At 42.8% G+C, this 202500-nt stretch overlaps 17 protein-coding genes and 1 long non-coding RNA gene across 24 annotated transcripts in view; 11 read left to right on the top strand and 7 right to left on the bottom strand.

The window, feature by feature from the left end:
• The window catches only part of LOC143332907 (dachshund homolog 2-like), a 23193-nt gene extending 6497 nt beyond the window's left edge, over positions 1 to 16696 (top strand). The window contains exons 2-12 of the mRNA XM_076750755.1: positions 2288 to 2397; positions 10836 to 10961; positions 11049 to 11186; positions 11309 to 11463; positions 12067 to 12211; positions 12445 to 12498; positions 13096 to 13253; positions 13442 to 13589; positions 13958 to 14083; positions 14561 to 14614; positions 15757 to 16696. Of these exons, the coding sequence (XP_076606870.1) occupies positions 2288 to 2397; positions 10836 to 10961; positions 11049 to 11186; positions 11309 to 11463; positions 12067 to 12211; positions 12445 to 12498; positions 13096 to 13253; positions 13442 to 13589; positions 13958 to 14083; positions 14561 to 14614; positions 15757 to 15794 (1252 nt within the window). The 3' untranslated portion in view covers positions 15795 to 16696. The remainder of the gene's footprint in view (positions 1 to 2287; positions 2398 to 10835; positions 10962 to 11048; positions 11187 to 11308; positions 11464 to 12066; positions 12212 to 12444; positions 12499 to 13095; positions 13254 to 13441; positions 13590 to 13957; positions 14084 to 14560; positions 14615 to 15756) is intronic.
• Positions 16697 to 19228: 2532 nt separating this feature from the next.
• Positions 19229 to 27882, bottom strand: ik (IK cytokine). Its single transcript, XM_076750648.1, has 20 exons — positions 27719 to 27882; positions 26702 to 26768; positions 26529 to 26621; positions 26380 to 26439; positions 24527 to 24694; positions 24296 to 24410; positions 23784 to 23854; positions 23273 to 23319; positions 23024 to 23187; positions 22760 to 22868; positions 22620 to 22659; positions 22357 to 22540; positions 22223 to 22241; positions 22048 to 22132; positions 21836 to 21922; positions 21376 to 21433; positions 20615 to 20703; positions 20009 to 20117; positions 19728 to 19762; positions 19229 to 19546 (listed from the first exon to the last, which is right to left on the bottom strand). The coding sequence occupies exons 1-20, from the start codon at positions 27726 to 27728 to the stop codon at positions 19519 to 19521; spliced, it is 1638 nt and encodes a 545-aa protein (XP_076606763.1). The 5' UTR covers positions 27729 to 27882; the 3' UTR covers positions 19229 to 19518.
• A 1374-nt stretch (positions 27883 to 29256) lies between these two features.
• On the bottom strand, positions 29257 to 31007 carry ndufa2 (NADH:ubiquinone oxidoreductase subunit A2). Its single transcript, XM_076750649.1, has 3 exons — positions 30889 to 31007; positions 29973 to 30079; positions 29257 to 29440 (listed from the first exon to the last, which is right to left on the bottom strand). Exons 1-3 carry the CDS (start codon positions 30990 to 30992, stop codon positions 29349 to 29351), a joined length of 303 nt encoding a protein of 100 aa, XP_076606764.1. The 5' UTR covers positions 30993 to 31007; the 3' UTR covers positions 29257 to 29348.
• Positions 31008 to 31673: 666 nt separating this feature from the next.
• LOC143333250 (A disintegrin and metalloproteinase with thrombospondin motifs 2-like) lies at positions 31674 to 54643 on the bottom strand. 2 transcript variants are annotated; one of them, XM_076751262.1, is made up of 26 exons: positions 54485 to 54643; positions 52865 to 53016; positions 52529 to 52783; positions 50063 to 50267; positions 47765 to 47871; positions 47583 to 47666; positions 46200 to 46283; positions 45192 to 45345; positions 44708 to 44813; positions 44177 to 44320; positions 43852 to 43984; positions 42879 to 42992; positions 42136 to 42281; positions 41970 to 42059; positions 41213 to 41295; positions 40109 to 40242; positions 38791 to 38914; positions 38403 to 38483; positions 38051 to 38214; positions 37789 to 37948; positions 37553 to 37685; positions 37062 to 37275; positions 35549 to 35678; positions 35367 to 35441; positions 34421 to 34607; positions 31674 to 33810 (listed from the first exon to the last, which is right to left on the bottom strand). In XM_076751262.1, exons 1-26 carry the CDS (start codon positions 54570 to 54572, stop codon positions 33000 to 33002), a joined length of 4158 nt encoding a protein of 1385 aa, XP_076607377.1. In that variant the 5' UTR covers positions 54573 to 54643; the 3' UTR covers positions 31674 to 32999. The 2 variants fall into 2 exon arrangements, with proteins under 2 accessions (XP_076607377.1, XP_076607376.1); XM_076751261.1 differs by having other exon boundaries at positions 52529 to 53016.
• A 3767-nt stretch (positions 54644 to 58410) lies between these two features.
• On the top strand, positions 58411 to 61871 carry LOC143333251 (uncharacterized). Its single transcript, XR_013078259.1, has 5 exons — positions 58411 to 58512; positions 60025 to 60307; positions 60768 to 60886; positions 60988 to 61092; positions 61178 to 61871. It is a non-coding gene; the product is annotated as an uncharacterized LOC143333251 (long non-coding RNA).
• Positions 61872 to 61971: 100 nt separating this feature from the next.
• On the bottom strand, positions 61972 to 80409 carry LOC143332331 (arf-GAP with Rho-GAP domain, ANK repeat and PH domain-containing protein 1). Its single transcript, XM_076749680.1, has 26 exons — positions 80161 to 80409; positions 78729 to 78814; positions 77125 to 77183; positions 74922 to 75392; positions 73704 to 73802; positions 73413 to 73605; positions 73196 to 73300; positions 72251 to 72355; positions 72077 to 72137; positions 71859 to 71979; positions 70885 to 71149; positions 70486 to 70685; positions 69578 to 69663; positions 69310 to 69492; positions 68649 to 68717; positions 68168 to 68267; positions 67904 to 67960; positions 67650 to 67776; positions 66730 to 66829; positions 65951 to 66152; positions 65497 to 65542; positions 64837 to 65012; positions 64485 to 64694; positions 64190 to 64295; positions 63464 to 63605; positions 61972 to 63121 (listed from the first exon to the last, which is right to left on the bottom strand). The coding sequence occupies exons 2-26, from the start codon at positions 78812 to 78814 to the stop codon at positions 63071 to 63073; spliced, it is 3420 nt and encodes a 1139-aa protein (XP_076605795.1). The 5' UTR covers positions 80161 to 80409; the 3' UTR covers positions 61972 to 63070.
• A 4051-nt stretch (positions 80410 to 84460) lies between these two features.
• On the top strand, positions 84461 to 99928 carry LOC143332891 (platelet-derived growth factor receptor beta-like). 2 transcript variants are annotated; one of them, XM_076750727.1, is made up of 28 exons: positions 84461 to 84981; positions 85976 to 86080; positions 89218 to 89295; positions 89383 to 89477; positions 89903 to 90098; positions 90192 to 90452; positions 90972 to 91102; positions 91186 to 91267; positions 91486 to 91560; positions 91841 to 92024; positions 92192 to 92307; positions 92393 to 92504; positions 92581 to 92683; positions 92799 to 92907; positions 93093 to 93187; positions 93892 to 94024; positions 94456 to 94560; positions 94745 to 94849; positions 95618 to 95720; positions 95854 to 95975; positions 96268 to 96380; positions 96752 to 96874; positions 96981 to 97092; positions 97185 to 97284; positions 97857 to 97962; positions 98253 to 98370; positions 98516 to 98654; positions 99282 to 99928. In XM_076750727.1, exons 3-28 carry the CDS (start codon positions 89238 to 89240, stop codon positions 99409 to 99411), a joined length of 3126 nt encoding a protein of 1041 aa, XP_076606842.1. In that variant the 5' UTR covers positions 84461 to 84981; positions 85976 to 86080; positions 89218 to 89237; the 3' UTR covers positions 99412 to 99928. The 2 variants fall into 2 exon arrangements, with proteins under 2 accessions (XP_076606842.1, XP_076606843.1); XM_076750728.1 differs by lacking the exon at positions 94745 to 94849 and having other exon boundaries at positions 84846 to 84981.
• A 2431-nt stretch (positions 99929 to 102359) lies between these two features.
• On the top strand, positions 102360 to 121455 carry csf1rb (colony stimulating factor 1 receptor, b). The gene is made up of 22 exons (XM_076750737.1): positions 102360 to 102458; positions 111280 to 111555; positions 112064 to 112357; positions 112555 to 112691; positions 112769 to 112931; positions 113051 to 113444; positions 114003 to 114118; positions 114229 to 114337; positions 114524 to 114708; positions 114803 to 114912; positions 115763 to 115889; positions 116688 to 116792; positions 116903 to 117013; positions 117591 to 117750; positions 118499 to 118572; positions 118720 to 118808; positions 119057 to 119179; positions 119407 to 119518; positions 119951 to 120050; positions 120123 to 120249; positions 120361 to 120454; positions 120851 to 121455. The coding sequence occupies exons 1-22, from the start codon at positions 102398 to 102400 to the stop codon at positions 120913 to 120915; spliced, it is 3132 nt and encodes a 1043-aa protein (XP_076606852.1). The 5' UTR covers positions 102360 to 102397; the 3' UTR covers positions 120916 to 121455.
• Positions 121456 to 123250: 1795 nt separating this feature from the next.
• Positions 123251 to 134718, top strand: tmprss15 (transmembrane serine protease 15). Its single transcript, XM_076751009.1, has 30 exons — positions 123251 to 123312; positions 123609 to 123728; positions 123815 to 123939; positions 124451 to 124518; positions 124674 to 124816; positions 124992 to 125042; positions 125141 to 125191; positions 125290 to 125340; positions 125780 to 125908; positions 126082 to 126199; positions 126336 to 126445; positions 126593 to 126733; positions 126849 to 127001; positions 127257 to 127362; positions 127995 to 128151; positions 128241 to 128382; positions 129016 to 129105; positions 129453 to 129578; positions 129694 to 129837; positions 129982 to 130092; positions 130200 to 130323; positions 130456 to 130551; positions 130806 to 130855; positions 130956 to 131027; positions 131129 to 131273; positions 132470 to 132648; positions 133390 to 133485; positions 133957 to 134096; positions 134402 to 134456; positions 134591 to 134718. The coding sequence occupies exons 2-30, from the start codon at positions 123617 to 123619 to the stop codon at positions 134716 to 134718; spliced, it is 3213 nt and encodes a 1070-aa protein (XP_076607124.1). The 5' UTR covers positions 123251 to 123312; positions 123609 to 123616.
• A 519-nt stretch (positions 134719 to 135237) lies between these two features.
• ttc1 (tetratricopeptide repeat domain 1) lies at positions 135238 to 139436 on the top strand. The gene is made up of 8 exons (XM_076750869.1): positions 135238 to 135301; positions 136180 to 136761; positions 137362 to 137422; positions 137516 to 137628; positions 138110 to 138146; positions 138233 to 138381; positions 138852 to 138906; positions 139208 to 139436. The coding sequence occupies exons 2-8, from the start codon at positions 136189 to 136191 to the stop codon at positions 139342 to 139344; spliced, it is 1125 nt and encodes a 374-aa protein (XP_076606984.1). The 5' UTR covers positions 135238 to 135301; positions 136180 to 136188; the 3' UTR covers positions 139345 to 139436.
• Positions 139437 to 140156: 720 nt separating this feature from the next.
• Positions 140157 to 141615, bottom strand: pfdn1 (prefoldin subunit 1). Of its 2 annotated transcripts, none has more exons than XM_076750873.1 (4): positions 141529 to 141615; positions 140697 to 140863; positions 140432 to 140516; positions 140157 to 140320 (listed from the first exon to the last, which is right to left on the bottom strand). In XM_076750873.1, the coding sequence occupies exons 1-4, from the start codon at positions 141565 to 141567 to the stop codon at positions 140240 to 140242; spliced, it is 372 nt and encodes a 123-aa protein (XP_076606988.1). In that variant the 5' UTR covers positions 141568 to 141615; the 3' UTR covers positions 140157 to 140239. The 2 variants fall into 2 exon arrangements, with proteins under 2 accessions (XP_076606988.1, XP_076606987.1); XM_076750872.1 differs by having other exon boundaries at positions 140157 to 140323.
• Positions 141151 to 145892, top strand: LOC143332977 (deoxycytidine kinase 2-like). Its single transcript, XM_076750871.1, has 8 exons — positions 141151 to 142896; positions 143590 to 143708; positions 143953 to 144036; positions 144142 to 144251; positions 144605 to 144752; positions 144857 to 144972; positions 145236 to 145335; positions 145436 to 145892. The coding sequence occupies exons 1-8, from the start codon at positions 142803 to 142805 to the stop codon at positions 145460 to 145462; spliced, it is 798 nt and encodes a 265-aa protein (XP_076606986.1). The 5' UTR covers positions 141151 to 142802; the 3' UTR covers positions 145463 to 145892.
• Positions 145893 to 149510: 3618 nt separating this feature from the next.
• oatx (organic anion transporter X) lies at positions 149511 to 158049 on the top strand. Its single transcript, XM_076750588.1, has 16 exons — positions 149511 to 149604; positions 149984 to 150254; positions 150396 to 150560; positions 151224 to 151297; positions 151380 to 151509; positions 151637 to 151740; positions 151964 to 152118; positions 152294 to 152462; positions 152581 to 152704; positions 152792 to 152907; positions 153140 to 153194; positions 153453 to 153612; positions 153983 to 154091; positions 154373 to 154451; positions 157134 to 157261; positions 157566 to 158049. The coding sequence occupies exons 2-16, from the start codon at positions 150228 to 150230 to the stop codon at positions 157711 to 157713; spliced, it is 1743 nt and encodes a 580-aa protein (XP_076606703.1). The 5' UTR covers positions 149511 to 149604; positions 149984 to 150227; the 3' UTR covers positions 157714 to 158049.
• Positions 158050 to 159655: 1606 nt separating this feature from the next.
• pwwp2a (PWWP domain containing 2A) lies at positions 159656 to 167339 on the top strand. Its single transcript, XM_076750101.1, has 2 exons — positions 159656 to 160653; positions 163831 to 167339. Exons 1-2 carry the CDS (start codon positions 159683 to 159685, stop codon positions 165734 to 165736), a joined length of 2877 nt encoding a protein of 958 aa, XP_076606216.1. The 5' UTR covers positions 159656 to 159682; the 3' UTR covers positions 165737 to 167339.
• Positions 167340 to 172713: 5374 nt separating this feature from the next.
• On the top strand, positions 172714 to 179479 carry slc23a1 (solute carrier family 23 member 1). Its single transcript, XM_076750104.1, has 13 exons — positions 172714 to 172973; positions 173969 to 174126; positions 174627 to 174715; positions 174822 to 174889; positions 175279 to 175460; positions 175633 to 175753; positions 175922 to 176078; positions 176507 to 176654; positions 176724 to 176829; positions 176955 to 177084; positions 177171 to 177314; positions 177403 to 177498; positions 177872 to 179479. Exons 1-13 carry the CDS (start codon positions 172749 to 172751, stop codon positions 178111 to 178113), a joined length of 1866 nt encoding a protein of 621 aa, XP_076606219.1. The 5' UTR covers positions 172714 to 172748; the 3' UTR covers positions 178114 to 179479.
• A 597-nt stretch (positions 179480 to 180076) lies between these two features.
• On the bottom strand, positions 180077 to 186136 carry LOC143332532 (uncharacterized). 2 transcript variants are annotated; one of them, XM_076750103.1, is made up of 5 exons: positions 186005 to 186136; positions 184037 to 184396; positions 182947 to 183057; positions 182674 to 182869; positions 180077 to 182362 (listed from the first exon to the last, which is right to left on the bottom strand). In XM_076750103.1, exons 2-5 carry the CDS (start codon positions 184382 to 184384, stop codon positions 180774 to 180776), a joined length of 2244 nt encoding a protein of 747 aa, XP_076606218.1. In that variant the 5' UTR covers positions 184385 to 184396; positions 186005 to 186136; the 3' UTR covers positions 180077 to 180773. The 2 variants fall into 2 exon arrangements, with proteins under 2 accessions (XP_076606218.1, XP_076606217.1); XM_076750102.1 differs by lacking the exon at positions 186005 to 186136 and having other exon boundaries at positions 184037 to 184869.
• Positions 186137 to 187941: 1805 nt separating this feature from the next.
• On the top strand, positions 187942 to 195167 carry mat2b (methionine adenosyltransferase 2 non-catalytic beta subunit methionine). 2 transcript variants are annotated; one of them, XM_076750022.1, is made up of 7 exons: positions 187942 to 188096; positions 190063 to 190257; positions 191382 to 191496; positions 192104 to 192256; positions 192351 to 192544; positions 192700 to 192813; positions 194154 to 195167. In XM_076750022.1, the coding sequence occupies exons 1-7, from the start codon at positions 188067 to 188069 to the stop codon at positions 194325 to 194327; spliced, it is 975 nt and encodes a 324-aa protein (XP_076606137.1). In that variant the 5' UTR covers positions 187942 to 188066; the 3' UTR covers positions 194328 to 195167. The 2 variants fall into 2 exon arrangements, with proteins under 2 accessions (XP_076606137.1, XP_076606136.1); XM_076750021.1 differs by lacking the exon at positions 187942 to 188096 and adding an exon at positions 189317 to 189507.
• A 685-nt stretch (positions 195168 to 195852) lies between these two features.
• The window catches only part of LOC143332499 (protein NLRC3-like), a 7801-nt gene continuing 1153 nt past the window's right edge, over positions 195853 to 202500 (bottom strand). The window contains exons 3-10 of one of the 2 annotated variants that reach the window (XM_076750020.1): positions 201926 to 202039; positions 201679 to 201774; positions 201345 to 201440; positions 200087 to 200162; positions 199702 to 199930; positions 197715 to 199515; positions 197402 to 197630; positions 196898 to 197007 (exon numbers count right to left, since the gene is read on the bottom strand). In XM_076750020.1, the coding sequence (XP_076606135.1) occupies positions 197447 to 197630; positions 197715 to 199515; positions 199702 to 199930; positions 200087 to 200162; positions 201345 to 201440; positions 201679 to 201774; positions 201926 to 202039 (2596 nt within the window). In that variant the 3' untranslated portion in view covers positions 196898 to 197007; positions 197402 to 197446. Of the gene's footprint in view, positions 197631 to 197714; positions 199516 to 199701; positions 199931 to 200086; positions 200163 to 201344; positions 201441 to 201678; positions 201775 to 201925; positions 202040 to 202500 lie in introns of both variants that reach the window. The other variant, XM_076750018.1, reaches the window with a different exon arrangement.

Raw genomic sequence — 202500 nt, forward strand, 5'->3', positions numbered from 1 at the left:
ACACACTTTGAAGCTGTGCAGTAAATCAGACATTGTCAAGGGCAACCATATTGTGTTCATAATTTATTGGTGTGTGTGTGTGATTGGCCTCGTATTAGAGAGGTCACACACACAGCCTGACAGTACAGTCGCGATCAGGTCATGATTAGTGGTTGACTCCTCTGTGTGTGTGTGTGTGTGTGTGTGTGTGTGACCTCTCTAATACCTGTAATAACAGGTGCAGCTTCTCTAGCTTCTATCTGCTGCCGGTGTGACAACACAGTTCACAGCAGGTGAGTTTCCACCCACCTGTTTTCATCGGTACACTGACGGTGTGCGTTAATCATGTGACCGTCACTCGTCTCTAGAAACATCAGGTGTGTGTGAGGAGGATGAGGAGGCCGTAACCTAAACAAAAAAACGTTCAACATTTGTTGTGGGTTCATTTTGTTGTGATTGACAGTAATAAATAATGAAAATGATGATATAATCACCAGGCCAGGTGACACCACCTGATCAATATCATGGTTAATGATCATGTTCAGTAAATAAAAGACATGTCCACTGTCCACCGTCAGTCTATTATTTTCTTTACCTCCATCAAACTACATACACACACATTCAGTGTGTATGTGTGTTTATTGAACTGGTTTCACTGGTCAAACTGGGAGCAGTGTTTCTGAACTCTGACCGTTCATGAGAGTGTGTGTGTGTGTGTGTGTGTGCGTGTGCTACATAAAGGACATTTTTGTCCCAATTTAATTAAGTGTGCCCCCCCCCCCACACACACACGCACACGTTACTGAGGAATTTAATTTACTCTGTGTGTGTGTGTGTGTGTGTGTGTGTGTGTGTTTCTCAGACCTGTCAATCAAACACTGACCTGTGTATACCCCCAAGACTCTGTGTGTGTGTGTGTGTGTGTGTATTGTTGTTTATGTGCCTCAGTGCTGTCCAGATAAAGTTTATTGTCGTTGTTGTTATTATTAATATTATTGTTATTATTTTTGTAGTTGTTATCATCATTTCTGACCTAGGCTACTTTCGGGGACACATTTCAGACTGAAGACCAGTAAATCAGGGACAGACACTACGTCTCCTGTAGGGGAAAAAGCAGATTTTTGGCTCAGGGGTCAAAGTTTTGGGGAGGTTAAAGGTTAAATTCCAGTTTGGGTACATGATTGTTGAGTCCAGCAGAGGCAGAGGTAAACACCTGTTGTTGTTTTGAAAATGGGTTTCCAACCCGTGAGGACCCGCCATCACTGCGGGGACCGTGGATCTGAACCAGACTGCTGGTTCAGGTCTCGGGGTCCAGGTCGGACCTTTAGTCATGCCAGTTCAGGTTTGGGTGAGGGTCTAGAGATTCTGCGTGTGTGTTTATGGCAGGTGTGGTAATCACGGCAACCATCGTCATGACAACACGACATCATCATCCTCGATCTGCAGAATCAAAACTAACAAACGAAGAAAACGAAGACGATCACATATGTATTGTTTATAAAGGTTACGATGGAATAAATCTTTAATATTTGACGTTATCTCGTCATCATCATCATCATCGTCATCATCATCATCATTTTTTCTTGACTGATTGATCGTTTTGTCATAAAATGTAAATGTTTGTTGCAATTTCTCATAAAGAAAAGCTTCACGTTTAAAACTGATCGATCGATTGATGTACTTTGAGACGTTATCAATACATTATTGTCATTGTTGAATAGATTTATTTTTATTAGTATTTATTGTCTGAATATTTACTTACACATGAAACAAAGTAATCCAGAGACCAAACGCTGGTTTTACTGGTTGAACTGATGTTACCAGTTCAGCTCTTCCTGTTTCCTTTGATTATATTTCACATGTTGAATAAATTATTTTGAAAAATGTTTTGTTTCATTTGATTTCTTTCCTCTTTTTTTCTGCTTTAACTTTAATTCCTGTCCTGATTTCCAGCTGTCGTCTCTTGTCTTTAAAGACGTTTCAGTAGCTTCTCTCTCAAACTCGTCCTCTCGGAGTCTCTGATGAACGTTGCGTCTCTTAAAGTCGTCCCCAGGGACGATCGACATTGAATATGAAAGGCCTTTAGCGGAGAGTGAGCGAGCGAGGAGATGAAACAGATTAATTCATGAAGTTAAAACATGAGATTAACCTGGAATATTAATGCTGATCGGAGACGAGGAGGAAGGCCAGTATTGATGAATTATTGATGGCTCTCAGTTTATGGTGGAATCCATTTTAACTCCATCAGGTGGTCAGCGGCTGTCAACCCCCCACCCGCCGTGTTTCTAATGTTCTGTCCCTCCTCCAGCTCTCGACCAGGTCGTCCTCCGAAGCGGACCCTCGCCGTGGCCGCGATGACCGACGGCTCCAGACTCCTCCAACATGGCCTGATAAGCCCCGCCCTGCTGTCTCAAACAGGTGAGTCAAACAGGAATTTTAGGACTGTTGTGCCCCAAAGTGAAATAAAACCACAGAAGAAGATAATTTTCAGAGAGAAGGAATCTGTGTTTAGATTTTAGTACTTGTAGTACTATGAGGGTGATAGTATTTATGGTGGCTCTACTACCTCAGGCAATGGTATGCATGCTAATATGCCATGTAATTATTATAGTATCATCGCAGTCATCATTAATGTTGTCAGTAGCACCTGGGCTAACCTCAGAGGGAAAGTCATGTGAGGGTCATGTGACGCCTTCATGACTTAACATTAAACAAACAAACACGGTCAGAAGTCTGTCGTGATTGGCCTGCTGTGAACTTCTCACATACTAGCTTTTAGCAGGTTTTAACAGGCAGTCGAGAGCCATTAACCAATTACAGCGGTCCGTTGAGAGTCATTAGCCAATCACAGTCAGCTTTGCCCATTTCTGCCCCGCGACTGCTGAGTCACTGGCTGCTATGGAGAGCTGCACCGCTCTGTATCCACAGGCAGACCACAGCTTAGAGGCTAAAACTTACCATGAAAAATACTCAAAAAGTACAAGTTGTAGTTAAAGCTGCAGTAGGTGACTTGTATAAAAGTAATTTTTTTTGTCATATTTGCTAAAACTGTCCCTATGCCCAGACAGCAGTATATGAAACATGTAATCTGTGAAAAAAAACAGCCCCATTGGTCCCACCTACTTACCTACCACCTAGAATTGTGTTGGTTCAAATTTTCAGGCTAAGTCTGCTCTCTTCTTGATCTTACCTACTGCAGTTTTAAAGATTACTTCACCGAACGTCCTGAGTCTGTACTGAAGACACTGACGTCATGTTTGTGTCTATAGCATTTACAGGAGAGCCATCGAAGGTTAAACTCTGCCATCACCTCAGTCAGACGTGTCGACTCAGGTGATTGGTTCAAAAACAGGAAGTCACAAACAGTTTCTTCTTTTTGACTCTGGACCAGCAGGCGGACCCTCCAAAGTCTGAGAAGCTCTTCAGACCAAATAAAATCAGTCCACATACGTGTTGTCTGTCAGGGCGCTGATCGGTGAAGTTCAGTCATTTTTCGAAATTAAAGTTCGACAAAGTGTTTTTAAGAATGAGGTTTCTGCATGATTTCCTCTTATCGCCAAAGGGATGGAGACCAAACGTCACAGCGACCCCGATGATATGAGTATACGACAGGATACTGCAGAATTACTGCAGTGTATTGTGCCTTCATGTTTCTACAGAGGGGACGAGTTTTACCCTGAATTCAACCTGTCAGGCAGCTCGGACTCCTGTTTATTCACTGAACCAATAAGATCAATATGATTTAATTCTACAGAGCTGCAGGTTTCTGTCTGCCATCACACACTGTGTGTGTGTGTGTGTGTGTGTGTGTGTGTGTGTGTGTGTGTGTGTGATTAGAGCTATAATTAGCACGCTTAATTAGTAGATGTCAAAATGACTGACAGATTGGAGTCTGACCTGAAGCACTCGTGTGTGTGTGTGTGTATGTGTGTGTGTGTGTGTGTGTGTGTGTGTGTGTGTGTGTGTGTGTGTGTGTGTTCCTCTGGGCGACAAGTGTCAAGAATTTCATGTCGTCTTCAAAACGCTGGAAAGAAAAGCTGCTTAAGAAGATCACAGAAATGTGTGAGCGTTTGTAAGTCGATCCTGATTCTTCCTGATGAAACGTCACAGTGATGTCACAGCCAGAGATCTGGCTCTAATTGGTTACTTGTCTTCAGACTCTCTTCGTGTCTTTCTAGTTAAAACGGAAACAGATGTGTCAGAGATACGTGAATCAGAACAGTATGTGACCCATCTTTAGTGACGTGGATTTGAGTTTGTGATGAAGTCCTCTCTCTCTTTTAGCTCTGGTTCTGGTCTCCTCCAGGTCCTGAGGGAACTATCTGCTCTTTAGCTGCTAAACGCTAAATGTTCACGAGCTGGTCTCTGACTGAGTCTGCCTGCTGTTTACTGCTCAGCAGGAATTGAACTGAGGCTTTTTACCGCTTTTATTCTGAAAACGACGCAATGTTAGTGAACCTGATCAGAGAAGTTTGTGTCTGACAGATAAACGATGAGCTGAACGTCACAATGAAGCTGCATCGAGTTGAGGGAAACTACAGTCGGGTGGTTCTCTGTGGTTTTGTCACTATAAGTGACACCTTGCATAACGAGCAGTCATGTAGTTGATTTAAAAATATTCATTTTATGGTTAACATGAAATCAATCGTAGCTTTGGTGAGTTGGATCTTGTTGCAGACATAGTAAAGTTCTCATCCCAAACAGAAAGTTTTTGGATTTTCAAACTGACAGCTACGTTATACCAGGAGCTACATGCACATGTAGACCAGAGAGGAAAGTTCATCTGTGTGGTCCCAAACAGGGAACGTTTGCTTCATGAAGTAATGAAGATGTAGTTCCTGGTACAGTATCACTTCATCCCTTTTCTACCACTCTGGGTATGGGCCCACATTCCAACACTTCCAGGTCTGAAGGGAGTTACAAACCTACTAATGTGTTCTGGCCCTATACCTTACATCCACAAGGAAGCATCCACGAGGATCTGATCAGATGCTGAACCACTTCAGCTGGCTTCTTTCAACATGGACGAGCAGTGGTTTGAGCTCACTCGCTGTCTCTAACGCTGAGTCCAGACACCCTGCCAATGAAACTTGTTTCAGCTGCTTGGAGACGCCATCTCATTTTTTGGTCACTGCACAGGGACCAGGACCACAGCTGAGGACTGGAATAAAGGATGTAGGTGATCCTGGAGGTTATACCTTCAGATTCTGTCCATATAAAATCACCAGCAGAATCAACCCTGACGGAGACCATCACCCTCTCAAGGCTGCTGTCTTTGGAGGTGTTGAACATGCCTCACTCTGGGGAACTTACAAAGAGAAGTCTCAGCCAGATGTTTCCAATTCACCATCACCGCACATTTGGGTTTACCAGATCTGTCCGGTAGCCTCTCCCTCCACCCGATCCAACTCAGCACCAGATGATCAGTTGACAGCTCTGTTCCTGTCTTCATCCAAGTGCCCAAGACATGCCGAGTCAGTCTTTGGGCTCAGGTGCTCTGGTACCAGATCACTAAGAAACTACTTCATGCTGACACCATGGCCAGCACAGGTGTCCAGTAAAAAAACACTACTCAAGCAGGCTCCTCTTCAAAAACTATGGAGTCCTAAGAGGCCGCCCTCTCCAGGACCCCACACTGAGAGTCCAAGATACTCTAAACTCCTGTTCAGGGCATAAGAGACAAGACTCAGAGGCCAAGAGGCAACCTTCTTGTTCTCCTGGGAAAACTCCCACGCAGACATGCTCAGCTGATGGTGGAGTCCAAGGCTTTGTTTCCAGACCTGGTGCTGCTTCTAGAAACTAACCTCAATATCTAGAGGTGGTATCACTCCTTTTCTTTCAGTTCCTTCCACCCCAGAGAGGATTGCTTCCTGTCAGGTCTCTGTACCAAGCCTCCTGCCTTTCTAAACAACCTGTTCTCACTCTAAACTCATCACATATGGACGCTGGATCAGGACCCCTTTTCATAATTTTTCAAGTTACAGGGTGGTGTGATAGACTTATGTCGACGGACAGCAAAATGATGAAGCATAAAGAGCAGGATTGGTTGGACCAGTGAAAAACCTAACTAAAGTGACTGTTTCACAACATTAACCATGTTTATTATTGTTCTCAACAAGCTTTATTTTGAAAGTGTAACAGGACGTTGTATATTTATTATCGATAACTTGACTGCAGAGCCTTTGGGTCCTGATCGAGCGTCTGTATGTGAGTTTGGTGTGCGAAAATGTGTTTTTTTGAAGAAGGACGACAGGTGAGGACAGAAGTCTTTTCATGTTTCTGTGCAGCAGAGACGCTCCAGTGGTCACAGAAAGGAGGAACCACATACCGAACCTTTCACCTCCGTCACCTCCCTGACAGATCTGACAGCTTAATGAAAACCCCCCACACACTAAAGTACACACACACACACACACACACACACACACACACACACACACACACACTCTTTTTTATTAAAAATACTCAAACTGCCACATTTTTTGACCGAGGTCAGAGACTGAGAGATCAAAGGAACAAGAAAATGATTAACTTTGTGTGCACACACACACACAAACACGTACATGTACACGTACACGTACACACACACACACACACACACACACACAGTTAATTAAAATGTTATAAGGTTGAGTATAAAGTGAAGTCTTGTTCAGTCACAACCAGACAAAGAAAACAAACTGGTCAAACTGGATTCATGCTTTTACACACACACATTCACACATACATACACACATATATATTCACACATACATTCACACATACATTCACACATACATACACACATATATATTCACACATGCATTCACACATACATTCATGCTGAGTCTCTCAGCCTGAGGACAGAAGCAGCTGTGTGGTCTGGTGGTCCATCTGCTCTGTAGTCTGGTGTCCAGCTCTGTCAGACAGCAGCGGGTGAACAGATTGTGGTTGGTTTGTCCGTTAGTGTCCTCTGGACTCTGTGCAGACACCTCACTGATATCACTGATGATCAGTCGATGGTACCAGGGTGGAGATGTGAGATGACCATTGCAGCTTCTCTGTGATTCCCGGGAACCTGAAACTGTCCACCTGCTGCTCCTGAGCTGCTCTGATGTAGACAGAGCTGTATCTTCACCTCTTGTTTCCAGGGATGTTTTTGATGGGGAACCAGGTTTTCAAAGCACTTCATCAGAGTGGGTACCTTGACAAACCAAACACTTGCATCATCCCCACAAAGCTAGTCAAAAAAAAACTTCAAGCCCTTGGACTTAACTCCACCTCCAGCTGAATCAGACTTTCTCACTGGCAGTCTGTCTGTTAGATTGGGAAATCACACTTCCATCACAGGCATCTTGAACACTGGTAGCCCATCACAAACTCTGTCATCAAGTCCTCAGATAACACCATCATGGCGGGCTCAGGTCTGTTAATAATGCCGATTAACAACAACGGAGAGACAGTGAGGACATTAAACTGCACCTCCACTGGGCACTTTCGGTATAGCAGAGGCAGTAAATGTAGATGGGATTGTTACCGGAAGATGACGCCTGCGTCAACAACATAAGTGAAACATTGTCCGACAACTTTAACTGCGTTTGAGCATCATTGAGGTGAACACAGAGTCCAATTCCCCTCGTCTTACCTTACTCTTGTGTCCTTCCTGTGTGGAACAAGGTCTGCCCGTTTATTCTTCTGTGACTGTACATTAACCAGGAGAAGACCTGGTGGTGGACATCAGGAGGTCCAAGCCGGGTTAGCTCACTTCTTATCCCGGTTCTCTTCTCTCTCTGTCTGGGCAATCACCCCGCTTTCAGTGGCGTTTGCAAACTGCTTCATCTGGCCAATGAGGTCTACAGACGTGGGGACAGAATCCAGTTCAACCAGGCCAGAAACACACTAACACAGGAGATCAGAGTAGCAGAAGGGGGTTTTAAGACGCCGGGACACAGCTGCATGTCACCAGCTACAGGAAACCACCCCCCCCATACAGTGGACCATCAACTGGCGGACAACCTGAATGTGTTTTACTGCAGGTTTCATAAGCCCACAGTCACACCCTCACCCACTCTGACAGCAAACAACCATCTTAGCATCTTAGACTGCGTCGTTATAAAGGAACAGGAAGTTCAACCTGCCTCAGGAGCTGCTGATCCACTTCTACTCTGCGGTGATCCAGTCTGTTCATCCATCACTGCTTTGGATTGACCACAGGCCATCGATCTGAAGAACAGTTACATCACACATCAAACAAACATCCTCTGACTGACTACAGATCATATTTTTATAAATTAAAGGCAACATTTTTAACATGTACACATCATCTGTCACATTCAATAGAAACAGCACGCTGTACATACTGCATATAAATGTGTTTATACTGCATATATACGTATATACTGTATATAGACATGTATACATATAGATATTACATATAAACGTGTATAATCTGTATATAGATATTATCATCCACTCATGTACGTCTATTCAATATTTATTTCCTTTGCATAATTTGTATCACTTACAGAAACAGAAATACTTATCTGCTTTTATTTATGTTGTTGTTCATCTGTGCTTTTTGTGTTTACGGTATTTATTTATATAATAAACACCTTTTTCTTCGTACATTTGTGTACATAACAGTCTGTATTGTTTACCTGTATTTGTTAAGCTTTGTTGTCCTTGTTCTTCGTGGTCACGTTCCTTCATGTTGCTGTAGAACAATAAAGAAAGTCAAACTGTAATTGTTCACATTCTTGGCCAATAAAGTTGATTTTGAATATTCTAACATTTCCTCAACCGGAGAAACGATCTCTCAGTTCGAGTGAGTTCGATATAAATGATATGAAGAACATATATAAATAAATATTCTGCAGCAGACAGTGACGGATGGTTTTATCATCACAACTTGCAGCGTCTCGTTCAGGTTAAAGCTTCTTCACCATCAGGAAAAATCATGTATGAAATGGAAAGCACCACTATAACAAAACATCCCATCAGTGTGTTTCTGTGATGAATGTTTCTGTAATTTCTGAGGGAAATAAAACGGTTTTATTCTCTGATCAAATTGTTTCTTCCTTCACTTTGTTTTCTGCCTCGTTCAGTGACAGTCGAGACAATTTAGACAGAAAACAAGCTGAATTTATCAAAGTGACGTGTCCTCATTTACTGTGTGTGTCTTTATTATGAAGTCGCTCTGGTGCAGCTGAGTGTTTCCTGTTTTCACCACCTGAAAACTTTCTGTCTCCGACTGCTGAGAGAAACTATTCTGATTGCCTAAAGTACAGATTTATTTAGATTTGATCAGATTAAGAACCAAAGACTGGTGTGATTCTGTCTTTGTCTGGACTTTGACTTCCTCCTTTAAAACACAGAACTGATAATTAAACGGACAGTTTTCTGTATTTTCCTTCTCATCGTCAAATTTCGTGTTCAGACTCAAGCTAACCGTGAAGGAATCTGCGGCCTGATCGATCCATCAAAAACACAGCCATGAGCCGCCGTGTTCCTTCATTACTGTTTTCTTTTCACTGAACCTTTTCAGACATGAAACTATATGTTTGTACAGTGCTGAGGCAAAATCCACCAATGCGCCTGGAGCTGAGAGCCTCAGACAGGAAGTACACTGTGTACTTATACACTGTATAGTAACCAAGTTTTTAATAAAACACCTCATTTATTTCTTTAATTTCTTTCCTCTGAACCTGTATTTGAGAATCAGTCAGTATATTCATATAATGACATTACACTGTCAGTACTATATCCTGTTTCCAAATGACGCATTCCACATAGAACATGCTGAGAACATTTGAGTTGGGGTTGTTGGAAGGTGGATTTGTTCTCTTCCTCTCCTTCCAGTCTTTATGCTGAGCTCATTCGTCCTGCATTTCTCAGCGCTGGACACACAGAATGAGACATCCAGCTGATCTGAAGCCAGTTTCAAAGTCTCTGGACATTAAATGTTCCAGTTTGAGAAGCTGAAATATTAAAAGAACAAAAACAGAATCTCCTGCAGGGAAACACCGAGAACAAAAAGAGAAAAACTTTCTTTGTCTGTCTGTGTTTTTCTTCATCAGGAGGTTTTCCAACAAGCCGGAGGGTCCGGGGTGGCGGTGGGGGGGTCGCTGTCCGCTCGTTAGCAGGAGTCCCTCGTTAATACTAATTGAATTAATTAGAGGAGGCGATTAATTGGGCCAAGTGGCTGCAGGGAGAGAGAGGTGGTCGAGAGACAGTGACAGTCACTGGAGACTTTCAGGCTGCCAGTGTGATTAATTATTGATCAATCACAAAACATTTACCTTCATCTGTAACATGTGAGGCCTGAAACATGGGACATTTACACACATGAACATTCACACACATGACAATTTACACACATGAACATTCACACACATGAAAATTTACACACATGAACATTCACACACCAACATTTACACACATGAACATTCACACACCAACATTTACACACATAAACATTCACACACCAACATTTACACACATGAACATTTGCTGTGCAGACGTTGAACCCTTTAGATTTTAAGTCTGTGATCTTCCCTCGATCCTCCCTGCACCCCCTCCAGGACAAACACTCCTGACTAAACGACTGTTCAGTGTTTGAGAACTGGTAAATCTTCAGGACGTAGTTTGTTGCTGGACCAATAAAATCATAATTTCAATAACAAAAGTTCATTAATTCTAATGACCAGCAGTAAAGCCCATTGATTCCTTGGGGGGGGGGGCTGACACTCATACTGCTTCACCTCATTATTAAATTAATGAACAGAGTCTGGTGCCGCTCATGTCAGGTGATCAGTCAGCGTCTCACCTGGACCAGCGTCAGGTGTCTCGTTCGACTCGGCTGATGTGTCTCCCTGCAGGTCTGACAGCGGCGGCGATGGCTGAGGCTCTGAAGCTGCAAAAGATGAGGATGATGATGGGTTTCCATGGCAACAGCGATCAGCAGCGACCTCACAACGGCGTCGAGTCAGAGAACGAAGACACAGGTACGTTGCGACACCATCATCAGTCTCACCTGAGCCTGAGGAGCATCATGAACTTAACTGGTGTCCCCTCGCCCCCTCCCCCCACAGGAGGCAGTGAAGGTTCCTGGGAAAAGGAGCAGCGCCTCCTCTCTCCTCCTCCTCCCTCCTCAGCTGTAGCGCCTCCTCCTGGTTCAGCATCTCTCAACCTCAACGCTCTGCAGCAACACAGCACGCTGTTGGCCAACCGTGAGACTTAGCTCCTCTGATCGATGATCTGACTGACTAACTTGTTCTTGGTTGTTAGCTTAGCATTTTAGCACCTCAGCATTTTATAGTAAACTTCTGTCTCTGTGACTCCGCCTCCTCAGCTCTGACAGACCTTCCTTTTATGGTCATGCCACACCCCCTTCTCCCTGTGGGCCTTCCCCCTGCCAGTGTTGCCATGGCGATGAACCAGATGAGTCAGCTGAGCAGTTTGGCAAACATTGCGGCAGTGTCACAGGTTCACAGAGAGGAGAGCAAGGTGACTGCAAGCTAGCACTCCTAGTGCTAATGCTAACAGTACTAATCATAACAGCACTAATGTTAACAGTGCTAAATCTAACATTAAGGATGCGAACAGAGCTAATGCTAGAGGGGCTACTGTTAACAATGCTAATGATGACAGTATTAATATTAATGGTGGTGTGGCTAACACTACCAATGATATTGTTAGGACCAATGATATTGTTAGGATTAGCATTTTTAATATTAGCCCTGTTTGCATATCAGTGCATTAGCAGCTTTAACGATGTTGCTGTCAGTATTATTGCTGTCAGCATTAGCACAATTAGCAGCTTCATTTGCTTCATTAGCATTAGCACTTGTGCTCATGACAAATAAATACTAAAGTTGCCAATGATAGTAGCTCTAATGGTAATGGTGCTAATCGACCATTGTGTATTCTAACAGTGTGGCTCAAAAAAAAAAAAACTGCTTATAGTGATAATATCACTAATGCTAACAAGGCTAGTGCCTTTTGCAGTGAAGTCCTGCTTGTAAAAGTGCTACTGTTTAAAAAAAAGAAAAAGAAAACTAACTACTGCTAACCATGCTAATGCTAACACTCAGATTCCTCTTTGTTCAGGAGTCTCCTCCTGGAAGCCCCTCCCCCTGCCCCTCCGCCAGTGACGAAGAGCTCCACCTCCAAGAACCAACCAGCCAATCACCTTCCAGAGCATCTTCATCATCCTCATCATCACCTCCTCCTCCAGCACACACACCAGAGCTCGGTCAGTGTGTGCACACACACACACACACACACACACACACACACACACACACACACACACACACACACACATATTGTGTCTTTAGGGCTCTACAGACTGTGTCTGTATTCCCAGAAGACAGAAATACTTACAGTACTGTACTTCATTTATGACTTATAGTACTATAGCTAGTACTCCTCCTGGTAGTCCTGGAGTCTGAGGTGAAATAACTTGTCATATGATGAACTCCACAGACGGTGAGGCTGCAGAGCGAGAAAACGACGTGAAACAGGTGCTGAAAGGAAAAGGTAAGAGAGCGAGGGGCTGAGGAGCAGATGGTTTCTGGTGCCTGCCGGCGTTTTGACTCGTTTGTCTGATTTATTGATGAACACACACATTCTGTATTTAGGCCCCCTCTGTCGTCACTCCTCGCTCCTCATGTGATCCAGTGATCTTATTCCTGTTTGGAGGATGGAGGAGTGATGCACAAGATCAACCTTCGCTTAAGTCCTTTATCAGACCGCCCCCCCCCCCCCCCCAATCAGCAGCTTGGTTGGTTTTGTGAGTCTGGGGGTGAGCAGCCATTGGCCGCCTCACTTCACGGCCCTGACGGGACATCAAATCAGTGCAATGGAACACGACATGAGACGACCACATGGTCGTGGTCATGGTCATGGTCATGCTCTTGGTCACACCTGATAATAAGTGATCTGGGTCGAGGTCTTTTAACCCCCACCCCCTCCCCCCTGCAGAGGAGTTTCTCATGTATCTTGGGGGGGGGGGGGGGGGTCGAATACATGGAATCAGTGTGGGTCATTGGTGTCAGTCAGTCTTGTCAACTGTGAGGACCAGCTGGAGGTCAGATTCAGATCAGATTTGTGTCTGTCCTCTGTTTGGACTTGCAGGTGACGGCCTGTTTCCCCTCCCTCTCCTTAAACCGACCTATGAGAAGCTGCCGCTCACCTCTCAGCCGCTGTCAGTCAACCACGCAAACGCCGCCTTTTCTCCGTTCCTGTTGGCTGAGGGTCTGTCGTCCATGGAGACACTACTGACGAACATACAGGTAGAAACCATCATGTGGACACGTCACAGACGATGATGCAGGTTTAATGTAGAGATAACGTAGAGAAGTAATGTTGATAAAATAACTTACAGTCCACAATGAGACGAAAGCAGGTGTGACTCCAGTCCATCAGTCCGTTCTATCAGGATCAGTCTCACTGTGAAACCTCCGTGTCTGTTGGTTCTCAGGGTCTGCTGAAGGTCGCGGTCCAGAGCGCTCGATCCCAGGACAGACAAAACCAGACGGAGAGGAAAGAGTTAAAGCTGGAGCTGGACAAAGAGAGGGACGCACGACAGACGCTACAGAGACAGCTGAGCTCCGAACTACAGACCAGAGGTGAGACAGTTCCCACTGTGAGACTACAGACAGAGAGGAGACAGGTCCCACTGTGAGACTACAGACAGAGAGGAGACAGGTCCCACTGTAAGACTACAGACAGAGAGGAGACAGGTCCCACTGTAAGACTACAGACAGAGAGGAGACAGGTCCCACTGTGAGACTGCAGACAGAGAGGAGACAGGTCCCACTGTAAGACTACAGACAGAGAGGAGACAGGTCCCACTGTAAGACTACAGACAGAGAGGAGACAGGTCCCACTGTGAGACTACAGACGTCTTTGGTGAAGACATTTCAGTATTTCTGTCTCTGTAAAAGTGTGTTTCGTCGTCACGGTAATGCGTACGGTGTCCTCTGTCCTCCATCAGTGTCCATCCAGAGGAGGCTGAAGAAGGAGAAGAAGGCAAAGAGGAAGCTGCAGGAGGCGCTGGACTTTGAGTTGAGGAGGCGAGAGCAGGTGGAGAGAGCCCTCAAACACTCCAGCTCCCTCACAGGTGACACTCCTCTTTCTCCTCCTCCTGCTCCTCTTTCTCCTCCTGATGACAGGATGAATAATACAGAAGTATTATCAACAGCATGTACTTCAAGTATAAAGAAAGTACTTGTTATGTAAAAGAACTGTTTGAGTGTTACACAGAATACAGTAGAACAGTAATACTATGTAATACTTCAATGGTTCACGTGTAATAAAACACATTTTAATTCATCCTTGGTTTTTAGAGTCACTGAAGGTAAATATCGTGTAAATACAGTTGAAGTACAATGAAACAATAATAAGCAAAGTAACATCGAAGGATTCAAGTACAAGTACATCTAGACTGTAATAATGCACTACTTGAGTAAAAGTACTTTCTAGCAACAAAGTACAAAATGCCTGTCTGTACAACAGACCTACAGACGAACGTACATCAGCAAAGCTAACGAGGCGTTTGTTTGTTTGTTTGTTTGTTTGTTTGTTTGTTTGTTTTCAGATGCAGTGACTCCTGAGAGCGAACTGGAGAACAAACAGCAGGAGAACTCTGCAGGTAACCAGAACATCAAGGAACCAACACTCCAGAACAACTGACCATACACAACGCGGACACTGAAGTACTTTGTGTACTGACTCTTACGTTTCAATGCAGATTCTGAAGTACTTTAAACAGGAAATAATCTCAGATTAATCTGCAAAGAAACAAAGTGTCTGAAAGATTTAACTAACCTCCTCGTCCTCCTCCTCATCCTTGTCTTCATCGTCCTCTTCATCTTCCTCTTCATCCTCATCTTCATCTTCATCCTCGTCCTCCTCTTCATCCTCCTCTTTGTCTTTCTCTTCATCCACGTCTTCATCCTTTCTGTGTGTGTTCACTGTGAAATTGAAGGAAAGGAAAAACAATCACAAACTACACAGCAGAACTACACACACACACACACACACACACACACACACACACACACTCCTGACATGATAATAAGATCCATTTATCACAGCAGTGATGTGCTGCTGTTTGGGTGTTTGTTTGTGTGTTTATGTGTTTGTTTGTGTTTGTTTGTTTGTTTGTTTGTTTGTGGGTGTGTTCAGGCTTCTCCACAGCGTACAGACTGACCCATCAATGGACGGTCAGAACCTGGTCTTGGGGGTCCAGCTCTTATTTATTGCAGGTTTTAAAGAGTCTGTTGGAGCAGGACCAGATGCTGCATTGTGGTCTTTGAGGATCCTGTTGGTCTGGGTATAGAGGTCCTCCGTGTCCTCAGTCCCGGTGGTGTGCTGAGCAGCTCAACATGGTGGTGCGGCCACCATGTTGAGCCTCCTCAGCCTGTGGAGGAAGAGGAGTCTTTGTGAAGGTGTCTGCGTGGAGAGTCTGGCTCAGGTCCTGAAACCTGACGGTCGAGGCCCGAATCCTGCGGACCATGAGACGGCGTCTGTGGAGTCTCCTCTTCTACTTCTTCTTCTTGTCTCTGCATCTCCTTGTTTCAAGAAAATCACCTCCTGGACAATGAAGCTCGCCTGCTGTTACCTGCAGTAACCACAGGCGGCACCACGTTACCCAGAGCTCAGATCTTTAGAACCAGAAACTGTGAAGTGGTTTGAAGGTTTTCATCTGTTTGTGTGTAAACGTGTTGAATTTAAAGAAAAAACTGAAGGAAGAAGAATGAAATTAATGAAACATACTGTTTGTTTCTGCAGAGAGCCGAGCGTCCACCAAACCTCCACTCGTCTTCTGAGACCAGGAGGGGTGAAGTGATGGAGGGATGAACTGATGGAGGGGTGAAGTGATGGAGGGATGAACTGATGGAAGGGTGAACTGATGGAGGGATGAACTGATGGAGGGATGAACTGATGAGGAGGAGGAGGAGATGAAGCTTCCTGGAACAGGACGAAAGGAAAAACAGATGATGATGAATAAAACAAGAACAAAAGAGGAAGTGACGACTCAAACTCCCATCAGCCACCTCTCTCTCTGCTTCCTGTTTTTAACAAGGGTTTCTTACTATTATTTTCGTGATTATTAAAGAGACCAGCGATGCCCTGAGGGGCCGAGATGTCACATGACCACTGAGAGGACTCGTTTGTAGGATTATTAAAAAACACTTCAGGGGAGGATCCTCGTCCCCGTCCCCGCCCCTGCTGGATCTGAACCAGGGGTCCAGGACTGAACTGGTTCTGAACATGGACTGAAAAACGGTGTCAACAGTTCCCACCTGTAGGGGGCGAAGTCAAACCTGAACATGTATTTAATGTTTCTTTTCTGCTAGAAAACTTTATTCTGTATTTGGTAGAACAAATAGAAGTCGTAGTACTGGTGCTACCTGCTGTAGTACTCCATGTAGTAGTAGATGTACTGTTACTGCTCATTTGATGAGACTCTCGCCGTAACGTTAGCGAGACAGTCAGACGTCGTAAGACCTCGACATCATGCAGGACAACCTCAGCGACACGCTTAACGAGCTCAGTCCTAACGAGCTACCATCACTACCAATCAGAAACGATGTCCTGACGTACTTGAGTACAGTGTGACATCACAGGGTGGGTGTGGCCAGAGGGTCAGCAACATTCTGAACGAGATGCTTCCAGCTGATTGGTCGATCATGTTTGTCCTGTTGTTATTAAAGTGGAGTTCTTCATCAGCGGCTTGTTTTCTGTCTGTCTGTTTCACTGAAACGTCCAGCAGGTAGTGACACAGCAGCCAACAGAACATGATGATGTCACCGTCCACCTTCACAGGTAGCAGTAATCCTCAGGTAAGTCCACACCTGGAGCTGCTCAGACAACGCTTTGTCAAAGTCAAAACAAACTTCAGAACTTTGTGTTTTGTCTTTGTTGATTTTCAGAAAAAAAATCAGGCGTTGAAGTAAAAGTATAAAAGAGCTGATTCCAGACCAGCCGTCCGTTTGTGATCTGCAGTCTGTTATGAGATGTTAACATCCAGTTTTCATGTGCACACATTCTGAGAGACCGTTCACATGAAACACAGAAGAAATACAGAAAGAACGGAATCGAACTTCACAGTGTATGTGTGTGTGTGTGTGTGTGTGTGTGTGTGTGTGTGTGTGCGCGTCTGTGTGTGATGGATGGAGGTGTGAATTGTGTCATGACATTAACCCGCTGTGTTTTAGCCCAGTTTTCACTCCATCTCTCACACTCACACACACACACACACACACACGCACACCTTGTTCCCACAGTGACCCAGTTCAGGAAATGAGAACATCAGGTCACCTTTTGGCTTCATCGCCTCGCTGACACACATACACGCACATTGGTCCGTGTGTATGTGTGGTGCGATCTGATTGGACGTCACAGTATGTCACCATGATAAATGACACCAACGGAGCAGGGCGGCAGTGAAGTCGACCAATCAGAGCGAGAGAGATACTTCAGCTCGTCAGAGAAGAAATGAGAGGATTCTTCTTCTGATTTCACAGTGAGTGATCACATGACAGGAAGTCACATGACAGGAAGTCATGTGATCACTAACGAGCTCACTAACGAACCAGTTGATGCAGACGCCATGTGTGTTTGAAACGCAGCGATCTACTGTTAGCAATGTAGCTAAAATAGCTGTGTTTGGTACAGCGCCACCAAGAGGACGTCATGAAAACAACTTTATCCGTGACTTCGTAGCTTCATCATAAGTTTCTGTGTCGTCAGACGCTAACCTGCGCTAGCCTCGTTTGTTCTCCCTGAAGATGCTGAAGGACCAAACAGAAAGTGACTGTTTTCTCTGAATGATCCAAATACATTCAGAATCAGGAAACGAAATCGTAAAACTCATTAAGTCACAGTTCATATCTGCTGTGGTTTGTGTGTTTTTATCTCCCAGCTACATAAAGTTTTTAAAATTTGACGATAAAACCGACATTAAAAATGAGTTTCATGTGAGATGAAACTCAAAATTAAAAAAGTCTGCGGAATATTTAATATTCAGGACAAAATTAAGAAAGAATAAATAAATAATAACAAGATAAATACAAAACAAACTTTGTCTTTGATGTTTATCCGGCTGAAAAATCAACTTCCTGTTGGAGCTGCTGATGGGTGGAGCTCCGAGGCCTCGTTAGCCGCTCGTTAACATCTCGTTAGCATCTTCAGAAACATCCAGATACATATTCATCAGTCCAGCTGTCCATCAAAACACACACACACACACACACACACACACACACACAGGCTAATTAACGAACACTCATTAGTGTTGTTGATGCTAATTTGGAGGCTTATTAAGTCCAGCTGTCCGTCAAAGTGTTGAACATGTTTCTATCAACAACAACAACAAACACAAACAGTTTGATCTCTTAACGAGCTTAACGACTCCTGAACAACAGCAGCCCCTTAACGAGATCAACAAACACTAATTAGTACAAACACACCATTATCTCTCTCACACACACACACACACACACACACACACACCGTCAGACTGATGTTTCTTGTGTTGATTCATCAAATTTAGAACGGAAAGGGAAACTCTTCCGTGGTTTTGATGTCAAACGAGGTGTGAGAGGTCTTTACCTCACTGACCATTGGAGGTTTTGCTTGGGTCTGGTTGTCCCCCTTGATGGAGCTTGTTGGATCAGGTCTCGGCCGGTGGAGGACCCTCCATCAATGGCGCCTGAGCCGGACGACGTAGAAAACTAGAAATCAGAAACTGATGAAGCTTCAAAACTTCAAACATTTGAACCTTGTGACTGGTTTTGTCTTTTTCCAGCAAAGGCAGATCTTTGACACGAGTGAAACAGCCTGTGATTGGTTCGTTTTTTTACGATTCAATTGAAGACGACGTCCAAATGAAATCAATGCAACTGTGTTCGTTTACCGTCCTCAAAGTGGGGAGGCAGGAAAGACTCTGAAGATGCAGGAAAGACTCCGAAGACGCATCGTATTGGTTCCTGTGGCGTAAAACCACGAGACGCAAACACCACTAACAAACATCTCAACAAGTTGGAGTCCGTGACGGATTCGTCAGACTCACAGAGGACATTGTGAAGATAGTCAACGATCCCTTCAGACACTGAAAACATTGAACTCTGCAGCAGAATCACCTTCATCACTTAGAAAACTCTGACTGGCTTTAGGCTCAACACATCTCAACTAATCAGTTAACTGCGCGTAAACACAAACCTCAAATACCAACAAGAACATTAAAGAACTCAAAAAAAAATTTGTCATTTTGATGTTTATTTGTGATTCATGTCACATTTCTAAGAAACCAAAATCACGACCTAACCAATAACATCAGACGTTACAAACTAATCAATAACATCACTGATTTATTGTTGAACTTTAAATTGTTGATCTTTAGTGACCTTTGACCTCCATCTGTTTACTCTTCAATGTTTCTGATACTAATACTAATAATAACACACTAATATTAAACTAATAATTACTTCACAGATCAATACGTAAATGTTCTGCGTTGATGAAAATTGATGGGCAGCAGAGACGTCTTCAGTATTTCGGTCTCTTCACGTCCACCCTGAAACACAAACACATGTTTACCGACCGCTTCCTGTTTACCCGTTTCAGTTGTTACGCCAACAAAGCTGACTGGCTGATATCCATCATGTTTCAGATCAATAACCAATCAAAAACACTGCCTGCTCTCTTCTGATTGGCCGAGCAGATGATTGAGTTAAATAAAAACAGGAAGAACTCACCCGTCAGCCTCCATCTTCTTCCTCTTCTCGATGATCTGAAAGAGAGACAGAAACCTCAACACCGACTTTACAGGCTGTTTACTGTCTGTTTACTGTTTGTTTACCGTCTGTTTACTGTTTGTTTACCATCTGTTTACTGTTTGTTTACCATCTCTTTATTGTTTGTTCACTGTCTGTTTACAGTCTGTTTACTGTTTGTTTACAATCTGTTTACTGTTTGTTCACAGGCTGTTTACAGTCTGTTTACAGTCAAAGGTTTAAAGATGGTGGCCGAGTCTCACCGCGCTGATCTTTTTCCACTGCCGGTCAAGTTCTGCCTTCTCATTGGTCTCTTTGAAGCGTCGGGTCTTTCTGCCTTCAGACATCTTGATGCCGTACTGGAAGGCGGCCCTGCAGGGACAAACTTCATCGTCAACACACTCTGGTGACATCACAAACCTCGACCAGCGTCTCCTCGAGGACTGAGCAGAATCAATGTTTGAAACATCAAAGCGACGCTCATCAGCTTCACGTGACTGAAGCAAACGATGATGCATTTCCTGCTTCTGATCAATAATGAAAGTTAACAATGGAAAAAACTGATCATGAAGGAAAAACCTGCCTGTCGATGAAGTAAGTTGTTTGTAGTGTTTTTGTTATCCACACCGACGATGAACTCATCAAATATCAAAGAGTTTCATCAGTTCACTCACAGGACGTGTCGTGATCAGTCTGATCAGCTTCAGCTTCCGATTAATGACTGATATCCAATAAAACCATATCGAATAAGAGATGAACCCTCTCACTGTATGCAGCAGCAACAACCAAAGAAGAAGAAATGAACTGACAGGCTGCCTCCATGACACCCAGCGCCTGTCAGTCAGAGCTGAGGGAGAACAAACACCTACTTTGGCAGCGCCTCCTTGTTGTTCATGTAGTCTGAATATTCCTCCTGAGTGTCGAAGTCCCACCGACCCAACGGACCCTTCTTATTCCCCTGAAACACAACAAACACAACATTCACTTCCTGTGACATGACTCCTTCATATTAAAAAGGACCAGTCAGGATCCACAGGGACCCTTTAAAGGACCTGTATGAGATAAATAAAGATTCTTTTTTTTTAACTGAATCGTGTGAAGCTGCTCCAGCAGAGTCACAGAATAAATTATATTCAGATATAATATTAATACTTTCCATAATAGATGTTTACTATGTAAATAAACTGACAAACAAACAAAACTGTGTTTTGCCAGCACACAGCAGTACACAGCCAGTACACAGGCAGTACGCAGCAGTACTGCAGCAGGTCTGACTCTCCAAATGTGACCACTTTTCTATCAGTACATAAAGAACACATATTAATAATAATTATGCAATAACACGACACCCCTCCTCCCCACCACTAAGCACAAATCATAATGTTTTCATGGAGACAGTGAGTGACAGCTTGATCTGTTTTCTTTTTGTCTTCATGTGTTAACATGCAGTCAAACTGTCTCCATTAACAGTCTGATGAATTAGCTGCTAGCTGCTCCTGCTAGCAGTGTACTCTGGATGTACAGACAGCTCTCACTGGATCACTGTGATGCTGAAGAAAACTGAAAAACACAATGATTCTCAGGCAACAGAGGAGCCTCACAGAGAGCAGTGATGCATGCTGGGAGTTACCTGGTCCATCTTACTGTAGTCCACCTCCTCATCACTGTCTACAGCCAGGTCGTCCATCCTGCACACACACACACACACACACACACAGAGTTTAAGTACTAATACATGTTTCACTGAGAGTTTTGATGTGTGCGTGTGTGTGTGTGCACAGGGGCAGGGCTTGTGGATGGGCAAGCCAGGAAGTTGCTTGGAGCCTCCAGCCACTAGGGGGGATCATTGATAGGCCTGGGCTTTCAGGTACCTCTGTTGGTCCCTGGACCTCACTTTGAGAATCACTAATCCATTTTTTCAGTATTCATCTCAAATGTCCCAGAATTTGTGCATTTATGTGTGCAAAAACCAAATTTTTGTGGCGTGCACAGGTGGGGTGGGGGCCCTAGGGATTTCTTGCTTGGAGCCCCAAGAGATCCTAGCAATGCCATTGTGTGTGCGTGTACGTGTGCGTGTGCGTGTGTCTTACGTGGCAGGGTAACACTCTGCGTATGAGTTCGATCCTCCAAAGAAATCTCCCAGCTGTTCTTTACTGCCATCTCTCCTCTGAGAACCAGTTCAACGGGCTAAGGAACAATACTGCAGTAATACTATCCACACTACTGCGCTCCTGTGTACAGATACTACCCACAGTACTGCTCTCCTGTGTACAGATACTACACTTGTGTAACAGAAGGATATGGTTCCTGGCCCTGCCATTGGCTGCCTGCTGCTCCTGCAAACTTCTCATTGATCATCTTGATCTGCTCTCTGACTGATCCAGGACCTGATGGACAGACAGACGAACAGACAGTGAGCAGCTGAGAGCTTCTTCTGTGGTGACATCTTTATTCGGATCACACCTGCAGTGATTTACCTGTGTCCACCTCCATGACCTGCAGACAGACACAGACACAGAGACAGAGTCAGTTTCAGACAATGATACTTAAATACACTACTACGTCTGCGTCACATACTACGTCTGTCCGTCCGTCCGTCCGTCTCACTGACCTGGTGCTCGTCTCCTCGTGGTTTCTCAAAGTAGCTGTGTCTCCTGCTCTTGCTGTCGTCCTCTCTGTCTCTCTCTCTCTCTCTCTCTCTCTCTCTGTCCCTCTCTCGGTGTCTGTCTTTGTCTTTGGGAGGTTTAGAGGACGAGGTGGTGGACAGGATGTAGTCCCCGACATCATCGAAGATGCTGAAAGACAGACGCAGACACAGATGAAGCCTCTGCCTTTTCCGTCTCTGCTAGCTGAAACTCAGTGTGGTGAACTGACCTCAGATCAGCCTCAGGAGCCCTCTTCTCATCCAGTTTACCTGAAACACAAACACACTGACTGATGCTTCATCACATCAAACATGAATCCCTCTGACAGACAACCCAGCAACAGATAAGATAAGATGTAAGCAGAACTACCTTTGTCCTTCTTCTTGATCTTCTTGTGACGTGTCCCCTGTCTCAGGTATGAAAGGATCTGAGTCAACTTTGAGATCACGATGTCGTTAGTGGTCAGAGTTGTCTGAGCCTAAGACAGATAGATAGATAGATAGATAGACAGACAGACAGACACGACGTATAAGTAAAGATTTTGTTTGTCTTCAGAACATGATGTTCACATGAAGCCTGAGACAGTCTGTGATGTCTGCTGTGCTGCAGATGTTTGCAGCCATGCTTCAGTACCTCCATGCTGGGACAGTCGGCTTTGCTGCGGATCAGAGTTGTCGGGATGTCGGTGTCAGTGAACTCATCGTCCAGGTCGACCACATACGCCATCCTTCCTGGCAGGAAGAGCTCGTTCCTCTCCACCTGACCAGTTCTGAACACCACGCGGTAGATATTCCTACCTGTGCGTGGGTGGGTGGGGGTTTAATCATCATCTGACCAAACTAAATGTGTCAGCTGCGCGTATGAAAATGTGACCAGACTCACCGAGACGAGTCTTAAACTCAATCTTCTCCTCCGGCTCCATGTCCTTCCTGAAACACAGAGGTCAAAGGTCAGACAGCTCTGGACCAAGAGACCAAAGAAGCAGGGAGCATCTCAGTGACCACAGGCAGGTCGACTTCACCAGCTGCTCATAGCAGGATGATGAGCAGCCAATGGGAATGAAAGGTTTGGTCCTGATCCTGGACGTGTTCACCTGATTATTATTAAACGACTCTGCTCTGAAACTGAACCTGGATCAGTGGTTCAGGACAGTTTCTGCTCAGCTGAGGTCGTGACAGCTGCTTTCATTTGACTTTATCAGGGAAGGAAAGAAGAAAAACTTTAAGCTAAAAACTAATTTTATATGAATACAAAAAGCAGTAATGTAATTCTTCTCTCTCTTTCTAAAACTGCGATGATGTCACGACCTTCAGATTAACGTATATTTATACTGTGAGTTTTCAATATCGTCACATCTGCTCTGACAGGTCGAGGTTCACATATGCTCTCATACTTTGCCTCTTTCTGGACTTTCTCCATCATGTCTTCTTCTTCTTTCTCCTTACTGGTGATTTCAGCTCTCACCTGCAACACACACATACACACACACACACACACACACACACACACACACACACACACGAGAAGACAAAGCAGGAGAAGAATAAGAACAATACTTTTCACTCTGTTGCTCTGCTCGTCTTCTGTGGCCTCAGACATGCAGTCTGAGCTTCAACGTCTTCCTCAAGGCACCTTGGCAATGACCTGGAGGTGAGCAGGTGCAGCTACCTGTCCACACTCTGTGTTGTGGTCTGTGCTGGACTTCAAGGTTGAGAAGAACTCCAGACATTAACAGACTCACCGACATCATAAGCCTTCAGCTCATTTCACAGCAGCTGTTTGTTTGAATCTGCTTTCACTTGAACTTCTACGTAACAGAAGTCAGTTTAGGCTACATGGTTAGCATTCAGGCTAACCATATGAAAGGACGTGTGAACACCCCACAGTCAGAATCTTGTGTCCCACCTTCTGCAGCAGAGCGAAGTCCAGACCTTTCACCAAGTGAGTGTGCTCCATGTCACCTCCCAAAAACTTAGACTCCTGGATGAGCTGACGACGTTTCTCTGCTGCAGACTTATCCCTGAAAAATGCAACAAATATTCACATTCAGCTACTACGAATATGCACAACAACTACACACAGCAAATCACAAATCCAAGCTGTGCTGTTAGCAGTGTTAGCATTAGCATCACTCACGCCTCAGCTGTGGGTCCTACAGCTCTGTAGTTGGCGGTGGTGCTAATCAGTTCTGTCTCTTCGTAATCTTTGTTGACTCCATCTCGCCGCTCTCTTGCTCGGTCTCTGTATTTCTCAGCCAGCTCTCGCTCTCGCTCCATCTCCTGCTGACGTAGCTTAGCATAGTAGCTGCAACAAAAGAAATCAATAATTAATTACCAACGTGTTCAGATCAGTTGGAGATCAGGATGCTCTGATCAATAGAACAAAGTTGAGGTTCCAGGTGGTTGCTGGTAACTGAGTGCAGGTGGAACCGTGTTAGCCTGCTAGCTGCTACAGAAGCTAACAGCGAACATGTCTTTTTTAAATGAGGGCTGGGTGGTTTTCATGAGCCACGTTACTGTGATGAAAGTTTTAAATTAAACATGATGAGTTTTACTGTGGATGCGATTGCTGTGACGCCAACTTTGGTAACACAAACATGTGAAGTCACGTTATGACGTGAATTTCTCTTCTGCTGCTGCAAGAACCAACAAAAGTCTTCATCTGCTGTCACCATCCGAGGAAGAGGAGACTCAGAGGAACAACCTGATGGAAATGTCCCCACAGTAACTGGGAAACTCTTAGGCTAACGGTGATAATGTTATGTATGCTAATCACTTTACTTCAGACCCTCTGAGGGTCAGCACAGCTTTCACTTCAAACTGAAGCTCAACGATGGACTGATGACAACTTCGAACTCAGAACCTGTAAGTTTTGACATTTTAATGTTGCTTTACTGTTTGTTTGGCTGGTTAGTCTGTAGGCATTGGCGTTAGCATGTTTCGAGGCTAATGTGGCTAGCAGCATTAATTGTAGAGGCAAATGCCAGAGCAGTGCCAGAGTGTTTAACATATCAGTGACTGCAACCAAGTGAATAAATCCATACACCTTCATCTCAATCGATTTCCTGTTCTGAAACCAAAATCAAAAACCAAATGAAAAACATCTTCTCTTAATTATCAGTGTTCGTGACAGCATTTTAAAACAGGAAACATGTTCCCTTTGTTTTGTTCTCAGAACAGAATTTCCTTATTTTAAGTTTTCATACAGTGAAAAATCCAGTTTCCTGAAGTTAAAAATCTTCAGTTTTCATGAGCTGCTCAGGTCTGATGCAGCAGTCGGGGGTGACCCACACACTGTACACAGACCACCCTCAGCCTGTTTCTCAGCTCACTGTCAGCAGCTGTGAGACATGCTGAAGGTTGATATTAACCCTTAAACAGACAATTCCTTATCGAGACAAATGACACTTCATAAATTCTACTTGGTGTCAGAAAAGGCTTTGATATCCATTTTTAAAGCCTCATTTTTCATTTTGAGATTCTTGTCTCAGAGTAAGAAGCCTCCCTGTCCAGGTGTGCAGGAGAACCTACAGCGGCCTTCAGGTAACGTAAAGATGAAAAAAGTCTCTCTGTCAGTTACTGTTTGATTTGTCTGTTCTGGGCTACTGTAGAAAGATGGCGGACTCTGCTCCCTCTGTAGATACAAAGACTCATTCTGAGCTGACAAACACACGACGGTTCTCTGTAAAGTTATGTCTTATCTCTGAGTTTCAGGTGATTCCACACAAAAGGAAATACGACTGTGAAACAGCCAGCCTGCTCTGTCCACAGCAGCTCCAACGTTCACTGGAAACATCTCGTCTGTCTCATCTGCTCAAACTAAAGATCAAAGCTGGATGAGTTTTGGGGTTCGTGTGTCCAACTACTTCTCTTGCTCTCTGCTGGTTGCCTGGCAACACCTCTAAATTCGATCAGCCCTAAAATGCCACGTGGACCATCTCTGATCAGTGAGATCAGAAAGAAGAAAAATGATCCCGTCGGGACCCCCACCTCTTCTTCTTCCTCCTCCTCGCCGCAGGATCCTCATCCTCATTGTAATCCCTTGGCATTCTAGGAAAACAAAACAATTCAGTCACTTCCTTCTTCATCATTATCATCATCGTCAGACAGCTGGTGTGTTTCTGTCATGTGTTGCTCACTCATGGTGTCTGGACTTGGAGGGCGGGGCTGAGGAGGGCGTCGCCCGCGGTGTCATCAGCAACTTCCTGAAGTCATCATTGGTCAGTTTGGACCTGAAGAGACACACATGGTTAAGACATGCACGCACAGAAACACACACACACACACACAAACACAATATATTGATACTTACTGAGCAGCAGCTCTGTGGTCGTCCAGGTCATGACCTTCTGGAGCCAGAGGGTTGGAGTAACTCTCAGCTGCACACAAAACACATTAGTGAGGGACAGCAGGGGGCGCTGCAGCACCCTGAGTGACAGCAGGGGGCGCTGCAGTAAACAAACAGTGTTGCAGTTGTTGTTATTTTTGGTGTTTTCATGGTTCTTTTCTGGTTTCTTTCCTTCTAAGGCAGAACTGGAAAAAGGCTTCACAGTGGCACTGCAGATGTAGCCTTCTGTCTACATTCTCGTGCACTTGTGAACACTTGAATTGTTTTGTTACGTCATATTGAAGAACTGTGATCAATCACAATACTGCTGCTATTGTTAATGAGTTCTTTTATAATGATTACTATACATACTATTTGAGCACACTTTAATTCCCTTGTTACGATTCTGAGGCTGGAAAACATCAGACCTGTTGCACTGCATCAGTGTCATGTTCAGACACGCAGTTTATGAAACTGGACGTGAAGACAACAACGTGTCTACAACATCAATGTTTTATGTGTTGATGAGCTCTGGCCTTATAATGTGGCAGATTTACAATGTGACAACGTTAAAGTTACTGAGCCTTTTACAGTTCTGGTGGTTGTTCTTCTTTATATTTGTCTATTTTGAACATTGCAAGATTTTCAAAATTGTGTTTTGTAATTAATTTGTGTGTCTGAAATTGTGACGCGGGTTTAAATTGGATAAAATGTGAATGGAGTTTGGTGTGATGTTATCGAGAGCTAAGATAGAGAATCTGAGCCTCATGAGGAGAGTGACTCGACGTTTTAACTGTTAGATAAAACACCTGTCACACTCTTTACTAATGTTTGGATCATGTGTAGTTAAAGTTTTATGTGGATTGACCTTTTAAATCGGAATTAAAGATACCTGTATCTCTTTAGCTAATCAGTCGACTAGCCTAGTGCTAACGCAGGTCAACAGTCTATTAGCATGCTAACAAATCATTAGCTAACAAACTTCAAGAGCTCCAAACTTACTTTCAGGCATCTCAGCAGAGTGTTGGTCCTCTTCTTCACTCTGAGGACGAGTGTTTGTTCCCGTCAAGAAGTTAGAACAAAGCCTCAGTGTTTATTTTGTATCTGCGCCGCTAGTCAATTAGCTTCCTCAGCGGAACTTCACGCTCTGTTGATGTTGCGTCACTTCCTCTTCTGTTCACAGTAGGTAACAACAGTTTGAGGTCGCAGCACCTCCTGCAGGCCACAGTGAGAGTCGACGTGACCCAGCTTCAGATCATTACACTTCAGAAAATAAATGGAGTCACAGCAAAAGTCCAACTGAATAATACCAAACAGTTTCAACAGAACAATTAAATTCTTCGCCCCCTCTGTCAAGATTAAACCCACTTATCAACATATGAGCCTTTCCTCCTTTGACACATATACTGTTTCTATCTGCTGTAAATTGCACGTCGTAAATTGCACTAAATCTTTTTTTTTCTTTTTCTTTTTTTCTCACTGTCGTGGTTCAAAAACGATCAAATGACATTAATAATGTTTTCAACTGTTTTCTGTACTTGCTGTTCATTGAAAAAATATAATACATGTGTTTTTCAATGAGTAGTTGTTCTTTAAAATACTGAAAACATGATGCAGTGGAGGTGGTGGGAGGAAGCAGGATGGTGGCTGTGATGGAGAACATGTTCAACCACATGCAGGACACTAACAGCACCGAGCATCTCCTCCAGCTGCAGGCTGCTTCACCCACCGTGTGGAGGAGATATAGCAGCTCCTTCCTTCCTGCTGATCCCAGCAGACCATACACACACAAACTGACTGAACTAATGTTCAGTATCAGCGGACACAAAACTGCAGTATCAGTATTTCCTGTGTGCAATAACTCGACCACTGTCTGTTTACTTATTACATTGTTTACTTATTTATCTTCTTGTTTTTTTCCCCAAACGAAGCTTCTTACAATCACACTCTCCCCTTCGCTGCTGTAACGTTTCCTGATGAGTAAAGGATTCTTTTATATCAGAGCATCGATGCTGTCTGCTGTCCTGCAGTTCAGTGCTGCCCCCTTCTGGTCAGCAGAGTCACTGCAGAAGGTTCTGCAGGACCAGCTGGTGTTTCTGCAGCATTTGGATATATTATGGGATTGATTCAACAGATTCATGAAGTTTTATTAACCAAACATTTGAAACTCAGATGATCTTGTTCTGTAAACTGCACATAAAGTCAAAAACTGCTTCATTTTCTAAATAAACCAGTCGATCGATGAAAACGTCCTCTGAACTGACTTACATGTTTATTATTCTGAGAATACTCAGATTATCAGAGGAGGCGAGCAAACGTGATCTTCTCACAGTAAATGTTTCTCATTGTGGAAAATCTATTTAAGGTGTACTTCTTATGAACTAAGAACTCAGAGCAGACAATGATGGTCCGTTAAGAGTAAACTTCATTTCTATTTAACTGCAGCTGTTTCAGAATCATGGAAATCGTGTGAAACTCCCTAAGAACTGAAAAAACGAAATAAATTAAAAGGCTGATCATCAGGAAACAGAGTGACAATAATAATTTTCAGGTTTATTCATATCAACACATTTACATAGGAACACAGGTGAGTTGATCCTAGACTGAACCACTTCCAGCCGACTGGGGGGGTCTAAGGTTTGGACTGAACCAGAGTCTGTAGAGCTTTGGCCACCTGGTCAGCTGACATGTTGTCCACCGAGACGCTGCTCTCTTTACCAAAATCTGAACACAAAACACAAAGATTATTATTATTATTATTATTATCACCATAATCTGAAGGGTAAACAGTCAGCATTCACCCATTCTCTCTCCCTCACTCACACACACACACACACACACATACACACACACACACACACTCATCATCAGCAATAACCATTCACACAGGGATCAAACTATCGACCTGGATGTCGCTGAAACTGAAGGAAACTGAAGTGTCCTCGCGACACTGAAGACCGCAGGTTTAAAGCTATAAACACATTAAACTCACTCCAAATGCTCACAGTTTTCAGAAGATGTTCTATGAAAGCAGCAGTACAAATGAAAGCAATGAAAGGAGTTGAAGTGTAGAAACTAAAATATTCTGAGGGGTCATTTCAAGTGTAAACCAGCTGAAAATAAATCATGATGGGTTTTCAAATTTTCATTTAATATTGAACCTTGCAGGGAGTTTAAGTGTTAGTTAGCTTGTTTGTTCATTAGCCCGTTCATTGACTTGTTACACCTGTAAATGATTGCCGGTGTGCAGACTCACCGTATCTGGCCCAGACTCGGGCCTGAACTCCAGAACATTCTCTGATCAGGATCGGGAAGTCCGGGTTGGACTTCTTCAGACTCACATAGTGCTGCTCCACAAAGTCCCTGTAAAACGCACACAGACATGGTCAGTGTTGACACCATCTGCTTCCTGTTGACCTCTGAGGTCTGTCTTACACCTGTAATGACGTCACCACAAATAGAATTCAGTGTTTTGGTAAAATATTCTTTTTCAATTGGCTGATCCCCATCACCTGACGACCTTCCTGACACAACCTTCTATTTCAAAATCTTACATCCGGAATAACAACTTCATTATGTTCACATTTACGTATGCTTTAAAAGAACGTTTCAGCTCCTCAAACATTGAAAAATAATGAATGCAATGATAATAATAATGGCCATATTATATTTGTATCCTGTGCTGCTTGTCTACATGGATTTTATTTTACACATTTAATTACTTTTCATTTGATTTTGTGTCAGTATCTTACAGCTCACTGCTGTTCGAATAATTACGGATGTGAAATGTTGTTTAAGTTAAAAATCACTGTTTAAATAAATATGTTATTTCATATTTTACCCGCTGTGGATCAGTGCGTCAAATATAACGACATTTCCATTAAGAGTACATTAATAAAACGGTTCGTTCATTAAAAATGGCAGTTTTATTAATAATGAAGTCGAATCGACTCAGTCTGTTCTGTGTTGATGATTCCATGCTAACTGCTAACTGCTAACTGCTAGCAGCTCTCCGGTCATTCTGACGTTAGCACCAGCTAGCTGTTAGCAACGTTCAGGTCATTCTCTGCGATGCTAAGCTAACAGGCAGCAGAATTCAGATCATTTTTAATGATATTTCGGTACGTAAAGTGGCGACTCTTCCCGCCTCATGAAGCCGTCTCGGAGCTCACCTGGCCCCCTTGCTGGCCGTGGAGGTCTGGCAGAGGTGGATGCGGATTTCTCGGAGGTTTTTAGCCAAACTGGAGCCGAGACTCCTAACTGCAGCGGCTGCCATATTAGCTTCCTGGTGTCCGTGAAGGACGGATGCAGGGTATTTCTTCCCGGAGTTTACGCTGCCAGGCAGAGCGTGCACTATTCCCTGCGTATGTCCTCACAGGCATCGACTTTCTCGTGCAGGCTGCATGCTGAAGGCTGAAACTTCCCTTCTACGTTTTATTCTGTGGTGGAGAGTACATTTACTCGGGTACAAGACTGAGGTACTTGTACTTTCTATTGTCTGTACTTTACATTTCATTTCATGACACATGATGATTTTTTATGGATTAAAAACTGAAAACTGTAGTAGAAAATGTCGACAGCTACAATGTTAAAATCCTGTTAACCTGTTAATACATCAATAATAATACAACATATCTAATAAAACTCTAAATGTAACTTATCTAATGTCCGTACATCAAATATGAACCTGTGACAGCAGCTTCTCTGCAGAACGAGTACAATTACTTAAATTCTTTAAGAGCATTTTGCACTTTTACGGAAGTAAAACTCACAGACTACAATCATACATCAACAGAAAATGAATGAATCAGCAACATTTATGTCACATTGAACCAAATCTTTATATTTTGAAAAATAAAAAAGGAACATCTGAAGATTTCCAGTTGAACCAACATTTTTCACTATTTTATGACATTTTAGAAACTAAATTCATTCATTAAGAAAAGAAGTCCCTGACTAATCAAGTGAAAGTGAAAACACTCTTTTTCCCAGCCCCAAATATTCAGAATGGGATTACTGTGGAGGATGAAGAGGTTGAATTTATTGTTCATAAAGAACTGAAGTAGACAATTTAAAAAAAATCTGAGTAATAGACAGTTTGTTGATACATTTCTTTACACCAAAAGTTCAGACAAAATTAACAAAACTCACAAGATAGAATTAATGATAATCACCCATATTGTTCATTTTTATTATTCATTCATCATAAATAGATGAAAAAGCCATCAGGACTCTGATTTTCTTCACTGAACAACAAATATTCTTTATCCTTCCCGGTTTTAAATAAAAACCAAAGCTGGGAATGAATCAGATGAAATGTTTGTGCTTGTTGTTGTTCTGCAGTTCAAAAGATTAAAGACAATATTTGACATGATTTACAGTTGAACAGCTGAAAGTTTGATTCTTCTCATCTGGATGTGACGAAGGAACCAACACAAACAGGTTTAAAGCTGTTTCCACTGATCCAGCTGATCTGAGCTCAGTTTGACGTCAAACATCACACACAAACAGGATTTAACAAAAAACACAAGAAAAAAATGAAATGCAACAGAGATCAATCTGATCCAGAACAGACTGGGCACATACACAGCTGTGATAGACAGCATGTGATCCGGTCCTGTTTCTTAAGAGCCAACGTTTGGGTCGAATGGAAAAGCTGACGTTTTGGAGGGTTGATATGACAACAATTCCCTGTTAAAACGTCAAATAATATCTTCATCAGTGCGCTTCAGAAGCGCTGCAAGTGTATTTTTTAGCTTTGGACAGTCAGGTTAGCTGTTTACGGTCTTTATGCTAAGCTAAGCTAACCAGCTTTAGCTTCATGTTTCACATGCGGACACGAGAGCGGAGTCAGTTTGAACATCTGTTCTTCAGCTAGAGAGAGAAGAAAGGGATTTCAGTAAATGTTGAACTGTTCCTTTAAGAGGTGTTCACGACTCGTGATGACATCAGCAGCTGAATGACACTTTGCTTTATTAAGAAACAGGGTTATTTGGTACAAACATCATGAATGAAAACCAGAAACACTCTGATTGAAGTGTCTCCACATTCTGGTCTTACACAGTTTCAGGATCAGGTCCAGAATTCAGGATGCTTCATACGAAATTCAACAACAGCTGACGTCCTAAAGACCCAAATCATCATCAGTTGTTTGCTTTGTCGGTCGGCTCTGCGACCTGTTTCTGTGTCTTGGTAAGAATTTGGTAGCATTAGCTGAAAGTGAGCAAGCTGCACATGCACGTCATGTATGAACAATAAAACTAAAACCACGGCAGGAATGTTCTCATAATCCGCCATGTTTCCTGTCAGTCCTGCCCTCTCTGCTCCTGTTGGATCTCCTCAGAAGGTCCTGACGCCGTTTCTCATTCAGAAGCTGCTGGATGCGTTTGTTTTGTGTTCGCTCGCGAAACGGCGGCATCCGTGGCACAAAGTAGTTCTGCTGTCCCCTGGTGATGTCACCGTCCAATCCCACAATCCGGTACGGCACCTCGTCCACCGTGTTGTTCTCCTTCTTAGAAAGTGGGAAGAAGGAGGACGATGACATTGGCTTTGGATCGATATCAGTCTGAAGGCTCCTCCCCCCTGACATTCTGTTTGGTGATGACGTGGCAGTGATGATGTCATCAGCATCAGCTGGCGGTGTGGTGGGGAACTCTGGGACAGCAGACGTCCTGATGGGCGCCAATGTTGCACTTTGATCCTCAGCAGTTAATATGGGGAGTGTAGCAGGGGTCATCGTGGTAGTGGTAGTTTTCCTCTTGAACAAATGTGGTGGAGCAGTTTTTCTTGGACGTCTTGTAGTAGCAGTAGTAGTAGCAGTAGTAGCGGTACTAGCAGTACTAACAGTAGTAGCAGGTGGAATGATATCAGCAGCGTCAAGCAACGGATCCTCGTAGGACGAATACTCGTCGTAATCGTCGTACTCCACGTACACAAAGTCGGTGGTGCTCCTGCTGGTGGGGGGTGGAGTTACAGTGAAGCTCAAAGATGGTGTGCTGATGATATCAGTGATGATGTCACTGATGACGAAGCTGCTGTTGGACCAGGAGGAGGTGGATGCTGAAGTCATCGTCTCCGTGGTTAAACTCCACACACTAGGAGACAAAAACAAGGACGATCCGTGAAATGAGGCCAGGACTGTTTAAAGGATCGGAAATGTTTCAGTTAAACATTAAATACTGATGAGTCAATGAACGTTCACAGTCAAAGCTGAAGCTTGGACAGAACTGTTTACTGTATGCTGGACATGCAAAACGTCTGAAGCAGGTTTATGAGGACTGTGGTTAGAAGAGTGACCTGAGAGACAACTGTCCTGCTCACTATATCCAGCCAATATGCAATACAAGGACAAAACAATAGAGTCTTGACAGCCAGACTCAATTTTTAAGGATTTCAGTGAAAATTTTACATTCAGTTATCCCAGGAAGAAGGGGCAGCGTCTTTCTTGTCTAATTCGGACCAACATCTGTAGAATATTTTGAACATTATATAAAATGTTCTCATGTTTTGATTCCCACCAGTGGGAAGAAGCCAAAGAAACCTGGAAGCTGCACTTCCTCTAACGTCCAACAGATGCTGCTGTGATCAAAGTTAAGCTCTCAGCAGATTCATTGAGCTTCATACACACAGAAACACACACACACACACACACACACACACACACACACACACACACACACACACACACACACTCTTTGGTCTCACCTGCTGTTGGAGGTCGGTGGGTTTGTGCTGTTGAAGTTGGGACGCAAGCTGCTGGAGTTGTCAGAGCTGCTGAAGTTTCTCTCGCTGCAGGACTTGCAGCACATCTGTCGGTATCCGGCGATGGAGCAGTACCGACTCAACACCTCCATCCGGCAAAACACTGAGCGGTCACCACGGCAACGCTGCCCTGGAGACAGAGCGGGAGTGACGGCTCAGTTAATGAAGTCTGACACCAGAACAGAACAGGTGATCAGTGGGTCCAACATAATGCTTTCAGGTTTATTTACTGGGTTGTGCAAAAAGTTCCCGGCTGTTGATCTGCATCGCCTTCACCTGGATACACAATCTGAAAATGACCTCAGAGCTCAGCCTCCACGTTTACACCTGGTTTTAATGCGTGTTCTCATCCTCTTTTTCATTTCCTTTTGCAGTGCATAGCTTTCACTTTGACAGGCAGTTTTAGATGACAGAAAGAGGCAGAGGAGGCAGGTGAACTTCCACCTTGTGGGGCAGATGATTTATCTCAAGAACCTTGGCCAACTATTCAGACGTCATCCACACCTGCATTAACATGTGTTTTCCTGATCCAGATTATGGGGTCTGAGTCACTGCAAATAAAACAAAATGAGCCCAAAACAAACTGCAAGAAATTATCTAAACCTTCTGCAGACAACATAAAAATGTCAAATGAATCTTTTGTCCTCTTTTCTACTCTCCTGTCCTGCCATTATGCAGAATCAATAAAAATCCCAGTCCAATAAATCTTTAAACCATCAGCCATCATCTCAGACAACAGAAACCTGAGTAACATTACATTTTACTGAGAAGGTGGAGAGAGAGGAGGAGGAAGAGGACGACCAAGCAAATTAGGTAAATGAGAAGAAAGAGCAGAAAAAGGAAGAAAAGAACCCTGTGGAGGAATAAGGAGGAAGAGTCTGTGTTTTACTGGAGGAGATCTTCGGAGCTGGGAAGCTGGTGTTGGACCTGGACAGCCATTTAATTATGGCGTTCTTCTGGTCACCTGCAGGTGGAGACAAACACAGCCAGTTACACACAGACTGCAACTCCCAGCATCCCTCCTTCTCTTTCAGGGCACAGAAGTATAATATGTGATTGGTCAATATCTACCGCCGCAGAGCAGGCCCTGGCAGGTGCGGGTTGTGATTGGTCGAGGCTCGCTGCAGTTTTGGGCTGAACCTTCGATACTCGAACATGCAACCTGACGTTCCTGAGTCCCGTTTCCACACGATACTGAACACTACAAAGATAAAAGCATTGATCAAACACTGATGTGCAGATTGTAAATTGATCTGGTATTGATCTAAGGTCATATTCAACAAACATCCTAGGGCTAAAAGTTGTTCCTAACTGGCCAAGTTAGGTAACAGTCCAGAAAGGAAGTCTGGAAAGATGAAGTTCAGGGTAGTCCAGAGAGAAGGAACGTAGAGCTAACCGGAAAGATAAAAGTAGAGATATTCTAGAAAGAAGGGAAAGATAGTCCAGAGAGGCAGAAGTTAGCTCTAGAGGTAACAGAGTTAGAGGGATTCCAGGAACAATGATGTTCTAGGTCAGCCAGAAAGAAGGAAGTTACAGCTAAAATAGGCGCTTCAGCAATGAAGCAAGAGGAGCAAATGCATCCTCATCATTCAGTTAGGGGGAGCAAAGTTATGGTTTTCCACTCTTTGTCTCAGCCGCCTAAAGCTTACCACATTATTTTCAGCAACTGAGAAAGACAAGTGTATTCCAAGATAACAAGTAGTTCAGAGTAAGTCAGAGATTTTTGGATCACCCTTTGAGTTCCTTCAGTCTAACCCATTGCTGATCGTTTGCTGTGACTGACAGCATTCTTTGGCTGTCAGTCAGTCTGTCAGTCCACACAGGAGACTGGCTGTACAGAAAGGTGAGAAATCAGTGAGCTTAACTGTCATCAGAGACTGCAAATAGAACACAGGAAAAGACGGCCTGCTGACTCCAGCCAAACTATAAATTAGCTAAAAATAGGATTGTACTGTCTCCAAAATGCCAAACCTACTGAACATCACATAACTTTACCAGTCTGGCCTCCTGACTTTAGCTTGCTGATTTCACAGTATTTGGCTGTGGAGATGGGACGATCACAAAGACACCTTTAAATCTGATATAGCTAATGACATTTTGCATTAGCCTTGGTTGATTTTGTTATGTTGGAAGTAGTCGAAGCTAAATACACATGAACTCAGTTTACCCACTGTTTTCAAATGCAACAAAGGGCTTATTCAAAATTTACTCTAAGTGGTTTCATAGTAAGGCCTACCTTGACCAAGACTGTCTTGAGGAGCAAAAGTCACTCTGTGAGTTGAATATTAAAATAGTCATTGATTTGAGATGACGTAGGTTAAACTGATCTGCTTTTAATGTTTGATTATTCATTACGGTATAACATTAAAACTACACCAGATAGGGTTGCTATTGAGAATAGCTACCACGAGAGCACGTGTGTTAAATATTCAGGTGGGGCTGGAATTACATAGTTACTGTAAGGCCATTTTATTCATCCAAATTGTAGAATCCCCCTCCTATTATGTATTTTTCCAAAAGTGCTCTCCCATCTAAACACATAAACAACTGCCCGGGACTTGTCCCCTGGTTTTACTGTTCATACCGGGGTCCAGGGCCCAGCTCGCCAGGAAGCAGGACAGGGGAAGCGGTTGCAGGGTTGTTTAACATCTGGGCGGTCCTCGCCACATAGTTTGCTGTGCACTGAGCGCTGCTGCTGCTGCCCCACGCTGGACATCTGCTGGCAGCTCACCCAGCGACGCTGCCACCCCGTCTGACCACAGGAGGCGCTGCAGTCCTCCCACTCCCCGGTCACCCAGCTGAGTTGACAGAACAGTAGGATTTCATACAACAAACCGTGCTTTCTTGTTGGATGAGTGATACTCCAACATTGTTCTTTCACTATTAAATTCTAATCATGTCGCCAATGATGCATCTATAAACATCTTGCCATTTTGTCATATTAACCAGTCCTATAGAAGGAGGATAGAAATGGCTCAGATTTGGTCATGTGGCACCAGAACAGAGTGGCCTGTACCCAAAATCAGCCCAAACTTGGTGAGCTACGTATCAGCATGGTGACCTATAACATGTTACCGTGGCGAGCTGCAGGCATTGGTGTTGCAGTTACGGCTGATGGCCCTCGGTTTGTTGATGTTGGAGCAGAACATCCTGTGTAGCATTTTCCCATCAGCCTTCCTCCTGCAGCCAAACCTGGTGTATTGTTTCCCTGGCAAACCAGACAACACTGTTAACTACCATGCAGCTGATACTTTGGTAACCACATTATCCAGCTAGCTACCAAGGTGATAACCAGCAACAGAGTTCTTTACCTCCTCCGCAGGGTTTAGAGCAGTGTGACCACTTCTTCAGAGCCCACTCATAGAAGATAGTATCCTCCTGCACCAGGTTGGACTCCAGCGAGGACCGGACACCATCCTGGATGATGTACTTATATGAAATGGTCACCTTTGAGTCTCCATGAGAACGGACCTGACAGACAGAAATAAAGGCAGGCGGTGGTTTTTCCGATTTTGTCTCTAGTCAGACACACTGTGAGAACGTGGGATTGCTTTCCTGTGTTGACAGACTGACCATAAGCAGAACTCCATATTTCAGTGGCCCTGTGGTCTGGATGGACTCCTGCTCCTCAGTATGTCTGTACTCCCACGCAACACCCGTCTCGATCACCACTCGGGATTCTGGTAGCTCATCTTCATCGTTGAGGAAGAGGTGACCTGTCTCCTGGTTGTTCAACGCTGGAGCAGAAAACAATGAAAAGAAGCTTTTCCACAAAATGGCGAGCCACGTCTGTTCCTTATGTTGGACAAAATAAACTCATCCTCTAACTGAGCTGAGAGCTTTCAAGTGTGCCACTGATGTGCGTTAATGTGCCACACAGCGATATAAAGACCCTTCGTTCTTTCAGAGTTTCCTTCTGTCTTACCTAGGATGTGAGGAGTCCCTTTGAACTCCTGGATCAGCAGGTGTCGGGCTCCTTTAGGGATCTCCAGGATCTTTAGGTAACCTAGGCCATGGGAACAGTAATCATGAATCGATTAGTAATGAACACTTCCACAGAAATATGATCAAAGCCAACAACAGTAGCAATCATCAGTAACTACCATCCCATCACTGCATTGTGCGTGGCAGGACCAGCTTTGTGCCTGTGCAAAAATAAGTTCAGTAGTTCCTGTTTACTTTCACAGAATATATCTGCTCTCTGTTCAGAGGTTCCAAAATGAACAAGGTTAAAGTATTTGACTGGAACTTGTTTCAACAGGACACAAAACTTCAGGTAAAGTTTCTCCTTTGATCAGATGTCTTTCAGAGACCTTGTTTCTTTGTGCTTCGGGTGAAGTTTCCTTTGATGATCCTACAGCTGGAGTTATCTCCTCCACACACACCACATCGATCCTCCTGCTGGTCTGAAGCAATCTGTCCATCACAACCTACATGCTGCATTGGGAGAGAGGAAACAAGGACAAAGGAGAGGAAACAAGGTCAGAGGGGAGGAAACAAGGACAATGGAGAAGTAATAAGGACAAAAGAGAGGAGCAGATCTTGGAAGATCAGTGGCTGTCTTTGGGAGAGCACTGATCTTCCTGTTTCACCCAGTGAAAACTGAAAACCTGAAAATATGCCTTGTGAGTCCATCCCAGACTGAGCATTATGGTTAATGAAGGTTCCTGTACAGATGTCAAAGTGTCAAAGAGCAACTTAACACCCAGTTTTTTCTCTAGTCAGTTTGTGAAGGGTACATTACACTTTAGCTTTAACACACCCGTGACAAATTAAATCATGCATTCAAAGCCTTTTAGATGTTTTTTTTTGGGGCCGCTGTGGCTCAGGAGATAGAGCAGTCGTACACCACTCAGGAGGTTGGTGGTTCGATCCCTGGCCTCGGCAGTCCACATGCCGAAGTATCCTTGGCAAGATACTGAACTCCATAAAAACTGCCCCCGATGCTGCGCCATTAAAGTGTGAATTTATATGTACGTCGCTTCAGATCAAAGCATCTACAAATGGCTGATTGTAATTGTTTTAGTGGCTAGATGTGACATCTGACAGTCACCCAGAATTCATCAAATCAAAACTCGATGAACTTCACATCTATTGCAGCTGCCAACAGCTCACTTTGACATCAAGTTCCTGTTTGTGTGAACATACTCAGACACAGTTTGGATTCTGATCTCAGAATCAGATCTGGATCACAGTTCTGTTATTCATTCTGCCATATAACAACAGTACTGGGAGATATTATTGTATATAATGTGCTTTACCATACCACACCATGTCATATATGCCATACTACACTCCTAAATGCTATGCTAAATTTGGCATAGTATGTTATATCCTTTGTTATATCATGGATGCATAAAACATGACAATATAAAATCAATTGAAATCAATAGAATAGAATCAGTGGAATAGAATAAAATCAATAAAAATGAATAGATATGAAAGTAAACTTGCAGTCTCTTCAAACAGAGAGCGATGTGTCAGGAGTGACAGACATGTGATAATGAAAAACATATTTTAACATTAATCCCAAATTTGATTTCACGTTTGATATAGTTGTAGTTTTTGTACCAATTAAATGACATCAAAGCAACAACACAGACTAAAGAAGATGAGAAACTATATAAAGACCTCACACTCTCCTCGGACGCAGACGCTGTGGGCGTCGCTGTAGGAACACGGTGTCCCATCATGCACCATTCTGTTCATGGAAACCACGGCGGCCGTTTCCTTCGACTGACAGTAAAGTCGACAGCGCTCATCAGCTGCAGCACACGCAGAAGTATAAAGATGCACAGCATTTTTAAAGAAAGAAACACTATTATACAGAATATCACATCATGACACAGTCAGAGCCACTTAAGGTGGAATATTTAAGGTGGAACTTGAAGAGTTTAAAGACAGAATTCAAATTATTTTCTGTCTTTAAAGAGTTAAAGGGAGGAGAGGCCACAAGTTTCCTTCCACTAACAGATTCCTGACTGATGACTTTAACATGTGAACACACACACACACACACACACACACACACACACACACACACACACACACACTACAAGCACATACGCTAAAATGAGCAGAGAGGAAACTTATTCTAATCTTTAATTTCGGAAAAAAATGTGTGTATGTGCTTATGTGTGTGTCTGTGTGTGTGTCTCTCTCTGTGCTCATAGTTTGTGTGTTGGTTATGTCTCTATTATGATGTGTGTATTTAAGGTCAGCATATATTATGTGTCTCCTGTTTTCCCCTTTGTCTCCCGTTTTCCCCTCTGTCTCCTGTCTTCCCCAGTGTCTCCTGCTTTCCTCTCTGTCTCCTGTCTTGTCTGTCTCTAGTGGGTGTGGCTTCCCTCCTGGTTCCAGACTCTGTCCTCCTACAGACCTTTTGTCCATCAGTCCATCAGCCTTCAGCTCTTCATGTATCTTGTGCCAGATGTTTGTGCCTTTTTGATGACAGAGTTCTTCTTTGTTTGGATTGTACGAACCGTCTTTTACTGCTCAGGATTGTCAAACTCAAGCCTGCCCCTGTTCCCCCCCCCCCAGGTGCTCCTGCTGTCATCAGCCAAGTACTTCATCTGTCTGCTGGTGGTGTTCTAGACATGGGTCCACTTTCTGAACCGAAATGTGACGTACGTGTATGTAATGTGTGTATTTACGGTCTGTGTGTATCATGGGTGTATGTAATGTGTGTCTTTATGGCCTGTGTTTATCATGGGTGTATATGATGTGTGTATTTACGGTCAGGGTGTTGGTATGGCAACCAGTGATGTTTCTTTCCTTCATGTTCATAAAATGGATTCCAGACTTTACACTGATCCTCCCTGAAAGAGAAAAACAATAATCAGCCTGCAGGAACACACAAACACACAAACTGACTGCTGAGGTTAACAACACAACACAACACAACACAACACAACACAACACAACACAACACAACACAACACAACACATTCTGGTGAGTAAAATCAAGCTGAGTCATGTTGAGTCCAATTTGAAGTTGAGGACTCAAGGAGGTCAAACAGAATGGATTGAACTAGAACTGTTCATTACAGCCATCGAATCGAGGACTCGCATCAAGCTGAGTTAAATATAACAAAGTGAAGTTGAGTTGAGTCGAGTAAATGGACTGCAGAAGTGTAGAGATGTGTTAAAAACAATTAAGTGGAGTGGAGTACAGTAGACTCAAGTCCGGTCAAGCTGAATGTAGTAAAGTTGAGAAAAATGCAAGTTCACTACAGTCGAGTAGAATCTAGTCAAGTCTAGTCGAGTTCAGTCCAGTTGACTGAAGTGGAGGAGTAAGGCGGTTTGGAGTCGATGCAGAGTGGAGTTGAGTAGAACAGAGTTATGTGGAGCTGAATCAAGTCCAGTCCAACGGAGTGGTGTGACGTCAAATCAAGTCCAGTGAAGTCCAGTTAAGTCTAGTTGAAGGACTTGCATTAAGTGGGATAAAGTAAAATAAAACAAAATAGAACAGAATGCAATATACAAACCATACCTGAAGTCAGTCAGCGGTGGACACTCTTCTTGGCTGCACAGTTGGAACTCATAACTGTTTCCAAAGCAGGTGCGCCCCCCGTTAGCTGGACTGAGAAAAACAACTGGTTAGTCTCTCTGATAGGTGTCTCCTGTGTAACATCACAGATGACTGACAGCTCACTCACGCTGGGTTGTCACAGCGCCTGGCCCGAAACCTGACCCCGCCCCCACAGGTCCTGGAGCAGCTGCCATATGGACTCCATGTTCCCCAGCTGCCATCTTGTCTCAGCATGTCAGGGGTCAACTTCATACAGAATCCCTTAAAACAGTGCTGCAACAAGAGACGGTTACCATGAAGCTGCAAGGAAGTTCAGCACACAGCTGGATTCAGGTTGTGGTTAACCTAGCTTAGCATTAAGACTGGAGGAAGGGAGAAACAACTTGCCTGGCTCTGCCAACTGGATTTGAAGTATGGAGCCATGCTAGCAGGTATCATGATTGATTAGGCATCTTCATTGTGTTAGTTTTAGCATGTTAGCATGCTAACATAACATAGCTACTTAGCAGTAAACACAGCGTCCAGCTGAGGTTGATTGGAATGCCATTAGTTTTGAAGGTTTTTAGTCATAAACCAAAGCATTAGACACATTAACATGTTGACCTGATGATGGTGCTATGTGAAAAGTCAGGAGATCATCCATGTTATTAAAGTTCATCCTGAGAGGAACATGAACGTCTGAACCACATTTCATTGCATTTCATCTATCCAAGAATTTTTGAGATATTTCAGTCGGGACCAGAGTAGTGGATCAACATGTATCCAGATGCTTTCATGAAAACAAATTAATTTATTGACCAATATCTCTGAAGCTCACTGATTAACATGATTAACAGGATTAAACCCACAATGACCTGAATGTGTCCTCACCTTCCCCGGTCCACACTTTGTCCCATCAAGCGGCGGACCTTTCTTGGTTTTACAGTAGAACGGGTTGTTGTAGTCACTGCACCACAGCTGTTTACAGGGCTCATGGGTCGTGTACTGGAGTCAAACACACATACAAAGATGTTTAGGTTAAAATGCAAAACATCAATACAAAGTATTGACAGACAGCAAGAAAAAGTAATGTTAACTCAAACAGCAGTAACATAAAGTGGAAATGTTTTAAATGCTCATAAAACATCAGATTCTGACTTCTTAAATCTGAGCCGAAATGAAAACAGTCAGGACCAAACTGAAAGAAACTGTGAAAAATAAATCAATTCAACACAAACATGGTAACCACAAACCTGTGAGAGAAAAATCAAACAACGCAGTTACATCATCATGTTGAAATGTTGGAAACTCCCAGAACAAAGACGTCATGAGATTAAAAACTGCTGATACATTTGATCTAACGTGTAAGTCATCCTCCCGGGGAGGGTTTGTATGTGATCTCATCAAACGGTTCACAGTTAACATCCTGAACAGATGTGGTGTTGGCCTCCAACCTAAAAACATCAGCAGGGCAATTCTGCACACATCAGTCTCACCAATAGACATCAGAAAACTTGAACATTTAACGCCTGTTTCAATTTAAAGTGCTCAGTTTGGACTGATATTTAAATTGTTTCTTAAATCAGATTTTTGTCATTTTTCCTAACTACAGATATTGTGTTTGTTTTTAATCCTGCAGTCCTGTTTAAAAGTTTCCTCAAATATGTATTAGAAACTGTCAAAATGACCAGAAATCTTAAAGAAATGGGAGGGACTGTGGACAGGGCTGTCCATTTCTTCCAGCAGTTTTTGCTCCTGAAGCGATGCTGCATGTGCTACTAAAAACTGTAAAGGCTTGAAATTGCAAGAGGCAGACAGACAGGTCAGCTGACAGACTGGAAGACGCACAGACAGAAAGACATACAGCAGTACAGAGACTGTATCCTGGTCCGAAGTCGAAGCGACACTGTTGGTCCATCGAGTACTGAAACCCTGGCAACTGAGGCAGAGCTGGCCAATCATGGTTGAATGGGTCATCACGGAGACAGTCATAAGTACTGAAGACAGAATCAGATGGACAGACAGACAGACAGACAGAACAGAGGTTTTTTGTTGACATATGGTGCGTTCAGGTGATGCCTGATGTGGAATTAGGGGAAAAAAATATTCACTCTACAGCCAGTCAGAGTTCAGTGTTTCAGTTGTTTACAGTCAGTATACTGGTAGTAGTAGATACTAGTAGTACTGACTGTAGGTACTTGTGCAGCTCCCTCCAGCTGCATCGAGACCAGTGGTATCGATGGAAGGTGGCTTGAACCCGTGGAGACATGATGCTGCCCAACGGCACGTCATCAGCACAGTCATTTGCCTCACCGTCATGCTCCATCCCTAAACTGAGACAGACAGATAGATGATCAGGCAGACAGACAGACAGACAGACAGACAGTCTGACAGACAGATGATCAGGCACTTAAGTCTTGAATCTTGTCTATATGTTGTGGTAACTATAAAGGTGAATGTTATCGTCTCTACATGGACACCCGGGAGTTGTTTCTGTCTGTATGTGGACACCTGGAAGTCCATTATTGTGTCTGTGTGAACACTTGGGAGTCATTATCGTCTCCATGTGGACACCTGGGGCTCTGTTGTCATGACTGCAATCTGTTATCACCTTTATGCCTGGGAGTCATTTTGATGTTGTCTTTAAATACACGGTCTGATTATTTGTACTGCCAACAAATTTGCATTTATTTGTAAGTGTATGTGCTTGTGTGTCTCACACGTGTCCTGTTTCATGGGCAGCTACGAAGGCAGAGGAAAAACCGTCCTCAAAGACGAGAACACAACTCCGATGCAAGTGACACATTCCTGTAACTGGAGCATAACCTGCAGAGAAATATCAAAAGGTCTGACGTCAGCTTTAAGAGGTCAGGGTCTGGTCAGGCAGGTGGTGTAAGTAGTAGTACTTGTAGTTTTAGTGGAAGAATTAGTAGTTGCAGGAGTTGGTCAGGTAGATTGCGTTAGTAGTAATACTTAATGTATGTATTCATAGAAGTATTAGAGGTAGTACCCTGCATGCCAGAGGTGCTGAACTCCTGCCTGGTCAGGTAGATGGTGTTAGTAGTAGTGCTTGTAGTACATATTAGTGAAGGTATTAGCGGTAGTACCCTGCATGCTGGAAGTGCCAAACTCCTGCCTGGTCAGGTAGATGGTGTTAGTAGTAGTGCTTGTAGTACATATTAGTGAAGGTTTTAGCAGTAGTACCCTGCATGCCGGAGGGGCCGAACTCCTGCCTGGTCAGGTAGATGGTGTGGTCATGCTGCTCGGCGTGACTCTGCTCCCTCTGCTGGAGATACGACCATCCACATACGTTCTCCAAACTCTTCTGGGGATTCCCCACAGAGATCATCTCCAGGGACTGATGGAGGGACACTATTTTTTAATTGTTTTTGTAAACCTTTACAAATCTAAAATTGGTACAGATTCCCTGAAGAGGAAATATTCGTTTTAATAAAATGCTGAAAAGTGGGCGGTTGTAGCTGAGGAGGTAGAGCGGTTGTCCACCGATCAGGAGGTCAGTGGTTCGATCCCTGGCCTCGGCAGTCCACATGCCGAAATATTCTTGGGCAAGATACTAAGCCCAAAAACTGCCCCTGATGCTGTGCCATCGGTGTTTGAATTCATATGTACATCGCTTTGGATCAAAGCGTCTGTAAAACAACTAACCATAATTGTAATTGTAAGTAAGTAGTTATTGGCCCAGGGTGATTGGATAATAGCACTGACCAAAGCAGGGGAACCAGAGCGTTTGAAAGCAAAGTGGAAAACAGAAATGGTCTAAGTGTGTAAAAGTTCTTTTTATAAACTGAAACAACACCACCTCCCTGACCCTCTTCATCTATTTAAACTTTATTGCTTGCATGAAATCACGATTGAAAATACAATCTTGTTTTCCTGTCGGAGTTCAGTCCAAAGGAACACACAGCTGAACTGAACTGTTCACTTAATTCTTTAAACTAAAAAACAACACCTGAGATCCAACAAGACACTGTCTTGGGCCCCATAGTAGGAGGGCCCACAAAGTAGTAGATGAGACAAAATAAAGTTTACACACCATTAATGGACAATTCTGTCCTGAAGACAAAACTGCCAAAGAAAGCCTATCCTTCCTGAACAAGGCAGTACAACAACTGGACAACATTAGTTAATTCACAGAAAAGTGCCCTGACCAGAATCCTTCTGTAGCTTTGAAACAGAGTCACAGTGTGGTACCTGTGATGGAGACAGTATGATGATGTTGACCAGGACAACATTGATGTTGGCACCCAGAGAATGATCCTGATAGATCTCATTAACCTGGAACAGAAACACACACACATACAGAGGTACTGTAGTATTGGCCAGAAATTATTGGTCTATCTGACCATCTTTGCTATATTTTGGGAAATGCAAAAATACAGACTTGAAATTCTACCTGTCTTTTCAGAAATCTGGATTAAACTTCTATAACTGTCTAGACTCACTGCCTGATTGTAATGGAGGGGTTTCTTGTTGTGTCACCCCCAAGGAAAGAGAGGATCAAGTCTACTGTGATTCCTGCTGAGCCCACTGAGAAAATCAAGTTGGAAGATCAGGTTGACTAGAGCTTGTACCAACATTGTGTGACTCTTGGCACATCTGTGGTTCTTTGTGATTGAAAGTCAAGGTGCTCAAGGTATTGGTAATCTTTGTAATCACATTGTCCTTTGTACTTTTTGAACATCGGGTTGAAGAGGGACATAGAGCTGGAAAGTGATCACTGTTTGGTGATGAGTTGAATTGGGTTGCCCAGACAGACAGAGTAAACCCGAACATGTACTTAACTGACTTAGTCCTCTTGGTCCCCTGTGAGATTTAGGAGCTCTTGCCATCATTGTTATCACTGGCCACATGTTGAGCTTCCCCCAGAGTTACCTTTGTTTTGTTAGTTTGTCTGTCACAGTTCTAGGTTCCAGGTCATTTTTGATCCATCTCAGCTCAACATTTGAGATGTGATCTCTCTCCATTTCAGATTTTATTTCACAAATGATGTTTTTGCTTTTGTCTTTTCTGTTTATTCCAAGATTGTGATCTTGTTATGTCAGAATATCCGAACACCCTTCTCTGGCATCTGTTGTTGAATATGTAAATCCTTATCACAGTTGCTTTGCTTTCTTGCCAGCATTCAGATGTGTACATTAGGACAGATGTGGTGTTGCTGTAATGTAGACGGGAGCACCAGAAAACTTTCCTTATTTACTGGTAAGGTATGTGGTAAGGCTTAACTGGGAACATGTAGCTGAGGCTTCTGTCTGTGAAGTCTTCAACTTCCAACAATGGAATAACTTTTCCTGTGTGATTACGACGGGAAAGTTGGCTATGTTGTAAAACAGTTCATTTTTTGGCCTGTTTTGATGGTGTTGATCGTTGATATATGATCGGGAGTCTGCACAGGCTGTTTTATTTTGCGAACTGATCGGATTCTCTCCCCTGTTCCTGTGCCTGACTCCCTGTCTGGCTCAACCTGCTCTGTGCAGCTTGATGTGGTGCGATGTGGACTCGCCATTTCTCATTAGTGAGGCAACATCAACTACATTTACTCCTGAATTACAAATCTGTGCTCATGTTTCGACTTACTATGTTCATGAGTGTCAGAAGATATTTCTGGATGTGGTCTCGGCCATGGAAAAGAAGAACAGAGTAATCCACAGCTAACAAAACCTGGAGGAGGGAAAGAGAGCTTTAAGGGAGGTTAAATAGTTAAGTAAGCTCTACACAGACAACAGTTCATAAACCTCCATCTTAAACAGTTCAGTAACCTCTATGTTAAAAAGTTCAGCCTCTTCAATGTAGCGCCGCCGTCGAGCTGAACTGGATCTTGACTGCAACATGTTCTGGTTCAAGTTCAGAGAACCTAACAGCGGACCTGAGGACAAACAAAAGGAAAATCTCAGTAATCGTGGTCTATACTGAAGTTAATTTTCATCAATTACAAAAATTTGAAGACGTTGCTGCATTAGTTGTATTGTCTTTTAACCTCAACTGAACGTACTGACTTCCAGGTGATTCTAATGACTCTTAGGTAACTCTAACAACTCTCAGACCAACTTAACGACTCTCAGGTAACTCAAAGCACTCCCAGATGACTTCAAAAACTCCCAGGTGACTCTGACAACTCTCAGGTGACTCTAATGACTGCCAGGTGAGTCTAAGAACTCTCAGATCAACTTAACTCTCAGTAACTCAAAAGACTCCCAGTTGACTCTAACGACTCTTCATTGTAGCCGCTATCACTGTTGTGATAGGAGTATTAACACTCCCGACCTCCAGAGGGCAACAATGACGACTGTTCCTTCCTGTAAACGATGCTTGTATTGTCTTGGTTTGACAGAAGGATTTGTTAGAAGAATTATTATTATTATATTTGATGAATCAGAGTTTCTTCAGTTTATATGAGAAACATTACAATCACTGCGATGAAAAGCAAGCTCACATTGTCTGAACTGTCTTGTGCCACCATCAGTTCGGGTGACCTTAGATCATAAACAAGAAAATCAGCTGAATCGGATGCATTTTTTTGCTTTCTTCTGCAGTTGTCCACTATTTTCACACAAGACAAAGGAAATTAATAGTGGTTTCAGTCATTGCCAAAAGTAGTGGAATTACAGTAACGTGTCCCTGTTACTTAAATGGGTTATTCTCAACACTGATTGTGACCGAAGGAACAAAGACGGTCAGTATTTAACATTGTCGCATTTACCAATAACTGAATAAAGAGGAGGGAGGAAGAGTTGCATGGCTCTGATGGCTGATCCAACAGGTGTTCTTTGGTGGTGGCGGTAAAAGAAACAGGACCGTTTGTACCCACATGGTACTGACAACCAAAAACCAACGCACTCCCTCTGTGAAATAGTATTTCTATTTCTGTTTCTATTTATATAGTATTATTTACTTTTTAAGCATATAGACAAACAAGGCGACCAGTGCATATGTACTGTAGGTCTTCTACAGCTGAACAGCGTTACTGGTAAAAAGTGGTCAAAGGGAACAAATGGACATTAAACAATGGACAGACATCCATTTTTCTCTAACTTACTCATTGTTTTGTGTCGGAAACATAAATCCTGGTTATTTTAAAATGTTTATGAAAACATCTGTTGTGAAGGAAATGACATCAGCGATCAGAAACAGACTCTCTGAGGTCACACTGTGCTGCTGGAGGCTCAGGGTGAGTTTAGCTGAGGTGAGAAAAAACTCGCTCCTCATTGGCTGATGCTGGTATGAAGACAAACAGATTTAAAGAGTCAATGACTGCAAGGATGAACCATTCAGGAGCTGAACTATCTGTCAACTCTGAGTCCAAAACCTCCAAAACCTCCAAAACTCTGAACCTCGCACTGCCACGTCGTAGCTGGCTGAGTATGTGTGTGTGTGTGTGTGTGTGTGTGTGTGTGTGTGTGTGTGTGTGTGTGTGTGTGTGTGTGTGTGTGTTGTGAAGCTCCCGTCATCTCTGCCAAGTCTCCTGGAACAACTTCTCTGTTTTCAGTTTGATTCTTTCCTTCTGCAGAAACAACACAGCAGATATTTTGGAGGAGCTACGCCGTAAAAAACAGGTTCTGTGTTTGTTTATCACAATTCGTCCTCTTTGCTTGAGGTGCAAAACCACACTTCATTCATGTAACTGCACATAAATTCACATTCCACAAACGACATACCTCGTGAGTCAAGGTTCCTGTCAAAAAACTTTCAGAAAGAGAAGGATTTCCTGAACAATGTGTGAGTGAGTATTGCTGTAAGTATTGATTGACAGGCCTGATTCTGTGACAGTGTTTGGAAATGATGGACATTGATCAGGTTTCCATCCAAAGTTAACTCCACAACATTACTTTTTGTCTTTGTCTTACTGTGTGTCCACCACAGCACTGATGGACACCCCTGTACATGTTGTACTGCATGTGGAGAAAAGTGAAGCCCTCAGTCTGTTTGTGTTGGTCCCGTTTCACTGAAGTACAGTTACAGTCTGAACATGGTGACTGTGGACAAATGACAAACCTCTCTCTGCTGTTGTATTTGAATGCCTCACGGTGCATTTATGAACCCTGCATGTGTTTTCTCACCTCGGAGGAAGTCGTTAGCGGTTTGATTGACAGTTTCAGATTGATTGGCAGCAAGTTGTTTCTTGATGATGGATGAGGAGCGATAAACAATGTGTTGTCTTCCTCTTTCCTCATCCTCCTCTTCTTTGTCTTCATCTCCTCCTGTCCTCCGTTGATCAAACGGCTCGATGAAAAACTCGTCCTGACCAACCCGGATCAAGCCAGCCTGGAGACACAGACAGCTGTTATCTACTGTCCAATCTACTGTGCAATCTGCTGTCCAATCTACTGCGTAATCTCCTGTCTAATATGCTGTTTAATCTACTGTGTAATCCGATGTCTAATCTTCTGTGTAATCTACTGTCTAATCTGCTGTCTAACCTACTGTGTAATTTACTGTCCAATCTACTGTGCAATCTACTGTCTAATCTACTGTGTAATCTACTGTCTAATCTGCTGTTTAATCTACTGTATAATCTACTGTCCAATATACTGTGCAATCTACTGTCTAATCTACTGTGCAATCTACTGTCTAATCTACTGTGTAATCTACTGTGTAATCTGCTGTTTAATCTACTGTGTAATCTACTGTCCAATCTACTGTGCAATCTACTGTCTAATCTACTGTGTAATCCACTGTGTAATCTACTATTTAACCTACTGTCTAATCTACTGTCCAATCTACTGTCTAATCTACTGTGTAATCTACTATTTAACCTACTGTCCACTCTACTGTCTAACCTACTGTGTAATCTACTGTCTAATGTACTGTCTATTCTACTATTTAATCTACTGCGTGATTTACTGTGTAATCTACTGTGTAATCTACTATTTAATCTACCATTTAATCTACTGAACTCTGATGATCAATACTCTCTTCCTTCTGACTGATTCTTCAATCAGTTCTGTGGATTCAGGTGTTCCTGTTATTGTGTCCACCTGTCGATTTGATCAGTCGTTTCTTTAAAAATCAGCAACTGCAGCAGGAAAATATTCTTCTTTCCCTCTTTCCTTTCCTTTCCTTTCCTTTCCTTTCCTTTCCTTCTCATCTCTTCCTTCCCTCTCGTCTCCCCTCTTTCCATTTCTTTTCCCCTCACCTCTTTTCTTTCCTTCTCATTTTTTTCTTTTCTTCCTTCCCTCTCGTCTCTTTTCTTTCCTTCTCGTCTTTCTGTCTTTAAATGCCTCTCATCTTTCCCTCACATCTGGCTTCAATCAGGCGGCTGAGCTCACGCTGTAAGAAGTGAAGGTAAAGTGTGCTGCAGTCAGGCAGAGTTGGCTGAGTTAAAGCGGCTTCGTGTCTTCATGTCTTACAGAGTATTTTTGTCTCTGCGCCTCAAATCGTTTCTTGTCTCACATGAATCGACGTGTTTCTCTTCTGCCTTCTGCTGACTTTAAACGAGCCTTTCTCATTAAAATCTCTCTTCATTTGTTTTGTTTTTAGGATCTGATGTAGTTTTTATTGTTGTGATTTTTACTGTTTTTCTTCTGAAAAATGTTGGCATGATGTGACACGTTTCTTCGTTTAATGGCATTCAAAGATGTTTCCTGTGTGGCTTTGAGCTCAGTCAGATGTTCTCATCGTGCTGCAGAGTGTTAAACTCTCTGTGGTTTCAGCTGCTCTCAGGTCAGCTCATACGGAAAGTCAGAATGCTCAAAAAACACCCGCAGCTGTCCAAACACGTGCCTCCATCAGCAGCTTCCTCAAAGAGGAGAATGATGATGATGATGGTGTGATGTTGTCGATTGGCACCTTTAATAATCTCGTCCAGCGCGTTTATGGTGGGACTCTGTGGTCGCTAACGGCTGACACTGGTTCACATGTGATAATGAATGTTCTGTCACTGATGGAACACAGTCAGTGAATGTTAGAGGAGCAGCAGGTGAAAACTTGCTTTTCTAAAGTAAAACATGCCAATATTTCTGTCTTTGCGCGTTTTACATGTCTGACCTTCATCACTGTGTCTCTGACGAACTCTGATTGGCTGTTGAATTCAAACCCATCGAGATAACGAAGGTGAACAAACATCACACATCCAGATGTGTGAAAGTCGAACATTTTCTTCAGTATCGGCAATAATCCATCTAATTATTGCTGATCGATCAATTGATCGATGGTCTGTGTGAACAGGAAGCCAAAGCAGCAAAATGTAAAGAGGAAGTTTCAGAGATGAACTTTCTAAAGATCTGACAGCTGATCGCCATGATCAGCTGATCAGATCTTGATATTCATTTGATGTGAACGCTCTGAGGTTAAAACCTTCGCTCAGGCCGTCGTGACGCTGATTTTAATCAGACTCACTTTGAACTTCAAACTTTTTCGGATGCATTTAGTGGACTTTATGAGGAGCTGTGAGACAAGAAGCAGTGAAGATGATTTCTGAACTACCACAATATAAAATAATACAAGTGATGAAGAGGAGCTGATGAAGAGCTGTACAGGGAAACAGGGACTTCAGGGGACATGAACCTGGTTCAGGTGACACCTACCAGCCCGTCACAGCTGCTGATGGCGACAGACGTGTCCTCCATGTTGGACACCTCTCCTGTGTAAAAGCAGCCGGTGTCTACTATTGGCTGAGAGTGTTTGCGTCCTGACTCCTCCCACCACTCCATGGTGGCGGCTGGGGCGACGAGACGAGAGTTCGGACGCAGCCGCAGGTGGAGCTCCTGACCGAACACCGTCACGTTATAGAAAAGCTCCGCCTCCTCGTCCGCGTAGCCCCTCCAGCTGGGAGCTCCTGCCTGATTGGACAGTGGTGCATCTATGGGCGGGGTCTGGTGTGCTGTGGCTGTGTCTGTTTGAGTCTGTCTATTGTTTCTGACCTTGTCCGTGGGCGTGTCCTCTACCGAGTGGGCGTGTCTTTTGCTTCGGTGCAGGTGGTGGACAGAGACTGACGCTGAAAGGAAACGCCCCTCTGAGGTGGTCCTGATTGGACGAATGACACCAAACTCCGAAAGGACCTGATGGAGAGAATCTGAGAGAGAATAAAGAAATGACTTCAGCGTGTCTTTGTATTGACAGATGTCTCATAAGTGTTCTTCGTGCTGATAGAAACGATGGACAGACAGGACACGCGTCTATAAATCATGTGTCTCAGAGATGAAACATCACTGAGGTCCTGCTGATCGTCCTCAGCTGAGGACACAGAGGACACAGTGCAGACGCTCACACACGTCAGAGAGACCGTGAGGAACACGTTCTTACTCCTGGACCAGGATCTCACATGATCTGGTTTCACTTTTAGTCTGTGCAAGAAGAGAGAACACAAAAACCACAGCGCGCGCGTGTGAGCGTGTGTGTGTGTGTGCGTGCTGGCTATGTAGTGAGGTCCAATCTGAGAGCTTTTAACCAGCAGATTGAGGACATTGTTAGAAAGTGAGGACGTCCTACCAACTTCAAAGGTCTGCTTGAAGGTTCTGGGTAAGATGAGTGTGTGTGTGCGTGTGTGTGTGTGTGTGTGTGTGTGTGTGTGTGTGACCTCTGACCTCGATGACCTCGGACAGAAGAAGAGCAGCCTTCTTCCATATTAAATCATCTCAGATGCTGTTCACACACACACACACACACACACAGACACACACACATACACAGACAGACACACAGACACACACACAGTCAGGATATGATGAAATATGATCTGAATCCTTCACATTCCCCAAACGCCAGAAACACATAAACACTAAGATTTATGGGAAAAACGTGGCGGGGAAAGTTCTGTGACTCAGACAGAACGGAGGAACGTTCCCTAATTCAGAACAGTTTCTACAGCTGGAACCATCAGAACAGAACACTGGGAGCACTGGGAGCACTGGGAGCACTGGTACTCTGTCAGCTGCTCAGCGATTGGTCAGTACGTTCCTGTCTGTTTCACCCTCACTGCAGAGGTCAGAGGTCACAGCCTGGAGGACTTAACAACGACGACAGAAGAAGAAGAAGAAGAAGAAGAAGAAGAGGAAGAAGAAGAAGAAGAATGGTTGTGTCCAATAAGATTTAGAGTAGTAGAAGTATTAACAGTAGTACAGTTAGTACAGAACATGCAGTAAAACAGCAGTTGAAACAGTATTCAGTAGACATTTAGCAGAAGTACTACTTCAATAATAGTTGCAGGAACAATGGTAGCAACAATAGTACTGACAATAGCAACAGTAGTACCAGGAGCACTAGTAAGATTAGCAGCATTGCTTGTAATATTTACAACTGCAGTAGCAATAGTACAAGTATTGGAATCTGTACAATAATGGTTGTTCTAACAGTAGCAGCAGTGTCTCATCTGTGTTGTCAGTGATGTAACAGTAACAGTTGCAGTCGTACAAAGTATAGACGTTGTAGCAGTTATAGTACTATGAGTAGCAGCATCAGTAGTATATGATAGTGGTAGTAGTACTAGTAGGTGTACTTGCAGTAGTAGTAGCAGCAGTAAAGTTGCAGCAGCACTGTCTTACCTGTATTGTCAGTGATGTAAATTGAGTGTAAACAGTCGATTGGCAACAGAAACACAATAATCAATAATCCATAACGAAGCTCATCCATCCTGACCGAGAGAGACAGGCAGAGAGTAAGACTGATAAACAGACAGAGAGACAGACAGAGAGACAGAGGGACAGAGAGACAGAGAGACAGGCGAACACAGCTGCTGAGTGCAGACTGAGCACTCTAACAGACACTCCTCCACTCGGTCTCATTATCTCCTCCCTCTGTCTGTCTGCCTGCCTGCCTGCCTGTCTGTCTCTCCTCCCCCTCACCACGCTGTCTCTCTCTCAGCAGCAGTGCAGTAATACTGCAGTAGATCTTCACTCTGCAGTACTACAGCTGTATTTTCTGTATTTGTTTCAGAGCACACTCATGTGATTTGAGTTTTATTCACACAGGAAATGTCAAGACATTCAATCACACACACACACACACACACACACACACACACACACAGCCCCCCCCCCCCCCCCCCCACACACCTACACACACACACAAACACACACACACACACACACACACACACACACACACACACACACAATGGTCAGTTGCAGTACCTGCTGTCCTCCTGTAGGTGGAGTGGTGATATTAAAGCTCGTCCTTCCTCCCTGTGTTTCTCATCCTCGCCTGGCTGTACCACACATGTCCTCCAGGTGAGTTTACCTGCTGTGTTCACCACCTGACAACCACTACACTCACAGTACCAGTATCAGTGGTGGCAGTACTAGTAACAATAGCAGTAGTCCGAACAGTAGTAACAGCAGCAGGAGTGACGGTATCAGAAGTAAAAGTACTAGCAGCAGTAGTATACGTATAGTAGCTATTGTGGAAGTGAATGAACAGGCTCGTACAATCTAATCCAGCTCCTCACAGCTGATCCTCCATCATCCAGCTCCTCACAGCTGATCCTCCATCATCCAGCTCCTCACAGCTGATCCTCCATCATCCAGCTCATCACAGCTGATCAACCCATTTGCAGAGTTATTTCACAGTTGGTTGAACGGACTGACCAAGTGTGATCCTTGTTGCTGTGGTGACATGTGCCAGCTCATCATCACCATCCATGTTGTGAGTCGACCATGTTGCTCTGTTGCATGATGGGTAACACTGACAGCAGGACGCTGTCCTGTGACAGCCGTTATTTCTTCACATTTGGTGTTTTTAGGATCTGATTTTTGAGGCTTTGAGACTTGAAATAAACGAGTAGATCACAAAGCTGAAACAGATTTCTGCCTGAGCTCATGAAACTCTGATGTTTTGGAGATTTTTCACAGGACAATAAGGAGACTGTGTGTCCTCTCGCTCTTCCTGCTGCACTCAGAGTTTCTTTTGTTTGCAGACCTCAAGTCAGAGACACAGTAAACAGTCAGCAGATGTAAACATGTGTTTAAGCGTCTAATTATACAACCGAGATATTGTTTGGAGCTGCTGCAGAGCACTGTTGTGGTTTGTGTGCCTCAAACTGTGTCAGGTCACAAACATCTTTCAAAAACTTCATGTTTTCTTTACTTGGACCTCAGTTCTAATGTCATTTTACAGCTAGCATTAGCAGGACTCTGTTTGATGTTAATTACTTGTTGAATCATGTTAGATTTTATTTTGACATTCACTGTAATTTTTTCATTGATCGAATCATCAGAGGACCTGTACTCCTCCAGGACCTATCCTCCAGGACCTGGACTCTTTAAGGACCTGGACTCCTCCAGGACCTGGACTCTTTAAGGACCTGTACTCCTCCAGGACTTCTACTCCAGGACCTGTACTCCTAAAGGTCCTGTATCCCTCCAGGACCTGCACACCAGGACTGTTGTTCTCATTGACGAGGCCCGGGACCTGGGCTGTCAGATTGTTGATATTGTTTTCACAGCCTTTTTCATGTTGTTGTCCATTTTCTATTTAAGCTTCTTGACTTGCAGTCCTTGCCTTCACCTTTATTTCTGTGTTTCTTGTTCTGTGTGTATTGTTGTACACTGACATACCAAGACAAAGTCCTTTTATTTGAAAACCTACTCAGCAGCAAACTTGTTTCTGTCAGCGCAGCTTCTTTTTGTGCTCTATGCAGCCGCACCACCTGCTGGACAAAAAAACTCATCTACAGTCTGAATGGATCAACAAATAGATCACAGATGCTTCTTTCCAGAGAAGGTGGATCATGTCTGTGTCCAACAGCAGCTGAGTTCAGGTTACACGATGACATTTTCAAACCCCTTAAATTTTATTGAATCCGTGAAAGCATGAGACACATTGAATATATTTGTAGAAAATGTGACAGTGACTGTACATGCTGTCTGTAAAGTAAGACACATTTAAAAGTTTCCTCCCAAACATTTTTTAAAACGAGAAACAGTTTCAGGTCTAAAAAAGACAAACCTGTGAATGTTTTATGTTTTGGCAGCAGGGTTTCATTTTCATGTCATTTAATGACACTTCATTTGGTTCAGCGTGTATTTAAAAGACTTTGCTGTTTTTGGTGGTGAGCCTGCACAGAGTTTATGGACAGTCAAAAGAAAGGCTGAAAGAAGTCCTGCAGACTGGCAGCCATTAGTCGCTGATATTTTTTTTTGGGTGGGGCCACTGTAACTCCTCTGGTTTCCGGTTTAATAGAACTTGTCTGTGTGAAAGTGTTGACTGTCAGTAAAAACCAAAGTGTGTCTGTTTCTGTCTGATCAAACTGAAAAACAGTGTGGTCTGAGGGCAAGTCACAAGATTCACATCTCATTTCCTGCTTCACTCTGTGCTGAAGACGCCATCATCACTCAGACAGGTAGGATCAAACTCTCTGAAGCTCTGCACACCACAGATACATACATCGTTAATCAAACATGTTTATCAAACATCGTTAATCAAACATTGTTAATCAAACATTGTTTATCAAACATTGTTTATCAAACATCATTTATCAATCATTGTTAATTAAACAGCCCTGCAATCGGCTGGCGACCGGTTCAGGGTGTACCCTGCCTCTCACCCATTGCTAGCTGGGATAGGCTCCAGCCCCCCGCAACCCCGAAAGGGATTCGCGGGTACAGAAGATGAATGAATGAATGAATGAATGTTAATTAAACATCGTTAATCAAACATTGTTTATCAAACATCGTTAATCAAACATCATTTATCAAACATTGTTAATTAAACATTGTTTATCAAACATCATTTATCAAACATCGTTTATCAAACATCATTAATTAAACATCGTTTATTAAACATCATTTATCAAACACTATTTATCAAACATTGTTTATCAAACATCGTTTATCAAACATTGTTTTTCAAACGTTAATCAAATGTTGTTTATCAAACATCATTTATGAAACATTGTTTATCAAACATCATTTATCAAACATTGTTTATCAAACATCATTTATTAAACATTGTTTATCAAACATCATTTATCAAACACTGTTTATCAAACATTGTTTATCAAACATCGTTTATCAAAGCTTTCAGATAAATGTATTGAAGAAATTAAAGTATAGTATAGTATAGTATAGTATAGTATAGTATAGTATAGTATAATACTTGAGCAAGTATAGTAGTTACTTTCCACCACTGGGAGTTAATTCACGTTAAGTTTTATTTCAACAGAAAATCTGTGAGATCCAGATTTTTTTAACACGAGAGACGTGAGAACAAACGATAATAATGTCAGACGCCGACGCTTCGTTTGAAAGCACCAAGGCCGTTTTTCAACCTGCAGACTGAGGGACAACGTGTCCAATGATGAGGTCCAAAGAGACAGACCAGTCCACATATAGAGGACGAAAGGCTGTTTGGATGGACACACCGACAGACAGAGAGACACACACAGACACACGCACACACACGCGCACACACACACACACACACACACACACACACTGAAAGTTTGGTTTTCCTTCTCACAGTGATTGACAGTTGAGGGAGGCGGAGCCAGCAAGTCCTTTTCAGATGGCGACCATGTTGGTTCTGGTGTCATTGTTGATCCTGATGATGATGATGATGATGATGAGGAGTGATGGTGAGTTGGTTTGAGCTGAGCTTATTTTTTTATTTATTTTTTTTTTTTGGAAACTTTTAGTTTGTGTCTGTCAATCATTTGTCAGGTGGAAGCAACGCGAGACCAGGCGGTGAATCCAGTTTTGTTTTGGCTGGAAAAGGAGTTGAACCACAAAAGACGAGGAACAGCTCAAATCCTGCAGATGAATAAACAAAACTAGGAGACAAATGCAAACTGAAACTAACCACAAGAAACAAAATTGAAATAAAACCTCTACTATCTGTCCAAAAACAAACAAACAAACAAACAAACAAACAAACAAACAAACTTGCATTTTGTTTGATCATGATTTAACAGTAAATTAAGATTAGAGCAGGTTTTAAAGCAGCTGAACAGCAGGCGGTGCTGTGAATGTCTTTTTCACCTTATTTATTATTGCGAATTAAAGTGGTCCTAGAATGGAGCCCTGTTGCACTCCTTTGTCAACTTGTCAACAATAATTTTAAAGTGAAGCAAACTTTCCGGCGGCCCCCACTGGACTGTCCCTCCACCCTGACCACCGCCCACATCCCCCTCACATTTAGACACAGTGAATTCTAGAATCACCGCGAGGCGACCGCCTGCTTTAAACTATCAGAACACCAACAGACTGAGTTAACTGGTTTCTGTTCCTCAGAATCAGACACCTGGCTCAGGTGAAACGCTGTGAAACTCCACCAGATACATTTATTGACTTGAAGAACACAAACTCATCACTAACACATTATGCCTCAGCTACGATGCTGAGAGGCTGCTGGCAGTGGAGGCTGATCGTTTCTGTGATGGTAGAGAAAATATAAATACTTGCTGGTGGAGTGTGTTTCTGCTTAGGTTTGGTAGATTTATCAGTTTTCACTGAAATCTGTGTGACATATTTTACAAACAGCAGGACTTTGACCAATGTTACTCTTCATTAAGACTCAGCCTGTCCTTCTTCCTCTTTAGCTCTGGCCTTTCACAAGCAGCTATCAATAGCCTGCAACACTGATGCAAACATGTCAACCGGAAACCAGAAACCAGATCATTCTGACCCCGAAATCTCTCCATTGGCTGTCCATAAACACTAGAGCTGATGTTTACAGCTGTTACTTCTCACATCTCAAGCTGTCATGTCTACATGCAGAACGATGCAGAGCTTTCCTCATTTTTATCCATTTTTAACATCATCTTATTTCACTTGCAGCGGTTCTCGTCAAGTTGATTAATCTGCTTATAAATTTAAATGCTTTATTCATTTCTAAGGTTTTTGTTATTTTACTGCTTGATGATATTGTAAATTAATTATTTAAACTAAATGAGAGTTAAAATAAAGGTTGAATGAACTCCAGCATGCAGCTTTCCTTCTTTTGCTTCTCTTTCTAATTATTTATTCTTTTTGTAAATTGTGATGAAACATTTGTGCGATAATTCAGTCGAAGTGCATTTTGACTTGTTCCCATGCAGTCATGTGTTCAATGAGCTGATCTGTTGATGTCTGCCCTTTGACCTCTGCAGAGATCATCACCACACGCAGCGGTGAGGCCGTCTTGCTTCCCGCAGACCTTCAGGAGGGGTGGTTGAGCCACGCACACGATGTCAAGTGGACTCACCCCAGCCTGAAGGTGTCACGGAAGAACAGGACCCCGTGTGAACAACGATGCTGCGAGCTGCTGGAAAACGGTTCGCTGAGATTCAACCGAGTGGCGACTGCAGACTCAGGAAACTACAGCTTGGAGGTGTTTGATGAAAAAGGGAAACTACTGAAAAATTCAACCTTCCTGCTCAGAGTGGAAGGTGAGTCCAGGACCGTAGGGAGAGATGCAGCATCAAGGAAATCAACATACCACACCCCCTTCTCCTTTTCCCTTTCAGAGCATTTCCATTGCATTCAGTTCTACTGGTGAACTGTGACCATCAGACTTTGCTGGGCATCAGACAAACTGTGGGCAATTTACATGAATACACAACAAGAAGGAATGTTTTTTACAATGAGATTTGTTTTAATCTGAGTATCTTCTGTCTGTCCGCCTGTCTGTCCGTCCGTCCGTCCGTCCGTCCATCCGTCCGTCCGTCTGTCCGTCCGTCTGTCCGTCTGTCCGTCCATCTGTCTGTCTGTCTGTCTGTCCATCTTTCCGTCCGTCCGTCCGTCCATCTGTCTGTCTGTCTGCCTGTCTGTCTGTCTGTCCATCCGTCTGTCCGTCTGTCCGTCCATCTGTCTGTCTGTCTGTCTGTCTGTCAGCAGACAGCAGCAGCAGCAGCAGCAGCAGCAGCAGCACTGTGCTGGTGTCTGTGTTGATGTGCGTCTTCCTCCTAATGCTGTTCTTCATCTTCTTCATCCTCATGAGGAGGAGGAACCAGAGGGCGAGGACAACCACAGGTAGAACAGCCAATCAGAGACAGCCTGGCCTCTGACATAAACACTTCAGTCTCAGCAAATGTTGAAGAAGCGAGAAGATGATGATCTGCTCTCTCCTTCAGGTCCGCTGCAGGAAAATGTTTATGTTGTGATGCATGGTAACCATAGCAACAAGAGGAAAGACAAGGAGGAGGAGAAAGAGGAGACAGAGGAGGAGTGTCATTATGGTAACACACACACACAACACACACACACAACACTAGTATAGACTAACATATGCTAAGAGATGCTAATTTGTTCAACTCTATACAGTTTCCTGTAATTCTGGCATTTCCATGAAAGCACCAATCACACAGCAGATGTCTGTGGCAGCAGAAGACATCTACATGTGACAGCCTATCAGAGCTCACCTTGTTTTTGGCATGCTGTGCCTTACCTGGACATCTCAACTCACCTTCATTTTGCCATCCACTGCTTCTTACCTGTTGTGCATTTGTCTATAAATGAACTTGTACGTCGACTTTGTGGGTTGATTTCTTTATTTTATTTTTCAGCGTTTCTTTGCACTTTGACCACTTGAATTTCTCTATTTGGTTTAATAAAGTCTTCGTTTATGAAGCACAGTGGTCAGCACTGAGCTCACTGACAAACACGTTTCATTTCCTGTTACCTGACCACTTCCTAATAAAACCGACCTCAACGTGTTTCTGCAGTTAAATGCTTTTAACGTTTAATGAAATGTTCAGTTTGCATTAGCAGTAACTTTATACAGTATTTCATCCAGGAACGTCCCAACTGACACCCACTTCATCATAATCCAGTTAAAACTATAAATACTGCAGTACTTTCATCAGTGGGCCATTGGCTCAACCACCATCATGTTACTCATTCAGTGACAGACGGCGACTCAACAACTTTAACTTGTGACTCAGCAACTTTAACTTCTGCACTATTTCACATCTTAAATCCTCATTTTTACTTTCATTTACTTGTATTGTATCCTGTATGAGCCTGACTGGAGGAAGCTGCGACTGCTTCACTCCAATTATATATACACACAAATAAAAAACTTGAAAGAAGTAAAATATGTGAGTCCTTGTTCCGGCACAGGTGATGCATTCATTTATTGTCTTTGTGTGGAAATGGTACACAGAGAATAATGTTTTCATACACAGTGAATAATGTTTTCATACACAGTCAATAATGTTTTCATACTCAGTGAATAATCAGTGAATAATGTTTCCATACTCAATGAATAATGTTGTCATACTCAGTGAATAATGTTTTCAATGCCTACGGTCTCAATGACACCCACAGCGCTCTGATTGGTCGGTTGTTCCTCCATCTTGGAAACAACTGACATTTGAACACAGATGTGTAGGATGAGAATCAGAGGTCTGCTGCCAGATTCCTCCCTGTAGGCCTGATGAGCTAATGTTTGTTAGCATGCTAATTGTATACAGTGTCCCTTGGCTGTTACTTTAGCATGTTAACAAATGTAGGGGGGGTGTTTGATTTCACTGTTCATGTTTGACGATGGATTTTGTTTGCATTCATGTGAGCAGATGGTTTCGTTCTTTATGCTGTTTTCATACTGTTTCTCTGACACAATGTCACATGATGCTGTCAACAATATTCTATTAGCTAAATTAGAAACATGACATGCATAAATTAGTCTAGAAAGAAAATCACATCGAGATGATAAAGCAAATATTTTAGATGATTATAACGCTGCTCATAACATTGAAAAGAAAAAAGAAAAAACACCATTTTATCCTGAACTCTGCCCGGCGACATTGTTCAAATGTTGACAATATTTCAGTTATTAAACGTTATTGTTGGCTTCGTTTCTGTGTCAGGATTTATTTTCACATTTTCATGAAGAATATAAAACCTTTTTCTCAAACAATGCCTCCATCCTGAAGTGATGTTTCTCAGATTTTCCATGACAGTAAACACATCACACTGATGTAGGGGGCGCTGTCTCAGGAAGTGTTTTCTCGTGAGGATGAACAGTTGACGGACATGGACGTCAGGACTTTGGTCACGAGTCAAATGATCCCCAAAATATCACATCAAATCAAAAAAAATCAAAGAAAATTAGTTGTGTTCGTTAGTCGACTCCACATAAAGTTCACCTGAGTTCACCTGCGGGAAAATAAACAGAAACAAATAAACAGTAGAAAATCAGAGCTGTTGTCTTCGTCAGAAGACGGTGATCTGCTCTTCCTCTTCTCTCTCCTCTTTCTCAGGCGTCTGCAGAGAAACAGATCAGATCAGACTTTATATTCATCCATTCAGTTCTTTCTGCAGCTCCATCAGAGAGCTGAGCTCACACACACACACACACACACACACACACACACACACACGCAGACACACACATGCTTCATCGATCATGTGATCACTGTGTGTAGTTTTTATAGCTTTGAGGTTTGTCAATCCAGACTGAGTCAAATCATTGACAATCAAATGAAGAAAACTTCACCTGTGAAGGAGAGAGGCCTGATCTCTGAATATGAAACACAACAGCAGGATTACAGGTGAGTTACAGGTACATAACATGTACAGAACATGCATGTTGTGTGACATATTTACCAGAAACAACAGTGTGTGATGGATGATGAACTCTCTGGTGAGTTTGAGCAGATCCTGGTTCAGGATCTGAAACAGAGTCGGGACCAGAACCACAGCCAGATTGTGAGCCGACATCTTATTCATCTGAGAGAACAACTGGACCCTGAGGAGGAAACAGAGCTGGAGTCATGATCAGGTTCACTGTGAGACCTCAGCTCAAACCAAACCCAGCTAAAATCAAACTCAGCTTAAACTAAACTCAGCTTAAACTAAACTCAGCTAAAACTAAACCCAGCTAAAACCAAACTCAGCTAAAACTAAACCCAGTTCAAACCAAACTCAGCTCAAACTAAACTCAGCTGAGTAGGAAACACTAACGACTGAATCTTTAACGTCTTATTACGTCACATTAATGATGTTTCATGTAAATTAAATGTCTTTGATGCTCTAAGTGATATTTACTCACAGTCTGGCACATAGCTCAGGTGTAGATTATTGATTTTCCTATGTGATATTCTTTAATTAGTTTAATAAAAAAACATCAGTGTCATGTGATAAATGTGTGTCTTGTAGTTCAACTCAACTAAACATCCAAAAACTCCAGAAATGTGACGCAGTGAGAGAAATCTGCCTCATATCAGCTCATCAGTCCATCTGCTGGACAAAGAGTGGTACTGTGTGTGTGTGTGTGTGTGTGTGTGTGTGTGTGTGTGTGTGTGTGTGTGTGTGTGAGCGTGTGTGTGTTACATGTAGAAGTGTGCAAACAGCGCGTTCAGTGTTGCCCAGTTGTCGTCTGGAAGTTGTCGTAGCAGCTGACGGTAGGCTGAAAACCTGGAACGTTCGTCTGAAATCACTGAGAGAAAATGTAGTTTTAGAGTGAGTACTACTGCAATATTACTACTGCTGCTCCTCCAGATACTTCCACTGCTGCTTCTAAATGATCTACTATGACAGTGAGTACACAGATAGTACTGCAGTAGTACTACGATGCTGTGCAGTTCATGTTCTTTTTTCATCAGAAGTCTGAATGTGGCTGACGAACCTGCAGCCTGCAGCCACTGCTGTCGTCCTCTCTCGGGGATTAAACTTTCAAGCTGGCGGACATATTGTTTGAGGGCGGAGCCAACATCCAACACACCCTGCTCGTCATTTTCCAGAAGGGCGGAGCCAGGTGATTTCGTCAGGGCCTCTACCAATCGGTTGACTTTTACAACAACACCACAGCGCCGGTACACGCCCTCCACCTTCAGACCTGAGAGAGACAGACAGACAGACAGTAAGTCAGACAGACAGGCAAACAGACAGACAGACATTCAGACAGACAGTCTCTCCCATGATGCTTTACTGTCCTGTCAGTTCTGTCTCTGAGGTGGAGGTGAAGGACTTAAACTGACCGTAGGCTGTGATGTGGGAGATGCAGCGTTCGATGGCCGGTGGAACCGAACCCCTCGACCACATGTCCTTGCCCGGGTACAGAGACTGAGCTGCTCTCTGATTGGTCACAGCTCTCTGCAAGTAGTTGAACCAGGACTGACAACTGCGCTGCTCCTCGAAACGGAACGAGGCTCTCCTGAGGAGAGAAACAGGATGTGGTGAGCTCTGTGAGGATCTGGTCTCATCCGAGGGTCCTGTTTGTCCCCTGGTGTGTCTGTCTGTGTGTTTCAGCTGGGCCTGCACTCAGCCGGGGCCCATCAGCCTGATTAGGGCTGAGAATTTGAGGAAGGCTCAGGCTGACCAATGAGCTCCAGTGTAATCCTCTCTGCCTGCTGGCCACGTCCACTGTGTTCTGCCTCAGCCCGCCTTGTGCTTTTCTTTGTTTGTTATCTCACTCCTTATGAGTGTACCTTTCCTTCACCATTACTGTTAATTAATTATTTTCTTAAAGGCACAGTCTCTCAAGCTCAGCCAATCAGAAGTCAGGAAATGTCAAAGTAAAAGTATAGTAAACTGATTCATTTGTAATTGTAATAAATAGATCGATTGCTGAAGAGGGAAATAAATGTGTGTGTGTATGTGTGTGTGCATGTGTGTGTGTGTGTGTGTGTGTGGCACACCTGTCCGCAGTCGCCATGGTGATGATGTTTTCCGATGGATTCATGTCTGAAGGACAAAGTCAAACCACGTTTGATGTTCACACATTTCATTTCCTTTGTTTTGTCTCATTACAACATGTTTTCCACAGTAACAGAAACATCTTCCGCGTCTGTAAACGCAGTGAACAGAACAAACATGGCTGCTTCATGTCTTTAAATGACGCTGTCCTCTGTCTCTGTGACTGGACACCCGGCATGCATCGTGAACTGTGAGCCCAGTCACTCTTAAGTGAAATAAACAAATCTTGTTTCTTTCTGTCTGAACTGACCTGGAGGCTGTTTTCTCCTCTCACTGACTCAGATTCATTATTACTGCAGTAAACAGGCTCAGATCATCGTGACAGCACAGGATCAAAGAATGAACGAAGCCTCTTTAAAAGCCACTTCTGACTGTCCGTCCACTTCTGGAGCTTACCGTGGTGACTGAGCGCGCTCAGTTCCATCCTCAGAGTCTGCTGTGTCTTTTTGTCGATGGGATGTACACTGACGCCGTCCTCCCACAGCAACAACCAGGCGTCGAAATTACATGAGGCCCCGTCCACTTCAATGACAAACACTTTACTGACAGCAGAAGCCTCGCCCACCTCTGCGTAGGACACCCCACCTGGGAGAATCACCTGGAAGCATGAGCGCAAGTTACACTGGAAAGTACAACGGAAGGTACACCAAAAACTACGACTCGGTTATAGTCATAACCAGAACCCGGTTATATTGATAACTAGAGCTCAGGTTATAGTCGGAACCAGAACTGAGATTACACTCATAACTGGAACTCATGACAAGAGTGCTCACAGTGCTGAAATGGACCTTCCCTAAAATAACCTGAGCACAGAGTCTGACCACAGACCCTGGACCATCACTGCTGTGGCTGCATCCAGACCTCTAACATCTGGACTTTGGTGAGGGGCCTTCAAACTTATCTCTTGTGATGTGATGGAAAAAAAAAAACCCTCTCTGCTGCAAAAAGTCCACCTTTGTGGACCTGATGTTTCCTGGAACGAAGACATTTGGATTCATTCTAACCTTGACCCTCACCACGTCATCCAGCCCATCTCTCTTCTCAGCTGAGCCTAAATCCGATTCTAACCTGAACCCTAAAACATCTGAGGGTCTCTCTCTCTCTCTCTCTCTCTCTCTCTCTCACACACACACACACACACACACACACACACACACACACACACGCAGGTTTACCTTCAGTATATGATCCAGGTGATTTCGCAGCTCCTCCTGGTTCTCAGCATCACAGATCAGATGATCGTTCAACGTCACCATCTCAAATTGATGAGCTGGTCTAAGAACGCACAAACACATGGAAAACAGGAAGTGGAAAATGAAGGACTGATAGTAGTACCAGTAGTATCAGAAAGGAATCTAATGAACACAGATGAAGTCATACGTCTCACACTGAGTTTGAGTGTTTCTCCTCTAGCCCTTTGAAGGAGTTTGTGCCAATCTGCAGCGATGAGGCGTTTCCATGAGAGGGCGCTGTTGTTTTGATCATCAGTTCAAACAGCTGTGACGTTTACTGACCTCTCAGACCTGCAGCCGCTCTGAGCTGCTGCTGATGTCGCATACCGTTTAATATTATCTTCACGAAACACTTCAAACCTGAAGGTCAGGCCAAAAATCAAACTACCTCAAAGTACACGTTCTATTTCTAGTTCACTTCAGTGTCTGTTTGTTTCACTGAATCAGCCTGAACGTCATAAACTGCCTCCGTCGAACCTTTTAATCATCACGTTAGAAACGCCATCTTATCCTGTTACGGACAAGAAAAGCATTAAATGAGCAGGAGTGAGAGAATCAGCAGTATGAGTATCAGCAGTATTAGTATCAACAGTATGAGTATCAGCAGTATGAGTAGTATTAGTATCAGCAGTATGAGAATCAGCAGTATTAGTATCAGCAGTATGAGTATCAGCAGTATGAGTAGTATTAGTATCAGCAGTATGAGAATCAGCAGTATTAGTATCAGCAGTATGAGTATCAGCAGTATGAGTAGTATTAGTATCAGCAGTATGACTATCAGCAGTATCAGCAGTGTTAGTAGTATTAGTATCAGCAGTATGAGTAGTATTAGTATCAGCAGTACAAGTACCAGCAGTATTTACCCGTCTTTGAGGAAGACGGACAGAACCTCTCGCAGGTCGAGGACGTCACACGCTGCCGAGTCGTTTTCTAATGAGAAGAGGAAACGATCTTCTTCCAGTTTACCATGAAGCTCCTCCTCTTCCTCACCTGCACACGCACACAAACATTAAACAGAAATGAATGAATGAATGAATTAAACAGGAAACTGTTGATAATTGTTCAAATTTCTGGTATTTCTCAGTATTTGTTGGCTCATCCAGGTGATTCATCCTACCTGTGGAGGCATGGTCAGATCTTCTATTGTCTAACTGTGGCAGGTAAGGCGGGACCTCTGAATAAAAACAAAAAACAGACTTCAGTAAAGAATCACATCCAGGTGATGCAAGTTAATGTCAGTGACCACACCCACCAGTGATGTCACAGTGTACTGGAGTACACATGGACGTCACTGCAGAGAGGTTAAAAAGTCCAGGTTTGTGTTACCTGTGTGTGTGTGTGTGCATGTTACTTATGTATGTGTGTGTTATCTGTGCATTACCTGTGTACTCGTTGGCTCGGAGTAGCTCAGTCTGCAGAGCCTGACCCGCCCTCTCAGCCAGCAAGATGGGGGAGGGGCTTTGAGGGTCTGACTGACACACCTGCACACAGGTAACATCACTCAAATACAGGATTTAATGAATTCAATGAGAAACACACACACACACACACACACACACACACACACACACACACACAAGATAATACCTTGGATCCTGATTGGCTGCTGAGCAGCAGACTACAGGTGGATGTGGGTGGAGGTGTTGTGTGGAAAGCAGTACGTCCTGTGAGTGAAGCAGCAGACTGAAGTCGGCCGCTTGTCACGTGTTGTTTGATGTGTACGTATGTGTGATACATGTGAAGAATTAACGTGTTTTTTTTAACAGACTGTTCACAGTGTGTGTGTGTGTGTGTGTGTGTGTGTGTGTGTGTGTGTGTGTGTAATGATTAATGATCTAAATGACGCCGTAAAACCATCAGACCTTTGCTCCCGAGCAGATCAGAGACATCGTTTCTTCGACGTCGACTCCACAAACCACCTGACGCAGCCTCTGAAACACACACATCACACACTCTCACACACCTGTACAGGTGATTATCTGACAAAGAAATATGAGCTTGTGTTCACTTGGTTATGTTTCCGTGTTAAATGTCGTGGTCACTGAGGATAGACCTTCACTATAAAACTTACAAACTTTATGTATTTATGTATCAAATATATTCGTACATGTCTTTACATTATTAAAGCTGTGTACAATATGAAGTATAAATACATCATTTATTCTTCAGGGAGGACGGACAGTCCTGGGTTCTCATTTGGTTTTACAGAACATCTGAACAGAAAATGATGTTGTCACTGAAGATATGGAGGTAAACACACAGTCTTTCATGTTCTTCATTTAAACATCAATTATGAAGTCATTTGAAAACAATTTGAAATAAACCTTTGATCTGTGTTCTGGATGAATGAATGTCTAATTGATGTTAGTATTAATGTGTTCATATCTCACACATCAGCATTTAGCTTATGTGTGAAACCTGATATGTCTTCTACATTCCGCGCAACACGTGATAAATATGTACATACATGTGATGAACACATCGTATACACAAGCTTTATATGTTACTGAAGGCGAGTCAGACCTCATCCATCAGAGTGCGTGACGGGGCCAGAGCGTGGACTCGTCTGTAGCGCCCCCTGCTGTATTTATCCTGGATGAACGTGGACCTGTCCTCATCAGAAGACTCCGGACGCAGCTGCTCCCCTGCCGGCACCGCTGGAGCCCACACCTGATTGGCCAGCCGGTTACCGTAGCTCACAAACAGCTGGGAGCGGACAGGGTTAAAGGTCATGGATGAGTGGTTCAGTCCATCCTCTCTCACATGTATCAGTGGTTCAGTTCCTCCTCACCTGAATCAGCGGTTCAGTCCAGACCTTGCTGTCCATCTTCAGACTGCGTACCTTCGACAGGTTGCTACCCAGAGCTCGATGCTGACCTGAAAGCAGACACTGTTAGCGTTCTTCCTTTTAACCAACAGACCTGCTCATTAGCATTCCACACGTCCACATCGTTTATATTTGAGAGAACAATCACGTTTGGTTGTCCTGCCTTCACAGGAGTATCTGGTACCTGTCTGTAGGTGGTTTAGATGACTTCTGCATCTAAGAAATCCCATTTGTCTTCTGGAGTTCCTCAAGGACTAATTCAAGGCCGCTTATTTTTCAGTTTTACGTCTTATTTGCGTGTCTCAATTTAAGATCCGCCTCCTTTAACCCAGGCCTTTTGTGATGCATTCGAGTACCCATCGACATTTAAAGCCCAGATTTCCATTTTAACAGCAGACGTGATGATGATGGATGCCAGGCAGACAGACAGACAGACAGACGGGCAGGCAGACAGACTGACAGGCAGACAGACAGAAAGACAAAAAGACAGGCAGATGGACAGACAGACAGACAGACAGACAGACAAGCAGACAGACAGACAGACAGACAGACAGACAGGCAGACAGAAAGACAGAAAGACAGGCAGATGGACAGACAGACAGACAGACAGACAGGCAGACACACAGATAGACAGGCAGAAAGACAGACAGGCAGACAGGCAGCAGGGATGAACAACTTACAAAATGTAATATATTAGTAGTTATTTTCATTTGGAATAAGTTACTTTACAGTGTTACTGTCTATGTGGAGTACTGTTCTGTACCTTACATTACTGATTCCATTTCACACTATAATATCAGTGGAGACCAAATGAGTAACAGGTAAAGGTGTTGCACAGGTGAGGTGGACACAGGATTGGCCTCCTCTGTTACCTGCACAGGCCTGACAGATGACCAGCAGCAGGTTGACCGATGCCCACTCGGGGTTTGCCGAGCCACAGTCGCCACACACTTTATTGTCAGGGTTCTCCCATAGACGCAGTGCCACCTGGCTGCAAGACAGAGCGCTGCGAATGGATGAGGACAGGCTGTCCAACCAAACAGACAGATCCTTTGACGAATCAACAGACAGGCTGAAGGCAAGGGGTGGGGCCACAAAGAGACAGGGGATGGAGCCAAAATGATGAAAAGAGGAAAGGAGACAAATGAAAGAACGTGAGGACAACATCACTTCAGTAAAGAATGGAAACAGACAGACAGACAGACAGACAGACAGACAGACAGGTGTGAAGACAGACAGACAGACAGACAGACAGACAGACAGGTGTGTACTTGAAGGTCCTGTATGGGGTGATGAGCGTAAACGAGTGTTTTCCTGTCGATTTGACCGTGGCCACATTCAGGGGGACAGAGAAGGAGGCGATGCCCAGCTGGAAGCCCTCCTTGTTGGGATAGATCCACAGGTCGTGACCCCAGACAGCGGCATAGGCCCGGCTCCGTGGCTCCTTGATGGTGATTTGTCCGTGAAGTTCTGGGGGGGTGGGGCTAGGCTGGCCTCGAGATGCCAGCAGGGACGTGACCCAACCATCATGAACCTCTTAGAGATGAATCAGATCAGATAGCGTAGTATTAGACACAGTTTCATCCTTCATCATGTGTCGACTGAACTCCTTGCGCTCTGACAAGAAACAACACCACATCCTACTGATGCTAGCATCCCTGCACAGGATGCCTGTTGCTTATCGAACCAATCGGAAAATCTCTCCAGTAGCAGAGCACAATTGGCCTGACATGGCTGAATACCTGAAAGTAAATTCATGTGCCATGGAGTTTGCTAGTCTCCATTAGCGTGGAGTGGAGTCCAGTAATGTGTGTTCAGGCAGAGCATGAAGCCACAAATAGATGTAAATTTGCTCAGGACGGTGTGCAGTGATGCGTTTGCTTAAGTTGAAAATGCTTCTGCTTGAGTCAAAAATGTGTGTTGCATGAATCTGCCTCATAAAGAGGAAACAGGAGAGAGACTGGAGGGGCATTACATGGAGAACTGAGTTCAGAGATCAGTCAGAGGCTGAATACAAATACACAAAAACAGCTTTTGTATGTGTTAGCTATGTCAGGACTAATGCCTGTAGGTACATTGGCTGTTTGAAAAACATCCAGTTTCACTTTCAGTCTAAGCATGCCTTTAGAGTCCAGTAGAGACCAGTCGAAAACAACACAGTGCTGTAGTGTGCTGGCACTGGCCCAGAGCTAGTCTGAGAGACAGTAAAGTACAGTAGAGTCCAGGAGAGTACAGCAGTTCTTACCATCATTATGGGCCATGAAGTCATAATGTTTTTTCCTGAAGTAAACAGAGAATCTTCTTTTGTCCTGTTTCTTCACGTTGGTGATACTGGAGACATGAAACAGCACCTCACTGAACTGGTCCTGATCAGCAAACAAACACACCCATCACTGTACTGACAGACAGAGAGACAGACAGACAGGTACATGTATACAGACAGGTAGAGAGACACTGACTTACGCTGCGTTTTTTCCACAGAGACATCAGCTGTCCATCCAACGTCGCCCATAAAACGTTGTGTCTGCCACAGAAAGAAAACATGTCTGTTTATCTGTGCCGCTATCATCCATCCATCCATGATGATGATGATGATGATGATGATGATGATGATGATGATGATGATGGCAATGTTACCTGAAGCCCTTCCAGACGTCCAGCCAGCTGGAACGGACCACGGCACTCTGTGGAGCTGAATTCCCACTGCCCCCCTTCTTCCTGGACACTCGAATGGTCGCCGCTCTGCAGGACAAACACACCATAACAGACTGAAGGAGTACAGAGTATCCGAAGAGTCAACTGAACTTGTTCGCTTTGTACTGGACTCAGGACCCAGACAACATGGCAACATCTGTGAGCTGGACTATGAGCGATCGACTAATCACGTTGTTCTTGATGGGATGATGACCATGGACGCTGGTTCAAAGCTCTCACTGGCTAGCAGCTTTTCACATCTCCAGACATTAGAACAAATTTGAGTTTGACAAATCTACAACTAATCCAAAATCTAAATGGTGAACTTTTTATCTATAAAGATCCCCAAAGTAAATTTGGTGACTTTGACAAGCGTAGGCTGGAAACCCCCCAGTACCCCCAGTCCATCACAAATGTTTTAATGAGAACTAGATACTGTGTTCAAAAATGGTGCTGAAAAGCCTCTCTGGACTTCATCATACCTTTTGTATTATGGGCCCATAGAGCATGCTCTGTAGAGACTTCCTGTAGCAAGCCAACTGACTTCCTGTTGGCTCCTCTCACACATGATTGGGATATTATTATTAGCTCCTGTAGATAGTGTGTGTGTAAAAATGTTTTTTGGGCCAGTGTGGATCACATGATGCTGCTGGAAGTGCATTCACTGCGCTGAAATGACCTCACAGCTCACCACTGTTTGTGGGACGGTGCAGTCCACACACAAGTAAAATCCCAAAGCATGTTGGGTAAAACGTATAGAGGAAGAACTTCGGACCGTTTAGTGTGTTCTTTTTAGATCTGGGCTTTGAATGTGACTGATGACCTTTCACAAGAACAGACAAGACTACAGACTGACAAAGATATGTGTGTTTGTGTGTCCATGTGTACCTTGGAGTCTTCTGTTTCAAAGGCTTTCCTGATTGGCCAGAGGGAGGAGGGGGGGGTGGGGCTGGCCGTGTGGGGATCAGACGACCTGAAGGATTTGATGGAACGCTGAAAAACATAAAATCAGAGTTGTGTTAGCAGCAGTGGAGGATGCAGTGTTAGCATCACTATTTTTAGTAGTGCTAGTAGTTATTAGTACTGTATAGTACTGTATACATACTTGGTATTTGAAGACAGGTTAGAAACAAGATCTCCTTCCATTGGTCCATCACCACCAGAGGGGACGGAGCTAGCTTCTGTATCTTCCTCCTCATTGGATGAGTCAGTGTCAGCTTCCTCTTGACTCGCCCAACAAGCCAACAGGGTGCCGTACGGGGTCTCTCCTTTGATGGTGTGAGGAGACGGGCTTAAAACTAGGACCAGACAAAACACAGAGGAATCAGACTGGCAGGGGTGTCAAACCCGGGATGAGACCGACTGAAGAGACAGCAGGTTTAAACTCCTTCAGTACCTTCCTCTGTTGGCTCAGCAGAATCCTCCAGTGGAGGTAATGTGACTCCTGCATTCTGGTCTAATGTTGACATCACCAGCTGTGACAATGCCCCAACATCTGGACACATAAACACAGAAAACATTTTTTCAGCCAATCAGGAAGCAGAGTCTCTGTTTATTGGATCTGTTGGACCATGAGTGTCTGAATCTTCTGAAACAGTTGAAAGCAGACCAGAGAGCCGTTTCAGTGTCCATTTCAAATGCTCCTCCCAGTGAGTTGAATCGATCAGCCTGCGCATGATTCTCTAAGCAGGTCTGCTGAGATGTTTGGTGTTTGTTTGTTAGATCTTCAGAGGGAAACATTTGCAGAGCAAAACATTTGGGCCCCCATTAGACCCTCTCTACCTGCTGCCAGTTGAGCACTGACTGTGTACTACAAGCCTGTATTAAATCCAGAACTCACAGCAGACTCCACACTTCAGTCTCATCATTTGCTCAGGCACCAATAAGTCCTCCTGCTGGGTTTCTACATGTTTCAGGTTTACTGTGTGCCAGGAAGAAAGAGGAAACATGTAGGACCTAGTACTTACTGCTGAGTACTTACTGCTGAGTACTTCACAGATGTGTTTAAAAGACTTAAAGGAGGAATGAATATATTTTTCCACTCAATGTGCTGTATGTGGACTGAGATCCTGCAGACTGAGAGAAGTCTGAGCTCTGCATTTTAATTTGACATTAATACTAATATAACAGTATTGATTTGATCTGAGTTGCAGTTTAACTTCATAGTTCATCAGTACTGATAGACAGCTGGAAGTTTGGATGAAACTGTGTTTCTGTATGACAGATGCTTCTGATGACACTGGTTTTATAGACGACAGTGGGTGTTGAGTTGTGTATCCTCACATGAAGTCTGTGTATCTTTCAGAATTGAAATATTATTCATTCGACTGCTGTTTCCGTTAAAGCTTTTTTGATTTTGTGTGTTTGAGACAGTGAACGTCGACTGCTGCCCCTTTAACAATTGAAAGCTCAAAAGCTGCACTGGTTTAAACTTGTTTACTTTAAATGAGCCTGTCTTACTGAAATAAACCTAGTTTAACTGCTAATCTGCTGCATGGAACACCCTTAAACCTGACAAACATAGATACATAGAGATAAACAAAGCCAGACAAAATCAGTTGCTGGCCTCTGTTCAGATTGATCAGCTGATTGAATGATTGATTGATTGTTGTACCTGTGTGAGTGTCTCCGATCCTCTGCAGTGAGGAGGGCTGGGCTGATGGGGTGGCTGGGGTTGTCATGGACCTTGCAGCAGGGTTAGCCACACCGTTAACAATGCCTGCTAAACTGGGTATGTTAGCTAACGAGCTAACAATGCTGTCTAAGCTAGCAGCTCCTGTGTTAGCAGCAGATACAGGTGTGGTGGCAGAGGCAGAGGTGGTAGCAGTAGCTGGGTTAGCCACAGTGCTAGCAGCTCCTGCCAAGCTAGGTATGTGAGCAGCGATGCTGTTAGTCATGCTGTCTATTGAGGGGGGGGCTGAGGGAGTCGGTGGGGTAGGTGCAGTCGGGGTCAAGCCACCGATGGAGGCAGCGACTCCAGCCAGTGATGGGATGTTGGTGGTGATGATGTCAGTAACACTGGCCAGAGTCGGGATCATGACACCATTGTCTGACCCATGGAGAGGAAGCAGAGGAGCATCTTCACCTGAGGAGGAGGACACAGTGACATCATGTTACCTGTCAATCAAACAAACATCTCTGCAACCAGCTGCAGTTCCTCTGTTGTCAAACTGTGAAAAACAGTCAGGACAGTTTTTACTCAATAAAAGTTTAACTTTAATCCCTGAGACTTTCAAATTAAAGTTATATTGAGTTGGTGTAATGTTTCCTTATATGTTTCTTATCATCATAACTATTATCTCATGTTCAGACTCAAACCAACAACATGTTAGTCTGTCTCTCAAGATGTCCTAACTTCCTGTCTGTGGCCCTCAGCTCCAAGTTCAATTGTTTCCTTCTGAAGATGTAAATGTTTAAAAACACCTCACAAGGAACAGTTTCATCCTAAAACAGCTGCTCACTGGCTTTTATCATGATGGATGGATGGTGTATGTGGGATTGATTCAAAATAAACTGCAGTGTGTGTCTTCAAATTAGTTTTTTCCATTATGACTCCTAAACATCTTATTTTCATTCAAACATGTCCAACTGGGATGGATCTGCACTCATTCCTACTGTTGACAAGAACAGAGATGATCCTTGGACTTGCCCAATTTATCCACTCTAGAAATAGACCATGGTCCCTTGTGAGGAAGACCAAAAGTACTGAAGGTTGGCAGCGCTTCATCCATTCGCAAATCTAAATCAAATTACTACCTTACTTTCACAAATGACAGTTTTATTAAGTGCTCTCAATTGTGGAATACCATAACAGCATGAAAGAACAAAAATGCATCTGATTCTCTTCAGGAACAGAAAATTAGAAATGTTTCCATCACAGACAAACATAATGTGCTAAATGCCTTTAAGGGTCATTTTGAGAGGGCAGGTCTTACCCCTTGCTTGTTTTAGGAGAGTAGAGGGACTGACATTACATACAAAAAGCCTTGATAAGACGATTTTTGCAGTCTAGACTTCTGTGGAAACCTACGACCATGGAGACACTACAGATATCTTTTATGCGGAATCACGTAACCGTAATTATCAACACAGTAGCTTTGACACAGATGGGATCCTGACTGCGAAGGACTTTCTCCCTTGACACTGAGTGTGTCAAAGCAGGTGTGCGTCATCTTTGTGATGTGATGTTTAAAGTCTTTACATTCACCTTAGATTATATCATTATCAACCAGAAGACAAACTGGTTTGAGATAATAACCAGTCCGCTGGAACAAACCGGTTCGACGGTTCAGACTGAAAACATGCTGCAAAACGTCAGCAGAGTCCGACTCAAAATCAGCTTTTTCAGTCAGTCACACCTCAGTCAGGCTGCTGTGATTATAGCTGTATAAGAAAAGGTCGATATGAGTCATTTAAAATGTGACGACTGTGAATGCTGCAGTGGAATACATGAGAATAATCTATAGTGAAACCAAACTTCAGCAATGTTGGAAACTATGATCAAAATGATTAAATATGTAGGAGAGAGAATGTCTGAATCACTGTGCCATTATTGGATTTGTTGTACTTTTAATTCAGTTACTTTCTGTCGTGATAGTCGAACCTGTTTGAAGTGTTTCTGTCTGTGATATATGTCTGTTATGACGGCTGATGAAATCAGCTGCTGATGACATCAGCAGTGACAGGTGGAAAGTTCCTGCTGATGTCACTGTGACACCTTCATGTTTCTCGTCCAATCAGAACTCCTCATCAAAGTCAGCTAACATGTCAACAAAATTCTGTCAGAGGTTAGATAATGTGTGTGTGCGTGTGTGTACCTGTGCTCAGGCGATCTCCATCAGATAAAACTGAATTCAGATTTTCACCAATCACATTTCTGAAAAACAAACATTCATACTTTCAGTTTGCTTTTGCTTTTGAATATGTAAATGAAGTCTAAACACGGATATGCAAATTTAAAGGTTTGTCACATAGATTAAAAGGATTGCTTTTGCAGATTTAAAGGTTTGTTTTCATATATAAAAGTTTATTCTGCAGATTTAAGGGTTTGTTTTAAGATATAAAGCTTTATTCTGCATATTTAAAGGTTTGTTTTTCATATATAAGGTTTATTCTGCAGATTTAAAGGTTTGTTCTGGTAATTTAAAGGTTTGTTGTGTACCTTTTGTCAAGATGGCACCACAAAAGTGGCAGCCTGTTGAAGCAGCTCTCTCTCCCTATTTCTCTTTGTTTCTTGAACTAACTGTATTTTTTTTAACACTTTAAAGTCTTTTCTAACTCATCGATGTACCAGGGACACTAAACTCGTTGTCTTTGCCTTGCAGTGCTGACTCAATGCCAGACAGAATGCCAGGAGTGTAGCATTATGTCATTCTCTGAGACATGGCTAACCACGCTAACTCCAGATGCGAACACTTTGTTGGATGGTTTTCAGATGATATGTGTGGGCAGGACAAAGAAGAGAGGTAATAGGACGACTGCAGTGTATATTAATGATAGATTGTGTCACTCTGGACAGACCATAATTAAAGAACAACTCTGCGGTGAGGACTTTGAGCTGTTGGCTATTAGTGTGAAGCCATACTATCTACTGCGGGAATTCTCCCATGTGATTGTGATAGCGGTGTATATTCCCCCCTCTGCAAACACCGACACTGCCTGTGATGTCATCCACTCAGGTACAGACAGTCTGCAGACACAAACACCTCTATGCCCTCCTTCCTATTTCTGCTGACTTTAATCATCTCTGTCCTCCACTCGCACATCCACATCCTCTTAATATGTTTCATGCTGCAAAAGAGACAATAAAATACTAAATTTATTTATAACCAAGGAGGCACATAACTCATCACCTCCTCCTGCCCTGTGAGGATCTGCTACATGAGGAAGATAGAGGATCAGCTGGAGCAGAACAACATCAGTGGAGTCTGGAGGTTCTCCCGTGCTGCCACCCCCATCATGTGCAGGTCCTGAATACTGCCCCACCCTCACCTATACCCCCCCTTCCCACAACATCCAGGTCACAGCCACCCTGTACATCCACTGCATTTCCTGTTTCCTGTTCCTGTTCCTGTCCCCCCCCCCCCCCCCCCCCCAATCACCACCTCCAGCTCAAGGCTCCCCAAGTCCTGTGCAGACTAGTTGTGCGAGATAATTGAAGACATTTTCAACCTGAGCCTGAAACTGGGGAGAGTGCCACAGTGCTGGAAAACATTCGGTGTGGTACCAAAGCCAAAGACTCCACACACCAAGGACCTCAACACCTTCACCTTGCTTTTCCATATGCTTCGTACTATTAAACAATCACCTTTGCTGCTGCAACACTGCAAATTTCCCTGCTGTGGGATTCAAAGAGAATCTTTTTTAAAGGTGTTTTCGGTATAAATAAAGGTTTCTTCAGTAGATTTAAAGGTGACATCACCTGTCCAAAGAGGAAGCGGAGCTCAGACTGTCTCTCATGTAACGAGACCGAGGCTTCGGGACAGGAGGTGGCAGAGGAGTAGTCATCTGGAGGATAAAACAGATTACTAAGCATTGTCTCGTAGCAACAGATGGCACATGTACTGAAAGCTGTAATTGATTATCACTTTCCTCTACTAACCCAGCATCACTGTGTCTGTTTAATTCACCAATAACTGATGTTAGCTGCAGCAACTAATCAGCTCTTCTGACCAATTAAATCACCTGACAGGAGAAGCAGAAGTCAGACATGTCTGACCCTGGTGATCAGCTTCAGTCTGATGGTTGAAAACTGTTCATGACTGAATGTAGTGTTTTCTGTATATTGAACACCCTGTGATGAGCTGGCGACCTGTACAGGGTGTAACCCTGGTTCAACCCTCAAAGCATAATTATATTTCTACTTACTGCCTCAGTGTTGTTAGTGTTTGTGTTCACCTGCTGAGATGGAATTGAGCTAAATCCGGTTCAGTATATCGGTTCTCTTTGTTCATGTTTTTTGGAAAAAACATGAAAAACTAAAGTAACACACTGAACTAAACTGTACACCAAAGCCAGATCTTTCCCAAACAAGTCTCTGGATTCTGACTCACTGATTAACATCATAGTCTCAGAATCCAGCTCATTAAAAAATTCTCCTGTGCTCATCTTGTTTCAGGTCTGCTCATCCAGTTTGTCCTCCAGTGGTGTCTCATCAAATCCAAACCAAATCTGATAATGCTTACCTCTTTTAAAATAATTGTCCAAGTTTCAGTCACATTTTAGTCATTTGACAATGTTACTTCAAAGCCTTCATTTATTTGTCTAATTTGGGTGATTTCAATATCATCATTGCTGATAGCTGATCTAGTGCTCAAAGGCAAAATGCTAAATATTTGGTCAAAATATGAAGACTTTCAATCTTAAAAATCTCTTTATCTGGTACACTGACAAAGACATCAATGTATGAGTCATGAATGAACACGCGACAGTGTCCCGATACGACATCAACAGTTGCTGCAGTTTATCTGCAGGTTTGAAGTGTTTTAGTAGTTCAATGAATTCTCACTTTCATGAAAGAAAATGGTAATATTCTTAAATACAGTACGTTGATTACTTAACACCAATGTTAAAAATGCAAAATTCAACACAAAGATTGAATCCAATAAACTGAACAACTTAAAAAAAAACATTTAAGAGTGTTAAACAAGAACTTCATGATTCTTAACCTTCAAAACATCACACAGAGGAAACTCACAGTTTCTCATTTAAACCCACAGAAGAAGAAAATGAAAATTTCTCATTTAAACCCACAGAAGAAGAAAATGAAAGTTTCTCATTTAAACCCACAGAAGAAGAAACTGATTTCACATCAGCCAAATGTTTCAGAAAATCAAACGTGGTCGTTGTCTTACCGTGTTGTGAACTCCTCAGTACTGAAACAAAACACCTTGTAACCTGTCTGGTTACCTGTTGATCTGTTCACCTGTCTGACTGTTAAGGTGTCGATCTGTTCACCTGTCTGACTGGTTACCTGTCGATCTGTTCTGCTGTTCCTGGGTCAGTGAATTTCTTGTGCCTGATTAAGTAAAGTTCAGTTCTGTGTTTCTGCTTCTCATGTTGACGTCCTGCTTCAGATCCACCAGCACTCATAAAAACTGAAGGGTCACATCTACTCTCTCCAGGTAGGTATGTGTTTCCCTCAGCATGTGTGTCATTCTATCTTTATGAGGACCTGTTGGAGTGTTTGGGTGGATTTATAGCTCTGTATTAAAGAGTTAAGCTGCACAGGTTTCCGGTATGTGGTGTTCACCTGAACCATGCAGTTGTCAGGAAACTGATCAGGTGTTTTAACTGTAAAATTTTTCCAGTGAGCTCAGTCAGTATCACCGGTTCAACCTGCTGCAGGAATGTAGGTGTGTGTGTGCGTGTGTGTGTGTGTGTGTGTGTGTGTGTGTGTGAACTTTGACCTGTTTGAGTCGTCGTCAGTTTTATTTTTTTTAAAAACAGAACCGTTCATCAGCGGACTTTTACTGAATGACTTGAATGTTTGGAAAAGTGTTTGTATTTTCTCAGGCCGACAGTTTAGACTTTGTAATGTCTAAACTGTCAAAATACACTTAAAATTGAATTATAAATACATAAATAAAATTTAAAGAATTTCAGGGGGAATTGTGGGAAAAGTTCAGAATTTAAGAAATCAAAGTATCGATGCATCTCATTCAGTCAAACATGGCGACATCTGCTGGTCAGTTGCTGTTGTTACATTTATATAATGATTCAATCTGAGACCTGATGATCAAAGGATACAGAAAGTTTCAGAGTTTTATTGCTATTTTGTTCAACGAAGCCTGTTTTGTAATCTTGTCATCAGTCAGTGAGTCGCGCAGCGTCAGGAACATCAGAAACTATCTGCAGATAAATGGAGCATGTAAATCTGAGGAGGCCGAACAGGTGAGACCAGGTAACGTACTTTCTCTTTCTTGCACCTGATGACTGAAAGGGCTGTTGCCAGAATTTTAGAAATACTGAGATCATGAGTCCACGCCACTGAAAACTGGTGTAACAAATATGGTCAGTTTTGAAATGACTCTTTTTTCTTAATGTACTGAAATTTTCACTGTTAGCAAACTGAGATGAGGAACAACTGTAGTATCTTTGAGGTTTTGTCCAAACACTCATTACTAAGGTCATCTCTTAACTCATTAAGGTCGTCAAAACTTCAAGCCATAATCTAAAAATGACACATGGCATGACAATAAAGCAATTAGTGCACAAAATACATGAGAAGAAAGGGAGAAGCTTTAGCTTAATAAATATATATGAGTGTTACAATCAGCAACCCTGAACTCAACCACAACATAAAAGGTAACATGAAAGGTAAAAAAAAAAAAAAGATCAGTTAGGACTCAACATGAAAAAGCAAAAGGAATTTGGAAATGTAGGAAAATCTTTAGCAGCACAGAAAAGACTGACTTCTCTTTCAAACATGTGAACATATTAATCTTAGACTAAGGTTTTAAATCCTGACGTAACCCTTCATCAGCACAAACCTTGTGGACCAGTTCTGGAACAGGTGACAACAGACAGTGTGACTGCAGCTGTATCCAACAGATGGAGATCTGAACAGGAGTTCAGCGGCAGAAGAGCTGGCACCAGGGCGGCAGGCCCGGAGGCCGGTGGCTAGGAGACTGTCAGGTCAGCTGGGGACACGGGAGGCTGCTGAAACACAGCCACAGGAACTGAGAGACACTGTGGTACAGGAGGCAGTGACTGCTGCAGCTCAGGCTCAGCAGGGTGCTGCAGCACAGGACCAGGAGGCAACTTCAGCTCAGGAAAAAGGGACTGTTGCAGCTCAGGAACAGGTTAGTGCTATAGCTCAGCGGCTGCAGCTGTAGCACAGGAGGAACAGGAGTCAGCTGGACCACAGACGGGGGACCAGGGGCTGGTATCAGCCAGGTTGTTGACTGGAGAGATGACAGAGCTGGTGAGAGCTCTGTGGTACTGGGCTGCCAGTGATGTCACATCTTCTGTGGCCTCCATGAAAAAGGTAAGTATATTCAAAGGGTGACCGTGGGACATTAGGATGGCTCCTCAGTTGAACAATAAAAAGCCCACAGGGTTCATGAAATGTAGGGTCAGGACATGCAAGTAGTAGACTTGCTGGGTCAGGACTAGAAGACTGCAGGCTTATGAGCCCGAGCCTGATCAATTGAAAAGTAGGCTGTAGGCTAGCATGCTGGTAGCTAGCATGCCAGAGGCTAGCAGCCTGGAAGCTTAAAGGCAGGAGGCTAGCAAGTTGGATGCTATTAGGCCAGGAATCAAGCTTCCAGTTAGCAGGTCAGGAATCAGGCTGGTGGCTAGCTGGCTGGATGCTCGCAGGCAGGGTTGCAAGCTGGTTGCTAGTAGGCCGGATATAAACTTGGACATCAAAGGTATTGCTAGTTGACTGGGATGCAGTACGCAGGATGGAGGCCATGTGCCTGAGAGCTGCCTCAGATCAGTAGATGCAGTTCTGATGGTTGTTCCTCGATCTCTTTCAATCCCAGAGGTGTATGTGACCACCATGAGGGCTTCTAGCTTCTTATCCATCAGCCCAGCAAGTCTTGTTTCCAGCACCAGATGTCTTTGGCTATCCTCTTGGACCACTTAATCCTCACTCTCCTCCCTGCCGCTGGCTTCCTCCTGCTTGTCCTGGTTGTTTGATCCACTCTGCTGGCTGTGGGAAGCTCCAAAAACTGTGGTTTGAGTCCTGGTTTGGTTCCTCGTCCGTCTCAAGGTCTTGCCTTGTCTAGTTTGCCTGCATTTAGCTGGTTGAGTTTTATCCCTCATTCATTCTTAAGCACCTTTCCACTAGACCGTGTTCTCTCTGATCGCCTCTGGGGGTGTCGCTCACTGTCTCGTACATATCCATAGAACTAGTTAGTCCCAGTTAGCTTCAGCTAGTTAGCTTCAGCTCGCCGGGCTTCTGCTGGTCTCCTCCAGCTGCTGTCTAACTAACAACTCGCCGGATTATCCTGATCTCTTCCATGAGTTATCGAGAACCGAGCCCCGTTAGTACCCGCAGTCTATGCCTAGTTGCGATCTCAGTCTTCAGCCTGTGGGTGTGTTCCCTTGTCTCACCTGTGCTTTGTGTGTTCGCAGTGCCTACCAGCCACGCTCAGCCTGTGCCCAGCCTCAGCCTCCCATGTGGAGAAATTGTTTGTTCCACTCGTCGAGTGTGCCTTTTGTTTCTCTCTCCACCCGTTGGGTGCGCTTTTTGTCTCTGTCATCTCCACTCCTTTTGAGTGCGCCTTTAGTTATTTGTTATTCACTCCTTATGAGTGTGTTTTGTGTTGTCATAATTGTAAATAAATTTGGTTTGTTTTTTTCTACTCTTGTTTCCGGATCTGTACATTGAGTCCAGTAATTTATATTTTTGGGCCAAGCCTAACAATGTCGGACTTTCAAACTGCTGCTGCTTTATCGATCAGTGAGTGAATTATTGCTGATCAATTCATCAATATGTCGGCTCAAACTAATGTGTCTCTCTCACTCTGTGTCTCTCTCATACACACACACCACTTTATTTAATGAGCTTTACTGCAAAACACACACACACACGTTTGTTCCCTGTGGGGACATGCATGTCCCTTACCCTAATCCTATCCAAACCTCTGACCCTAAAAGCATGACTTCATGACACATGAGGACTCCAGTTTGGTCCCCACAGTGACGGGACATCCCCGTGGGTTGGTGTGCAGTCAGGTTAAGGTCCCCACTGGGATACAGTGACAGGAACACACACACACACACACACGCACACGCACACGCACACGCACACGCACACACACACACATTCTGGACCCAATGGACATTCTCGATGCTGCCCCCCCCAAGTCCTACACTCCTGGAAACACACGCTACGACAGGCACACACACACACACAAACACACTCACGTGCGCGCACACACACACACACACACACACACACACACACACACACACACACACAGACTCGACAGTAAAAATTAATGCAGAAACTCACAAAAAGACCTTTTAGTGTGTGTTTGTGTGTGTGTGTGTGTGTGTGTGTGTGTGTGTGTGTGTGTCTTGGACTCGGTTCACTTCCTGACAGAGAGAGAGGGGAGGGAGGGCGAACGACAGAGAGACAGATTGAAAACAGACGTTACGTTTTCCCTCTCTCCCGCTCTCTCTCTCTCCCCTCTCTCTCCCCTCTCTCACTCTCCCCCCCTCTCCTCTCTCTCTCTATCTCTCCCCTCTCTCTCTCACTCACTCTCTCCCCCTCTCCTCTCTCTCTCTCTATCTCTCTATCTCTCTCTCCCCTCTCTTCTCTCTTCTCTCTCTCTCTCTCTCTCTCTGCCCCTCTCTCTCCTCTCTCACTCTCTCCCCCCTCCCCTCTCTCTCTCTCTCTCTGCCCCTCTTTCTCCTCTCTCTCTCTCTCTCCCCCCTTCTCTCTCCTCTCTCTCTCTCTCTCTCTGCCCCTCTCTCTCCTCTCTCTCTCTCTCTCCCCCCTTCTCTCTCCTCTCTCTCTCTCTCTCTCCCCTCTCTGTCTCCTCTCTTCTCTCTCTCCCACTGTGAGTCAGTCTGTTGGTTTCCATTCGTCGGCCGTCTGGAATGAACTCGGACTGAAGGGAAGAAGAAGAGGAGTGACAGAAAGAAGAGCGAAAACCACTGAAGAAGAAGAAGAAGAAGAAGAAGAAGGAGAAGAAGAAGAAGAAGAAGAGCATCAGAAGGTTTGAACAAGCGTCTTTCTTTTTGTTCACTCTTTCACTTGGTTTCCTCGGATTCTGCTGATTTGACTTTGTGTCCTCGCATCAAATACTGCAGTAAAACTCACAGTACCAGAGTGTACAAATACAAAATACATACTAGGATTTGCATTACTACATTCAGAATGTTAGTGGTTTAAATACACAAGTATTATTAGTGAAATGTATGTGAAGTAAAAGTACTGCATGCAGACTGATTATTATGATTGGATTATTACTACTGTGATGCATTCATGTACACATGATACTTGTACTGCATCATCCTCTAGTTTAATGTCAGACTGTGTTATATTTTATAAACTGGCTGTCTTCAGGTGATATGAAATATAATCACACACTCGTTTACCTTCAGTCTGATGACTTTAAACACGTTTACTGAAGCTGATTATTACAAACTGTTATAAAGACAATAAATCTGTTTTTCTGAAATACTTGTTGAAGTTGTTCCAGCCTTGAAATGATCACGCTGATCAAAAAGAACCTAATTAAAACTTAAAGGCAAAAAGGTACAGTCATTTGTGCTGATCAGTATTAATCACTATTGATTACCACTGATGTTTATTTCTTGCCTTGTTTCTTTCATCAGCTTCAGAGAATAAAGACTGAAAGTACAGTTTCTCAGAGAATAAGAACATACATAATGATTGATCACAATACCTGTGATTGACATGTGATTGACATGTGATTGATATGGAACAGCTGCTTCTCATAAACTCACAGAATCACCGGTTCAGCTCTGACACACTGAAACTTTATTTTTCATCATAAACTGAATGACGACAAATGTGTTTTTTGTAGATTTAATGTTTCCTCAAAATTCTTTGGGCCGATATTCACATGATTCTCTCTGGCTTTTATTGTGAAACATCTGCAGGAAGTGAGGGGATTTGTTTGTTGATCGTTCAGATGAAAAGCTTCAGAGACTGTATGTTTACATTCATTCTGTCTCTTTCTGAAGGTCAGAAGTCACTGACATCGGACTGTAATTGACAGCCGTCAGTCATCTGATCTGAACCAACCAGGAGACAGAAAACAACCATGAACATGCAGGAGTGACAGACAGGTGAGACACCTGTAGATCAGGTGAGTGTGAGGTCAGAGATGTTTAGCTCTTGGTTTTACTCTCCGTTAAAAGAAGTTTTGATTTGATTCCACACATCCTTCTTTTGTCAACACCTGCCACCTACATCGCCCACAATGCAATTCTGCCTGTGACAGCTGAGTGTGAGGTTTGTGTGTGTTATGCTAGCAGCAGCTAATGTAGCCTGCAGCAGAGATGAGCAGCAGCTACACAGCTCTGCGCAGCTCACTTTTAGGACTCCACACCAACAGACTTGGCTCAGTTTCCAGCCGACGCTGACTTGCATTACATCACACAGGACATTTAGACTTCACAGAGCTCCCTCCAAGACACTGAAGACTTTATAGGCTACTACTTTAAAGACGTGCAGTAGAACTCCCCAACACCTAAATATACCTCAGAACAGCAGGAAGCACACACTGAGGTGGAGAATGGGTGGAGGAGGTGTGACCCCCTGTCAGGACTCTCTGGGGTCTGTTTGTGAGGAAGTCCAGTGTCCAGCTGCAGAGTGTGGTACTCAAGTCCAGAGTGTTACATTTGTCAATCGGTTTCTCATTGTGTTGAAAGCTGAGCTGTAATCAACAAACAACATTCTGTGGTGTTGGACTGGGTGGACGGCAGTGGACATGGCGTCCTCTGTGGATCTGTTGGTTCTGAATGTAACCTGTTGTGGATCCAGGCTGGCTGGGATGTTGTTTTCAATGGAAAAGCAGGTTCTCAAAGCACTTCATCAGAAGGTCGATGGTTGGATCCCAGACTGCTCCAGTCTGCATGTCAAAGTGTCTGTTAGCAAGATACTGAACCCCAAATGTGTGTGTGTGTGAATGGGTGGCTGCTGGCTTGTAAAGTGCTTTGAGTGGACCATGGACTAGAAAACAGACCCCCCATGTAGAGCGTTTTGTTCTGCACGCTGCTGTAGGCAGAGAATCAGCACAAGCTGCAGGATTTTCCACCGTTGAATACGTTTTCTCTTTGTCCAGCGCTGCACAGCACTCAAAGTGTGGACAGAGTTCTGGCTGTGAGAGGCTAGACTTTCACCATCTGAAGGGGCGTGTACATGCATCTGCATATGTAGAAGAGCCAATAGGAATGCTGTCTTTCTGAAAAGACCTGTGATTGGCTGAAGAATCCTGTCTGGACTAGGTTTTCTAAAGCTTGAAAACTGCCAAGAGGAGGTTCACAATTCTAGTTTTGTCTCAGACCACTGGAATTACAACATGCTGAAAGGTTATTATGGATTTTTTTTTTTCCAATGACGCCTAAAATAAACTGTCTGCCACGGATTGAATAGAAGCTGCAGAGCTGTGATTGGCTGAAAACTGTGATGAACTGAATTTAAAGTGATGCTGAAAAGTCTCCCCTCAGCTGCCCACAGGAAATTCTTTCCTGTTTATTTTCTTCTTCGGTGGTCGACTCACATTCCTCCCTCTCGCAGGATCAATGAGACCTCTGATTGGCTGAGATGACTAAGGACACATTCTGATTGGATGGCTGGACTCAGTCTTCTTTTTTCTATGGAGGGAGAAGAAAAAAAAACCCTGTGAAAACACACACATACACACACACACACACACACACACACACACAGGAATGTGTTCAGGTCTGTTTGAACCATCGTAGCTCAAATGATTCCACAGACGTTCTGACTGTTTCTGTTTAACTAAATCCAGACTCATTCCAGAGTTTTTCATCTGGTTCCTGTCTTCAGTGGGTCATACAGCAGTTGGTAGTGTGAGAGAGACATTAAAAACAGGATGGTCAAAAACATCCTGACTTTTAGTCACCAAACTCTGGATCCCACATTTCCCATAATGTACCTTGATTTATGGATCCTGCTGCCTGTTAGGGTTTGGCCACATCACCTCATCCACATCCTCAGCAGTGTCATCCCTGGTAACAACTGGGAAATATGGCCTCATGTGCTCTATCCAACCCTGGAATGACCCCACCTCAGGGTCTCCACATGTCTCTGTGGGGCAAGTATACACTGCGATGTTATGGTGGCTGGTGAAACAGTCCTAGATGAGACCAGCACAGTGGACAACTAACCTGGGAAGCTCTGGTCTGTCTGCACAGATGCATCCAGACATGTGATTATGTGTGCAGTACTGTGGGGGCTGAGGGCAGCATGGCGATGGAGAGCTGCTTGAAGACGAATGGCAGCACATGGGTGACCATCTGCCTTGAGCGGTTGATTAGAGAGAGAGACAATGACAATAAAAATGACAGCCATAATAATAGACTAATTATACTAGTGTATGATAATAAATATAGTTAATTAATATAGCATATTAATATATGCACAAAATAATAATAATGTGTATCTTATAATAATAGAAATATGACTAATAATAAGGGCAGTTGCAGTGGGTGTCAAGCAGGACCATGGCAGTATGCACATCCACATCATCCACAATCGAGGTGCAACCACAACTGAGAGAGCACAAAGACTCTGGGGAAGAAGCCACGTTAACAACATGAATTAATGGGACATGAATTTGTACAGATGGAGAGGGAGAGGAGGAGAGAGGAGCTCAGTGTATCACTGGAAGTCCCCCAGCAGTCTCATATCCAGTCTCATATGTCTGCTGTCACAGTGGGTTACTTCATCGAGTGAAATACGTTGACAAGAAACATGCGTATTGATGCCTTCTTCTTCTGTTGAGCTTTATGGCATTATCATATTTGCATCCATAAGTGTTGCATTACTGTCATCTGCTAGACTATAACAGCTTCACGGTGCAAACTCTTTACAGTGTCCACCCATAGTGTTCCTATTTACAACATTATCCATTGTATCACCCAGACCCAATTCACTTAGCACCTACACCTGATTCTTGCTGCACATGCGTACCTGCAGACCAGTTATGGCCACACCTGAATATAAAATGATAGTTCATTCACATTAATATTTATTGTCATTAAAATGGTGATGTCTGTGATCAACAGGTTAGCTATTTACCCTCTAACCATAAAATAGCGAAGGACCGCCCTTCACTGGCCCTTCATGGGTTGTTAAAGGAAGGAGTTTGACTTTTAATTTGAAATCTCTTCTCTCTGGTTACATGACATCACAGTTAGACTTTTAATTTGAAATCTCTTCCCTCTCTTTGTTGTAGCTGGTCAAGCTCCTTGGCCAATGATGGTGTCCATCAGAGGGCAAACAGGAAGTTTGAACGTGCTGCACTTCCTGTTTGGTGGGTAACAATATTATTCCTTTAAAAATTCACCAGACTTTACAGGTGGGCTGACGCCTGTCTGTCTGTCGGTCTGTCTGTCTGCAGGTGTGTTCCTGGTTCATCCGGAAGGGACCGTCTGTTTGGAGCTGCTGCCTTCGTCCTCTGAAGTTCTGCTCAATGCAAATACCAACTTCACTGTGGTCAGTAAGCACCTGTATGTCTTTGCTGGTACCCGTCTGTCTCTACTGGTCCCTACAGGTACCTCTCTCTTCAGACACCTTTCTGTGTGTCCACAGATACCTGTCTGTCTTTGCAGGTGTGTTCAGGTACCTGTCTGTCTCCTCTGGAGCAGTATTTTGTGAATGAAGTCAGAGACCTGTCTCTCTTCCCAGGTGTGTGTTATGATTTAGGCAAACGCTGGCTAAGGCTTGATTGAATGATTGAGGACAGGTGTGCTCATGAGAGGAGGTTGCCGGGCCACGCACAGACACAGGACAGACAGAGGAGAGACAGGCAGGAGACAGAAGGAGGAGGAAACACAGGAGCACACCAGGCAAAAAGGAGAGAACCTGCAGATCCTGACAACGTGTTTGAGTTTGGTTCTGGTACCTGTCTTTCTCTGCAGGTGTGTTCAGGGTGGAGTCAGGTGACATGGCGGTTACCTCAGGACACTTTGGTGGACGGGGTTGTTGTGGAGAATCAGGGGTCAAGTAGTGTCCTGCAGCTCTCTAATGTCACCTGGAGGAATTCTGGGAGATACACCTGTGAGGAAGCATCATCCTATCAAAGCAGAGACATCGACATCTTCATACCTGGTCGAGGTGACCATGACATCTATCGTATATTGATTGTATCCATCCTATGCATGAGACACGTATCTCCGGATGTTCTCATCCTACCTGTTCCCCCTCAAGGTCCAGATGAGTGGTTTGTCCCGCTGGGTCCAGGTGTGGTGATGAAGGAGGCGGAGGAAGATACCATTCCCTGCGTGGTTTCTGACCCACAGCTCAACGTCTCGCTGTACGAACGTCCCGGCAGGACACCAGTTACCGGGACGAAGTTCGAGCCGGGCCGTGGCTTCACGGGTCGTCTGAACGACACGTCATACGTGTGCTTGGCCGCCCGTGGAGATGAGGAGAGAGAGTCGCAGGTGTACTATGTCTTCAGCATTGTGGGTAAGGATATTAGATTAAGATTCAATTAGATTAGATCAGATTAGATTAGGGTTAGACTGGATTGGGTCAGAGTAATTTACATTTAGCCTTTACATTCAGCTACCTTAGGTGAGAGTTTATTTATATTATATTAGACTGGATTAGGTCTAATTAGACCAAATTAGATTAAATCAGATCAGATCAGTTTTTACCACGGCAGAAAGTTCTGACAGTATCAATGTGGTGGAGGTTTCCTATTGAATGGCAGCGATGAGGCTGAAGTTTGTTCTGATCTATAAGGCTGACCTGGTCTCAGGTCTCCTGACAGAACAGAGTCAGTATTCAGATGTTCTGAGATCGACTTCACCCTCCTCCCATCCTCTTGTCTCAGTATTTCCCTGTAAATCTCTCCTGTTAGGTTAGATCAGATTTGCATGAAGAGTGAGTTCTGCGAGATCAGATTAAACTTGATAGTTTCCATGAACACCTCCTTTTCTCTGGCTACCTGTGCGGCTGTCCCTCCACCTGTCTGCCTCTCAGTTCCAAAGGTGATGGAGGTGGATCTGACGGTGTCCAGCAGTGTGTTGAAACAGGGGGAGGTTCTGACTGTGAACTGCACCGTCAAAGACACTGAGATGGTTTACTTCTCCTGGGACTTCCCCCGCAGACAGGTACCTGTCTCTTTCTCCAGCTGCCTCTTTGTCTGAACTGTCATCAAACTGTTTCGTTTCAAGTTTTTTCTTGTGTTCTTCAGAAAATTGAGCCTCTGACCGACTTTCTGCCCAATCGGATCCGCTCCTTCATTAACATTTCCACGGCAACAGTGGAAGATTCTGGTAGGTCACTGATTTGACTGACTTTCAGGAAAAAGTGTGATTCTGCCTGACAGACCGCACTGAGGGAACAACAGCCTTCTGCTGTAGCTGTTCATAAAGGTCACCTGGTCACCTGGTAAACAGTCATGAATGACATCTAACAGTTACTTTGGTAACGTTGAACCAGATGTTCTTGTTGTTTGGGCTTGTGTGTGTGTGTGTGTGTGTGTCTCCTGTAGGTGTATATGTGTGTGTGGTGCAGGAGACAACGCAGGAACAAACTGTGAAGAAAAACATTACAGTGACAGTGCTGGGTCAGTAAACACACACACACACACACACACACACACACACACACACACACACACACAAAATCGTGTGTACATAACTTATGGGGACATTACATAGACATCCATTCATTTCCCAAAGAGTTACCTTAACCTTCACTCCATTTGTCCCCATGAGGACCACGAGTCCCCACAATGTAACTGTGCAAACAGATGTATGTCCCCACAATGTAAGGTATACACAGTACACCCAATCACAGACACAGGTGAACACACGGATAGGTAAACTGTCTCGCTCTCTCTGCAGATCGAGGTTATGTCTACCTGTGGCCTTCAGGTGAGACCAACGTGTCATCTCTTCTCCATCACACGGTAGAGTTTAGTGTGGAGGTCGACGCCCACCCCGTCCCCACCGTCCACTGGACCAAAGACAACCAGACTGTTGCTATGGAAACCACCTCCATCACCACCACACACCTGGCGGGAAGCAGGTAGATCAGAGGTTGCGTTAGAAATAATAAAAACTAATAATAATAATAATAAAATTACATCTTTACTGGCCGACATGTTGAAGAAGAAACAGTCTGTCTGTCTGTCTGTCTGTCTGTCTGTCTGATTGATTGATTGATTGATTGATTGATTGATTGATTGATTGCAGGTATGTGAGCACGCTGACGCTGGTTCGAGTCCAGATGGATCAGACAGGAAGTTACACAGTGACTGTTTCCAACGATGATGACATTGAGGAGGTTGCATTTAGCCTGGAGGTCAAAGGTCAGACAGACAGACAGCGAGTGAAAGAGAGAGAGACAGGATGATGGACAGACAGGCTGCTCACAGCGTGTGTGTGTGTGTCCAGCGCCCCCTAGGATCACGTCGCTGTCTGAGGTTGGAAGTAAGATGGTTGTGTGTGTCAGCGAGGGAGCTCCACCCCCATCGGTCACCTGGTACACCTGTCACACCTCACAAAGGTAAACACATGCAAACACAGACAAAGCGCTGTACCAGTGCATGTGCTGTCACGGTAACCCTGTTTGTCTCCTGCAGGTGCAATAATTTGACAGGTGGCTGGAGGAGCCTATCAGCAGCCTCAGAGGGCGGGACGCTGCAGGAGAACACTACTGAGGTGGAAGAGAGAGGTGTCACCCAGGTAACCAGTAGGGTCATCGGTGTGATGTCATCAGCTGGGAGGAGAGATAACAATTAGAATCAAAAATAATAATCAAGATTGATCAGCTGTGAGTGTGCGTGTCTCACCTGTGCAGGTACGCAGTGTGTTGACTCTGCAGAGTCTCATCTCTCTGTCAGCTGTTCGCTGTGAAGCCAAAAACTCTGCAGGACGACGAGCCAGAGACCTGCGGATACTGTCCAACTGTACGTACATATACTGCAGTACTACAGTAGTACTACTCTAGCACATTACAATACTGACCTGCAAATACTGTCCAACTGTATGTACAAATACTGTAATGTAGTACTGCAGTACTACATTATTAATTAGCATTCTGTACATGACACTGTCTCTCTCGCTCTCTGTCTCTCTCTCTGCCTGTCTCCAGCTCTTCTGTCTCAGGTTGCGGTGTTGGCAGCAGTTCTGGTTCTGGTCATCCTCGCCGTCATCTTCCTCATCATTCTCATTCTTCTCTGGAGAAAAGTCAGTATGCAGCGTAGTACTATTATTAACTGCAGTTTTAATGGTGTATTAGTGCCCCACATAGCAAAGAACTGTAGTAGTACTGTAGTACTGGTTGTATTATTTTACATGACATGAAGACATGGTGGTGACTCCTTAAAAACTGGGTATTTCACATCTGACGTCCTGCATTGTGGCTGGTTTGTGTCGTCTCGTTACTTTTTGGATAAACTAAACCTAAAAAGTTGTTTATTAAGGTGAGACTAAACCTGCAGGAGGTCGTCTGACTCCAGCTCAATCACAGATGATTTGTCATTTTCTCTCCTGCGCAGACTAACGGCAAACTAATCTCAAATCATATGTGTGTGTTCTTCAGTCTGTCTAATTTTACAAGCTTTAGAAAAAAACAGGCCACACTTTGTCTCTCAGTCCAGATCGTCATGTCCGTCAAACCCTTCAGGATGTGAGTTCTGGATCCTAAAGGTACACGCAGGTGATCATATGAAGCAGCCTTCGATACAACTAAGTGCACTCAACCTTCATCGCTCACAGGCCGAGGTGTCGCTGCTACTTCCTGTAAAATGGCGCCCATCCGGCTCAGAGTTTCTAAGGAGTCCCCACATTAAGCAGCATTATTGCTTGGTAGCCATGACAACATGAGATTTTTGCAGTGGCATCTTTTATTTTTGTTACCTGAGTTGTCAACATCTCTTCCTGTTTTTTAGAAGCCACATTATGAAGTTCGCTGGAAGGTGATTGAATCGGTGAGTCCTGATGGACAGCAGTACACCTACCTGGACCCCGCCCACCTGCCCTACGACTCCACCTGGGAAGTACCACGAGACAACATAGTACTAGGTAATACTCTGAAAACACGTGAGACCACATACAACAAAGAGGATGTGGTTCAAAATAATGTCCTCAGACATTGTAGTACTCGAGAATACTCTGTGAATACATGGTAGTACTAAATCTGCAGAGACAACACTGTGTGAGGAAATCCCAAGCAGCCAAGTCGTAGTAAACCACAAACTAGTCCTGCAATAATGCAAAGCTGAACTAATCCCAGTTTAATCAAAAACTAATCTCAACCGTCAATCATGATGTCAAATTGTCACTCTTTCAAAATAAAAGTACTCATTGATGTTTTCTCTTGAGAGGTTGATGATGATAAAAGCAACAAAACTTTGTGTGAAATCAAAACAGAAAAAAGAACAAATTTCCCCGGTCTGACCTTTCCACTCTGTCTGCCTGCCTGTCTGCCTGTCTGCCTGTCTGCCTGTCTACAGGTCAAGTGTTGGGTTCAGGTGCGTTTGGTCGTGTGGTTGAAGCGACCGTCTCTGGTCTACTTCACTCTCATTCTACAACTAAAGTGGCCATCAAGATGGTCAAACGTACGTACCTGTCTCTCTCTCTGTCTTTATGTCTGTCTCACTGTCTGTCTGTCTGTCTGTCTGTCTGTCTGTCTAAGTGATATTTGGAGTGTTGGATGTCAGCATGTTACGTCCAGTGAATCAATCAGATTGATTATTGATATTTTGGTGAATGAAAGTGACATGATATGTTGTGTGTGTTCAGCCAGCAGCGGTGCAGTTCAGTGTCTGATGTCGGAGCTGAAGGTTTTGATTCATCTCGGTCCTCACCTGAACGTCGTCAACCTGCTTGGAGCGTGCACGAGAGGAGGTGCACACTTACACCCTGATTTAATTCTTAACCCAGACTTAATCCTAAACTAATCCAGACCTAATCCTAAACTAATTCAGATTTAATCCTAAACTAATCCAGATTTAAACCTAAACTAATCCTGATTTAATCCTAAACTAATCCAGACTTAATCCTAAACTAATCCAGACTTAATCCTAGACTAATTCAGATTTAAACCTAAACTAATCCAGATTTAATCCTAAACTAATCCAGACTTAATCCTAGACTAATTCAGATTTAAACCTAAACTAATCCAGATTTAATCCTCAATTGAACCTGAACCTGAACCTTGACTTGACTTGAACCTAAACTAATGCTGCCGGTCTACATTTTGTGCTTTCAGAATAAAGACCCTCCATGCTGATCCAGATCAGTCTCAGATTCAGACTAAGACTAAACCAGCCGGGCTGTGCTCTGATGCTTTAATGCTTCGTCTGGAAACATGTAGTGAAAACTTGTTGTAAACTTAATATTCGTTCACGTAAAGACTTTCAGCGGTTCCGGTTATTATTGATTCTGTCTCAGTAACTTGTATAATAACATGATAATACTGTCAGAGTAAAGGGGGACAGGTGAAGATGAGGTGGACACGTCTCTCACCGGCTCCAACCTGAAAAATTAACTAAATAAATAAACAAACGTCTATCAAGCTCAGAAAGACGTCTGCTACTCCACCTGCTGGAGGAAGAGAGAACTGCAGCGCAAAGAACAGGCTGACGGTCCATCTGTCTGTCTGTCTCTGTCCAGGTCCTGTCTATCTGATCACTGAGTTCTGTCGTCATGGGGACCTGGTCAACTACCTTCAAAGGAACAAACACACCTTCTTACAGAGCGACACACACACCAAGAGGTCAGCACACACACAGAAACATTATATCCTCCATCGACCTGTCTCTCTGTCTCTGTGTACTCGTCTCTGTATCTGTCTCTCTGTCTGTCTGTCTCTCTCTCTGTGTTGACTGTGAGTGTCTCTCGCCCTGCAGTGACAGTGATGGAGGCTACATGGACATGAACAAGGAAGAGAACGTTCAGTACGTTGCCATGAAGGAACTCAGCTACGCCGACATCGAACCTGCTGTGTACGAGACGCCGTACGCACCGCCAGGTGACAGCAGCAACATGGAAACATGAATAAATTAATTCTTCAGTATTTCTCACATGAGAGTTTGAAAGTCTCCAAATCCTGACGTCATTTTCAACTTTAGAAACTGAAACTTTAGTCTTTAAAGTCGACGTTCACTCAGCTTTTACCATGAAATATGAGATTCATTCAAGATCATTCATGAAACATTATAATGAGTTATGTTTATATCTGTCTGACTGACTGACTGACTGACTGTCTGTCTGTCTGTCTGTCTGTCTGTCTGCCTGTGACTCGACCTGTCGTTCTCTTTCAGACCAGCAGGAGGCGTCTCTCCTCCTCAGTGACTCTCCTCTCCTGACTCTCACTGACCTCCTCAGCTTCTCCTTCCAGGTTGCTCAGGCCATGGACTTCCTCACCAGCAGAAACGTACGACCACTAATCAACACATCACTAATCAATACATCACTATTAACACATCACTGATCGATACATCACTGATCGATACATCACTCATTCATGACTGCTGATACAACACATTCATCGTCAGTGTGTTTGTGAATGTTGATGTTTCCAGAAATTTGATTAAGGAACTTGTTGCATGTTGGCATGTTGTTTGCTCTCATGTTTGTTCACATGTTGTTTGTTCACATGTTTGTTCACATGTTGTTTGTTCACATGTTGTTTGTTCACATGTTGTTTGTTCACATGTTTGTTCACATGTTGTTTGTTCTCATGTTTGTTCACATATTGTTTGTTCACATGTTGTCTTTTCACATGCCGTGTTGCGTGTCCTGCAGTGTGTGCACAGAGACCTGGCGGCGAGGAACGTCCTGGTCTGTGAAGGGAAGCTGGTGAAGATCTGTGATTTTGGTCTGGCCAGAGATCTGACGAAGGATCAGGACTACATCGCCAGAGGAAACGTCTGTTAAATTAATTAAAAAACGTTGTGACTGAAGTTCGTTTAGCCTGTTCGTCAGCGGACAAACCTGATCAACCGTAAGTTCCCTCTTCTCTTTCCATTTTCAGAGTTTCCTGCCGGTGAAGTGGATGTCCCCAGAGAGTATTTTCCACAACATTTACAGCTGTCAGAGCGACGTTTGGTCCTATGGAGTCTTATTGTGGGAGATTTTCTCTCTTGGTAAACCAGTTCAAACCAGTATACATCTACACACACCAGTCCAAAGCAGTATATATCTCCATCAGTGCAGTATCTTGTGTGTTTTGTCCCAGGTGGGAGCCCGTACCCCGACCTGCCCATGACCCAGGAGTTTTACACTGCTCTGAAGAGAGGCTACAGAATGAGCCAACCTGAGCACGCTCCTCACAACATGTATGACACACAGCTCACCATCACATGTTCTACACGTGTTCTACACGTCAGGTTCAGCATATCAGCCAGATGGACGCCATTTTATAGGAAGTAACAGCAACACTTCACATCCTGAAGGGTTTGACGGACGATCTGGACTGAGAGACAAAGTGTGGCCTGGTTTTATTTCTAAAGCTTGTAAAATTAGACAGAGTAGACTGAAGAATACACACATACGATATGAGATGAGTTTATTTGAAGCATGTCAGTGTGAAGCGTCCAGAAAACACCATTCACATCATTATTATTCATTATTTGTGACGAGATGACCCAAATCAGCCACAACGCAGGACGTCAGGCGCCACCACTGATGCTGTGAAATACCAAGTTTTTAAGGAGGGAATCCCCTGCACAACATGGAGGTGTGATTTTAGAGGAGCTCCTCTGTGACCTTCAGTTACTCCTGACAGCCTTCTCTACAACGTTTGTGTTTGTCTCCAGAGGAGAAACACAGTACGACAAGCTCTGAAGGGTTCGTTGATGTCTGACAGTTTGTCTTTAAACATGTCTGACAGCTTCTGTTCTGTCTTCAGGTTTGATCTGATGAAACAGTGTTGGGAGGAAAAACCTCAGCATAGACCATCTTTCTCCTCATTGGTCGTCTCCGTGGGCAACATGTTGACTGACGACCACAAAAAGGTGCCAGATTACTTTATTATCTTTAATCTTGCTGATGTCTCAGTAACAGGAGACAAAGCTTCAGTAAGTTTACCTGTGACAGGTGTCTGTCAGCTGATCGGCCATGAAGTCCGCTGGTTTCCCTTTACAGACTGTTTCATTTGACTATTTTCACTTTTCAAAGGGACACTTCAAAGGTTCCAGCTGTAGTTTTCAGCTGTGAGAACGTTTGCCTGTTTAAAGTTCTCTTTGATTTAATGACTGCAGGACGGTTCTTTCTGCTGTAACTCATTCACTGTGGTTGTTTTCAGAGTTACCTCCAGCTCACTGAGAACTTCCTGAAAGGTGAAAATCCGGCTGTTGTCCGATCCAGACTGAGTCCAACCAGACCTGCTGGAGACGAGACTGATGGACAGACGGACACAAATGGTCAGACTCACAAAAACACACTCATCACATTTCTACCAAAGATCAATACAAATCGTTTTATTGTTGGTTTTATTAATCATCATATTAATCAAAAAAAGCTGCACTCACCTCATTTGACATCCAACGCCCTCTTTGTTGTTTACAGGAAGTCTCGTCCCTCAGGTGAAGGTTCACCTGTTGGAGGTGGAGCCAGAGGAGGCGGGCCCCTCTCATGGCACTTACATCATCCCCATCACTGACATCACCGTAGAAAACAGCAGTGATGCTGCGCTGGACGCAGTCAGGTATGAAAATTCAATAATATCCCGAAAGAACATTTAAGCCCAACAAATATTCAGATACAAAGCATATTGAATTATAACATGTGTTATGTTATTTAATATCTCTACCACTGACTTACCAACTTAAACTGAGCAGATGTTTAAGCGTTTATTGTCAGGTGTGATGTCCAGGTGACCTGCTGACTGACGGACTTGTAGTCCATGGTCTGAGTCACCGTCATCAGCAGACTGCGTCATCGTTATAATAATTTATCTGGTGTATTGGGGTGGCTGTGGCTCAGGAGGTGGAGCTCACAGAGTGATTGTGTGAATGGGTGAAGGTGACTTTTGTAGTAAAGTGCTTTGATTGTTTGGTAGACCAGAACAACACGACATTAAAGCATGCAGTTGTGTTCACGTCACATGATGCAGCTCCCAGTCAGCACCGCCCACGAGACCGCCAGTCGCCTTCACCCGGCAGCGCGATGAGTTTCCTGCGATGTTAAACGCACGTTTTAGCTCATGTTTCTCCTGTCTGACTTTAAAACACCTTTCCCACCCTGTCACTGCCTCACCTGCAACCCCCCCACTGTAACTACATCACCTGATGATAATGATGATGATGATGATGATGACCTCTCTCTTCTGCAGCCCTAAGATGTCAGACTCTCAGGATGCAGCAGGAGGACAGGAAGTGACATCATCAGAAGACAGAGACGACGCTGAGGAGCTTCCTGCTTCGTCCTGCAGACGTGAGGAAGAGGAGGAGAGTTGCCTGTGAAGAGCTCAGTTGCCTTCCAGGCTGATGAGGTTTTAAAAACCCAAATTTCTGCACAGTCCTCCTGAGAGACGCAGCACAGCAGCGATTTTCTTTCTTTGGCCACGCCCTCCTCCAGCTGGATCATTCATTCATAAAAACATGACATCATCACAGACGCCTGCTGAGGCCACCCGGGGTATTTCCCCCACAGTATGGACTGTAAGGCTGCCAAGGAATTATGTTTTCTTTTAAATATTTTTAATATTTTTATAATCGTGTCTGACGCCTCAAACAGGAGACAGAAATAATATTCCTGTTGATATGAAGTAGAGTTGTGTTCACAGTAAACTGTGCAGCAGGTCCTGAATCAGATTAAGAAGTTATTATTTTATTATTATTCAGCTTCATATTGTTCATTTACTCGTATTATTCTGAAGAATTATATCTGTATTATTATCTGCTTTGTGTTTATTCAAACTGCTCTGAGTCCCATCAGGACTGAAAATATTTCTGCAAATAAATATCAAAACAAAATCCAGCAGTTCATCAGTTTGTTTTTTTACTTTGACATTTTCATCAGTGAAAACGATTTGATTTTCTGACACCACCTTCATGAAAGTCGTATAAATTATATCATTTATCACTACAAAATCCTGATGAGTTGATAAGTGTTTTCTGAACTTTTACAACTGTTTGTCATGACATGTTCGAATTATTTCACAGTTCAAAAAATGTTTTTTCTCCGACCAAAAATGACTGAATATCTGCGTGTCTTTACTAGTTTTCTTTTCATTTTCCTCTCTATCAGATTGTTTTTGTGAGTCACTTTATTTCTTTTGTTTTGTACATATGTCAAAGGTTCACGGTGGAAGAAAGAAAAGAGACAGAGCAGGAAGTAAAAACACCATTAAAACGGATGGAGTGATGCATAACAATAAAAATAAAATGCACTGCAAAAGTCAAGAAATATACAAATAAAAAAATGGAAAGTAGAAAAATAGAAACTACACATCCGGGATGTTGATGAGGCCACCTGCAGACTGGAAAAGGGGGCGGAACTCGGGGGGGTTGACTACAATCCTTCCTGCTCACCTCGGGGTCCTGGAGGAGTACGGGTCCTGGAGGAGTACGGGTCCTGGAGGAGTACGGGTCCTGGAGGAGTACGGGTCCTGGAGTGGAAAAACCATCTCCGCTTTCTTCAGAGTGCTGAGCTCCAGGTTGTTCTGGTCACCAGACACCAGCACCTGTAGGCGGACTGATCTCCACCCAAGATGAGCCCACTGAGGGCGGTGTCTTTCATGGCTGTGGGTGTAAGTTTTTTGATTTCCTGCTTTATATTGAAAGTTTTCCTTGTGTGTCATCTTTTGCTTTACTTCCTGTTTTTCCCACCTTTGTGATTGTTGATTTGTCTCACCTGTCCCTCGTCTTCCCTCCTCAGTGTCTTTTCCCTCATTCTTTACCAGTTCGTCGGTTTACCTTGTGTGTCAAATATTCCAGCCCTCTCCATTGTTTCCTTTGTTTTTGGGATCTTTGATCACTTCTTAATTCACCTTTGGACTTATTGATTCTTGCCTGCACCCTGTTGACTTGTCTGCTTCGTTTGGACTTGAACTTTGTCTGCCACACCATCCCGTAAGTCTTCTGTTTATTACCGTATATTAAAGAAATCACCACCAATACCACTGGACCAGCTCTGCAGAAGTCTGCATGAGTCCCACTCCAACGTGAAGCAGCACGAAGTCAATGAATGTGACACACATGGAACATTCAGAGTCAGTTTAACTATCGGGGGGAGAAATTAGCTTAGCTTTCTTTTAGCTTTTGGAGGCGTTTGATGACTACTCATATATATGTACATATTTCCACTTTTCATTCGGATGGAAACTTTACTGTCGACTGCCAGAGTTTGAGTTTCAGGTTGTGTCTTTGTGGTAGGAGCACTTGTTTGCTCTTCTTCGTCACCCCAACAGGGGGTGGTGTTCTCCTCAGTTGTGCCCCCCCCCCTCAGGCTGACCCCGCCTCCTTTGCCTGTGTTTTTTTTTTTTTTTTTAACTTCCTGTTGTAATGTGGAACAAAGAAGTCAGAAAAGTGCTGAATGTTAAAAAATATTTCCTCAAACAGAAACTTAAACTGAGTCAAAAGTTCTTCTTTTTCTCTGGAAGTTCAAAAACATCAAGTTTGTGTTTAAACTGAAAATCAGCTGAACACTCGTTCGATTTTATTCGTTAAATCAAATCAAATTTAAGTCTAGTTTGCTTCATGTCTTTTTTTCATCTGCCAACCCGATTTATTTTTTAAGTGTGTGCTGTTCTAACGGCTGACCGACATGTTAGAACAGCAGGAAATGTGCACGTGTGGACGTCCTTCATGTAATACTCATCGACTGTCCTGCGTCTGGGTCCTGTCAGAAATATGAAGTCCTCTATGAGCACCACATCACTTCTTATCCATTATGGACTGAAAGTGTGTTGACATGATGCCTCCTGCCCTCTGGAGTCTCCTCATTAGCCTAATTGTTTCCATCTGTCAAGCAGATTTTAAGCAAAATCTTGAAATGTTACGAAAAAGATAAAACCAAGAAAATGCAAATTAGGAGCATTTCCATGAACTGATTTGAAGCAAATAAACGAGACAATGCAAAGTGTAGTTTCATCAGAAGTTGGTGGTTGAAGCTACATTATACATGGCTGCAAGAGTAGAAGAAGAAAAGGAAACAACATAAGTCACCTTAACATGTTAATGTTTGTGTGATGCTGATGTTTATGTTTGTGTTTGTGTGATGCTGATGTTTATGTTTGGATGTTGTTTGTTTATAGTTCGATGATGTTTATTTATGTTTGAGATCAGACAGGAAATAAGGGAAGACAGACAGGTTGGAGGGTGGTGAGGGTGGAGTCAAGTCATTAGGTGGTGAGGGTGGAGTCAAGACATTGGGTGGAGTCTTGTTGAGTGGCAGTGAGGAAGTTTGTCTCCGTCAGTTTAACTTCAGCCATCATCAGAGAGAGAGATGGAGGTTCATTCTCTGCTGCTGATGGTCATCCTGAGCTGCTGCTGCTGCTCTGCTGAAGGTCAGAAAACAAACTTTATTTACTGTTTATGAACATCTGTTTACTGTTTGTTACACGTTTGTTCACTCGGCATTAACGCTTCACGAAGGCTCAATTATCCTCTTTCATCTGTGGTGGGAACTACGTCCTAAACAGTGACTCAGATTTATGGATTATGAATGAGTGATGATTAATGTTATTAAACATTAATGAAAACATTACTGCTGTCAGATGTAAAGCTTGTATCTGTGTGTCAAATCTGAATAAATCCCCATCAAAAGCCTTCTAATAACAGGTAACAAATTTAATGGTTTACAAAACCATCAATAACATTTCTAAACCAAGTAAAGGTTAATTAATAGTTATTAACTGTTTGTATATTGATTTTCAGGATCAAAGTTGGCTTTTCTCACAATTAAAAATATTTTTTCCGACACAATTGTCCATAAAGGGGTAAAGGTTAGTTTAACATTAAAGTCAGCCAATCAGATTTCAGCATATCCTGTTGACATAAACCGAGTGAAAGATGTTATTAATTCAATAATTAATTAATTAATTAATTAATTAATTCAAACACACAGATACATTCATTCATTCATTCATTGAAGAAAATTATTTTTGTTTGCTTGAATTAACGTTCCTTGCGTGATTTCTATATAAAATTTATATGAATTTAAAACAAAATATTTGTGCAAATAGTTTCTGAGAAAAGTCAGGAGGTGACATCATAAATATGGTTCAACATAAACAATCATTATTGAGAGAAGAAGAAAACGTGTCCTCCTGGCATCATGACGGCCCAAACACAGTTTGAATACAGATCAACATGAAACGAAAGAGTCGGGACGGAGAAAGTGTGAAAATACTTAATATGGAAGAAGAAGAACCAAATATATTTGTGATAGAAGAATATTTTATATTGACGCAGAAGCAGCAAACAGATGAATCAGGAGACTAACGAGGAACGTTAATATAAAGTCCTGCTGCTTCAGGTCGTCTTCTTCTTCTTCTTCTTCTTCTTCTTCTTCTTCTTCTTCTACTATAAGGCAGTTGTGGAGTGGATGTAAACATGTTACCATGGTGAACAGTTCCTCCACCACTCCAACAGAGTCTTCAACAAAGAAGAAGTGAGACGAGGAAGTGAAAGAAAAGAGGCCCTCCAACACACACACACATAATCCCTGTATGTGTGTGTGTGTGTGTGTGTGCGTGTGTGTGTGGTCTCTGGTAAAAAATATGTTTCCTGACTTTTTGAGGTTTCATCACAACGACCCCCCAACACTGAAACCTCTCCACTGCAGGACTTTCTCCAAAGCAAAACTCAAATCTGTTGATATAAAAAGCTCTTATCTCCATGTTTCAGTCAGTCTGAGAATCAGATTAAAATCCCAAATAAAACTCATTCAGACCATCAACAAACTGAAAAAGAGCAAATGATCAATAAAACACATGTCCTCTGTCGCCCTGAGAGTCCGACGTGTTTCACTCTCATGTTTTATCATGTTAGTTTCAGGTGTGAACTCACCTGGACAGGTGAACTTCCTGCTCGGCACTGACGATGTTCCCTGAAACACCTTTAACATCAGAAATCAATACATATGCTTCTGTTTTAATCTTTTAATAAACAGTGGTCAGCCTGTTCCCGAAAAGAGAAACTGTGGACATACGAGGTTTGCACACTCCAACATGAAATATGAAAACAGGTTTATAGCACACAGATAAAAAAGACAGTTGCGAAATAAAATAATCAACAACATAATATTTAGGATTCTGATGACAATGAGATAAAAAAAAAAGAGATTTCAAGAACAAATTCGTAATGTTTAGAGAACAAAGTCATAGTTTTCCGTGTTACTTTGGAGGGGAAATACAGGAAGAGTTTTTCTTTAGTTTAGGTTTCACAATAACGAAAGGAGATCTTTTGGCACATCAGCATCACATTATCATCGTATCAGCACTGTGAAAAGATTGTGCAAGGCGCTGAGTCTCTTCCGAAGAGAGAACCACACAGACCTGGAGGAAATTGGCTCTTTTGTGGAGGAGGAAATGGCTGCTCAGATGGCTGCTTACATCTGCGTGCTTTTCAAACGGGGTTTTAGAGTTTGTCAAGAAACAACGAGTTTTTTGAACTCCAGCGTCTCTAATGTCAGCAGTACAGCAGCAGAGGCCCAAAGCCTTACAGCATATGGATTCAGAGGATAAACTCAAGCTGCATGGCAATGCAATTCATGGCTGCATTGACAGATTCAGTCATCACATAATGTGGACTTCATTGATCCCACACTGGGGAAATTTAGTCGTTACAGCAAGCAGGTTACAAAAAGCAGGTACAGCGGCATAAGAGGTCAAAAAAAAAAAAAAAAAAAGATACAGAATAGAAAAAACAACTATGTCTTTGTACATTTGTGCAGATTATTAAAAAATAGCAAATGCCAAAGAATCCTACTGCCATAAAAAAGTACTGTTGCTAGTAGTCTTATCGAGAAAAACTAACTACTGACATGACGTGTGTTGTATTGCACCTGAGAAATACTGTGTCACTTGGGAAATACTGGGTCTATGTATATGCACAATATATACACTTTATAAAAATATGGTTGCCAATATGGATAATAAATAGTGTTATTGCACAGCTGAGAGAAGTATACCACTTAGAAATTTAAAAATGCACCAGGTGAAATGGATAAATGTGAGCAGACATTAGCATTCGAGCAGGTATTAGCCTTGAACAGCAGCGCACAATCAAAGCAGAAAACTTTCAGCTCTGTATCATGAAGTCATAGCTGGTTAAAGGCTAAAGTAAAGAGATTAGCTTTTAGCTTTCTTTTGAAAATATTCAGTGAGCTGCTTCCTTGTGTCTACAGGTGAGGCTGCATGCCTGATTTTCTTCCTGCAGTTTCTGGAAACCTCCAGTAAACCAGCAGCAGATGATCACAGTGTTCTTAAAAGCAAATAGTGAAAAGTGCATTTAGCAACCTGCTTAGTCGTAACCCATTAAGGGCGTTGTATACAACGATACAACGAAAATCGGTTCTGAATGTGAAAGGAAGTCAGTGCAGAGCAGCTAAAACTGGACTAATGTGGTCTCTGTTCTTGGTTCTGGTTCGTAGTCGAGCTGCAGAGTTTTGAATGAGCTGAAGTCTCTCAGTGTTTTTCTTCTGGAGGTCAGTAAATAGAGTGTTAGAGTAATCGAGTCGGCTTGAAATAAAGGCATGAATCAGTGTTTCAGCATGTGTTTGGTTTATAAATGATCATACTTTAGCCGTTTCTAAGATGGAAAAATTATGTGGATGACAAGAACTGAGAGTTTATTTCATCAGAATTTAGTCTGAGGACACTAATTATTTTACTCAGAGCTGTGGATGTATTTATAATCTTCAGGACAGGATTTGAAACACTGTCAACACATGAGGAGGGCAAGTTAGACTCAGTGACAGTCTTTCAAAGCTCTGGTAATGTAATGCAGGTGAATTTTCCCATGGTTCCACCTTTTTACAGGGTTTGCTGAGGTCATCTGTGTTCACCTCAGCAGCAATGTTGCCTCTGATTGAGTTTACTTTGTTATTGAAGAACAAAGCAGATTCTTCACAGTTTGGTGCAGAGACCTGTGGACAGGTGGGGGCAGCACTGAGCAGCTGGTCAATACTGGGGAAATAATATTCTAGAAATCCCAGAATTCTCTGTAATCATCTTAGAAAAGTAATCCTTTCTTGTCAGACGTGTTGCTTTGTTACAGACAGTCATGGCTTCTTTGTTTATATGACAGTAAACTGTGAGCCCAGCTTTCCTCCATTTTCTTTCAGCTGCTCCACAGATTGTCTTCCTCTCGTTAACACTGTTATTGTTTAAACATGAGGAGATTCTGTCAGTCGGCCTTTTTAATCTTTAGTGGAACAACAGCATTTAAAGCAGCAGACCTGTAACATTTATCAGACATTTAACCCGTTAATGACTATTAAAGACCCTTCATAACATTGTCCTGTGAGCCTGTAGTTTGCTGCTGCTGATGTGAAATGTTGAGTTGTGAGTCACTGATGCTGTCAGAAAGTCCTGAATTACACAATTTCTTCATCATGAAGTGGATAAAAGGCCCAGGCTGATGCTAGAACACAAGGTCTTCATGTTAATGAGGTTTTACTTCTGCTTTTTTGTTGATGGGTTTTTTACTCTAATTTGAGATTTATACACGCACACACACAAACAGAGATCCTTCAGGACCTGCAGTCACTGTTTTCCTCCATCTTCCAGTAACACATCATCACATCATCACATGATATGAAACTGATGCTCAAACAGCAGCAGCTGCTGTTCTGGGGTCAGCGGAGATGCAGACGTTTGTCATGAAATCATTGAACGAGTCTCAATAAATGCTGCGGGTGAGTCTGCTGGACTGTGCTGAACACAGTCAGGGCTTCAGCCACCCGTACCGCTACCCATGGCCCCACCCCCAGAAGACAGTGACAAAGAAGAGGAAGACGAAGATGACGAGGACGATGAAGAAGGCGAACACAAAGGAGAAGAAGACAGCGAAGAAGAAGACAAAGAAAAGACAACTTGATTTTGTTTTCACGTTCATCTGCTGAAGGAGGAAAATTTCAGTCTCAGTTTAAAGGTCCAGTGTGGAGGATCGAACCTGCTCACTGGACAGGTGAGGCTGCAAACAGCAAACACCTGAAGACACCTCACCTCACCCCTCGGCCTCTGAGCATGTAGGAGAACCTGTGCTGGCTGGAAACCGTGGAAGGTGGCTTGCATTTGGTTTGTCCGCTCTGGGTCACTGTAGAAACATGGCAGTGCAACATATCGTCAACATGTGTTTGTGGCTTCCTCCGGTAACGACCTCCTCAGTCTGCAACAAAAACGAACACTTTCAGCCGACAGGAACGTGCACACTGATGCACACTGACACACAGTAACACACACACACACAGTAACACACATGCAGGTTGTGTTGCTTGTTTCACTTCTTGTTCTGATTGTGAAACTCAATGATGTGCATCTTCAATTGTCACAGGAATCTTCAGAGAAAATGTGTCTGATCACAAGATAATTGACGAGATCGTTGATCGATCAGTCAGTGGATTATTGGGATTCTTCAGCTTCCCCCCGGCTGTGATTGGATGTTTGTTAGCAAAATGCATCCTGAGAGTTGTAGTGAAGATTTGTGTCCACGGGCTCTTGATAGCTTTGACAAAGAACCAGACTTTGAGACTTTGAGGAGCTGAGATGTGAAGATGCTTGAGCTCAGTAAACATGAACCAAGTAAACTCCTGAGTGTGATACAGGTTTTCCTACATGTTGATACATGATTATGGAAAGAAAATGTTCATTTATTATTAAAGTTTGGGGGACCGATTTATTATTGGTCTTTATTACACACATCTTGAACATGAGCCTCAGTCTGGAGAGAGTTCCAGCCCTGTGTAAAACTTTCTGTGTGGTTCCAATCCCAAAGACCGTGCATCCCAGGGAACCCAATCACTTCAGGCCAGTAGCCTTAACTTCCCACCTACTGTAGACCACCAGACTGAACCAACTCCGTCACCTGGTGAGCAGCGATCTGGACACCCTACAGTTTGTATATCCTCCAGGCACTGGTGTGGAGGACGCAGTCATCTGCTTGCTTCACAGATCCCTTTCTCCCCTGGAAAACACTGGGAGCACGGCGATGGTCATGTTTTTTGACTTCTCCAGTGCTTTCAACACAATCCAATCATTACTGCTCTGGGGGGCTCCACAGACAGTGCTCTCCCCTTTCTTCTTCACCCTCTACACATTAGACTCCAGAGAAGAAGAAGAACAAGGAGAAGAAATACAGTACCTGCCCAACAAGCTCAAAGTTTGTGCAAGTATCTCACCCAATGGGAGGAGGCTCACCTGAATTTAGTGAAAAGCAACGTTAGTCAAAGTCCTGCTGTTTGTAATATATGTCAGACAGATTTTAGTGGATCACACGGAGGGACAAGTGACAAATCTACCAAACATAAGCAGAAACATGCTCCACCAATGACTGTATTTATGTTATTTCTGCTGCCAACTGAAACATAACGTGTCAGTGATGTCTTCGTATCCTTCAGTGATACAGAAATAAACTAAGTACTGGATTTATATGACCTAGTGTTTCCATTTCTGAATGTAGGGGCGTTCATAGTGTTTCACCTTCACCTTCGCATGGCTGGAGTCACTTCATGTAAGAACTAGGATTCACTGTGTGCCCCCTTGTGTAAATGTAAGGGGTATCTGGACAGTGGTAAGGTTGGTGGGATGGCCCAGAGCGGGACACTGGAAAATTTCCCTTCTTTTCCAATCCCTGTGTTGACAAGTATGACATTGATATGAGACATATGAAAAGTACAAATTTAATGCATCTGTGGAAAGATACAATGGCAACATTTCAGTCTTGAGACTGGGCTGGTTCCAGCCTAAAACACTCATTCTGGGCCCATCTAAACAGGGATATGACCCTAGACTCCATACACAGATGTAATAAAAACATGGCTGCAGTTGGCTGTAGTTGAGACACCTGTTAAATCAAACCAAACACACCCATACACATCCCCTTTAACTCTAATAAGACCTTTGTGCTGAAAGTCAGAGGGACGTGAGTGTAAAAACTGAAGTTTTGACTTCAGTCATCTTCACTGCAGGTGATCACCATGACAACTCACCTGCTGCCATGACGATGGGCGCTGCCCAGTCACCTGTCCAATCAGACGTTGACCCCCCCGGTCTGAAACTGGACGCCGCTCATCCCAGGCATTCCGAGCTCGTCCAGGATCAGCAGCAGGAGGCACCCTGGAGAAAGGAGGTCCTGGATCTGCTGAAACAGCTGGTTCTAGTCCAGAAGGAGGCAGCCAGGAGCCAGGCCCAGGTGGTCCAACTGCTTGGCATTCTAGGAAGTCAGGTGGGTTGAGTATTGTTTAGTTTAGTTTAGATAGGATTTAGTTGAGCTTATCTCAGATACAGTTCAGTTTAAATAAGGTTAAGATGAGGTTTAGTTTTAGTTTAATCTTAGATAGTATTTGGTTTAGTTGAGGTTTAGCTTGGTTCAGTTAAAAATAGGTTTAGTTATCTTAACGTTAGGATGACATGGTCAAACTGCTCACCATACTGGGAATGCTGGTGGGTGTAGTTTAGCGTGGATAAGGATTAGATGAGGTTTCGTTTAGGGTGGTCAAGTGGCTCGGCATGCTGGGAGTTTAGGTCAGACATCAAGTACGATTATTTCAGATTCAGTCTCACTTCCAGTATTCTAGGGGAAGGAGGTCTTCTAATAATCAACCTGACTTATTTATCTCATCAGGTGACATCTTGTCTGACCCAGTTTAACTGGACTAACTTGTGTTCAAACGTTGTGTCCTCAGGGTTCCCAGCAGATCCAGGATCTGCAGAATGTGGCTCGTCACCAGAGTCTCCTGGTTGAAAACCATCAGGCTTTACTACTGCAGACGTCCCGCATCGCCACAGAGCTGCAGGAAATCACCAAGAAACCTAATGCTGCTCCCAGCCAATGAGATGCCTCAATTATCCACAGGGAGCCAATGATATCTTCCGTTTGTACTGGCAGTGGAATATGTTCTAAACCAAAAAGGTTCCTGTCGATTTGTCCAATAATTTTTTCATGCCAGCTAATCAATGACATTGTTAGTTATTAACCAGTTAATCAGATTTAAACACACTAATAATCACATGTCAGCGTTAATATCTGTTTTCCTGAATACTTGTTTATCTTTGATTTAAGAATCAGAAAATAGCTTCAATTTGATACAATGATTCATCAAATCAATAACAGCAGTGAACAGGTATTTTTCACCTGTTGTTGACATCACAGCAACCCACTGGATGAGCTAACAGGTCCAGTTGTTTTTGAGCCCATTCCCAGAAAAGAATCTTCTGTTGTAATTCCACATATCCTTGATTTTTCATTCGTGAAAAATGGTATGTCTTCTCTTTTGTGTGCCTCGTCTTTAAGATTTTAAATAAAAGTTCATGTTGTATCATCCATGCAATGGTAGTGTTTCTGTGTATTATGCTGTACAGGGTGCTGAGGTGTTACAGTGTATCACAGTAGTATTATTCAGTACTCTGCAAGGTGTTGCCTTTTTGGTCAGACTGCAGTAAAGCGTGGCCAGCCCTTTAAACTTGAAAGTCTGTCCCTGACTAAGTGATGAAGGTACACCATTGGTCAGGTACTGGACTTTCTCTGTTCACCATTGCTTTTTCAAAATGCAAGTGTTAACCATGGCGTGGTCCTTCGTATAAGGTGTGTGAGCGACGACTGTGCACAGAGGCCTTTATCTTCAACACGCTATCCATAGCAGTGCTCTCCAAAACACTAGGGGGCGCACAAACAAAACAAAAAGAAGACTTGTGATTAACTTTAAATAATTACTAAGTAACTTTCTACAATCAATGTAAAGAAAGAAGTCTAATATTTGGAAGAACACATATTCTAATGAAAAGAAGGTTGAATATTCCGTAAGCGATTTCAAAAATTTCATGAACTACTGTCATGTTCTGCAGGTTCCTTTTGAGTTTTTGTATTTAACAAAGTGAGCAAAAAGCAAATAAAAACTTCAAGCTCGTCCATCTTGATTTGAAAGCTCAGCAGACACATGGGGCGCTGGACCCCATGCTGATGAAAGAGGCGCGATGATTTCACTTATGCCATGTTCACTGTCACTCTGGAACAGTGAGCCGTAGACTGTCCTCAATGATGTCCTCAGGAGCACACCGTACACACTCCAGCCATATGTTTCCACCTGGTCCTGTTTATTTTAGGATGCCTTAAGTGTTTGTTGTTTCAGAGTTGTTGAACTGATTCACTGTTTAACTGTTTCAGATCCTCCTGGACCTCCACTGATCCGTCTGAACACCAACATCCTGTCAAACCAAACCGAGGTGGTTCTAACCGCCAACTCGGACTTCACCCTCAGTTGTAATGGCAAGGGTTCAGTCCGTTGGTCCAGTACTGCGTTCCGTCTACTCTACCAGAACGGACTGAAAAATCCGCTCAAGGTAAGGAGGTCGGACCCCAGACACACCGGGACATACCGCTGTGGGTACACCAACCAGAGTCTGGGACACCTTGACACTTGGATCCATCTATTTGTCAAAGGTAAGATTAACAGAGGCTATGGCCAAAACATTCTCCACCTGGGCCTGCAGAGTCCTTGTAGTCTTACATCATATGTACTGTGATGCTTTTACCATTGTCACAGTTTGTTAGCGCTTTGCAGTCTAGGGCGGTTGTCATGGTGATAACAACAGCTGAACGATAGCCGATCTTGTGTTGATGAAGGATTTGAAGCCCATTGATGGAATGTTTGTGTGAAGTTAACAAGCCAGTGTAACAAAACAAAAGAGCCCAGTTCTACACAACCCAAATATCTGTTTCACATATTCCGACTCAAAATGAAGTAAATGCTTCAGTTCATTTAACAGAAACAACACCTACAAATTCCACATTATTATTTATCACTGTTGATCCTGTTTTTGTTGGAAAAAATTCTTTAGATTCTTAGTGATAAATGTTTATGACTCACTTGCTGCTATCAGAAGTTGTTGTAGCATTCATCATCTTGTAAAAATGACCTCCATTCCCCCTCGTTATGCCCCTCTCTTAGATCCGGCTGATCCCACCAGTGTGTTTGTCACACCTCGCTCCCTCCCTGATGTCAAGGAGGGACATGACTTTCTTTTCAGATGTCTGTTGACAGACCCGTCTGTCACTAACCTCACCCTGCAGTCACAGGGTAGTGGGCATGGCCTGCCTCGGGGTATGAATGTGACCTTTGACCGAAAGAGAGGAGCCCTGATCCGAAACCTGCAGAGGTCATTCAATGGACGCTATGTTTGTTCAGGCTGGAAGGATGGAAGGATGTTCAGATCCCAACCTGTCGACTTGCTGGTAGTCCCCAGTAAGAACTGTCTGTCTACCTGTCAATGTTTCTGTCTATCTGTTAACTATTCAGTCTCTCTGTACACCTCTCTGTTCAGTGGTCAACCTGCTTGTGGTCCCAAGTGAAACCATCTCCCTGTTGGTTTATCTCATTTCCATTATCACTTTCTCAAATAACCTGTCTGTCTACTTTTCTATCTGTCTACCTTTCTGCAGGGTTGCGTCAACCGCCCTCCCTGTCTGTCAGTCATGATGAATTGGTCCTTTTGAAAGGAGAGAAGTTTGAGGTCACTTGTCTGACCAGTAACCCCTCCCATTTCTACAACCTCACCTGGACACACCCAAACACAAAGGTCAGAGGTTACCTGTGTGTCTTTACTCCTGACAAACTCTTTGTTTTGATATTCATTGGGTGTTTGGTTTGTCCCAGACACTGAATGTCACCGTCAGCCATCACTATGGCAACCGTCGCCTGTACATCAACAGCACTCTGACAGTCTCTGCTGTCAATCGGACACATAGTGGTACCTACACCTGTACTGCAGTCAATGAAGCAGGACTCGCCACAGCAACCACACGGCTGAGAGTTCTGGGTAAGAATATTCGGTGAACACAAGCTAATAAACTTCAGTGAACAACATAATAAGTTGTGGGATCAAGATAACTAAAGATTGTGAGAGTGAAATTTACCATCTGTCGTCTTCCTCCTCAGATGGTCCCTATCTGAGGATCTACCTGCAGCCGATGCAGCATGCTTACGCTAACAACAAGACCAAAGAGGTCAATGGGGACCTGGTTGCTAATATTAGTAGCATACCAATCAAGGTGCAAGGAGAGCTAGAAACTAACATTAGCAGTGGTTCACTGGAAATGAACAGGGAACTTATTGCTAATGTTAGCACCAAAGTAATGGATGCGAAAGGGGTTAGCAGTGCTAACATTAGTAGCAGCAGCACAGTGGAGGCGTATGAAGGTCAAGATGTGATGTTGACCTTCGTGACAGAGTCATATCCTCCAATCCGGAACCAGCACTGGACAACACCAGCACACGTCAACAACAACAACAACATGGTGTACTTGGAGAGCTACACTGCTAATGGCTACAGGTTAGCATGCTAGGAGCTACAGACTAGCATGTATGTTTAATGTATTAGATACATTATATATTTTACTGCAGGCCAGACAGAGACCTGCTACACCAGCTATACCACCACAACATTGTTGGTGTTAATATTTGCTCAGGCAGTATTTTTCATGTTCCAGTTTGTTAAGATGACTTTTTTGGTTTTAAAATTTGTTATGGTGGTATTGTTGAAGATCAGGTTTATTCAGATGTTTGTATGACAACATGCTTATTGTTGTCCTTTTTGCAACACACAAAACACAAGTAAATGATTAATGATGTTGGATTGTGGAGACTGAACTGAGGGGTTACAGCTTGAGGACATATGGCATTGAAAATGAAGACTTAATAGTCTCCTCACAGAATCCTCAATCAGTTTCTCACTGTGTTCAATATTGAGCTGAAATCAACAAACCATGTTCTTGGTACACAGCCAGGGGTTATCAGCTCCTGCAGCTTTACTCATACTCATGGTATTGTTGGTGTTGCAGTTTGTTAAGGCAGTATCATTGGTTTTAATGTGGTGCTTTTAATATTGCAGGTCAGAGGCGAGCTTGCTGCTGCACCGGGTTCGTCAGGAGGATCGAGGTCGATACTCATTCCACTTCTCTAACTCATTCTTCAGCGGCTCACAGAACATTGACCTCCGAATTTACAGTAAGAAACTTCTCACCTTCTCTTCCTCTTGTTTTTCTTATTCATCCTCTTCTCCTTTTTCCTCCTCTTCATCATTCTTCTGATTTAAAGAGATTAAATTTATTTTTCAGTTTCTCCGAGTGCTGTTGTCAGTGTGGAGAATGACACTTTGATGTGCATCAGCTCTGGATATCCACTACCGACAATCCTCTGGTACACCTGCCCCGGGGTCAAGAGCACGTATGTACCAACCAGACCTATCGTGATAAGCACTACTAGCACCCCCTGCAGGCTGCATAGTTTAACAACATCCTTACGATTTATCTGTCCAAACAACAACATAACATGAAAACATAAAAACAAAATTGATAACACAACAAGCATCAAACACCCTGATCTTCACCTTTACCTTTACCTTCCCTACAGGTGTGGAGACATCTCTACCTATCAGGTGTCCCCAGATGATGTGACCTCACGGGAGGAGAATGAGGAGGAGAAGGAAGTCAGGGAACACCTGACCCTCCCTCTGTCCCCTGGTGATGATGTCACAGTGGAGTGTGTCGCTTACAACCATGTTGGAGTGTCTCGCCAAGTCGTTCCTCGAAATCCTCGTAAGTGTTCAAGTGTAAACATGTTGGGTTGTCATAAAAACCTTGTATGTGACTGAACATGTTGTCTTGCTGTTGGATAAATGGTTGTTTTTAGGTTCTATAGGAGAACCACCAGCTTTCTTTATGCCGGCTCTGAATGGGGCTCTGAGTGCTGTTGCTGTTCTCCTCCTGCTCTTATTGGTTGTCTTTTACAAGTGGAGACAGGTACGTTTGCTGATACTGTTCCACATTTGCTTTTAGAAGGATAGTATATAAAAGTATTTATATATCATGAACTGATGCAATAACTTCAACTAGCTTGGAATGAAGTACCTAATGGACAATTGCACAAATGCACAGAAACCCAACAAGAAAGTACAAACACAAGAATACAGAACACAAACAACAACACAGTAAAATGACCACAAAAGTCAAACCTTAGCACATTTTTCTGATGTTAACACTCCTAGCTTCTGGCTACGAAGTGTTAAACTCAACAATAGGGAAAGTTGTTCTTCTACTCATTCAAAAGTCACTCAACCTGCTCTCTGACACCACCTAGTGGTTGAAGCCATACAACACACTGACAAATCTCATTACTGCATGAAACACTGAAGCTCTGATAAACATTTTGCATCCATAGATTTTGAATATGAACATTGCATGTCAAATTAGAGAGAAGAATAAGAAAGTAAATTAATCAGATTTTTTTGTGCTGCCCTTATAAACAATATAAAACAGTTCACATCAGGAAAGACTCTGGATAAAAAGTAGAGTAACACACCTTTCTTCATGCTCATTGTTGAACTGATTTTTCAAATCATGCTGTTCGAGATTGTAGGTCTTTTGATAACTGGTTGGAAACTGAGGAAACAGATCTGATAGAAGCATATATAACAGCATCATCTGCATATATGTGTAACCTGTTCCAGATATGGTTCTGGTCAATTATTTTTATTGTTACATGGTGAAGATATTCACACAGAAACTGAGAGATAACTTTCTTGACATGCAGTCATTCAGTCGTCACTGGTTCCTTCACAACTTGCTGTCATGTTTCTGCTTCTTCTGTTAGAAACCCAAATATGAGATTCGCTGGAAGATCATCGAAAGCACCGATGGAAACAACTACACCTTTGTTGACCCCACCCAGCTGCCGTACAACTACAAATGGGAGTTTCCTCGAGACAAACTTCGCCTTGGTAGGTGAAAGCATTCAGTTCAACAATGAACACTATAAAGCTAATGTTCAGTTTGACTTCAAACACAGTCAGGCTGCAGCCACGATTTCACTGAGTTCCTTAGTCCTGTGTGCTAAGATAGGAAGTTTTATTATTTACTATAATTTCCAATGAAAACACTGAAAAAATCCAACAGCCAATCAACAGAAAATTTAATGTTAAAACATTTGATAATCAATTTATCATCATAAAGTCAATGAAAACCACCCGTTATTCTGTGGTGTCTCTGCTCTGTATCACAGGAATCTGATTATCTTTGCATTTCGTTTGTCAGACATAACAAAACAAGGCAAGCAGCTTTATTTCTATAACACATTTCAAACACAGAAAAAACTCAAAGTGTTTTACTTGGGAAAAGAAAAGCATTCAAATCATATTAAGAAGAATGACCATATATGCGATTCTGTCAAACGGTATATTAAAGAAAGAAGCCCCTTTAAAACATGTGGATGTGGTGTATATTATACATTAAGACTAAAATTCATTAATGTGATAATTTTCTGTGGACCACAGACCACATAAAGCACAGGATCTGACAACTGCAGTCCAACATTTCAAAATAAAAGTCAATGAAGTCACTGATAATTATACTGTGACTTCCTCCAAACTGAACGTTAGACATGAACCCACATCTCTTCAGATGGAGGGCATGATCTCTTTGTTTCACTTTACCGTCATTAGTAAAGTTTATGTTGTTTTATCTATATATAGATATATGTTTTAATGTATTTATTTATATTTGGTTGTTTATTTTGCCAGGTGCTGTTTTGGGGTCAGGGGCATTTGGGAAGGTCGTCGAGGCAACAGCATATGGTCTGGGAACCGACAATGATGTCACACGAGTCGCCGTCAAGATGCTCAAACGTCAGTCTACAAATCTTCATCATCATCATCATCATCATCATCATCATCATCATTACATGCCAAACATTAGTGTGATGACACAGATTTATGTTTCCTGTGTCAACGAACAGCGAGTGCCCACTCTGAGGAACGTGAAGCTCTGATGTCAGAGCTGAAGATCCTCAGCCATCTTGGTTACCACGACAACATCGTAAACCTGCTGGGCGCCTGCACTCAAGGAGGTGAGGATGGTTTTAATCTCAACCACTGCGATATAATTCATGTCAAACTACAACCATATCCCAACCTTGAGCCTGTTTTAAAAATGAAATGTTGACGATCTTCATCCTCAGTAGGAACGAATGGATCCACAGACAGGAAGTTGTTGGTTTGAGTCTTTTAAAACAGGATTTTAAGACCACATGCTAACTGCTGCGTACAGTATACATGGACTAAACATCAGAGTATATTTTGCTTGTAGTTAATGCTCAGGAAGTCAGCATGTCTCACAGTTTTACACTGAAAGAATATCTGAATGATAGTTTGGACTGTTGACCTGCGGTCAACGTTTTTCACTATTTTCTGGCATTTTATAGGTGAAATGATTAATTGATAAAATATCTATTCATAATAACTAATAATAATTAGTCATTCGTTGTAATTCTCAATATATATATCATTATTTTCCAGCTATGAGCAGCTCCTCCATTTCCTGTGTGCATTGCATTGTGGGAGAATCGTTTCCATCAACTCCACACTCGAAATCACACCTGACCTGACATCATCTTTTTAACCTTTGACCTCTCTATGTCCCCTCAGGCCCCATGCTGATGATCACAGAGTATTGTAGTCATGGCGACCTGCTCAACTTCCTGCGGGCTCACACTCAGGATTTCATGGCGTCCATTTTGAGGGTGGATGAAGTGGAGGGGGAAGCGTTCTATAAGAACATGGCCGCCCAGCACGCCAGGCTCAGGAGGTCTGCAGTTTTTTTGGCTTTACATTAACAGCTGCAGCACCAACATCTGTTTCTTCGATTAGAAATGATCCTCACAGTTCAAAGTTCATTATTCTGTGGGTGATGACATACCTGCGTCCCGTAGATTAACAATGACAGACATCTGTAAGTGAGATCGAACATCTGGCAAATCTATGTGAGATAAACAACTACTGATTTCACTGATGATACAAACACGAAGAACTTCTTAAGAACTATTTCTCAGCTAAATGTTTCATTAAGTATAACACCAAGAAATCTTGCAGGTATGACCTGATAGATAAAGTTCATTTTATGAACTTAAGACAAGAAATAGATTTTCAATAACATCATGATATTACGTCTAGTGACATTTGTCCATGAAGGGGTCCTTTAAAGCCTCTGTAGTTAGTAGTAGTAGTAGTAGTAGTAGTAGTAGTAGTAGTAGTAGTAGTAGTATTAGTGTTATCCATCACCATCACCAGACATCATCATTATTTCTTATTGTGGTGGTCATTATTGTAATTGTACCATTATTAGTATTATTATGTATTATATTATTATTCGGCCCTCCAGATGATTGCAGACAGTCTGTCCTCACTGGCAGCTTAATTGTGACCACGTAACACTTACTACCCTCCTCCTCCTCCTCCTCCTCCTCCTCCTCCTCCTCCTGCATTTTGGCAAGATGACCTGTAATGATGTCACTATTATGTCACTGTGTGTGCGTCTGTGTGTGTGTGTTTTGCAGTGACAGTGGGATCTCATGCTGTTCAGATTATCAGGAAATGCAGCTGGTTCTGAATCCAGGACAACCACACCTTGGTAAACGTCTGAACTCACCTGAAAACACATATGCACACACCTGAACGTATCTGAACTCACCTGAACACATGTGTACACACCTGGACACAGCTGTCACTTTGTCCATGAGGTCAGACCTGTCTAACTTTCTGTCTCTCTGTCTCTCAGATGTGCAGACCAACAGTCTGTCTGTCGGTGACCTCATGAGGTTTTCCCACCAGGTGGCTCAGGGTCTGGACTTCCTGTCCACCAGGAATGTACGAACTTGTACACACACACACACGCACACACACACAAACATACAGACACACACACGTCTGAATCTTCAAGGAGTAAACAAGCCTCCACATAGACACAGATCAAAGTTATCAATACAGTCAGCGGTAAAACTTTTCTAACCCTCTGTGTCTTTCTGTCCACCTGTCTGTCTCTCTCTCTGTCTCTTTCCACCTTTATGTCTTTCTCTCCATCATCTGTCTGGTCCACCTGTCTGTCTGTCTGTCAGTGTATCCACAGAGACGTGGCAGCGAGGAACGTCCTGTTGACGGATCACCGAGTTGCAAAGATCTGTGACTTCGGCTTGGCCCGAGACATCCGTAATGACGACAGCTACATCGTTCAGGGAAATGTCAGCATTTAAACCCGCCTGTCGATCAAAGACGCAGAAATAATGATAAACATTCTGAAAATAAATCGTAATAAATAACTAAGCATCAGCATTTTACGCTCAGACTGATTGTTAACACTGGCCTGTTTCTCGGACCAGTTTCAGGTCGGGTCAGGTGAAACAGATGCTGGTTTCAGGTCGACTTCATGTCAGCTGTCTTCCTCTTCCTGTGTGTTTTATTTTGATAGGCTCGTCTCCCCGTCAAATGGATGGCCCCAGAGAGCATCTTTCAGTGTGTTTACACCGTCCAAAGTGACGTCTGGTCCTACGGAGTCTTACTGTGGGAGATCTTCTCTTTAGGTAACCATAGCAACACTAGACATAACCTCATCCAATCATATTACTTATTGTATTTTATATTTATATTCCATATTGTATTTATTACTATTTTGGCCAAAATAGATTCCTGATTGTGACATTACATACTGGAGTGGTGGGTCAGTCGTGTTCGCCGGGTAGAAATGTCAGACTACAGTACCCATAAGCCTCAGTGGTGGTTGCTATGGAGGCACCCCTATCCAGAACTGTGACATCAGAGTGACATCATACTCAGTCAGATCCATGTCGACTTCACACAATATCTGCCCAGCAACAAAGTCTGAAGCTCTCTGATTGGATGTTTCTGACAGCAGTTCACTCTGGGATTCTCACCTTTGACTTTGTGTGTGTGTGTGTGTGTGTGTGTGTGTGTGTGTGTGTGTGTGTGTGTGTGTGTGTGTGTTTACTGCACAGGGAAGAGTCCCTACCCAAATGTTGCCGTGGATACCAACTTCTACAAGATGATCAAAGATGGCCGCCACATGAATCAGCCAGAGTTCGCTCCAGCAGAGATGTGAGGAGGCAGACAGAGATTTCTTTTAGTTAATAAAGTTATTTTGAATGTAACAGACACCTGTCCTCTCAGGTATCAGCTCATGAAGCTCTGCTGGAGTTTGGAGCCCACGGACAGACCAACCTTTAAAATGATTGGTCAGCTCATTAACAGGCTCCTCCCCTCTACCAACGGTACATCAACACATCACAGCGACCAGGTGAGGATGAATCAAATGCCTAGGTCTGAGCCGTGCCCTCGGCCTCATCCGACAGGCTTCTCGAACATTTGGTGCTTGAACATGTTGTTTCTCTCCTTCTCCTCTCATCAGCTGTACAGGAACATTGATGAGTGCAGAGAAGAGGAGGAGCAGGAGGTCATAGGAGGAGACGCACTGAAGAGAGAAGAGGAGTGCGGCCAGAGAGGTAATTCACCAGGATGGCATTAGCTGTTGCTATTCAATTCAATTCAGTTTTATTTGTATAGCACCAGATCACAACAGACGTTGTCTCAGGACACTTTCTATATAGAGCTGGTACAGACCAAAGTCTTTATCTACAGAGACCTAAAAATTCCCCTCATGAGCAAGCACTTCTGGCGGGGAAAAGCTTCCTTTTAAGAGGCAGAAACCTCAGGCTGAGCCAGGCCCTGGGTGGGCGGCCATCTGCCTCGACCGGTTGGGTGGGAGAGACAGAGAGAGACAGACAGAGATGCAATCACAGTACCAGTGACAGTGGATGTAATAATAGTAGTAAGCTTGTAGTTATAAACTTGCAGTTTACTTGTAGAAATCTCACCCCACCTCCTCTTGATCCTCTCAGAGCACCATGACGATGATGAAGATGAGGAGGAGCCAATGATGAAGAACATCTACCAGCTGTCCTGATCGTCTCGTCCAACCAGAATGTGTTTCAGTGTGTCATGTTGTTTACAAAATGAAACTTTATTAAAAGATTCAGAGTGAACAATCAGCTACGACATGAAACCGTGTCTGTTCGCAGACCGCCAACCAAACACTGCGTCATTTCATTCAAAAACCACAACATTTCGTTTCTGACAAGCCACAAACCGAACTCAGCCTCAGATTTTAATTATCTGTTCAAAACCTTTTTTCTGCAGAGGAAATGACCTCATAGTGAAATTTCAGTTTAATAGTCTGGAGTTTCGCAGAGAAGATGGCTGCTGACTAAACTAAGGATGAAACAGATAAACAGAGTCTGCATCAGGTCTGAACTCAGCAACATGTAACCAGAGTTTGCTTTTGTTTTTTAAACAATCTGTAACCTGAAATATTTTATTTTGATATTATTAAAACTTTCCTTATGTGATTGCTTAGAAATATGATTTGTAGTTTTTGTATTTTAACTGTTGTTTTTGTGATCTGAGTTTAAAAATAAATTCAGACTGAGGTTGTTTTCTCATTTAACTGCTGAAGGAGACTCATCACTCAACATATGAAGACTTTCCTGCTTTCTTACAGAGCACACGGTTTTGTTTACATCCTTTTGCTGATATCCTTATTTTTAAGGCCAAAGGTTTCAGACAGTGAATCCTCGATGCATATTAATCACTAGGACTTAAATTAATGTACCATCATGTTTTTACCACTCTTCTTATTTCGGGGCCCCGTGTGAGCGTGACCTCCAAACAGCTCAGCCCTAATGACGATTCTTACTGGCACAGCACCGACGCCAGACCACGAGCATCCACTCCAGCCAGGACTCGGTCTGAAGGCAAATCCAGCAAGAAATCAAATAAGAGGGCACCAACACTCCCTCGACCACCTGAACTGTCACTGCAGAACAGGTACGACCCACTGACTGAGGTGGGTGATCATACTGACTATGAGGTCAGGGAACCACGAAGAAAAGAAACCACGAGCCTACTTTTTCAAGATGATTACAGAGAATTCTGGGAATTCTAGAATATTATTCTCCACTATTGACCAGCTGCTCAGCGCTGCCCCCACCTGTCCACAGGTCTCTGCACCAGACTGTGAAGAATCTGCTTTGTTCTTCAATAACAAAGTAAGCTCAATCAGAGGCAACATTGCTGCTGAGGTGAACACAGATGACCTCAGCAAACCCTGTAAAAAGGTGGAACCATGGGAAAATTCACCTGCATTACATTACCAGAGCTTTGAAAGACTGTCACTGAGTCTAACTCGCCCTCCTCATGTGTTGACAGTGTTTCAAATCCTGTCCTGAAGATTATAAATGCATCTCTACAACCAGGAATCTTCCTCAATGTGTTTAAAACAGCTGCTGTAAAACCTTTACTAAAGAAACCCAACCCTGATAGTGATGCACTCACTAACTACAGGCCAATATCCAACCTCCCATTTATCAGTGAGATACTGGAAACGATAGTTTTAGTGCAAATTAATCCCTTTCTTGAAGAAAATAAGAAATTCAGTGGGACTTTAGAACAAACCACAGCTCTGAGTAAAATAATTAGTGACTTCAGACTAAATTCTGATGAAATAAACTCTCAGTTCTTGTCCTTCACTTAATTTTTCCATCTTGACCATTTATAAACCAAACAGATGCTGGAAAACTGATTCATGCCTTTATTTCAAGTCGACTCGATTACTCTAACACTCTATTTACTGACTTCCAGAAGAAAAACACTGAGAGACTTCAGCTCATTCAAAACTCTGCAGCTCGACTACGAACCAGAACCAAGAACAGAGACCACATTAGTCCAGTTTTAGCTGCTCTGAACTGACTTTCTTTCACATTCAGAACCGATTTTATTTCTTAACAACTGGAGCTTTTCCAGCTTAATTAAGTGTTATTATTAGTAATTATTTAACTTTAATTCGGACATAAAAGCTGCTCTGGAAGCTAAGTTAAAAATAAATTTGAATAAGTATTGTGTGACAGAGTCCAGGACGTGCAAAGGAGGTGTGGCCATATTAAAGTAGATTACCTGATCGGTATACTGCAGCTGGACTTTAGTTTCAGATAAACATGAAACACTTCAGGAAGTAGGTTAGATACTTGAACTTTCTAGTATAACATCATTAATGTTCAGCAGTTTATCGCCTCTGACTTTTTGCTCCCGTAGCAGAAATATAATGAATGATTATCAGTAATTTTATTGATCATTAACTGTTGTATTGGTAATGAGTCATATGTCATTTTACACTCGTAAAAGCTGATCACAGATAATAGTCCGAGTCCAGGAGGACAAACAGCCAGTTTGTGAACTAAACACATGAAGAAGAAAAACAGAAGACAGAATAGCTGATCTGAAGTCTGCAGCAGGTAAACTCCAACAGGTGAGTCTGTTTTTATCTTTGCTGACAGGAGATGGAATCACTTACCTTTCAACCTTGAAGATAATTCATGTTTGAAAATAAAGGTTCGATTTTGTCTGATGGCAAAATTCAGGTGTACGATTATCGTTAGTGACAAATAATAATTGAGTTTTGAATGTTTGTAGTAATTTTATTGATTACAGAGAGTTTATCTGAAGTTAATAGGAGGTTTTTATGTGTTGTGGCTGTCAGTATGACGGGTTGTCAGTTTTATTGATTGGTTTTTGAATGATGTATTGATTGATAATGTGTTGCAGCTGTCAGTATGGCTCGCATTCTGTCATCATTGGAGATCCTCCTCAGCGTCGTGTCGTCTCTTCTTCTGGTTTGTTGTATCGCACTGATCGTAGTTTCATGGATCAGCCTAAAGCCTGAAGGTGAAGAGTTGGGTTTTCATAAACTGATCAGGTGTCCGCAGATATTATTGATCAGTATGTTGTTGTTGTTGTTTGTGTGCCTATAGGTGCTGCTGACCCAGCGGTGCTGAGTGGTCAGATGGTGATCACAGAGGGAGCTGTTTTCTCTGAAGAGCTGAAGAATTCCAGCAGTCTGGAGTTTAAATCCCTGGCCTTCGACGTCCAAAATCTGGTAGCTTTAACCTCAAGTTACTAGTTTTTATTGTGAAAGATAGCAGGGGAATTGGCTACGTATTGATCAGTGTATCAGAGTGTTGTTTGATTTGGCAGGAAACTTTTCAATGTTGACATGAACATTAAAAATGTTCAGCAGTTTGTTACTGTTCTGATATTTCATGAAGCTATAAATGAAAAAGTGTGTCTAAGCACATACTCACAGTTCACATTAAGTGTGGACAATATAGAGACTGTAAAGTACACAATCTGCTGGGCGCTGTAGTCGTACCAGGCAGTGACGTTCCCTCATCGTGTGCTCTCCACAGTGTCTGTGGGGGTCAGTACAAACTAAGTATGAAAAAGAGTTGGGTTTCTTCACAGCATTGGAAAGTTTGATCCATAGTAAGTTTGATCAGCACTGATCTGATCAGTTTCATCAGGTTGATATGATGTCACAGTGTGTCTGCAGGTGTCATGTTTCTCTGTAAAGTCACCTGTTCACAGTCTGACCTCTGGTTGGTTGACAGGTATCTGAGGCATTCAGTCACAGTGAGCTCCAGCATCTCTTCAAGTCCTGTCAGGTTTTATACTTCAGGTCAGATTTTTGATCAGTCACATCATCACTAATTAATGGGTAATTTACTAATCAGCAGCAACTGTTCCTGACTGATTTACACTGATTGATTGATTGACCAGAAACTTATTCTGATTATCTGATTACTGAATATTTATTGATGTGTGTGTCCTCAGTCAGGGTAGTGTGGTGGTGAATTTTGACCTCTGGTTCAATCAGCTGATGAATGTGAAAGAGGCGCAGCAGCAGCTGAAGGCGGGGCTTCAGAAAGTTGTGGCCACAGGATTGGAGATTGACACAAACAGCATCCAGATCACAGGTGACACTGCAAGGTCACAGAGGAGAATGTGAGGTCACAATTAGCTTTAGAAACAAGACCACAAACAAGATGTTCAAGAGAAAAAATTTCATCCAGCCCAGTTCTCTTAAAGACTCAGAAACTAACCAGCTTCTAACTGAATGAAACAACCAAACTGTGGAATCTTCTCCTGTAGAGAAACAAGATGAAACAACAGCTGCACCGACGACCATCACACCTACAACAGGTGAGAAAACTGTACAACCAAACTGAAAACAACTGAAAACAACAGAAACTCTTTATCCGAGTAATTACAGGAAGTAACTGTGGAATCTTCTCCTGTAGAGAAACCATATGAAACAACGGCTGCACCGACGACCATCACACCTACAACAGGTGAGAAAACTCTACAACCAAACTGAAAACAACTGAAAACAACAGAAACTCTTTATCCGAGTAATTACAGGAAGTAACTGTGGAATCTTCTCCTGTAGAGAAACCATATGAAACAACGGCTGCACTGACGACCTTCACACCTACAACAGGTGAGAAAAGTCACATGTACGATATATATAAGTGTATATGTGTGTGTGTGTGTGTGTGTGTGTGTGTGTGTGTGTATATATATATATATATTTCAGAATAATCAAATGTAGGTTTCCTTTCAAAAACTCATGAAAACGATGTATCAGTTGTTTAGACGGATGTTACCATTGTTAGTTGTTTTGTGACAGTCCCTCTTTGTTATTTATAGTTCGATTGATCAATATGATTTTGAATTGTTTTTGTGTAGAGTTCAGGAAGACATTGACCACTTTATGGAAGCTGTGGGGGCTCAAAATAAGAACGACGGATGATCTAAAGTGAAATTACATCAGATGACATCAGATAAAACTAGAAGTTTCACTGTAGTTGAGAAGAAGTCTGTTTACTAAAGATGTTAAATTTGTGTTTGTCCCATGTCTCATGTTAAAACATTCTTAGTGTCCACAGGAACGTGTCTTCCGTATGAGATGCTGTGTGCTGATAAATCGATGTGCGTTCTGACCAGCCGGTTCTGTGATGGAGTCGATGACTGTCCTGATGCCTCTGATGAAGACGCCGCTCTCTGTGGTCAGTGATGTTCATATTAAAGGATTCATGTGAGAAACATTTATAGGTTCAACACGAGGTTTGTGAGATTATGAAGAAGCCACTGAAATACGTCCATGTACATACTGAAGACGAACACATTAATGATCGCTGACGTTAACCTCCCTGTGACATCATCACTCTGATCACTATAGCAACAGTCTGTGACGGACAGTTTGTGCTGAGAGGCCCGAGCGGATCGTTCAGTTCATACGACGCCTCAGAGACGAACAGCAGCAGCAGCGGTAGCAACATCTGCCGCTGGATCATCAGGTACACACACACACACACACACACACACACACACAGTACAGTACAGAGACTTTCACAATAAAAGGCTAAAAGGGGAGGTTGTTTTAGTTTTGTTGGTCACAGTTTTTCTGTGAGAGTAAAACAAAGTTTTCTTCAGGGTCGATCAAGGACTTTCTGTTAAGATCAACATTCAGCAGTTTGAAACGGAAGAAAACTCCAACAGACTGAGATTTTATGATGGAGTCGGAGCAGAAAAACACCTCACAGGTAAACCTCAGACACACGGAGGACTTCAGCATTTTACACGAGAGTATGAGTTCAGTGTTTCAGTGTCGTAACACATCTCAGATGGATCACGCTCGATCCTGATCCTGTGACTCGATTCATCAATGGACATTTAAATATGATGTGCAGGTGATTTCTCAGGCTCCGCCCTTCCTAGGACTGTATGGCTGTTGACCAACCAATCAACTGTGGAGTTTATTTTGAATGATGTCAACAATCTGTCAGGGTTCAATGCCACCTACAGCGCCACCAACATCTCCAACCTGTCAGGTACCTTTACCGTACTCCTCCTCCTATATAACACTGTAAGGTCAGTTACTGTACCTGACCTCTGTGTGTGTGTGTGTGTGTGTGTGTGTGTGTGTGTGTGTGTGTGTGTGTTCAGATGAGCAGAAGCTGACCTGTACCTTTGAGCAGGGCATGTGTTTCTGGAGGCAGCTGCAGGACGATGATGATGGAAACTGGATTCGAACCAGCGGCTCCACGTTTCCTCCGCTGAGTGGCCCGAGTGCTGATCACACGCTGGGCAACAGCTCAGGTGAGTTTGACGTTATGATGACGCAGCCAGAACAGCACAAACATTAGAAACAACATCAAACCAACACTGAAACACACAGAACCATAATGAGGAAGTAATGAAGATCAATATGTAAAATCAAGAAACTTTCTTAAAGCATAAGTCAGGTAAAAGAACTGAGGAGATTTCAATATTGACTATTATTCTGTTGTTGTTGTTGTTGTTGTTGTTGTTGTTGTTTGTAGTAATATATTGATCCATTTGTGTGTGACTCAGGTTTCTACATCGTCACAATGATGAGTCCTGGGCAATGGCGGAGGAGTTACAGGATCCACAGCCTCCCTCTGACTCCACCCACAGGGCCCATGTGTCTCAGCTTCTGGTAAACAACCAGAAAAACAAACAAATATTTACGTAGACAACTGGAACATAGGGAAAGAAGCATGTAAACAACCAGAAAAAAGCACATAACTATGTATGCAAATGGAAGATAAACAAGTAAATGACTGTAAACACAGAAACATGTAAACGGCAGGGAAATAAACAAAAACATGTAAGATATGATAAACAGTTAAACCTGTTATATTTATACAGTACATAGATATCATAAACAACTATATGACAAGAAATGAACATGTGAACAACATAACAAAAACAAATATACAAGAAAAATAAACAAGTGAGCACATAAACAAGGAACAGGAAAACATGTGCACATGTTTTACAACAGATAAGTAGAAAGAAAAGAAAAATGGAAACATGGAAGAAATAAACAAACATTTATACAGGTGATAAATAAAAATAAAACACTGTATGACAGAGGATCAAGAAGTAGACATGGAAGAAATCAAAAACATGTACACAAGCCAATGAAAATGTAAACAAATACACAAACTAGGAAATAAATTGATGAAAGGAAACATGTAAACAGATAAACAAATAAACATCAGCAAAGTCAAACTTAACAAATGAACCTGTGAATAAGTAAATAAGTAAACAGGAAATCGTCTGCAGGTATCACATGTTTGGAGAGGACGTCCACCGCCTCAATGTCCTGCTGCAGACAGCGACTCCATCACCTGCTGAGACCCTGGTGTTCCGCAAAGACGGCAACTATGGTGACAACTGGAACTACGGCCAGGTGGCCCTGAACCTGACGACAGAGACCACAGTCAGTGACTTTACACAAGAAGTACACAGACTTAAGTTTATTGATCCTGATCAGCAACATGTTACATGTGTGACCTTTGACCTCTGCAGGTGGTGTTTGAAGCTCTGAAGAATGGAGGGATGTGGAACGACATTGCTCTGGATGACATCACACTGACCTCTGATGCCTGTGGCCCCACCCCCCCCGAACCGACTAATGTTCCACCCCCTACACCTGTACCCCCTATACCAGGTGACGCTCAGACCACTACACCGAACTAGTTAACAGTCAGACCACCCCCCTAAACCAGGTGGACTGTCTGTGAATATTCTTATTAATCAGGTCATGGTACTTCTAAGTGCCTCCAGCAACTGGACTTGCTTGTGGTTCTAGAAGACGTTTCGAGGTGCAAGAGGACAAATGCCTGGAACCTCCCGCTAGTCAGTTAGAACTGAAGAAGCTGTTTGGACGAGAGGTGAAAAGTCTTCTCAAACCACAAGCAAGTCAGGTTAATATAATATGATTGTACTTATGTCTTAGTAGGAAAAACCATTGATCTATTATTGATGATAATTGTTCTGTCTTTATTGTTCATTTTATTATTTGTGTTCATCCCAATGCAAACACTGGCTAATGTCTGACAATATTAATACTTTTATAAATAAGAAGTATGTTAAATCTGTTTTAAATCAGATCCATTTTACTGTTCAACTTGTGAGTTTTAATTATTGTTAATCATGATTGTGAATTATTGGTATCACACACACGACGGCTCGTCTTTTCAGTTCTTTCTGTAAAAATGTCGTGACGAACTTCATGTCAATATTCATACACTTGTGATGTGGAGCCACTCTGACTCCACCCTCTCCGCTCTGATTGGTACAGCTGACTGTGGAGGACCCGTTGACCTCTGGGAGCCAAACTCCACCTTCAGCTCCCCAAATTACCCACAATCCTATGGGAGTGAGGCCACATGTAAGTACTGTGTGTCCAGGCTCAGTTCATGTTTTACTCCTGTCTTACTGGCGCCGTATCCGACCTCGACAACCACTTCACACTCCTTAGCAGGAGAGGGTCAACCCGAACCCTCTTCCCACATGACTGTGGGTATAACGAATCTATGGCTGCACCTGATCATTACTTTTTTATCAATTAATCTAAAGATTCTTCTTTTGATTAGTTGATTAATCAAACAAAAAATGTGACTGCCATGTTAAAAATCCAGTCCCTGATTTAACCTGAAGTGTCTACCTGATGTTTTTAACCTCACCTGTAAACTGTGTGATGTTACTGTAATTACCCATGATCCTCTGCTGCTGCAGGTCAGTGGACTCTCCACACCAAGGAGGGTCAGAACATCCAGCTCCACTTCCTGAACTTTGACATTCAATCATACGAAGACTTTGTAGAAGTGCGGGATGGGACGGGGCCAAACTCCATCTTACTGGGTGAGGATGTGTTTTACCCAGAATCCTTTTCGGCTTTATCCTCACCACATATGTGTGAATGTATTAGTCTATTCCAGTTTTTTCTGCTTCAGATATTAACTGACATTGTTTCCAGCTGTCCTTACTGGCAGCGATGGCCTCGCCCAAGATTTGTTCTCAACAACCAATCAGATGACAGTCTTCTTCTTTATGAACCGCGCAAATGATGGCCGAGGATTCAGAGCCAACTTCACCTCCGGGGTCAACCTGGGGTCGCCAGGTGAGCTCAGGGTCAGGGGTCAGTGAAGCTCTGGAGACTGTAGTTTTATTTAAAAGATGACAAGAGACAGTAAACTTTATTTGTTTATTAGTATTTAATTATTGATTATTTATTGCACTGCCTGGTCATGTTGTTTGTGAATAGCTCCGTGTGCTGTTGGTGAGTTCCAATGTCAGACAGGAAGTTGTATCCAAGGTAACAAGCAGTGTGATGCCACGGTCGACTGTCCTGATGCCTCTGACGAAGCCGACTGTGGTGAGTGGATCAGGTGCAGCTCCTCTGACAATCAACACATGCGATCGATGCTGATGTTGCAGATATTCTTCTGTGTGTTTGTGTGTGTGTGTGTGTGTGTGTTTCAGTTATGTTGCCGGTGAACAGTTCCAGTCATCTCCAGTTCCAAATTGATTCCTCTCTGCACAGCGTGTGTGCTGACACCTGGACACCTCACCTGTCTGTCTTCACCTGTCAGTACCTGGGATACAGGTAACTCTCACCTGTCTGTCTTCACCTGTCAGTACCCGAGGATACGGGTGTTACTTCTGAACAGCGGTGCAGAAATATAAAGATGTCAGTTTCAGATGCAGACTCAGATCTGGTTTTTATTCCTCTCTTCAGGTATGGAGAAGCCACACAGCTGCCAGCTCTGCCACAAAATTCATCATTTGCAAACATAAGAGTCACCAGCAACAGAACACTGGAAACCAGTGTCAGGTACTGAAGACCAGAATCTGGACCAGAGCCAGAGCTAGAACTAGAAGTTAAGTAGAACCTGAACAGAGAAACAAAGAAAAGTAGAAAGTAAGTTTTAGATGTTCAAAAAGCATCTTTATTATGACAGTAAAAAATGGTTTCTATCAAAGAGGCATCGCTCACAGATGCAAAAACTGAAGCAGGACTAGAGCCAGTCAGAAGATTTGAGTTTAGCCACATTATGAAGAGTAAAAATTATTTCTTTGTTTTTACAGTGAAACCTGCAGCAGTGACAAAGTGATTTCTCTGAACTGTGACAACCAACGTGAGGACACTCTTAAACTCTGACTGTTAAAACAAGTTCATTTGTTCATGTAATTTAAAGATGGAAGGTGGAAGTAACCATGTTTTACTGTGTGTTTTAGCGTGTGGCGTTCGACTGGTCCCTAATGACAAAATGGAGACGGACCAATCAGCAGTGAGGATACCTGGTCATGGTGAAGGAGTGAATACTATTTTCAGTTTCAATCTGACCTCTGTGATGTGATCCTGTTTTTTTCCTGTCTGACGGCAGTTAGTGTTTGTTGTTATCTGTCAGGTCTGACCAGAGTGGTGGGCGGGGCTGACGCAGCGAAGGGGGCGTGGCCCTGGATCGTGTCTCTGCACTGGATGGGGACTTATCAGTGTGGAGCCTCACTGATTGGCAGAGATTGGCTGCTGACTGCCGCACACTGCGTCTACGGGTGAGATAGTCAGTGATGACACAAATACTTTATTCATAGCTTTTTTAAAGAATTGTCTCTTTGAAAATATGACACCTGCCCACCTAATACACCTGTCAATAACTTATTATGTCTCACAATGAAATCAACTACAAAGAAAATACTTTCCAAAAGAACAACCAGTTTTATGGGCACACATTATTTTATTTGCACGGTTTACAACACATTACAATTACAATTTGTCATTTGGCAAACGCTTTTATCCAAAGTGACGTACATATCAGATTTTCATACATCGCAAACAAGGTTCTAGACGGGAGAGAACAACAAGAGCAAATGCCCTAACGCAAATTTCAGGTCCAATTGAACATAGGTGCTTCGAGGCAGTGTTACGAGGTGATGCACAGAGTGAATAGAGGGTTTGGGGGGGTTTTTTAAGAAAGAAGGTGTTCAGCAAAGAGCTTGGTCTTTAGTCTTTCTCTAAAGATCAAGAGGGACTCTGCAGAACGAACGGAGTTTATTAACTCGTTCCACCACCGGGGAACCGCAGAAGAAAAGAGTCTAGCTTGAGACTCAGGGCCTTTTTGAGCTGGCAACACCAAGCACCGTTCCTGGGCAAAGCGTAGTGAGCGGGAGGGAGCATAAACCTGAATGAGGGAGTTCAGGTAGGTCGGAGTGGCTTTGGTGGCAATTTCGTAGGCGAGCATCAAGGACTTATACTTGTAGCAGTCTGCTGCTGAAGGTGCTGCTTAGGGCCGCCACCGTCTCATGCAGGGGGTGGGATGGGTTGTCCATGAGCGAAGTCAGTTTGGATAATATCCTCCTCTCACCCACATCCTTGATGGTGTCCAGAGGGCAGTCCAGGACAGAGCCAGCTCTCCTGACCAGTTTGTTTAGTCTTTTCCTGTCCCTCTCAGAGCTTCCACATCTTCAGTATTAAGAAAGAAAATAATAAAAATAAGGATGAAAAGGCCTGCCCAAACTTGACTGGCGCTGTATATACATCATAAAAATATAATAGAATCAATCAAGTTTCGAAACATTATAAACAATCACAAGGTCAATACTTCCTTATGTTTCAGTTGTGGTCAGTGTATCAGTGCAGCTCATTTGTACAGATCAGATCAGTTCATTAATTTGTAAAATGTTCAAATCTTTCACCATGTGTGATCTATGAAGACAACTTTGTTGAAGGCTTTTTTTTTTTTGTTCCACAGGAAAAACAATATGCAGTACTGGTCAGCTGTTTCTGGTCTTCACTCTCAAAGTGATTCCTACTCTTCGGACGTACAGACCAGCCAAATTGATCGCATCATCATCAACAAACATTACAACAGACAAACTAAACAAGCTGACATCGCCTTGATGCATCTACAGCAGCCAGTCAACATCACCCGTCAGTAACATCATCCGTCACTAATGACACAGAAACTAAAAACATGTCATCGGGTCATTTCTTGAACAAATTCATTTTTTACAGGATGAGCCTCTGACATGAGCGACTTGGTGGGTCATACATACACAGAAACAGAGAAAAACAAAATGACAGTAAACAAAAAAATAACTCATCATCATTGTGACTATAGTGGCTACTTCATTTCAAAATTATAACCACTATTCCAGCAATGCAAGAGTGTGTGTGTGTGTGTGTGTGTGTGTGTGTGTGTGTGTGTGTGTGTGTGTGCGTGTGTGTGTGTGCGTGCGTGTGCGTGTGCGTGTGCGTGAAAGAGAGAAAGGAGATAAGATGTTTGGCCTCAAGTAAGGCCTGAAGTTTGCTCTTTCCTCTGCAGTGAGGACAGAACAGCACAGCTATAGATAATTGTGTCGTCTACATACAGTTTGAGTCGCAGCAGACTGATGGAAGAAAAGTTCATGAATATAAAAAGCTTCAAATGAGTTTCCAACTGCACAGAGCAATAAGGACAAAATAAAGATGTTTTTAGACAATAAAAAGTTTTCTCTTTTTTTGTAAATTATTAGTTTTGGTGTTCAACACAAAATCTTTAACACCACAGGTTATTTCAAGATTTTAAAAAAAGGGGCAGCAGCTTAGAAATTGCTTATAGTTGTAATAAGTGAACTTTTCAAAGTGGATTGAATCATTCCTGAAATAATTTGTGGTGGTTGTGTTTTACAGCGTCCGTCCAGCCGGTGTGTTTACCTCCTGAAGGTCAGGATTTCACACCAGGAAGAAAATGTTTCATTGCTGGATGGGGGAAAGACGCTGAGAACGGTAAAAACAAAATACATAAAGACACTCACTTCACATGTTGGATCAACATTTCAACCTTTGGCTTTTTTGCTCCAATTTTATTTTATCTCATGTTTTATTATAATTAATTACTGTAATCACTAATACTATAGTATGATGTAGTTGGGCTTCTCAGAACTTCACCTATCTTTGAGTTGTACTGTACAGTACAAAACATGTATGAGGATTTTTTTTTTTTTTAAAGATACGTTGAAATGTAGATTAGGGTTAGGGTTAAAAAAGTTTTAGCAGCTCTTAATTGCTGCTCCTGTTAGCAGCTTCTGTTAGCTGCTCCTGTTAGCAGCTCTTATTAGCTGCCCCTGTTAGCAGTTCCTGTTAGCATCTCCTGTTAGCAGCTTCTATTAGCTGCTCTTTCAGATCTGAGTTGTGACTGAGGAGGACGAGTGAGATTTTGGATATAAATGACATCAACGCTCCACCTCTCTCTCTAAGGTTCGCGCCCTAACATTCTGCAGGAGGCTGAGGTTCCTCTGGTTGCTCAGGATCAGTGTCAGATGCGGTTACCTGAATACACCATCACCTCCAGCATGCTGTGTGCCGGATACCCCGAGGGAGGGATCGACACCTGTCAGGTAACGACTCACCTGGACTCACCTGGATTCACCTGGATTCTACAGTCTCCCCACCATCAGACTGTAATATGAAGCAGCTCTTTAAATGACCCCAGACAGCCTGAACACATTTATTCCTGACAGTCAGAGAAGAGGTGATCGTGAACACCTGAGTAACATCAACACACCTGATGACACCAGACTGTGTGTGAGGTGGTGCTGATGTCATCGGCAGTCACACCACAATGTTTATTCACTCACAGCTGATTTCTATGTAGCATAGTCTACGACACAAACAAGAAATGTTGTTTCAAACCTGTTTTCAGGGCGACTCTGGAGGTCCACTGATGTGTCTGGACGATGGCCACTGGACTGTGATTGGTCAGTCTCTCCCTCTCTCTCTCTCTCTCACATACACACACACACACACACACACACACACACACACACAGTATGACACAGTATGATGCAGATGAGGTGTGAGGGAACACTTTATTCTGATTGGTTCCTGACAGGTGTGGCATCGTTTGGGGTTGGCTGTGGGCGTCCTCACAGACCCGGAGCCTACGCTCGAGTTTCTGCCTTCACATCCTGGATCGCCCAGACCAGACGCTCCTCATCTTCCTCTTTCTCCTTCTCCTGAGTTTATGACTATTATGTATAAAGTAAATAAATAAGTAAATTAATTGAAGTGATGAAGATGAAGTTCCACAGCTTCCTTGGTCTGTTGTTGATGCCTGTTTTTCACTGATTTTTCTGTTAAATTCCTAATAAACAATAGCCTGAAGTTTTTATCTGATTGTTATTCAATCATGAATTTTTAATAAACCTGGTTCTCAAACAAACTCTGACTAATGATACTAATGGTACTCATGGTAATTAACTTGGTCTTTAAAATAAGATTTTATTTCATGAGCTGTAAATATGACATCATTAAAAAAAACAAGTATTTGATGAGAAATTATTTAAAAGACAGACAGTCAGACAGACGGACGGACGGACGAACGGACGGACAGTCAGACAGACAGACAGACAGACAGACAGACAGACAGACAGAGATGGATGTTGAGGTTTTCTAAAGCGACTGCGGTCACATCAGATTTGCTCCAGCAGGGGGTGAAGATTAACTGTAACAGACTGAAGTTACAGAAGAAGAAGAAGAAGAGGGTCAGTGTCCCGGAAGTGATATCAGAGTGACTCCTCGGCTGGCTAAACGGTGTCACCAGGTACGACTATAAATCTGCTGTTTTTAATTTGTTTAGTGTTTTAATCTTCAGTAAACACCAGACTGATGACATGACGCTGATTTGTGACGTGTCGGACGGTTGACAACATGATGGCAGTCCGGAGGTGACTGTTAGCTTAGCCGTTAGCAGTTAGCTGTGTGTTCGCAGTTAGCTGATTATTGGCTTCCAGGATTCTAGAGATATGAATCAAACGTCTTGTTGCTTTGTGGCGGTTTTCTCACGGTCTCTATCAAACCGTCAATTCAGAACTCCCATTAGGAATCTGGTGATTTAACACCACAGATGGAACATTCTAGAACTGATACAGAGGAGGTGAAACCAAACAGCTATTGATTATTTAATACTAATAGGAACTTCAGTAAAAGTAGTCATTAAAAGTTCAGCATCTTGTTTTACATAAAATGAATACCAGGTAATCTTCATCTTATTTCCTCTATGGCTCCATCCAGCCTGTGTGTGTGTTTGAGGAGGCGTGGGCTCATTTTCCCCTCAGTCATGACTGCTAACATGCTAACAACAACACTCAGACCTATTTGTGAACTAGTATGTCGACAGAAACAGTTACAGACTCCTCAAATGTGAGCTCTGAGGAGGTGCTGCTGTTCTCCTCCAGTGTTCACAGTTATGATCATTAGTAATCAAGAGACTGATTTTTGAAATCTTTATACATTTACAATAAAAATGGAAATCTTTGTGTCAAAATTTAGTATAACCAGTGGTGGAAAGTAACTCAGTATATTTACACAATACCCAGTACTAATCTGGTAGTAGTACTCGTACTGTAACAGTAAGAGGAACCAGCTGATGCTCATCAGCATTATTGACTTGTGGATCTTTAACTTGATTTTGTGTTGCAGAGCTTAAATATGAGCAGCCGAGCCCCTGGTAAACCCAGACAGCATGAGAAGAAGGAGGAGGAGGAGGAGGACTTCTACGACTGCCAGGAGACTCTGGAACCTCCAGACCAAAGGGAGGTGAGGGAGGACGAAGTGGCCCAAGGCGGTTCGGAGGACTTTCACTTTAAAGCTGACAGACTGACTGAAAGAGGAGACGTCACAGATAGGGAGGGAAAAGGACAGGAAGAGGTGCAGCACTGCAGGCTGCAGGAGGAGGTGCTGGGTGACAGGGTGCAGGAGAAGGTGCCGGAGGTCAGGCTACAGGAGGAGGTGCTGAGCGACAGGCTGCAGGAGGAGGTGCTGGGCAATAGGCTGCAGGAGGAGGTGCCGGAGGACAGGCTACAGGAGGAGGTGCTGGGCGATAGGCTGCAGGAGGAGGTGCCGGAGGAGGTGCCGGAGGACAGGCTACAGGAGGAGGTGCTGGGCGACGGGCTGCAGGAGGATTCAGATTTGGAGTTTAAAGAGGAGAACAGCCCAGAGGTCGAGTTTGATGATGACTACCTGAAGGAGGTGGAAAAGGAGCTGACAGAAGAGGAGAAAGAGGTGAGACCTCCAACTGTTCACCTGTGTTTATCTGTACTGTGGTGGTGAAATGTGTCCCAGCGTTTCCCTGCATGCAAAGCAGCATCTTTACAAATCAGAAGTCTTGCAGTGTCGTCGTGCTCGCAGGCAACTTTAAAACTTTATTGAAACTGGAAAATGACAGAGGGCGACCTCAATGAGTTTAAAATGACTTTAAAATTTAAAATACTTAGACTGAACTTTATTGATCCCAATTTGGGAAACTTTTGTTGCAGCAGCGGGTTAAACAACACACATAAACGCAGAATAAAACAAAGAGAAAAGAGTTCTTCAAAATACAACTAAGTATATAAACATAGAACAGCTGCAATTCTGAGAATATAAGTATCTAAAATATAACTACATATGTAAAATATGTAGAATATAACTATAACTAACTATAATAAACAAATATTAACATCAGTTCTTAAAGAGAGAGAGAGAGCCAGAGCTATAAAATATGTACCAGAACAACTGTGTGTGTGTGTGTGTGTGTGTGTGTGTGTGTGTGTGTGTGTGTGTGTGTTTGTGTGTGTGTGGTCACAGACATTAAAACCTGCAGTTTATCTTCTTCTCTTTCAGACTCGTCGGCAGCAAAGTTTAACTCTGAAGGAAAAAGGCAACAGCCACTTTAAAGCTGGAGGTAAGTGACATCATCATCACACTATGTCTAGTATATAATCCCTTGCAAACCAGTACCACCAGTATAAACCAGTATTAACATGTCTTCCTGCAGACTGGTTGGAGGCGGAGCGGAGCTACAAGGAGGCGTTGGTTTTATGTCCAGTGTGTTTCAGCAGAGAGAGAGCCGTGCTGTTCTCCAACAGAGCTGCTGCAAGACTGCATCTGGTAACAAACAGCTAGCAGCATGCTAACAACATGCTAACCCCATGGCTAAAAACACTTACAATGATGTTAGGAAAACACTAAAACTGACCCGAATAACATGCCAGTAGTGAAGCCAACAACATGCTAATGTTTAGGCTAACACTATGTCTACCCTATGGCAAAAAAAAAAGATATATAACTTTACTGATCCCACACTGGGGAAATTAACAGACTAACACTGACTCTAACAACTTGCTAACAGTGAGGCTAACAATATGCTAACCCTATCCCAGCCAACATGGGAACACTGTGGCTAAGATCAAACTAACACTAATGCTAGCAACATGGTAAGAACATACTAACACAAGGCTAAGAAAAGGCTAATACTAGTGTGAAAACATGCTAACACATGCTAACACTAACAGGATAAGCTCATCCCAACAACATGCAAATGCTGAAGCTAACAACATGCCAACAGTAACACTGTGTCTGTCTCTATCAGGATCTGAAGGAAAAGGCAATCTCAGATTGTACTCGAGGTGAGTGATGACATCATTGCTTACCTGTACGGCAGTGGAGTGTCACTGAGTGCTGTGTATATTGATTGGTTGTGTGGTTGCCATAGCGATAGAGTTGAATCCAGACTATGTGCGGGCGTTGCTGAGGAGGGCGGAGCTTTACGAGCAGACGGAGAAGCTGGATGAAGCTCTGGAGGACTACAAGAAGGTTCTGGATCGAGACCCAAACCAGACCATCGCAAGACAGGCCTGCATGGTGAGTTCACTGACCGCGGGGACAGACCCAAGCCCGACAGGCCTGTTAGTGTGTCCTAGAGTATTAAAGTATTTGAGAAGACTTCAGGGACAGATTGTTCAGTTGGCCTCAGTAATGGCCTCCTGTACAAACACATATTGATCTCATTCAGTGTGACTTCCACTTCCTGAGGTGCACGTTGTCTCTGAATATACAAAAGGAAATAAGACAGGTCTTTAAAAATAGGCAACTGATTTGTTTCTTTTCTAGAAAAATCTGACTTTTGGACTTTACAGGGCTGCACGGGCAGAAGGTGAAATCTAAAGAGTGTAACATTAATATACGAGTGAAGCCTCGTGTTTATCTGCAGCTGCGCAGAAATTCAATGAGAAGACCGACCTCTTTCATGTTGCTGTTCACAGCTTCTGTCTTCTGTGTACCTGTCCGTCTGTCTCCACCTGTCTGTCTGTCTCTACCTGTCTGTCTCTCAGAGATTACCTCAACAGATTCAGGAGAGAAATGAGAAGTTGAAGGAGGAGATGATAAGTACGTACTGCACGTGAACACACCATCTTAAAGGAACAGTACACTGTTTACCATTGCTTCAGCTCATGACCTAATCAGTAATTGATCAATATTCAGTAAGTATAACAAGTCTCAGAAATTGATAGAGGAGAGTCAGGTGCGACTTGTTTCAGTACTTTCACAATAAAATTACAGTTATCAGACATCATTTCAGATTAAAGTCAATCTGATTTTATTTCATGTTATTTTTAATCTGATGATTTGAAACACTTCTCTATGTGACCTGTGACCTCTGACCAGCAAACTTTGACCCTTGCTCCAGGTAAACTGAAGGACCTGGGGAACTTGGTCCTGAGACCTTTCGGACTCTCGACCAACAACTTCCAGGTTAACCAGGACGCAAACACCGGCTCCTACTCCATCAACTTCGTCCAGAGCCCAAACAACAACAACAGATGACATCAGGCCAGGCGTTGATGACATCACACCCACAACAGTAACATGTAGACAAACACGCGTGTTCAGAGGAAAATAAATGCTGCCTGATTCATTTCCTGGTTGTGTTGTTTTTGTGAAGCTTTTGGAGGGTGAACTCTGTTTTTCTGGTGTCCACCAGTGCTGCAGGTTGACTTCAGATGACCAGTCATATCACTGGAAATAAAGTGTTTATTTGTATTGATCAGCAGAATCAGTTTGTGTTCAAACCTTGAGGTGTAACATGTGACAACTGTTTTTTGGAAGTTTATTTGAATCCTGACAGTGATGATGATGATGTTCGCTGCAGCTCAGAATAACATTTGATTAACTCCCAATAAATGATCAGTCAGACAGGAAGTACATGACTAGCAGGTGGCAGCAAACAGACTTTTGTCTGACTGGAAAACAGGATATTCAGAAATATTCTGCTGAATCTCGATGTTTGTTCTTTGTATTTGCAAATAAATAATTATAAATTTTGACTTGTTAATGATAAATTGTAACTTTCAAGTGTTATTATAACTAAACATCACCTCCGTCTGAAGAACACAAGCATCAGTTTAATTCAACAGTAAAAATATCCAAATAAACCTGTTTCCACAAAATAATGTGATGATCAACGATTAAACTTACATGATTGTATTAATATTTATTTCTATTTTAGAAATACTTGGTGTAACTCACCTGACCTGAAACTCAGTTTTCACTGAAACTGAAACTTTGAAATGAATATTGAATATATAAACTTTATTTTTCTACGTTCTGACTCTGAAGTCAAACACAGGAAACAGACCGAAGGTTCAACATTTTAATATGAACAACGAACAAATGCAGGGACTGACATGAAAAGTGTCTGTTATTGATTCTAGATGATTGATCACTGAGCTCTCCTGGACAGCAACATCTCTCTGATGTTGTCTTCTGCTTCTTTCACGCTGCGTTCCAGGTACACCTTCTTCTGCTGGAAATCACACAACACACAGTCAGACCCCCGACACACCTGAACACACGCCGCAAGTGAAACAAGTCTCAAGTGTAATTTATTGTGTATTTCAGTGTGTATTTGTACCTCGAGTTCTTTAATTTTCTCATCAGCTGTTTTCTGTCTGTCCATCAGCTGATTGTTGATTTCTTCCTTGGACTGAAGAATGAACCTGAAACACACAGCAGGACAGGACACCTGAGTGATGCCCACACACCTGTCTGTTGATTTTATTTATTAGAAACAAACAGTTCACTTCCCGTTTCTGTCCATCATCAACTAAATATTCACGTCATTTGTCATGTTTACTGTCATAACCTGTCCAGCTGAACAAAGATCCTGGCTGACTCACATGCGTCCGACTCCCTCGTACAGTCGTGTGTTGTCGGGCAGCTTGGTGATCTCGTCGTGAGTTAGTTTAGCGTGTTTCTGAATCCGGGTCAGCTGATCGATCTGCAGGTCGGCCAACTTCACCTTCTGCTGAGTGTCGATCATCTTCACCTGCAGCTCTGAGAAGGCCTACAGCAGAGAGATCACGCCTGAACAGATCACGTGGTTTGTTCTTCACTAAAATTTCTTCTGCGCCTCAAGTTTGTAACAAGATAAGAAATATAAACTCATTTTACTTTGAAGTGAAAAAGGTGAATTCATCGTTTGGAGAAAAAGTTTCATGTCGCAGAACAATCTCGACCTCAGACACTGAATAGTTCAACGAATCAACTGTCACGATTCTGATGTCATCTACCTCACCTATGCCAAAAGAGGACATTAATTTTGTCTCTAGGTATCATCATCATCATCATCACAGGACTCTGATTTCATGACAGCCGCTGCCGCATGTTTAATAAGTCAGAGTCCTCAGGTGAGTCAGTCACTTGACAGAATACCCGTGTAACCTACAGACAGTCCATGTTTATGTTATACCTGGCGGTTTTTGGTTCTTCTCTTCCGTTAAATTTGTAGATGTATGTTTGCATTTTTGACGCAGCCGCAGTTGAGCCGTGCGTGTATGCACTATTAGCTAATCATGCTAACCGTTAGCTCGGGTGTTAGCATAGTGGTGCTAACGCTGCTGCTAACCGGCCGAGGATTTAACAGCTTTTATTATACTACCACGGCCCTTCGTTAAACACAGAAAGCACGTGATAGACAGGTGAGATAAGGTAACACACACACACACTTACCTTCTTCAGCTCCAGGTCTATGGGCGCAGCCATCTTCATTAACAATGCATGCACTACACAAACGCATACACACTGCGCAGGCGCGATGGTGTTCTTCTTCTTCTGACAGTGAATATTGAATGAAAGGCGTCTTACTGCACCTCCACGGCCAGAACTCCTTTGAATGCGTTAAATTGGTACGTGGAGTGATGGAAAGTTAGATTAGATAAATTAGAAAGGTAGATTACAATTTTCTCTCACTTCTTTTTGTTTATTGTTGTGTTATAACCGTTATTCATAAGGTGAATACCGTCCACTGTCCTTGTGTGCAGTATGAAATACTGTTCCAGGACAGTGTGAATTTCCCTTGGGGATCAATAAAGTATCTATCTATCAATCTGGACTACTTCAAATCATTAGGTAAATAAAGTGATAAATAAAGTGATAATTATATGATTCTGTCAATGAAAAGTAAAGAAATACAAAACAGAGGGGGAAAAAATCTCACATAATTTTAGAATGTAAATTCCTCAAATTCCACAGTGTGTGTGTGTGTGTGTGTGTGTGTGTGTGTGTGTGTGTGTGTGTGTGTGAGAGAGAGAGAGAGAGAGAGAGAGAGAGAGAGAGAGTGAGTGAGTTTTTCAAAGTTTTCTGTTTAGTTTAGAAGTCAGAAAGTTGAGTGCCAGCTTACCTTCGACGGACTGCGCTCTCGCAGTTTGTCGGCTTGTGAATTAGCAGACACTCACTGCAAAACTGTTCACGAGTTTCAGAAGATTTTAAACTTTAAACTCACTCAAAGTGTACGCACAAAACAGGGCAGTTTACGGTGTCCAGGTGTGTGAATGGACGCAGTGCGTCAGGTCTGAGATCCAATTCTGTGCTGCCAAATCTGCATCAGTGTTGTTCATCGTACTTAAGTTTGGACAAATTCTGTTGTTTTTTCGGCTGCGATTCAGTTTCTTCCAGAAGGAACCTTGTGTTCTCTCTCCCCTTTCCTTCTCCATCTTGTCTCCTATCCATCAGACTTGACCGATTTCAGATAGATTGTTGGAAATGGCAGCAGAGTGAGACCTCTTTATTTTAGCTCTGGAAACAGGAGCAGAGTGAGCCATCCTCCTAGCTGTGTTTTGATAAACTATCTCTGTTGTCGTTTAGTCCCGCCCCCGGAGGCGTATCTCGATTCGCGCGCGGGGGGTTTAATTGAAGGAGCTGTTTGCGGTCAGCGCGGAGACCAAACAAACAAATAAAGAAATAACCTGTCAGGATAAAGAAAGAGCGAGGAGACACTTTTAGAAATGGCGACACCACCGAAGAGGCCGTACCGTCTTCCCTCCAGTCCGCGGCTGAACGGCAGCTTCTGCAAGAAGATCTCCATCGAGGGAAACATCGGTGAGTTGTGAAGACGGCGCGGACTGATCAGCGCGGAGTTTAGTAGCATCTGTGTAATCGATAATGTTTGATAAACGGGTTTAAAAGAGTGAAACTGTCGGTTCTGACGGTGAACACCGACGCACTGATGGCGAGAGGAAAGTGGAGGATTGTATTTTTAAACTGAAGTCCGTCAGACCTCACGGAACTGATTGGCGCCAAATTAAAGGGGTCACTTTAACAGAGACAACCCCAAAATGTGTTAATTACCACATCTTTGTGAAAGACAAAGATTATTGATTAGCCATAAGATTTCACTTCAGTATTATTTCTGCATTGGTGGATTAAGTACTCAGATGCAGTATGTAGTAATACCTCGATGTACCAAAGCCCGTTAAGGGTGTCTTAAGTAACACCCTACAGATGTATTAGCAGTTAAATATACTTAAAGCATCAGAAGTAAAAGTATTCATTATACAGTAGAATGTGACGGTGTTATACTACTGCATGTAGCATTAACATGTTTAGTCATTATTATTGAATAATGTGCCAGAAGCATTTAAATGTAGTATCTTTTTTACAAGTACTTTGTTTTAGTTGAATCAGTCGCAGTATTTCATGTTTTGTTACATGACCGTGTTTATGTTTTCAGTGCAGTAAATGTAGAATATTCCGAGTGGAGTAGAAGTATGAAGTCGTGTGTTCGTCTCTCAGCTGCAGGAAAGTCCACCTTCGTGCGCCTCCTTCAGGGGGAGTCGCAGAACTGGGAGGTGATTCCTGAACCCATCGGGAAATGGTGCAACATCCAGGGTAACAATGAAGACATTTACCAGGTGAACATACAGCACCTGAACACAACACCACGCACAGTGACTTCACGGCACTGTGACAGCAGAGTTCCTGTCCTTTCAGAATAAAAGCTGCACTTAGACTTCTGCATTAAGGGGCTACACCGTAGAATACTACAGAGGTCTCATAGGTGTACTTATACTACAGTGTAGAGGCTGCATTTATATAGCCGCCCATTCACGCACACAGCAAGATGTCACCTGTACCTGTCTGTTCACCTGTCCGCAGGAGCTGAGTTCCTCTCAGAAGAGTGGAGGAAACCTACTGCAGATGTTATATGATAAGCCGAGCCGCTGGTCCTACACCTTCCAGGTAACTCCATTTGACTCCGCCCATTGAGTGGTGATGATGAGCGCAGGTGGGGCTGTTTCATTCAGACTAACCACTTAGCTGTCCGTCTGCCTGTCTGTCTTTCAGAGTTACGCGTGTCTCAGCAGAGTTCGTTCTCAGCTTCAGCCTCCATCTGTCAAACTTCAGCAGGCTGAAAACCCCGTTCAGTTCTACGAACGCTCCGTCTACTCAGACAGGTAACTGCAAACGCCCGAGAAGGCAAAATTTTTATTCAAACTATAGAATAATCCGTACATGCGGTTGTGAAAATGAATATTTGATTGTGGGAGGAAAAAGCAGCAACGTCACTTTGACTGAAAGTGAGATGTAGGTCGAATAATTGGACGACACGTGGAGACGATGGAGGATGCAGGTGTGTCCATCTCGTAAAAGACGCTTATATTGAAATAATATTCAAATCGTCGTGATGCTTTTCCCTTTTTCAGACAGAATTCACAAAAATAGACATACGGGCACGCACACCCACCCCCACCCCTGAGATAGAGACAGGGTGAAGGTACTTCAGTCACCCTGTGTACTGTGTGTACAGGTATGTGTTTGCATCCAACCTGTTTGAGAGCGGGAACCTGACAGAAACAGAGTGGAGTGTTTATCAAGACTGGCACACCTGGTTACTGACGCAGTTTGAATCTGACATCGCCCTCGATGCCATCATCTACCTGAGAGCTGACCCAAAGGTACTACTACTACTACTACTACTACTAGCAGAGTGAGACATTGTGTATTGTCTGAATAATTCAGCGCTGCTTTCAGGCTCACAGTATTTCTCTGTACGTTTCAGCGCTGCATGCAGCGTCTGCTCCACCGGGGCAGAGAGGAGGAGCAGGGGATTCCTCTGGAGTATCTGGAACAGCTTCACTTCAAACATGAAGCCTGGCTCCTCCACAGGAACCTCAGGTGACGTGGCTACTGAGCATGCCTCTTATCTTATCTTATCTTATCTTATCTTACTGAGCATGATGTTGTGGGGACTCACCTCCTTATAGGGACATAATGCAGCCCACCACAATGGAACTCATTAAATTCTTGGTTACTTTAAGGTTAGGTTAAGGTTGGGTTCAGTTTTATGTCAAGCGTTAGAGGGTTAGTGTCAGGAAATGAATGTAAGTCTATGTAATGTCCTCAAAAGTGATGGAAACCTGCCATGTGTGTGTGTCCAGGTTGGACTTTGACTACCTGAATGAGCTTCCTGTTCTCGTTCTGGACGTGGACGATGACTTCAAGAATGATCGCATCAAGCAGGAAGTCATCATCGACAAGGTTCCCTTTCATTTACCTTGTGTCTACATTGTTCTCCTCTTATGGTTCGCTTCTGCTCTGAGGGGCTTCATTCTGATCTGGAGTCTGTTTTCCCCTGCAGGTCAGAGAGTTTGTCACCACACTGTAGAACTTGACCCACCAATCACAGCTCATGATAGCTGTGGGATCATCTGATTGGACGACCCAGTTACGCCTTGTAAATGTTTCTCTTGTTGGATTTTAAATTTTTGACTCGTTTTTTTGGCTTTTAATCTTTTTCTTCACTTCATGTATATTTTTATTCTTTATTTTATTCTGTGTGTGTGTGTGTGTGTGTGAGTGAGTGTGTGTGAATGTGAATGTGCGTGAGGTGCACATAGAAACATTATGTATTTACTTGAATTACTTTGATATTTATGCCTCAGTCTGAATTATCTCCTCAGCGGTAAAATCCCAGTCCTCGTTTGTCCTTACAGTGTCAGTGAACACACCATGGTGCCTTCATGGACAAACAGAATTTGATCGTTTTCACTGTAAATCTGTTTGAATAAAGAAATACGGACTGATTACGTTGAAAATGTTTGATTTAACATTTTTTGGGTTGACCACTGCTCAAGATTTGACAGTTTTCACTGCAGGAGTCATCTTTACACACTGTCCACGCACACACACATTAATACACACTCCTGATATTGTGGCTATGTAGTATTGATATCAACAGAACAGCAGTCTTCATCACAGGTGAGGATTTTAAACACATATTTAAAGACTTTCTCTTCTTGTTGTTTTGAAACCAATCAAGTCACCTGAAGAACAAAACTGAAATATCCAACTTGTCAGTAGAACATTAACATTATGTACTACAGTGTGTACTGTAACACCATACACATTGACAGGATTACAGTACTGTGTATACTGTACTGACAGTGCAGTATTTAACGTTCCAACAGGAAATGATGAAAGCTGTTGAAACTGCTGCTTAAAGTTCAACTATTTGTCAGCAGATGTTTTAATAATGAGCAGCAGGTGGCAGCGATGAAACAAAGTTGATGTTTCCTGTTGACTGAAAACTGATCACGTGTCTGTTCTGTGTAGCTAAGTATTACTGCAGTATACTGTTATATTATCACATCTGACATCATAAAATACTGTTTATACAAATGTGATTTCAAAATGTCTGGACTCTGTTTAAATCCTAAATCAAACCAGAATCAATCATCAATAATCAAACACTGACAGCAGCTTCATGTGTTCACAAAGTGGTGAACCTCGCTCCATCCTCTATGAACGACTGAGGCTTTCCTGTTACCTGTGGAATGTTCCAAACAGGTGTTTTTTGAGCGTTCCACAACTTTCCCAGTCTTTGAAACGTGTTGCTGCATCAGATATTTACAGAAATCAATGAAAAACATTAACTATATTGACTTTGAGCTGATTTCAGGTCAGTTTCTGTCAGAGAGGATCAGATCAGCTGATCATGTTTTTTTTTTTATGTTTTAGCATCCCATCGTTTTTGGAATCTGGGTTGTAGAAACTAAATTGGTAAAACATTTGGAGTTTGAAGCTGTTTGTTATTGTGAAACCATCAAACAATAAAATAAAATGTTAAAGGTGGAGGCAGATGGCCGCCCACCCTGATCCTGGTTCTGGTCCTGGTGTAAATGAAGTTTTTGTTCGCCGCTGTTGCCAGCTGCTTGCTCACGAGGGAACTGCTGGGTCTCTGTAGACAGACTTTGGTCTGCACCAGCTCTATATGAAAGGTGTCCTGAGATGGCTTCTGTTGTGATTTGGTGCTAAATACATAAAAGTGAACTGAATTGAATTGAATGGGAAAGTTCAGAAAAGTAAATATACTAAACATATCAAACAATTTGAATGTTTGTAGATGTGAATGGTTTAAATTTTCCATTTCATTTTAAATTTCAACATTTTATCTGAGTTTAAGAGAGAGACCAGCTGTGATGTCACACACTGACAGCCAATCAGTGATGAGAGTGCAGGCTGTGTTAAAGAGACTCAGTAGGTCACAGTAGAGGACATGTGTGCTAACATGCTAACAGCAGCTGACAATGATTGCAGAGTTTAACTTTATCCTGTTAATGTTCAGCACTTAAACTCGATGTTTCTCTGCTCATCATGACTTGACACGATGTTTGACACGTTGAGTCATAACAAATACGACGCCAAATATTCACGAAATAAAAAAAACACCAGTTTAATCCAACAGAAGAACGGAATGAAGAAAATAAAACTATAAAAACCATTGAAGACAAACAAGCTGCATACTTTAATGAATTGTTACATGTTAGAAAACAAAGACAACAGCCAAATGATAATATTGGTTTTTATGTTAAATAATATCTGTGTTGATTTACTTTGTGTCACAAGGTTTATTAAAATCACTCGATAATTAAAACAACAATCATCAAAATGCTTCGTTGTTCCTTCAAAGCCATCATCGGTCATAAAGTGAACGGGAGAAACTCAAGTCACATACACACATAAAGAAGTCATGGTCAGCACATGACCTGAGATGGAAAAGTCACATGACTACTGACCGAACTGCCACTTCTCATTACTCAACACTGAAATACAGTAACGTTAAATTCATCAAACTCCATGTTTACCATCTGCATGAACTCAGTTCAGCACAGTTAGCCGTGGCCTGGGGCGGCTGTAGGTCAGGAGCCAGAGCGGCCGTCCACCAATCAGGAGTTGGTGGTTCAATCCCTGGACTTGGCAGTCCACATGCCGAAGTATCCTTGGGCAACATACTGAACCCCCCACCTTCAAGGCCCTTTATAACTGAACCCCTCCGTAGCTTTCTGAACTCCTTCATAACCAAATACCCTCCTGTACTCTCAGATCCTCTTCTGCTATTCAACTCATGACACCATCTGCATGCTTGACCACCATGGGGTCGAGAGCCCCCGGCCTTTGGAATTCTCTTCAACAAGATATTTACAATGTTGACTCACTCACCTTGAAAGCCTATCTGAAAACACACCTTTTCAAACTGACCCATTCTGTCTGATGTGGACTTTGTTCTGATGATGATTTGATACGTCGTTCTTGTATTAACTTGTTGTTGGATGTTAGTGCTTTGAGTTTAGGATGTCTTGAAACATTGCTGCCTGTTTTAACCATAATTTGCAAAGTGTCCTTGAATACTTTGTAAAGCACCTATGAATAAAATGCATTTTATTATTATTACCTGGATTTCCTGTACTCCTCCAAAGTTTTGATTTGTTTTTTTTTCTCTTTATGTATATGTTAATGTGTTTTATATATACTGTACATATATTATTGTTTATTGATATGTGTTGAAGCATTTTGTATATATTATTGTTTATTTATGCATAGTATTAATTTTATTTAGAAACACAATTTACATTTTTACATACCCAATGTGTTTTTATATATGTTTCTCTGAGTTTTATTTATATTTTCAACATGTTTCATATGTGTTTAAAGCATTACTCTGTGCTCAGTTCGTCCCTGCAGTCTATCTGTTGTGTTCTTGTCTTGTCGTCTGGACCGAAAACGTGCTGAGATGTTTGTTGATTGAAACTCAATTGGATGAATTCCAGAAGAGAAAAACTTCAGAGACTCAGCGAGAAGCAAGAACGCGAAAACAAACTGAGGGGACGAGTTTGCAGAGTTACCTCAAGTCACAAAACTCTGTAGGAGGAGGTCTAGAAAGGTCCGCAGGAGGTTTAGGAGACTTTGTGACAGTTTTGAACAATTCACCACTTCCTGTTACTGCAAGCCAGTGAACTGTGTGAGGCTTTTATTTTACAATAGTGACAGGAAGTCCTGCATGAGTCAGTAACTTCATTCAGTCTAGTTTTATTTTGATTAGAAGTTTATTTAATTGAAACGGCTACAGAATATTGATTTTTAAAATTGATTTATCAATTTATGCATGAAAAAAATCAGATGGTTTCTGAGAGAGAGAGGGAGAGAGAGAGAGAGAGAGAGAGAGAGAGAGAGAGAGATTATGCTGAACCATTAACTGAAAAACAAATGATTGTTATGCCAAGAAAAACAGAGAGCCAGGGGGTGTTATGTTGCGCCAGTGTCTCTCGACCACTTAACAGACAAAATGACACCAGGAGAGAGACAGACGGAGTTTAGGCGTTGACTTTTCTTTTTAAAGTCACTTATTAAGTTCAATGTGTTGGTTATCTGCTGCTCCACGCTCAACCCGTCTGGTCACCCATCTCTCCACCCACCCACCCGTCTCTCCACCCCTTCTCAGCCATCCAGTCGTCCGTCAGCCTGCAGACTGTAAGTATGTTTTCTCTGATTTCCAGAGAAAATCCTCTTTTCACTCTGTTTTCATTCAGTTGCAGCTGCAGTAATCCTTTAAGAAGTCTCACCAGACTCCATACAAATTTTTCACCTTCTTAGAGTTCACTATAAAACAACTGCTGCAGCACTCCTGTCGAGTTATCATAAGGGTAAATGACTGGGGTTTGGAAGTTTGGAACAGTTGAGAAGTTTTGGATTGTTTGGTGGAGATTTGGAACAGTTTTGGTGCTTCACTGTTTGACCTTTGACCTGAACATTTAAACACATTTGTGGAGTTTTCAAAAAGAGTTCACACTATAAAAAATGAAGCCATCTTACAAGTATAATTGTTTTTATACATTTGTTTTGTTTTCAGGCTCATTCTGCTGGAACTGAACCGCAAATCCCAAAAACAAGACATCTGTTTGTATTGTTATTATTGCCATTATTATTATTATTATTTTTAGTACTAGTAGTAGTATTTATTATTGTTATTATTATTCAGTATGCAAATGTATCAGTGGAGGAGATAAAAACATGGACAATCAGTTTTAGAAAATATTTTGCAAAGTTTGAATTTTGAACCAAAAATATAACAGCAGAAAAATCAGACTGAAGAGATGGGCTTCGCAGATCTGCTGGAGGAGGTGAGTGAACTGCTACCATAACCTGACAACTGTGAAAATAGTTCACCTGAACACACCTGTCCAGGTACACCAGGTGTGATGCAGGTGTGTGGTGCAGGTGTGTAACGTGTGTTTCTTGTTCCATCCCTTTGCCATGGTGAGGTGGGCGGGTTCGGCAGGTACCAGTGGCTCCATGTGACTCTGATCAGTTTACCTGGTTTGTTGATGGCGAGTCAAAACCTGCTGAACAACTTTGTCTCAGGAATCCCTGCCCACCACTGCAACCTGCCAGCAAATTATAGCCTGTACAACCTGTCGCACCTCCAGGTAACGTGTGTCTGTCTAAACCTATTGGATAATACCAGGAACCTGGTGTGACACCACCAGGTAACCTGTCTCACTGTCAGGTAGTTGTGTGACACCACCAGGTAACATGTAACACTACCAGGTAATGTGTGACACTACCAGGTAACCAATCTTACTACCAGATAGCAGATGTGACACTACCAGGTAACTTGTGTGACACTACCAGGTAACCAGTCCCACTACCAGGTCACCTGTTTGGCACTACCAGGTAAAGCTGTCATCACGTACACTTTTTGCTTACCTGAGAGCACCTGTGAACTTCTGAAGAATGTCTGTGCATCTGTCTGAGGTAAATGCAGACAAACAACTATAGTTTGTGTCCCTTCTTACTTCCAGGGCACTCTATAACGTATAGGAAAAAAACACAAGAACTAAAAAAAGGTGTGTCTAATGAGTCCAAACCATTGAAAAAATGATGCAAAACCAAGTGTAACTAAGCGTACTGTATGTGATCACAGCCTAACCTGTCTCACTACCGGGTAACCAGTGTGGCACTACCAGGTAATTTGGCAAACTATAGGTAACCAGTCTGTGTGATTAGACTAACTAATGAATTGACGTATTACTGCAACAGATGATTGTGATTGGTTTGGTTGGTTGGATGATTGTGATTGGTTGTTTCAGGTGGATGAGAAGCAGCTACTGAGAGCTTTCATCCCTCTGGACTCTTCAGGAAGCAAACTGGACCGCTGCAGGAGGTAAAAGTTGTTCTTTTTGCTTATGTCTTTTCCATGTCGAATTGTACTCATTCATACATCACGTCCTGTTCTACTTGTTCAGGTATGTGGAGCCTCAGTGGCAGCTGTTAGCTGCTAACAACTCAGGTAATGTCAGCCAGCTACAGACGGAAGGATGTTTGGACGGATGGACATTCGACCGCTCTGAGTTCCTTGCCACCACCGTGTCTGAGGTAATGAGAAGAAACCTGGTCACTGATATTCATCAACACTAAGGTTAATGAGGTGATACTTAGATTACATTCATCACACTCACTCTTTCCTTGACTGTCTCGATGAATCTGCCTCTGTCTCTCTCAGTGGGACCTGGTGTGTTCTCTGCGTCCTCTGAAACAGATGATTCAGACCATCTATATGGGTGGAGTTTTAACAGGAGCCATAATCTACGGCGGCCTGTCTGACAGGTGATACTCACATGCTGAAACTGTGAACATATATATAGCCATTCAAGCTATAAACTTGCACAGGTTTGAGTCTGCAATGGCTCTATGGAGTTTAATGATGATGATGATGTTGATGTGTGCATGTCTTAGTAGCATCTCTCTTCATCATACCTGTGCATCTGTTGTAGGTGCACCATAAAATCAAAGCAATCAGTATCTCTCTCTCTCTCTCTCTCTCTCCCAGATTTGGGAGGCGATCTGTCCTTATTTGGTCGTACCTGCAGCTGGGCGTGCTCGGTTGTAGCTCTGCCCTCTCTCCCTCATACACTGCCTACTGCATTTTTAGGTTTCTGAGTGGGATGGCGGTGTCGGGAGTCATCCTTAATGGAGTCTCACTGAGTACCTGTCTACTTGTATATCTGTCTGTCTGTCTGTCTGTTTGTGTGTCTGTCTGCTTGACATAAACTGCAGGTTCAGTTTTTAACAAGTTTGTTGTTTTATTCATTTTCTATGGAAACAAACTGACACGTCTTCAGAGGTTGATTAACCTGTCTGTCTACCTGTCTGTCTGCAGAGGTAGAGTGGATTCCAACCAGAGAGAGGACATTAGTGGGCACACTTACCTCCTTCTTCTTCACATTTGGTCAGATGATCCTGGCAGGGCTTGCCTACTGGCTGAGAGACTGGAGGAAGCTGCAGCTGGCCGTCTGTGCCCCTCAGTTCCTGTTCTTCGCCTACAGCTGGTCAGTGTAGACTTTCAAAATAAATGTCTCAAATCAATCTAATCTCTTAATGGTCAAATGTTGCTGAATTTGATTGATTGGTTCGATGTTCTCATCCTTCTGCTCTCTGATTGGCCAGGTGGTTCTCAGAGTCAGCTCGCTGGTTGGTTTTGAACCGTCGGTCTGATGAGGCATTAAGGACTCTTCAAAGAGTTGCTCGAATTAATGGGAAATCAGACACAATCAACAAGTTGACAGTGGAGGTAACCTGCCTGTCTGTCTACCTGTCTGTCACATAAAGATGTGTGCTGTTCAATCAGAAGCTGAGATCAGTCTCATGTGATCTGCAGGTTCTACATTCTCACATGAAGAAGGAGATTGAGTCAAGTCGTTCATCATACACAGCATATGACCTCCTGAGGACCAGAGGGATGAGACGTATCTCCATCTGTCTGGTCGCAGTCTGGTCAGAAAATACACCTGCTTTACCTTTATTTACACATTCATTCACCTTTATTTATTTGTTTGTTTTTATTCAAAAACAACAAATGAGGTTAATATCAAACCACAACAGATCACAGAAAAGTCTTACAATTTGTTCCTTGTTCCACCTGACACAGAGACGGAATACATATATCTGTCTGTCATCTGTTCTCCTCTCATCTACTTGTCCATCATCAGCCTGTCTTCCTCTGCAGGTTCTCAACCAGTTTTGCGTACTACGGTTTGGCGATGGACCTGCAGAAGTTTGGGGTAAGTCACCTGATTAGCATCAATGCTACATGTTAGCTAGGAGCTGCTGAAAACTTTCTGTGCATCCCACTCACCTGATACCTGAGGCTCAGATCATGAGGGATGAAAGGTACAGATGGGAAAGACCGCAATCGTTATAACTTTTAAGTCTGATCTTTTAATATCAGCTGGCCAGAAGAAGTCAGCTGTCTAATCTTCTTTCCTCCTATTGGCTGGTTCATACTGAGCTGTCCTCCTATCACCTATTGGTTGTTCCAGGTGAGTATCTACGTGATACAGATCATCTTTGGAACCGTTGATTTTCCCGCCAAACTGTTGGCTTTGGGCATGCTCAGTTACATGGGGAGGAGGGTCTCTCAGGCAGCCTGTCTCTTCCTGTCGGCCCTCATCATCTTTGCCAACATCTTCGTCCCCACAGGTAACAAACACCAACACACTAATACACACTTGCACACACGCACACTAAGGGCCAGGACCTCAGGACCAGGTTTAAGGCTTTAACACCTGTAGTTCAGGAGCGAATGTGACTCATCCTGAGTTTGATGATCTCACACTCCTGCTTCATTCTCACAATACACCTGGAGTTTCACACCAGAAAAGGACTGTTCAATGAGCTGCTGGAGGAGCTGAACACATTTAAAGTAAACCACATTGTACACTTCACAGCACTGAACCAGATTCTTATCTGAACCCTAAAACCAATGTGAGATCCAGACCAAATGTTCTCACTGCTCCTCATAACAATGGACATACACCAGCACACACTCATAATATTCTTGCCCCACCAGACATGCAGACCATCAGGACCACCTTGGCATGTCTCGGTAAAGGTTTCACGTCGGCCTCCTTCACTGTTGTCTACCTGTACACGGGAGAACTCTACCCCACCGTCATCAGGTGAGACTACTGGTTCTCGAGCTCGAGTCAGCCAGTTGATCGGGAGAACAGTTCAGAAGTAGTGTAGCTTACTAAGCCTTAATAGTTAACACAGACATTAAAAATTCAACAGAAATTAACGTAATGGTTGCCTGCTTGGAGGTGGGTGTCTCAATATCCTGGAGTCATGCATCCAGAACAGGCACACCTCTTCCACTTTCAGGCAGAGACGTTTTCAAACTTTAGAAGACCTCACTGCAACTTCAGTTCACATTGATTAAAATGAACTTTTCTGTTTTCAGGCAGACAGGAATGGGCTTTGTCTCTACCATGGCGAGAGTCGGCAGCATGGCGGCCCCCGCCGTCCTCATCCTGGATGAGGTGACATCCCTGATCCAAGTCTCATTAACAAACCATAATATTAACATAAACAAATTAATGAACTATTACTCTTTTTTTATACTCTTTATTCATATAATCCATGTAATCAATCTAAATGTAGTGAAAGGTGAAGATCCATCAAAGAATAAATACTCGAAAACAATCAATTGATCTCATTCAGCTTGAAATTCATGATTTAACTAATTCTTGATAAATACACCCATCGATCCACAAGAGGACACTGTGTCAGTGTGACTGTTTGCCTTGCCTACATGTGAAAAGCACGCACTGGTGGGATACTGCAGTCTAGTAGGAGGCTATAATGATGGAGTCCAGTGTCCATCGGGGGGGCAGTTGGGTTAGAGCCATGGACCACACGAATGACCAATGTTGTTAGCGTTAAGGTCGTAGTTAATTTAAACCAAACCATGATCCGTCCCTACTGAACTAAGCAGTTTTGTTGCCTAAAGCTAATCAAATTGTGACCATCACCTGAAATGTTTCTCAGCAAGTTTTATTTTGAAATTGGAATCAGATGTTGCCTATTTGCTATTGCTAACTTGAACGCGGATTTGAAAGGTGTTGTTTTCACACTGGGGCAATGCAAAACATGACACAGACACTGTGGACCAGCAGGTGTTTTTATGGACTTTGGTATATGAATATTATTTTAATCAGGAGAGACAAGTGAACGAAGTAAAGATAATTGTTTATTATGACAGATAATATGTGGTAAATAAGTCTTAATTAAGGCACTTAGGGATTTTCGTAATTGAGGGGCATTGTCCTGAGCAGCAGCGCGATAAATCCCCAAAAATATGGAGCGCAAACCCCCCAAAACCACAGCCTAATATTTCCCCCGAAGAATGCTTACTTACCAAGCAGGAAAGAAACAGGCCCTGATTAAACAAACAAATGTGGCATACGCTGCTAAGAGTTTAAACCTAAAGTGCATGACAGAAAAACAATTGACAGTAGTGATTGAAAAGCTGTAGCCAGCTACATAAATGAGGTGCCAAGGTTACCTATAACTGAAAATAACAAGAAACAAGATTAGAAAAGGATTAAAAAAAAACAGGCATAAAACCTAACACCATCAGCAGCTAAATGCATTGTGTATCAGAAAATCAGTAGAAACGTCATTTACAGAGTAAGTTCCTTTACACAGACAACCATTTCAGGCAACACGAAGGTCAGTGTGTCCGTTCGTATCCTGTAAAACTACACACAAAACATAGATGGACTACAATATGCTTTGAAATTATAGAGAAGATAAGAAACTACTGAGAAAAGGAAACTCCTGCAGCAAGCTTTGCTTCCTCCTCTACAATACTTTGTGACGAAGTCAGCAATGACCCTGCTGCGTCCGCATGAACACGACTAGCTGGATGAGGTCTGCATCAACCATGACTGGCTGGTGAATGATTGTTGTTTCCAGCAGGGAGCACTTCGTTACAACATGGATGGCTGGGAGGAACCCTTTACTGGAAGGCCTCGGGTGTGAATCCTCCGTGCTGTAGGCTTGTGTCTTGACTACCTATTGCTCAAGCTGGTTGGAAAATATTATTTGCTTTCCAAATTAAGGCCAACTGGGGAAAACAAGGGTGAATAACTCCTGTTGCAAGTCATGAATGTACATCTGATCCATATAAAGTACTTCAATGCTTAAACAATAAATTCACCAAATGAAAAACTCTTTTCATGGAAGAATTTAGAAATACAAGCCCATCTCTTATACGTGTGCCTTTAAATTAGACAGTGTTACAGTTTGGACAAATATCTTAAAAAACCGATAAATATTGCAGCCTAACTCGAAATGCACAAGAAAGGTGATCCCAATGCTGAACTCAGAAGAAAGACAGATCGATGCAAGCGCTAGTGGTGAGGAGATATGTACACTAAATTTGAAACGCTGTGCTGTGGGAATGGAGACCTGGAGGATGAAGGCTGAAAACGCATGCTGTCAACCCTGTATTCCCACAGTGGAGCAGGAAATGACTAGGGAACTTCCGATGAACATGACCAGTATTACAGTGTCCAAAGAAAACCAGTGTAGGTGTTTGATTGGGAGTATAGAGAGCAGTTGCTGGAGATTGATCTGAGATACTGAATGAAATGTTCCTATAAATCCAGTCGCCATTTAATACCAGAATAGGAACCAGGTCTTTACCTTGTCTATGGATGGATGAAGCAAATCACGTCACGGTAGATGTGGAAAGCTTCACATCTGAAAGAACATCATCAAGTTATTGAATGCAGCCAGAATAAACACCAACATATTTATGATCTGAGTGATGGATTCTGGCTGTAACATAACGAGAAAAGAGAAGTCCACAGAGTAGCTTTAACGATGTTACTGAGGCTTCAAGAATCACCGTCCACCTGTTTACCTGTCTGTCTCTCTCTCTCTCTACCAGTCTGTCAATCTCTCTCTACCTGTCCTCTCTCTGTCTGCCTATCTCTTGTCTCTCTCACTCTACCTGTCTGTCTCTCTGTTTACCTGTCGATCTCCTTGTCTTCCAGCCTGTCTGTTTCTCTCTCTCTACCTGTCTGTCTGTCTCACATTATGAGCAGCTCTTAAACTTTCTGACTGAACAAACTCAGCTGATTGAATGAATGTCTACAGTTGTATTGACGTCAACATCAGTAATGCTAACAGGACCACTGGACTTCATCTCTCAGGTGCTCCCTGCTCTGCCCAGTGTCGTGTATGGGGGGGCGGCGGTGTTGGCTGGCTGTTTCGCCTGCTTCTTGCCGGAGACGCTTAATGTACCACTGCCTGACACCATCGAGGATGTGGAGGAGAAATGGTGAACTGATGGCTGTTATCTTAGCAGTGCTAGGCTCATTACCAACATTAGTATCATCAGCTGTATTTGTATTGTTGGCTTCATTAGCAGTATTAGCTTCATTAGTAGCTTTGGTTTCATTAGCAGCAGTAAACTTCATTAGCAGTGTTGGCTTAATTAGCAGTTCCCACTGAAATATCAGCGCAAAGTGATGCTAATGCTAACAAGCTGCTGAGCTAGTTACACTATTAGTCTTAGATATCACCAAATTGATCAATGACTAGTAAAAAACTAATAACTTTAACTGAAATCTGTTTGTATGAAGGTCTGGAACAAAGCCCGCCCCCCGACATCAAGAGGGCGCGTCATTGCAAGAGGGCGGGGCGCCTGTGCGTGACGGTGTGATCTTGACGGAAGGCGTGGCTTTAAAAGAGCTGAAGGATGCAGAAGGGACCGGACTCAATGCCCTCTGACCAATCACACAACATTAGAGTCAACCAGTCAGATGGCCGAAGTCATAAAGGACGAAAAGAATGAACCAATGAGAATCAAAATATGACTCAGTATAAGTTTTTCTTTGTTCCAGAAAATTAATTTTACTGAGAAAAATGACACAGTTTCACTTTTAAACATTTTTTGGATTAGTTTAAATACAAGTCAGATGTGTGACTATGAATTTATTGATTAGATGTAAATGAAGCCAGAGCAATGATGTCTGAAACTGTTAAAGAGTTTGTGTTCCTAAAAATGATAAATCACTAATCTCTAATTTGCTTTAACACACTAATAAAACTGTGATTAATATCAGATGACTGTTGTTGTTGTTGTTTCTAACTGTAAGAACTAGTTTTTAGACATACAGGTAAATATGAGTTAGATCAAATGTGTGTTATAAATGAACCAGGCAGACCTGAGTCACATAATCAGACCTCAACAAAAGTAGAAATATCACAGTGTATTAATAGTCTGTCTATTGATTACTTTAGTAAAAGTATGCAAGTATTAGCCTCTTAATATATAACAACAAATGAATGTACCTGTTATTCAGAATAATGATTATAGGTTCATGGTTTTAGCCACTGATGTAGTTGACACTTGAGGCATCTGTAGTTTCTCCATTTGTATTTTAAATGTGCTTAGTTACTTTTTTTATTTTCACGCAAAAGGAAACAGAGCAAATAGAAACATGAGACAGAAATAAAACTGTAGAATTATAGAAATGATTACTACAACACGATTAAGTGAAATGCAAAGAAATCAATCAAGAACATAAAACGAACATGAGTTCATCAAATCATGTGATTAATGATTGAAAACATAAACATTAAAGTAAGGAAACAATCAGACATTGTGAATGAATGTTCATCATGTTTATTCATGGTTACGCTATCTGAGCTGAACATGTCTGAGGGAACGCTGCCCTCTGCTGGTCCACAGGTTGTGGATCCATCCTCCAGGATCCAACATTCTGTGAATGAGGAAGTCTTTGTCCTCCAGGCGGACCAATCATAACACTCCTGCTGACCTGAGCGAGTCCCTGACTGAGAAACATTGAAAAAAACATTTCACAGCTAGACTTTTGAATGTGTTTGCAACATTTGATCACTCGCTACAAAGTGTTTACAGCTGAGAACATCCTGATGGGGAACTTTCGACCAAATGATAAATCAACTAATAAATAAATTAATCATCAGATTAGCTGATTCTAAAGTTATTACTGTTACACACGTGAAATCTACCTGAAAATTCTGAAGAGCAGTTCTTCTTCTGCATGGAGAGTTGGTCTACTTTCACATCTATTTCTGTGTGTGTGTATATATATATATACATTTACATACATTTTTGTATGTACATATATGTGGATACACACACACACACACACAAGCTCACAGTTTATTGATCTGTAGTGACCTGACTGGTTTAATTATTTCTGCCATTTCAGGTAGATAAAATACATTGATTATTGTAAAACAGGTTTTTGATTCACAGTATTTGTCAGTAGATAAATAGAACAACATATAATATCGCTAGAATTATACTCTAATATTTCAGTAAAACTTCACACCAGCACCTGGTTTTCCTCGTATTTTAAGGTATCGATCAGATATTGATGTTGGATGTTGTTGTAATTAATTTAGATCCACCTGCTTGAAATTAAGCAGCGATGAACTCTGATCAGAAATTGTTTTGTTGATCAGCTGTTGACTGATCACATATTGATAGACGATTTGCTCGTCGTCTTTTTGTGTCTTGGAAAGATAAACACCCCCTGGCGGCAGCCTCACGCCTGACAGACTCCAACAGAACCATCCAATCAGAGACAACGATCTTCCTCGTTTTATTTGAGCGACAGGAACTCAAGCCAATGGCAGTGCGCCTGCGCAGCTGGCAGGGTTGTTGGAGGGCGGGGCGAGGTGCCGCTCGGCAGCATAGCGGAAGAAAATGGCGGCCGTGGCTGCAGAGCCAGGAGCTGCGGCGGTTCCGACAACAACAATAACCACGGCCACAGACGACGAGGGCCCGCGAGAACCGGGCCCTGCCGGTCCGGGACTCCCAGGAGCCCTGGTGGACACCGACGAGCCGCGGGAGTACGGCCCGGCCGTGGAGTCGGTCGTACCACGGGTGGAGGATGGTGGGGACGGGGAGGAGCGCCGCCATGTCAGGCCGGAGCTGGAGCCAGCGGCGGGAAAAGCGCTCTCTGATAACGCCGTTAATGATGACCTGCTCAGTAACTTTCCGGTGGATCGGATCAGCGTGGACCGGTTCTCTCCCGGTGTGCTAGGGGATCCAGAGGGCGGTGGGAATGTATCGGTGCAGGCGGTGTACCGCAGCATCCTGGCGGACCCACAGCCCTCCGCCGTCTTCCTGCACTCCTTCCCGGCTCCCCCGCCCGTTACCGAGGCCGGACTTTCCCTGGCGGAACCGGCAGAACCGACCACCAACGTGACGACGGATCGGGCTGAGACGGCGGAACGCGACAGAGGCTACACGGCTCTAGTTCAGTCGGAGCTGAAGCCGGGCCCCGCGGAGGACGCCATGTTGGACGGTTCCGCGGAGCGGTTGTCGGTCCCGGACAGCGTGGATCCGGACACGGGTTACGGTAAAAACCCAGCAGGGAACGATGAGCTGTCAGGTCGTGGCCTGCGGGATTCCTCCCCGCCCTGTCGGTCCCCGAAAAGGCGGCTGATGACGGATACCCTGAAGCAGGAAAAAGCCGCAGGAGAAGACTCTTCCCGACCGGAGCCCGGACCTGAGCCTGGTCTCGGCGCTCCGCCTCTCGCCGCTGTGCAGGATCTAAGTCCCGGGTCCGAGGTCCGGGTGTCCCTGGATCACGTCATCGATGATGCGCTGGTGGTGTCCTTCCGGCTGGGGGAGAAGGTGTTCTCCGGGGTGCTGATGGATGTTTCCAAAAGGTAAAACTTTATTGAAATAATAACTGATAAAAAAAAATCTTTTAAACAGAAACATGATCATTAACATCTGACCTACAGGTCAAAGAATCAAATTATATTGAAGATTCATCAATTCATTGCTGACTATTTTGATAAACAATCAATTATTTGAATTTAAATTTGGACATTTGCTTGTTTAGCCTCTTCAGTCTCTTCAGTGCTTCAGTGAACTCTGAGCAATGCTTCACTTTGGGCTCTGGCTCATTGTGACCACATTTCTCACTATTTTCAGAATTATTACAAAGCAAACAATCAGTGACTGGACAAAAATAATTTCATTAAATCAATTCATAATGAAATTACTATTATTTGCTGTCCTATACAAAATACTTCACAATGAGTAAACTATCACATGGTCAGCAAATACAATAGCAGAATTCTCGGAAGTGCAAACTTGTCACCTATTGGTGAAATCTTTTGTTTTTAACCTTGTAATAAGTGATCCACATTTTCTGTCATGTCATGAATATTTTTCCCCAGAATGACCTGAGAGATTTACATATGTTAGATACAGACAATAACAGATTTTCTGGGTAAAAAATAACCAAACTGGACTTAATATTGGACAACAGAAACTCTGGTTTTGTGACTGGTCTTCAGTGCATCTGTTGCAGCGGTTTCTCAATTGAATGTATGGATTTTTTTGACATGACATTAACTCTCAGGCATCAACTGAGCAGATTGAAATTAACAACAGACTGTCTGTGGCTACCATCCAGTACAACTAAATCCAGTCAAAGCACTGCCTACACCATCCAGGAGTGTCCCACACACTGCAGTGTTAGGCTATTCTTTGAACCTTTTGTAGGTTTTTTTCCCAGAAAAAACAGCGTATTTACCTTTTCAGGCTTGAGCAGGACAGGTAGCAGACTTCTAGCTCTGCCGGCGGTGTTGAACGGCCGCTCTGATGGCGAGCTGGTGGCACACTTACTTTAGGGTCACCTCAACGTCAGTGGCTGGCGTTTGAGCCTGAACATCAATCGTGTTTTTGTCAAAGCAAGGCCTGAAGGGTCCTGACAGGCTTGGGTCGGGTATTTACCCTCGACCCACATTCTTCACAGCACAATTGTGTGAAATCAGTCACTCAGACCAGAAAACTGTAGCAACAGAAAGGGTCAAGAGCTGCGATACAGTAATGGACAGTCGCAATATTTTTCCATCCAACTGAGTGAGTTCAGGTTTGTCTTGACCAGACCAGAGTCGGTGATTGTTGGAACGGTGAACAGACTAATTGACATGGATTTGGTGAGTTTTATTCAGTTTCTCTTGAGTTTGATTGAAGTGTGTGTTAGGATATGAGTTATGACGAGTTAACGAGGCAGTTACGCTGACCGTAGTTCAATGACGGAGAGAAAGTGGAATTCAGGAGGTGTACAGGTGTATTCCTTTCTTGACATTTTGGTAGTTTTTGTTTTTGTTTTATTTTTTACATCAGTAAATAAAGATCGCTCAAACACATTTCGCACATAAAACTCTTCAGTTACCTGCAGATTATTTGTTCTGTAACATGTTTTTGTCCAAGCAACAACCCAAAAATATTCTGTTTACAGTTACACAACTGGGCTTAAATGATGACCATATTTTTTTATTTTCAGAATTGCTTATTATTTTCTTGTGCGCTGATTAATTAGCAATTGGTAAATAATTATTTAAATTTTGTCTTTTTATTCAACATTTGGATCCACTGCACAAGAGTGCGATGGTTTCCTGGTTAGCTGTCAAACTGTGCCAGTATGTATATATGCGTGATTTACGACGGCATCACCCAGACGTGGTGATTGGTGGAACAAGACAGAAGCTTTCTGTAAAGTCCTTCTAGTGCTTCCCACAGAATGAGATTGTTTGTGGCACATTTTCTTAAATTAGCTATGAAACAGTGGTTTATTTAATCTAAGGTTTAAAGTTTAAGGCTTTGTGTGAAACAGTAAAATATATACAGCTCTGTTGCTTCACTTTGCATCAAATAACTGTCTTTTTTAACTGTCTTTTTGGCCACTTCAAGCACAAATAATCTTTTTTTTTTTTTTGTAAATGATGGCTCACTAGACCACAGTTAGCTTTTCTCTGCTCCTTATGTGCTCACTAAAAATTTACTTGAAGAGTTCATTTGACAGCGATGTGTTAAGATCATAGACTTTTGCATCTGTTTTAGAGTAGTATAGTAGTAGCTGATAATTAGCCTGATCAGCCACCAATGAAAATGCACATTTTTAAACTGAAAACCACTAATCAAACCAATAACTGACGGCGGTCAATGACCGGCAGACAGCAGTATTTCTGTGGCAGTGACAAAAGAACTTGAATTAAACAGCAGGAAAATATTACACCAAACTCCTTTCAGAAATATGACACACCAAAAATTTCTTACGCGGCCCCAGAAACACAAGATAAAACGTGTCAATGGTCTTCTTGCCAATTCGGCATCAGTGTAGTCCATAAAGATAAACCGTACTCATTTACAACGTGTCAGATTTTGGATTATAGCCTGTGTTGGTTAGCTGCACTCTATTAGTGGCAGACGACGGAGGGAATGAGAGGCAAGCCCTTTCAAAAATGAAGATTTCTCACCAAAATGCGGGCTGGTTGGTGGATCAGATACACTCCAAAATGTGTTTATTGGCTGCATTGCGTACAGTTTCAAATAAGGAAAACTGCACGTTTATTGGAAGAGGCTAATTCATGCCAAACTAAGTGTGATAGAAGAGGCTCTTTGGCCAAAGGTGGCGCAGTGCTGACATCTGTGTGATTTATTTTTTCTTGACAATTTGAGTTTGTTAACTGTTACAGTAAGAATTATGAATGTACTGTTGGGTCGTCCGTCGCCGATGGCCGACAGTCATCGACCACTGAGCTCAACCATCATGAATGTTTACGTTATTGAAAAAAAAAATGTTATTTTCTACATTTTTTGTTTTTCTTCCAGACTGCTGCAATAAGATATCGCTGTGTTGTTCCTAAAACTTAAGAACTATTATGATTATGATTTTATTTATCTGCACGTTTTACCGAAATCTTCAATTAACAGTTGTTTTCATGTCAATGAGTGTGAGGAGTTTTACTTTTATTTGAAGGATTGTGTCTGTGGTTCTCGTTGTGAATCAGCCCATCTCACCCTGTTTTGTGTGTGTGTTTTTCTAGGTTCGGACCGTACGGCATTCCCATCACAGTGTTTCCCAGACGGGATGACCCGAGTCGACCTCAGATGTCTGTGCAGTCGCAGCCGGTTACCAGCGAAGACCCGTCCACTAAACAGGAAGAGGTCACCGTCAGCCCTGCGTCCCCGCCCCCTCCCCATCCTCACCCCTGGACCTCAAAACCGCCACCGCTGTTCCAGGAGGGTGCGCCATACCCCCCTCCTCTGTTCATCAGGGACACCTACAACCAGGCCTTACCTCAGCCGCTGCCACGAAAGATCAAACGGCCAAAGCGGCGCTACCGCTGCGAGGAGCCAACCTCCATCATGAATGCCATCAAGCTCCGCCCCCGCCAGGTGCTTTGCGACAAGTGCAAAGGTGTGGTGGTGTCAGGTGGGCACAGGGAGACCCGACGGGGTCCAGTGGATCTGAGGGGTGAGGAAGCATCCCGGCGGCGGCGACCAGCTGACGGACCACTCTCCGCAGAGGTCAAACGGCTGAGGAGCGATGACAAAGCAGGACGTACTGTGGCAGACAGGCGCTCATCATCCGGGATACGTGTGTCATCTTCATCATCTTCCTCTCGCCGTGTCCTGAGGGGTGTGGCTTCATCTTCATCCTCGTCGCCATCCTCATCCAACCGCATGTGTCTGAAGTTGAACTCCAAGAAAGTCTTGGCCAAAGGTTCTGCCGTTGATCGCTCCAAAGCGCGGCAGGTTCTCAAGAAGCTAGCGAGGAGTTCTCAGCCGTCGCCACCACCGCCGCCACACCGCCGGCCTAGAGACCAGAACCAGAATCAAAACCAGAATCAAACCCACAACCAGGACCGCACCAAGGCTGTGACCCGAGCGGCAGCACTGCAGAACCACAACCAGAAGGTCCACTACACTCGCCGCCAGCACCTCAGTGGCACCACTGTCAGCTCGAGCTCCCACACGCCTCTTCCACCCAGAATGCGCCTCAAACCCCAAAGGTATCGTACTGACGATGGCCAGGTGCCCTGCTCCTCTTCCTCCTCCTCCTCCTCCTCCTCCTCCCCGACAAAACAGAGCACTTGCTCGTCGCCTCCTAAACCTTCTTTAAGCCCCGTCCTCACACCTACATCTAACACAGCCCCGCCCCCTCCTTCAACCACAGCTCCTCCTCCAACGCCCCATTCCTGTGCAGCCAGTGTTGCCGGGGAGATTCAGGAGGTCAGCACACCCGAGGAGGAGGGGACGGAGCAGGGAAAGGGAGGAGATGATGGCCAGGTAGCGGATCCTCCTCCCTGCTCCTCCTCCCTTGACTCCTCTCACTCAGAGTGCAGTTCCACAGAGACCTTTGACCTCCCCCCTCATGGAGACCCACCCTCCTCCTCCCCTTCCACTCCCCCTCCCTCCTCCTCCTTAGGGCCTCGGTGTCCCTCCTCTTCCTCCCCCTCCACCCCTCCTCTCAGAATGGATGGTGAGGAGTTGCAGGCTGGTGGCGAAGAGGAGGAGGGAGGTGAACTGAAGAGACGTCGTAAGTCTTCCACGTCTTCCTCCTCCTCGTCATCATCGTCCTCCTCCGTCTTCTCCAAGTTGGTGTCCAAGTGTTTGCTCCCTGACGGTCGCACGGTGTGCGTCGGTGACATCGTCTGGGCGAAGATCTATGGCTTCCCCTGGTGGCCAGCACGTGTGCTTGGCATCACAGTGTCGCGGCGCGGCGACACGGGGCTGGCGGTGCGGCAGGAGGCACGCGTCTCTTGGTTTGGCTCCCCCACCACCTCCTTCCTGCCGCTCACCCAGCTGTCGCCCTTCCTGGAAAGCTTCCAGTCTCGGTTTGACAGGAAGAGGAAGGGGCCGTACCGCCGTGCCATTGCCGAGGCCGCCAGCGCCGCCAAACAGCTGACGCCTGAAGTCCGTGCGCTACTCACACAGTTCGAAACGTAGCTATGGCTACTGCTGCCAAGAACTCCCCGCACCCTCCACACATACCACGCCCCCTCCTCTGCCCACTACTGGAAGGAGGAGGAGCTTGTCCCTCCCCCTCCTCAGACTGATACCTGTCTGTCTGTCAGAGACTGATGCAGACAGATGGACAATGTTTCTCTTTCTCTTCCTGAATGGAGTCGGGGTCTGAGTTACCTGCCAGTGTTGAGGGGGGCTCTGGGCGGGGCTTATTTCTGGGGTTACCTTCCGCTGTCTTTACAGATGTCCTCAGTTTCAGGAAAGCGTCACTCAGCGGCAGCGTTTCCACTCGCCTCACTGTCACAGTGTTGTCTTTGTTTCAGTCCGTGAAAGGCTTATTTACTGCGTTTACTGTCCAGATGCATTGTGGGAAAGGTAGGATCCAGTCTACCCTGAAGGTTCAGTCTGAATGACTGTCTGAGAAACAGTAATGTAAACGTAAACACTAAGATTCAGGTGGTAGAGCCAAGGTAACAGTAGCTAAGCTAATCTCAGCTGAACTGAACACACAGTTGATTACTTTATGTTCGATTGATTAGAATGTTTGTGATATTTTCCCACTCCTGAATCTCAGATATTGATCGCTGTGATTTGATGCTGTGGAGCGCATCGGCCCGCGTTGTTTTCCCTCATCGCTCTGGCAGATGTGGCGGTGTGAAACGCTGTGATGCGCCGACGTGTCACTTCCTGTTGTGTGGATTCTCCTGGATCCTCTGGGTTCTGCGGAGGAACACCTTCAGACTGAAAATGTTTATTTTCTATTATCTTTCTAAGATAAAAAGATTAAAACTGTGAAACACAAAGTTGTCCAATCTGAGGCCAGGGGGGCCCAAACAGGGTCCGGAGCTGAGTCAGAGCGGTCCAGACCGTCTGAGGTTTTTAGTTTAATCATGTCATCATGTCTGTTCTGCTCGATACAAACATGATGACGTCCTCCAATTGGTTCATCGTCAGCCGGGTCAGTTACTGAACTCCCACTCTCTGCGGTGCAGTTGCCATAGCAACACTGTTTCTACTCAAACAAAGTCCAGGACCACTTCAGATCTTTCTAGTCCAGGATCAGGTCTCTGATGATAAAACCAGATTGTTTGAAGGTTCAGTTTGTTTCCTTTCACCACGATGCTGCAACATTTCTGGGTTCATTGACTTCAGTCTGTTACAGAGCTGTTCATGTTCGATCAATCAGACTCTGTAAGTACTGATCAAAACTTATTGATCGTCACATTGATCAGCGTGTCATTGTTTAGACAAAATTCTGCTGCTGTTTGTTTAAAAAGCCTTTTAGTTTGAAGCGCTGAGATGTTTTATGCAGACGATGTGGCTGAGCCTCAGTTTATCGACAGACGGACAGGTAGGACAGGTAGGACACACTGACTGTTAGACAGGACAGCTGCTTTGCTCTCATGACGACGATGATGATGATGATGAAGGTGGATTTTCCCTCTCTGCTGTTTGTACTTTCAGCTGTCAGACTCTTTTTACCGTCTGTTTGCAGATCAGAGATCCTGAACTAAAAACTGTTGGGACAAAATAACGGAAACACACGGACGAAAATAAAAAAAAATAAAAGAGAATCCGTCTGAGAGTCGATCTGTGTACTTGTTTTTTTTCTGATGTTTTAAATCTATTAAAAAACTGTCAAACTTCTCTTTGAATCGTCGTCGTTGTCATTTAAAGCTTCATTCTTCTTTTGTGGTGATTTTACTGTAGGAGTCACAGCCGTGCCTTGCTCAATGGCACGCTGGCTGCATACATCAGTCAGATTTTCTCACCTGCAAACAGATGTTTGGTAAACGGGTCTCCAGAGCTGTTCTTACCAAAAATATCAGCACCGATAAAATAATGTTTGTGTCTCCAGACCTGTTCAGAACTGCACTGAGATCTTTAATGATTTTAGACGTCAGTGAAACCGACAGATGCTGAAAAATAAACCAAATCTGATGAAATTGCTCAACGTGCTGTTGATTTTAGGTAAGAACATCTCTGATAACCAGAGTGGGAAAATACCAGGGGCTACCGACTAAATCCTGGAATAATCGTCAGGTACGGGGTAAATACTGTTCTTTAGTTCCAGGTAAAATGAACTAACTGTCGGATGTGTAAACAAGCAACTGTTTGCTAACAAGTTCAACCGATCAGTTTAAAGGTGCTTCAAGTGACGTTTATTTCTGATGTGATATTTATCAAATATTATTTCTAAGTAATAATCTGAAGTGGCAGAATATTACAGGTTTATAGTTTCTGTTGGGCTTCGATGTTTCAGCAGCTGCAGCTTCAAAGCCTTTAACCAGCGTGAATCAGGTAACATCAGTTTTAGTCTCGTTTCAGGAAGATTAATTACCTCAAATTTGATTTGATACATAAAATCTGTCTGACATCAGGACGCCTCTCTGAGGTGACATCATTAGTAACAATTGCTATTTGATGACATCATCAGTAACACCTCTCTCTCTCTGTCTTTGCAGCACGACTCTGAAGAGCTGCTGACCCTGAGAATCCTGCGCTGCGATTGGCTAAGAGGCTGTGGCCAGAGTCAGAGCAACTGACAAATAATCACATGGACATAAATGATAATTATTTAAGTGAAGAGTTTATATTTATAAAGAGAAGGACGCTTGTTCATCAGTTTATCTGATCACTGAGTGTTTCTGTGGATACTAGATTCAGACCAATGACATCACATTTTATTTTGCGTCCTCCAATCAGCAATCAGATCATTAATCAACACAGATTAATGTTAAGCGACACCAGAGACAGATCAGGACATTTTAGCCTAGCTCAGTACAAAGACTGGCGGGGAGGGGGGACAACTTAGACAGTGTAGTTCCAGTCAGTATGATTGGCAGATCCTTTATTGATTATTGATCAGGTGTGGAAATGGAAATGTTGATACTTGCACAGGTATGTTGTGGGTTACTACAACTATAATAGAAAGTTACTGTAAAGTTATAAAACCTTAATATAAAGTTTAATAACTGTAAGGTTTACTTGAATCCTGTTTTTCATTTTTCACTCTGAATCGTTTGTTTTTCGGCCGCTGATGATTTTCAGAAGAATTTCATCATTAAAACAACTTGAGTCCGATAGTTCACCAGACTTCATTTGGACAAAACTGCTGAAAATGTAAACTTAGTCCTAGAGACTTTCTACCTGTGACTCAGGTTCAGCCAATCAGAAAACGGCAGCTCCATCAGAGATTTGGATTCAGATTGAATTCAATAATTAGCTGAAGTAATCAATCAACGATCAGCTCTTTCTTCACTCAGAAGAAACATGCACAGAGATGTTGTACTGCTGTTGACTTTTTAATGATCAATATATGAAACTGATGCTTTCTAAAACATGAGAACCAGGTTCTGCATAGTCCAGGTCCCGCAGTTGTTCAGAGGTCTGATATTTCTATTTCTGCACCTGGGAACCAGCAGACAGCCGTAGGTTGCAGCAGCTGTTCTTCAATTCAAACTTAGCCTCGTGCTAACAGCGGCGTTTACTATCATCGCAACATTAAAACAGGCTGCAGCACACAAGCTAGTTGTTGCTTAGCTAAGTTAGAGATCAGCTAAGAATGTTTCCACCCACAAACCAGAGGTGTGACTCTTCTGTAGCTAACTGGCAAAGCTAACACTAGCATGTTAATATGACCCATTCAGAGTTAAGAGGTAACATGACGTACAGTCGACATACCGGACCTGAAACTTGATAACTGCTGTTTAATATTGATTAAGCCTCCAAGATTTAAAATATGTGTCACTAAAGTAACACAGCATAGCTCGAATTATGAAATGCTATACTGTTAACGTTCAATGAGTAACGCCAGTTAGCTTAGCATACCCAGATATTTATTTCTCATTATGTATAAATCCTGCTCATGCTGAAACACACTGATTTCTCCACATATGCAGACAGAAATAAAGCAAATACATCTAGAAAGTTTATCATTTGAGCTTCTAAAAGTGTTATTTTTGGAAGTTATGCTAACTTGTTCTGCTACAGTGACTTCCTATGTAGTTGACTGATCTTGACTCAACATCACAACAGATGTTTGCTAGCACAGATTTTGTGTTAGCAGAGACAACTTTTCACGGTGCAACCTGATTTAATAATCTCACACCTTAGGAAGGAGTGAAGGATTCATGAAGAGCTGCTGCAACAGAATCCTGATCTGCAGTCAGAACTGGTTTAAACTGGTCTGAACTGGTTATCCGGAGATTATTTTACGATTTGGATCATCCGTCCATTCTCACAGACAAAATAATGCAAATATGTGATGACAGAGAAAGAATATTATTGTAACATTGTGTATAAACTCCAGATGATAAATGCAATAAAAAGGCTGCATGTGTGACACCAGTTTGGTTGTTTTGTTGGATTGTTGACATTGGCGCCATCATGGAGCTCAACATTGTCCATGTTGAAACATGACTTGCGATTAGTCAGTTTCAGTGGACTGTGATGGTTTTCCATTTTGTATTCAGTTAAACAGCAAAAGAAAGCGATGCTCGTTCTGCACTTGAACACACACACACACACACACACACACACACACACATTATATATATATATATATATATATATATATATATATATATATATATATATATATATATATATATATCCATACCCAAGATTTGTTTAACAAATATAACTTGTTATAGGAATCATCACTTTCTGGTTAAATACCTCAAATAAACCCTCAAACTTTGACACAGGTTTCTCAGTAAGGCAACATAACCTACGATCCAATTAAACATGGTATGTTCCATAACAGCTGTAGCCTCTATAAAAGACACCATTAAGCATTGGCTCTGTTTCAGACCCTGGGACTGGAGAGACTATCAGATCATGTCGGCAAAAGACTTTTTATTCTTCTTTCAAGATAACCAAACTGATCTGAGTTAATTACACAGTGACGTGTCTTTTCCTCTCTATCAGACTGTGTGAAGAGGGTGTCCTCAATCAAGCTGACTAACTTGTTGAGCAGTTAATTTAGGCAACAATGAATTTTGGAGATATTTTAAGTTGAAACATCTTCTTGTCATTACTTGTAGCTTTACACATACAGTACTCCTCCCAGGGCTAGGACCTCATGAAGGAGATTTTGTGTATTACAGAGACAGGACACAGGGCTTCCCACTGCTGGGGCAAGTTGAGCCCTTTTTCACAGATTACTTTTTAGAATTTTAATTGATGGGAGACCTGAAATATGGGTAAATGGTCCCATTGTACCCCTGTCTCATTTCTTCATTGCCAAGGGGACAGCACAAGTAAATTGACTTATCTTACCCAAATCTCGCCATCATCAATAATAAGTGATCGTAAACTGTTATCTCAGTGACACACTTGAACAGGTGAGTAAATTTCTGTCACGTGACGTGTGTGCATGTGTGTGAGAGATAATTAACAATCTGTTGCTAATCTCTGTGGACTTTCACCTGAAACACAGTCTCTCTCTGTCTCTCTCTCTCTGTGTCTTTCTCTGTCTTCACTATTTGTTGCTTTATCATCCAGGAAGTCAGGCAGCTGCAAGTGAAATGGAAGACAACTGTACGGTAAAGTGCTCATTGATTGATTTTTAAATCTCAAACTGATGATGAGAATGAGTGGCAGATCATCAGATCTGTCACTCTGCTAATGAACTAGGACAGGTGGATTGTAGAACTTTGGGCAAATAGACTGTTGGACTGTGGGACAGGTGGAGTATACAACAGGTTATAAACAGGTGAGCAACCTCTCTGGTTCTCTCTGTTCATGTTTCCATTAATTAACATAATTTTTTAAATTGGATTCTGGCATCTACTAGAAGAAACTTTGTCCAAACTCTCAGGACTTTAAAGATTTAAAAGTCTCCAAACTTATAGAATGTGTCAGACTGAATTTGGTGAAAAATGTTTTAATGAAGCAGAAGAATGTTTCTATGATGAAACATTAAAAACATCAGAGATAAGAGAAGACTAATGTTGTACTTCAGTAAGATCCTGTTGTAGAGAAATAACATGAACCTCAAAGCTGGCAGGTTAAATACAGATCATTACAGAGCTAAATTTAAATCAATGAACTCTGGACAATCTGATCTCTGTGTTGTAGTGGAGATTTATTTTGATAAAGCTGACTTTTTGATCAAATTACCACAAAAAAAGAAAATCACAGATCATTGACCCAGAACTGCATCACTGGATAAACGGACCAGTTGTAGGATTTTGTGGGATCTATCAGTAAGTTTGCAGCTGAAAACCAACTGAATACCCATTGCCTCACCCTCCCCACCCAAGCCTGTAGGAGAACCAATGGTGGCTGCAGCACATGACAGTCCCTCCAGACTCCAGTTTCAGAGTCTACTACAAGTCGTAAACATGTGGTACCGGTGGTAGTCACAGTTTTACCACAGTCCAAGATGCTTTATTTTGAAGTTGCAGGTAAACAACTCACATAGTGTTTTAGTGATGAGTAAAGTGTGTTTATTTACATTCTTCTCTGTAAAACTGCTGCCTGTTCATACCAAAGTGTTCAGTTTGAACCTGTGTTGGTAGTTTGACACCTCATCTGTCAGGTGAGTTCAGGTGTTTAACACCTCATGTTGGAACTGGACAGTTTGTCCAACATGTTGGTCACTTATATAGAAAGTGAGTTCTTTTTGTTCAAACATGGATTATACATGACAGTTGGAGGAAAAATACTTTAATCAGAATAAAAAATTCTCTCCTAGTTTGATGCACATTTTACAAAAAATCTCTCAATACATATTTCATGTGTTTGTTCTGTAGTTTATCTTGTGTTTTTGGTGTTTTATGATGTGACCATGTTGTAAATAATGTACAACTCTTATTTAAATCTATATGAAACATCTGATTTAATATTTTCATTCCCTTTATGGTTTCTATTTTTAAAATTATGTTTTAACCTCATTTGACTCCATGTTATTTCTAGTCTTGTTTCAATATTTATTTCACTTTTATGTGGTTCTTCTTGGTTTAATGTCCTTGTAACTTGTTTTTGAATGGTGCTAAACTCACCTGTAGTAACAGCTGTGTCTGTCTGTCTAAAACAGAGTCATGATTGCATGGCACAGGGGCAGGGCCACCAGGTAGACAAGGTCAATATGCCAATGGGGAAGGATGAAGAGAATAAACAGGCAGTAGGAGCGCAGAGGACAGGGTCGGACATGATTTACACCATCGAAGACGTCCCACCCTGGTACCTATGTTGTCTACTGGGACTACAGGTAAAAATAAACCCAGAATCGGTCATTAAACAATCAAACTGTGTTTCCTGACACCAAAGTGCTTCCAAAGGCAACTTGGACTTCAGTTCTAACTGACTGGTAGGAAGTCCCAGAGATTTGTCCTCTGGCTGGATCATAGCTCCGCCCAGCATCATGTGAGTCGTTAGAGTCACGAGTCCTGGTGTGAATGGCTATTAAGATGCCTGGGGAGAGATCTCAGGACTGCATTGTAAGTGGCTGATAAGTGGTGTCTTAGCCCACCTCCTCTGTTCAATGATGTCGTTCCATGGATGGCTTCTTTCACTCGTCTTTCAAACCATCGGTCTTCCCTGGCCAAAATACGTACATTATTGTCCTCAAATGAATGTCCCTTGTCCTTGGGGTGTAGGTGGACTGCTGAGTCTTGACCTGAGGTGTTGGCTCTCCTGTGTTGTGCCATGTGCTTGTGAAGCGGTTGCTTTGTTTCCCCAATGTACAAATCTGTGCATTCCTCACTACACTGCTCTGCTCATGCCTGGGCGTTTTATCCTTAGGATGGACAAGCTTCTGCCTCAGGGTGTTACTGGGCTTGAAGTGAACAGGGATGTGGTGTTTGTTGAAAATCCTTCAACAAACATAGTTTTACAGATACTTCTGGAGCATAAGCTGGGGGTTATCACTATGATCCTACAAGAGGACAAATGCCTGGGACTTCCCGCCATGCAGTTAGAACTGAAGAAGCCTTTTGGATGAGAGGTGAAAGTCTTCTATGCCCTGATGAATGTGAATTGAATTTATTGATTTGTGCTGTTTTCAGGTGAGTTTATGCCAGAAAGAATTAGCAAGTTAACAAATTCTGTTTTATTGACGTTTTACGCTGCGTCCCATCTTTTATGGATTCAGCTGCAGTTTTGGTAAATAGTGAAGGAGACACCATGTCTTTTCCAGTTTGACCATCAGAAGTGAGGAAGGAGTGATGTTTATGTTACCTGTCACCTGTTCTAATATGTCCTCAGCATTACCTGACATGTTTCAGCGGAACTGTAGCAGTACCATTTCTTCTGGCTGAGGCCATGTGTGTTGGCCGAGACCAGAACACCATCAGTCTGCTGATTGGAACCATTTTCACCACTGTTGGACTCACAACTCTGATCCAGACCACTGTGGGAGTAAGGTAAGGGTAAGACTCGGGAAGTAAGAGGAGACTCTGGATTTCAGGTGAGACTGTGGGAGTTAGGTTGGACTGGAGGACTGAGGTGCAACCATGGGTGACTAAGGAAGTCAGGTGACACTGGGAGTCAGGTGAGAGTGCGGGAGACAGGTGAAACAAAGAGAGTCAGATGGGACTGTGAGACTCAGGTGACACTGGGATTTAGGTGAATCTGTGTGAGATAGATGAGACTGAGGGAGTCAGGTGGTGTGGATGGTGTGTGTGTGTGTGCGCCCATGTATTTTTCTTGTTGTGGGGACATGGATCTGTTTACACAGTCACATTGTGGGGAAGAGGGTAAGTGTCCAGGAAATGAATGTAAGTCTATGTAATGTTCCCAAAAGTGATGAAAACATAACGTGCGTGTGTCTGTGTGTGTGTGTGTGTGTGTGTGTGTGTGTGTGTGTGTGTTTGTGTGTGTGTGTGTGTGTGTTATGTGTGTGTGTGTGCATGCGCACACATAGACTTCCTCTGTTTCAGGCCAGTGCATTTGCTTTCCTGATTCCTGCACAGGCCATCCTCAGCTTGGACCGCTGGAAGTGTCCCAGCGAGGGTAAGACTGTCTGTCTCTTGGTCTATCAGATGATTTTGATTGTTTAATTAAATTACAACATCATGATGATGATAATACAGTGATTTGTGATTGTGTTCCACTGCAGACGAGATTTATGGGAACTGGACTCTTCCACATGACACCTCACACATCTGGCAGCCACGCATCAGAGAGGTAAATGATTATCATTTACACAGTGGGTTTCATTTGTCCAGACGACACTGGAAGCAGCAGGCGGCTATCAGGAGCCAGAAAGACTACAATGTCTGTGTTTGAGGCAACAAAAACTTGGAATTCATGAACAAACTTCGTTCATGGATGTCATGGAGATGGATTTTCAGTCAGCCTCAAAGAGGTTCTGACTAACCATCGGACAACTCGGGAGGGGGTGACAAGGCTTAGTCCTGACAGGGGAACAAAACCTGGATGGTGGAAGAAAAACTGACCAACTGACTCATCCTTGATAGAGGAGGTGTCGCTCAAAGATTCTGGAAAGTCTTTTCCATCTCTCTTGCAGTGATAACTGAGGAAACTAACGTACGAACAAATAATTTGTGTTTCAGATCCAGGGGGCCATCATCATTTCCAGTGTTGTGGAGGTTGTAATTGGTCTGTGTGGGTTGCCAGGTTTGCTGTTGGAGTACATCGGCCCACTTACTGTCACTCCAACTGTCTCACTGATCGGCCTATCTGTGTTCACTACAGCTGGAGACAGAGCTGGGTCCCACTGGGGCCTGTCAGCACTGTAAGACACCTCTCTGTTCACCTGTCTCCCCACCTGTGTCCCTCTGTCTCCCTGTAGATCTTTTTACCTGTCTTCTCACTGCTCTTATAAAATCAAAATACATGACTTACAACATTTTGGAGTGTAGGATAAAGAGACAGGCGTCTCACTCTCTCTCCCACCATCTCTGCAGGTGTATTTTGCTCATTGTGCTATTTGCACAGTACCTTAGAACGACATCAGTTCCTGTTCCTGTCTACAGTAGGAAGAAAGGACTGACCACCACCAGAGTCCAGATCTTCAAAATGTTTCCTGTAAAACAAAACAAACAAAATGCACAAACACAAATACACAGACAATAAACACCAACTGATGATGTCAAGTGATGATGTCAATCATCTCCCTTAATCATCTGACTCTTAATAATCTTCAATTCGATGAACTTTTACACAAACGTATCTTCATTTTCTGCCCTCTCTCAGATCATCCTCGCCATCATGCTGGTTTGGCTTGTTTGTTACGTTCTCACTTTGACCAATCTGTTGCCGAGCGACCCTGATCTCTACGGACACAAGGCCCGGACTGATGCCCGTGGTGACATCATGACTTCATCACCCTGGTTCAGAGTGCCCTACCCCTGTAAGACACCTGAAATCCGCCAATCACAGGCTTCACATCAGTCTCTAAAATCAAACAATCATGGTGCATTCACAGTTAGTCAGAACGACTGGTTTAAAAACAGATTGCATGTTTTTCAGTTGACATCTGTTTCCAATCATCAGACATTTTTCCGAAAGGTCCCTTTTCACAGGCAGCAATCGAGGGTCAGTTTAAACCCTTTGCTTTGTCAGACAGGTGTCCCACATTTTAGAATCTTTTGACATCAGCAGCCTGAAATTGTTTAAACTGTTAAAGAACCTCCTTGAAACTTGCACATAGGAACATGAAGCTCTTGAACTTGAACAAAAACCATCAAGCAGTAAGTGATCAAAGTTCGGACATTGATGATGATGACGATGATGATGAAACAGTGAAAGTGAAGTTCTTGCTCCCTCTGTCTCTGATAGGCCAGTGGGGGTTGCCGGTGGTAACAGTTGCCGGGGTGATGGGAATGCTGAGTGCCACCATGGCAGGCATCGTAGAGTCGATTGGCGATTACTATGCTTGTGCTCGTCTGTCTGGAGCCACGCCCCCTCCAGTCCATGCCATCAACAGGTGAGGCAGGAGGCAGTCTTCTTGACAGAATTCACCCACACAGGTGTTTGATGTTTTCCTTTGTTTCAGGGGAATCTTCACTGAGGGTGTCTGCTGCATCATTGCTGGCCTTTTAGGGACAGGAAATGGCTCCACCTCCTCCAGTCCAAATATCGGCGTTCTAGGCATCACCAAGGTAATTGAGGCCATGCCCATCTGCAAAAGCTTTGTTTGTTTGGTAGAAACTACTGATTCTGGACGAGAGGTCATTGATTACAGGTTGGCAGTCATGGCTGTTGAAATCGTTGACCCTGTGTGCAGGTGGGCAGCAGGCGAGTGGTGCAGTATGGAGCAGGAATCATGTTCCTGTTGGGATCAGTCGGGAAGTTCACGGCTCTGTTTGCCTCACTGCCGGATCCGATCCTCGGGGGAATGTTCTGCACATTGTTTGGTGAGTCACAGTCAGAGGTAGTTTGTGATAATACAAGTATGCTGGTGACGTAATTATAATAATCCAGGTGTGTTGGTATTTCTCAGGTATGATCACAGCTGTCGGTCTGTCTAACCTGCAACTGGTGGACTTGAACTCCTCCAGGAATCTTTTTGTTCTTGGGTTTTCAATGTTCTTTGGCCTGACTTTACCGACGTACCTGGACACACACCCCAACTCCATCAACACAGGTAAATGAGTGTGTGCGTGTCTGTGTGTGTATGGCTATATAGATCACATGTTAAATGTGTATCCTATATATCACTTGTGTGTGTTCAGGTCTTGCAGAGCTGGACCAGATTCTGACTGTTCTTCTGTCCACTGAGATGTTTGTTGGAGGTTTTCTGGCTTTTTGTCTTGACAATACAATACCAGGTAACGCACACACACAGCCACGTTTCCATCATTTCTCAGGGTATTACATAGACTTACATTCATTTCCTGGAGACTTACACTAACCCTTACTACTACTTGCCGAACCTTAACCCCGGTCTTCACTCTAAAATTGAATGATTTACATTATGAGGACTTGCATTGTGTCCCCATAAAGAAGGCAAGTCCCCACAATATGACTGTGTAAACACACACACACACACACACACACACACACACACACACAGTTAGCTGTTGAGTGAGATGAATGTGTCTCAGAGTGATGAAGAGAAACACATAATCACTGTGTGTGTGTGTGTGTGTGTGTGTGTGTGTGTGTGTGTGTGTGTGTGCGTGCGTGTGTGTGTGTTTTCAGGCTCCAGACAGGAGCGAGGTTTAGTTGAATGGAGGTCCTCTTCCTCCTCTTCCTCCTATGATCTTCCTCTGGGGATGGGTGTGATCAGGCGGACTCGCTGGCTCAGATGGTTTCCCATCAGCCCCTCCTTCACAGGTTTCCGGGCATCTGATAATCCGCCGCCACCTGAGGAGGAAGAGGAAGAGGAAGAGAAAGAGGATAAGGAAGCTGTTGACATCAGCCTGTACAGTACCAAGGTCTGACTGAGCCAGAATCAATCCTGTGACACGACTGAAGTTTTTTTTATTTAAATCTGCAGTCGTATCAGAGACTTTACAATGTTTTACAGGTTTATTGATCAGCTGATGCTGATGCGTTCACTTTCAATCATGAGTCGGGGAAACTTTTCATGTGTCTAATTTCACTTCAGAGGGTGGCTTTGAAATGTGGGGAGATATTTCATTCTGGTTGAGTTAAAGTCTCATTCAGGTTTCTCATAGACAGTTTGCTCGTTTGGACCTTCAAGAAGCTCTCATGTTGAATCATCAGAACAAAACTACAACTCCCAACGTGCATTTAACCAGAAAACCGAACAAATACATAAAGTGGCACATAAACCTGTGTGATGGTTTCATCATCAAGAGAGTTTTGAGGAGATCTATTAAAGAGATATTTGAAACATACAATGAGGAAAAACGTGAGGAACCAGCAGCTCCTCAGTCACAGACATTGCAGTGAACAAACTGCTCAGGCTGAACAGCCAATCAGAACTATCCCTCGGTGTGATGTCACAGCTTGATGATACTGTTCTAATCTATGTACTGCACTGTTTTATTGTAATGTTTTTATTTGTACTTTCACACATAATTCCTTTTTTTCAGTTTTTATGATCTCAAGAAACTGAGAAACAAATTTTTACTTTTCATTTATTTTATTTATAACATCAAAACATTTTTTTGTATTACAAGTTTAAGAGGAAGCACCGTAAAAACTATCAACACTTTCATGTAAAATTGTGCAAAAAGTGGCAAAACAAAGTTTAGATTGACATGAATGAAATCAGCACATTTTTACATATTTCACATAATGTTTTGTGTTTAAAGAGAATTGTCCATTGCTGTAAATTCTTGAGAAATGAGGCAGAACATTTTTGGTTATACAGAAACAAACAAACAAAAAACAGTACCACTTCTAATAATGATATATTTGTACGTCGTGTAGGTGAAATCGAGGTGTTTTACATTAAAATAGAAGTGATAAGTTATTTTAACAAATCTTAAAACATGAAATCCAACATCTTGAGATCCATAATTTCTGGCAGTAAATATTAAAAACACTAAAGTTCAGTAGAGTCATCAGTTTTTCTGTTATGTATAACAGAGAATCATATGAATTGTGTAAAAAAAATAAAAATAAATTCATGTTTCTGAAAGGTGAAACTTCCAGTACAGAAAATAAATTGGTTCTTAGTACAAAACCCTTTGGCAAACCAAATAAATGCTATTTTTAAATGTCATAATTTTAAAATGACCATCGTGAATGTGATTCTGTTATAAAGTACACATTTTATCACATTATTTTATTGTTTTAAGTTTAAACTTAACAAAATTAAATCATCTTTTTCATTTTAAAAAACGTCATTGTTCTCATCATTTCTTGTTGTGATTGTACATATTCTGCTCTTAAATAATGCTACAAGTCTGTCAGAGATAGAACAAAAACAACTCTTTATCTGCTTGTGCTTTATGGATTCATGTTGAAAAATGTAAAAAGCAGCAATTACACGAAACTGTGCAAAAAGATAAAATCAAATAGTGAAAGATGGACATTTGCTCTGTAGCCAAACAAATACATCAAGAGCAAATCAATAACCAATAAACACACAGGCTGACAGCAAGCAGACTCACTTAGCTGCTATGTTAACATGATATTTCTATATTTCAGTCCTGATGGGCTGCACGCAGCAGCTGTTGTGTATACATTACAGGAAGCTACCATTATTTTCTTGACATCCTATCACCCTCTCACCTCAGTAGAAGGTAGCAAGGTAACAATAGCTCATTTTATTTTGGATCTATAAATTTGTCTTTGACAGTGATTACCAGATGTTTCAGGAGCCAGAACTGTTAAACTTTATGTGCATCATGTCAGAGAGAGAGAGAATGAGAAAGGAAAGTTGTTCTATTTGATAAAATGCAATCAAAAGTCAATCAAACATAAACAAAAGATTCTCTTTACACTAACAGACAGACAGATACTTCATTCATTTCCCTTGGAGAAATTCAGGTATTCAGCAGCTCACACAATCTGTATTAGCATATGAGTATAGATTAGATACAATACACGATCTAAATCGTGCAGCATGCACAAGGATAAAAACAAACAAACAAACAAAAATATTCATACAGAGACATAAATAAACTAATAAAAGATGGCAATAAAAGGTATCACATAGTCCTTGAAAGATTATTGCACAGTCCATTGCAGAATTATTGCAGAGTCCAGTGGGTGAGGGTGGTGGATAGGTAGGAGGGAAACCAGCAGCCCATGAGTTCAGGTCATGGCCCCTGCCATTGGCTGAGGTGTTGTAAAGCCTCCGTGGGCCTTGTGAAATACATTCCAATTTTTGTATTTTGTACTCAAAATGGTGTACATTTCCCAGCTATGTTTGTGGTGATTAAAGTGGGTGATCAATCTTTGAAAACCTCCAAGTAGAAATACAGTTTTCACACAATAAGAATCTGATTGTGATCACTGGGATTCACTATAAAAGCTACTGTAAAAAGACTCACGATTAAAAAAAAACATTGTCAGACCTCAGCTCCAATCACACTGACTGACGTGAACTGACTTAAAAAAAAAAAATCTGGCTGCAGACAAAGATGGTACGTCATCATATGTGTTATCATAGAGTGTGATATCATCACTGTGTTGTATTTGTGAAGTTATCTGTCGGTGTGTGCAGGGTGAAGGGAAGGCAGGGGGGGATGCACAGGGTCCTCCCTCCCACAGCAACCGTCGGCTGGAACTGCATCACTGACAGGATGGGGGTGGGGGTGGGGTTTATCACAGAAGGAGCAAAGAGGGCAGGATTCGCACAGCGCGCAGGGAAGACACCGGCACTGTGGAAGGAGCTGGCTGCTGGTAGGAACACCTGGACATACTGACCGGTTTCTGGATCCAGCAGCATCTTCCTCTGAGGCTGTGGGAGTGTGTCCACATAGAGGCACTGGCCATTTTTAGGCTCTAATATTATGTGACTGGGGACAGGGCCACTAAGGAGGGCCCTAGGTGCTGCAGTAGAACCCGCCATGTTAATGAGAATGTCTCTACTCACCTGTGCAGGTGAGAAAACCTGACTACTACACAGAAACTCCTGACGTTTCTGTTGCTCATGTTGCTCCTGTGTTGTAGGTGTCATTGTGTTACTGTTGCTTTCCTGGTCTCCTGTTGTCCTGGACCTGTGAGGTGGGCATGTCCTAATGAAGCATTCTGGCTGGTCGGAGTTTTTTCCAGTTGACCCGCTCGGGTTCTCCTCAGACCTCCTCAGCAGATGGGGGCTGGGAGCATGTGGGGGAGGCTGCAGCTGGGTCTGGATGTAGCTCATTGGGCTTTGCACATAGCTGAATTTCCCCACGAGAGGGTGCAGGTTCGGGTGGAAGGCAGACAGGGCATTAGGGGTGTACAAACAGGAATGGAAGATCTGCTGGGAGGAGCTGGGGGCAAACTGGGAGGAAACACCCAGGATGGAGCTCTGTCTCTGTGCAGACAGCAGAGGCTGGGTCCCCTTTGGGTATCTGGAGGTGGAGGGGTGATGGGGGGGAGGCTGGATGAGCACAGGGGAGGGGGGTGGGGTCCGTACCTGGTTACTCACACCTCGGGTTCCCTCTGATTGGCTGAGCTCCGGCAGGTTACTATTGACAGGTGAGTTGGTGGTCAGATTTCCTTGTCTCTGCTGCGTGATTGGATGGCTGAATCTGTTGCCCTGCTTCCTGTCCTGTGTTTGGCTGAGAGATGCAGCAACCTTGGTGATGGGTCCTCCGGAGGAGCTGCTGTAAACTGAAGCTTGACAGCTCCTCTTTGTTTCATCATGACCTTTGACCCCCACAGCCTGCTGGTAGGTGGGAGGGGGACTTTCCTCCTGGCAGGTCACCTTGAAGCTTGTTGGCTTGTTGTTGTTCTCAGGTGTTATTGTTGGAGCGGAGAATGAGTGGCTGTAGGTGTTTTTAACTAAACTCCGTATGTCTCTCACCACATGAACTGGAGCTTTAATTACACCACCCCCTGTCTTACCTCCATCCCTCTCCCTCACGCTCTGCTGGTCCGCAGGCTGGAGGAGGCTGGAGACCGCCACAGGTTTCCTCTGCAGATAGGTTTTAGAGTTGTTCTGCTCCACCTGCATCTTTTTAGACAGAACGCTCTTAATGATGCAGGACGCCATCTTTGTTTTAGTTTCATCCAAAGAGAAGGACTTCTGCAGTCGCTGCCTTGAGTTTCCTCCAACTTGAAACCCTTTAAACAACAAATGGGAGACAAACCAGACTGAAACCTGACCACAACCTCAGAATGTGGACAGGAAGTGTCTATGCATCTAAACAAAACTTTATCTGTACAATGAATGTTTGCTATTATTACGTTTACATTACATTACATTACAGGTCAGGGCCAGCCCATTGTGACAGGTACAGACAGTAGGGCATGGTTCTTTCTGACAGGTACAACTTAGGGGGCTGGGCTTTCTGGCAGATAGATAGAGGGGTGGGGCATCCTGACTTTTACAGGCAGTAGAGGTAGGTCTTTCTGACAGGAACACATGTTATTACCTTGACTGGCCCCTGCAACCAGGCCCCTGCTGTCAACATCACTGCTGGTAGTTGAATGAGCGTGGAGGGAGGCGGGCATACTGTGCTGACGTAACAACAGATCAGGGTAGTGATGGACAGTGGGACAGAGCAGTTCATTGGCTGATACCTCACTGTTAGCAATTCTCCCTTCAGCAGGTCCATCCTTCAGTATGACCTGGACATGTAGACAGGTAAACAGACAGGTAGAGAGAGAGGTTCGGACATGTGAATAAGGAAGGGTCAAACTCATACCTGTTTCTCAGTTTTCTCCTTGTTGATGATGTTCTCGGCATCCCTCTTCTTCTTCAGTTGAATCTGTCGTTTTGGGACCATCTTTAGCCCCTCCCTCTCCTGACCATTGACCTGTTTGACAGATGAAAACAACACCATCGACTGATCAATAAGAAGAAGAAATTATTTTGGAAAATCAAATCAATTGACCCCTCCCATCCCAGACCGAAACCTTTTGAAACACTCCTCTCTGACAAGAAGGTCCATCAAGACCAAAATCTCACACCACAAGAACAGTTTCCAGGAGCCTGACTGACGCTGACTTTTATCCTGCCACTCATCACATTAATTAAGTGTTGTGTTAGTTCATGCAGGACATGGAAGCCATACACTCCAGTTGTAATCAGCTGACAGCTCACTGATTTAATTCTAGTTTCTAGTCAGTCAAACACTAATTACATGGTTACAAGAAGTCCATTTATTATTTGACTCCTTCCTCACTGATCCCTGCTACACCAATCCTACCTTCACCACCCTAACCTCCACCTTTTTACAACCACAATTCCAAAAAAGGTTCGGATGCCTTGTGAAACAAAAGTAAAAAAGTCTGAAGACACTGCAGTTGAAGGTTTCTATTTCTGCCTGCATATTGTTTTGCAAATACATGCCTGCAAATGATTATATCTGGGCCTTATTAGCTGGAAAACACAAAACTGATACAAAAACCACCAAAAAAAATATACTTTACTAATATTTTTCTAGCGGTATGTCGAGGTGTTCTCCAGTAAAAGGCCATATACTATATATATCTACCAGAACATCTATATTTATGTTTAGGCTATCAATATCTGGCAACTTATATAGACATTAAGGTCATCTATACTCATATATAGGCTACATATATTTATATTGAAGATATTTACTATATTTATCTAGATAAATTCTGCATGTTTAGGAAAGCTTTATTTAGGTCATTTGTGTTTATATTTAGGGCATCTATACTTTTTTAGGTTATACATCGTCATATTTAGGCCATTTACTATATTTTAGAAATATTTATACAACTAGTAACCAGTAAAAAACTAAATTAGTTAGTTAGTGAAAAACTCACCAATGTTTCCACAGTGATGTCGACACACTCAAAACCGCTCTCTGGATCAGACTCTTCATCATCTGATGGGAGGATGACCGAGGGAGAGAAGTGGAGGGAAAGATCCTCCTCTGACCAGTCGCTGATACTCCCCTCTTCCTCCTCCAGTTCCTTCTCCTCCTCTTCCTCAGAGCAACAGGTGGAGGTGCCATCGGGGGAATTCATTTGAGACTGACCTGTACCGGTGAACTCAGGGCTCTTCACAGTCTCAGAGTCATGATGAGGCAGCAGGTCAACTTCAGGACAGCGGTGAGCGCTGAGGAAGAACTCCCTCCCTCTTCCTCCTCCTCCATCCAGTCGGGTGCTCATAGTTTATTGTTTCTGTTTAATCAGAGTATTTGATCTGTTTGATTCCAGCTGTTACTACGACAAGTCCACATGTACACAGGTATTTTTTAAATGTTTTTTTCCTTCTTCATTCTCAAAGCACTGTTTTAGAAAGATGTCCATTCAAATGAAAATGCAAAAACAGAAGTGAAGCGCTATCAAGAGCTTGCCAAACGGACAGGCAGCAATATAACCCTAACTATAAAGCCATGTTGGTCAATCAGAAGCCTGAAAAAAGCTACTGTATGCTATCAGCAACTACAGGTCCAACCGTTCTCATCCAAAACTTGTGCTATAGGAGTGTCAGATTATGTAGCACCGTAGCACATTTTGACACCTCTGTTCCTCATTAAAGTAAATGAGCAACTGTACAAAGGAAGGTGAGAGTTTCTGTTCTATGTGTTGCAGACATTGTGACACAAAGTTTCACTATTAAACAGAAACATTACTAACATTTAAAAGAAATGACTAATAAATGTATTTAATGATGCTGAAACACTGAAGTTGATAGACTCCTAACTATAGGGAGGAAGACAGTGCATTCATATTAAAACATCATTATCACCTCACGTTACAGTATCTCAAAGGCAGATTTATCTGAACCTTTGAGGTTCTTTGTATATATGAATGAACCATAACACAGCTGACAAAGTGCAGAATCCACCTGTATGCAGATGATAGTTATTTATTACTCAGAGAAAGCCACAGGAATATCAGCTCACTGCAAATGAAGATGTTAAGAGTAAATGACCTGTGAGGAAACCCTCAAAAAACAAGCCCCAGAAACTCCTTGATAATTAGTGATTTAGTAGATTTAGTTTCTGATTTATGTTTCCTTTTTTTTTTATTTTGCACTGCTGTTCAAGGCTAATATCTGTTCTAATGCTAATATCTGCTCACATTTATCCATTTCACCTGGTCAATTTTTACATTTCTAAGTGGTATACTTCTCTCAGCTGTGCAATAACACTATTTATTATCCATATTGGCAGCCATATTTTTATAAACTGTATATATTGTGCATATACATAGACCCAGTATGTCCCAAGTGAAATAGTATTTCTCAAGTGCAATACAACACATCATGTCAGTAGTTTTTAATAATCTGTACAAATTTACATAGACATCGTTTTTTCTATTCTGTATCTTGTAAACTTTTATATTTGGCCTCGGTGCTTCAGCTCTGTGGGCTGGACCCACTGTGGGACTACGTTCTAGCTTCTTGAGATAGGATCACACCAGCTACGATGCCAATCAACATGTTTCGATGCATTACTACTGCTTAGTAGCCACTACTACATTATCACATGAGTGTCAGCATCCATGAGTCGGAGAAGCCGCCTCTTCAAATTCAGCCTTCTTTTTGATCTTAAATACACTTAAGTTTCATAACTGCAGCTTGCACAGTTGTGAGTTGATCATTGATGTCTTGCTGATAATGACACATTCTGCATTCACAACTACCCATTTTTAAAGTGGTACATTCCTCATAAGAATGGTTGAAACTGTGTCTTTCATGGTTGTGCCATTATTAGGTCAACAATATCTGTCCACCGACAGCCAGAAAGATGTAAAAACACTCAGCAAAGTTCTCAAACCCACCTCTGTGATAGTTCCTGCCTCTCCAGGACCACAGTTTGCCATGAGGACACACACAGACTCAGAAGGTGAAAACAGTACCAGCCACGCTGTTGTAGCTGGCAGTAGCTCTGGATCTCGATTGACACAGACCGCACTGCGGCTGAAGAGCTGACCGAACACTGCCCAGCTGCTTGCACTAGGGAAGGAGTGAAGACTCCAAACAGATTTCTCCTGGATGATGATTTTGATGCAAAAGACTGGGTGAACGGTCCCTTCAAGGTGGTGCAGAAGGACATGCTGATGAAGGTGGACACATTCAGCCACGCTGGTCATGAATCTGTAGCGGTTCATCCAGGAAGTCAACAAGTCCATCGAGGGTGAGAGTTAAAGTAAATTAATGATGAAGAGTTTGTGGGATGTCTTCTTTCAGCTGAACAGTGTTTTCTCTTGCTGTTACTCAGTTGGCAGTTTATGAGGTACACCTAGTTAAATCTTATGCAGCATAATACCACAGCTGTGCAGTAATTCTTTAGCTATTAATTCCATTGTATTCGTTATAGTAGTTATAGTTATATAGAGCTGTTTCTAATGTTCTGTCCACCCTCTTCATGTCACTGAGGGTACACTTAAATATCAGATACATCTTTAAGTATAATGCAATACAATTCAACAGCAAAAAAGACAGCCTCCAAAATGGCCATACAGTTGAATCAACATGTCTTGAAAACTTTATTGATAACCTTCTTGAAAGCAGGCTTTATTGAATGAGTGTATCAGCTCATAAATTGTAAAGGAAATGTGTGTTATTGCTGTATTTTTTGCAGTAGTTTGTTGTAATTTACATGACAGACCTATGTATCTACACCCTTAATAAATACTTCATTTTCTGCCTTAGGTCTGTGTGGTTAATTTGGAAACAACTGGACTGAATGAAATTATGTTGTGTAGGTTGTCCTCTTGTCCTCCAGCCACCACTGATTTATATATACGTCTATTTTTTAAAATTTACACCTAATAGTTCTGCTTTACTTTTATTTGAATAACTTTGTTTCCTTGTTCTTAGCAGTTATGTCTATTCCAATTCACACACACTGCTTGACCCGTAGCTGATTATAATTCTGATTCTTACCTCTGAAGATTCTGGATCAGGATTTGGTAAAGACCAGGGTGATCCTGGTTCTGGTTCCTGGTTAAAGATGAGGTTATTGGTCAGAGTTCAGGACTGGTTCAAATCCAGCTTCCGCTCCTGTTGGAGGATTTGGTCTCCCCAGGTGTTTCAGTGATTAAAATCCTACTCTCGAAGTGTTCTTTACGTGATCCTGTTCGTTTCAGTTTAAATTCAGTCCAGTACTGGCTCAGTGTCGGAGCGACTGACACTGACTGTGGTGCCGGAGAGAGAGAGGGAGGTTGGGTGTTGGTGACAGACTGCAGGCTTGGAGAGAAAGAGTGGTAGAGAGACATAGAGATAAACATGGAGAGAGAGCTGGTATCAGACTGCAGGTTTCTATTTTAGGAGGTGACTGACGGACGGGGCTGCAGCTAGCCCTTCACATACTTGTGTACATTAACAGGCCTGACTATTCATTATTCAATACAATTCCTTACTTTGATTTGTGCAGTATTTTGTGTCCTTCTTCTTAGCTGTTGCTCTATTGCAGTGCTAGTACACTGAGAGTCAAATCCCTTCAATACGTACGCATAGTCACCAATAAATCTGTTTCTTATTCTTACATACATACCAGAATTTAGTGCTGATAAATAGCACCGACTGATCAGTAAAATGTCAGCTTTTTAGGAAGAAATCACAGCAATCATTTTTGGCCTTTGGTGGATAGAGCAAGCATCCTACAGGAATGAAAACAGTTATTTGCTCAGATTCAGCAGTAAAATACAGTGGGTGGCGGTAATGCGTCGTATATGTATGCCAACTGCCGTAAAACGCCACAGAGGAAGAAGAAGAAGAAGCGTGAGGAAAAGAAGAACAAGAAGAAGAAGGACAAGAAAAAGAAAAGCGACGGAGTGTTTAAACGTCTCTTCTGTACCGAGTGGTTTTCTACTGGTCTGTGAGCTGGTCCTGGATCAGATGCCTGGATTTCAGTCCAGAGGTTCGGAGGTAAAGTCACATTTTGTGTTTTCAGTAGCTTCAGTTTAAACACTGGTATTGTGAGAAAGGTAGATAGACGGAGACTCCCAACTGAGTTCGCTCACGGACGCGTAGCCCCAGGTGGTTTAGACGATCTATCCCGCCGGATTATATTTCACGTATTATCATATATATACACTGCCCCCTGATTATATTTCACGTATTCGTGTCATTTATAGCATATATTATGTATTGGCACACGTATTATTTCTTAACACCACTCCAGTAAGAATAACACTACTGGATAAAACGACGGCGGAGTATGCCAGTCGAAGCGGCAGTAATGCCAGTAACAGGACGTTCTTGGCCAGTAATAGGACTGGTTTGCTAGTCCGGAGTTGTTGTTCGCTCTTTTCTACACGCATAAATTGTCGGGAGTTATAGAATCTACACGCATAAATGGTCGGGAGTTATAGAATGGTCCGGAGTTTTCGTTAGCTCTGCGGTACAAGTTAGCAATGTTGTTAACGGAAACGGAAAGAGGGTAGCCTACAATTATCGGAAACGGAAAGCGACCAAACCAAGCGACCAAAAACAAAACAAAAGCTTCCATATGGGAACGATTTTTACACCAATTTCCCCATAGGATTGGAACCATAAAGTATTTAACCCCTCCAATTCCACCCATGCCAGGAGAACATGTGTGTAACCTTTTCACCTGGTGAAAAGAGGCATGGCGAACTCAAGAGTATCTGTGATGTGACGTTAACTGACCGGAAACGGAAAGAGGATTTATCCACCACTTGTTAAAACGTAACGACAAAGTCAATTCATAGGCTAATGGTCATACTGTAGGTGTATTTGAAACAATATGTCACTAATTATATGTCAAATACACTTGTACGTAACAAAAAACTAACATAAAAAAAGATAACTAGCTCCGTTATATGTCGGTGGGCTCGATAGTCTGGCTAGCGGGAGAGTGCCGACCGGGGATAGTCCCGCGTTGGGGTCGACAATCAGGGAATCGTGAGAAATACTGTCTTTGTGTCAAATTAAGTCTAAGATCAGTTTTATTAAGATTTAAGCTTCATTCTGATCCGCTTCACCGAGAGAACCAGTGTAAGAAAAACTGAGTCGTTTCAGTTTCCGTTTTAATTCTCATCGTTCCGTGTTTCTTCTGGGGGACCTGTTAGCTTGTACGCTAACCGGCTATAATCACCGCGACAGCGGGTTTACGGCAAACAGCTGATCGGCGTTGGAGCGGAAGCGGAAGAGAGAGAGAACAAACTGCGCACCAGAAAATCAGAGAGGCGCTGAGTGATCAATATCGATTAATAATAAATATTAGCAACATATCTCATCAGGCAGAGGAGATATGAGCCGCGCAGGCGCAGAACTGAGGATTATCTTCAGCCCCGGCCGCGTGCAGCTGGTTCAGGTAAATACTGACCTGCAAATAGCTAACACCGCTAACGGCTAACAGGTGCATCTGGAGCAGGTCCTGGTACTTTTCAAATCTGTCACATTTCTCATTAAATCTGCTGTACCTTTTATTTCCCATCATGAAGAATTTAAACATCTGATGGATAAATTCTGAATCAATTATTGATAAACTGATTGGCTCATTTGAAACAGAATCCCAGTGGTTCTGTTTTTCTTTTTACTTATTTTTAGGAAATTTTTACTGAAGTTTCATCACAGAAAACCATTTAGATTTCCTTCATTTCTTAGTCATGTTTTCACTGACTAAATAAATCTTAAGGTTGTTTCACTGCTGTAGCTCTGATCAAGGTGCACTAAATGCTTCTGATGTCACATTTCACAGGTGTTTTTAATCTGCTCGATGCAGGTGGAATGAGAGACATTAGATCTGATCTGTAATCAGCAACGGTTTAATTTCATTGAAAATCTGATGATGAGGAAGAGATTTGAACAGGAAGTGACGGTGGTAAAGGTGCTTATTGTAGTACTGATGTAGTACTGCTTAATCCAGGAGGAGGCCATGGCCCCAGCGCAGAGGGTCCTGGTTACAGGTGCAACGGGTCTTCTGGGTCGAGCAGTCTGCAGAGAGTTTCAGAATAACGGCTGGTTGGTTATTGGGACCGGATATAGGAGAGCCAGGCCCCGCCTTCTACGCTGTGACCTCACAGATGAGGATGCCGTCAGAGGATTACTGCATGAGTACAAGGTACTGCACACTATATTAAATACTACACAGTCAGTACAGGACTACACAATGATAATAATTTCATGTGTACGTATATTTAGACATTGAATCATCATTTCTTGATATTTAAGCTCTTGATATTTTAGAAAAAAATAAATCAAAATGAATAACACAAATGTATGTATGTGTAGCTAACTTTTGTTAAAACACACAATACACATTTTTTTTCTCATAAAAAGTTAATTTAGTATTTATTTTCTTCCAGTTATGTGAGCATTTATAGATGACAATGACTTTGACAGATTATTGCGGTTGCACATCAACTTTTTTTAATGTCCCACCCCTTACAGGCTGTGATTGGTTGTTTCAGCATTGATTGTATGAAAAGTTGAGCATGTTTCAGAAAAACAAATACTCTTCTGGCATTAGTTACTGCCTGGGCTGAATGGACAGTGACAGGCTGCCTGCACGCTGTGGGGAGAAGGACTCGCCTTCCACTGATCGACACAGCTGGTGACTGGGCTTAGCTGACTTGCAGACTACATTAACTGTTGCACTGACAGAACTTTCTGGGTAAAACTCCAGAACTTTTATTCTGTGTGTGCAAATAGAGGAGATTAAAGCAGGGCATCAGGCAAAGGTGCTGGTTTTAAAATAGTAAAGAAAATTAGGTTTGCAAATGTTTTACGTGGAAGGAAATACACTTGACATGCTTGTAAGACCTCACGGATACACGTGATGCATTTTGATGGGACACACTGAATGTGGCACCTTTTCTAAGAAGCTCATCAGCATCAATACACCAGGTTTGGTTGAGTTATGGCCTGAGATGTTGAAAGCTCTGGACGTTCCTGGCCTGTCTTGGCTGATGCAGTGCATTGGTGTCTTGTGGAGGTCGGGAACATTGTGGACTGGTTCACATATTTATAAAGGGAACAGGAGGGTAAGCCCCAACCATCAGTGTGTTTCCCTCCTGGGGGAAAACTTCTGTCCGGATGATGATTCAGTCCTGTTCTTTTCATGGACAGAATGTGAGGGTGCAGTCGAGGTGTGGAGGATTGTATCTCTGTGATAAACATGTTTCAGTTTGAGTGCCTTTAGCGTATTGTGGTTGATTATATTTGAAATGAATATCTCTGTTTCAGCCTGATGTGATCATCCACTGTGCAGCAGAGAGACGTCCAGATGTTGTGGAGAGACACACTGAGGCAGCTGTAAATCTTAACGTGCACGCCACGAGCACGCTCGCCAAGGAGGCGGGTGAGTGAGTGTTCATGTCATTGTTTTTGCTGAGAGCAGAGGGCACAGCTTATTGTTGAATCAGTGTGATAGAATTTATTAATGCAATCTCCTCTGACAATTCTTGGAAGGTCATGATGACCTGATGCGTTAATTAAAAAGGTTAGTGATTAATCATTAACCTTTATTATGGGGCTTTTTCCAAAACACGTGTGCCTGTATCTCATTTTCATTCATCTTTGGAACCATTTAACATCCATTTGTTAATCTTTTTTTCTGAAGATGTGTTCCCTGTCATTGGAAACAGAGCAAAAAGTGTTAGAATCACGTTTTGAGTGGAGTATTCATTTTATGTTTGTGATACCATGATATGATACCATCACTGTAACAAATAAACAAACAAACATAGAATGTCATATTCATTTTAGGTCATATCACTCATCCTTAACATACAGTACAACATGTGTATACAAGTGTATGTATACACAGCATTTATGTGTATATATGTCTGTGTCTATGTGAAAAGTGTATTACCATTGTGATACTGAATATAAAGACACTTTGATCAGTTGTCAGCAGTGAGAACACAGATGTCATATTTAAAGGTGTGACACTCACCTGTCTGCAGCTGTCTGTGGAGCCTTGTTGCTCTACATCAGCACCGACTATGTGTTTGATGGAAGGAATCCTCCGTATGGAGAAGACGACAGTCCGAACCCTCTCAACGTTTATGGACGCAGCAAACTGGAAGGAGAGCGAGAGACACTCAGACACTGTCCAGGTACCTGTCTGCGTTCTCACCTGTCTTTCTCATGCCCGTCTGCTGTCATCTGCCTGTCTTTCACCTGTCACTCTGTCACCTGTCTGCTTCTCAGGTGCGGTGGTGCTGCGGGTGCCAGTTCTGTTCGGGGAGGTGGAGTCGGTGTCGGAGAGCGCGGTGACGTCACTGTGGCTGAAAGTCCAGGAGGCTACGGAGAGCTGCACGCTGGATCACTGCCAGCAGAGGTTTCCCACCGACACCCGAGACGTCGCCGCTGTCTGCAGGAAGCTGTCGGAGAGGGCGAGACAGGTAGATAACAGAGTGTCTGAGTGAGAGACAGCTGACTGTGTGACTTGTACCTGTCACCAATACATTCATATATATACACATAAATATATACTATATATAGTACTTACTATGTATCGTGCCTGTCTCACCATCACACCTGTCTGTCTCTCTTTCAGGACCCGTCTATCAGAGGAATCTTTCACTTCTCAGCTAAAGAGCAGATGACCAAATATGAGATGGCCGTCGCCATCGCTCAGGCTTTCAACCTGCCGTCCAATCACCTCATACCTGTAAGTATATCTTGATCAATATATTGGCTAATATACCTCTACATGTGACAGGGTCTACACACCGTGCACAGTGTCTTACATGTATGAATATGTCTTGGGCTGCAGTAGGAGATTTTCTTTTTTCTTTCATGCTGTTTCATCACTAAATTCGCTCAAGACAGTTTTTCAAGCGAGAAATCAACTGTGTAGGTTTTGAATATTGGCAGTTTTATGAAAATTGTTCACAAATTGAAAAAGGGGCTAGCTAGCATTTGGGCCAGTGACGCTCACAGACCTGCTGACGCCAAAGTCCAACAGACCACTGCAGTAACGACAGCAGAGGAAAGCCAGACCCACAACTGAAAGAAATTTTTCATTTATGTACTGCTGTTATTCTGTCATGACTTTAAATTTTTCGTGCACTTAATTGAAATTTTGCAGCTATTACCGAGGAGGAAATGTGCACAATATGACCAAACCAGCATGGCCATTAACGTGAACAGAAGTACCACCAATCAACCCTCCACTTAGCCAGTGTAGACAGACGTTTTTAACAATTACATCTACTTTATTAATTAAAAATACATGGTTGTATAGACACAGATGGAGTCATATTCTTGTTACATGACTTGAAAATATATACAGGTGAAACTCGAAAAATTAGAATATCGTGCGAAAGTTCATTTATTTCACTTTTTTGCTTTTTTTTTTTTTTTTTTTTTTTTTTTTAAGATTTAGTTTAATGTTTAAAGAGCTTTCAGTAATTTTAAACATTTCCGTGTGTACAGTAATGTCACTGTAGCAGCCAATGTGGGACATTTAAGCAGCAAAACTAAAAACTAGTTGTAAAGTTGACAGAGGAAAGTCCAGAGAAAACACAATTACACATTTAGCCTCTGAAGTAAAACAGGCAGCTCTGATGGAGCTTTATCAGGAGGATGGCTGCTTTACTGGAAACAGTTTTACCGTATGACTGTGTGCGGCAACTGTTTCTGTAGCTGATCTGCAGCTCAGCAGATAAACTTAGATCTGCGCATCACTGCCCTGATCACATTTCCGGTATTGGACCTATTCTTTTTTTACCCTCAGTGTTGTCATAACAATTTGTAATCTCAACAGATATTTCTAGTGTTAGTATTCTCTCTACAGTCTTTATGTGTTGTTGTGTTCAGCATTTGAAGTATGTGTGGCACTGGTAGAATGAAGGACAACACCTTTCTGTCTTCAGATGAATACACACTCATAGTTGTATGATTTCTACTGTAAAGTACTCGTCGTATAACTTATTTGTAATTTGAGTACATGGTAGGATTAAGTATCAGTAGTCGGTGGTATTAAAGCGCCTGTCTTTCTCTCTGCAGCTGACAGAGCAGCTGCCAGCGTCGAGCCTTCGTCCAATCAACAGCCAGTTAAACTGTTCTCGTCTGGAGCTGCTGAACCTCAGTGTTGAACCGCGACCATTCGCCTCCTCCATCACTGACTGTCTGTGGCCGTTTACACCCGACAAACGCTGGAGGCAGACTGTCTTCCACTGATGCACAGACTGACAGAGAAAGACAGGTAGACACGTCCTCCGTCGGTTGTCTTTAAAAGTGTCACATTTCAGGCTCCACCCCTGATGACATCATAGCAAAGGTACAAGGTGTTAACCAATTCAAAGGGTCTTTAGCTGAAGAGAGCCTGTATTTCTGTGCTGTGTAGACCAGAATCATCTGAGCTTTTGATGCATTCAGGTGAACTTATCAACTCATACATAGATCACCTTGCGATGCCGGCCAGTGTCTCACGGAAAAGGCAGCACCTGACCAGTGAAAACACATCGAAAGGTCACAGTTCACCTGCTGATTGACAGCTGCGTTGGTCAGTTTTGTGAGTGGAGCCTGAGGTGAGACATCATGTGAAAGAGAGACAGGTTCTGTAAGAGACAGACAGGTGGACTGACAGACTGATGTTCACATTTACTTCAATATGCTTACAGTATAAGTATTTTGTGAATTTGTGTCCAGTTCATGGGACTGTGACCAACTGAATATACCAATATACAGTATACACTGTGTATGTGTGTGTGTGTGTGTGTGTTAAATGTAATGTCTCTTTGACATTAGTTTTGCTGTGACTTGTTAAGAACCCCTAACCTTTGTTTTAACTACTGATTTATTTTCCAAACAAGTCTTAAACTGGAGTCAAAGGAACTTTCTTAAACTCTGATAAACTGTTTGAAAAATCGATTCGAAGACTTGACGTGAGTTGAAAGCTCCGGTGTCCCACAGCTCAGGATGACTCCTGTGATTCTTCAGTGATTTTGTTGTAGATGATGTTGGTTGTTTGTTAATGTAAATGTCTGTAAATTCACATTAAATTACTGAAATATTGAATCTGAGTTTTGGTTTTGATTTTGTTAAACCAAACTTGCCGTAGATCAAAATTTGGAATATTCCAATTATGTTTTTGTTTTTATTTTGTTCAACTGATAACCTCCAGATTCTCATGCAAGACACTCTGCTGCACCTCCACTTTAAGAGAACACAAGAAGGTTCTACTGTAACCCCTCGTTCTCAGGCCCTTGAAGAGTGTTTTAGTCGCAGATTCCACATCCTCTTGCTTTGTACAAATCCTATTAAACCTTATCAGTTGGGATTTGATGATTCCCCTGAAACACAAATATTTGTGTTGGGAAAGCTTCTGCATGCTGTTGCTCGTAATTGTTGAAATTTCTTTTTAATTGTCTCCAAGTTATTTCTCAGACAATTATGTCGAATGAATGAAATCTACGGTACGTCAGCTTGCAGACGGGCAGAGATGTGCTCCCTTCGCCGGTCGGACGTAAAATGAGTGAGAGCTGTACTTGCACACGCTGTATTTATAGGCTCCTATTCAGGTAAGTTTCACTTTCGTTTTCGTTTATTATCTTGTAGAATTTGTAAATGTGTTTTTAAAGCCAAGTACAAATGTTTTTATTACTATGTTCATGCAATAATTTTATTTAAGTTATCCTTAAATAATAAAGCTCTGACAACAAATACTAAAAATTGACATGCTGTTGGAAACCATGTATATTGGTTGCTTGTATATTGTTTATTTATTTCCCTTCATCTGATTGTCACTTGTGTATCATTTCACAGTTCGATGTAAGGTGATGTGTTATTTACGTTTCTGTCTGTACTGTTTAATACAATATAGCAACCCAATCAACATAAGGGCGACATATTACATTGTGCTGCTAGGTCACCTGGCCCCGCGCTATAATAACTCAAAAGATTTCACCATTGTTAACGAAACCATGTTAGCAGTCAGCAGTGTTTGTGTTCTCACTAGGTGACTTTTCCTCTTCCAGCTTTAACAGTGGCACTGTGGTGTCGAAGGTGTGGAGGTGGATCAGGGCATCAGAGGAGACTCTGTAGAAGGACAGAGTGCCGGCAGGACAGTCCACATATACCGATGATCTGTTAGAGGCGGAGGAAGAGTCGGAGCAGTCATGTCAAGTCATGCAGTGCTGTCATCATGCCAGGCAAAGTAGTTATCAGAGCAATACAGACTCCATGACTTATCATTGGCTCCAAGCCGGCAGTCCACACCCTGTCCTCTCCTTTTGGTTCCTCTGTATGTCACTCCTACATAACCCCCCCACCCCCCACCCCCCACCCCTTTCCTCTCCACCTCCCTAAGAGAGGAATGCTGGCACTCATCAGCTTTAGTTTTTACATATTACAGTTCAGTTTACAGAAAAAAGAAGAAACATCATCTGCATAAGTGCACAAGTGTTCACAGTGATGGAAACAGCGACAGCAGGAAAAAAAAATGTCGCAAATATCGGCAAAAGAAAACAAGCAAAAAAAAAGTGTACAATCTAGAATTTAAAATAAGTAAAGATTATAAAATCAAAGAAAAAATAACTAAAAGATATAAAAATAACAAACACTGAAAATATAATTTAACAAAATGCTTTTAAAAGAAAGAAAACAAATACTAAAGGCAATAAATAAAATCTGCACTTCAATCTACTTAAACTGAAGTTACATTTACTTAAAAAGACAAGAAAAATCCATTGCATTTAAAAATCTTTTACAGCTGAAATTGAATGAAAATAAGCAATATTTTCAGTAAAATAACGCCTGCATTTACAGATGGAGTAATTTTGAAATCACTTTCATCAATGTGATCATAAAACATGCTATATTTGATCATTTTATATACCAAATCACCACAGTGACAATGGTCCTGGATCAACATGAACTAATAATCCAGAACCAACATGGCAACACTTGCACTACAATCTTGCAAAAAATGTGTTAAAATGTGCTATAAAAAGGGGGCCCAACGGTGCTCCTATTCATTTTTATAATGAATTATGACAACCAAGGCAAACTTAGGACTCTAATATTATCTCTACCCTTTAATATTAGTGAAAAATATTCTAGCTCACTGCCAATCATACTTGTTCAGATAGTATACCAAGTAGCTCATATAGCTACAGCCCTGGGTAGATCCTTGACTACAAAGATATACAATGAATGACTTCAAGACATGCAGTTAAGGGTTTTGTTCAGTTTTACTAATTCACTTTGGAAAACCTTTTCAGTTTTTAGTTTATCTCGAATGAAGCGCAGAGGAATTGATAGATTCAGAAGAGCAGCATACTGAGCTCATGCGTGACCTAATTGCACCTTAGAGTTTTCAGGCTACAATGTGGATTTTCCAGTCCAGCAGACAACGCCTTCACTCCTGAATCCTGCAAGTTGTTGTTACCCAGGTCCAGCTCTCTGAGACCAGAGGACTGGGAGGTGAGAACTGAGGCCGGAGCCTCACAGCTTTTCTCTGATAGCTTGCAGACACTCAACCTGGAGAAAAAAAAAGAGCAAACAATGACATACATCTGTATGATTTTAGAATATATCGAATCAGTCTAACTACCGTGAACCTACAGAGCTTTGTTGGAGGCTTTGATCACTGGCAGCAGCCTCAGAAGAGCCTCCTCTGAAGCAGAGTATTTCTTAAGGTCAAACACGCCCAGATCTTTGTCTGATGACAGTAATACGAAGACCAGAGCTGACCACTGAGCAGGAGACAGTTTATCTGTGGAGAGACTTCCTGATCTCAAGCACATTTGGATCTCCTCTGTTAGAGAACAGTCCTTCAGCTCATTCAGACAGTGGAACAGATTGACGCTTCTCTCTGAACAGGTATTCTCCCTGATTTTACTCTTGATGTATTGGATTGTTTCCTGATGGGTGGATAAGCAACATCCTGTCTGAGTGAGCAGACCTTGAAGGAGAGCTTGATTGGCCTGCAGGTAAAGGCCTACGAAAAAGCGGAGGAACAAATCCAAGTGGCCATTTGGACTCTGTAAGGCTTTGTCGACCGCATTGTGGTGGAAACATTTCACTGCAGATTTTTGTGATGCTGGTGTGGAGCCCGGGCAGGCTGATTGCTCGTCCGTTAAGAGATCAACCCCGGAGTTGATGAATGTCAGATGGACATGGAGAGCTGCCAGAAACTCTTGAACACTCAGATGGACGAAGCAGAACATCTTGTCCTGGTACAGTCCTCTCTCCTCTTTAAAGATCTGTGTGAACACTCCTGAGTACACTGAGGCTGCTCTGATATCGATGCCACACTCCATCAGGTCTGATTCGTAGAAGATCAGGTTACCTTTCTGCAGCTGCTCAAAAGCCAGTTTTCCCAGTGACATGATCATCTTCCTGCTCTCTGGATTCCAGAGTGGATCCATCTCACTTCCTCCATCATACTTCATATTCTTCAGTTTAGACTGAACCACCAGGAAGTGGATGTACATCTCAGTCAGGGTTTGGGGCAGCTCTCCTCCCTCTCCTGTTTTCAACACATCCTCCAAAACTGTGGCAGTGATCCAGCAGAAGACCGGGATGTGGCACATGATGTGGAGGCTTTGTGATGTCTTGATGTGGGAGATAATTCTGCTGGCCAGTTCCTTGTCTCTGAATCTCTTCCTGAAGTACTCTTCCTTCTGTGGGTCAGTGAACCCTCTTATCTCTGTCACCATGTCAACACACTCAGGAGGGATCTGATTGGCTGCTGCAGGTCTTGTGGTTATCCAGAGGCGAGCTGAGGGAAGCAGGTTCCCCCTGATGAGGTTTGTCAGCAGCACATCCACTGAGGTGGACTCTGTAACATTGGTCAGGATCTCATTGTTGTGGAAGTCCAGAGGAAGTCGACACTCATCCAGACCATCAAAGATGAACACAACCTGGAAGTCCTCAAACCTGCAGATTCCTGCTTCTTTGGTTTCCCTAAAGAAGTGATGAACAAGCTCCACCAAGCTGTACCTCTTCTCTTTCAGCACATTCAGCTCTCTGAACGTGAATGGAAATGTGAACTGTATGTCCTGGTTGGCTTTGCCTTCAGCCCAGTCCAGTGTGAACTTCTGTGTTAAGACTGTTTTCCCAATGCCAGCCACTCCCTTTGTCATCACTGTTCTGATTGGTTCAGATCTTCCAGGCAAGGGTTTAAAGATGTCTTCACATCTGATCATTGCTTCAGGCCTCAGTGATTTCCTGGATGCTGTTTCAATCTGTCTGACCTCGTGTTCTTTATTGACCTCTCCAGTCCCTCCCTCTGTGATGTATAGCTCTGTGTAGATCTGATTCAGATGGGCTGGGTTTCCTGCTTTAGCGATCCCCTCAAACAAATACTTGACTTTGCCCTGTAGCTCAGACTTTAGTTGGCATTTGCAAAAGGTAGGAGTTTCTGAAAGAACATAAAACAAAAAACACCACCAAGTGGAAATTACAGTCAATGTAGAGGACTACAGTCCAACTAGTTGAGTGAAGTGTTATATGTTAGTGGAACAGCAGTGAACTGCTATAAGGTATATATTTGTACATGTAATGTCTCCCTCTTTCCATCCAGTTAAAGCTTTTAAAATCCACTTACTGCTCTCCAGCCAGTCAGCCAGCTCCTCCTGCTTCATCCTCCTCAGGAAGTGCAGTGTGATCTTCAGAAATGCCTCTCTGCTGTTCCTCCTCTGCTCCTCATCCTCACCGTCCAACACCTCCTCACCCTCTCCCTGCCTGCCTAAGCATTCTGGGTCATCTGGTCTCAGGACCGTCTGTAACTTCTTCAGCTCATTCTTCACAAAACTGACAATGTTCTCCTCAAGTAGCTGGAACAGAAAACAACACTAATTGATCATCATCAATACTAAAATTATGAAACACGCTGACAAATCCTTCCATTGGCTGATAACAGGTCTGCCCTTCACTGGCCTAAAATTCCCATTACTGAGACTTACATTAGATTTGTTTGTACATTTACACACCATAAATATGGAGTCCACGTCTGCTTGATGCTGAGCAGAATGACCGATGGGAAGCTCTGATGACTCCTGATCACCTCTGGAGAAAACGTGGCATGGCAAAAGAAACAGCTGTGAATGAAGAATCACTACATACCAAAAGTGACACAGCAGAGTGGAAACTGATCTACATCACTGGGGCAAAACCACTAAAATCACGAAATACACTATTCAGGACATAAACACTCACTATGTTGGTTCTGTAAGGAGTACTAAAAATGAGGTTCCAGGCATTATCAGTTATCATCACTCCATTTACCATCACTGACGGGTGTAGACTTGTACACAGTAGTGTTGCTTTCGTCAACGAAAATTATGACTAAATATCGTCAACGAACCTTTATCACGTTACGAAAACGAGACGAGACGCAACGTAAATGCTGGTCATGTGACGATAACTATAATTAAATATGTAATGCAATATTGTTGACGAATAAAAACAAGACTTTACAAAATAAAAACTCTGCTAAAATGTTTCTTCATTTTCGTCAACTAAAACGAGACGAGCCGAAATGTTAAAACGTTGTTTCGTCGTGTTTAGTCACGTTGTTATTATTATTTTGCAGTATGCGTCTCACTTCAGGGGCCGCATCAGATCGTACTGCGCAGGCGCAAGTGACGTCACTTCCTCAATCCCCACTCGCGGCATTATTTAGAATGCCGCGTTAACGCGGTAGGTTAGCGTTAACGACAGTCAACTGACTCAGAGAACGGGCCCGATGGCCGGCCAGCCGTCTTTGGTTGGTAAAGTAAATGTTTTAAATTCAAATCAGAGCGTCTTCCGTGTCTGGAATTGATGTATTCTTGAGTCTGTAGGGTAACAATAATATAATAATAAGACAACCTTGTTTGAATTGTGAAATGGGTTTGGCTAAAAGAAAATTTTGGTTTCGTCTATACTTCTAGGTACTTATACTACATTGACTGGGTTAAATAGAATTGCGTTACCAAAAAGAGACTAAAATACGATTTTCATTGACTAAAACTAGACTAAAATGTCATCAGTTTTCGTCGACTAAAACTAGACGAAAATAGTCACGGGTTGTGAATAAAACGCTCAGACTCTTAGTCGACTGAAACCTGACTAGACTAAAAGAGTATGAACGTGACTAAAACTAATAAAAACTAAAATGACAGCTTGACACAGAGACTAGACTAAGACTAAAATTAAAACAGGCTGCCAAAAACAACACTAGTATACAGTAACTGTATCACTCCTTACCTTCTATAAATAGAGTCGTGTCCATCTTTGAAACCAAGAGGCTGACCCATCGACTTTCCACTCATCGACACACAGCAGGGGACAGGCGAGTCTGGTCTGAGTAATGAAAATGCTTTTAATTAAATATTTTTGACTAAACTGAGGGAATTTTTGAGACCTAAACATTTGAATTTAAGAATGAAGACTGTGAAATACAATGTTCAGTGAAAAGTAAATATAGTACAGCAGCTAATGGAGTAAGCAGAGAAGGATTTGTATACAACCTGCACAAAAAAAGACCAAATCATCCTCATGACATTGTCATCATCGTTGTTATTCCATCTTAAATCCTTACCTTCTATAAATAGAGTCGTGTCCATCTTTGAAACCAAGAGGCTGACCCATCGACTTTCCACTCATCGACACACAGCAGGGGACAGGCGAGTCTGGTCTGAGTAATGAAAATGCGTTGAATTAAATATTTTTGACTAAACTGAGGGAATTTTTGAGACCTAAACATTTGAATTTAAGAATGAAGACTGTGAAATACAATGTTAGCATGACATTGTCATCATTGTTGTTATTCCATCTTAAATCCTTACCTTCTTTCAATAGAGTCGTGTCCATCTTTGAAACCAAGAAGCTGACCCATCGACTTTTCCCTCTTCATGGACACACAGCAGGGAACAGGTGAGTCTGGTCTCTGCTGGTGGATCCTGATAGAAAAAGACGTGTTAGACATACATTACACACACACACACACACCACAGCTCTGCTTTTCATTGATCCTCTCACAGCCTTTAGCCTGAAACACTTTAATCCCAGTATTTGTAGCAGTGGTGAAAGAAGCATTCTGATCATTTACTTCAGAAAAAGTAGCAAGTAGTAAAAGTCCTGCATTCAGAAATTTTAATATGAAAAGTGAAAGTACTCATTTTACACAATGGTCCCTGCCAGTGTTTCATTTGCAGTATTAGTAATGCACTGGTGTGTAATCAGAAGTCTAATGCTGTAGTTGGTGAAGTTACTGTTGAACGATATATCATGTTCTTAGAAACTGTGTAATGTGATGGAGCAGAAGTATAAAGTAGTATAAGATGGAAATTCTAAAGTGTAGTACAAGTACATCAAAATTATACTTCAGTAGCAACCAGAGAGAAAACCTTCTATTTTACAC

The sequence above is a fragment of the Chaetodon auriga genome, chromosome 15 (assembly GCF_051107435.1).
Source record: "Chaetodon auriga isolate fChaAug3 chromosome 15, fChaAug3.hap1, whole genome shotgun sequence".
In the NCBI taxonomy this organism is placed as follows: domain Eukaryota; kingdom Metazoa; phylum Chordata; class Actinopteri; order Chaetodontiformes; family Chaetodontidae; genus Chaetodon; species Chaetodon auriga.

What these genes read in the sequence shown, in the direction of transcription:
- csf1rb (XM_076750737.1), top strand. Translation starts at nt 102,398, where the DNA reads ATGGAGGTTCATTCTCTGCTGCTGATGGTCATCCTGAGCTGCTGCTGC. An exon ending in GGACACACCCAAACACAAAG is followed by an intron (nt 112,692 to 112,768) that starts GTCAGAGGTTAC and finishes GGTTTGTCCCAG; the next exon opens with ACACTGAATGTCACCGTCAG. An exon ending in CAGCACGCCAGGCTCAGGAG is followed by an intron (nt 117,751 to 118,498) that starts GTCTGCAGTTTT and finishes TGTGTTTTGCAG; the next exon opens with TGACAGTGGGATCTCATGCT.
- LOC143332891 (XM_076750727.1), top strand. Translation starts at nt 89,238, where the DNA reads ATGATGGTGTCCATCAGAGGGCAAACAGGAAGTTTGAACGTGCTGCAC. An exon ending in CTATGTCTTCAGCATTGTGG is followed by an intron (nt 90,453 to 90,971) that starts GTAAGGATATTA and finishes TCTGCCTCTCAG; the next exon opens with TTCCAAAGGTGATGGAGGTG. An exon ending in TCATTCTTCTCTGGAGAAAA is followed by an intron (nt 93,188 to 93,891) that starts GTCAGTATGCAG and finishes CCTGTTTTTTAG; the next exon opens with AAGCCACATTATGAAGTTCG.
- LOC143333250 (XM_076751261.1), bottom strand. Translation starts at nt 54,572, where the DNA reads ATGGATGAGCTTCGTTATGGATTATTGATTATTGTGTTTCTGTTGCCA. An exon ending in TTCTGACACTCATGAACATA is followed by an intron (nt 46,284 to 47,582) that starts GTAAGTCGAAAC and finishes TTTCTGTTCCAG; the next exon opens with GTTAATGAGATCTATCAGGA. An exon ending in GAGCTGCACAAGTACCTACA is followed by an intron (nt 43,985 to 44,176) that starts GTCAGTACTACT and finishes TTCTGTCTTCAG; the next exon opens with TACTTATGACTGTCTCCGTG.
- oatx (XM_076750588.1), top strand. Translation starts at nt 150,228, where the DNA reads ATGGGCTTCGCAGATCTGCTGGAGGAG. An exon ending in AAACTGGACCGCTGCAGGAG is followed by an intron (nt 151,298 to 151,379) that starts GTAAAAGTTGTT and finishes CTACTTGTTCAG; the next exon opens with GTATGTGGAGCCTCAGTGGC. An exon ending in CTCTACCCCACCGTCATCAG is followed by an intron (nt 154,092 to 154,372) that starts GTGAGACTACTG and finishes TTCTGTTTTCAG; the next exon opens with GCAGACAGGAATGGGCTTTG.
- tmprss15 (XM_076751009.1), top strand. Translation starts at nt 123,617, where the DNA reads ATGGCTCGCATTCTGTCATCATTGGAGATCCTCCTCAGCGTCGTGTCG. An exon ending in GACCATCACACCTACAACAG is followed by an intron (nt 125,043 to 125,140) that starts GTGAGAAAACTG and finishes CTTCTCCTGTAG; the next exon opens with AGAAACCATATGAAACAACG. An exon ending in GACCATCACACCTACAACAG is followed by an intron (nt 125,192 to 125,289) that starts GTGAGAAAACTC and finishes CTTCTCCTGTAG; the next exon opens with AGAAACCATATGAAACAACG.
- ndufa2 (XM_076750649.1), bottom strand. Translation starts at nt 30,992, where the DNA reads ATGGCAGCCGCTGCAGTTAGGAGTCTCGGCTCCAGTTTGGCTAAAAAC. An exon ending in ACGGCCAGCAAGGGGGCCAG is followed by an intron (nt 30,080 to 30,888) that starts GTGAGCTCCGAG and finishes TGCGTTTTACAG; the next exon opens with GGACTTTGTGGAGCAGCACT. An exon ending in CCGAGTCTGGGCCAGATACG is followed by an intron (nt 29,441 to 29,972) that starts GTGAGTCTGCAC and finishes TTTTGTGTTCAG; the next exon opens with ATTTTGGTAAAGAGAGCAGC.
- slc23a1 (XM_076750104.1), top strand. Translation starts at nt 172,749, where the DNA reads ATGGTGCTAAACTCACCTGTAGTAACAGCTGTGTCTGTCTGTCTAAAA. An exon ending in CTGGAAGTGTCCCAGCGAGG is followed by an intron (nt 174,716 to 174,821) that starts GTAAGACTGTCT and finishes GTTCCACTGCAG; the next exon opens with ACGAGATTTATGGGAACTGG. An exon ending in GGCAGCCACGCATCAGAGAG is followed by an intron (nt 174,890 to 175,278) that starts GTAAATGATTAT and finishes TTTGTGTTTCAG; the next exon opens with ATCCAGGGGGCCATCATCAT.
- LOC143332331 (XM_076749680.1), bottom strand. Translation starts at nt 78,814, where the DNA reads ATGACTACTCCTCTGCCACCTCCTGTCCCGAAGCCTCGGTCTCGTTAC. An exon ending in GACGTCTGGAAGGGCTTCAG is followed by an intron (nt 72,138 to 72,250) that starts GTAACATTGCCA and finishes TTTCTGTGGCAG; the next exon opens with ACACAACGTTTTATGGGCGA. An exon ending in ATCTGACCATGCCTCCACAG is followed by an intron (nt 67,777 to 67,903) that starts GTAGGATGAATC and finishes GTGCGTGTGCAG; the next exon opens with GTGAGGAAGAGGAGGAGCTT.
- pfdn1 (XM_076750872.1), bottom strand. Translation starts at nt 141,567, where the DNA reads ATGAAGATGGCTGCGCCCATAGACCTGGAGCTGAAGAAG. An exon ending in TAGACCTGGAGCTGAAGAAG is followed by an intron (nt 140,864 to 141,528) that starts GTAAGTGTGTGT and finishes TCTCTGCTGTAG; the next exon opens with GCCTTCTCAGAGCTGCAGGT. An exon ending in AGAAAATTAAAGAACTCGAG is followed by an intron (nt 140,324 to 140,431) that starts GTACAAATACAC and finishes TGTGATTTCCAG; the next exon opens with CAGAAGAAGGTGTACCTGGA.
- LOC143332532 (XM_076750103.1), bottom strand. Translation starts at nt 184,384, where the DNA reads ATGAGCACCCGACTGGATGGAGGAGGAGGAAGAGGGAGGGAGTTCTTC. An exon ending in ACATCACTGTGGAAACATTG is followed by an intron (nt 183,058 to 184,036) that starts GTGAGTTTTTCA and finishes TCTGTCAAACAG; the next exon opens with GTCAATGGTCAGGAGAGGGA. An exon ending in AGGAGAAAACTGAGAAACAG is followed by an intron (nt 182,870 to 182,946) that starts GTATGAGTTTGA and finishes CTACATGTCCAG; the next exon opens with GTCATACTGAAGGATGGACC.
- ttc1 (XM_076750869.1), top strand. Translation starts at nt 136,189, where the DNA reads ATGAGCAGCCGAGCCCCTGGTAAACCCAGACAGCATGAGAAGAAGGAG. An exon ending in CAGCCACTTTAAAGCTGGAG is followed by an intron (nt 137,423 to 137,515) that starts GTAAGTGACATC and finishes GTCTTCCTGCAG; the next exon opens with ACTGGTTGGAGGCGGAGCGG. An exon ending in TCGCAAGACAGGCCTGCATG is followed by an intron (nt 138,382 to 138,851) that starts GTGAGTTCACTG and finishes TCTGTCTCTCAG; the next exon opens with AGATTACCTCAACAGATTCA.
- ik (XM_076750648.1), bottom strand. An exon ending in ACTACAGTAAGATGGACCAG is followed by an intron (nt 20,704 to 21,375) that starts GTAACTCCCAGC and finishes GTTGTGTTTCAG; the next exon opens with GGGAATAAGAAGGGTCCGTT. An exon ending in AACAAGGAGGCGCTGCCAAA is followed by an intron (nt 20,118 to 20,614) that starts GTAGGTGTTTGT and finishes TTGTCCCTGCAG; the next exon opens with GGCCGCCTTCCAGTACGGCA.
- pwwp2a (XM_076750101.1), top strand. Translation starts at nt 159,683, where the DNA reads ATGGCGGCCGTGGCTGCAGAGCCAGGAGCTGCGGCGGTTCCGACAACA. An exon ending in CTGATGGATGTTTCCAAAAG is followed by an intron (nt 160,654 to 163,830) that starts GTAAAACTTTAT and finishes GTGTTTTTCTAG; the next exon opens with GTTCGGACCGTACGGCATTC.
- mat2b (XM_076750021.1), top strand. Translation starts at nt 189,445, where the DNA reads ATGAGCCGCGCAGGCGCAGAACTGAGGATTATCTTCAGCCCCGGCCGC. An exon ending in GCCGCGTGCAGCTGGTTCAG is followed by an intron (nt 189,508 to 190,062) that starts GTAAATACTGAC and finishes TGCTTAATCCAG; the next exon opens with GAGGAGGCCATGGCCCCAGC. An exon ending in GATTACTGCATGAGTACAAG is followed by an intron (nt 190,258 to 191,381) that starts GTACTGCACACT and finishes TCTCTGTTTCAG; the next exon opens with CCTGATGTGATCATCCACTG.
- LOC143332977 (XM_076750871.1), top strand. Translation starts at nt 142,803, where the DNA reads ATGGCGACACCACCGAAGAGGCCGTACCGTCTTCCCTCCAGTCCGCGG. An exon ending in CTCCATCGAGGGAAACATCG is followed by an intron (nt 142,897 to 143,589) that starts GTGAGTTGTGAA and finishes TTCGTCTCTCAG; the next exon opens with CTGCAGGAAAGTCCACCTTC. An exon ending in GCTGGTCCTACACCTTCCAG is followed by an intron (nt 144,037 to 144,141) that starts GTAACTCCATTT and finishes TCTGTCTTTCAG; the next exon opens with AGTTACGCGTGTCTCAGCAG.